Source organism: Eptesicus fuscus, chromosome 9 (genome assembly GCF_027574615.1).
Source record: "Eptesicus fuscus isolate TK198812 chromosome 9, DD_ASM_mEF_20220401, whole genome shotgun sequence".
Classification (NCBI taxonomy): Eukaryota; Metazoa; Chordata; class Mammalia; order Chiroptera; family Vespertilionidae; genus Eptesicus; species Eptesicus fuscus.
The window spans coordinates 99,832,667-100,072,263 of record NC_072481.1 but is presented as its reverse complement, the minus strand read 5'-3'; the positions used below and the strand labels follow the sequence as shown (position 1 = coordinate 100,072,263).

The window sequence follows — 239,597 nt, the reverse complement described above, 5'->3', positions numbered from 1 at the left end:
CAATTTGATTTGGTAGATTCACTGCCTCTAGCAACTTTTAAATCTCTCGTGCATGTTTGATGTCCTTATTCCCCAAAGTTGAGAGCCCTCTTTCTTTTTATACAGGGCCATGGGCATGGACTACCATGAAGTCGGTGTGTATGTTAGCATTCTTCCCCTGGGATAAATCTAACTCTGGTGAGGCTATCAGCTCAGCCTTTTGTGCTGAGGTTCCTACAGCAAGGACGTGGGCTCCTATTACCTTGTATATGGTGACTACCACATACACGGTTTGTCCTTGCCATCCTCCATGAGTCTGCTCCCATCTGTAAATAATTTCCATCAGATTCTCTCAGCAGCTGATCAAAGATCTTGGGTGGGAGGAGTTCACCTGTGGGTCCTATCAGCTAAGTCAGGAGCACCTAGGGCTGGAGAGCACATTCCTGCGGGATTCCTAAACATAACTGCTGTTTCTCAGGAAAAAGTTATTTGTGCATGCAGTTTACAAAGTAAATCTTGACCCAATGATGGAATGGGCAGTCTGGCATGTAGAGAAAATTATGCATAAATTATGCATATCTCCAAGCTGGCATTCTAGATGTTGAAGGAATGCCTGTTTTTGTAATTGTCCGAGAACTCCAGTTACCATTGCCACAGCTGAACTTTTTTGTTAGTTTATTTTTTTAATTTAAATTATTTATTGGTGAAAGTATTACATATGTCTCCTTTTTTCCCCCATTGACCTCTCCCCGGCTGCTCCCACCCCCTAGCGCATGACCTCACCCCCTATTGCCTATGTCCTGTGGTTATGCTTATGTGCATTCTCAGTTACTTTTGTATTTAGCACTGAATACGTAGCTTCCATATCTACAAGGAAGGCAATTAGCTTGTTCCCCACTATCAGTTGTACCCCAGGCTCCTGTGGGGAAATAGTAATAGGTCGGGAGGTGTCTAGGGGAGCCTTTGGACCTCCAGATTCATCATTCTTCCTAACCCTTCTAGGGGAGGGTTTCCATTGTTTTTATTTTTGAGTTCTGGGTAGTCCTTCTCTTATGGCCCTCCTCTCTGCAATAGGCACATTCATTGGTGCCTAGTGGGTCTTTCCCTTTTCCTTTCAAATCCCCCCTCTTCTGGTGTCCTGCACTGTCTCTAGGAAAATGGCAGCCTGCTTTAATTTCCTTGTTTCCTGGGCATGGTGAACTTTAAAGCCTATGTCCACCAGCTGGGAGGGATTCATTCCCAACACCCTGGCTAAATGGTGGAGCCTGTTTCTGATATCTTTGGGTCCAAATCAGTGTGCTTTCACTAGGCCTGATGGAATGTGTATATGCATAGCCCATGGACACTCAATAGTGTAGGGAAAACCTGGGCTGGGGTGGGGACTGGGTAGAGGGGGACAAAGGTGGAGGGGGGAATATGGGTGGTATCTGTAATACTGTCAACAATAAATTATTTTTTAAATAGTGTAAAAAATTAGGCCTGATAAATCCTTTCTAAAAACTCAGAAGGGCCCTGGCCAACTTGGCTCAGTTGTTAGAGTGTCAGCCTGTACAGGCTTAGCTTCAAGTCCCAGTCAAGGGCATGTACCTGGGTTGCAGGTCTGATCCCTGCCCCAGTGGAGTGCTATGGCAGGCAACCAATCAATGTGTCTCTGTCACATCAATGTTGTTTTTTTAATGTTTTTTCTATGTTTTACTTAACTTATTTCTGCTCTAATCTATTTATTTTCTTACTTTTACTACCTTAATTTTAGTTTCTTTTTCTTTTGCTAGTCTCTTGAGCTGTAAATTTAGGTGTGTTTTTTTCATCTTCATTGTTGAAAGTATTACATATGTCCCCCTTTTTCCTCCATTGACTCTTTCTAGCCCAACCCCACCCCCCACCCCAGGCCTTCACATCCTATTGTCTATGTCCATGGGTTATGCATATATGCATACAAATTTTTTGGTTGATCTCCTCCCAACCACCCTTCTTCTCCTTCCCTATGAGGATCATCAGTCTAGTCCATGCTTCTAGGTCTATGGATCTATTTTGTTCATCAGTTTATTTTGTTCATTAGATTCCACTTATGAGTGAGATCATAGGATACTTGTCTTTCTCTGACAGGCTTATTTTTCACTTAGCATGGGTTCAAGTCCCAGTCAAGGTCCTTCCATGGTATTGCAAATGGTATGAGTTCTCTGTTTTTGGCTGCGTAATTTTCCATTGTGTAAATGTACCATGGTGTTTTGTTTTCTTTTTATTCACTTATCTGCTAATGGGCACTTGGGCTGTTTCCAGATCTTAGCTATGGTAAATTGTGCTGCTATGAACATAGGGGTGCATACATTCTTTCTGATTGGTGTTTTTGGTTTCTTAGGATATATTTCTAGAAGTGGGATCACTGGGTCAAATGGCAGTTTCATTTTTAATTTTTTTTTTCGCCCCCACAGAAGGGATGGATGTGGGAAACTCTTGTCTGTTACAGACAAGAAAACTCAGGCCCAAAGGAGCAAGGAACCTAAATCTCTAGGGAGGCTTCAGAACTGACTTAGTCCTGATGTAGTCCGTGACAGGTGACCACAGCCCCTTGGAGATAGCTGGGTCTGACTCGTGCCGTTGCCTTGCTGTTGAAGAAACAGGCCTGAAGAGGAGCTAGAAGTAATTTAGTAACTTAGTGACACAGTAGTACCAAGTACCCATCTCTTTACCCTACCTTATACTGCAAGCAGCAGGCTAGAGGCTACATTTAGCTCCCAGAGCTACATTCACCTATGACCTGGACTGGTTCAAGGTGAGGCCCACATCCACCAGAGAGGCCCACCAGCGGGTCATGACGGGGGCAGCCTGCACCTCCCCTGACAGGGATCCACCACCCCAGCTGTCACCTGCAAAGCCGGGTGAGAACTGAAGCTGTCAGTGCCTTCCCTGCTAATGCCCACGCCTGCTCCTGCCTGAGCCACGAGTTTGAACAAAGGGAAGAGGCAGCAGCTCCCCTCACACTTACACATGCTGTACTAGTTACCTGAGCACCCAGGGGCCAGGCCTCCACCTCACCCCACTCAGGTTCCCGGAACTTGATGGAAAGAGGAATGAGATGTCTTCTTAGTCCTTACAGCTGCAGAGGAACCAAGTGAGACTAGCCCAGCATGAGAATGTGACAGTGACACTCCTCATTTTTAATTTTTTGAGGTAACTCCATACTGTTCTCCACAGTGGCTGCACCAGTCTGCATTCTCACCAGCAGTGCACGAGGGTTTCCTTTTCTCCACATCTTCTCCAACAGTTGTCATTTGTTGATGATAGCCATTCTGAAAGGTGTGAGATGATAACTCATTGTCATTTTGCTTTGCATCTCTCTGATGATCAGTGACTTTGAGCATTTTTTAAACATGTCTCTTGGACATCTGTATGACCATTTTGGAGAAGCATCTATTTAGGTCCTTTGCCCATTTTTAGTTGGATTGTTTGTCTTCCTTTTGTTAAAGTGTAGGAGTTCCTTATATATTTTGGATATTAACCCTTTATCAGATGTATCATTGCCAAATATGTTCTCCCATAAGGTGACGCCCTTCTCATTTTATTGATGGTTTCTTTTGCTGTGCAGAAGCTTTTAATTTTGATGTATTTCTGTTTGTTTATTTTCTCCTTAGTTTCCGTTGCCCTAAGAGATATATCCGTAAACATGCTGCTACAAGAGATATCTGAGATTTTGCTGCATATGGTTTCTTTTAGGATTTTTATGGTTTCCTGACTTACATTTAGGTCTTTGATCGACTTTGAGTTTATTCTTGTGTATGATGTAAATTGATGGTCTAGTTTCATTTTTTTGCCTGTATCTGTCCAATTTTCCCAACACCATTTATTGAAGAGACTGTCTTGATTCCATTGTATGCTTTTGCCTCCTATGTCAAATATTAATTGAGCATAATAGCTTGGGTCGATTTCTGGGCTCTCTGTTCTATTCCATTGATCTATATGCCTGTTCATATGCCAGTACCAGGCTGTTTTGATTACGGTGGCTTTGTAGTATAACTTGATATCTGGTATTGTGATTCTTCCAACATTGTTGTTCTTTCTCAAGATTGCTGAAGCTATTCATGGTCTTTTTTTTGGTTCCATATAAATTTTTGGCGTCTTTGTTTTGGATCTCTGAAATATGCTGTTGGTATTTTAATAGGAATTGCATTAAATTTCTAGATTTCCTTGGGTGGTATGGATATTTTAATGATGTTGATTATACCAATCCATGAACACAGTATATTCTTTCCACTTGTTTATATCTTCTTCTGTCTCTTTTTTCAACATCCTGCAGTTTTCCAAGTACAAGTCTTTTGCCTCCTTGGTTAAATTTATTCCTAAGAATCTTACTTTTGCCCTAGCCGGCTTGGCTCATTGGATAGAGCGTCAGCCTGTGGACTGAAGGGTCCCAGGTTCGATTCCAGCCAAGGGCAAATGCCTGGGTTGCGGGCTCGATCCCCGGTGGGGAACGTGCAGGAGGCAGCCAGTCAGTGATTCTTTCTCATCATTGATGTTTCTATCTCTCTCTTCTTCTCCCTTACTCTCTGAAATCAATAAAGAAATATTTTTTTTTAAGAAAAAGAATCTTACCTTTTTTGTTGCAATGCAATAGGATTGGGTTTTTAGTTTCTCTTTCTGGGAATTCATTATTGGTATTTAAAAAAGCCATTGATTTTGGGGTGATATTTGTATACTGCTACATTGCCAAATTCATTTTTTAAATCTAGTAGCTTTTGGTGGAGTCTTCGGGGTTTTTTTATACAATACCATGTCATCTGCAAATAATGAGTTTCACTTCCTCCTTTCCAACTTGGATGCCTTTTGGTTCTTGTCTAATCGCTGTGGCTAGGACTTCCAGTACTATCTATACTAATAAAAGGGTAATATGCTAATTAGACCGGGTGACCAGACATCTTCCGGACAGTTAGGGGGCAACCAGGCCAGCAGGAGGGCAGTTGAGGGGCAACCAGGCAGGGGGCAGTTGGGGGTGGCCAGGCCAGCAGGGGGGCAGTTGGGGGGTGACCAGACTGGCAGGGGTGCAGTTGGGGGGCAGCCAGGGGGGCAGTTGGGGGACAACCAGGCCAGCAGGGGGGCAGTTGCAGGGTGACCAGGCAAGCAGGGGGGCAGTTGGGGAGCAACAAGGCAGGGGGGAAGTTGGGGGGTGGCCAGGCCAGCAGCGGGGCAGTTGAAGGGTGACCAGGCTGGCAGGGGGGCAGTTGGGGGGCAATCAGGGAGGCAGGCAGGCGAGTGGTTAGGAGCCAGCAGTCCCAGATTGTGAGATAGATTATATAGGACAGGATTGCTTAAATTGGGGCGGGGGGGAGCCTTTTTCAGCAGGATGAGATGCTCTTGGCAGACAAAAATACATAATCCTATATCAGGACTGATAGCCAACCATATGCACTATACTGCCAAACCAGTCATTAAAAAATTGAACCACTTTCTTACACCTTACACCAAACAGCTGTTGCCTTTCAAACCCCTGCTCAGCCCCTACCTTAGGTTCTGCCTTTGCAGTTCACCCAGATTAGGTTTTGATTGGTCGGTTTCTATGTCAGTCAGCATCAAAAGCTCCGCCTCCTAGGCAGCCATTGGCTCCTCGCAAATCACCCAGATTTGGTTCTGATTGGTCGGTTTCGATGCCAGTCAGCGTCTCTGGGCCTATCTCTGGGCCTTATCCGCAGCTGCCGGCCCTGCCTCTCTCTCCGGGCCTCTCTCCAGGCCTGATCCACAGCTGCTGTGGCAGCGGTGAGGTCGTTAGGCCTCCATCCCGGGGCGGGCCAGAGGCTAAGACCTCACCACGCCCGCCTTGCCCCACCGACTCCCTGCCACCACGCCTGCCTGCAGGTCACCAGCCTTGCTATGATAGGAGCCTGTAGGCTGCGTGAAGGGACTTAGAGGTGCTCCATGCACTTCCTGGTGACCAGTCGTCCATCTGGTCATGACGGCCCCTGGCCTTTTATAATGTAGATATGCATTACCTATGGACACAGACAATAGGGTGATGAAGGCCTGGGGTGGGGCGGAAACCAGGTAAAGAGAGGCATTGGGGGAGGGAGAAAAGAGGGACATCAGTAATACTCTCAACAATAAAGATTTTTTTAAAAAATAATTTGGAGATAAGTTAAATTTAAAAAAGGAGAAATGGCCCAGCCAGTGTGGCTCAGTGGTTGAGTGTCAAGCTATGAACCAGGAGGTCATGGTTCAATTCCCGGTCAGGGCACATGCCCAGGTTGTGGGCTCAATCCCCAGTGTGGGGCATGTAAGAGGCAGCCAATCAATGAATCTTTCTCAAAATTGATGTGTCTATCTCTCTCTCCCTCTCCCTTCCTCTCTGAAATCAATAAAAATATATTTTAAAAAAAGAGTAAGAAATTGAACTCAGAATGACTCACCCCCTAGCTTAAAAAAACAAAACCTTTGACGTTCCCTGTGTGTCTCACCCAGATTACATCCCACTCAAGCCTCCATGTATGACCATCATCCTGAATTTAGAACTAATCATTCCTATGCATTTGTATGTATTGCTACGATTTCTTGTTTTTCAGCACTATAAAATTTGAATTATACTTGTGTTTTACTTGCTTTCTTACTCAACATTATGTTATTTGAGTCATATTGATGTATATATAGCTGTAGTTAATTTATTTTCATTGCTGTATAGTATTCCATTTTATGAATATACCAAAAGTTAACCTATCTATTAATGGCTATTTGGGTTATTTTCAGTTTTTTTATTTTTACAAATGATGTTATTAATATTATTGTTTCACAGTGCTTGTGTACAAGAGTTTACCATACAAAAGAGTGGAAATGCTAGATAATCACATATTTTTGTGTTGAATTATACTAGATAATGCCAAGTAGTTGGTTATATCAGTTTGTTTTCTGATTCATGATATTTAAGAGTTCCTGTTGCTCCACAGTCTCACCAACAATTGATATTATCAGACTTTCTAATTTTTGCCTGACTGGATGTAGAATCTTACTGTGGTTTTAATATTCAATTTTTCCTGTGGTTTTAAATTACATTTTTCCCAATTACTAAAGAAGTTGAGAAACTTTTATTAGCCATTTCTGTTTCCTATGTTGTAAAATGCCTGCTCATGTATTCTGTTACCTATTTTCATCTGATTGTTTGTCTTTCTAAATTGTTTAATGAGAAATGCTTTATATATTCTACTAGATAGTACTTATTTGTCATTTGTATGAGATGCAAATATTTACACCCATTTCTAACTTGTCTTTTCACTCTCTGATTGAGTTTTTGATGAACAGAAATTCCTAATTAGCATTATTTAGTTTTCAAACAATACTTTTAAGTTGATAAAAACTGCTGTGAAAGGCCATAAGGAATAGGTATCATCTCTTAATCAGTAACATGTAGTTATTTAAATATATCAGTTCTGAAAAAAAAATGTATTAGTTCTGTATCAGTCCAGAATTAAAGTAATTAAATCAACTCATTTAAAAGTAACTATTTAATGTGGTTGATATAAACCATGTTAATAGGGCTTGACATGGTGAATTGAATTAACTTCTTCCTCATGCCTCACTAAAATAAAAATTTAAATGGCATAAGAGCACAAGAAAAAAAGCAATCTATATATGTAAAAGGCTAATATGCTAAGTGTCTGACCATTTGACCATTCGACCAGTACCTATGATGCACAATGACCACCAGGGGGCAGATGCTCAATGCACAGGAATGGAAACATGGAACAGACTGATGAAACTCAGAGGGAGGTAGGGAGAGGGGAGGGTGGGAAGAGATTAACCAAAAATTTTATATGCATACTAGAGGCCCAGTGTCCCTCGGCCTGGCCTGTAGTGATTGGCCTGAAAACGGGAGTCTGACATCCCCTGAGGGGTCTCAGATTGAGAGAGGGTGCAGACCAGGCCAAGGGACCCCACCAGTGCATGAATCTGTGCACCGGGCTTCTAGTAAGAGATAAGATAGCTTTAGAATAAGATATTTACAATTTTTTAACGGGAGGGTGGGTCACTAACTTATGAGTATAGGAAATAAGAGATATCAAAGAGAAAATATTTTGCCATATTTAATCCATAAAGACCCAAGAAGTAGAAGCATCAGGTATTGTGTAAGTTGGGGTGGAGATGAGAGGAAGTTGAAGGAGAGCTGAATAAGAGAATTACTTAGAAATCGGTGTAGAGTAGTTATTCCCACCTAGAACAGATAGTAATTCCCAGATGGTAATTCTTCCTTCTCCCTGAAGGAGACAGATATTCATTTTTTAAAAGAAACTGAAGTAGGGTAAAACTACCAGACACATCAGAAAAGGCAGAGAAAACTCTGTAGTACAAAAAATAAGAGTATTTAGTGAATGACAGCATTATGATTTGGAGCCACCCCCATACCAACTTTTACCCATATCGCCCTGCTCCTGCTCTATTCCCCAGAACTCTTATCCTGACCAGAGGATGGTTTTTCTTCAGAAATTTAATAGTCTCAGAGAAAACAACCAATGAATATTGACATTTTGAGATTCCCTAATGAAAAGACCTGTTTATTGCCTTATCCTATAGTTAACACACTATTCAAGAAACCTGCCCACCACCACAAAATCCACAGTTCTTTTTTTTTTATCCTCATTCCTCCAGGAATGAGATGGAAAAACCCTAGATCACCTTCTTCAATTCTTATACCCAAGTTACCAAGAACATTGAGAGTGGCACATGGGAAGCTTAGCCAATGAGCAGTCAGAAAAGGTGTTTCCTCTGCAGCTCACACGCAGAGGCAGGACTGCCAGTGTGTGCAGCTGGCAGGCCCTGTTCTCTGCAGGTCTGCTTGCCGCGGTGGCAGCTGGCAGGCCCTATTGTCTGTGGACCTGCTCACAGAGCCTGTGCCATCTGTGGCTTGCCTCACCATGCACGCAGTCCCCTGCCGCCAACCTGTGCATGCAGCCTCCTCCTGAGCAGTTGTGACATTACAGCATCCTGGCTAATTTGCATATTAACTCTTTATATATGTACTAGTAGCCCATTTGCAGGAAGAATCCTGCAAGCGGCCACTGCGGCCACATGCACTGCCGCTGCCGCCGCCGATGGTGGGCACCGCGCCTGCACCCACACGCCGCTGCCGCCCGCCCCACTCTGCCCCGCTCTGCACCGCTCCGCCCCACCCCGCCGCACCCGGGCTTTCCCTCTGGCAGCCACCTTGCTTTCCGCTTCTCCTCCCTCTTCCTTCTAAGTTGTCTTCAGTCTTCACTCCTCCCTCCCTCAGCGTATGCAAATTAACTGCCATCTTTGTTGGGTAATTTGCATACCCTGATTGGCCAGTGGGCGTGGCTTTGGCTGGTGGGCATGGCTTGGGTGTAGCAAAGGTGCGGCCAATTTGCATACCACTATTTTATTAGGTAGGACTAGAGGACCGTTGCACGAAGAGATTCCTGCAATAGGCCTTCCTTCCCTTGGCTTCCAGCACAAGTTTTCCTCCGGCACTCGGGACCCAGGCCTTTGCTCCAGCCAGCGTCTGCCTTCTTTGTCTTTGCTGCAGACTCCAGCCAGAGTCTGCCATCTTCATCTTCGCTACTTCGCTGCAGACGCTGGCCAGAGTCTGCTGTCTTCATCTTTGCTGCATAATCTGGCTGGAGTCTGCCATCTTCGTCTTCACTGCAGACTCCAGAGTCTGCAGTAATGTCTTCGCTGTGGAACTCCACTCCTGTAGATCCCTTCGCCCCCCACCCTCCCTCTCATAGCAGGTGTCCTGCCCCGCCCTGCCACACCCTGCCTGGAGCAGCGGGGCGGCTGCCATCCTTGGCCTTCTAATTTGCATACTCACTCTTATTGGCTGTGGGTATGATGGAGATATGGTCAATTTACATGTTTGTCTATTATTAGGTTAGATAGATAGATTGTTTTCTTAATTTCATTTTCTTTCTTTTTTTTTTACTTTAAATTTATTGATTAAGGTGTCACATATTTGTCCTCATCCCCCCATTCCCATCCCCCACTCCTCCCCACGGATGCCCCCACCCCCCTGTTGTCCTTAATCATTGGTTAGGCTCGTATGCATGCACACAAGTCCTTTGGTTGATCTCTCTCCCCTACCCCCACCCTCCTCTACCCTCCCTCTGAGGCCCGACAGTCCGATCGATGCCTCCTTGTTTCTGGGTCTGTTCTTGTTCATCAGTCTATGTTGTTCATCATTTCCCCTATATGAGTGAGATCATGTGTTACTAGAAATATACTTATAAGAACCGAATGTGAGACGAGCAATAACAGTTATGCTGACAGGCAAATGAATCAGTCTGTAGTGAGTTTCTTTCTGGACCAACAGTTCTTTTGAGACCCAATTTCAATGTCCACCAGTTCCTTATGTGTACATGTCAGCACTGACTTTTCAGTTCTGGATGGTAGACAAATGGTGGTAATGCAGGTCCGACTCCCTCTGGTTTGGTCTCGCCCGGACCCAGGGGCGTGCGGCCTCACCCGGACATGGGGGCGTGTGGCCTCACCCAGGCCCAGGACCCAGCCTCACCCGGACCCAGGGGCGTGTGGCCTCTCCTGGACCCAGGGGCGCGGCCTCACCCAGACCCGGGACCCAGACTCATCCGGGCCCCGGGGCATGTAGCCTCACCTGGACCCGGGGACGTGCGGCCTCACCCGGACCTGGGATCCAGCCTCAACCGGACCCAGGGGCGCGGCCTCACCCAGACCCAGGGGCGCGCAGCTTCACCCAGGACCCAGCCTCAGCCGGACCCAGGGGCGCGCGGCCTCACCCGGACCCGGGGGCACGCGGCCTCACCTGGGCCCGGGACCCAGCCTCATCTGGACCCAGTGGCGCGCGGCCTCGCCCGGACCCAGGACCCAGCGGGGCTTCATCTTCTTGATCCCAATTCCTGTAGGTCAGTTCCCTCTCAGCAATTCCTCCGGCCATTTTCTCAAAGTTCCGGGGCGGCTGCTGTGGAACTCGCTGGCAGCAGGCTCGGCGAGGCTCCGGTGCGCCCGGTGCGCGGCGGGGGGCTGGTCCAAGGTCACTACGACGGCACTCGGTCTGCAGCGGCGGCCGGTCACCGGGCAAGCTTTCCTGGATCCGGGACCCAGCGGGGCTTCATCTTCTTGATCCCAATTCCTGTAGGTCAGTTCCCTCTCAGCAATTCCTCCGGCCATTTTCTCAAAGTTCTGGGGCGGCTGCTGTGGAACTCGCTGGCAGCAGGCTCGGCGAGGCTCCGGTGCACCCGGTGCGCGGCGGGGGGCTGGTCCAAGGTCACTACGACGGCACTCGGTCTGCAGCGGCGGCCGGTCACCGGGCAAGCTTTCCTGGATCCGGGACCCAGCGGGGCCTCATCTTCCCGATCCCAACTCCCATTGGTCAATTCCTTCTCAGCAATTCCTTGCTTGGGGTTCTCTGTGCCTCCTGAACTTGTGTGACTTTTTCCTTTACCAGGTTAAGGAAATTTTCTACCATTATTTCTTCAAACATGTTCTCTATTCCTTTCTCTCTTTCTGCCTTTCCTGGCACACCTGCTATTGTAATATTGTTAGGTTTCACATTGCTCCACATATCCCTTAAGCTGTCCTCCTGTTTTTTAATTATTTTTTTCTTTTTGGTTCTCTGATTGAGTGATATTTTCAACTCTGTCTTCTAACTCACTGATATGATCCTCAGCTTCCCCTAATCTGCGGTGTATTCCTTACAGTTGCTGTTCAGATTGGGCTTGTTTCTCTAACTTATCTTCTAACTCACTAATTCGGTCCTCTGCTTCTTCTAGTCTACTGTTGAAACTTTCCATGGTATTTTTTATTATAGCTGTATCACTTTTAACTTATTACTGATTTTTGCATAGATTGTTGATTTTCTTGTCCATCCGTTTTATGAACTATATGACCATTACTCTGAATTCTTTTTCTGTTGCATGCCTCTGTTTCACTTATTTCCTCTCTTGGTGATTCCTCTTTTTCTTTCCTCTGGAGATTGTCTCACATTCTAACTATCACCAGAAGGTCCAATCACCGAGTTGGGGGGCCTGGGCCATGTGCAGTGGGAGCTTCGTGCCACCTAAGTGTCACTAAAGGTCTCTGACACCAAGATGTGTGCTGTGGTGGGTCTGTGGGAGCCATGCTCACCCAGGATCAGAGTCACTGGTGCTGAGTTTGGCCTTGTGCATGCACCTAGAATCAGGGACTCTGCCTGTGCTGTTCTGAAAAAAAAAAAAAAAAAAAACCGCTGTTGTGTGCTGAAAGTCAGAGTTCCCTAGCATGCACCAGGCATCAGTGTTCCCCTGTGCCCACACTGAGAATTGAGTATTGGAGTCTCTGTCACTTGGTATGGCCTTGTGCCAAAAATCAGGGTCCCTGTGTGCGCATGTGCCAAGAATTGGAGTCACTGGCTCTTAGTGTGCATGTACTTGGAATCAGGGATCCCGTGTGTGGGTGATGCAAAACAGAGTCAAGTCACTGGTGGTCATCGTTGCCTCTCGCATGGAGAGTGAGGGTCCCTGGTCTGCTTGGGGGACCAGGTTATACAGCCGCCCTGTGTCGGCAGGAGGTCCACTCCTGAGCTGCAGGAGACAGACTTCTATGTGCTCTCACCCAGAGTCAAAATCAGGTGGCACAGCTACCCTATGTGGGCCTGGGGTCTGGTCACGTGAGTGCACACTGCAAGGAACAGATTCCTTATGTCTGCGGGGTCTGGTCCGCGCACCCAGGGTCAAATTCAGCGCAGCCTCCCTGTGTGGGTGTGGGGTCTGGTTGCGTGGATGTGCGCTGCAGGAAACAAACTCCCTGTGTCTGTGCACCCAGTCTCAAATTCAGGTAGCACCTCCACCACTGTGTGTGGGCAGGAGGCCTGCTTGTGCAGAGAAGATCTAGCAGTTCCTACACTGCTGCTGTGGAACTGCAGGGAGGGCAATGGGCTCTGTGACTCACAGAAATCCACGGCCTAGGGATAGAGCTCAGAAGGCAGACACTCCAAGTTTCCTGGGTTGAGTCATTCCCTCAGGCAGTAGAGGACATATTTTCCACACAGACATTTGCCTTGCCTGAAGGGAAGACAGTTGACACACCCTATTGGAAAAACCTTGCCCTGAGGCCACTTAACAGATTAAAAATAAAAATTAGCCACCAGGCAGAAGCAACTGCCCCAACCTGTTGAAAAAAAAACAAAAACAACTCTCATCACACCTGAGGACAAGTTGGAATCCTTTCAGTCTGCAGGCAGAGGTGGTGTCTGGAGTCTTTGCCTGATCTAATTAGTCAGAAACAGCCTTAAACACTATCCTGCACTAGAGATTGAGAGGCCTATCAGGTCTACCTAATACATAGTCACAAACCCAAACAGATAGCCAAAACGAGGAGACAAAGACACAACCCCCAAATGAAAGAACTAGAGAATTCTCCAGAAGAAGAGATAAATGAAGCAAAGATAAGAAATTTACCTGAAACAGAGTTCAGAGTAATGATGGTAAAGATACTCAACAGCATGAAAAAGATATAGTGACTATGGAAAAAGAACATTCTGAAATAAAGAATAACATAACACAAATAAAGAACACACTGGAAGGAATACACCGCAGATTAGGGGAAGCTGAGGATCATATCAGTGAGTTAGAAGACAGAGTTGAAAATATCACTCAATCACAGAACCAAAAAGAAAAAATAATTAAAAAACAGGAGGACAGCTTAAGGGATCTGTGGAGCAATGTGGAACCTAACAATATTACAATAGGAATTGCCAGGAAAGGCAGAAAGAAAGGAATAGAGAACATGTTTGAAGAAATAATGGTAGAAAATTTCCTTAACCTGGTAAAGGAAAAAGTCACACAAGTTCAGGAGGCACAGAGAACCCCAAGCAAGAAGAACCCAAACAGTCCCACACACAGACACATCATAATTAAATTGCCAAAAAAAAGACAGAGAATCTTAAAGGCAGCAGGAGAAAAGCAAACTGTTACCTACAAAGGAGTTCCCATAAGGCTGACACATGATTTCTCATCAGAAACTCTACAGGCCATAAGGGGATGGCATGAAGTATGCAAGGTAATGGAAAGCAAGGATTTGAGACCAAGATTACTACATCCAGCAAGGCTATCATTCTAAATAGATGATCAAATAAAGAGCTTCCCAGACCAAAAAAAAAAAAAAAAAAAAAAAAAAAAGCGAAAGGAGTACATCACCACAAGCCAGCATTACAAGAAATGCTAAAAGGACTGTTGTAATGAGAAGAAGAAACAGAGAGGGAAATCTAGTAATACAGACTTAAAATAGCAATAAATAAGTACCTCTCAATAATAACCCTAAATGTAAATGGATTAAATGCTCCAATCAAAGGGTGTAGGGTATCTGAATGGATACAAAACATTACCCAACTATATGCTGTCTACAAGAGACCCACCTCAAAATAAAAGACACACAGGATGAAAGTGAAGGGATGGAAAAAACATTTCCATGCAAATGAAAAAGAAAAAGAAGCTAGAGTAGCAATAGTCATATCCGACAAAATAGACTTTAAAAGCATCATGCTAAGTGAAATAAGCCAGTCAGAGAAAGATAAATATCATATGATCTCACTCATTTGTGGAATATAATGAATAACATAAACTGATGAACAAAAATAGAGCCAGAGGGAAAAATATATTCTAGAATATAATAGAAGTAATCCTGTTATTTGCAGATTTTTAATATTTCCTACAAATTTTGTGATATCATACTATGATAGTACAGTTTTGGTAATATTATTACACTTAAAATCCTTTTATTCTTGAAATATTAATGTTTATTGCATGTAATATTATAAGTAAGATCATATTTCTTGAATAATTGGTTTTATTGCCTGTAACATTATCGTATTTAAAATTGTCTTTTCTTGAGATAGTAATGTTTATTGCACATAACATTATTATATTTAAGATATTTTTCTTGAAATATTAAGGTTTATTGCATGTAACATTATTATATTTAAAATCGTTTTTCTTGAAATAAAAAGAAATTGAAAGAAAAGAAAAAAAATAGCAAACTAAAAATCTCTCAGCAAAGTGGGAATAGAGGGAGCATCTCTCTTTTTTTTAAATATATTTTTATTGATTTCAGAGAGGAAAGGAGAAGGAGAGAGAGATAGAAACATCAATGATGAGATAGAATCATTGAATGGCTGCCTCCTGCTCACCCCATACTGGAGATTGAGCTCACAATCCAGGTATGTGCCCTGATCAGGAATCAAACCGCTATCTCCTGGTTCATAGGTTGATGCTCAACCACTAAGCCACACCAGCCGGGCAAGTGGAAGCATATCTCAACATGATAGGAGAAACCAATATGGCGGCATAGGTAAACACCTAAACTGCTGCCTGGCACAACAATTTCAAAACTACAACTAAAAGAATGGACATCACCCAGAACCACAGGAAAGCTGGCTGAGTGGAAATTCTACAACTAGAAGGAAAGAGAAAAGCACACGGAGAATCAGAGCTGCAAAGGACTGAGGTACGGAGACACGCGCACAGGGAGGAAGGGCGGCTGAGTGTCTGGCTGGCGTTCTCTGGCGGGAGAGGGAAGGAAGCCCCCGACTGCACTGAACCCCAGTTCCGACTGCACTGAACCCCAGTTCTGATTCCACTGAACCCCAGTTCCGGGCGAAATGCCGTGAACCCAGGCTCATACAGGGGGCGTCTGGACTGTCAGGTAGAGAGAAAGGCACACGGAGACTCGGAGAGGAAGCCGCGGCAGGTAGGGGTCTCGAGGCTCGCGCGCAATAGTGCGCGCAAGACTGACTGCTGAGGTTGCTGCTAGCTCTCCCTAGTGGAAGGGAGTCAGAAGCTCCTGACTGCATTGAACCCCAGTTCTGACTGCACTGAACCCCAGCTCTGACTGCACTGAACCCCAGTTCCGGGCAAGCCTGGGGGAATCTGGACTGTCAGGTGGAAACTCAGGGGAGCGCAGAAGGCAGAAGACTGGAGGCGCGCGCGCAAGGGCAGAGCTAACGGGAAGCCAAGACTGTCTGCTCAGCCCTGAGACTTCGCCCCATCCAAGCTGAGCACAGAGGCCTTTGCAATTTTGCAAGTCTGGTCCTATAAGACTGTCTCCAGCACAGGTCTTCTGGCGTAGACACAGCTGATACACATAGCCAATTGGTCTGGAGGTCAATTCCTCCCAATGATACCAACAACAATCAAGACTTAACTACAACAAGGCTGTACACACAGACCACAAAGGGGTGCACCAAGAGTGTCCACCTCAGGTTACTGAGAGGCTAACCCACTGGGCCATATAGGAAACCTAGCACACAAAGCTACCCTACCAACTCAGGGAAGCAGTGAAAATTCAGAGACAAAGTAATAAATCACAAACGAAAGAAATGGAGGAAAACAAACGACTGGTTATAGAGTTCAAAACCACAGTTATAAGGTTTTTCAAGAATTTCCTAGAAAAGGCCGATAAATTTTCATATCCTCAAGGATATGAAAAAGGACCAACTAGCAATTAAACATACACTGACTGAAATAAAGAATATTATACAGAGACCCAACAGCAGACTAGAGGAACTCAAGAAGCAAGTCAAAGATTTGAAATACAAAGAAGCAAAAAACACTCAACCAGAAAAGAAAAAAGAATCCAAAACGTTGAAGATAGTGTAAGAAGCCTCTGGGACAACTTCAAGTGTACCAATATCCGAATTATGGGGGTGCCAGAAGAAGAGAGAGAGCAAGATACTGAAAACCTACTTGAAGAAATAATGACTGAAAACTTCCCCCACCTGATGAAAGAAATAGACTTACAAGTCCAGGAAGTGCACAGAGAACCCCAAACAAAAGGAATCCAAAGAGGACCACACCAAGACACATCATAATTAAAATGCCAAGAGCAAAAGACAAAGAGAATATTAACCTTTTGCACTCGGATGTCGAGTGTGACTCGACATGGTTAGCATCGGTAGCAGCTCTTTTTATACTCTTTGAATGTATCAATAATTCGAAATATAAAAAAATCCAAATAGCCGAAACCGGTTTGGCTCAGTGGATAGAACGTCGGCCTGTGGACTCAAGGGTCCCAGGTTCGATTCCGGTCAAGGGCATGTACCTTGGTTGCAGGCACATCCCCAGTAGGGGGTGTGCAAGAGGCAGCTGATCGATGTTTCTCTCTCATCAATGTTTCTAACTCTCTATCCCTCTCCCTTCCTCTCTGTAAAAAATCAATAAATTATATTTTTAAAAATCCAAATAAATAAGTTTGTATGAAAAGCAACTCCAGTTTTTTATTCTACTGCTGCACTTTGTAAAATCTGGGGTATTTAAAAAATTAAATCCCGAGTAGAATAAAGGAATCGAGAAAAAAGCAAGCGAGTGCAAAGAGTTAAAAGCAGCAAGAGAAAAACAGTTAATTACCTACAATGGAGCACCCATACGATTGTTGGCTGATTTCTCAACAGAAACTATGCAGGCCAGACAGGAGTGGCAAGAAATATTCAAAGTGATGAATAGCAAAAACCTACAAGCAAGATTACTCTACCCAGCGAAGTTATCATTCAGAATAAAAGGTCAGATAAAGAGTTTCACAGATAAGAAAAAGCTAAGGAGTTCATCACCACCAAACCAGTATTATATGAAATGCTGAAAGGTATTCTTTAAGAAGAGGAAGAAGAAAAAAGTAAAGATAAAAATTATGAACAACAAATACATATCTATCAACAAGTGAACCCAAAAATCAAGTGAATTAAAAATCTGAGGAACAGAATAAACTGGTGAATATAATAGAATCAGGGGCATAGAAAGGGAGTGGACTGATAATTCTCAGGGGGAAAGGGGTATGGGGGATGCAGGAAGAGACTGCACAAAAATTGTACACCTATGGATGAGGACAGTGAGGGGGAGGTAAGGGCAGAGGGTGGGGTGGGAACCGGGTGGAGGGGAGCTATGGGGGGGGGGGAGGAAGGAGAAACATTTGTAATGATCTGAACAATAAAGATTTATTAAATTAAAAAGAAAACATGATAAAGACCATATATGACAAACCTACAGCCAACATCATACTCAATGGGCCAAAACTAAAACAATTTCCCCTAAGAACAGGAACAAGACAGGGATGTCCGCTTTCACCACTATTATTCAACATCGTACTGGAAGGTCTAGCCACAGTGATCAGACAAGAAGAAATAAAAGGCATCCAAATTGGAAAGGAGGAAGTAAAACTCTCATTACTTGCAAATGACATAATATTGTACATAGAAAACCCTAAGAACTCCACCAAAAAACTACTAGAGTTAATAAATGAATTTAGCAATGTAACAAAATACAAAATCAACATCCAAAAATCGATGGCTTTTTTATACACAAATAATTAATTCTCAGCAAGAGAAACTAAACAAGCAATCCCATTTACCATAGCAACAACAAAAAAAATTAAGATACTTAAGAATAAACTTAACCAATGAGGCAAAAGACCTGTACTCTGAAAATGATAGGATGTTGAAAAAAGATATAGAAGAAGAAATAAACAATATACTATATTAATGGATTGGTAGACTAAATGAATATACTGTATTAATGGATTGGTAGACTCAGCATCATTAAAATGACCATACTACCCAAGGCAATCTACAGCATATTTCACAGATCTAGAACAAATACTCCCAAATATTTATGTGGAATCAAAACACACACACACACATACACACACACACACAAAAAACAAAAAAAAAACAAAACAAAACACCTGCCCTTGCCGGTTTGGCTCACTGGATAGAGTGTCGGCCTGGGGACTGAAGGGTCCCAGGTTCGATTCTGGTCAAGGGCATCTACCTTGGTTGCGGGCACATCCCCAGTGGGGTGTGTGCAGGAGGCAGCTGATCGATGCTTCTCTCTCATCAATGTTTCTAATTCTCTATCCCTCTCCCTTCCTCTCTGTAAAAAAATCAATAAAATATGTATTTTTTTAAAACACACAAAAAAAACCTGAATAGCAACAGCAATTTTGAGAAAGAAAAACAAAGATGGAGGAATCACAATACCAAATTTTAAGTTATACTGCAAAGCCACTGTAATCAAAATAGCCTGGTACTAGCACACGGACAGGCATATAGATCAATGGAAAAGAACAGAGAACCCAGAAATCGATCCCAAGCCATTACACTTAATTAATATGTGACAAAGGAGGCAAGAGCATACAGTGGAGTCAAGACAGTCTCTTCAATAAATGGTGTTGGGAAAATTGGACAGACACATGCAAAAAGAATGAAACTAGACCACCAACTTACACCATACAAAAGAATAAACTCAAAATGGATAAAAGACTTAAATGTAAGTGGTGAAACCATAAAAATCCTAGAAGAAATCTTATGCAGCAAAATCTCAGACATCTCCCATAGCAATATGTTTATGGATACATCTCCTAAGGCAAAGGAAACTAAGGAGAAAATAAACAAATGGGACTACATCAAAATTAAAAGCTTCTCCTCAGCAAAAGAAACCATCAACAAAACGAAAAGGAAGCTCACTGTATGGGAGAACATATTTGGCAATGATACATCTGATAAAGGTTAATATCCAAAATATATAAGGAACGTATACAATTTAACAAAAAGAAGACAAACAATCCAATTAAAAAATGGGCAAAGGGCCCTAGCCGGTTTGGCTCAGTGGATAGAGCATTGGCCTGCAGACTGAAGGGTCCCAGGTTCGATTCCGGCCAAGGGCACATGCCTGGGTTGCGGGCTCGATCCCCAGTAGGGGGCGTGCAGGAGGCAGCAGATCAATGATTCTCTCTCATCATTGATGTTCCTATCTCTCTCTTCCTCTCCCTTCCTCTCTAAAATCAATAAAAATATATTTTAAAAAATGGGCAAAGGACCTAAATAAACACTTCTCCAAAGTGGACATACAGATGGCCAAGAAACATATGAAAAAATGCTGAAAGTCACTGATCATCAGAGAGATGCAAATCAAACCAACAATGAGATGCCCAGCCGGTGTGGCTCAGGGGTTGAGTATTGACCTATGAACCAGGAGGTCATGGTTGGCTTCCTGGTCAGGGTACATGCCAAGGGGCTCGGTCCCCAGTAGGGGTGTGTGCAGGAGGCAGTAGATTGATGATGTTTCTCTTATTGGTGTTTCTATCTTTCTATCTCTCTCTAAAAATAAAAACAAAACAAAACAAAAAACGACAATGAGGTATCATCTCACACCTGTCAGAATGGCTATCATCAACAAATCAACAAATGACAAGTGCTGGCGAGGATGTGGAGAAAAGGGAACCTTAGTACACTGCTGGTAGGAATGCATACTATTGCAACCATTTTGGAAAACAGTATGGAGTTTCCTCAAAAAAATTAAAAATAGAATTGCCATTTGACCCAGTAATCCCACTTCTAGGAACATATCCTAAAACATCTGAAACACCAATGGAAAAGAATATATTCACTGCTATGTTCATTGCAGCACAATTTACAATAGCTAAGATCTGGAAACAGCCCAAGTGCCCATCAGTAGATGAGTGGATAAAAAAATCTGTGGTACATTTATACCATGGGATACTATGCAGCAGTAAAAAAGAAGGATCTCTTACCCTTTGTCAGCATGGAGGGACCTGGAGAGTATCATGCTAAGTGAAATAAGTCAGTCAGAGAAAGACAAGTATCACATAATCTCACTCATATGTGGAATCTAATTAACCAAGTAAACTGATGAACGGAATGGATCCAGAGACATGGAAGCATGGAACAGAGTGTGGAATTTCAGAGGGAAGGCAGGGGAGGGTGGGTGGGTGGGGAGCAATCATCCAAGAACCTTGTATGCATATATGCATAGCCCATGGCCACTGACAATGGAGCAGTGAGGGCCTGTGGCTGGGGAGTGGGGACGGGCTAGAGGGAGTCAATGGTGGGGGGGGGAGGAGGAGGGACATATGTAATTCTTTTAACAATTAAGGATTATTTTTAAAAGAAAGAAAGAATTCTTACCATTTGCAACAGCAAGGATGGACTTACAGAGCATTATGCTAAGCTAAATAAGCCATTCAGAGAAAGATAAGTATCACATGATCTTACTCATATGTGGAATCTAATAAAAAACATAAACTGATTAACAAAAATAGACCCAGAAACATTAAACCAACTGTCAAACCTCAGAAGGAAGACAGGAGGTGGGGGGGTGGGGGGGAAGAAAAACAATAACGCTGCTAGAAGTGGTTTTGCCATGTACACAAGTTTGGTATTGTGGGGTTTCAGGGCAGGATAAACCATGTTAGTCAGGTTAATGGAGAGCATAGGTTTGCTGCCTGACTCACCTGCAAACTGGATAAGAAGAGAGCTCAACAAAGGAACAATGATCCCCAAGGAGAGCTGCCCTTACCTCTGCCCTGCAGCCCTTACTCTGAAGCTAGTTGATTTAGTTCCTCCCTATATGATGCTGGCACTTTACTAGCTTAGAGCAAGTGAGTCTGTGAGCAAGCAAGTCCATGTGTGGGCCCCTCAAGAGAAATGCCTGGGACTCCAGCAATCTTCCATCTCACTCAGATGTAATCCTCACTGTTTTTCACAGTCAGATGTTATGAGGAATCCTCTTCCTGGCACTGGTGTCCTGTGCTAGGGAGCCTGGAATGGAGCTGGAACCCCTTGCTCCTCAGAGGGGACCTTAACAGCCAACATATACCTTCCAATTTTTTATTTATTGATTGAGTTTAAAAAGAGAGAGGAAGTGAGAGAGATTTGTTGTTTCACTTATTTATGCATTTATTGATTGATTATTGTTTTATTTAAAAACTAGTTTAAAAATATGTTTTTACTGACTTTTTTAGAGAGAGAGGAAGGGAGAGGGAGAGAGATGAAAACATCTATTGGCTGCCTCTTGCACACCCCCTACAGGGGATTGAGCCCTGACATGGGAATCGCACAGGAGACCTCTTGGTTCATTGGTCGACATTCAACCACTGAGCCACACTGGCTGGGCTATTGGTTAATTCTTGTATGTGCCCTGACCAAGGATCAAACCTGCAACCTTCACATATCGAGACAATGCTCTAACCAACTGAACTACCTGGCCAGGACCTCCCCTCCAATTCTTATTGCCACACCCTGGGTGTGGGATCAGCCCTGTTCTACTTTTCTGCCCTTCTTACCAATCTCATATGTCTTCTTTATATCCTTAGTTATTGGCCTTCTGTGCAACTAGTTTTCAGGTATTCTCAATGATGGTTTTATATAATTTAGTTGCAATTTTGATGTGGTTATCTTAATCTGAAGTCACAAATTACAAAATTAACATACAAAACTGAGAACACTTCTATACATTAACAAATTTTCTGAAAACAATAAAGAAATTGATCTTATTTACAATAGTATTAAAATAATAAAATACTTAGGAATAAATTTAAGGATGCAAAAGATCTGTACTCTGAAAACTACCAGACATTGATGAAAGAAATAAAAAAAGACACATAGAAATGGAAAAGGTATACCATGTTCATGGATTAGGATAATTAATATTGTTAAAAGGTCAATACTACCAAAAGATAGCTATAGATTCAATGCAATCCTTACCAATTCCAATGTCATTTTTTCATATGAAACCACAAAAGACCCTAAAACAATCCTGAGAAAGGATAACAAAGTAGGAGGCATCACACTTCACAATTTCAATCTATAGTATAATGCTATAGGAATCAAAACAGAATAGAACTGCTATAAAACAAACACACCAATGAAACAGAATTGAGATGTCAGAATAAACATAGTATATACGGTACACTAATATTTGACAAGAGAACCAAGAATACTCAATGTGAAATAAATAACAGTCTCTTCAGAAAATGATGCTGGAATTATTGGAAATTCACATGTAAAAGAATGAAACTGGACCTATATCTTACATGCCTCACAACAATTATCAAAATATGGACTAAAGACTTAAATGTAAGACCTAAAACCATAAAACTCCTAGAAGAAAATAAAGAAATAAAGCTCCTTGACATGGATCTTGGTAGCTATTTTTAAATATGACACCTAAAGCACAAACAACAAAATCAAACATAAACAAGTGGGATGACATCAGACTAAAAAGCTTTTCATGGCAAAAAACAAAAACCATCAACAAAGTGAGAAGACAATGCATGAAATGGGGAAAACAACATTTGCAAACCATACAGGGGTTGGGAAAGTAGGTTTATGTTATGAGTATGCAAACCACAGAACTTATTTTTATACTAGAGGCCCGGTGCATGAAATTCATGCATTGGGGGAGGGGGTGTCCTCAGCCCAGCCTGCACCCTCTCCAATACGGGACCCCTTGGGCAGTCAGACATCCTTCTCACAATCCAGGACTACTGGCTCCTAACCGCTCACCTGCCTGCCTTCCTGATTTCCCCTAACCACTTCTGCCTGCCAGCCTGATCACCCCCTAACCACTCCCCTACTGGCCTGATTAACACCTAACTTCTCCCCTGCAGGCCTGATTGCCCGCAACTGCCCTCCCCTGCTGGCATGATCTTGCCCCCAACTGCCCTCCTCTGCAGGCCTGGTTGCCCCCAACTGCCCTCTCCTGCTGGCCTGATCTCACCTCCAACTGCTCTCCCCTGCCAGCCTGATCGCCCCCCACTTCCCTCCTCTGCCGGCCAATTTGGTTCTGATTGGTCGGTATCTATGCCAGTCAGCATCAAAAGCTCCACCTCCTAGGCAGCCATTGGCTCCTCACAGTTGACTCAGATTTGGTTCTGATTGGTCAGTTTCTATGCCAGTCAGCGTCTCTGGGCCCATCAGCGGGGCCAGATCAGAAAGGCAGGGCTGATCAGCAGCCTGGGTGGAGGCCTGGAGAGAAATGGAGGCGCAGCTGCTGACCAGGCCCGGAGCTAAAGAGATGGCAAGTGCTGATCAACAGCTGCCACAGATGCTATGGATCAGACCCTGCTTCTCTCTTCAAGCCTCTCTCTGGACCTGATTCACATCCCCCTCAGCAGTCAGTGCTGGGTCACCATGCCTGCAGCCATAGCAGTCACCACTGGGTCGCCACAGCAACCCAGTGCTGACTGCAGGACTGACTTCTGGTTGGTCGAGCCTCCTAGTTGTTGCAGATGTGACAGATCCAGGGTTTTTATATATTAGGATTATCCTATCTAATAAAAGAGTAATATGCAAATTGACCATCACTCCAACACACAAGATGGCTGCCCCCATGTGGACATAAGATGGCCACCACAAGATGGTCGGCAGGGGAGGGCAGTTGTGGGCCATCAGGCCAGCAGGGCATTTGGGAGAAACCAGGCCTGCAAGGGAGGACAGTTGGGGGCGATCAGACCTGCAGGGGAGGGCAGTTGGGAGTAACCAGGCCTGCAGGGGAGGGCAGTTGCAGGGAACCAGGCCAGCAGGGGAGGGCAGTTGGGGGGAACCAGGCCTGCAGGGGAGGGCAGTTGGGGGTGACCAGGCCTGCAGGGGAGGGCAGTTGGGGGCAATCGGGCCAGCAGGGAAGGGCAGTTAGGGGCAATCAGGATGGCAGGGAAGGGCAGTTAGGGGCGACCAGGCTGGCAAGGGAGGGAAGTTAGGGGTGATCAGGTCAGCAGGGTAGGGCAGTTGGGGGTGACCAGGCTTGCAAGGGAGGGCAGTTAGGGGTGACCAGGTTGGCAAGGGAGGGCAGTTATGGGTGACAGGGCCAGCAGGGGAGGGCAGTTGTGGGTGACCAGGCCTGCAAGGGAGGACAGTTAGGGGCGACCAGGTCGGCAGGGGAGGGCAGTTAGGGGCAATCAGGCCAGCAGTGGAGCAGTTAAGCGTCAATCAGGCTGGCAAGCAGAAGCAGTTAGGGCAATCAGGCAGGCAGGCAGGCGAGGGGTTAGGAGCCAGCAGTCTTGGATTGTGAGAGGGATGTCCGACTGCCCGTTTAGGCCTGATCCCACTGGGCAGTCGGATATCCCTCTAGGGGTCCCAGTTTGGAGAAGGTGCAGGCTGGGCTGAGGGACAACGCCCCCCCCCCCCTGTGCATGAATTTCATGCACCAGGCCTCTAGTTTATTTATAATTGTATTATTTATTAACCTACTTTTGTCTACCCCTGTATATCTGATAGAGGATTGATATCCAAAATATATTAAGAACTCATACATCTAAATAACAAATAATAATAACACAATTTAAAAATGGGCAAAGGACCTCAAGAGACATTTCTTCAAAGAAGATATATGAAATGCCAACAGGTACATCAAAAGATGCTCAACATCACCAGTCATTAGGAAGATTCAAATTAAATGAGATATGAGATATCACCTCATGCCAGTTAGGATGGCCATCATCAAAAGACAAGAGATAACAAATGCTAGTGGGACGTGGAGAAAAGGGAACCCTCATGCATTGCTGGTGGGATTGTAAATTGGTGGAGCCACTATGGAAAACAGTATGGATATGCTAAAATTAAAAATAGATACAGCAATTTCACTTTTGGGAATATATCCTAAGGAAATGAAAGCATTATTTTGAAAAGCTATCTGCACCCCATGTTCATATTAGCATTAATTACAGTAGCCTAGACATGGAAACAATGTAATTATCCACCAATGGATGAATTGATAAAAAAATTATGAATATGAATATTATTCAGGCATAGAAAATGAGGAAATACTACATTTGTGCCAACACGGAGAGACCTTGAAGGCATTATGCTAAGCAAAATAAATCAGAGAAAGACGAATACTGTATTATTTTGATTATATGTAAAAATCTAAAGTTAAAAATAATATTCATAGAAAAAGATCAGACTTATGGTCACCGAGGTGGAAGGCGGTCAAAAGGTACAAACTTCCAGTTATGACATAAATGAGTACTACAGATGACAACATGGTAACTATAGCTAACACTGCTTGCTGTGAACTTATAAGTATAAATCCTATGGGACGTCTGTAATACTTTCAACAATAAAGATAAAATTTTTAAAAAGAGTATAAATCCTAAGAATTCTCTTCATGAGGAGGAAATATTTTTTCTTTTTCCTTTTATTTTTATTGTATCTATATGAGAAGTCGATGTTAGCTGAACCTATTATGATAATCATTGTACAATATATATAAATTAAACCATCATGCTGTATGCCTTAAACTTTTACAGTGATGTATGACAATTATTTCTCAAAACTGGAAAAAAATGAAAATAATATAAAAAACTATATGATATCAATTTTGAAACTTTGGAGATAAAATAAACTGAATTTTTAAAAATTTAAATTTTTCTTTGTAGAAACTGTGTGTCAACAGTGATCTTGTAGAATTTAAAAGTTTGAATAATCCTAAAAACAGGCATAAAGATTAACTGAACAGAGAGCCCAGAAATCAACCCATGCTTCTGTGATCAATTAATATTTGACAAAGAAGGCAAGAGCATACAATGGTGTAAAGATAGTCTATTCAATAAATGGTGCTGGGAAAATTGGACAGATACATGCAAAAAAGTGAAGCTAGACCACCAAGTTATGCCATATACAAGAATAAGCTCAAAATTGATAAAAAAACATAAATGTAAGCTGTGAAACCATAAAAATCCTAGAAGAAGACATAGGCAGTAAAATCTCAGACATCTCTCATAGCAATATTTTTGCCGATACATCTTCTAGGGCAAGGGAAACAAAGAAAAAATAAACAAATGGGACTAAATCAAACTAAAAAGCTTCTGCACAGTGAAAGAAACCATCAATAAAATGAAAAGGGGCCGAAACCGTTTTTGGCTCAGTGGATAGAGCGTCGGCCTGCAGACTGAAGGGTCCCGGGTTCAATTCCGGTCAAGGGCACATACCTTGGTTGTGGGCACATCCCAGTAGAGGGTGTGCAGGATGCAGCTGGTCGATGTTTCTCTCTCATCGATGTTTCTAACTCTCTATCTCTCTCCCTCCCTCTCTGTAAAAAATCAATAAAATATATTTTAAAAAAAATGAAAAGGGAACCCACTGTATGGGAGAAAATATTCATCAATGATACAACTGATAAAGGGCAAAAATTTCCAAACTATATAAATAACTTATACAACTCAACACCAGGAAGACAGACAAGCCAGTTTAAAGGGGGGAAAGGACCTTGAATAGACACTTCTCCAGAGGGGACATAATAGTACAGATAGACAATAGGCAAATGAAAAAAATCCTCAATGTCACTAATCACCAGAGAAATGCCTGCCAGAATGGCTACCATCAATAAATCAACAAATGACAAGTGCTGGCAAGGATGTGGAAAAAATGGAACCCTAGTACACTGCTGATGGGAATGCAGACTGATGCAGCCACTGTGGAAAACAGTATGCAGTTTTTTTTGTTTTTTTTTTGTTTTTGTTTTTATTAAAAATGGAACTGGCCCTAACCGGTTTGGCTCAGTGGATAGAGCGTCAGTCTGCAGACTCTAAGGTCTCAGGTTCGATTCTGGTCAAGGGCATGTACCTTGGTTGCGGGCACATACCCAGTAGGGAGTGTGCAGGAGGCAGCTGATCGATGTTTCTCTCTCATCGATATTTCTAGCTCTCTATCCCTCTCTCTTCCTCTCTGTAAAAAAATCAATAAAATGTATTTTAAAAAATGGAACTGCCTTTTGCCCCAGTGATCCCACTTCTGGGAATATGTCCTAAGGATCCCGGAACACAAAGAACATATTCACCCTTATGTTCATAGCAGTGTTGTTTATAATAGCCAAGATCAGAAAGCAAACAAAGTGCCCATCAGTAGATAAGTGGATAAAAAATAGCTGTGGTACATTTACACAATAGAATACTACATGGCTGTAAAAAGGAAGGCATTCTTATGGTTTGTGACAGTGTGGATGCAGCCGGAGATTATTATACTAAAGGAAATAAGCCAGTCAAAGAAAGACAAATATCATATGATCTCACTTATATTGGAATCTAATGAATAAAATAAACTGATGAACAAAATAGAACCAGAGACATAGATACATGGTACAGACTGACAGATGTCAGAGGTGAGGTGGGTGAGGCCTACAGGATGAAAGAAGGTGAGGAGGATCGCCAAAAAACATATATGCATAGCCCATGGACACAGATAATAATGTGGTGAGGGCCAGAGGGAGGGAAGGATGGGGTCTAGGTGGAAAGGGGTAATGGGGGGAACAGGGGACATCTGTAATAATGTCAACAATAAAAATAAAATATTGAATAATCCTATAGCTAGGAAAATAAAAATAAAAACTGAAATGATGGTTAAAATCTTCCCAACTAAAAAATACAAAGCCCAAATGGATTTAGAGTCATGTCCCATCAAACTTTCAATAACTATCATCCCAATATTATATCTACTTATTCAGACAATAAGAAAAGAAAATATTCTTCAACTTATTCTATAAGGCCAGCATAAACTCTAATACCACAATTAAATAAGATATTATGAGAAAGAAACATTGCAAACCATTTCATAATGAATACAGTTGCAAAAATTTAAAACAAATTTGATTAACAAATCAAATCCAACAGTGTATAAAAGAACATAATACATCATGAGTCAACTGGGTTTATCCTATGTATGCAAGTGTAGTTTAATACTAGAGAAACCATAAACATAATGTATTACATTAACAAATAAAAAGAGAAAAGGCATTTGATAAAATTTAACATACATTAATATAAACCTTTAGTAAATTAAAAATGGGAGAAAAAAATTTACACTAGGAAAGAGTATCTGTGAAAAATGAAGAGCAAACATCATCCTAACTGGGCACTGTTATAATTATTCATTTTTATTTTTATTTATTTTTATTTTTTTAAATACATTTTATTGATTTTTTACAGAGAGGAAGGGAGAGGGAGAGAGAGCCAGAAACATCAATCAGCTGCCTCCTGCACACCCCCCACTGGGGATATACCTGAAACCAAGGTACATGCCCCCGACTGGAACCGAACCTGGGACCCTTCAGTCCTTCAGTCCGTAGGCCGACGCTCTATCCACTGAGCCAAACCAGTCAGGGCATATAATTATTCATTTTTAAAATAAGGAATGATATCAGGATGCTTACTATAATTACTTCTGTTTAATGTGGCATTGAACATCCTAGACAGTGCAATGAAACAATAGAAAGAAATTAAAGGTATATGAGACAAAATAAATAAAAGTTATTACTCTCAGCTGATATGATGGTTACACTGAAAACAAAAAAAATGTACAGGTAAATTTTTAGAAAAAATAGAAGGAGTTGACAAGTTGGTTGGTTATAAGATTAATATATTTTAAAAGTCAGTTGTGTGTTTTTTATATTAGCGAACAACTGGAAAACTTAAAGAGAAGACACCACATAAACCAGAGAATTTTAAGAAATTAGAAATAAAGATATGCAACACACCTAGAAAGAAAGTCACATAACTTAGTTTAAAATATTTTTAAAGACTTAAATAGAGAAATATGCCATATTGATGAACAAAAAAAAATCTCAATATCAAATTAATCTATAGATTCCCAAGTTAATCTATAGATTCACAGCAATTTCAACCAAAATGTAATAGAATTTATTATGGGACTTGATAAATAATTTCAAAATGTAGATGGAAGAGGAAATGGCAATAGTCAAGGCACTTCTAAAGAAGAATATCAAGGACAAGGAACTTGCTTTATCAAATATCAACAGTTATACCAAACCATAATGGATATGGTATGGGTAAAGGATAGACAAATTGCCTAACGGACCAAAACAATAAGCCCAGAATTAGACCCACATGTATATTCCACAATATATAAAAAATCAACTCTAAAAATGTGGTATGTAGTATACAATAGAATATTATTCAGCCTTAAAAAGGATGTAAATTCTGACATATGCAAAAACATGGATGAATCTTAGGGGTGCTCTACTAAGTGAAATAAAGCAGTCACAAAATAACAAATACTGTGTGATTCTACTCTATGTGGTACTTAGAGTCTCCAAATACATAGAGACAGAAAACAGAATGGTGAATGCCAGGGGCTGGGGGAGGATAAAATGGGTAGTTGTTGTTTGATGGGTATAGAGATTCAGTTTAGGAAGATGAACAGAGTTCTGGAGATGGATGGGGATGATTGCACAAAAATGTACTTAATACTAATGAGTTGTACATTTAAAAATAGTTAAGATGGTAAAGTTTATATGTTTATTTTACCACAACTAAAATTTAAAAAACAGCCCTAGATAGAATAAGAATTAAATGTTAACAACAAAACTTTAAAGCTCTTAAAATAGAAGGATACCATTTAAAACTTGGGGTGGAGAAAGCTGTCTTGGAAAAGATGCCTAAGACAATAACGGTTAATGAAAACACTGATAAATTTGTACTAATATTGTTTCTTGTTTGTGAAAGATACTTTAAAGAAAGTGAAAAGACAAGTTATAAACTAGGAGAATATCTATAATAATAAAAGTGTAATAGACTAATAAGACCAAACAACCAAATGACCTTCCGGACATGATTCTGGACATCTTTCCAGATGAAGCCGCAGTGGCGGGGCTGAGGCAGAGGTGGTTAGGGGTGATCAGGCAGGCAGGCGAGTGGTTGGGGGCGATCAGGCAGGCAGGCAAGTGAGCAGTTAGGGATGATCAAGCAGGAAGGCAGAGTGATTAGGGGCAATCAGGTGAGTGGTTAGGGGTGATCAGTCAGGCAGGCAAGCGGTTGGGGGCGATCAGGCAGGCAGGCAGGCAGGCAGGCAGAGGAGTTAGGGGTGATGAGGCAGGCAGGCAAGTGGTTAGGGGTGATGAGGTAGGCAGGCAGAGCGGTGAGGGGAGATCAGGCAGGCAGGCAGAGTGGATAGGGGTGATCAGGCAGGCAGGCAGGTGAGCAGTTAGGAGCCAGTGGTCCCGGATTACGAGAGGGATGTCTGACTGCCGGTTTAGGTGAGATTGGGCTTAAACTGGCAGTCGGACATCCCCCGAGAGGTCCCAGATTGCGAGAGGACGCAGGCTGGGCTGAGGGATCCCCCACCCCCCGTGCACGAATTTTGTGCACCGGGCCTCTAGTATTCACAATAAACAACTGATAAAAGCATAATATTATAATTAAAAAGATCTTCAACTCAATAAGAAAAGTACAGACAAAACAATAAAATAGGCAAATGATGTGCAAACGCATCAAAGAAGATGAAACACATATGGCCCACAAATGCATGAGGAAACAAATTTCCTTTTCGTTATTGATTAAGGAATTGAAATACCATTTTATTGGCAAAGGAGAAAAGTGACCCTACCACCAAGTGCTGGAAAGGATGTGTACTTTCAACTTTTGGTCGAGAATATGTTTGTATATTTTCAGAAAACAACTCCAAGACCATGTGGATTCCTGCAACAGAGAGGAATTGACAGGTCTGCTCCAGCCATGAAGACAGAAGAGAAGCAGTCCAGAGATGGAAGTCGCTGATGTCGCCTTGCCATACTAGCAGTTAGCAGCTGTGCGTCGCTGCAGGTTGCCCAGGACCAAACCAGAGAGGGTCGGACCTGCATTACCACCATTTGTCCACCATCCAGAACTGAAATATCATTGCTGACATGTACACATAAACAACTGTTGGACATAGAAATTGGGACTCAAAAGAACTGTTGGCCCAGAAAGAAAATCACTACAGACTGATTCATTTTCCTCTCAGCATAACCATTATTGCTTGTCTCATTTTCGGTTCTTATAAGTGTATTTCTAGTAGCACATGATCTCACTCATCTAGGGGAAATGATGAACAACATAGACTGATGAACAAGAACAGATCCAGAGATAAGGAGGCATGGATCAGACTGTCGGACCTCAGAGGGAGGGGAGGGGAGGGGAGGGATAAAGGGGAGAGGTCAACCAAAGGACTTGCATGCATGCATATAAGCCTAGCCAGTGGTCATGGACAACAGGGGGGTGGGGGCATACGTGGGGAGGGGTTTGGGATGGGAATGGAGGGATGAGGATAAATATGTGATGCCTTAATCAATAAAGAAATTTAAATAAGAGACTTTGCTAGAGAATGAATTAATAAATCTACACTAATAAAAGAGAAAGATGCAAATTGACCATACCTTCGCAACACCCACCAGCCAATCAGGAGTGAGTATGCAAATTAACCCAGCAAAGATGGAAGGTTAATTTGCATACATTGGCACCAAGTGGCTGGAGCCAGGCTTTCCACATCGCCCCAGCCACTCTGGGCCTCTGGGCAGCGTGAGAAGGCAGAAAGGCGGCTCTGGGTGGAGCAAAGGCAGAAAGGCGGCTCCGGCAGGAGCAAAGGCGGTGCCGGCAGCCAGGGGGAGGAAGTCCCATTCTTGCACGAATCTTCGTGCATCAGGCCTCTAGTCCTATATAATAAAAGGCTAATATGCAAATAGACCGAACGGTGGAATAACTGGAACAACCGAACAACTGGTCGCTATGATGTGCGCTGACTACCAGGAGGCGTATGCAGAACATGGTGGGCGTTGGCCACAGCGGGATGGTGGAGCAGGTGAGTGTGGGTGCCAGACCAAGGTGGGGCACCGGTCGCTGTCATCGGGGTGAGCCTCTGGTGGTTAATGAAAATTCTTTGCTCCTGTGTGCTGCGATCTCGTCTGGCACTTGCACCTGCTGCCGGCACTGGCCCCGCTCGCATCTGCAGCTGGCGCTGGAGCCACCACTCGCACCCGCTGACAGCGCCGGCCCCGCTCACACCCACTGCTGGTGCCAGCCCCAATTGCTCCGTGCTCTCAGCGGGTGTGAGCGGGGCCGGCACCGTCAGCGAATGGGAGCAGCAGCAGGAGGAGTGGGGCTGCCGGCAGACAAGGGACTGGGGGCCATGGCAGGAGGGGCTGGGAGGGGGCACAGAGTTGGGCTGAGACCTGCTCCTGTGCCTATCGCAGCCTCACAGCCCAGAGTTTCTTTCAAGGTGCACGAATTCATGTACTGGGCCCCTAGTTGTGATATATTCACACAGTAGTCAAACAAATTATAGCAACATGGAGTAATATCAATGAATTTTAGCAATGTACTAGTAATAATAACTGATAAATACATTCTAATAGATTTTATATAATATATTTTTATAAAGTTATACCAAATGAACAGAAAATTTAGTTGCTTGCTTGCAGATATGTGTGTTCAAGAATTCATATAAATGCAATAAAACTATATAAGAAGAAAAGCAAGAAAATGATAAACAAGGAATTCAGAATTATAGATATCTTGGATGGAGAGAGGCAGGAAGACAGTGGGTAATCATATCCTATCTAATAAAGAGGGAATATGCTAATTGACCATCACACCATCACAAATATGGCAGCACCCACAGCCAATAAGGAAGGAATATGCTAATTGACTGCCACGCCCTCAAAGATGATGGCGTCCACAGCCACAAAATGGGGGTGCCCAGGGCCACCTGAGGCTCAGGTAACCAGGGCCGGCCGAGGCTTGCGCTCCGGCAGTGGCAGCAGCAGAGGTGTGATGGGGGCGTCGCCTTCCCCTGATCACCGGGTCACCTTCCACCCCTGAGGGCTCCCGGACTGTGAGAGGAGGCAGGCCAGGCTGAGGGATCCCCCTCCAGTGCATGAATTTTCATGCACCGGGCCTCTAGTATTTATATAAATTGTTATGAATGACATAGCTTTTATTTTAAGTGGTGTTTTCATAGGTTCTTACTACATTATCAAAATAATCAACTACCTAATAAGACAAATAAAAGCAAGCCATTAATGGACCAATGATGAAAGTACGTCAGGAACTAAGAATTATGATTAACCAATTCCATGTAACTGAAGTTAAAAAATGGTAACATACAAAAAGTGCAAAGATCACTCAGAGGAAGTCATTATTAACATTTTGATAAATTCTTTCCAGTGTGTTTCTATATATACAATACATATACAAATACCATTCATTACTAATATAACCAGTCCTTTTCACCTTAGTGTTACAGTGGGATGTAAGTCACCAGGGAATATAGTTCAGCCACACTGGATTCTTATGAGATTTTCTCACCTCATGGTGTGTATATCATTGTAGGAGAGGATAATGGGATGGTTCATGTACAGCTCAAGAGTACAGCTAACCCTCCTTCGCATTGTAATATTGTGTGCAATATCCTCCTGGTCCAGGCCTCTTTTTTTCTTTCTCTCTTTTTTAATCCTCACCTGAGGATATTTTTTTTCTTTTTTTAAGAGAGAGCGTGGAAGGGAGGGAGGGAGGAAGAAAGAGAGAAACATTGATGTTCAAGAGACATATTGATTGGCTGCCTCCCCCATGTGCCCTAATTGGGTGGGGATGGAACCTATAACCCAAGTAAGTGCCCTTGACTGGGAATCAAACCCCGGACCCTTTGGTGGGGCTGATACTCTAACCATTGAGCACACTTGCCAGGGCCAGGACTCTCTTTTGAACATGAAAAGCGGGGAGTTGGCACAAGCCTCAAAAACTTATCTGTTGATGCCATGGACACATGACTGGAAATATGAGATAGTGGCCCACCAGCATTTTAAAGCCCCTCAAAATTCTGAGAATTCCCTGTTTTTGGCCCCAAGAATGCTGCTCAGAGCTATATCTATGACCAGCATTATAGATAAAGTGAATCAAAATCACAAGAATCCCATGGAGAAAACAGGAAAGGTAGAGAATGAAGATCAGAATGAACATGGAATAGCAAATAAAAGCATATACTGCTACATAAAAGGCATTGTCAGTGGCAAAGAAACGCAGGAAAGCTCTCAGGCCAAGGCAGTGAGTGCTGCTCGGGATATGCATATGCTATTTACCTATGAAGCTAATTGCCCAGCTCATAGCAATTCCTTGTGAATATTCTACTATTTAAAGGCATTCCAAACCCTTTTTTAAAAAAGTTTGGATTACATTTAAAATAACGTAGACATTCTGAAGAGCAATCTGCAGAATTTAGAGAAATTAATATCTGTATAACTATGGCCCAATAATCCCACTTCTGGGCATATATTTCAGAGAAAGGTGCACACGTGATGAGAACGTTCATCTAAGCATTAGTTGTGGTAAGAGCCAGGGTTGGATGCATCCTAGGTGTACACCTCTAAGGAAATGTGGAGGGGAGGTGTACTCCACAAAATCCTACAGTATTAAAATAGTAAGTAAAGCAAACATATAGAGATGGTTGCTTAAATATAGTGTTGCAAGAAAGCAAGAGACAGAATGAGATCTATAGCATAAAACCACTTATATAAGCGTGTAAATGAACTGAAAGAGAGTTCATCCCTACTGGACATATCTAGACTAGTAGGAGACAAAAGTTTTCATCCTAGCCCACACTGAGTTTCACACAGATAATTAGAGTCTCTTTATTTGCAAAGCGCTAAGTGAGGAGAACAGGGAGCTGCATCCCCTAAAACCCGAACTTACAGATGGCTTACAATTGAATGGTTTTAAGAAGTGAGGGGAAACAGCTGTGAGGAAGCACGCTGATGGGTCAAGTTTTAATTGGAGGACCTTGAAATTTGGCCATTTATAGTAAGAGGTTTCAGCACTGGATCTTCCTAGACAATGGACTCTTTGTTTCTGAAAGGAGAGGGGGAAACTTTGGTTCTCAGTTCAGCTGGAGAACAGGGGACTCATATGCGCAGTGCTGTCTCTGTGAAATAACTCTGAAATCACCCAACTGATTTAAGGGAGCAGGACCAGTTTTAAGCCGGTCAATGTGATTTGTGTGCTGTTTCAATCACAAAATATGTACATTTACAAGACAACAGCAAATATTTCACAACAATATAAATAAAAACAAGGACATACCAAAACTATGAGAATCGGTTCTCTCTGGGTGTGTAACTTAAATTGTTAATGAATTTATAATACTCCATTAAGGAAATATAGATTGTGTGCATGTCCCCCCTCATTCCTAATACCTAGTACCTCTACAGATTCAATGTACGTTGTCACTTCCTTTTTAAAAAAATATTTTTTATTGAGTTCAGAGAGGAAGGAGAGGGAGAGATAGAAACATCAATGATGAGAGAGAATCATTGATCAGCTGCCTCCTGCATGCCCCCTATGGGGGATCAAGCCCACCACCCAGGCATGTGACTAGGAATCGAACTGTGACCTCCTGGTTCATAGGTCAACACTCAACCAGTGAGCCACACTGGCCGGGCTAGAATTGCTCTTTTGTGTTGTTGTTAACCCTCACCCAAGGACATTTGTCCATTGATCTTTAGAGAGAGTGGAAGACAGGGAGAGACAGAGAGAGAAACACTGATGAGAGAGAGACACACAGATTGGTTGCCTCTCACATGTGCCCCAACCAGAGCTGGGGATTGAGCCTGCAACTGAGGTACGTGCCCTTGACAAGAATCAAACCCAGGACCGTTCAGTCCGTGGGCTGATGTTCTATCCACTGAGATAAACCGGCTAGGGAGCTGCTTCTGGTATAGCTTGCCTTTCCAGATAGTGTGTGTGTGTGTGTGTGTGTGTGTGTGTGTGTGTATTTTGGCTCCCTTTTCTCTTCCCACAAATGGTAGCACACTAAATAAACTTTTATTCCTTGTCTTATTTCGTTACTTAAAATATATCATGGAGATAATTCTTTATTGCTTCATGTGATGTACCTAATTGTTATTTTTTAATTGTAGTAAAATACATCCTATCTAACAAATATGGAATATGCAAATTGACCATCACTCCACAAGAAAAGATGGCGGTGCCCACAGCCAATAAGGAGGGAATATGCAAATTGATGTGATAAAGATGGTGGCCGCCAGGCCGGGATGCTTGCATCATCACCATGGCAATGACGCAGGCATTCACTCCCCCACCCCACCCCCACCCCCAGCCGCTCCAGGCCTCTGGGCAGCGCATGTGTGCAGAAGCTGAGCAGCCGGGGCAGGGCGGGATGCCTGCTATGAGGGGGGTTTGGGGGGGCGGAGGGAGTTACAAGAGGGCGGCAGGGCCAAAGCATAGGCAAAAGGCGGCTCTGGCTGGAGTGAAGGTGGAAGGTGGCGGCCAGAGTGAAGGCCCGGGTCCCGGGTGCCGGAGGGAAGCCAGTGCTGGCAGCCAGGGGAAGGAAGGCCTATTCTTGCACGAATCTTCATGCCTCGGGCCTCTAGTATAAAATAAAATTTATCATCTTAACCATTTTTAAGTGTGCAGTTCAGTGGTGTTAAGTTTATTCACATTGTTGTATAACCAAACTCCAGAACATTTCATCTTACAAAACTGAAATTCTATACCCATTAATCAATAAATTTCTGTTTCTTTCTCTTCCCAACTCCTGGCAACCATCATTCTACTTCCTGTCTCTATGAATTTGACTTCCTTACATGAGTGAAATCATATAGTACTTGTATTTCTGTGACTGGCTTATTTCACATAGCATAACGTCCTCAAGGCTCATTCAGATGATATTATGTGTCAGAATTTCTCCTTTTTTATAGCTGAATAATAATAGTTCATTGTGAGTTTATACAGGTTTTCCCCAATATCCGAAAGTAGAGTGTTTCTATTAAACCCTTTGTGATCCAAAATGGCATAAAGTGAAAAATCAATTACCATTAACTTACATGGAAAAAATTTGGGGGCGTACCGAGGCCCCCCAAATAACCTGCCAAATCATACCAAATACACTTAATTACACTAAGTTTTGCACTAAGCATAACACCCTGATGAGCTCCCTTTGGCTTTTCTGATATTTTACAACCCATCTTGCTAATGGATCAACAAAATAAATGGAGATAAAACACAGATGCTCACCGACACAGTTCAAAACTCTGGGGCTGGATGCCAAGATTTGGAATGTAGTTCCATGGGAAAGGCCTTGGCAGGGCCATCCTCGCTGCTTGGGGTGCTGCTGCCTCTATTAAACTTGTTACCAAACAAATGCTGAACACTATTTTCACTTTCCACTTTATTTCATAAAAGCAAAATTCGTTTTAAGATTTCTTTCAGTTAGAGAAAACAGGCACTAATGTAGGTCTTCATGAAAGCAAAGTGGCCTAAGATGAACTTTTAATAAGCGAGGGATCCCTGTACCACATTTTGTTTATCCATTCATCCTTTAATGGATATTTGGATTGTTTCCATTTTTGGCTATTGTGAATAATGATAGTATGAACATGTGTGTGCAAATATTTCTTCAAGTTCCTGCTTTCAATTCTTTTGGAATCTCAGAAATGAGACTGCTAGATATATATATACACACACATACACACACTAGTGGCCCAGTGCACAGAATTTGTGCACATTAAAAGGGGAGGAAATATTTTAATATTGCTATTTGCCCTTTCTCTATAATAGAAATGTCAGAGATGAAAGAAAATTAGTAAAATGTATATGAAAATCTTCTTCCTGTCAGAGTCTGGGGCATGCTGTGGGACCCAAAGTCAAGTCCCCGCCCACCAGGGGCTCCTCAAAATCATGCAAGACCCAGACCCAGCCAGCTCCACCCCCGTTGGACAAGATCCAGACCCGGCCGGCCCCACCCTTGTCAAGCCCCGCCAGGCGGAGGGTGCAGCCTTAGGTCCCCCAGTGCACCCTCAGATCCCCCGGCCCAGCACCAGGGCAGGCAGTGCAGCCTGAGGTCTCCTGTCAAGCCCCACCAGGTGGGGGGTGCAACCTCAGGACCCCGGTCCTGCACCAGGAGGGGGAAGCAGCTTCAGGTCCCCTGATGCCAGGGTGGGGGGCATGGCCTGAGGTTCCCCTGGTCCAAAGCGGGGGGAGCAGCCTGAGGTCCGCCAGCTCATCAAACACCCCCGGGCAGGGGCACGGCCTCAGGTCCCCTAGCCTGGTGCTGGGGCATGGGGCATGGCCTGAGGTCCCCCGGCCTGGTGCCAGGGCAGGGGGCATGGCCTGAGGTCCCCTGTCAAGCCCCACTGGGTGGGGGGCACAGCCTCAGGTCCCCTGCCTGGCCCAGCACCACGCAGCCTCAGGTCCCTGCTGATTGCTTGTTAAGGCTCGCTGTGGGTGCAGCCATCTTGTGTTATGGTGTGATGGTCAATTTGCATATTCCCTCTTTATTAGATAGGATAAATATACTTTTAACCCTGGGCACTGCCATCTTTTGTGATGGTGTGATGGTCAATTTGCATATTCCCGCTTTATTAGATAGGATAAATATACTTTTTTTTTTTCTGAGAGGAATGGAGAGTTAGAAACAATGATGAGAGAGAATCATTAATTGGCTGCCTCCTGCTTACCCCCCACTGGGGATCAAGCCTGAAACCTGGGCATATGCCCAACTGAGGAATCGAACTGTGATCTCCTGGTTCATAGGTCAAAGCTCAATCCCTGCGTCATGCCAGCTGGGCTGTGGTTGCACCATTTTACATTTGCATCAACAGTGCATAAGGGTTCCAATTTCTCCACGTCTCTGCCAGCACTTGTTGATAGTAGCCATTCTAATGGGCATGAAGTAGTATTTTAGTGAGATTTTGATTTGCAGTATCCTAATATGCTTCAGGATGAAATTCCTTTTTATTTTATTTTTTTAAAATCGTTTTCTTTTAATATTTATTGTTGAAAGTATTACATAGGTCCTCCTTTTTCCCCCCATTAACCTCTTCCAGCCCACTCCCATCCCCCCTCCCTCCAGGCCCTCACCACTCCATTACTGAGTTATGTGAGCATCTTTTCATATGGCCCGTTGATTTTATTTATTTATTGTTTTGAAAAATTTTTAGTTTTTATTTCATAATCATAAACTGAACTCTGCAATCCAGTTAGACTTGGAAGGGGTAAGGAAAATATGGAACCCAATGAAGTGCAGCGAGAGCACAGAGGTTACAGAACATTCCAAGCAGATGGGGGTAAAGGGGTGCTCTTCTGAAGGACGGAAGGAATGGTCTGGTAGTTAAGCTAGAACACAAGTCAAATTGATTGGAGTTGTCCACAGTCCGCAATGATGATCTTCTTGTTGGTCTTGCCATTCTTGGACCACATCACTCTATGGCTGCCACAATATCCATGCCTTCTTTCAGCTGACCAAAGACCAGACCCTTGCTATCCAATTACTCAGTGTTGGCAGTCCAGAGAAAAACTGAGAAACATTTGTTGTTGGCCCAGCATTTGCCATGGACAAGATGCCAGGACCCATATGCCAGGATGAAATTCCTTTTTATTTAAAAAAAAAATTTCTTTTAATCTTTATTGTTGAAAGTATTACATAGGTCCCCTTTTCCCCACATTAACCTCTTCCAGCCTGCTCCCGTCCTTCCCCCCTCCCCTGCCCCCCAGGCCCTCACCACTCCATTGTCTGTGCCCATGGGTTATGCAAATATGCATACAAGTTCATTGGTTGATCTCTTCCCACCCACCCGCCCTGCCTTCCCTCTGAGGTTCAACAGTCTGTTCTATGATTCTGGGTCTATTTTTCATCATCAACTTATTTGGTTCATTAGATTCCACATATGAGTGTGATCATGTGATATTTATCTTTCTCTGGCTGGCTTATTTCACTCAGCATAATACGCTCCAGGTCCATCCATGCTGTTGCAAATGGTAAGAGTTCATTCCTTTTTATTGCTGGATAGTATTCCATTGTATAAAACTCCCATAGTTTCTTATCCACTCATCTGCTGATGGGCATTTAGGCTGTTTCCAAGTCTTAGGTATTGTAAATTGCACTGCTATGAACATAGGGATGCATATATTCTTTCTGATGGGTGTTTCAGGTTTCTTAGGATATATTCCTAGAAGTGGGATGACTGGGTCAAATGGGAGTTCCATTTTTAATTTCTTGAGGAAACTCCAGTGGCTGCACCAGTCTGCATTCCCACCAGCAGTGTACTAGGGTTCCCTTTTCTGCACAACCTTGCCAACACTTGTTGTTGGTTGATGATAGCCATTCTGACAGGTGTGAGGTGATATCTTATGTCGTTTTGATTTACATCTCTCAGATGATTAGTGAGGATGAAATTCTTATCATCAAATTTCTCTCCATAGAAGGACTTGCTGACTGTACCATTATGGCATGTGAGGTCACTGACCTGGCACATAAATCCCGAATAATTCTGTGAAATCAGGAATCTTTGTAACCAGATCCTTCCCCCCAGTGCTCAGAGCACAAGAGTGTTCTGATGTCTTTGGAACTTTGTCTGCAAACAGCATGAAGGAGATGCAGCCCAAGGGCTCACCTTCAATGGTGATGTCAAAGAACACAGTAGGAGAGAGGAACCAAGATGGCGGCATAGTTAAACAACTAATCTGCTGCCTCACACAACAATTTCAAAAATACAACTAAAAGACAAAAACGTCTACCACCCAGAACCACGGGAAAGCTGGCTGAGTGGAAGATTTACAACTAAGAAGAGAAAGAAGCACAATCGCTGAAAAGCTGAGGTACAGAGGCACGTGAATCGGGCCGGCGGCGGGCGGCTGGGTGCGCGGCTTTTCTTCAACCCGCAGGGAGACAAGCTCCCGATCACTCTGAAATCCAGTTTCTGGGGACACTCGGGGGACCCAGGCACCTACGGGGAGAAGCTGGACTCTCGGCCATCAGGTCGGAAAGTGAGAGTGACTTTTTTGCAGTGGTGCGCCCAGCAATCATTGTTTACTGCACTGGAGCGCGGGGCGCAGGGACTTGGAAACGTGGAAAGGCAGAGACAGCTGACGGCAGCCATCGCCGTTGGCCACGCCCCAGCCTAGTGACGCCCTGAGACCCCGCCCAGCCCTGAGGCCCCGCCCCGCACATTCTACAAACCCGCCCCAGCTCCACACAGCGGCTTTTGCATATAAATGGCCTGTTCTGGAGCAGCTTAACCAACTGCAGCTCCAGTCAGACTGCTCCAAAACCGCCCAAGCAAAGGAGGAGAAAACTAGCCCTTGCTGTAGCTCCTGCTGGGGGACACACAGTACACAAGGGTACACCAAGAGTGTCCACCTCAAGTAACTGGGAGGCTGACCCGTTGAACCAATAGGACACCTAGTACACAAAACTACCCTACCAACTTAGGGAAGCAGAGAATATGAGAAGGCAAGGAAACAGATCACAAACCAAAGAAATGGTGGAGAACAAGCGACTGGACATAGAGTTCAAAACCACGGTTATAAGGTTTTTCAAGAATTTCATGGAAAAGGCCGATAAATTCAATGAGGACCAACTAGAAATTAAACATACACTGACTGAGATAAAAAATATTATACAGAGACCCAAAAGCAGACTAGAGGATCGCAAGAATCAACTCAAAGATTTGGAATACAAAGAGGCCAAGGACACTCTTCCAGAGAAGCATGAAGAGAAGAGAATTCAGAAAGTTGAAGATAGTGTAAGAAGCCTCTGGGACAACTTCAAGCGAACCAACATCAGAATTATCGGGAGTACCAGAAGAAGAGAGAGAGCAAGATGCTGAAACCCTATTTGAAGAAATAATGAACGAAAACTTCCCCCACCTGATGAAAGAAATAGACTTACAAGTCCAGGAAGCACACAGAACCCCAAACAAGAGGAATCCAAAGAGGACCACACCAAGACACATCATAATTAAAATGCCAAGAGCAAAAGACAAAGAGAGAATCTTACAAGCAGCAAGAGAAAAACAGTTAGTTACCTACAAGGGAGCTCCCATACGATTATCAGCTAATTTCTCAACAGAAACCATGCAGGCCAGACGGGAGTGGCAAGAAATATTCAAAGTGATGAATAGCAGGAACCTACAACCAAGACTACTCTACCCAGCAAAGCTATCATTCAGAATTGAAGGGCAGATAAAGAGCTTCACAGACAAGAAAAAGCTAAAGGAGTTCATCACCACCAAACCAGCATTATATGAAATGCTGAAAGGTATTCTTTAAAAAGAGGAAAAAGAAGAAGAAAGATAAAAATTATGAACAACAAATACATACCTATCAACAAGTGAATCTAAAAGTCAAGTGAATTAAAAATCTGAGGAACAGAATAAACTGGTGAACTTAATAGAATCAGGCATAGAATGGGAGTGGATTGATAATTCTCATGGGGAAAGGGGTGTCTGTGTGGTGAGTATGGGAAGAGACTGGACAAAAATCATACACCTATGGATAAGGACAGCGGGGGGGGGGGGGAGGTAAGGGAAGAGGGGGGGGGTAGGAACTGGGTGGTGGGGAGATATGTGGGGAAAAAGGAGAAACAATTGTAATCTGAACAATAAAGATTCATTAAAAAAAAAAAAAGAACACAGTAGGATTCATCATGGCTGGTCATGGGTGGCTCTGGGGCATTCACGTCTGCAAAGCAGCCTATTTTTATTTTTTAATAGCTACATAGCATTATATGTTGGAACCATAATTTATTCATGTCCTGGTTAAATAAACTTTCTCAGTTGCTCTTCAAAACAAAATTACAGAGATTCTCCTTGTATATTCTTGTTTCCATTTTTAAAACATTTTCATTTTGAAATTTCAAATATACACTAAAGTAGACAAACGAATATAAAGAACTCCATATACCTATAAGCCAGCTTCACCAGTTATGAACTTATGGCCAATTTTGTTTCACTGATACTCCTAACCACATCCCCCACTCCCACCCCCACATTTTAAAGAAAATTCCAGTCATTATGTCATTCACTTTATAAATTGTTCCCTAGATATCTTTAAAACCTGTGCATACTGTTTGTGTACACATAAGAATACATCTGTAAGATAAATTCCAGAATGTGGATTTCCTGATCAAAGTGGAGTTGAATTTCACATTATGATGTTGCCCACTTGTCCTCTACAAAAATTGTGTGGATTTATTCTTCTATCAACAGTAAATCAAAGCACCTGTTTCCCTGTATCCTCATCAAAACAGTATATTGTCCAATTGTTAATCTTTGCCCATATATTAAAACATGGTATTTAAAATTTTTTATTTTTATGTTTTTGTTAATCCTCACTCAAGGATATTTTTCCATTGATTTTTAGAGAGAATGGAAGAGAGAGGGAAAGACATAGAGAAATATCTATGTGAGAGAAACACATCGATTTGTTGTGTCTGGCACAAGGCGGGGCTGGGAGGAGCCTGAAACTGAAGTACCTGCCCTTGGCTGGAATCACACCCCGGACCCTTTGGTCTGCAGGCCAAGGCTCTGTCCACTGGGCCAAACCGGCAAGGGTTTAAATTTTTATTTAATATTGGATACTTTCTTGTGCCTTTAAAAATCATTCGTATTTCTGTGGAAACCTGTGTATATACCTTTTCTATTTTTTTGAATTGGTGAACTTTTTCTTACTGATTCTTTCGTCATAAAGAAATTAGCCTTTTTTTGGTCATCACATTTGTCAATATCAAATTTTATGACTTCTGGGATTTATATCTTGTTTGGACAGTTTCTCTTCCCTCCAACCTTAATTATTTTCTCCCAAGTTTTCTTCTAGTATTTTTACATGTTCTATTTTTTACATGTAAATTTTTGCTCTACTTAGAATTTATCTTGATTTAAGGATGTCAAAGGCATCCAGTGTTTCTCATCACATATCTAGACTAGTAGGAGACAAAAGTTTTCATTCTGTAATTAGAAATTAAGTATAGATTCAAAATCACAATCAGATATCCTAGCCCAGCCTGAGTGGCTCAGTTGGTTGAGCAAGGTCTTGTGCACCGAAAGTTGCCGTTGGATTCCCGGTCTGGGAACAAACCTTGGCTGCCAGTTCCCAGGCCCGGCACTTAGGAAGGCAACCAATTGATGTTTCTATCTCACATCGTGTTTTTCTCTCCCTTCCCCTTCCTCTCTCTAAGCATGTCCTCGGATGAGGATTAAAGAAAAAAAAAATCAGATATCCTGGAAGGGATGATTTTTTATGCCCAGGGTAAATTAGATGCTCTGCAGATTTCAAGTTTTGGTAGAGTGAATGGGCAGAAGGGCCTGAGGACAAGGGGGAAGGAAACAGGCAGCGGTAAGACTGGAGTGTCTCAAGAAAGGTTAGATGTCCTAATTCTCAAATTCGTAAGCGCAGTGAAAACCCCAGTGAGCACCCCAGAACGCGCCAGGTTTCGTGCACAGACGGGGTTCAGTGCTGGCCACCTTCCGGTGGAGTCTGCTCAGGGCCCCTCACCGGGACGGGGGGACTCCGCAGACCCCAACACCGTGGCCCAGTTGCTCCCTCCCTGAGCCACGCGGTCCGTGAGCAAAGCTGAGTCAGAGCGTCTCGGGAATAAGAACCGCCGGCGCCTTCCGCTCCCGGCGAGCGAAGCTGTCACCCAAGACGGGAGGCAGAGCCCAGTCCTGCGACCTCTCCGCCTCAAGCCCGGGCCTTCCGGGTGGGTGAGCGGTCCTCAGCCCGGCGCGCGTGTGGGGCGGGGCTCTGCTGGCGGGGCGGGGCTCTGCTGGCGGGGCGGGGCGGGGCTCTGCTGGGCCCTGCTGGGGGGCGGGGCCCTGCTGGCGGGGCGGGGCTCTGCTGGCGGGGCGGGGCCCTGCTGGCGGGCGGGGCTCTGCTGGCGGGGGGGGGGGGGCTCTGCTGGGGGGGGGGGCCCTGCTGGCGGGGGGGGGCGGGGCTCTGCTGGGGGGCGGGGCTCTGCTGGGCCCTGCTGGGGGGCGGGGCCCTGCTGGGGGGCGGGGCCCTGCTGGCGGGGCGGGGCTCTGCTGGCGGGGCGGGGCTCTGCGTCTCCGCCCGCCACGCCCCCACTTCCCCGTCCCCTGCGCCGCGCGCCCCCGCGTGGCCAGCCCCGCCCTTAGCGGGCCCGGGATGGAGGCGGAGGCGGAGGCGGAGGCGGAGGACGAGGCGGTGGCCTCCCCGCCCCTGGTCCGCCTCTCCTTCCTGTCGGTGGCCCGCCCGTCGGCCCACTCCCGGCTGCGGCGGAGAGAGGAAGGCGCGGTTGGGGCGCGGAGGCCGAGGTGCGGAGGAGCGGCGGCCCGCGCGGAGAGATGCTGGGCGTGGCGGCAGGAATGACCAACAGGTAAAGTTCGGGCCCCTTCCCGGCCGCGCTCTGAGCCCCGCCACGTAGGCTGCGAGCGGCCGCCGGCCCTGCTCCCGCGCCCCTTCCGGCCGGCGAGCCCCTCGCGGACCGCCCTGGGCCCGGCGGCCCTCCGACCCGCTTCCGCCTGCCCGGCCCTGCCGCGGGGACGGGCTGGGGCTCCTCAGAGGGCCGTGTCCGGTGTGTCAGCGCTCCGAGGGCCAGTCTTGCCCAGTCTGGGCAGAGTACTCCGGCTAATGTTCGTAGTGAATAATGTATGTGCTAGCAATAGGAATGTGATACAGGCCAGCGGCCTTAGCACCCATTTTAGAAATAGAAAGTACCTTATGGTAGTTATGCCATAGGTATTTACTATATTAGAAATGAAAACTGACATTTAAAAATATTTTGCATAGTAGGAAACAACTGGATTTTCCTCTCTCTTTTGCCTTCAGTTTATTGCCATATATTTTGATTGAATTACATGAAGAAAATCTGGTCTCACACAGATAAGTGGTTGGAAAGGGGAGGAGTGTTTTAATAGGTTTTTAAGTAATTGTGGGTATTCTTTGTTTCTACACCCAAAAGAGGTTACTGCTAGTTTCTTAAAGATTGGTTTGGATGTGAAATCTGAAGCCTTACAAATGAACTTTTCACATGTGGCACATTAACATTCATTGTTCTATCCTGCAGCTTAAATGGGCTTGTTCCCACTGTAACATCTTATGTTTATCATTTGGAAAATACTGATTCTCCCAGTTAAGGCAGATCTTCCAAACTGCTGACACGTTTCATTATACAATATCACTAAGTCATTTTTAACGTCACCGCTGATTTCCCCTCAGTATTGAGAAGCAGTCAGGCTCAAGGTGGTGGATACAACTTTTCCAACATTCTAATTTTCAGTTGAAATCTCGGTTTTTATTATTGGTAGACAACTATTACCAATTGTTTTCCTCCAAGTGACAGGTTCATTTTGTTCAGTTTCAAGAAACGTCTACAAACCATGGTTTGTCTTGTTATTGTTTCCAGTTATTGTTATCATGAAATGTATCATGAAAAAAGCATTTAATGTATGTTCTTTTAACATATGTGCTTTTCCTCGAGACAGCTGGCTTACCTTGGTATGCAGCAGAAGTGCTTCATGCATACCTCTTTTTAAAAAACTTTTTTTTTTAAATATATTTTATTGATTTTTTTTTTACAGAGAGGAAGGGAGAGAGATAGAGAGCTAGAAACATCGATGAGAGAGAAACATCGATCAGCTGCCTCCTGCACACCTCCTAATGGGGATGTGCCCGCAACCAAGGTACATGCCCTTGACCGGAATCGAACCCGGGACCTTTCAGTCCGCAGGCCGACGCTCTATCCACTGAGCCAAACCGGTTTCGGCTAAAAAACTTTTTAAAAAATTGATTTCAGAGAGAAGAAGAGAGAGGGAGAAAAAAAAATCCATGTGAGAAAGAAACATCGATCAGTTGCCCCCAACTGGAGATCAAACTGCAACCTGAGCATGTGCCCTGACTGGGAATTGAACCCACCACCTTTTGGTGCTCCAACCAACTGAGCCACAATGGCCAGCATATGCATACCTTTCTTTTCTTCAGAAGTGACAGAAATGAAGGTCAAGAGTCAAGATTTAATAACATTCATAATTTGTACTGCTTCATCAAGGATATTTTTTGTTTATTAAAGTGTATTAAATATTAAGTTGATACAATATTTTAAATATTTGTAAAAAATAAAGACTAATTATACAGTGGATATACAGTATTAGTAAAGAGTATAACATTTGGGCTGTTTACAATTTGGGGCTATCTATACTATTATCTATACTATTAATAGAGGAATATGCAAATTGTCTGGGACATCATCACGCAATGACCAATCAGGACGGGGCGCGGCTGTGGTGGAGAGCTCTCAGCACACCTGCACTGGGGTCTGAAGGGCATGGAGAGGAAGGGAGAGCAGATAGGCAGTTAGGGGGATCAGGTCAGGAGGGGAGAGCAGATAGGCAGTTAGGAGGATCACGACAGGAGGGGAGGGCAGTTAGGGGGATCAGGCTGGCAGCGGGGAGCAGTTAGGCAGTTAGGGCAATCAGGCCAGGAGGGGAGAGCAGTTAAGGGGATCAGGTCAGTAGGGGAGAGCAGTTAGGGTCATCAGGCTGGCAGGGGAACAGTTAGGGGCATCAGGCAGGCAAGCAGGCAGGTGAGTGGTTAGGAGCCAGTGGTTCCGGATTGCGAGAGGGATCCCGGATTGGAGAGGGTGCAGGCTGGGCTGAGGGGACCCCCCCCCTCCCCCTGTGCACACATTTTGTTCAAGTCTATACTAATTACAGTAATATGCTAATTAGACCAGGAGGTCTTCTGGGAGACCTGGACATCCTTCTGGAGAAAGCCATTGGCATGGGGCTGAGGCAGAGGTGGTTAGGGGTGATCAGGCCAGGAGGAGAGGGCAGTTGAGGGTGATCAGGCCAGCAGGGAGGTAGTTGGGGGCAAGCAGGCCGGCAGGGGGCGCCAGTTGGGGGCAAGCAGGCCGGCAGGGGGCGCCAGTTGGGGGCGAGCAGGCCGGCAGGGCGGGGCAGTTGGGGGCAAGAAGGCTGGCAGTGGGGGGCAGTTGAGGGTGATCAGGTTGGCAGGGGGGCAGTTGGGGGTGATCAGGATGGCAGGGGGGGAAGTTGGGGGCAAGCAGGCCAGCAGGAGGAGCAGTTGGGGGTGATCAGGCAGGCAGGCAGGCAGGTGAGCAGTTAAGAGCCAGTGGACCCGGATTCCGAGAGGGATCCTGGATTGGAGAGGGTGCAGGCCGGGCTGAGGGACCCCCTCATGCATGCATTTTGCACACCGGGCCTCTAGTCTATACTAATTAAAGGGTAATATGCTAATTAGACTGGGTGACCTTCTGGACGTCCTTCAGGACAAAGCCATTGGGACGGGGCCAAAGCAGAGGTGGTTAGGGGTGATCAGGCCAGGAGGAGAGGGCAGTTGGGGGTGATCAGGTCGGCAGGGGGGTAGTTAGGGGCAAGCAGGCGGGCAGGGGGGGCAGTTGGGGGCGAGCAGGCCAGCAGGGTGGGCAGTTGGGGGTGAGTAGGCCGGCGGGGGGGGGGGCTGTTGGGTGCGATCAGGTTGGCAGGGGGGGGTAGTTGGGGGTGAGCATGCCAGCAGGAGGGCAGTTGGAGGCGATCAGGCAGGCAGGCAGGTGAGCAGTTAGGAGCCAGTGGTCCCGGATTCTGAGAGGGATGTCAGACGTTCCCTGAGGGGTCCCACATTGGAGAGGGTGCAGGCTGGCCTGAGGGACACCCCCTCCCCATGCACGAATTTTGTGCACCCGGCCACTAGTCTCTCTATCCTATATAATAAACTGGTAATATGCAAATTGACCGTCACTCCAACACACAAGATGGATGCCCCCATGGGGTCAAAGATGGCCGCCCCCTTGTGGACACATGATGGCCACCACAAGATGGCCGGCAGGGGAGGGCAGTTGTGGTCAATCAGGCCAGCAGGGGAGGGCAATTAGGGGCAATAAGGCCTGCAGGGGAGGGCAGTTGGGGGGGGGCAGGCCTGCAGGGGAGGGCAGTTGGGGGGGACCAGGCCTGCTGGGGAGGGCAGTTTGGGGGACCAGGCATGCAGGGGAGGGCAGATGGGGGTGACCAGGCAAGCAGGGAGGGCAGTTAGTCATCGATCAGGCTGGCAGGGGAGTGGTTAGAGGGTGATCAGGCTGTCAGGCACAAGCGATTAGGGGCAATCAGGCAGGCAGGCAGGTAAGCGGTTGGGAGCCAGCAGTCCTGGATTGTGAGAGAGATGTCCGACTGCCCGTTTAGGCCCGATCCCACCAGGATCGGGCCTAAATGGGCAGTCAGGCATCCCTCGAGGGGTCCCAGATTGGAGAGGGTGCAGGCTGGGCTAAGGGACACCCCCCCCCCCCCCCAGTGCATGAATTTCATGCACTGGGCCTCTAGTGTGTGTGTGTGTGTGTGTATACACACTAATATGTAATGTGTCCCCTCGGGAGTTCAACCTGGAGACCGGGAGTTCGATTGCTCACTATGACATGTGCTGACCACAAGGGGGAAGGCCCCAGCCAGCAGCTGGAAGGCCCAGATCAGCCCTGATTGCCGGCCAGGCCTAGGGACCCTACCCATGCATGCATTTCATGCACCGGGCCTCCTGTTAATAATAAAGCTATTGTGAATTTTGTGGACAGGTTTTTATGTAAACACTAGGGACTCGTTGCAGGAATATTTCCTGCAAGACTTCTGGCAGGCTTCCCTCCCGCCCCAGCACCTCTCCTGCTGCGGCGGGCGGGGCAGGGCGGGCCGAAAGGGCGGGGCGCCTCCCGCCCGTCCCGCCCACCCAACCCAGCCCACCTTTCCCTGCACTCCCAACCCTCTGCACCCGCTGACACAGCTGCCTCTGTGGCTGTGCGCTGCCGCTGCCTCTGATCACCTCGACCTGCCGTGCCCACTGCCGCTGCCTCCTCAGCCCCGCGCTCTGCTGCTGCGCGCCCCCCCCGCCCACCTGCCCCACCACGCTCCACCCGCCTCGCCATGCTCCGCCCCGCCCACAGCCATCACAGCCTCCAAGGCCACCGCGGCCTCACACATCACCCACCATGCCCCGCCTGACGTCGCCACTGCTGTGGCCACGTCGCCGCCACTCACACTGTCCGCCACCGCCTCAGATGCCACCATGGCCGCGTGCTCCACAGCTGCGCTACCGCCCACCCGCGCAGCCGCCATGCTTTCTGCTTTCTTCACTCCTCCCTCCCTCAGCATATGCAAATTAACCACCATCTTGTTTGCTCTGATTGGCTGTGGGCATAGCGAAGGTACGGTCAATTTGCATATTACTGTTTTATTAGATTAGACTAGTGGCCCTGCGCACAAATCCATGTGCGAGTAGCTTGCTGCTGCTTGCCTCAGCTGGCTGCCCCGCCCACCGCACGTAGCTTCCTGCCCCGTCCTCCTGTAGCTCTCCGCTGCTTGTAGCTTGCTGCCCTGCCCTCCTGCTGATCGGTCGTTACGTGTCATGGCGTAATGACCATCTGCATATTACCTCTTTATTATATAGGACTAGAGGCCCGGTGCACGAAATTCATGCACTGGAGAGGGTGTCCCTCAGCCCAGCTTGCACCCTCTCTAATATGGGATCCCTCTCACAATCCGGGACCGACCGCTGGCTCCTAACCGCTCACTTACCTGCCTGATTGCCCCCTAACTGCTCCCTTGCTGGCCTGATTGCCCCCTAACTGCTCCTCTGCGGGCCTGATTGCCCCCAAATACCCTCCCCTGCTGGCCTGATCACTCCCAAGGCTTTTATTAGTATAGCTATGACCCTGCACAGAAAATTTTACTAACTCTGCTTTACAATAAGGGCTTGACGATTGAATCATTAGGACCAGACACCAAGATTTCCTTTCTTTGAATAGTGGAGGGAATACTTATCTTGCCTTTAAGTTGCCTGGAAATTAAAATGAGATAATGACTTAGAAAAGTATAAAAGCACCATATAAAGACAACTGCCTTTTTAATGAAGTGGTAAAATGAAAAACACTTTTTATTCTCCCCTTCCTTCCTTTACAGCTTTTATTTAAACTTTGAAATTTATAAAAATTTCACTCCAATTTTCATTTCTTTACATTCAACATTATTTTGTATTGGTTTCAGGTTTTATATTAGTTACAGAATAGTGGTTAGACAATCATATACTTTACAAAGTGTTCCCCGATATTTCTAGTACCCACCTGGCATCATACCATTATTACAACACTACTGACTATATTCCCTATTTAAGTGAGAATGGGTTTACAGGTTCCTTTCAGTCTTTCTTTTGTGTTGCTCGTCCTTCCTTTTCTTTCTCACTTCTTCCCTCATTTTCTTTATATAGTATCTCAATTGGCCATCAAAGCTCAGTGAAGGCACTGGGACACGCTTCATCCATTTTACAGACCAGGAAACTGAGGCCAATTCCAGTTGGCTGTGGAACTTGACTCAGCACACAGGAAGCCCTCAGAGCCATGCTCTTTGTGCTTCCTAAGGGGCAGCGGCCCAGCAAACAGAACAAACCTTCCAGTCAGGCTTCCCAGCCTCTTTCTCAAGCACCTCTTCATTGCGGATGCTCCACATTCTTTCCTCTCCCCCCATTCTTTACTGCCCCCCCTTCTCTGAAGCAGGTGGAAGGCTTCCCACTCACTGCCTAGGCATGCTCTGCCATGGGGCAGGGTGTCGCGAGCTTGCTTTTGGGTGAAGGCAGGAGCAGTAGTCACTGCCTCTGAAGTGTGAAGGCCGCCTGAGTGAGGCCCGTTAGCACTGGGAGCTTCTCTGAATCACATCAGTCAGTCCAGTATCTGCAGTGCAGCACCCCTCCACTGAGGTGGCTCCACCCCTCAACCCCCGCCTCAGGGGTGAGGGTCCTTGCCCCTCTGCCAGGAGTCCTTCCATGCCCCTTGATCCCTGGCTGGGCCCACCCACATCTTAGGGGCACTGCAGAACCTCTGTCTCTCTGCAGATGAGGCAGATCCCTGCCCTAGGTCTCCGCAAAGCTATGAATCTGTGGCCAGAGGCCTGGTCTGGGTCTCAGCAACCACATGCCTGCAATGTTCCCAGGGACCCCCGGGAGCAGCTGGGCGGCCTGGTCACACCCCCCGTTTTGCCGATCTCCCCAGGGACCCCCCGGGAGCAGCTGGATGGGCCCAGCCATGCCCCCCTAGGTTGCCGATCTCCTCAGGGCCCCCGGGGAGCGGCTGGGTGGGCCCGGCCATGCCCCCCATTTTGCTGATCTCCCCAGGGACCCCCAGGAGCGGCTGGGCAGCCCAGCCTTGCCTCCCCGGGGAGGCGATCTTTCCAGCAACCCCCGGAACTAAGAGGACTGGGCGCCGCCATCTTGATCTTCTCAAAGGCCAGATAGGCCACCCGGAGTCCTGCCCCCCAGCCTCCCGCCGGCCCAATCAAGGGTGTAGTGGAAGTGCGGTCAATTTGAATGTTTCTCTATTATAATTATATAGGATAAGTTTTCTTTTCTATGGGGTAAATGTCCAGGAGTACAATTGCCAGGTTGTTTGACAGACTTTTCCAGAGTGGCTCTACCATTTTCATCAAGAACACTTAAACGAGAAATTGGCATTCTTTTCCTGTAGGTACATGAAGAATTTGGTTATGCTACAACTGCTTTGATTAGTGCTGAGAGACCAGCAGTTGTACCTGTTATTGCTTTTGCACTATCAGTGAAAGTGTCAACACAGTGCACAAGGCTATATCAGTATATCAGCTTCTCAGGAACTCCTGAGCATTATTATGGAAAATAGCTTTGATCTTCTAGACCTCTTGGAAAGGCCTTAGAGACCACTCTGCCCTTCCCTCCTCAGGTTTCCAGACCATACTTTGAGAACCACTGTTAATGACATTCTAAATGATGAGGGAAGTGTACATATTTGAGATATTTAAAAAGGAACGTATACAGAGATTTCTCTTTAAAATATGTACTGGATGCTTGTTGTAGTATGTGCTTTCTAGTTTTGGGGAGTTTTAATGGGACTTAATAACTAAGCCATGAAGAACGACTGGAAAGAGCAACTTGCTGCCATTAAGGATTTTCCCTGACACTGTGGCCACTGTTGCTATGAAAAGGGTAAATGTCGTGGAAGTGAGTGTGCTCCTAAAACTTCAGTGCTGGTTTATACTAAAATGCACATATACTAAAATTGGAACGATCAAGAAAAGATTGGCATAGCCCCAGTGCAAATTTGTGAAGTGTTCCATATTTTTTAAAAACGCACAAAAACAAAATAACAAAACTTCAGTGCTCTATGCCTGTTTGTATTGTTAGGAAATTGAGCTCTAAATTTTTTTTTTTAAATTGATTTGAAAGAGAGAGAAACATTGATTTGTTGTGCCACTTATTTGTGCATTCATTGGTTGATTCTTTTATGTGCCCTTACTGGGAATCGAACCCGCAACCTTGGCATATTGGAATAATGCTCTAGCCAATTGAGTTACCCTACCAGGGCTGAGCTCTTAATTTTTTAGTTAACGAATGGAGATTTGTTGGTAGAAAAGATATCTTTCAGTTCTGGTTGTTCTGTGTCCTATAGTCCTAGAGCTGTGGTCGGCAAACTGCGGCTTGTGAGCCACATGCGGCTCTTTGGCCCCTTGAGTGTGGCTCTTAGGCAAGCTTAGGAGTACCCTAATTGAGTTAATAACAATGTACCTACCTATATAGTTTAACTTTAAAAAATTTGGCTCTCAAAATAAATTTCAATCGTTGTACTGTTGATATTTGGCTCTGTTGACTAATGAGTTTGCCGACCACTGTCCTAGAGAAAACTATCAGGACTGTGAAGTCTTGATTTATTTACTTATTTATTTTAAGTCTCATCCCTTTCCTTTGTGGTAGCTCCTTAGACCATCTTCTGAATAGCTTTTTCTCTTGCTAAATGTGAGCACAGGAAGTGAGCTTTCATTTCTGCCCCTCCACTGGGCCAAGGAAACTTCAACAGCTATGGATTAGTGATGGGAGAGCAGAGCTTTATTCTGACAGTCTTTATTTTCACCTAGAGGCCTGGTGTATGAAAATTCATGCACTGGCGGAGAGGACCCCTCAGCCCGGCCTGCCCCCTCTCACAGTCCGGGAGCCCTCAGGGGCGGGAGGCAACCCGGTGGTCAGGGGAAGACGATGCCCCATCACACCTCTGCTGCTGCCACTGCCAGCAGTGCAAGCCTCGGCCGGCCCTCGTTACCTGAGCCTCGGGCAGCCCTGGGCAGCTGGGCAGCTGCCATCCGAGGCTTGCCTGCGCTTCAGGCCGGCCCTGGGTGGCTGGGGGACTGAGGGAACTGGGGGACTCCGGAGGCAGGTGCATGGAGCGGCCAGGCCTGTCTGCCGCCCCAGCGGGGCTGAGAGGACTGGATGCCACCATCTTGTGGCTGTGGGTGCCGCCATCTTTGAGGGGGTGGCAGTTAAGTAGCATAGTCCCTCCTTATTGGCTGTGGGCGCCACCATCTTTGTGGGTGGGACAGTCAATTAGCATATTCCCTCCTTATTGGATGTGGGTGCTGCCATCTTTGCGACGGTGTGAGGGTCAATTAGCATATTCTCTCTTAATTAGGTAGGATAATGTTGTGTTTGTTCTTCAGATAATCATTTAAGTAAACCTTAGTAGAGGTCATGTTTATAGCTAGGGTTGCACTAAAATAGAAGGAAGATTAAACCAAACTATTTGTTGATTTTACATTTCTTGTAATTATGTTTTAAGCTGTGGCTTCCTGCCCACAGAAATATCAACATTACATATTGGACTGTTGACGTGTTGTCTTCTAAAACTTTAATTTTAATGTACTTGAGAGGTAAGAGCTGCAATGCCTGTTGCCACATACTGTGCATTCCCCAACAGCAGTGGTTCTATCTCTTCTCGTGCCAGCCTTTCATCTCTTTTTTTTTTTTAAGAATTTTAGTGAGTTTATTAGAGCCAAACTGTCAACATATGCCGGGAAGCAGAACCTCAATGAATTGAGATAATGCTCCAAAGAATGGTGGGTTACATCTGTATTTATACATTGCAATCAAAGGAGGGACATAGGTGGGTTACATGAAATTCATTGGTGATGGATTAAGGAGGTGGGATAAAGTCAAACGGTGGGAAACCCCTGGGATTGGATAAAAAGTAAAATGATGGACACATACTTAGGTGGGTACAGGAACAATTAACATAATAATGAAGGAATTTGAGGCATCTGTCCTGGCGCCCACCACATTTGGTTGTGCCCCAGGGGCTCCAGAAAAAAGGAAGTTACAAGTTACCCAGACACCTCACAGATATGTTATCTTAGAGGCAAAAAGGCAAATGGGCTCAGGAAAGATCTAAGTTGATCTTTGTCAGGGAAAATATCAGCCTAGGAATGATTGCCCACTATAACCTGTTTGTAGTTAAATATTTAATTTTCAGACCATCTTTTGTGGTTATTTTAGGTCTCTGAGTTTTCAAGACTGCCACACTGGCCTCCCCTGAGCTTGTCAGGTTAGCATGTGGCTCCTTTTGTCCACACATCCCCCTTTTGGTCATAAATCAATCCAAAGGATGCATTGATGACCAACCTTTTGGTTGGATAATGGAGTCCCACGGTGCTAGGAAGGCTCATTCCTAGGATGTCTCAGTGTCAGCATGTCTTGCTGAACAGGTGGACCACTGGGGATGGGGCAAGACCATAACCTTAGATGGCATTTAAGGTCGAATTATATATATATTTTTAAAAGGCAGGTAAATGGGAGGCAGTCAGATCCTATATGTCCTTGTTAAAAGTATTCTGGATCATTTCTAATTTTTGAGCCACCATGATCCGAGTCTTTTTGCTGTTTGTCTTATGTTTTGCTTTTCTGCATCTAATATAACATTTACATATTATGAACAAAAGTAACAATACTAAACCAATAACACTGATTAGGAACAGAAAATGTCTAATACTAGACAAGGAAAAGTCTAAGGGGAACAAGCATCACAGCCAACCGAAACACCCTTTACGTGTATTATCATAATTTTTTATTAAGCTAATTATGCTTTCCTCCTTCATCCACTGTCATTTGTACCTTATGATATGTTTGGCCAGATGAATTAAGACTCTACTATTTCATTATCTAGAAGCTCTAATTTTCTTCTGGCCAGTTAGTTCCCATAAAAATGGCTTCATGGGGAGGAGTTCAATTTCCCAATACATTGGTTTTTCAGTATCAATATTATCACAGATTTTATGAACATCAGGCAAAGTCATTCTGCCTATAATTTCAGTATTACACCATATTCTAGTATTATTTAATGTAAACTTGGTGATATTACAGTAAAAATTGCTTTTAACCCTTCCCAGCAAAAACGCCCCTTTTCCATATACTATATTGTTATTTGTTGGGGTAGATACAATAAGCCAGGACTGGGTGAATTCAGTACTCCATATGGATTGAGGGCATAACCATTCACTTTTCCAATTTTCAGACAGTGAGATGGGTTCACCTTGTTTATTATTTTTAAATATGGCCCATCTACTTCCCATTGGAAGTATTCTAGTATTATTGAGGATGGTCCTTACGCCAGCCAGTTGAACTACTGGGAATTTTAAGCTTAGGATTTAACTGGCACCTGGGCTTTTAAAAACACAATATCGTAGATCACATTTCCCATTTAAAATTTTCCAAATTCCTGGGGAACCATATGAGTCCCATAAGTGTCTGGCCTGGGCTTCTGCAGCCATTATAGTTGGCCATTGTTTCATAGCCACTTCAGATTCCTTGCATTAGCATAGACAACAGGCCCAGTTGAGTTAGGGCACAGGCGCGTTCCCATGGTTGGGTTGGGCATGAGTTTTTATAGTCTGTCGAGCCTGTTCTATCCATTAAACTAAGGCTTTATTGTCTTTCCATGCTGCTTCCCACTCTTTTTCCTTCTTCCTGAAACAGCATTCCCTCTAGATGACCTATTTTAGATAAAAATCTTTTTCTAATGAATGACATTCTTCATTAGCTGCAAGTTCAGCTTGTCCCGGATACCAAGGCCAGCCCCTACTCCTCCAAGTATTCCTCTTTTGCTTCTTTTAGGGAGACCAATGTTGTTGGATCCACCAGGAATGTTGTTGCCATTGGGTAGCTATGGCTCGGGAGCAGTTAGGGTATACTGAGTGGAGCCAAAAATGTTGAGTTTCCCATGCCATAGTTAAATGGGTGAAGGAGACTCCCAAATGAGCTAGAGTTTGAGTATTCATAGGGCTCCTCAAACGTCCAGGACACAAGGACAGTGGGGTAATTATAAACTTATCTACCCACCAAATGATGTCAATAATTTCTGAAATGGGGACCCATTGATTTCTTTCTTATTTCACAGACATCCAGCCATAAGAGCATGGCTGGTGAATCTGAGGACATGATATGCTATGACAGATAGGACAGGCTGCTGCAAGCCTTTGGCCATCATATCCAGGTGTTTTTCTTAGCTATTCATCACCCATCTCTATAGCCATACAATATTCATCCAGATTACATCCATATACAATTCTACCAGTGGAATTATCAGGGAGATATTCTTGGAGGTATTTGCCTAAGGTGGGTCCTTTATAATAGATAGAGCCAGAAAACAACAACAACAACCACCAAAGCTTATATTGATAGGAGAAGACCAATGTGTGGCTAACAAGGCATTAATTTCACTATCATACCTGATAACCAGAACATCATTGTGTAGTAGGTAGGAAAGATTAGCAGGTATCTAGGTTAAATTTTTCATATCTAATAAAGGAAGAGGTCTGGGGAGGTAGATATTGTTCCCACTAGGGAACCATAAGGAGGATAATAATATGAAAATCATTTTATGTACATTCAATCAATATCAATCAGATGATATAAAACAAGCAATATCAGTTTGTGAGCATACAGGCCTTGTTGACGTCATCTTGGGATAGCTGTCTGCCTCCGTGGTCAGCGACTTCTCATCCTTGAAAAGTCTGTGATCTCCGCTGCAGACGGAGATGGTGTCAGAGATGGGAGTAGATGTCCATTCACAGTCAGATGCCTTTTTTAAATGAGAAATGTGAATCCATGAGCTAACTCCTTTAAGTTTAGTTGCACATGGGTTAGTTAGTAATACCTGGTAAGGTCCCCTCCAACGAGGTTGGAGAGAGTCTTTTATTTGGTGTCTTGGAAAAGACACCAAATCTCCTGGTTGTAAGCCATGATCTTTGAACCCTTTGTCTCCTGGGAGCGCACTGTGAAATGAATCTGTTACCAATTTGTTAGTTCCTACAATGCAGAATGTCTGCTCTTTACTTTTCCCTATATTCAGGAAACAAAAGATTTAAAAGTCAACAATATTTTAAATAGAATCATAAGAATAATTATCCTCAATTCATTTAGTCCCATAGTTGTTTTTGTTTATTTATTCCTTGAAGTTCTATAAATCTTCATCCAGTTCAAAATATGACCTGCTTAGAAGCCTGCAAGTTAGAATAAGTCTGAGTCCTTTTCATGGTTTTTTTCTAGTCATATAATATACCTACAATGCATCAGAATAAAGCTGTCCACAAATGATAAAAATTTAAAAGCGGCTTGGTTATAGATTTGATTAAAAAACTTCGCTTTTCTATAAAATATAACATTCCAAGACAACAACTTCTTGGTAAGTAATAATCTCTGTAAAATGACATAAAGAACAATATAAAATTTGTATACCTTTAGATGCAATTATAATTTCAACATATAAAGAATAATATGTAAGAGTTTAAAATGAGGCACATGGCTTATTGCAAGCAGTGTATTGAGCATTGAAAATAATACATAAACTCCCAATATGTGAAACGCAAATACCCAGAGTATCACAGGCAGACGCCCCCACAGGGAATCATGACTCTTGGCTTGCCAGTGTCCCTGACTGGACACATGCTATGCTCCTAAAGTTTCCTGTTTGAACTTGGCTCTGAGAATCTTTGCAAGTTTCTTTCTGAAGCAGAGTGCCTTAACAACGCACGTGACCTGTCCTTGCTCTTGATTGGAGCTCAGGCACACGGTCTTTCCCGATTGGCTAATTCAAAGGGAGGGGTTGGCCCTTGCTCTTTCAAGGGGAGCAGCAAGCCATGCGGCCACACGGCGGCTGCCAAGTCACAGTCCAAAATGGAGGCTGTCTAAACTATTCTTAGACAGAAAAGATGATTTGTTTATTCTCACAACAAATAAGGAAAGAGCAAACCGAAATCCCTAAAAGATAGACAGCCACAATTATATTTCAGACAAACAGACAGAAATCTCACTAGCTGTTTCTGGAGGCTGAACCCTGAGAGGGAGAGCAAGAAGAGCCCCCAAGATGAAGAATTCTTGGCAGCTGCTGGGACGTTCTTGCAATCTCTCTCACGCTTTCAACCCCACCACACACAACTAGGCTTCCCCAGAGAGGGACTTGCCTTTTCTTTCAACAAATTAAACAACAACAGAGACACAAAAACATCAACACTCTTATACAGGCGCGCAGAAAACACACTAAGAATTTACACCAGAGAATGTCTAGCATTAAAATTACCAAAGCAGTGTCTTTGTCCCCGGTTCGGGAACTGCCCCTCTCTAGAATTTCAGTACACTCCCAAAGGACTATTCAAAAATGGCTGTAGACATTTGTTAACTTCAGAATAGTTCTGAGACAGTCCCTGAAATTCTTTTTTATTAATTTCCATCTTATTGGAAGAAAAACATTTTTCCTTAGGAGCTTCTAGTTTCCAAATCAAGATACGCTTCCCATATACTCGTTCACTTTAATTTCAGAGCCGGCATTTTTTTAATTCCTGCATGCAAAATATTAACATAGGTACCCCAAACAAACTGCATTTTTTTTTCTTTTTTCTGGCCATTCCTCAGTTAATATTTTCTAGTTAAATTTTCTCATTTCTGTAAAGTACTTGCAAGTAAAGGCTTCTTATCAGGAGTATTAAATGAGGGCTGGGGTCTTGGGAGCTTCTAGCCTTGGAGGCACAATTTCCCATGTTAATTTTTTTTACTTTTTGGATATCTGTAGTCTGAGCAAACTTTAGATATGTTATGTAGTAGGTCAAATGTGGCCTCAGTTTCTCTCCCGGCTGTCTAAAACCACAAAGAAGTTTTGTGGCCCAGGCAGACCACGCCTTTATGGTGGCCCCCTAGAAAAGCCATTTAGTTCATTACAGTTGCGTCGGAACTTCCAGATGGGGCTCCTGCATTTCTGACACTTCCACAAAATTCTTAGTCACCTAAGAACACCTCAGAATCGGACTATTCTTTAAAAATAAAAAATGTTGCCCCTTTATCTTCGGAGCTGAATGAGTTCAGCTCATTTATACGGCGAAGGTTATTTTTGCTCAGACTCTCAGCAATTCCAATTGAAAAGCCAAAATCAAAACCAGCCACCCATTTTTTCCTCCAGTCCCGCCTTAGCCTGGGTTCTGCCAACCCTTAACCTGGGGTTCTGTCAACCCTGGTTCCACCTCGAGGATTTTAAAACAGCTCAAATAAAGTCAGACCTTCTACCAAAGCAAGGGAAGGTCCTGGATCCAAGAGACAACTCACCCACGTTCACCCAATGGGCGGAGAACTGGTGGGCTCAACGGGCCCTTTGCTGGATCCTAGCTCCAAGTCCAAGTCCAAGGGATGATCCCGGGTGAGTTTTCTTTGGAATCCTGCCACGACTACGCCAAGTAATGTTAATGAAAAAAACCATTGAAACCTGTAAAGAATTTTAGTGAGTTTATTTGAGCCAAACTGTCGACATATGCCAGGAAGCAGAACCTCAATGAATTGAGATAATGCTCCCTCATCTCTTTTATTTGATCTCATCAGACATGTCCACACTGGAGCTGACAGGAGGCAAGGAGGGAGCATTTTCCTGCATATTTTTTTCACATTGGAACATCTTTTGGAGCTTGATGAGTCCATAGTGACATTTAACATAGAGGTTGGGAAGCTGATTACATAAACCAGGATCTGAATATCTTGTTCTGTGTGAGGTAGGAAAAGGGTGCTAGGAATCGAGTTTGAATGCCACACTTGGGGTGGGAGACACAGGACTCAGTGTTAGCATGCGGAGAAGTCTGGAGCCTTATTAGGATGTCTGAGTCAGGTAAGAGAGTAAGAGATAAAGGATAAAACATTTCTACAAATGATATTTATATATATATCCATACACATTCTCTTTGTACAGAAATGGAATCAAAACCATACTGTTGTGGCCCTGGATGGTTTGGCTCAGTGGATAGAGCGTTGGCCCACAGACTGAAGGGTTGCGGGTTCGATTCCAGTCAAGGGCACATACCTGGGTTGCAGGCTCCATCCCTGGCCTCAGTCAGGGTGCGTGCGGGAGGCAACCAATCGATGTCTCTCTCCAATCGATGTGTCTCTCTCTGTCTCTCCTTCTCCCTTTCACTCTTTCTAAAAATCAGTGGAAAAATATCCTTGGGTGAAGATTAACAAAAAAACAAACAAAAAAATCATACTGTCGTGCAATTGCTGTTTTTCCAGGATTTTAAAAATTGTGGTAAGATATGCGTAACATAAAATTTACCTTTGCAGTGTACATTCAAGGTATTAAACTAAATTCACATTAAGTATATTCACATCTCCAGAACCTCTTCATCTTCCAAACTGAATCTCTATGCTCAATGAACAATAATTACCCATTTCTGGCAATTGCTTTTTTAAACTCATAAACTATCTTTTAGGTTTTTCTATGTGGAATATCTGGGTATCTACATTATGTTTTTTAACCTTAGTTTTCATGGCTATGTGGTATTTCACAGTATACGTGTGATATAATTTATATAACCAGTCCTTGATGGACATTTGGGTTCCATTTTTGTTTGTTTGTTTGTTTGTTTCAAACACTTGACCACTTGTGCCATTGTTTCTGTAGGAGGTCCCTGAGTGTATAGAGGTGTGTGCCAAGATCGTTGGGCCTGTGTGCCAACCCCAGTTCTGTCCTTTCATTGGCTCTATGGCCTTGCCCTCTCAACCTTTTTAAAGCTCAGTTTCTTTTTTATTTTTTATGCAAAAACACTTGAATTGGCATCCTTAATCCTCTTCGTCCAGCAGCAAAGACCTGTGATGCATTCATATAAATCTCAGGAAGCCCACGTGACCACACCTGCCACCTCCCACCCTGGTATCTCCAGGATCAATAAAGTAACTAGAGGCTCGGTGCATGGGATTCGTGCACTGGTGAGGGACATGGCCTGCAGGGACAGGCCCGCTACTCATCCTGGTCAGCCGAGTGGCGCTCCTACTGTGGGAGCACACTGACCACCAGGGGGCAGCTCCTGCATTGAGCGTCTGCCCCCTGGTGGTCAGTGTGCATCATAGCAACTGATTGACTGGTCATTCTGGTCATTCTGCTGTTTGGTCGCTGGGCTTTTATTATATAGGACTAGAGACCCAGTGTAAGAAATTCGTGCACGGGGTGGGGGCTCCCCTTAGCCCAGCCTGCACTCTCTTCAATCTGGGACCCCTCAGGGGATGTCTGACTGCCGGTTTAGGGGATCGGGCCTAAACCGGTAGTCGGACATCCCTCTCACAATCCTGGACCACTGGCTCCTAATCTCTCGCCTGCCTGCCTGGTCGCCCCTAACTGCCCCACCCTGCTGGCCTGATCGCCCCTCACTACCTCTGCATGCTGGCCTGATTGCCCCTAACTGCCCCCTGCTGGCCTGGTCGCCCCTTACTGCCCCCTCCCTGCCAGCCTGGTTGCTCCTAACTGTCCTCCTCCTCCCCCCCCACTGGCCTGGTCACCCATTAATGCCCCCCTGCTGACCTGGTTTCCCCCAACTGCCCCCCCCACCAGCCTGGTCGCCCCCAACTGCCCCCCCAGCCTCTTCGCCCCTCACTGCCCCCCCACCAGCCTAATCACCCCCAACTGCCCACCCCTGCCGGCCTGGTTCCCCCCAACTGCAACCCCCCGCCGGCCTGGTCACCCCTAACTGCCTCCCCACCGGCCTAGTTGCCTCTTACTGCCCCCCCTGCCGGCCTGATTGCCCCCAACTGCCCCCCCTGCCAGCCTGGTTGCCCCTCATGGCCCTCCTGCCAGCCTGGTCACCCCACGCAGCCTGCTGTTCAGTCATTTGGTCGTCCCTTACTAACCCCCCCTGCCGGCCTGGTGGTAGACAGCCATCTTGTGAGGGTGTGATGGTCAATTTGCATATCACCTCTTTTTATATAGGATACCATCTGTCTCAGAGAGTTGTGAGAGTTAAATATGAAGGCAAATTAAACATTTCTGAACGGATACAAATCAAATCTAAGGAGTTTAGGAATCGAGAATGAGAGGGAAGTTTTTTATACTGTTTTGATTTTTTTTTTTTAAACCATGTGCATGTAGTCATTTTTAAAGAATTTAACATCATGCCAGGAACCTACTAGATGCTTTGTTAATGTTAACTGTAGTTGTTGGTGTTGACTTTTCCTACCATCCTGCTGCTTTTCTTCAAATTTACAGCTTCTGATTTCACCATGTCTGTTAATGGCACCTACAGAGTGAGTTTTTATTTCATCCTCTCCTTCACTTCCTGTATCCACTTTCTTGCTGAGTTCCTACCTTAGAATTTTCTTTTGAATCCTATCTCTTTCTTACTCCGTTCTTACTGACTTCATTTTCATCTTCATCCTGATTATCTTTTAAGACAGGGAAAGATTTTAGAGAATGCAAAATAAAATCCCAGTGCATATTAAACCTTTGAAGCGGAACAATAGTTTTTGGTGTGTTCTGTTTTTCATTTAACCCTTTGCACTCGCTTGCTTTTTAAAAAGAGCTGCTACCGATGCTAACCGTGTTGAGTCACACTCGACATCCGAGTGCAAAAGGTTAAATGTTGATAAAGTACAGAGTTTTTTAAAGGGGTTACAGTATTGGTGGTAACATTTACATAGTATATGCTTTATTAACATATCTGTATTAATAAAAGGGTAATAAGCTAATTAGACTGGGTCGACCGGACATCTGACTTCCTTCTGGACAAAGCCACGGTGGCAGAGGCCGAGGCAGAGGTGGTTAGGGGCAATCAGGCCAGCAGGGGAGCAAGCAGTTAGGGGCGCAATCAGGCCGGTGCCGGGGAGCAAGCAGTTAGGGGACGATCTGGCCAGCAGGGGAGGGCAATTGGGGGTGATCGGGCTGGCAGGGGAGGGCAGTTGGGGGTGATTGGGCCGGCAGGCAGAGGTGGTTAGGGGCGATCAGGCAGGCAGGCAGAGGTGGTTAGCGGCGATTGGGCAGGCAGGCAGAGGTGGTTAGGGGCGATCAGGCAGGCAGGCGAGCGAGCCAGCTGTCCCGGATTGCGAGAGGGATGTCCCCCAAGGGGTCCCGGATTGCGAGAGGGTACAGACTGGGCTGAGGGACTCCCCTCCCCCCCATGCATGAATTTCTAGAAATAAAATTAGTGTAACATGAAGATCTAAGAAATGTGCACCTTGCTGCTCCATATAGACTCTGCCTTGCTAATATAGTAAGGAAGAAATCGGGAGAATAACAGTGGGTGGGGAATTGCTGCCTATTTCTCCACAGCTGGTTCCTCCTCCTCAATGCAGTAAATTCAACAGATTTCTTTTATATGCAGGGCACAACGCAGGTGTAGCAATGGGAATTCAAAAGGGGAATGAGACATGGTCCCTCCTCTTGAGAATCTTTCAACTTAACTGTTCTATCAATCACGTTGGCTCCGGATTCTCATAGAGCACACTTTGGTCATACTGTATGGCCTCTCTTCAAAATATTAAGATGACTTTCTTATTGACTGTCAAATAAGTCCAAATACCAGAGCCTGGAATTGAAGGCTGTTTGTGGTCTGGACCCAGCCTGTCTTTATAGCTTCTCACACACTGTTTGTTCCCTTAGTCGTTTTGCTAAACTTGAACCCATTTGCCATTTTCTGGAAACTCCTGACGCTTTCCCATGTCAGTGCTTTTGCTCATGTTGTTCTCTTGGCTAGACAACTCTCTTCTCTGCAATTGGAGCAAAATTGTTGCTTCTCCCATGAAATAACGAATTTCTGGAATATTTATTGGGCCCCTGTTGTGTGCTAGCAAATTAGGGATTCAGAGTTTGTATTTTTTCTCTCAAGCATTTTGACTTCTTTTTTGGTAGCTATAAACTACTGTTTTGTATAATAGTTATTAGTTTATATGTCTAATCTTTTCTGCCACATTGTAATCCCTGTAAGTAAAGGAATATCTTAATCACATTTGTTAAATGTCCAAAGAAAAATAAACTGGATTTAAATGTGTTTTATTTTTCCTTTTATTCCTTCATTTATTTTAGAGAATTGAAAAGTTCAGAGCTGGCTCTGCTTGGTACCTGTGACATTGTTTGAATAAATTCACAACACTTTGAGTAAGACAAGATTGCTTTTACATTTAGTTTAAGTTAACTCTACAGTGTATTATATTCTAGTGGCGGAGACCCAACATCCACGATACATTGGGAAGAAATTAAAATGAAGTTTAGTCATCCCTGTTTAGATTATTTCATTTCACTGCTAAGTCATTCTTTTGAAAACTTTCTTGGTAATATCAAACTTTTATTAATTACCTACTTTGACAAAAAGTACCTTAAAGTTGTGAAACATCTATGTAGCAAACCTTATCTTCACAGCCGCACCATGAAGTAGGTTTTTATGCCCACTATACAGATGGGGAAACTGAGCTCAGGAGGATAAGAACTCACCAAGTCACACAGTTAATGCCAGAGCTGGGGTTCACATTGAAGTGCCCTGCAGAAACCTGTGTCTTCTCAGTTCACTTCTTTGTTCAACAAAAGGTCACAGCTCTGTACTTCTTTTCCTAGGTTTCAAGGCTTTCTCTTCAAATGCCCAACCAACCTACCGTTTTTTAGCTTACCTCATCTTATTGCCAAGACACATCACAGTCCTTCTTTCTGATGAATGTGGCTTTTCCTTTTTTAGGAGGTAGAGGGTTCAGACTCACTAAGTTTAAACTCTTCTGTCTTGAAGATGGCTTCCCTGCCTGCTTCAACCTCTATTAATCTTTTCTTTCCTGACCTTATAAAGAACATACTGGATAAGAATAAATTCTTAAGTTTAGTATGTATGTACTTGTGTGTAACACACCAACTTCTGTTGTTTTCATTTTGAAGTCTTGGCTACACTTGCATATCCTAAAGTGGTATTTACAAACTTGGGGACATATGTTCTAGTTCAGTGTGTCCATTGTGTAGACTATACTGTGGGCCATGGAACATATAATTACAATATTATGAGGGATTGTACATGTCTATTTTGTATTGTAGCTATTTGTATATAAGTACCATAGGTGAAGTTAAAATAGTCTTTTAGATATTTAAATGCAGAAATGTTCATTTGTCACCAGTTATTATAGAGTTATTATTATTTATTTAAGACGTGAGGAGCAGTCAGGTGTTTATTGAGCTCTCTCAGGAAGTGGATATGTCCCAGAGGCCTGGCTGATTTGGACTATTGTGGGGAAATTCAGAATCAAGGAGAGCAGTACTCTCAGAACATGGCTGTGGACCACTCATGGCATGGCTTCACAGATTGTTCAGCCTCATTCCTTATTTCTTGGGGGAAGAATGCCGTGAAATCTCTAATTTTAAAAAAATATATATTTTAATTGAATTTATTGGGGTGATACTGGTTAATAAAGTTATATAGGTTTCAGGTGTACAATTCTATAATACATCATCTGTAAATTGTATTGTGTGTTAAGTATCCTAAGTCAAGTCTCCTTCCATCACCATTATCCCCTCTTTACCCTCATTCACTTCCCCACCCCAACCCCTCGGAAAATCATTATACTGTTGTCTGTGAGTCTTTCTTTTTTCCTTTGCTTAATCCCTTTACTCTTCTCACCAAGCCCCCAACCTCCTCCCTTCTAACAGCTGTCAGTCTGTTCTCTGTAACTCTGAGTCTGTTTCTTTTGTTTTGTTTTTTATCAACTCACTATATTTATTTATTTTAAGTTTTATTGAGGTAACATTAGTCAGCATGAACATATAGGTTTCATGTGTGGATTACTAATTTACTCTGAGTCTATTTCTATTTTGTTTGTTTACTTTGTTCATTAGATTCCACATATAAGTGAAATCAAATGGTACTTACCTTTCTCTGACTGGCTTATTTCACTTAGCATAATAATCTCCATCCATGCTGTTGCAAAAGGTAAGATTTCCTTCTTTTTTACAGCTGAGGAGTATTCCATTGTTGGTGAGGATGTGAAGAAAGGGGAACCTTCGTGCACTATTGGTGGGAATGCAGGTTGATGCAGCCCCTGTGGAAAACAGAATGGAGTTAACTAAAAAAAAAATTAAAAATTGAACTGCCTTATGATCCAGTGATCCCACTTCTAGGAATATATCCAAAGAAATCTAAAACACAAATTCAAAAGAATATATGCACCCCTTATGTTCATTACAGCATTATTTACAATAGCCAAGATCAGGAACCAGCCCAAATACCCATCAGTAGATGAGTGAATAAAAAGCTGTGGTACATTTACACAGTTGAGTATTACGTGGCTGTAAAAAAGAGGATCTCTACCCTTTGGGACAGCATGGATGGACCTGGAGATTATTACGCTAAGCGCATTAAGCCAGTCAGAGAAGGACAAATATCCCATGATCTCACTTATATGTGGAATCTAAAGAACAAAATAAACTGATGAACAAACTAGGATCAGAGGCATGGATACATGGAACAGACTGACAGATCTCAGAGGGGAGGTGTGGGGAGGATGAGAAGAGATCAACCAAAAAACATATAGGTATAACCCATGGACAGACAATTATGCGGTGAAGGGTTGGGGAGGGGGGCAGGGTGGAAGGAGGCAAAGGGAGGGAAAAATGGGGGATATCTGTAATAGAGTCAACAATTAAAAAAAAACACAAAAATTTTTTTTTCTGTATGGGGGGAAAGAAGTTGTGGTAATTTACATAATGGAATTTATGGAATTTCTACTTCTCAAATATAGAAATATCTACTCTAAAATTTCCTGTTATGGATAACTTAAGACATATACAAAAATAGAATAATGTAGGCCTATGTGTTACTATTTAGCTTTAATAATTACTGACTCAGCCAATCTTTTTTCACTTTTCTCTCCCTGTTGCATATTATAAAGATTTTAATATGTATTCTTTTTTAAAAATATATTTTATTGATTTCAGAGAGGAAGGAAGAGGGAGAGAGAGATAGAAACATCAGTGATGAGAGAGAACCACTGAACAGCTGCCACCTGCACACTCCCCACCGGGGATCGAGCCCGCAACTCAGACATGTGCCCTTGACCGGAATTGAACCTGGGACCTTTCAGTCCACAGGCCGACGCTCTATCTACCAAGCCAAACCAGCTAGGGCAATATGTATTCTTAAAAGATAAGGACTCTTCTAAAAATTTTTAAAAAGATAACTACATGATTATCACACCTAAAAAGATTACTAATAATTCCTTGATATCATTACCTCCCCAGTTGGTGTTCAGTTTTCCGTTTATCTCAGATATCCATTTTATTTTATAATTTTTCCAAATTGGGATCTAAGTAAGGTTCACACATTTTGGTAGCTTGGTGAGTCTTTTCATTTTTTCTAGCAAATAGGTGCTCCTTCCATCCTTCCTCCTCCTTCGCCCCCATTTTTTTGTTGTTGAAGAAACTGGGTTGTTTGTCTTGAAGCATTGCCTACAGCCTGGATTTGGCAGATTGCATCCTGAGTTTAGCATTTTGTTTTGCTTTCTATGTAGCCAATAAATTGGTATTTGGATCTAAAGAAGCAGTTTTCAAACTTCTTGGTCTGGTCTCAGGATCGTTTTACACTCTTAATAATTATTGGGGACCCTGAAGAACTTATTGATATTTGCTGTATTTGAAATTTAATAAACCTGCTTTTGTATGTTAACATAAATAACATTTTATAATTATTTTCCAAAAGAAAAAAAATACTGAGAGGAGTGCTTTATTTATTTTTCATATCTGTTTTATGAGTTACTGGAAGTTAGCTGGCATTTAGTCTTTGTAATATTTCATGTCATGTACTTTCTGGAAAACTCCGCTGTGTACGTGTGAGAGAATGAGAATAAACAAGATAAATATATTGTAATATCTTAATGTTATGAAAATAGGTTTGACTTCTAGATCGAGCAGCAGTTTGCTCCTTGGATCTAGAGGTCTGATAAGATTCTCATAAATACATGATAGATGGTGTTGGGTTCTTCCATCAGGAGGTACATAATGTCTGGTTTTGTCTCTTTTTGTGATTTCAGCAGCTGTTGATTATCAGTGCTCTAGATCAAAGGTTGACAAACATTTTATCTAATGGGCTAGATAGTAAATATTTACAGCTTAGGCTATATGATCTCTGTCACAATTACTCAACTGTGCTGTTGTAGCATGCATGCAGCCAAAGACAATATATAATTAAACTAGAGGCCCGGTGCATGAAATTCGTGCATGGAGGGGGGGGTGTCCCTCAGCCCAGCCTGCACCCTCTCCATTCTGTGACCCCTTGAGGGATGTCCAACCGCCTATTTAGACGGGTGGTTGGATATCCCTCTCACAATCCAGGGCTGCTGGCTCCCAACTGCTCACCTACCTGCCTGTCAGCCTGATCACCCCCTAACCACTCCCCTGCCAGCCTGATCGACGTCTAACTGCTCCCCGGCTGGCCCAATAGCCCCTAACTGCCCTCCCCTGCTGGCCTGGTCACCCCTAACTGCCCTCCCCTGACGGCCTGGTCACCCCTAACTGCCCTCCCCTGCTAGTCTGGTCACCCCTAACTGTCCTCCCCTGCAGCCCTGGTTGCCCCCAACTGGCCTCCCCTGCTGGCCCGGTCACCCCTAACTGCCCTCCCCTGTTGGCCTGGTCCCGCCCAACTGCCCTCCCCTGCAGGCCTGGTCCCGCCCAACTGCCCTCCCCTGTGGGCCTGGTCCACCCCAACTGCCTTCCCCTGCAGGCCTGGATCCCTCCCAACTGCCCTCCTCTGCTGGCCTGGTCACCCCTAACTGCCCTCCCTGCTGGCCTGATCGTCCACAACTGCCCTCCCCTGCAGACCTGATCCCCCCTACTGCCCTCCCCTGCAGGCCTGGTCCCCCCCAACTGCCCTCCCCTACAGGCCTGGGTCCCCCCCCAACTGCCCTCCTCTGCTGGCCCGGTCACCCCTAACTGCCCTCCGTGCTGGCCTGGTTCCCCCCAACTGCCCTCTCCTGCAGTCCTGGGTCCCCCCCCAACTGCCCTCCTCTGCTGGCCCGGTCACCCCTAACTGCCCTCCGTGCTGGCCTGGTTCCCCCCAACTGCCCTCCCCTGCAGGCCTGGTCCCCCCCAACTGCCCTCCTCTGCTGGCCCGGTCACCCCTAACTGCCCTCCCTGCTGGCCTGATTGCCCACCACTTCCCTCCCCTGCAGGCCTGGTCCCACCCCCCCCAACTTCCCTCCCCTGTAGGCCTGGTTCCCCCCAACTGCCCTCTCCTGCAGGCCTGGGTCCCCCGCCCCAACTGCCCTCTCCTGCAGGCCTGGGTCCCCCCCAACTGCCTTCCCTTGTTGGCCTGGTCTCCCCCAACTGCCCTCCTCTGCCTGCCTGGTCACCCCCAACTTCCCTCCTCTGCTGGCCTGGTCACCCCTAACTGCCCACAACTGCCCTCCCCTGCTGGCCATCTTGTGGCGGCCCTCTTGTGTCCACATGGGGCAGCCATCTTTGACCACATGGGGGTGGCCATCTTGTGTCTTGGAGTGACGGTCAATTTGCATATTACTCTTTTATTAGATAGGATGAGCATGACTGCATTCTAATAAGATTTTAATTATAGACTCTGAAATTTGAATTGCATATAATTTTCATATCACAAAATATTTTTTTATATCCCTCCCTCCCAACATTTAAAATGTAAGACCCTGGAGGAGAATATGGATCAGATGAGATGTACACTTTCCTACTTCTCCCACTAGTATAACTAAAACACTCGACATTATTTGTAACCCTAGATTACAAAGTAGCAGTTAGCCTGACTTCCTCCCAAGACCTGTGTGCTTCCACACTTACTGATAAGTGTAGTTGAACTTTTTAAGTTGCTGGGAAGTAGGCCAAGCCATATTCCAGGATGGTGGACGACCAGGCGGGACTTTTGTGGGAATGGCCAGTGTTTTACACTTCTTCACTGAAGGCTGGTGTCGGGGAGAGGTGGAATTTGAGGAGGTTGGGATCATAGAACGTGATGGTGAGAGAATATTCAGCTAAGGTTAGCTTGACCTGCTGGCTCCAGGTGGTTGGACATCCTCTCCCGTAGCAGTTCTCTCAGTCCTGGGTTCACAGAGACAACGCAGAAGCAGTCAGATAAAAATGACGAGTGTCGAGCCCATAATTAAAAAAAGGACCTTTGGCACTTTGAATTATGCCGTCTGTCCACCTTAGATTTATTCTTCGGATATTTTAGAAGCTTAAAGCATATGAATAGGTTAGATTTAGCCTGATTCCTCAGGCTTGAGTTGAATGCCTCTGTTATTCTAATTAGACATTTTCTTTTTCTTTTTTTTTCTCCTTTTTAGGGCTGGTTTAAGGTTAGGATTAGGGTTAGGTTTAGGGCTAGGGCTAGGATTAGGATTAGGATTAGGGTTAGGTTTAGGGCTAGTGCTAGAGTTAGAGTTATGTAATTGGACATTTTAGAATGTCCAGTTAGACATTCTAATATTCAGAGAGTGTGTGGAAAAATGTCCAAAATATCACAGGTTGATGTCATTGCCAACAAGAGAATACACTGAGATTTAATGGATTGCTGTCAGAATAATCCTTTCTTTGGAATACAATGTAGATCTTGTCATGGTGAAGCATCTTTTGGGAAATAGAGGGTAGTCTTTGTTAGAATCTTGAGATGGAGCAATTCGTCTACCAAATGAGCAGCCTGTGGTCTTAGGGGTATGTGTAACTATATTTTTTTGTAATAGCTATGAGGCCTTTATAAACCTCATAGCTATTTATAGGTTTAAATAAAATAAATAATTTTATTAAATAATTAATTTATTAAATAATTATTTATTAAATAAATAATTTTCACATCACACCCTTGAAATGCCATCTGGAGGCAGAAAACACACCATTTTATAATCTACACTAATAAAAGAGTAACATGCAAATTGACCACCACTCCGCTACACCCACAAGCCACGCCCACCAGCCAATCAGGAGCGAGTATGCAAATTAACCCAACCTAGGTAGGATCACTAGGCTAGAGACTAGTTTACTCTTTTTTAAAACTAGTCCAAGAAAGTAAGAGCTTTGTGACTAGCCCATTACATCTGGAAAGTTCCATTAGCACTTAGCTCATTTTAGATGATTGAATATATTTACATGATTGAGGATAATGATGAAAAAATGTGTTTATAATTTTAAGATATATGTGTAGGAAACAGGTTATCTGTTTTATAAGGTGGACCAGAATTACAATGATGCTACTCTAATGTTTGAAATAATTTAATAGTGTTTCTGGACTTAATGTGTTTTTTGTTGATCTGTTTGTTTTTCAAAGCTGGCTAATGCACATCAGGAAATGAGAGCATTTTTGGTCTTTTGGGCATTTGCCAGATCTATATAAAGCATGAAACATCTGCAGATGTCTTTTTAAGGCAATATCTTTATGCTTTGTAATGGAATGTTTTAATCATGAGTACATGAATGTTATACAATTGTATGAAAACTGCTTTATTTTTGCTACTCTATTTTAGAGGTGGATTTCCCAGTACTTTTCCCTTTGAGGAAGGGCATTGGTGAAGTGTAGAAAGTAATTTTTAATTTTAATACATAACTTTCTACTGAATTTGACAAAAAAAATCACACAAAAATTCCAGTGGTTCCTCAAAATGTCAGAGATCTTTTACCCCACTTGGGTCAGTTTGGGACCGTGAGACCAGACTTAAAGAATTGTCTAAACTTGAGGCTTTTTGATTTTTAAAATAAAGTAGCTACATCTCTTTCTGATAATATGTTTGGTCAGTTAGATAGCGGTCACCAACCTTTCAGACCTCACGGACCATCAGTGGTCCGCGGACCACCGGTTGGCGACTGCTGAATGCTTTCTACGCAGGAAGTGGTGGTGATAGGTTCTGGAATATGCAGCAAACATTGGTTGATTAAGAGGGAGATGGGAACTCCAAGGATACAGGGCTTGGGAACTATTTAGAAATGAAGTTTTCTTTTGCTGTGTCAGGGTTAATCATGCTTTCCAGAAGGAAGCATTGCTGCAGGTTAGCTAAACAAATGGGATAAAAGTAAAAACAAGAAGTTGGAGTTTTTAGATAAACCTTGATAAAGAGGTGAAGTTGTAAGTATATATAGCATTGTCCTAGAAAAAGCTACTTATACTTTTTAGGAAACCTATTTCCCATGTCCAATAACAATGTATAGCACATAATAGACACTCAGTAAATACTTGTCAAATGAATAAATAATGATGTAGTATGTTTTTATTTGGTAACTTTTTGTTTTGTTTAGTGTAGTGTATTTCTTTAAATATTGCCATAAAATATGTGAGTAAATGCTAATAAGGTACCTTTCAGTTGGCATTAAATTGTACATGAAGGGTTATTCCAACAGTAATACTGTGCAAGTATTTCTTTTCTTAGTTTTTAGTGCAGGAATAGTTGTTTGACATGGAAGGAAGCTTCTAGAGGGAATGTGTAAAATCTTTTAGATCAACCATTAGCAATTTTTCTTGTGAACTTCTTTTGTTTTTCATATTAATATATAGCTTTAATACTATTAATGAAAATTCCAGGTGGAACTCTTGGTACAGTTGACAGAATTATCCTTTGTTGGTTTAGTTCAAAGTGTATTGTTGATTTGCTTAGAGGCAACCAGAAAAAAATGGTCTTCTACTAGCTAGTTAATACTTTCTTCTTAGCAGATGTCTGTGTTCTAATCCAGCACAGGTGCATAGATGTAACTTAGGCAGTGTTGAAGGCTATGATTATTTATTATTTCTCTATGTTGCGAATGGGAAAAGAAAAAAAGTAAGATGAAATTAGGCTACCAATCTCCTTTCTGTATCTTCCCCTCATCCTCTTTTCTGAAGAACTGTTCTGTTACTGGAAAGGGGACCTGGCCCTGAGCGGATCGGCCTCGGGCCAGCCAGTGGTGTGTGGGTTCTTGACTTCATGCAGGAAACATTTCCCAACACGAATCCAGGTGTGTTTTAGGGGATGTTTATCAGAGCTGGGGACGTGAAACAAGGGGCTGGGGAAATCCGCCTAGGCTGGTCTGCTCTGGCTCACTAAGAAGCCAGAGGACAGGGTCAGGGGGTGCCTGGAATGACTGCCACTGCCCTTTGCTGCCCTGGTGGCAAGGCTCATGGGGTCCCTTCGTTTAGGAGATGCACGCCTGTAGGGGACAAAGGAGAGTGAAGGCACGGGCATGCTCCTGGGAGAGGAAGTGTGGGCTGGGAACTTTGTTTTGAGGGGTCTTAACGAATGGGTGTTTAGAGATAGTCTTAGGGGAGGATTTCAGTAGAATATTCATCAGCCTTATGCTGATGTATTAAAATAAGGTTTATTCTCAACTTGATCTGTCCTTGAGTGTGGTTGGCAAATGACACTAATTGGATTTCTGTTACCTGTCTCCCCTAGTAGGGTGATTGAAGCTGTTTACCCTCTGGTTGGGGAGGAGAAGTGCAAACCATTTATTCTTAAGTGTCCCTAGTATAGGGAAGATGGGATTTACTAGATGGCTATAAAGTATTGTTTAACTGTCTGTCTCACTTTCCCCATTTTACCTATCCTGGCTTACTGGCCTGTCTCATTCCCCTCTCAGACACTTCCATCCCTGAAATCTTTTTGCTGGAATAAAACAAGCAGTGATAATTTGACAGATCCTCTTTATTTGTAGTTTAAATATTTCTGGTGATGTCATCAGATGCTCAGGTAAATTTTGTATGGTTGACATTGCATCAGTAGTTCTCAGTAATTCCAAGTCAAAAGATGGAAGAAAAAGAAAACATTAGCTTGGAGGGTTGAAGACAACTAGAAGAATTCATAAACCAGTTTAGTTCACAGATTAAAAACAAAACTTTAAATTTGGGGCATTAATTTTCATTGAAACCAAATTTTTCTCCTTAAAATTGTTAATTTTATTAAAGAGACTATTTAATTCGGCCTGATAATTTGCTGAAATGCAACAAGAATCCAGGCACATCTGTCTTGATTATGATATTGCAGTCAAAGGTTTGGTTAGTAAAACCACAATTGGAATCTGGTTTTATGTGTCCTATTATAAAGAGAACAGGTTCTTATTGGATTTATGCAATATTGTCATGAAAATAATACACACTCATTGAGAGTTGCCAAATTCTGAAGGGATTAGGTAGGGAAAAAAATATAAATGCTCTAGTATTGTTTATAAGGATAAAATTTACCAAATTGTTCAAGGAAAATAGAAACAAGCTTCCTTATCTGGAAAACAGCAAGTTTTTTTTTTTTTAAATCAGCAATATTTTTAACAAAGTTGTAATAATAATTATTGTTAGTTCATTCAGTCCCATATAACCAATTTTTGTTCTGATTATTTGGCAGTATTTCCATGAATCCAGTTATTTCTTGGGGTTCCATACATTTTTTTTCTACTTCTAAGAGATGATCTGCTTAGCCCTGGCCAGTGTGCTCAGTGGTTCGAGTGCTGGACCGGGCACCGAAGGGTCATTGGTTCAATTCCCAGTCAAAGGCATGTACCTCAGTTGCAGGTTCCATCCGAGGCCCCAGTTGGGGCATGTGTGGGAAGCATCCAGTTGATGTGTCTCGCTCACACTGATGTTTCTTTCTCTCCTCCCTTCCCCTCTCCCCCTCTCCCCTTTTCTGCCTCTCCCTCTCTCTCCTTCTCTCCCTCTTCCTCCCCCTGCCACTCTCTTAAGAAATCAATGGAATAAGTGTCCTCAGGTGAGGATTAAAAACAACAAAAAGAGATGATCTGCTTAGAAATCTGTAAGTTAGAGTCCTTTTTGTGAATCTTTCCAAAGTCTTAACATATTTGCAAAGCTGAAATGACATGATTATAGACTTGATTACAGTGCAACTGATAAAAAAATTTGCTTTTAAGCTATAACATTCCAAGATACATTTTGGTAAATAATAATTATTATGAAATGACATAAAATAATACAAAGCTCACATTTTTAGATTTAATACACAATTTTAATATATAAGGAATAATATGCAAGATTTAAAACACTGCACATGACTCATTAGAAGTGTGCCCTGAGCACAGGAAACAATTCATCCAATGTATGGATCACAAACACCTGAGTGCCACTGCTGGACGTCCCCATAGGGAACCGTTACTCTTGGCTTGTCTTGTGACAGGGCACCTGCTACCTGAGAGTTTCCTATTTGAACTTGGCTTTGATTTTTGCAAGTTTCTTCCTAGAGCAGATTGGAATTTCTAGAACATCCATTTTTATAAAATATATGTATATAAATAGAATATAGTAACTTTTATTTGGCACAGCTTTTCATGTAATTTTACAAACATATTGAATAGGCCTAATTATTTCAAAACACTTAGGAGAGAGAATAATCCTTGAGGTATTCCAGGGCCCACTGGAATAACTCAAAAGTTATTTATTGGTTTAAAAAAGTCTCTTAAAATTTAAGCTTTGGGAAGGTTGTCAGACAAATTTAACCAAAAGATTATATCATAAACAACAAATACATTTTATGGTAATAACCCTAAAGGATATTAATTAAACTTAAACTAGTTTTAATATCAAATATTTTGTTCAGACTACAAGATTCTGTTTAATCTACATTTATATGTATGAAAGCCTAAGTGACCTTTTGACTGTTCGACTGGTAGCTATGACGCACACTGACCACCAGGGGGCAGACGCTCAATGCACAGAAATGAAAACATGGAACAGATTGATGAATCTCAGAGGGAAGCGGGGGGAAAGTGGGAAGAGATTAACCAAAGATCTTATATGCATACTAGAGGCCCAGTGGGGTCCCTCGGCCTGGCCTGTGGGGATTGGCCTGAAACCGGCAGTCTGACATCCCCTGAGGGGTCGCGGATTGCGAGAGGTCTCAGACCAGGCCGAGGAACCCCACCAGTGCACGAATGTGTGCATCGGGCCTCTAGTAGGTATATAATCTTTTTAGTCCAATAAAACATCACACCCTTGAAATGCCATCTGGAGGCAGAAAACACACCATTTTATAATCTACACTAATAAAAGAGTAACATGCAAATTGACCACCACTCCGCTACACCCACAAGCCACGCCCACCAGCCAATCAGGAGCGAGTATGCAAATTAACCCAACCTAGATGGCTGTGGCCACGGAGCGAGCAGGAGGCTTGGATTGCCCCCGGTGATGGAGGAAGCCAAGCTTCCCGCCCACCCTGGCTGGCCCTGGCCTCTGCTCAAGGCTACAAAGTCTCAATTATAGAAGGTAAATAAATCCCAGATACCAGGGCCTCCGCTTGGGTTGCCGGGTGGTGTGGCTGGACTGCAAACCACCACAGGCCCCTTGCCCAGGCTGCCCCACGCCCCAAGGGAACCCCCACCCTTAAGGGCAAACCAGCCGGACCCCACCCGTGCACCAGGCCTCTATCCTATCTAATAAAAGAGTAATATGCAAATTGACCATCACTCCAACACACAAGATGGCTGCCCCCATGTGGACACAAGATGGCCAGCAGGGGAGGGCAGTTGGGAGGGACCAGGCCTGCAAGGGAGAGCAGTTGGGGGCGATCAAGCCTGCAGGGGAGGGCAGTTAGGGGCAATCAGGCTGGCAGGGGAGCAATTAGGCATAATCAAGCTGGCAGGGGAGTGGTTAGGGGGTGATCAGGCTGGCAAGCAGAAGTGGTTAGGAGCAATCAGGAAGGCAGGCAGGCAGGCGAGCAGTTGGGAACCAGCAGTCCTGGATTGTGAGAAAGATGTCCAGGATCGGGCCTAAACGGGCAGTCGGACATCCCTCGAGGGGTTCCAGATTGGAGCGGGGTCCCTTGGCCTGGCCTGTGGGGATAGGGCCAAAACCAGCTGTACGACATCCCCCAAGGGGTTCTGGAGTGTGAGAAGGCACTCTGCAAAGTTGCTGTCACTCAGCAGCTCCTACATTGAGCGTCTGCCCCCTGGTGGTCAGTGAGCGTCATACATACCGGCCGATTGGCCAATTGGCCGATCACTTAGGCTTTTATATATATAGAAGATATATTCGCATAACATTCCTAGTTGGAAGGGAAACAGGTTCTGATTTGAAAACAGATGTTGATTAGCTATCTCTGCTGTTTGCACAGAAGCTTTACTCTGAAGGAGAAGGCAATTTGTTAGGAGTGGTTAAGAACAGATAAAGTAGACCCAGTGGCCTTAAATGCTTTCCTTTTTATGATAATTTCAGCTTCTCTCAAACTGTCAGTGAGAAGGAGAAACACCCTTGGAGGATGTTAGGGTTGCCAAAGGAGGAATGCACAGGCCAAAAGGGGAAAAGAATTATGAATTTATTAGGTCATCTGGAAACCAGATGGGCTGAGCCCCAGAATGGCACAAGCACCCAGGGACAGGGAGTCAGAGATTTTAAAGGACTCTCGGCCTGCTGTTACTGGGCGGAGAGCTCTCTGGGAAGGTCCTGAGGGGAAAGATTGTGGTCTTAGCAAGTGCTAAGCAAAAGGGAATGCCTCTTGTGACATGGTGTAAAGGTCAGTTCCGGGGGGCGGGGGGGGGGGGGTGTCCATTCAATTATTCCATCAGACCTAACAGAGAACCCTAAGCTTGTTTCTGTTTTGTTTTTCCTTTCTAAGTCCCATTTTGGTCTTCATTAATGCTTTCTAAGGTGACCTGGCTCTGTACAATAGAAGCAGACCCCTCTATAGATCCTAGCAGACCTCATTTAGCAATTCTGTTGCCTTGGTCCCAGAAACCAGTAGTATATTAATTGGAATAGGTCAGAATAGCCGGTACTATATTCTTTAACAGTAAATAAAATTCCTTTGCAAACCTATCTGTGTCCAGGAGGAAGGAATGTATACAATCCCTGTTCTCTTGCCTCAAACCAGCCTTTTCTGGTTTATGTAATTGACTGTTGCTCCTCCCAGGAACTTGTAATTTGCAGTCAAGATAAGCTTCCCACTCACTCAGTTTTCACTCTAAAGCCTCTTTTTAAAATTTTGTATGCAAAAGAATTAATTTAGGCATCACAGGAGCTACATTTTCACCATTTTAAGTTGATACCACTTCTAGGTAAATCTAGTTAACTTTCCTGTAAGCCAGGAGTGTTAATAGGGTTTGGGAGATTCTGGCCTTGGAGGCATAATTTCCCATGTTGATTTTAGTTTTATTTTGAGGTTTGCAGAGTCCAAATAAACCTCCGGCTGTGCTGTGTACTGGGCTAAACCGCACTGCCTGTGTGCTGAGCTCCACGTCATACTAAAACCTTTCCACATCTCTTGGCTTCCCCTCCCCCTTCCAAAGACTCTCGCAGTCACCTAAGAATGTTAGAAATGTGGGCCAGAGGGAGTAAGCACCCCCTCATCCTCGGAGCCTAATGAACCTAGACTCACGTTCATGTGGTAAAAGATTTTGTTCAGACCCCCAGAAAGCACCTTCAATTGAAAAGCCCAAGTCAAGAATCAGCCATCCATTTCCCTCCTCTGTCCTGCTTTAGTCTGGTTTTTGTTTTGTTTTGTTTTTTGTGTTTGGTTTTTTTTTTTACAATCTTAACCTTTAGCTCTACTACCTCAAGGATTTTTTTAAAAACAGATCAAAGAAAGCCAGTCTGAATTCAACTTCAGGCATAAGGGAAGGAAAAAAAAGGAAGAAAAGAATTGTAACTGGACAAACAATGGGTCCGTGCTGCCTGTCACTACTTGAGCCAATTAAGCAGAGACGGGGTTGAAACGTATATGAGCGTTTATTCCAATACTGCCGGCAATGTGGGAGAACAGCAGGGCTTCCACAAAAATCTGCTCTGCATATCACCACCATAAGCCAGCTGCTTATATTGGGTAAAAAGGACAAAGATTACATGAGGAAATATCCAAAGGGCATGCCAAATGGGCAGGTCACAGATAACGAGAGGGCTAGGGATCTTCAAAGAGCTAGTGATATGCAAAGGCTGGGGTCTTCAAAGGGCTGGGGATTCTGGTTTCTGCAACAGGTTGTTAATCTTTTCATGAAAATAGGCAGCTCCCTGATGGGGAGGATGGGCTGCATTTCCAGGTGAGCTCCCAGCCAGGTTAGAATGTGCCTTCTTTAATCAGAATAAAACAATCACGGTTAACAGAGCATGATTAATATTTCTTACAATTCTAGCTGGTTCCCAGCATTCTATTTCTGCCCCTATCAGAATGTCCTTTCAGCCAGAAGGCAAGGACCTCTCTCTTTGTGGGAACTGGTAACCTGACAGGGGAGAACCATGGAGAAGGGCCATCTGTGATTTTAACTACTACTGGATGCATGGATATCGTCTTGCAGTTGGCAGGGTGCCTTGTACAAACTTCCCTGGTCCATGACTGACTTATCCTGGTCACTGGGGTCTTTAAAAGCAGTGCCGTAATGGCTCTGAAGTGCTCCTCTCATACCCGCAGAGTACTGCAATCCCCAGAGAGAGAGAGAAAACCCGTTGGCCAAAGGAGAAGATGCAAGGAGGAAAGAAAACACAGTCAGTCGGGTCCTTCAAGCCAAGGCAGCTAGGATGACTGGCTTACCAGTAACGAAGCAATCTGAGTCACAGTACCATAATGTCGGCAACAGCGAAACGGCACCAGTTGTTAGGGAGCTTGGAGAGGGAATGGCAAGGGTAATGAGCCTGAGGGGTGGGGGTGGGGGTGGGGGGATGGGGACAAAGAGGGGGAAAGGGAAGGGCACAGGCATGCTTCAGGGTCACCATTTGGGGGTCGCATCTGGGTCAGAGAATGTTACCAGAAAGGGGGCCTGGCTCTTAGTGGGTCTGCCTTGGGTCAGCGGGTAGTGTGTGGATTCTTTGTGCAGGAAAAATTTCACAACACAAGTCCAGGTGAATTTTAGAGGACGTTCATTAAAGCTGAGGGAATGAGTTTAGGCTGGTCTGCTTTGGCTCACTAAGAAGTCAGAGAAAAGGGGCCTTGGGGACAGGGTCAGGGGGTTGGCCAGGATGAACTGCCACTGCCCATTGCTGCCCTGGTTGTAAGCCTCATGGGGTCCCTTAGAGTGTTTTGTTTTTTTTAAATCACCACTCCTGGTCATTTTATTTATTTATTTTTAAAAAATATTTTTATAGCTTTCAGAGAGTAAGGGAGAGGGATAGAGAGATTGAAATATCAGTGATGAGAGAGAATCATAGATCGGCTGCCTCCTGCTTGCCCCCTACTGGGGATGGAGCCCACAACCTGGGCATGTGCCCTTAGTGGAATTGAACCTGAGCCCCACAGGACACCTACCACACAAGGGCACTCTTCCAGACTAGGAGATATAGCCATCTGCCTAATGCATAGAAACAAACACAGGGAGGCAGCTAAAATGAGGAGATAAAGAAACATGTCCAAATGAAAGAATAAGACAAAACTCCAGGAAAAAAACCTAAACAAAATGGAGGCAAGCAATCTACCAGATGTAAAGTTCAAAACACTGGTTGTAAGGATGTTTAATGAATTTAGGGGAAGAATACATGATCTCAGTTAGGACTTCGAAAAAGAGATAGGAAACAGAAAAGGAGATAGAAAACATAAGAAATAACCAGTCAGAAATGGAGAACACAATAACTGGAATGAAGAATACATTAGATGGACTCAGCAATAGATTAGATGAAGCAGGGGATTGAATCAGCTATTTGGAATCAAGGTAGTGGAAAACACCCATTGGAACAGCAAAAGGAAAAAAAAAGAATTTTTAAAAAATGAGGCTAGATTAAGGACCTCAGGGACAACAGTAGTAAGCATAGCAACATCGTCATCCTAGAGGTGCCAGAAGAGGAGAAAAGAGCAAGGAATCGAAAACCTATTTGAGGAAATAATGACTGAAAACTTCCCTAACTTGGTAAAGGAAATAGACATTCAAATCCAGGAAGTGTAGAGTCCCAAACCGAATGAATGCAAAGATGCCCACACTAAGACACATCATAATTAAAATGCCAAAGATTGGAGACAGAGAGAATCTTAAAAGCAACAAGAGAAAAGCAGTTAGTTACATACAACAGAACTCCCATAAAACTGTCAGCCAATTTTTCAAGAGAATCTTTGTAGACCAAAAGGGATTGGCACAAAATATTTTAAGTGGTGAAAAGCAAGGCTTTCATTTAGAATTGAAGGAGGAATAAAGGGCTTCCCAGACAAAAAGCTGAAGGAATTCATCACCATCAAACCAGCATTACAGGAAACGTTAAAGGATCTTTAAGAAGAAAGAAGAGAAAAAATATGAATAAAAATATTGCAAAGAAAAAAATTCTCACAGACAAAGGGTCACAAGATAAAAACAGTGGATAAACCAACACTTTAGCAAGTACAAAGGTTAAAAGGCAAACTGGGATGATCATGTAATTACAACAGCAAATTAAAGGATACACACAAACACAACACAAAAAAGAAGTAAAAGGTAATGTCAAAAACATAAATGAGGAAAGGGTGAGTAAAAATGGTAGTGATTTTAGAATGTGTTTGAACTTGAGCAACCTTCAACTTAAAATAGACTGCTATAAAAATAGCTTGTTATATATAAAGCACATGGTAGCCACAAACCAAAACGTTATAAGAGACAACAATATAGAGAAAGGAATCCAACCACAGCACTACAGAAAGTCCTCAACATATAAGGGAAGATAGCAAGAGAATAAGAAAGGAACAGAGAACTACAAAAAAGATTAGAAAACAATAAAATGTCAGTAACTACATACCTATCAATCACTGTAAATGTAAACATAGATTAAATGCTCCAATCAAAAGAGGAAGGGACAAAGATAGTGTGGTACATAAATTCAATGGAATGTTCCGTAAAAGAATGAGCTTACCATTTGTGACAACATAGATGGACCTAGCGGGAAATATGCTAAATCAAATAAGTCAGTCAGATAAAGACAATACCATATGATTTCACTTATATGTGGAATCTAAAAAAACAAAATAACACAGAAACAGATTCATAGATATAAAAAACAAATTGATGGTTGCCAGATGGGAGGGGGAGTTACAAGACTGGGTGAAAAAGATGAAGAATTAAGAAGTACAAATTGGCAATTGCAAAATAGTCATGGGGATATAAAGTATAGCATAGGGAATATAGTCTATAATATTTTAGCAACTATGTATGGTTTCAGGTGTGAGCAAGACCTATTGGGAGACCATTTCATAAGTTATATAAATGTCTAATTGTTAGGCCATACACCTGAAACTAATATTGAATGTCAATTGTAATTGAAAAGAATGTTTTTTTAAGAGAGGGAAATTGTGGGGCATTCCTTTTTGTAAGTATCATTTCTTTCATGTCTAAAGTGCCACCTTTGTAAGCCATAAAATACTAAATAAATCATTGAATGTTTTCAAAAGGACCTAGAGTATATATGCTGGATCAAATCTTTCCCCAGGTATTAGTCATTTAAATGAAATATTGAAAAATGGCAGTTTTGGCTAAAAGGCCTCCATGGTAGTTTTTAAAGCTGAATTACATATTATGCTGTACAAGGAAGTGAGTAATTCAGAGTTCTCTTTAGTTACTCTAAAGGGATATTAGTCACAGTCTCATCAGATTTTCTTGGGATGAGTCTTTTCCAGTTTATCATGGCTTGTGTCATTTGGCTCGAGATTCCCATATCTGGAGTGGATAGTCTGCCTGGCCTAATTTGGCCATGTGCCCAGCCTTGGCTGGTGGAAGTCAGGGCTTCCTTATTCAGTCTCACCAAAGGAGCACACATGTGTTAGTACTAGAAGAGAGGGAATGAGTGCCAAACAATAGATGCCAGTATAAGGGCTTTACCTAACTTGTGGTTCATTCCTTTTAAAAACAAAGGTAATTGAAGTCCCATTAATTGTAGCACCTAGTGCCCAATCAGGTATGCAAAGACATCTAAGATGGATTCCTTTCAAACAATTTCCAGTATGTAGTTTTTTACTGGTGTTAAAAAGAGAGAAAGAGACATAGACAAAAAGTTCTGCAATCTGATAGTGAATAGAGATGCAGTAGGACTTCAGAAAATGTAGTGATCAGTATGAGGTAGAGAACACTTTATTAGTCTGAAAAACATGGAAGGGGTATTTTAGTTCACATAATAAATAGTATTTCTATTATTTTTTGTTAATCCTCACTTGAGGATATTTTTTCCATTGCTTTTTAGAGAAGAGTGGAATGTGAGAGAGACACATCAATTGGTTGCCTCCTAAAATGCACCCTCGCTGCGGCCAGAGATTGAACCTGCAACCCAGGTACATGCCCTTGACTGGGAATCAAACCTCGACCCTTCACTGCTCAGGCCAACACTTAACCACTGAGCCACACTGGCCAGGGTATATATAGTATACTAGAAATCACTGCTTGTGCTGATCAGCTGCTAAAGGGAAAACCATAAAAAGAGTTATAAATCATGTGAGCCTCATCCTTCCACCAGAGAATAAGCTACTACTTTTTTACTGTAGTAGCTTCTCTCAAACTATCAGTGAGAAGGAGAAACACCCTTGGAGGATGTTAGCGTTGCCAAAGGAGGAATGCACAAGGCCAAAAGGGGAAAAGAATTATGAATTTATCGGGCCTAAACAGGCAGTCGGACATCCCTCGAGGGGTTCCAGATTGGAGCTGCCAGCCCTTTGAAGACCCCAGCCTTTGCATATCACTAGCTCTTTGAAGATCCCTAGCCCTCTCGTTATCTGTGACCTGCCCATTTGGCATGCCCTTTGGATATTTCCCCATGTAATCTTTGTCCTTTTTACCCAATATAAACGCCAAACTTAACTATAAACGCCAAAAAAGTTTCCTCAGTACTTAATCTCAAAAACACTTGTTCAATATACATGCCCTTAAAAGTTAATGTCTGCTTTTGAGACATAGAGATAGATTACGAAAAATGAAAATCGTTCATCTGAGACCTCTGTGTCATGGCCATATCTAACGACAAAATAAGCCAAGTTTAATCAGATGGATCCTGAAGAAGGTACCAAAGCACTAGAAATCACTGCTTGTGCTGATCAGCTGCTAAAGGGAAAACCATAAAAAGAGTTATAATTCATGTGAGCCTCATCCTTCCACCAGAGAATAAGCTACTACTTTTTTACTGTGAAGCTCCATGCTGTCCTAGACACAATTTGTAAGGTCCAAGTTTTCCTGTTACTGCTCAGATTCAGCCTGTCTCAGTGCAAGTAAATTCCTTCTGAGGGTTCACTGTTCTTTAAAAGAGTGTTTTTAAGTTTTGGTTCTCTTAAAAAAACATTGCTTCATGATTGAAGCAAATGGCCATATTAACTATTTTATAAATTTAGAGAGCCAGTTGAGGACAGCAGCTGCTATTTGGCAGGATTAAATGAGGATCATGATAATAGAGGCTTTGATAACAATGGAATCTGTGCTAAACTTTCCCTGAGGCGAGCCTCAGGATCACAGAAGCCCAAAATGGCAGAGTTGGAAGAGACTTTAGAGGACTAGCCAGTCTCCTCTTTCATTAGAAACAATGACAGTTTGCATCAATTTTGTGGTATTTTCTCTGCACAGAAAGAAGAACCACTCACTTTGTAGACTTATTGATCAGTCTGATACACTGCTAAGGAACAGGAAATAACAAATTGCAGGCAGGTGCAGACCCAATGCAGCCTTTCCTGCATCTCTGGAGGGCTGGTTCAGGCCACGCACCACAAGTGCTGCTGTGGACTCAGGTGGGTGTGTAAATGGAGGAGTTATGGGCTAAATTATTTTCAATATAAATATACAGAATTACAGAAGTCTCTAGAATGTGGGGAAGGCTGAGTCTGCTCACCCTCCATATGAAGAGCTTTGAATGGTAGAGACGGACATTTGTATAGTTTCATGATTTACCAAGGACTTTTCTCCGATGCCATTTTATTTAATCCCCACAACTCAGATGAACAGACTGAGACAGAAAACACTTGTCTAGTCACATTGCTGATTAGTAAAGTGGCAGAACTGAAATTAGGACCTGAATACCGGAATTTCAAATCCCATACATTTCCTGTGGTATTAAATTGCCTCTGGGTAATCCATTCAGTAGGGCAGAATAAAAGTTTTGACCTGTTTATTCTGAAACCATGGACACAGGAGAGGCGAGGTCAGGTCAGGAGGAATATCAGCTCCTGTCAGGGTCAGAGGGTTATGGAGATCCTATACAGGTGGGGTGACAAATGCAAGTTACTCATACGTAATGCTTGCCATTGGAGCTAGAGTACATTTTTTATTCATCACCATTGGTCATTTGGCAAGTGTTATGTGTAAAAGGCTTCTTAGTTTCTGGATGCCTCAGGGTAATTTGTCACCCACGATACTCAGTGTCCACTGCCATTACAGCCCAGAGCAGTGTGCTGGACTGCAAAACCCAGAGCCCCGTTGGCAGCCAGCTCGACCAGTTATGTATATGACAACTTGAGGAGGCTGTCAGATACTCTGGTAATCAGAGGAGGTGAATAATTAGTTAAGGGCACACAGACTATTGTTGAGTAGCTCTTGCCTGCAGGGAGGGACCAGCAGCCTCAGCACTGAACAGATTGTTGTAAATGCAGAATCTTGGGCCCCAAAAAATAATGAAATAGAGGAAGTGGAAATTTAAAAACTTGACTTTTCTTTCTAATTTATGTCTTATTTCTAATTATTTTTGCTTTTTTCTTATTGTGGAAAATGTAAGTAATGTAAAATTTACCATTTAACCATTTGTAAGTGTATAGTTTACTAGTACATTAAATTTACATTAACAATATATGTAACCATCACCACTCTTTCCAGGACTTTTTAATCAAAGAAACTTTGTCCCCATTAAACAATAACTCTCCAGTCTCACCTCTCCCAGCCCCCAGGAACCTCTATTCCACTTTCTCTCTATGAATTTAACTGCTCTAGCGATCTCATACAAATGGAATCATACAATATTTGTACTTTTGTGACTGGCTTATTTCCCTTAGCATAATGTTCTCAAGATTCATCATAATGTAGCATATGTCAGAATTGTGTTCCTTTTATAGCTGAACTAGAGGCCCGGTGCACGAAACCGGCAGTCCAACGCTGCCTGCTGCTCCTGCTCATCCTGGCCCCACTGCGCCTGCCGCTGCCGCTTGGGAGGCTCACTGCCGCTCCGCTGCCACCTCTGGGCTGCAGCAGCCAGCTGTGAGCCCTGCGTCTGGCGCTCATAGGTCAGCTGAGCAGCGCACCTCCTGGTGGTCAGTGCACATCATAGTGACTGGTCGAACGGTTGCTTAGGGTTTTATATACTAGTATATAGACAAGAGGTCCATTGCACGAAATTTGTACAAGGGGCTTGGCCCTCGCAGCCCCTCGCAGCCTCAGCTGCCCCTCGCAGCCCCAGCTTCATCCGGAAGGTCATCTGGACTGTCGTCTGGATGGTCGTTCGGCTGTTCGGTCTAATTAGCATATTAGCTCTTTATTATATAGGATAATATTCCATTGTATGTATGGACGGACCACATTTTGTTTATGTACTTACCTGTTGAAGTACACTTAATGTACTAGTAAACTATACAATTACAAATGGTTAAATGGTAAATTTTACATTACTTACATTTTCTACCTTTTGACTCTTGTGAGTAATGCTGCTGTGAACATTGAGGTAAAAACATCTGTTTTGTGTCCCCACTTTTTTTTTTTTTTTTTTTTTTACTTTTTTATTTTTTATTTTGCTTTACCCTTATTTTCATGGATTGTCCTGGCTGGTGTAACAGGCACATGGTGTAGTCCTCTTTGGTGGGTAAGGAAGCTTCTGTCCTTTCAGAGTGACCAGGTACAAGGCCTCAGATGACTTAGATTCGAGGGGCTGCTGGCGCTCTCATTTCCAAAGGCATTTGGAGGGAAACTGCTCCCAGCACGGACGCCAACTAAACGCCAACAGCAAAGCGGGCTGCTGGAGCTTGCTCCCAGGCTCCCTAGGTGGCCGCAGGGTCGAAATGACTTTTGGTTCTGCTCAGGCTTCCGAAGCGCTTTTCAAGCCCCTCCATTGGAGATTCCAATTCCCCCGCAGGCCGCGGGCCTGACTCCGCTCCCAGGTGAGGCTGAAGACGCTGGTCCGCCGACCGCACTTGGGAGTAGCGCGGGCGTGGGGCCGGGGAAACGGCCCAAACCTACAGGTGGACTTTAGTGATAATGTAGCCGTCCCTCTTCCCCTCGGGCTCCTCTTTGAGCGGAGTCTGCAGCGGGGCCGCGACCAAGGCGCCTTCGCGACGGCTCACTTCCCGCAGCCGCGCCTGCAGCGCCTCCCTCTCGGCCTGCAGCTCCCGCCGCGCCTGGGCCGCCGCGCGCTCCTCCTCCTGCAGGGCCCGGCGCCTCCGCTCCAGGACGCGCTCGCCTTGCTCCACGGCCGCCTCGCGCCGCGCCAGCTCGCGCTCTCGCAGGCTTCCCCGCACGGCCAGCGCGCCCATCTGCTCCAGCAGGCGCGCCCAGTCGCCCTCCGCAGCCGCGGCGGGGCCGGGGCCGGGGCCGGGGCCGGGGGGCGGGGAGTGGCGAGCGGCGCTCTCCTCCAGCTCCCGCCGGTGCGCGCTCTTCAGGTGCCTCCACAGCGCCGGGGTGCCCGCGCGGAAGCCCGGGCTTCGGCTCACCTGCTCCCCGCACAGCCGGCAGGTGGCCCAGTAGCCCGACGGCTGTCCCGGGCGCGCCGGGGCCAGGTGGAAGTACCCCCAGGCCTCGGAATATGGCGCCCCCAGGCGGCCGGGAGGCGCCGGCGCCAGGCCGGGGAGAGCGTCACCGTGCGCCACCGCCGCATCCTCCTGCCCACAGGTCTCTTCCATGGTCACCGCCAGCTCTTCGCTCTTCATCCTCTCTAAAGCGCCTGAGCCAGGACAAGCAGGACCACAAATATTGGCCAGCTCAGTGCTGCCCCTCTACAGGTGACAGAGGGACATCTTCTACCTTGGTAGGCCTTTGCTCTTGGAGGTCTTAACCAGTGGAAGGCAGCATGGTACAGAGCTGCCCCACCTTCTCAGTCCTCCGCTGTGTCCCCACTTTTAATTCTTTTGAGTATATACCTAGGAGTAGAATTGCTGGATCATATGGCAATTCTGTGTTTAATTTTTGAGGAACTGCCAACGTTATGAAAACTTGACTCTTCAAAAAAATGTGTGGTTGCCCTTTGCTTCTGGACTTCTTTGGGGCCAGCAGCCACCTGACCTGGGGTGCAGGGACACAGGCTTAGCTGACTACCATGGGCTCTGTGTCAAACCAAGCTGCCGGGGATTGTGGCCCAGGGGGCAGAGGAGCTGCAGCTGCTGCTTGGTGCCGGCATCTGTAAGGGTTCAACGTGTGCGTGAGTCCTGCTTCCCGTCCATGGCCGCCCTCAGCGGGTTCACGCTCCACCCACTGGCGGATGTCTTTTTGCACCAGAGTAAGCTGCACCAGGGGAACTTCTGGAGCCTGCAGGGTGCTGAGGCAGTGGAGTTCACCTTTAAGAAGTCTGCCAAGGGCCTAGGATCTTATCTGAGTTACTGGCCCTGGTGTGGTATTCTTATTGGGAGTGAGAGAGGCAGCCAAAAGGGAAGAACATGCAGAAGTGCCAACTGAAGGGAGATGGTGCTGCAGCTGTGGAGGTCTAGACCATCGTGCCAAGGAGTGCAAGCAGCCACTTCAGCCCAAGAAGTGCCATTTCTGTCAGAGCTTCAGCCATATGGTGGCCTTGTGTCCACTGAAGGCCCCGCAGGCCCCTAGCTCACAGGGAAAGCCACCCTCTCTCAGGAGGAAGAAGAGATCCATAGCCCTGCCCTGTTCCCAGATGCCCAGAAGGGAGCCACAGGAGGTGGGTGGGGGGTTATGCTTTTGTGATCTGGAAGTTTCAAGGAGCAGGGATCAATTGGCATAATGGGGAGAGTCGGGGACACGAGATGGGTAGGGGCACCTGGCACTGCCATGTATCTCAGGTCAAGTTCCATAGCATCACTCCCTCTTCTCTTGGCAGAGACCACATTCTATGCACATGCATGTGAGGCTTTGGGGGAAATCCCTCCCTACATGCTTTATCTGAGTCTCTTCCCCCGGGATCTCTAGCTTTTGAAAGTGGCCTGGATAGGGAAGCTGTTTTTCTTTTTTATTTACTTATTTTTAATCCTCACCCGAGGATATTTTTTCCATTGCTTTTTAGAGGGAGTAGAAGGGAGGGAGGGAGGGAGGGAGAGTGGATGGGGGGAGAGGGAGGGGGAGAGAACCATTAATGAGAGAGACACATCAATTGGTTGCCTCCCACACATGCCTCCACTGGGGCCAGGGATTGAATCTGCAACCCAGGTAGGCTGCTTTGACCAGGAATTGAACCCGCCCTCCTCCTTGCAGGGGCTAACGTGTCCAACCACTGAACACACTGGCCAGGACAAGAAGCCTTTTTTTTTTTTTTTTTTCAAAGAAGGATGTGTAATAATATTTCCCTGCCAGAGTGAAAAGATTAGCATGAGACCAGATTGATGAACCCAACCCACAAATAACTGCATTCTGTGGGAGGGAATCTATCAGGGGTACAATAGGCTTTTTATACATCTTGTCTCCTCATAAACTACTCTTGGGATAGGATGCTGAGAATTGTTCCAAGCAGTGGGTTGTGACCATAGGCAAAAGGGGTCACTGGGGGAACAGCTGCAGTTCTGCTCCTAAGCTCACTCCCACCCCATTTCTGGGCCAATACAATTTTATATATTTGGTCCCTGGGTAACTGTACCTTGGGTCCTACTTTCTCCAGGATGCTAACTGCACTATCTGTGTGTGAATGGCATATCTTGGCATTTTAATTTTTTGTGTGTAACGTAAATGTTCTGGTTTTGTATTTTCGTGTATTTTAATGTAAGTCTCTCACTCCTGCATTGTGTTCCCAGGTACATGAGCAATCTCAGGGATGAGTGGCAGCAGCTTCAGGTCTGCACAACAGGAATGCTTTTTGTTGTTTTATCATCAGGGAGAACAGAGGTTTGGAGTGTATAGCCTATTGAATACCTCATTTTGCCACTTAGAGCTGGCTCTTCTTTCATAGTATCCTCTTGCAACCCTTCCATCTTCAGTGTTACGTGGAAGACTCGATTTAACTGGGTGGCCCCATTAGTTGATCTCTTTCTACTGAAAGATTGGAGATGGGTCTAAACAGGACTAGGTGGTTGGTGCAGAGGTTAGGAGAAGCTGGGCTAGGTGAAAGGCGCAGAGGGGAAGCCAAGATTAGGTGAGGGTTGTCTATATATGTATAACCAGGGATTCCTGTTCTTGACTAGTAATCCCTTTGCATACCAGATTCATCTCTCACTGGGTTGGGATAGGCATACTATGCACAACAAGGTGTATGTGTGTGTGTGTGTGTGTGTGAGTGAAAAATGATGAGTTGGGAAATGTGGATTTTAAGAATGATACCTCTGTACCCAAGTTGGACAGTTATTAGGAAAGAGTGAAAGCTCAGAGACTAGTTAGAAGACTGTTGCATTAATCCAATGAGAGGTGATAGTACAAGAAGTAGGTGCTGGCCACAGGAATAGGAAGGAGTGAAGAGGCTCAGATATTTAAAGGTATGAGGATGTTTGAGGAGCTGCAGGTGATTCCCATGTTTCTGGCTTTGGCCACTAGTGGATGGTGGTACTTTGTGTGGAGATGAGCACGTGTCAGGAAGGAAATAGGTTGTTATATAGTTCTGAAGTGTTGAGTTGGCATACCTAAGCAGACCATGTTTAACTTAATACTTAGGTATGAGCAACTATTCCCGTTAATTACTTCTGATTCCAACTCTGCTATTAGGGCCCTCATACTCCGACATAGATTGTTCCTCTCCTGTCATGTCCTTGGGCTACTAGAGTCTTTCTATAATATTTCCATGGGAATTTTGGCATGGCAAAATTTTGCTCCCATACTTTGGAAAGGTTTTGGTCAGAGTGGATATTAAGAATTATACCCATTTGCCTGTCAGCATAACCATTATTGCTTGTCTCATTTTCGGTTCTTATATGTGTATTTCTAATAGCACATGATCTTACTCATCTAGGGGAAATAATGAACAACATAGACTGATGAACAAGAACAGACCCAGAAACAAGGAGGCATGAATCAGACTGTTGGGCCTCAGAGGGAGGGTGGGGGTAAAGGGGAGAGATCAACCAAAGGACTTGTGTGCAAGCATATGAGCCTAAGCAGCGGTTAAGGACAACGGGGGGGGGGGGGGGCATGTGTGGGGAGGAGTGTGGGCTGGGAATGTGGGGGGATGAGGACAAATATGTGATACCTTAATCAATAAAGAAATAAAAAAATAAATAAAATAAAACATGAAAAAATATTTAAAAAATAAAAAAAGCTTTGATATAGGAAAAAAATTTTTTTAAATAAATAGCTTCTTCTATGTGACAATAAAGTGAAATAAAAACAGAGTTTGCAAAAAAAAAAAAAAAAAAAAGAGTTATACCTTGCTCAAACTCTTTAAGACTCCCAGAGCTAGGAGCATTTAGGACCAAATGCTGCTCTTTCTTAGATATTATATTATGGTTAGAGCAGGCTATTTTATAATATTACTAGAGGCCTGGTGCACGAAAATTCATGCACTGTGGGGGGGGGGGTCCCTCACCCCGGCCTGCCCCCTCTCACAGTCCAGGAGCCCTCAGGGATGTCCTACTGATGGCTTAGGCCCGCTCCCCATGGCCTCCCTCTGTGGGAGGCAACCGGCTGATCATGGGAAGGCACGACCCCCATCATCCCCTTGCTGCTGCTGCCTCTGGCCTCCCTCTGTGGGAGACGACTGGCCGATGGAAGGAGACGCCCCATCACACCGCTGCTGCTGCTGCCGCCGCTGTCGACCACTGCAGCTACCTGAGCCTCGCCCGGCCCTCGCAGGAGCAGCCGCCATCCGCGGCTTGCCTGAGCCTCCACCTGGCCCTCGCTTTGTCCGGAAGTATGTCCGGAAGACGTCCAGTCTAATTAGCATATTACCCTTTTATTAGTATAGATTTTCTTGGCATAACTTCATCTGAGTTTGAAAGTACTTGCAAATTGGGGACTTCCTTGATTAAAAAGTTGTAATTGTAGTTGGAATTTTTTGTTACAGTGTTCTCATTTTAATAGTATATTATATTGTGTATTATTTAATGGGTCAGGTCAAACCTTGACAGGTGTCCTTCAGACACTAAATCGGTACTTTTGCCATTAGGTAGCTCAATGGCCTTAGAAGTCCTGTTGGGCAGCAGTTCTGAGTGAGTTAGAACTGTTCTCTGGGGAGCAACTGTGGGGCATTTGTTTTGATACTTCAGTGGTGGGGCTAAGGGTACTTAGGCACTGAGTTGGGTAGGCCCAAAGATGCTGAATGTCATGGAGTTTGTATCCAAAGGACTTAAAAAGAACAGCTTTGTATAGTTATCTGAGCATATTCAGTTTTATTTATTTATTTTAATCCTCACCTGAGGATATGTTTATTGGTTTAAGGGAAAGAGAAACATCGATGTGAGAAACATTGATGGGTTGTCTCTGCACTTGTCCCAACCAGCGGTTGAACCCACAGCCTAGGTATGTGCCCTCACCGGGAGTCGAAGCCACAACCTTTTGGTGTACAGGACAATGCTCCAAACAACTTAGCCACTTGGCTAGGGTTCTAATTCTACTTTAGATATAATCATGGAGTACTTTTACACAGTTTCAATAAACACCATGTTTTTTTGGAATGCCATGAAATTTGTAAAGTGAGTGAAAAATGAAGTTTGCTTGGGATTTTACTTTAAGCTTTACTATCATAGGTGGTATTACTTTCTAATCTTATTTACTAGAGGCCCGGTGCACGAAATTCGTGCACGGAGGGGGGTTGTCCCTCAGCCCAGCCTGTACCCTCTCCAATATGGGACCCCTCGAGGGATGTCCGACTGCCCGTTTAGGCCCGATCCCGGTGGGCAGTCGGATCCCTAAACGGGCAGTCGGACATCCCTCTCACAATCCAGGACTGCTGGCTCCCAACTGCTTGCCTGCCTGCCTTCCTGATTGCCCCTAACCGCTTCTGCCTGCCAGCCTGATCACCCCCTAGCCACTCTGCTGCCAGCCTGTTTGCCCCCAACTTCCCTCCTCTGCCGGCCTGGTCACCCCTAATTGCCCTCTCCTGCAGGGTTGATCACCTCCAACTGCCCTCCCTTGCAGGCTTGGTCCCTCTCAACTGCCCTCCCTTGCAGGCCGGGTGCCTCCCAACTGCCCTCTCCTGCTGGCCATCTTGTGGTGGCCATCTTGTGTCCACATGGGGGCAGGATCTTTGACCACATGGGGGCAGCTATATTGTGTGTTGCAGTGATGATCAATCTGCATATTACTCTTTTATTAGATAGGATAGAGGCCTGGTACAGGGGTGGGGACCTAGCTGGTTTGCCCTGAAGGGCGTCCCGGATCAGGTGGGGGTTCCCTTGGGGTGTGGGGCGGCCTGAGTGAGGGGCCTGTGGTGGTTTGCAGGTGGGCCACGCCCCCTGGCAACCCAAGCGGAGGCCCTGGTATCTGGAATTTATTTTCCTTCTACAATTGAAACTTTGTAGCCTGGAGCGGAGCCAAGCCTGGGGCTCCCTCCCTGGCCAGGGTGTGCGGAAAGCTTTGCTTCCCCTGTTGCCGGCGGCAACCCTGGCCTGCTCTCTCAAGCTCCATTCTGCCACCATTTGTTTGAATTTGTTTACCTTCTATAATTGAAACTTTGTAGCTTGAGTGGAGGCTTAGGCCTGGCAAGGGCAGGCGGAAAGCTTGGCTTCCTCTGTTACCTAGGAAACCTTGCTCTCTTTGGCTGTAGCCATCTTGGTTTGGGTTAATTTGCATACTTGCTCTGATTGGATGGTGGGTGTGGCTTGTGGGTGTGTTGGAAGTATGGTCAATTTGCATATTTGTCTATTATTAGATAGAATAAGCTTAAAGCCTTTAAGACATGAATTAGGATATATTGTAAAAGTTTTTGGTTTTGTTTCTTTGAAAATTTTATTTTTATTAATTTATTTTTTATTATCATTGACATAGAGTATTATATTAGTTTCAGGTGTACAAAATAATGATTCAACATTTACATACCTTGCAAAGTGGTCACCACAATAATGAATGCTTTCTTTTTTATGAATTTATTGGGGTGATTAGTTAATAAAATTATATGTTTCAGTTGTACAATTCTATTATACATCATCTGTATATTACATTGTGTGCTCACAACCTCAAGACAAGTCCCCTTCCATCACCATTTATCCCCACTATACCTTTGTTTTTAAATGGGAGGTGGTTGCTAAACTAATGTTTTCCCCGGTGAATTAGAGTAGAGACCTCAGGGAAGGCATATGTAGGGATGAATATGATGCAATTGTTGGGTTATAGATGTGTTTTATAATAAAGACCTAAAAAGAGTCTAAAGATGGAAAAATGCAGAAGCACTTGACATACTGGGTTAATCAAGTTGGATGAAATTACCCCTGAGTTTTTAAAAGAACAGAGAGGAAAAGATAAGAAAGGGTATTGAACAAGTTACAGAGTAGATCTATGTCCATTAAGAGAGTATTCTATGGAAAACATTTATCCTGCTTTCCTTTATATCTGTGTGAGGCTAATAAAGGAAAAAAGAAACATGGCAGTGGATGGAAGAAAAAGGGAGGTTCTGTTACCAGGGTACCCACTCTGTAGCTGGAGATAATACGGAACTGTAGCTACCTCTGCTGGAAACAAGCAAACCCACTCTTGCACAGTATATGAATGAAAATGACCCTGCCCATAATCTTAGTGAGCCGGCCAATATTTAATAAGTACTTACTGTATGCTGGCTCACACCTTGCCAGGTTCTTGGGTAACAGTAAAAACTTAGACACATTTCCTACTCCCATCATGCTTAGCTCTGAGAAGCTTTGTGCTTTTAAGAAAATACTTTGATTTAGCTAGCATACTTTTGCATTCTGAGTTCTCTTCTTAGACTTCTCCTTGGGTGACTTTTAAAAAGTCAATAACCTTTCTCTGAGTATCATTTTTCTTACCTGGAAGGTAAGAATGACAGTGCTTCTCCAGTAGGTTCACTTTAGTGACACGTTATTAAATGTCTAATGTGTATGCTAGGCACAGGCACAAGGGGCATAAGATGAATAGGAACCTAGTTCCTACCCTCAAAGAGGTTAGAAAAAGAAGCTCTTGCAAAATAAATGAGGCCTTACAGGACCCCTGGGAGGAGTGCTGGATCCAAGCAGGAGACTAGAATTGGAGAAGGTTTAGATGCTTCACTCAGTTGTACAAAGCTGTTAGAATTAGCAAGGGAAAGATGGGAGAAGACCTAAGCTGAGGGGTCAGTATAAGAAGCAACATTGAGATGAGGGACTGTGTGGTGTGTATGTCATTACTGGGTTGCATAGAGTGAATGGCAGGGAGTATCTAGAGATGAGAATTTTGGGGAAATAGGTGGGCCAGGTGATGCAGGGTTTGTATGCTTCCTGAAGGGGCTTACCTTTGTGTTGAATGCAGTGGAGAGCCGTTAGAGAGTTAAGTAAAAGTCCCTTAGAGAGAGAACTTGCCACCTGGTCTCGGGTTTGATTGAAGTGAACCAGCCTGGTGGCAGGGACCAGTTAAGAGGCTGCAGCAGCAGATCAAGTGAGGGAACCTGAGGGCTGGAACTGTGGCAGATCTGAAAATGAGAGTAAGGTGGGGCTGGGTCCTAGGAGTGAAAGTTACTAGTAGCAGAAGTAGATATTTTGAAGATAAGAAGGCAAGGATGACTGGGAGACCTCTAGCTTGCTGGTTGGGTAATGTCCATACGTGAGAGAGGACATATTAAGAGGAAGAACCAGTTGTAGGGAAGGCATAAAAAGCTTATTTAATCAATAGAGGCCTGGTGCACGAATGTCGGGGGTGGGGAGGAGTCCCTCAGTCTGGCCTGCACCCTCTGCAATCTGGGATCCCTCACGCAATCTGGGACCGCTGGCTCCGGACCGCTGGCTCCTAACCGCTCACCTGCCTGCCGGCCTGATCCCCTTAACTGCTCTCCCCTGCCAGCCTGATCCCCCTAACTGCTCTCCCCTGCCAGCCTGATCCCCCTAACTGCTCTCCCATGCCAGCCTGATTGCTCCCAACCGCCTCTGCCTCGGCCCTGCCACCATGGCCCTGCCACCATGGCTTTGTCTGGAAGACGTCCGGTCTAATCAGCATATTACCCTTTTATTAGTATCGATCTTAGATTTGAGTTGCCTGTTAAGACAACGCCTCTGTGGAAACAACCAGCTGACAGTTTGATGTATGACTCAAGTTCAAGAGAAAGGTCTGGCTGGTGTTGCTAACATAGAGGAAATAGTGGAGCCCTAGGAGGTGATGAAGTCATCAGGGAGAATGTGCAAGATGAGGCAAAGGGAGCCAGGTCAGAATTAGGAGAGTGGCTGTACCTGAGAGGCAGGCAGAGGAAGATGATCCTGCAGAGGAGACAATGATGGGGTAATTAGAGAGATACAAGTATGATGGTCAGGAAACCAAGATAATTGAATTGAAAATTTCTAAGAGAGTGTTCTTTATAAATGCCAAATATAAGATAATGATCAAAAATGTCTTTTGGGTTTGTTTTTTTAAGAGATGATTGTGACTTTGATAAGAGATGATTCCAGATTGCAGTGGTTTGAAGAGTAAATGGGAGGTGGGGCTGCACTCACAAAAATTCATCTGAAAAGAGGAAGAGGGGAGCAAGATAGCTATAGGAACTCAAGATAGACTTCTGGTCACCTACCGAAGCATGTGTGCCCGCTCTGTCTGTCATAGCACCCTGCTTATTTCCTTCACAGTGCAGGGTGATAAATGAAGGATTGGGACAACAACAAATGTCAAAATGTCTAATGTTTCCCTCTTCGGTTTTAATTGCAATAACATAAGTTATTTCTTAGAGAGAATTTTAGCTTAGAAGACTTCCGTTCTATTTTTCTTCTCCCAGGAGAGACTATGGTTGCTCTCCAGGGTTTATATCTGTGGTGTGGGACTGTCCCTGGTGGGAATGGGCTGAACAGCTTGCCTCTCACCACAAAACAAACAGCCTTTGCACTTTCCACTTCCTTCTATATATATATTTTTTTTAATCCTCACCCAAGGATATTTTTCCATTGCTTTTAGAGAGCCCTGAATTTTAGAATTCACTCTGCCTTTACCTTGCCTTAGATGAGTTTTTCAGCTCTCCAGACACTTCCCTGTAAAATAGTTGGTCTCCCAAGTGCCTCTCAGTTCTACTCTTCTGCTGTCACAATCTCTAAATGCTGCTGGTACCCAGCCAGTCTCTGGTATTGGTATAACAAGCAAAGTTGATGAGTTCTTTTCTTGTTAATAAAGATTAACCTCAGGTCTATAGACTAGAAATGCTGTTATCCTAAAAATGACTGCCCTACAATAAAGACATTGCTTAAGGACCTTTTCTACATTCTCTCTCTCTCTCTCTCTCTCTCTCTCTCTCTCTCTCTCTCTCTCTCTCTGTAGTATTCTTAATGAGTCAGAGCAAGGTAGAGGAAGGACACATTAATTTCTCCTGAGTTCCTCCATCTCACCCATAGATCCCTTTATTATTCTTTCAAGGAAACTTTATACGGACGAGTTCTGGGAGGTGGATTTAGCCCACAGCATGGACCTTGCTCCTTCTCTCCACTGGGTTTGTCAAGGGTATCTGGGATGGAAGGAACTGTTTTCACTGCTCAGCCAGGGAGAACTTGGCTGCCTGTCTCTAAACTGGGCTGTGCTACCAGGAAGATAAAAGGAAGACTGACTGACTGCTTGACACTGAAGTAGTTAAGCACTTAAAAGAAGCTCTGTTAATTCAAACATGTAGGTTTTGTCAAGATCTAAATGGGTGCAGGCTGTTTATGAAAGCTCACCTCTTTATATGCAGATTGGTTATTCATTGTTCTTTATTATTTATTTATTTTAAACCATTAAATTTTTTTTCAATTACAGTTGACATACATTATTATATTAGTTTCAGGTATACACCCCAGTGATTAGACATTACATAACTTACTAAGTGATCATCCTGATAAGTCTCCCACCCATCTGACACCATACATAGTTATTAGAATATAATTGACTATATTCCCTATGCTGTACTTTGCATCCACATGATTATTCTGTAACAACCAATTTGTACTTCTTTTTTTTTTTTTTAAATATATTTTTTTTATTGATTTTTTACAGAGAGGAAGAGAGAGGGATAGAGAGTTAGAAACATCGATGAGAGAGAAACATCGATCAGCTGCCTCTTGCACACCCCCTTCTGGGGATGTGCCTGCAACCAAGGTACATGCCCTTGACCGGAATCGAACCTGGGACCTTTCAGTCCGCAGGCTGACGCTCTATCCACCGAGCCAAACCGGTTTTGGCCAATTTGTACTTCTTAATCCTTCACCTCTTTCACCCATCCCCCTAACCCCCTCCCATCTGGCAACCATCAAAATATTCTCTATGTCTATGAGTCTGTTTCTGTTCTGCTTGTTCGTTTGTTTTGGTTCTTAGATTCATTTGTTGATATATATGTATTTATTGCCATTTTATTGTTCATTTTTTAAATTTTTATGTTTTTGTTAATCCTCACCCAAGGATATTTTTCCCATTGATTTTTGGAGGGGGGGGGAGGGAGGGGGGAAAGAGAGAGAGAAAGAGACAGAGAGAGAGAGAGAGAGAGAGAGAGAGAGAGAGAAAGAGGTAGTTTATCTTTTTTTTCCTTCTTCCTAACATTTCATATGATACTGGTTTGGTGGTGATAAAGTCCTTTAGCTTTTTTTTGTCTGGGAAGCTGTTTTATGTCCTTTGATTCTAAATGATAGTTTTGCTGGGTAGAGTAATCTTGGTTGTAGGTCCTTGCTTTTCATCACTTTGAATATTTGTTGCCTCTCCCTTCTGACCTGAGAAGCTTCTGTTGAGAAATCAACTGACAGTTTTTTGGGAGCTCCCTTGCAGGTAACTAATTGCTTTTCTCTTGCTGCTTTTAAGATTCTCTCTTTGTCTTTAACCTTTGACATTTGAATTATGATATGTCTTGGTGTGGTCCTCTTTGGGTTCATCTTGTTTGGGACTCTGTACTTCCTCGACTTGTATGTCTATTTCTTTCACCAGGTAGGGGAAGTTTTCTGTCATTATTTTTTCAAATAGGTTTTCAATTTCTTGCTTCCTCTCTTCTTCTAGCATGCCCATGATGCGAATGTTGGTACGCTTGAAGTTGTCACAGAGGCTCCTTACACTATTTCTTTCTTTTTTTTTTTTTGCTTTTTGCTTTTTCCTTTTCTGGTTGGGTGTTTTTGCTTCTTTATACATTGCTGATTCTCAGCATCCTCTACTCTACTGTTGGTTCCCTGTAAATTACTTTTCTTTTCATTAGTGTATACTTCATTTCTGACTGGTTCTTTGCTATCGTTTCTGTGTCCTGTTTCATGCTATTGAGGTTCTCACTAAGTTCCTTGAAGTTCTGACTAAATTTCTTGAGCATCCTTATAACCATTGTTTTGAATTCTATATCTGGTAGTTTGCTTGCTTCCATTTCATTTAGTTTTTTTGTTTGTTTGTTTGTTTGTTTTGTTTTTTTCGAGAGGAGGGGAGAGGGAGAGAGAGATAGAAACATCAATGATGAGAGAAAATCATTGATCGGCTGCCTCCTGCACACCCCACACTGGGGATCAAGCCCACACCCCAGGCATGTACCCTGACCAGGAATCAAATTGCTACCTCCTGGTTCATAGGTTGATGCTCAGCCACTGAGCCACACCAGCCGGGTTCATTTAGTTCTTTTTCTGGAGATTTCTCCTGTTCCTTCATTTGAGACCTATTTCTTTGTCTCCACATTTTGCCTGCTTCCCTTTTGTTTCTATGTATTAGGTAGAGCTGATGTGTCTTCTGAATTTGGTAGAGTGACCTTGTGTAGTAGGTGTTCTATAGGGTCCAGTGACACAGCTTCCCTGATCACCCAACCTGGGCACTCCAGGTGCACCCCCATGTGGGCTACGTAAACCCTTCTGTTGTAGTTGAGTCTTTATTGCTGTTGGCACATCAATGGAAGGGATTTACCTCTAGGCCAATCAGCTGCATGGTCTGTCTGTGACTACCAACCATTGTGGAGGATAGATACAAGGCATGCTAAGGCCAGGGCATGCTGCTTATTTGAGAGATTTTAGGGAAAATATCTGTTGTTCATTTTTCTGCATATTACAAATGCTTTCTGTAAGTTTGTGGATGAATTTCTTAACTTAATCCTACGTAATAAAAGGGTAATATGCAAATTGACTGTACCTTCGCTACACCCATAAGCCACGCCCACCAGCCAATCAGGAGCAAATATGCACATTAACCCAGCAAAGATGGCGGGGGTAGGGGGCAGCAGCGCCCGCTGCCAGTGGGATCCAAGCCATGATGGCGGACTGGGGCAGGCGGCGTGGGTTAGCGCCCGCAGCCGCCTGACCAGGTCCCCGATAGGGACTTGGAGTCTAGCATAACAAAAAGAATATTCAGCAAAAGCGGGAGACAAGGTTTCATAAGTTCTCCCCCAGGTCACCACTGTCCTCTTATACATTTTAATTATCCCAGACTTTGCCTGATGGGATTTGATTTGTATTATGCCTGATAGAGATTATATGGCATGAATTGTAGGCTCATTCTTTTTGTGGTTGCCTGACTGAGAAAGGCCTTGGAATGAGAGAAGGCACTTTTATTTTCCTTTTTCATTCTATAGAGACTGAGGAATTACAGTTATATGAAGAAGTTAGTGAGAGAATGAAAGTCTCATGCTGTATTTTTCTGTAAGTTTTATCATGTAGACTATCAAAAACTTGGTGGGATCCTTTTCAAGAGGTGTTACAAAAATTATATTGGAATTAACATTCAAGAGTAAAAGGAGAGAAGTGAGTGGTAGGTAAATGAAAGAACTTTGTCCTAGAAACCATATAGAAGCCACATAAACCTTCAGATTCTTACTCATTGTGCTTTGGAAGTATTAAAGGATAATTTTTTAAAAAGGTAAAATCATGGCTCATAATCTGTATGGATAAAAGGCTAAGTGACCGACATTTGTCCATCCGTCCTACCAACCAGTACATATGACGCACACTGGAAATTTAAAAATAACTTTGACTCGCGTAGGTGCCATACATATAAAGCTCTCGCTGGCGCTAATTTGAATGTTGCATTTGGTGGGAAAGTTCTTTTCAGAGGGGATTTTTGTGCTGCCATGCTATACAATTGGCCATAGTACAATCGAGTTTAAAGTACTGTAGTCTTTGGGGATGTTTCAGACAGTTGTCTCTTAAAACAAGTATGAGATCAGAGGATTCTGCTTATAGTGAATGGTTAGTAAAACTTGGAGATGGCAAACTTGATAGCAGTTTTCATTTAGGAATGGATATTATTGAAATTCCCCATGAAATGATTTTTATGGATCTATTATTAAAGCCAGCTTTGGAAATAGTATATTTAAATGGATCTATTATTAAAGCCACCTTTGGAAATAGTATATCTATAGATAATATTAAAAATATATCTAAATGTGCAATTCCTTGTCCAAAAAATGAGCACGTTCAAAAATTAAATGAAGAAATTTTGGATGTACTTGATGGAGATTTTCACACCTATTTGAGTGATGATTCCATTAACTCAACAGATGATGCCGAAAAGGAAAATTTCTTAATAGTATTACTCCTTCTGGAATGCCGTGTCATAAATTAAAATTGAAAGTGGGTGCAATCATCATGCTATTGAGAAATCTTAATAGTAAATGGGGTCTTTGTAATGGTACCAGATTTATTATAAAAAGATTGCGACCTAACATTATCAAAGCGAAATATTAACAGGATCTGCAGAGGGAGAGATTGTTCTGATTCCAAGAATTGATTTGTCCCCATCTGACACTGGCCACCCATTTAAATTAATTCAAAGATAGTTTCCCGTTATGCCAGCATTTGTGATGACTATTAATAAATCACAAGGACAAACTCTAGACAGAGTAGGAATATTCCTACCTGAACCCGTTTTTGGACATGGTCTGTTATATGTTGCTTTCTCTCTCTCTCTCTCTTTTTTTTTTAAAGTATTTTTTAAAAAAATACTTTATTGATTTTTTTACAGAGAAGAAGGGAGAGGGATAGAGAGTTAGAAACATCAATGAGAGAGAAACATCGATCAGCTGCCTCCTGCACACCTCCTACAGGGGATGTGCCCGCAACCAAGGTACATGCCCTTGACCGAAATCGAACCTGGGACCTTTCAGTCCACATGGCAGACGCTCTATCCACTGAGCCAAACCAGTTACGGCTGTTGCTTTCTCTTGAGTTCAAAGAGCATGTGACGTTAAAGTTAAAGTTGTAAATACTTTATCTCAAGGGAAATTAGTCAAGCACTCTGAAAGTGTTTTTACTCTTAATGTGGTATACAGGGAGATATTAGAATAAGTTTAATCACTTTATCAGTTATTATTTGCATCAATGTTGTTTTTATGTTACGAGTTTGTTGTTGTTATATCATTTTGTTATTGTTTAGTTATTAATAAAATTATGTATTTTTTCATATACATTGTACTCATTTCCTTTTATCTCTCACACTTTTATTATAGAGAAAGGGCAAATAGCAATATTAAAATATTTCATCTAATTAATTCCCTTTCATGTGCATGAATTTTGTGCACGGGGCCACTAGTAAGGTATATAAAAGAACTCAACAGGATGTGAGTTATGACATTTAAGGGTGTTGTCTTATTGCTTCAGAACTGTGGGGTTATCATGTAACACATCATGTCACATGATTTGACTGAATTCATGGGGAAAGCCCTCAGCTTGGTTTCCTTTGCTTAAATATAGTTCAAGGGCACAGATGCAAAATTAAGATGAGGAAGTGTTATACAGTATAGGAAGCAGAAGCTTTTAAAGATAATTCACCATGATGTGAAACTCGTTTCCCAGGCTCCAGTAAATGAGTGAATACAGGAGCTGAAAGGAGATTTTTTCTTGAGTTAAGAGGAAGGGAGCTAGGAGGCACATCAGGTAAGTGCTTGGAGTATCGACTTGCTTTTACAGAGATGGGGCTGTGTGCACATAGTTGTTAAGTCTGAGGAGCGGAAGTCTGAGAGAAGAAATGCATGTAATGCGCTGGTCGAGCCAAATGCAGGGTATTGTTGTATTTCCAGATTTGTTTTCCTTATGAACTATCTTTCTTAGTTATTGAAAAGCAAATATAAAATATACTTACTTACCTAAACTTGCATATATAATAACACAAAGGGTTTAGATAAGTTGCAATAGCTTCTGGCCATACTCATTAAAATTTTTCTCCTCCCTGCTATAGAGGGTAATGGTTGTGTGCCTTACTTCCTGTGGTGTATATTTAATTATTGAAAATGTGTAAAACCAATTCCATCTTATATTGGTTTTAAAGCAAAAATTCTTTACTCTTGCAAGAAAACATTAGCAACCTTAATAATGTTTAGTGCCATAAAGTTTAAGGTCCTGCAGGACTTATAGTAAAAAAGACCTTAGTAATTCTTTTTGGCATCTTATTATATTAAATATTTTTAACCCAAATTCTGCCTTTGGTCTTAAAACAAAGAAACAGTCAATCATGTGCTGTTCAATACTTTGGTTAGTGAACTTTTGTCTTGCCATGGCTGGAAAAGAGCAACCAGTTGAGGAGTTACTATTTTTTATTAACCTTTATAATTCTTTTTAAAAAACTGCCTTAGTGCACCACAACTACATTTGTAAAACATCTATTAAAAAGTGATTTTTCAGCCCTGGCCAGTGTGGCTCAGAGGTTAAAGTATCGTCCCATGCACTGAAGGGTCATGGGTTCGATTTCTGGTCAGTGCACATACCTAGGTTGCAGGTTCGATCCCTGGTCTGGTCGGGGCATGTATAGGAGGCAACCAATTGATATCTCTTGCTCTCTCTCTCTCCCTCTCTCTCTCTCTCTCTCTCTCTCTCTCTCTCTCTTTCTCTCTTTCCTTTCCTCCCTCCCTCTCCCTTCTTCTCTCTAAAATCAATAAAAACATCAGGTGAGGATTTTTTTAAAAAGGTGGTTATTTATCCCAAAAGGATCTTGTGTCCACACAGGATTTTCCTTACATTATGAATTTCCTTAGACATTTAATGTATTTGTGAAAAAATAATGTATTTATTTTACAGTTAATGTCCTAAAACATGATAACCTTGAGAGGAATATACGTGTGATATAGAATAGAGTGATATATAAAGAAGGCTCTTATTTTATACATATATTACATATTTTTATATGTTTTATACATATAAACAATTGTGAAATATGGCATAGTTATAGTGATTAGGAAAACACTATCTGGAACAAGAAAGAAAAAGTTAAAAAGAGGATGATCACTTTAATTTGATCTTTCAAATTAATAAAAAGCTGAGTGCTGTCAAGTTTGGGGGGAATAACCAAAGGAAGCAGTGCCTATAATTCTCAAGGATGGCACCATTTAGTTGATGTTTTTGAGTTGGATTTTTAAGAATGAGTGCATTTCAATGTGAAAATGATGGGAAAGTGTCCTAGGCAGTGTTGGCAACAGCTTGAGCCTTTAAAGGGGTTGGTCAGTTTTACTTCATTGTCTTTTCATGTCACCTAGAATGAAACCCACAGACCCTATTCTGGTCTACAGGGCATACCTGATCTGCACCTTGCCCTCAACCTCTGTCTTTCAGATGCCAGGTATCTCCTGCCCTTTCACTAGGTTGTTAAGTTCCCTGAAGCAGTGGCTTTGTCTTAATTGTCCCCAGAGCCTAGAGTACCAAGTGCTCAATAAATGAATGTTGAATGAATGAAATAAATTCAAAAGGCTAAGGTGCTATAGGATGTAATATGTTTTTGAGAGGTGAAAGTAACAGGAAATATACATGGAGTACTGGTCTTGAATGCAGTAAAATTTAGGGCCATTTTGCAGTGAGGTGCTAATAACCTAGCCCTGTAGAGCATGGACTGGGAAGAGAGTGGAGATTGCAGTACCATATAAAAGCTTTGTCAACAATTCCTTCATTCAGTTGACATTTAATTTGTTTGTTCTATGCTAAGCACTGTGCTCGGTTCTGAGGATACAAAGATGACTGAGAAGTGTGGTTCTAGTTGGTGGGACCAGATATGAGAATATACTGAAATTGAGGTTTCAAGAAAGTAAGGTGTGTGGGGCTTAAACCTTGGCCTTGTCAGAGAGGTGGGATTGAGTCTTAAGTCTCATAGACAATTTCTTGATGTCAACAGCTCTGAGAGTTCCCCAGAAAAAAAAGCCTTTAAAGGAACTTTAATTATATGTCAACTATACATCAGTAAATGTTTTTAAATTGCTTTTAGGAGTGTGTTGTTTTTTAATGCAGAGGCCTTATAGTGATTTTGAATTAGGTCTTGCCCAAAAGTTCTTACCAATATATTGATTAATCCATTCATTCTCAGAAGAAAATGTATTTCGGATGTATATCTATATATATAAAAGCCTAAGTGACCGGCCAACCAGCCAACCTGCTGGTAGCTGTGCCACGCAATGACCACCAGGGGGTAGATGCTCCGACCAGTAGGTATGACGTGTACTGACCATGAGGGGGCAGATGCTCACTGCAGGAGCTGCCGAGTGACAGCAACTTTGCAGAGTGCCCTCTTGCACTCCAGAACCCCGCAGGGGATGTCGGACTGCCGGTTTCAGCCCAATCCCAACAGGCCAGGCTGAGGGACCCCACCTGCCGGAGGAACCCCGCTCACTGTGCAGATGCCCTTTGAGCCATGGCGCCGCCCCAGGTGCGGCTGGCTGGGGAGGGACCACTTGCCCAGTACCGCCCCCCTGGCTACTTTCTAATTAATTTCCTTTCAATGTACAGGAATCTGTGCACTGGGCCTCTAGTATATATATAATTGCCTGTATACTAGCTCAGATTTCAGCTCCAAGTTAGTGTGTCACTTCTGGGACATTGTTGACCAGTTCGAAGAATGAAGAGGTTAAGTCCATCCTACAAAATAAGTGATTGATTAAATTAAATGAGGTGATGTGTAGGAAAATACTTTATGTAATAAACATTGCTACAAATATATGATGGTATTGTTGGGGGTGGGAGGTGGGGAGGATGGATACTAGAACACACCAGATGAGAGTTTGGGATAGGATATATAGAGAACATAAAAAATTGAAAAACACATTTTACCAAATATTCTGGGTACTGGGCAGGGATGGGGTATGTGGAGAAGAGGCAAATTTCCCTTAGTAAACTATCCATAGGGCTTAAAAACTATGCTTAAAGGAAGTTTGCTACTACACAGATGTTTATTTGTAGCCTAGGAAAGTGTTTGAACACATAGTTCTTTGGAGCTATCAGGCCTGGGTTCAAATCTTCTGCCACTTGCAAGATTCTGAACAAATTATTTAACGGTTGAGTTACAGATTTCTTATCTCTAAATGGAAATAATACCAATCTGTAAGTAGTAAGGATTAACTGAGATAATGTTTGTAAAAGGGTCCTAGCTTGATATTTGGTAGGATTTAGGTGGTCAACAAATCTTCCTTTTCCTCCCTGTTTTGTTATTGTGGTAAAATACATATACCATAAAATTTGCCATTTTAAGACCATAAAATTGGCCATTTAAACCATTTTAAGTATAAAATTCAGAGGCATTAGTTACAGTCACAGCGTTGTGCAAACATCATCACTGTATACAGGGTGTCCCAAAAAAATGTATACACACAACTTTGAATAATTATAAAGGCAGTGTTTATTAAAATACATTTCATTGAGTTATTAGCTGCTGAAGTGTGTATATATTTTGGGGGGCACCCTGTATTTCCAAAACATTTTGTTGTCCCAGACAGATACTTCATACCCATTAAGCATTAACTCCCCATTCCTTCCAAACCCCTCGTAACTTCTAATCTACTTTCTTTTCTTTTTAAAAAATTATTTATTTATTTATTTGTTCTCACCTGAGGATATTTTTTCATTGCTTTTTAAATTTTTTTAAAAAATCTTTATTGTTGAGAGTATTCAGATGTCCTTCTCCCCCCCCCACCCCTCCCCCCCCACATTTTTCTCCTCCACCCAGTTCCTGCCCCGCCCCAGGCTTTTACCACCCCATTGTCTGTGTCCATAGGTAATGCACATATGCATATAAGATCTTTGGTTAATCTCTTCCCACCCTTTATTCCCCCTTCCCTTTGAGATTTGTCAGTCTGTTCCATGTTTCCATTCCTCAGATTCTATTTTATTCACCAGTTTTCTGTCATTTTTTTCAAATAGGTTTTCAATTTCTTGCTCCCTCCTTCCAGCACACTCATGATGCGAATGTTAGTGCACTTGAAGTTGTCCCAGAGGCATCTTACACTATCTTCATATTTTTTTATTCTTTTTCTTTTTGCTGTTCTGATTGGGTATTTTTTTTGCTTCCTCTTATTCCAAATTCTTGATTTGATTCTCGGTGTCCTCTACTCTACTTTGATCCTTTGTAAATTATTAATTTCTGACTGGTCTTTTTTTATGTTGTTGATGTTCTCACTAAGTTCCTTGAAGTTATCACTTAGAACTTGAAGTTCTAAGTTCCTTGAGCATCCTTATAACCATTGTTTTAAATTCTATATCTAGTAGTTTGCTTGCTTCCATTTCATTTTGTTCTTTTTTCTGGATATTTCTTCTGTTCTTTCATTTATGACATGTTTCTTTATCTCCTCATTTTGGCTGGTTCCCTGTGTTTGTTTCTATGTATTAAGTAGAGCTGCTATGTCTCTTGGAATTGGTAGAGTGGCTTGTGTAGTAAGTGTCCTGTAGGCCCATAGCTCAGCCTTCTCAGTCACCTGAGCTGGGTACTCTATGTGTGCTGGTTTGAGAGCTGTGTGCACTGTCCTATTGTAGTTGAGCCTTGATTAATGTTGGTGTCACTGGGAGGAATTGATCCCCATGCCAATTGGCTGTGAGGACCAGCTGCGACTACGGCAGAAGAGCTGTTGTGCAGGAGACACCCCTGTGGAGCAGGACTGCTTCAGTGGGGCTCTGGTGCTCACTGAGCCTGCCTGTTGAGTGTGTCACTCACGAAGGTGGTAAGGTTGTAATCTGGCGTGGTTGAAACTGACCACCAGGTGAACTGGCTTTGGGGTCTCCTGGGAGGTGCAAAGTCAGCCACTGCCTATTTCCTGCCAGGGCCACTCAGCCTGAACTACAAAACAATCTGAGGGTGGCTGCTACTTGAGTTGAGCCTGGAGCTGCCCAGGAGAGGCCAAGCAGTGAACCAGGGCAGGGTGCCACCAGTGCCAGGCCTGGGGCTACTTATTGAGAGGTACTGGACATGCTGGTGCCAGTTGCTGCTTGTTTGAGAGATTTTAGGGAAGTCTAAAGCATGAGACAAGAGAGGCCATTTGTGTGGGAAAGCCACTGGAAATGGCTTGGATGAGCCTGCATGTAGGGAGGGGTGGGGTCTCAGGGAATCACCAGTGCAGAGCAAAAGGTTGAACCAGGTTGATGGAGACTCAGATATGGTGTCTGCCTGCAGGCTCTGTCGGGGGAAGACCCGGAAAAAGCACAATGGTCTCTGCCTGCACTTCTGTCTGGGAGAAAGCTGCCCCTCCAGTTCTCCCTGATTCCATACAAGTCAGTTCCTCCACTAATGCCCCAAGTTCCTTTCTAGCTGCTGCCCAGTGCTGGAGCTCTGAGGGAGTAAGTCCAGGTAAGTCTGTATGTGAGCCCTTCAAGAGGAACTGCCTGGGTTGGGCCGGTGTGGCTCAGTGGTTGAGTGTCAACCCATGAACCAAAAGGTCACCAGTTCAGTTCCTGATCAGGGCACATGCCCAGGTTGTGGGCTCGATTCCCAGTAGGGGCTTGTGGGAGGCAACCAATCGATGTTTCTTTCTCATTGCTGTTTCTATCTCGCCCTTCTTTCCTAAAATCAATAAAAACTTTTTTTTTTTTTAAGTGAGTAACTGCCTGAGACTCCAGCAGCCTCATGTCACTCAGCCACATCCTTGCTGGTTTTTACAGCCAGAAGTTTTGGGGACTTCTCTTCCCAGCACTGGAACCTTGGGCTGGGGGCCTGGTGTGGGGCAGAGACCGCTCCCTACTCAGGAAAACCTCCACAGCCAGGATATCCCTCCCAATTTTAAAGCACCGCACATGGTGTGGGACCAGTGGGTTCTGCAATTCTGCCTGCATCTCTGCATCTCCTAACAGTTTCGATGTGCTTCTTCGTTAATTCCCTAATTGTAGGACTTCTGCTCAGCTAGAATGATGGTTGTTCTGTATTTTAGTTGTAAATTTTGATGTGGTTGTGGGAAGCGGCGAGTACCACATTTACCTATGCCTCCATCTTGACCAGATTTTCATCATTGACTTTTATTTTACTAAGACCATAATAAAGGTCTTCATTCATGATGTATCTATCTAGGGGAAATAAAGGATTTATCCATGTGTCTTAGGAGGATGAAGTGTACATACATGAAATAGCTAAAATTATAGCAAAGTTTCATTTACATTTGAGCAGTAGCAGTGATCTATGGATAACAATCCTGTGGAGAAAATGAACAGCAGTCAGAATTTTGAAGCTAATTTTAATGAATTGCTACCTGGATGAACAGAGAGGAGATGGGAAGAATATCGTAGACAAACAGGAATATATAATGCAGCTATGGGGAAGGGAATAGATTTTGCCTAGAAAGATCTGCACACAACCCCTGCATATAATGGTGAATTCTGTGGAAGTAATTAGAGTGGTGAGAAGGAAAAAAGAGAATTGGAATCCAGACTGTCCATGACTAACCCCAAGATGACTAAATCAGCTACGTGAATCCTGTGTTGACAGGATTTCTAAGACCTTAAAAGAAAGGGAAGTAAGTCTGCCCAGCCAGCGTGGCTCCATGGTTGAGTGTGGACCTATGAACCAGGAGGTCATGGTTTGAAATTCGGTCAGGGTACTTGCCCAAGTTGTGGGCTCAGTCCTTTGTGGAGCGTGCAGGAGGCAGCTGATCAAAGATTCCCTCTTATCATTGATATTTCTCTCTCTCTCTCCCTTTCTGAAATCAATTAAAAAAAAAATCCTATACAATAAAAGGTCAGACCATAAGCGGAATGACCAGAACGACCGCTCGATCAGTCTCTATGAGGTGGGGGCTAGCAAGGGGAACCAGGTGGTTGGCAGTGGCAGTGGGGCGGGACCTGGGGCTAGGGAGGGGAACCCACTGGCTGGCAGCTGCGGCGGCGGTGGCTGTGGGGCGGGACAAGGGCCTGCGGAGGGGAACCAGGTTGCTGGTGGCCGCAGTGGGGCTGGACGAGGTCCTGTGAGGGAAACGGGCTGGCTGGCGGCTAGGGACTGGTGAGCGGGTGGAAAGTGGCCCCGATTGCAGGCTAGGCCTAGGGACCCTCACCACGCACGATTTCATGCTCTGGGCCTCTAATTTTTTTTACAAAGGAAGTAACATTACTGAGAATGCACTTCTTGTTGCTAAATGCTGAAATGCTTTCCTTTTGTGTTAAGGCCTTGACCACAGTGAGATATTTTTATAATGCCCACATTACATATGAAGAAACTAACCTGCAGGTGAAGAAATTTGCCTTTGCTAATAAGAGATGGAGCCAGGTTGTAATCCTGTGTGTATTTATACTTAAAGCCACATTTCACGTGGCTACCAAATTGGACTACATAGATCTAAGAAAAAGGTAGTGAGATTCATCCTAAAAAAGGCTCTGCTTTGAAGCAGTTGGAGGAATTGTGGGGCAAGAGAACAGCTTAACCTAAGATGGAAAACTCTGTGGAAAAAAGTTATCATACATAAAAGGCAGGGCTGCTCTTTAAAAGAAAATGAAGATATTGCTCTATCCTGTAAGGACATTACTGACCGAGGACCATTATGGAGAGCAGGAGAGTCATGCTGACCTTTATCACAGCACAGCAGTGACCACAGGAGAACTGTGTGTTGTTGACAGCTAATGCTAAACCATATTTGGTCAGGGGATGACACATCTTGGCAAATCTACTAACCATTAAGAATGGAAACCTCAGCCTTTAATATATACATGATTACCATTGCCAAAGAGTCTTTTCTTCCAAATGCCAGATCCCTTTACAGAAGGGAAGCTGTAATGTTAGCTTGAGGAAATAACCATGAACAAACTACCTTATATGGGAATTTCCACAGACCTCAAATCTACCCGGAACATGATAAATGATAGTTTCAGACTTGTATTCCAGCAATACAGAAATTATTTAATAGTGTTTTTGGAATTTCCTTTTCATCCTTTTTCTACCTGTGATTCTGCCTACTTTGTTGTCTTTGTCCCATTTAACCTTTCTCTTTCAATCTTGTATTATTATACTAAGGGGGTCCCTTAGCCCAGCCTGCCTCCTCTCACAGTCCGAGAGCCCTCCAGGGAGAGCGGGCCTAAGCCACAGTCTAGCCTCCCTCTGCGGGAGGCCACCGGGCTGATCAGGGGAAGGCGCCACCTCCATCACCCCACTGGTGCTGCCACTTCCACTACCAGCTGCTGCAGCTGCCAGCCCAAGGAACTCACAGCCGCCAAGGTGTTTTCATCAACATGGACTCCAGTCCCTTCACCACAAAAAAATGACAACTTTCTTTAGGCATTTTCAAGATGTCTCTTTCATAGAATATGACATTTCTTTCTTTTTTATCCTCACCTGAGGATATTTTCCCATTGATTTTTATTTATGTTTTTAAAATAAATCTTTATTGTTCAGATTATTACAATTATTCCTCTTTTTCCCCTCCTAGCTCCCCTCCACCTGGTTCCCACCCCACCTTCTGCCCTTACCCCCGCCCCACTGTCCTCATCCATAGGTGTACGATTTTTGTGCAGTTTCTTCCCGCACCCCTACATCCCTTTTCCCCAAGAATTGTCAGTCCACTCCCTTTCTATGCCCCTGAGTCTATTATATTCACCAGTGTATTCTGTTCATCAGGTTTTTGATTCACTTGATTTTTAGATTCACTTGTTGATAGATATGTATTTGTTGTTCATAATTTTTATCTTTACCTTTTTCTTCTTCCTCTTCTTAAAGAATACCTTTCAGCATTTCATATAATAATGGTTTGGCGGTGATGAACTCCTTTAGCTTTTTCTTATCTGTGAAGCTCTTTATCTGACCTTCAATTCTGAATGATAGCTTTGCTGGGTAGAGTAGTCTTGGTTGTAGGTTCTTGCTATTCATCACTTTGAATATTTCTTGCCACTCCCGTCCAGCCTGCATAGTTTCTGTTGAGAAATCAGCTGACAATCATATGGGTGCTCCCTTGTAGGTAACTAACTGTTTTTCTCTTGCTGCTTTTAATATTCTCTCTTTGTCTTTTGCTCTTGGCATTTTAATTATGATGTGTCTTGGTGTGGTTCTCTTTGGATTCCTTTTGTTTGGGGTTCTCTGCACTTCCTGGACTTGTAAGTCTATTTCTTTCACCAGGTGGGTGAAGTTTTCTGTCATTATTTCTTCAAATAGGTTTTCAGTATCTTGCTCTCCCTCTTCTTCTGCCACCCCCATAATTCGGATGTTGGTACGCTTGAAGTTGTCCCAGAGGTTCCTTACACTATCTTCATATTTTTGGATTCTTTTTTCTTTTTGCTTTCCCCGTTGGTGTTTTATGCTTCTTCGTATTTCAAATCTTTGACTTGGTTCTTGAGATCCTCTAGTCTGCTGTTGGATCTCTGTATATTATTTTTTATTTCAGTCAGTGTATGCTTAATTTCTAGTTGGTCCTTTTTCATATCCTCGAGGGTCCCGCTAAATTTATCGGCCTTTTCTAGAAAATTCTTGAAAAACGTATAACCGTGGTTTTGCACTCTATATCCAGTCATTTGCTTTCCTTCATTTCTTTCATTTGTGACCTGTTTCTTTGTCTCCACATTTTGGCTACTTCGCTGAGTTGATAGAGTGGCTTTGTGTGCTAGGTGTCCTATAGGGCCCAGTGGCTCAGCCTCCCCAGTTGCCTGAGGTGGACACTCTTGGTGCACCCCTTTGTGGGCTGTGTGCACAGTCTTGTTGTAGTTAAGCCTTGATTGTTGTTGGTATCACTGGAAGGAATTAACCTCCAGGCCAATTGGCTGTGAGGATCAGCTGTGTCTACGCTGGGAGAACTTCTGTGCTGGAGACACCCTTATGAGACAAGACTTGCTTCAGTGGGGCTTTGGTGCTCATTGAGTCTGCCCCCTGAGTGTGTCCCTTATGGATCTGAGGAGTTGTAATCTGAATGGTCCCGCTCTGACCCCTGGGTACACTGGCTTTTGGATCTCCAAGGAGGTGCTAATTTAGCCTCTGCCTGAGGCCACCCAGCAGGAGCTAGGAGAGATCTGCAGATTCCTCTTCTTTGTTTGGGTTTTGGAGGTGCCCAGATGAGGCCCAGCTGTGAAGCAATGCAAGCTGCTGCGGGGCCTTGAGCCTTCTTTTGGATGTTCTGGGTCTCTCTGACTCAGCTGTAGTTTGTTAGGTAAGTTTAGAATTCAAAGGACCAGGCCACTCATATGCAAAAGCCTCTATACTCAGCTTGGATGGGGTGGAGTCTCAGGGAGGAGCAAACAGCGATGGCTTCCTGTCAGCCTTGCCTAAGAGGCCCCTGGGTCTCAGTGTCCCGCAGTAATTGCTGCACGCACCTCTGAGAGAACGCCGCCCTCGAGTTTCGCCCGCTGCCAGATAGTCCAGTTTCTCCCCGTATGAGTCTGGGTCCCCAGAGTCTCACCCGGAACTGGAGTTCAGAGTAGTCGGGAGCTTTTGTCTCCCTCCCGATTGAGAAAGTCAGCCGCATACTCAGTTGTCAGCCCTCTCCACGTGCGCGCTTCTGTACCTCTGCCTTCCGCAGCTCCTGTAATCTCAGTGTGCTTTTCTCTTTCTTCTAGTTGTAGAATTTCCACTCAGCCAGCCTTCCTGTGGTTCTGGATGATGTCCGTTTTGTCTTTTAGTTGTAGTTTTGAAATTGTTGTGCGAGGCAGCAGTTTAGGTGTTTACCTATGCCGCCATCTTAGTTTCTTTCTTCCCCATTGATTTTTAGAGAGAGGGAAAGACAAAGAGAAACATCAATGTGAGAGGGACACATGGATGGTTGCCTCCTGCATGAGCCCTGACTTGGGCCCACAGCGCAGCAGCCCCTGTGGCGGCTGCTGGTCCGGCACTGCCTCCCTCTCTGGGCCTCATAGCAGCCGCAGCGGCTGCTGGTCCGGTCCTCCCCCGGCACAGGCACGCGGAGGCCCTGCCATGGCCCCGCCCCCGACACTGCGCATGCTGTGACGGCGTCCTGGACAGTTTGCGTATTCCTCTTTTATTAGTATAGATCCTGTGTTTTGTGTTTTGTTTTTTGTAGTTCGCTATGTACTAGGAATTACCGGGATCCTGCTCTTGGCTCTTTTAACTGTGGGACTTTGTTTCTCCATCTGAAAAGTGATAAAGATTAGATTAGAATCTTTTATGATCATTCAGGGTCCTCATTTTGCAACTTGGAGCCTCATTTTTAAAAAAAAAATCATGGTGAAATACATTTTTAAGTGGCATTAAGTATAATTCATAGTATTGTGCTACCATCTACAGAACTCTTCTCATTTTGCAAAACTGAAAAAATGTGCCCATTAAGCTATAATTTCCCATCTCTCCCTCTTCCCAGCTCCTGGCTGCCACCATTCTCCTTGCTGTCTCTATGGATTTGACTCCTCTAGATAATTCATATAAGTGGAATCATATAGTATTTGTCTTCTTGTGACTAGCTTATTTCACCAAGTATAATGTCCTTAAGATTCATCTATATTATATCATGTGTCAGAATTTCCTTCCGTCGTAGGGTTGAATAATATTCTATTATATGTATAGACCACATTTTGTTTATATTGAGGAACACTTGGGATGTTTCCACCTTTTGAGTAATACTGCTAGGAATAGGGATGTAGAAAATTTCTTGCAGTTTTCAATTCTTTCAGATGTATATCTGGATATAGAATTGCTGGGTCACATGGTAATTTTTTTTTATTTTTTTAAGTACTGCCATACTGTTTTCCTAAGCAACTGCACCATTTTATATTCCCACTAACAGTGAACAAGTGTTTCAGTTTCTCCACCACTCCAGCATTTGTTATTTTCTTTTCTTATATTCTTTATTTTAATAGTGACCACGCTAATGGATATAAAGTGGTATCTCATGTGTTTGTTTGTTGTTGTTGTTTTTAATATCATCGGAAGATGTTTTTTTCCATTAATTTTTAGTGAGAGTGAAAGAGAGGGAGGGAGAGAAAGAGAAATATTGATGTGAGAGAGCCACAGCAATTGGTTGCCTCCTGCACGCTCTGTAGCTGGGCCAGGGTATCAACCTGCAACCCAGGTATGTGACCTTGACTGGGAATCAACTCAAGACCCTTTGTTGCACGGGCTGACGCTCTAACCACTAAACACCAGCCAGAATTCATGTGGTTTTGATTTGCATTTTTCTAAAGATTTGGTGATGTTGAGCATCATCTTTTCATATACTTACTACCTTTTTTTTATATCTTCTTTGGAGAAAAGTCTATTCAAGTCCTTGGCCCATATTTTAATCTTGTTGGTTTTTTTGTTGTTGAATTGTACAAGTTCTTGATAGATTATAGTTATTAACTCCTTATTATATATATGATTTGCAAATATTTTCTCCCATTCTATGAGTTGTCTTTTAACGCTGTGGAATGTGTCTTTTGATGCACAATTTTTAATGTTGATGTAGTCTCATATGTCTATTTTTACTTTTGTTGCCTGTGCTTTTGGTGTCCATTTCAAGAAATCATTGCTCAGTCCAATGACATGCAGCTTTTCCCCTTTGTTTCCTATTAAGAGTTTTATTTGACCCATTTGGAGTTAATACCATATGAAGTAGGAGTGCAGATCTGTTCTTTTGCATGTGGATATACATTTTCCCACCACCATTTGTTGAAAAGACTGTCCTTTCCCTATGGAACAGTCTTCACACTTTGGTCGAAATCATTTGTCTGTATTTGTGTGGGCTTATTTCTAGGCTCTCAGTTGTGTTCCATTGGTCTGTGTCTGTCTTTATGCCAGTACTACACTCTTTTGACTATTGGAACTTTGCAGTAAGTTTTGAAATCAGGAAATGTGAGATCTCCAATTTTGTCCTTTTCAAGATTGTTTTGGCTTTTGGGGGGTCCCTTGAAAATCTGTATAAACTTTAGGATGGATTTTTCTATTTCTGCAAAAAAAAAAAAAAATCATTGAAATTTTGATAGAGATTAAAGCCTTATTTTTTAATTCTGTAAAACAAGAGTGTCATTTTTGCCCAGTGCTTCAATTCAAGGCGGAAGTTTCTACCCATAGCAACATGTCAGATAAGGTCTGGCGGCTTGGGGACAACATTAGGCACCCACGGATGGTGGGAGGCCCATCCATGCTGGACTAGTTCCCTCAGAGCAGAGATGAGGGACAAGGAATGCTCTCCTGGCATTGAGGAATTGGGTCAGGGTCTTGGCTCTCTGCTGCAGACACACTGAGAGCTGATACTCTTTTAACTTCCCTGTGACCTAGTAGTGATATATTAAGGCCACACCATTCAGGGACTAACATTGGTATAGTACTTTATTATCTTTACCAGTTCACTTCTAATTAATACCCCATTTAATTTTTACAAAAAGATTGTGAGATAAACAATCATTTAGAAGAGAGGAAACAAGGATTGTGGGAGGCTTGCTGGTAGTCACATCATGTAATAGTTAGAACGCCAGGGAAGCCAGAAGGAGGCCTCAAGAGCCTGGTGCAGCCTTCTGTCTGAGGGCACTCAGTTGCCAGAACCAGCAGGATAGGGAGGTGGGCCCTGCATACAATTGGGGAGTCTTTATCAAAGCAATCTAGGATGACCCACTGTCCCTGGCCTGCCCTTGTGAGCCTTCTCTCTGTTTCTTTTCAGCTGTTTAGCACGTGAGATTGAAGTATAGACAGATTTTTAGTTACTGTGGTTATTTTTATCAAAATTTTGTATATTTGTTTTCTTTTAATGTAAAAAGCAAGTGAAGTGAATATTATATAGTTCTCCCTTAAACAGTAATTCATTGCTTTTCCATGTCTTTGGTCAATGATTGGTTTTTAAAACATACAGTTAATTTATTTGTACTTTCATTTTTATAATTTAGAGTTTTAAAATTCATAAATGAGTTGTTGAGATACTCTATGTTAGAAACAAAGGGTAGAAAAATAATTCATTATTTAATGATTGTCTTCAATATATACTTCCAAATATAACTTTAAAAATAATTGTTTATTTCAGCAATTCTACTCTGTAAAGATGAGCATTTTCAATACAAGTTACTTTCTTTTTTATAAAATACTTTTTAACAATGTACAGCCTTTAAGGGATAATGATTATATGTCATTAAGCATCATCTCTACCTAGATGATTTGTTTAAATTAAAGTTAACAGACCTCAATGGCGAGAGCACAGTCTTCTTACTTGAGTTATTTCTGCTTTGTGTTTTTGGGAAAAACTAATCTTACTGAATCTCAATCATAAATCCAGAAAATGTTCCTTAACATGTTAAGCGCCCAGACTGTTTTGTCTTCCGGACAGAAAGTATAGTGTTAGTCACCGGTGACTGACTGGGTGCTTAACGTGTTAAATTTAACCTTTTTAAAATCCAACTCACAGGATTATGTCCTAAAATGCAAGTTTACAGTTGAATCTTTGTAGAGAGGCCAAGGGTATGTTTGTTGACTTCTTGCCTCCTCTATCAGACCCTGGCTTTGTCATTCTCCTCTTGTGCAGCCTTAAGATATGACAGCGATAAGTTGAGTGAACCAGTCGGAAAGATGTATACAGTCTTCTCAGTTGCACAGTTGAGAAGATGAGAATTTTATTTTGTGAGATTAGTTAGCTAAATTCAAGGGGAAAATAAGGTGGAATGTGATCATGTATATTATGACAACATTGTAAAAATAGTGATGGAGAAAGTAATAAACCCATTTTAAGAAGACTAGCTTAATATAAAAACCACTTATATAATAAACTAGAGGCCCAGTGCATGAAATTCATGCACTCAGGGGGTCTCTCAGCCTGGCCTGCTCCCTCTCGCAGTCCGGGAGCCCTTGGAGGATGTCTGACTGATGCCTAAGCCAGCAGTTGGACATCCTTAGAGTGCCACGGAGCAGGAGAGGCTCCCGCTACCGCCACTGTGCTCGCCAGCCATGAGCCTGGCTTCTGGTTGAGCGGCACTCCCCCTGTGGGAGTGCACTGATTACCAGGGGGCAGCTCCTGCATTGAGCATCTGCCCCCTGGTGGTCATTGCGCATCATAGCAACTGGTCGTTCCACCGTCAGGCCGAAACCGGCTCTCCGACATCCCCCGAGGGCTCCCGGATTGCGAGAGGGCGCAGACTAGGCCGAGGGACCCCACTGGGGCACCATCAGGGCCAGGGAGGGACACGGGAGGTTGGCCTGCCGGGAAGGGACTGCAGGAGGGCTCCAGGGCATGTCTGGCCTGTCTCGCTCAGTCCTGATTGGCTGGACCCCAGCAGCAAGCTAACCTACCGGTTGGAGCATCTGCCCCCTGGTGGTCAGTGCATGTCACAGCGAGCAGTTGAGTGGCCTTAGCATATCATTAGCATATTTCACTTTGATTGGTTGAATGGACGACCAGACACTTAGCATACTGGGCTTTTATTATATAGGATGGGTGGGTTTCAGTTAGGTCTTAGATCCTATATTCCTGGTAAGAGTGTACATAAAAGAACATGTTGAGAAAGGAGCTTGGCGCACATTCATTTGTCTTCTTTTTTTGGTCACAGACCACTTGGAGACTCTAAGCTTATAGACTTTCACAGAAAAATGCACAGAAGCACGTACATAGAAAAGTTTTCCTATAACTTAAGGAAGTTCATGACCTAGCCCCACTGCAGCACGCAATTGTGACAATGGCTGCATTTCTGCTGTTTTAAAGAAGGCTTTTATTGAATAGAATGATTAAAATATTGTGAATTTTTGGTAATCAAATAAGCAATAAATTTATTAGCACAGACCAGATCGGGTACTTTCTGGCAGGCTGCTAGTATGTGTGCTTTTGTGTGTGTGTGTGTGTAACAGAGAAACACACAGATTCTATCTCTTCACCCCTGATAATAACTACCAGTTATGAATACCTACTCTATGGTAGGCTGTACACTGGGTAGTTTATGAACTTCCCCTCTAACCCCTACCTCAGCCCTGCAAGATAATTATGCTACAAATTAGGATCTCATATGTAAGTAGCAGGTTCAAAGCCCTCCAACTAGTAAATTGTCCATTATATCAGTTCACAATAAACTAAAACAAATACCTACTTTACCCAAATTTATTAGTTTACAAATAGAGGTGTGTTTTTTTTTTCACCAAGTGAGTTTTAGTTGTTATTTGAGAAGCACAGGTAGTTCTTTCTAATAAAAAGTATCTCCCACTGTGGTTGAAATTTTCATATTTCCAGTGAAAATGTTGAAGGTAACAGTTATAGTTTCAGGCATTAACATTTTTGTTTAAATTAATTTAGCTGATTTTTTTTTACCATGAATTTAATAGAATTGAAGGAAATTGATGATTTCTTATAAGCTAGGAAGAAATAAAAGTAGATTAGCACTATATCTAGAAGGAAAGATTGAAGATGGGGCACCTAGATGGTTAGCATTGTGACTGTTCAGTTGAGGAAGATCAAGTACCTAGTTTGGAATTGTGTTTAGGATAAAGTCCTGATTGCCGGATACTAACAGTTTGGGGAGAAGGGAAAGGTATATCTGTTCCCTGAGCACTGTGGTCCTTGTCCTCCCCAGATGTTTTGCAGCTGTAATCTTCCTCCCTGTGGCCGCCTTGTGTAGGGAGTGAGGCACTGGCCAAGTGGATGTATGCAAGTCAGACTGTCTGTTTACTTACTCTGTCCTTTATGCCAGTGCAGACATCGTGGAAGCAGACACTGTTTTTCCTATAATTACAAACTTAGCCCGAGACCTTTCAAAAAGCAATGGTTGTATAGATCTTTCAGGTGTTTACTTCAGGAAATGCACTGTCCGATATTTTGTTTAAGGGCTTAGCATATAAAGAAAAATCTGTTTTCTTCAGGTTTTATAGTAACGGTAAGTTTGTCAGACGTGGTCTAGTCTACAGGCCAGATCTAGGCCACAGTTGGTTTTTGTACAGCCTGTGAGGTAAGAATATTTTTGATATTTTTGAATGGTTGAAAAAATAATAAAAGGGAGATGTGAAAATTATATGAAATTCAAAGTCAGTATGCACAAATAAAGTTTTCTTGGGATATAGTCACACTCTTTCATTTACTGTACGGTCTGTGGCCAGCCTTAAGAGGTCACTGCTCCCTGCCATACAGGAGTTGTAACAGTTTTTGAAGACATTGTTTTACATTGTCAAATTTTAGACTATTGCTGCATTCAGATCATTTTGCCGCTCAAATTAAATCCAGTTTTATAGAAAAAACTCAGTTATTAACATTTTAATTACAGCAAAACTAGTCTTCACTTGGTCACTAGTCTCAAGAGGAAATTTCTTATAGCTGGCATTAAGTAGCTTCCTTCCTTTGTGTCCTGGAAGAAAACCAGAATCGTCAGACCCATGCCACTGCCCTCTGGTTGTCAGAGCTAGACGAAAGAGCAGGGAGCAGGTAGGAGGAGTCTGTTGGACTCTGGGGCAGACCTCAATTGTGTAGAGCACTTGGCAGTGTGTGAAACTTAAATTTCTACCGAGAACACTTTACCTGCCAGGAGATTTGATTTACTTTTTTAGGGGATAATTTATATAATTCTTCATTTTATTGCATTTTAATTTTATTGTTGACATTATTACAGTTGTCCCCCATTTTCCTCCCTTTTTGCCCACCTCCTCCCAGCTCTTACTCCCTTTCCTTATAATTTTTCTTATTGGAATCCCATTGTTTGGTGATGTCCCATTTTACCAGTCTAGACTATATACTTAATCTTGCTTCTACTTGAGTAGCCTACGGTATCTGTTTCCCATGCAGCTGAGGCACAGGCATGGGTGTAGGCCCCGGCTGTCAGGCTGTCAGGCTATCATGTGGACCTGTGCTGGACTTGGACTTGAGAGCCAGAGATGCAGAGAAACAGGGATTACTTGCATCGCTTCTAGAAAGCATGTCTATAGCAGCACTGGGGGCAGTAGTGGATCCAGCATGAACATCGATGGTGTCAAAAGTCCATGTGGTGCTGTCTGCGCCCAGAAAGAGTCCTCATTACTGACTCCCACCAGTGGGCTGGGTGGTTCTTGTTGTTACAAACTTACTTCTTTGTTGATCAAAAAATATTTATGATTCTGTGAGCAACCTAACATCCTTTATTAAGTATCTTTTCTGCCTAAAATTAACCTAAAGTGGTTTCTATTGCTTGCATTCTAGAAACTTGCACGTGTTGAGCAAAGAGAAGCACCCATTCAACATATCTTTTTTTTTTTTTTTTTGGTAAATTTCTCTTTCATTTTGAAACTTTTCTTTATTCATTTGAACAGTATGTCAGTACACTTTTCTCTTTATTCATTCCACAGATACCTACTGTGTACTTGCTTCATGACAGGCACATGGTAAAGCATAAGCAAAAACATAAGCAGAAGAATCTATCAATGGTTGGGTTCTAGAGATGCCCTCACGTAGAGAATGTCATAAAGTATAGTTTAAATGTTTGTAACTAGCTTCTTTATACCTATGTTTCATTGGACATACTTGGGGACTACAGTGAGGAACCCAAGAAAATTTTAGGAAGAACGGAAGTCAAACTTTAAGTTCAATACAGGAGTAGAGATCTATAGTCACCTGAAGGAGATGGAAAAACTTTGAATATATTTGTGTGTGTGTGTGTGTGTGTGTGTGTGTGTGTGTGTGTGTGTGTGTGTTTGGAAGAAGCAAATCTAAGGAAAGTCATAAAGTCATAGAGGGGAGAGGAAGCTTGGCAGCCAAGGCACCATCTAGAGGGCAGCACATCTGACTGTCTTAGTCTGATGCCACTGAATATTCAAATGTTGTAAATAAATCCCTTTTTTATGATTTATGCACACCAAAGAACATTCTAATTATATCTGACTTTTCATTTGCTCTACACCTAGGGAGAAAACATGCTTCGTATGAAAGGTAAATATTTTAGTTTGCATGGCAGTTAACAAGTTGGATTTTTGGTTGTACATATCTGCTCTATAGCTTGGTTAATGAGAACTCCTGAGATGGATCCATTTAAAAATATTTATTTATTTATTTACAGAGAAGGAGAGAGAGAAACATTGATGAGAATCATCAATTGGCTGTTTCCTGTGTGCCCCCTCCTGGGGATTGAGCCCACAGCCCAGGCATGTGCCCCACATGGGAATTGAACTTGCAACTTTTTGGTGCATGGGACGACGCTCAGCTGAGCCACACAAGCCAGGCTGCATCCACTTCTGATATACTGACAGAATATCAGTATATATTGGATTGCTGAGTTTCAGAAACTGGAAGTCAAAAAAGTTTTTAAAGATTCTGCAGGCAGCCAAATGTAAAAAGCCAAATGCCTTCTCTGATATCCAGCACACTCTATATCACTATGAACCAAGCACTTTTGGGGGCAAATGTCAATGTATGTACATGTTTACAGATATATGTGTGTATACATTGGTAAGAAAAAGTATCACTTTTTTTGTGATATATTTTTTCAAAATCTATTAAGTACTCTCATGTTTCCGTGAAGTTTCTGAACTTCAAATCATTTAACAAAGATTTTTTGTATACCTACTATTCACAGGCTCAAAGTAGCTCTCATTTTCAGTGAGGGAGAGAGACCAACCTGTGACCGTTACAGTATGTCAGGTGTGACAGGGTAGATGTATATGAAGTTCATTAAGGAGCCCAAAGGAGGGGACAGCTCCCACTATTGCCTTGGGGAGCTCTGCAAGGCTCCACAAAATGGGAATGATGTGGGAGTCGACTTGGCTCAGAGCCAGTATGAGGAGGGAGCTGGAAGTTCATCACCGGTAAAGGAACAGCAAAGCCATGGAGACACAGGAGTGTGCTAAGTTTGGAAAGCAGTGGTTAGGGAAGGGGATTCACTCCTGGAAGGGGAAAAAATGACTAGAAATGAGGCCAGACAGGTAAGTAGGTTGTGAAGGGTATGTCTCATATGAACTTTATCCCATATGAAATAGACATTTGATTCTCTTAAACTGAGACATGATCAGATTTTGCATTAAAAAACACATACACATGCCAGGCTGGTGTGGCTCAGTGGTTGAGCGTCAATCTACGAATCAGGAGATCATGGTTCCATTCCTGGTCAGAGCACATGCCCAGGTTGCAGGCTCGATCCCCAGCAGGGGGCGTGCAGGGGGCAGCCGATCAATGATTCTCTCTCATCATTGATGTTTCCATTTCTCTCTCCCTCTTCCTTTCTCTCTGAAATAAATAAAAATGTATTTTAAAAAAACACACACAAAACTTTGACAGCAGTAAAGAATAGGAGAAATATTGGGAGCAGTGGCAGTGGGAGCAGGGCTGCCAGCAGACAGAGGTCCGGGGCCATGGCAGGAGGGGCCGGGCCGGGGCGTGGAGGATGGGCCAAGACCCGCCCCTGTGCCTACCGAAGCCTCAAGGTCCACAGTTCCTTTGAAGGTGCACAAATTCGTACACTGGGCCCCTAGTCATAAAATAATAATATTACTTCATTGGATCATTGCAACAGATAAATTTGCTAAATGCATATAAAGTGTTCAGAACAGCTGCCAGCACAGAGGGAGCACTCAGTAAATCTAGCTCTTGACAAAGGTATTATTTCCTAAATCAGTGAGCCTCAGGGAAAGGAACTGGTCCCTGGGGGGAAATAATGCACAGATGTTTTCTTCCCTTTGTTTTAGGAATATAGTTCCTTTGTTTTGGTTCTATGATAGTGGTCTCATTATGTTCTTAGATAGACTTCACTTCTATTTTGAGAATTTTTATTCATCAAAACATATTTATCTAGTATGTTTAGATCAAACATTGACTTTCAGGACTTAGTTTTATCCCTTGAAAGGAATTTCTTAAGATCAAGATTACAGGATAAAGCGGCATACCTTTTTTTTCTTTATTAGTCTTGCAAAGTGATTGGTTTGGTTTGTGTTTTAGAATCACCTTCTTTACCAGCCTTGCTTTGCAGAAGTACTATAAGCAAGTGGTTCTTTGTATGGTTTAAACTCTAAAATTTGTGGTATGAAGTATTCTCAAAGTACTTGAAATTGGGTTGGTCACATGTCAGTGCCTCTTAATACACCCACACACTCTTAACCTTTTGCACTCGGATGTCGAGTGTGACTCGACATGGTTAGCGTCGGTAGCAGCTCTTTTTATACTCTTTGAATGTATCAATAATTTGAAATATAAAAAAATCCAAATAAATAAGTTTGTATGAAAAGAAACTCCAGTTTTTTATTCTACTGCCGTGCTTTGTAAAATCTGGGGTATTTAAAAAATTAAATGCCGAGTAGAATAAAGGAATCGAGAAAAAAGCAAGCGAGTGCAAAGGGTTAAGTCTCTATGGAGTCTCAGTTGCTTCCAGTGCCTCCCTGTTGCTATTTAACACTGTGCTTGGTTTCAGCACAGTTACTATGATAAGAAAACCTGTTTTCATTAGAATATTTGCCCCTCTTTATTTTTTTCAGACTCCTGGAAACTTTGAGTAATCACATGTACTCTGAAAGATAATAAGGTAGCATTGGTAATTTAGACGGACCTAAAGACCTCTAAAGTATTCTGGTACTCAGTTAAATTGAAGATCATCAATTTGACTTCTTTCTTTCACTAGCTGTTGCTTCCAGACCTGTGGGGGAAATGTAGCTGAAGAGGAAGATCTGTCCTAGTGGGAACGATATAAAAATACACCATCGGGCTCTTCCAAACCTCAGATTGTTCATTCTCAATACCCACCTAGAGCATAACTAGACTACTTCTGGTTCGTTGTCAGCAAGGGAAGGTATGGGTTGATCTCTCTAGACTGTGTTACAGTCTGGGGGTTGTCCTCGTCCCCTGTGCCTGTCGTGGGCCTGTTTCCCAGAAGCTTCTGGGGTTCGGTTTGTTAGCGTTCAGAGGCAACTCTAGGTCAGGGTGGATCTTTTTTTTTTTTTTTTTTTAATATATATATTTTATTGATTTTTTACAGAGAGGAAGGGAGAGGGATAGAGAGTTAGAAACATCGATGAGAGAGATACATCGATCAGCTGCCTCCTGCACAGCCCCCACTGGGGTTGTGCCCGCAACCAAGGTACATGCCCTTGAGCGGAATCGAACCCGGGACCTTTCAGTCCGCAGGCCGATGCTCTATCCACTGAGCCAAACCGGTTTCGGCCAGGGTGGATCTTTTGATGATTTGTGGGGCAGAGTGCTTTGGGGCCCAGAGACAGTGTGGTTAGTGGCTAAAACAGGAACATTTGAGTCAAAAGACCTGAGTTTGGATCTATACTTTATCTTATTGCTTATGTTCTTTGGGCAAGACATTTAACTTCTTTAAGACTCAGTCACTTTATCTTCAAAATGGGAATGATAATGATACATGCCTTGTAGAATTAAGATGAAAATTAAATGAGATCATATACATATACATAACATGGTAATAATTATATTAGATAGTCAAGAACCTTTAACTTCATAATAGTGTGACATGAATATTTCTGTGTGACAGCCTTTTCTTTTATAAATATTTTTCTAAACTATTTTTAGATTAAAAATAAGTTTAAAATGTCTGCCTCTCTGTCAACAAGGTGAAAGCAGCATGAAGTACAGGTCAGGCTGTGCTTCACGAGGTTGGTTTTGTTGCTATGTCAGTAAAAGAATGTGGGGGAAATGTTAATATTGTCAGTGCTTACTGCCTCCTCGACTTTCCCTCTGTCTAGTCTATCATCCTGGTTTCTCTGTTTTACTTCCTAGATAGCTCTCACACCAACTGTCCTCCTGTTTTCATTGTCACCACTGTAGCTCAAGCTGTCATCTCTTCCCTGGACTTCTGCATAGGTTCTTAACCGGTCTGCTTCCATCCTCATCCCCCCTTACCTCTGTTGACTATAAATAAAAAGTCATCCAGGTATTCCTTCAGCAAAAAAAGGAGTTATTTGTGAGAAAAGAGAGGATTACAATCTAGTTCTTGCAGCCATGGTGAGCCAGTGCTAGTCTGGGACAGGATGGAGTGGGAGGGGAGGAGGGGGAGGAAAAGAAGTTCTTTCATAGCAGGAAGAGGAAATTGGGGTGGTGCTTTTACAGCCATAGAATTCTTCCTATAGGGCTTTCATGAGTGACTGACATAGAGCATGAGAGATCCTCCTAATTCCTGTCTTGATTGAAGTCTCTCATTAATTTTGACATTTCCTCTCTTGGATTGAGATCTTTCTCTGAAAGTATCACCTGATCAGTAGTCAGGTCTTCTGATTTCAGCAGCCTTTTGTCCCTCAGTGCCAGGGAGGACCTCTTAGGTACCATGTCCCACATCGGAGGGAATGTGCATGGTCTGCAAACCACTGTGTCCAAGTTTCACAAGCAACAGGAACAGAACTTAACAGCAAGAAAATACAGAGCGAAATTAAAACAACATAACAAACTTATGATGATTCTAAAAAAGGAGCTCAGACTTGAAAGCAGGGAACCAAGGGCCATACTGTCTTGGACATCAAAGTTCTTGATGACAGATCCAGCAACTGAGAGGTTTCCCCTTTTGACAATAGATTGGGAAATGAGGAAAATGGTATTTTACTTCCAAGAAAGAGAAAATGAAAGCTTATAGAAAGGTTGTATAAGATTGGTCTGGTCATTTTGGGAAAGGTCTTCAGTTTGTCATCTTCAGTTTGTTTGTTTTTCAGTTTTAAAGCAGTCACTGTTTATTAACGGGCCAGATTACAAACATAACCATGGTAGATATCTTTGCTCATCCAAATAAGCTTGTAGATCTGGTCTTCCTTTTTACAGCATTTCCACCTTCTACAAAATGGGCGGTATTTTCCTTCATTCCACCTTGTGGAAAGGTAATTTGAAGGACCACAGGAAATTGTTTCCTTCTTTGAAGCGTTTTCCAACAGTATAGATCTCGGATCATATCCTCCATGTAGATGATGCCATAGTTACCAAGAGTTTGAGCAATCAATGTGTTATCTGCCAGGGCGATTAGCTTTTTGTTGATTTTGCCATAACCACACTTGTAGATCAATCCATTTTACTGACATCAGGTTGGGTACCCACATGCAATATGTGATTCTACAATCGTCAGCTTGTTAATCAAAGCCTTATTGAGCTTAACAAAGGTGCTGTTGAAGATCTGGAGAAGGCGTAAAAGCTGCAGCCCCTTTTGGACCTTTGGGCTCACACCACTGATACCTCTTATTCTGATGACAAATGCCAGTTTGGGTTCCACAGGAACATAAAAGTTGCCGGCTTTTCTTGCCATCCTGGTCATTCGTATCTCAGTTCTGTCCATCTGCCTATATTCCTTGTGGCAGTGCTTTTTCATAGATGAGCTTTCTCCTTGCCTTTCAAAGCGTCTTTTGGGCAACTTCTTTCTCAGGTGCTCGATGTTCAGCTCTGGGGAATTCCTTTGCATTTTCTGATGGGTTTCAAGCACAGCAGGAACCTCCTTCTTCTCTTCTGCACCTTCCTCATGGTTCCAGCTGGAAAAGAGGACTGCTTCCATTTTGACAGCTTTATTTTCAGGTCACCACACTATGTGCAGCTCCAGTCAGGGTTTGATGCCTTCTTTAGGCGCAACACGTGAACCCAAAAGTCTGAAGTGTCTTTTCCAGTAAATAAAGTCTCCAGATTGTAGAGTGTGGTGTTTAGGATTTTCATCTTGGAGGACACTGAAAGGACTGCTCTACCAAAGCATGCAAATAACCATTAGCAATAGAAGCAATTAGGCCTTTACAGTACTGAAGTAGTCTCCCTTTATCAACTGGGGGTCGAAAGAAGCAGGAGCCTTATGCATGGGGTGTCCTGTAATTATCTCAAAAGGTGCGATTTATGAGCTCCAGAGAGGTTAGATCTGAGATTCAAAAGGACCAATAGCCATGCTTTTGCCAGGATATTTGGAGGATCTTTACAAATGGTGCCAATTTAATTTTAGTAAAACTTTTAGTGCGTTCAGTCAAACCTGAGGATTAAGGGTGGTTGTAAGAGCAGTGAAACTGTTGTAAAACTGGCCAAATAACACGGACTTGTTGTACCATTTGACCAGCAAAAAGGGTTCCCTAATCACTGTGGAGTTCCAGAGGAGTTCCCCAGGTAGGAATAATCTGTCACAGGATTTTAGCCACAGGGGAGGCAGTAGTTTATCCACAAGGGAAAGCTTCAGTCCAGTGAGAAAACACACAGGTCATGACTAAACATACGTATATCCATGAAGTCGGGATAGCTGTATAAAACAGATTAGCCAAACATCAAATGGTCCAGGGCAGTGCAGACAGGTCTCCCTGGGTTGTGCTTTTCCTGGTCATGTTAGTATTTCCCTACCAATACTGGTTTATAAATGCTATTATTTTGTTAGCAGACCAGGGGTTTAATGCATGTACAGCAGTAGTTAGAAGTGGAAGTTTTAGGACTGGGTTGTTATTTGTTCCTAACCAGCGCTTCCTATTTTTGTCAAACCAACAATTGTTGGATTTTTTTTCTTTTTGAAAAATTTATTCAAGGGTCTTAAATTTTTTTCCCAATTATACTAGACATGCAATATTATTAGTTTCAGGTGTATAGCATAGCTATTAGACAACTATGTAACTTACAAAGTAATCATCTCAATAAGCCTAGTATTCATCTGACACCAAATATAGTTATTACAATATTATTGACTATATTCCACATGCTGTACTTTACATTCCCATAACTACTTTTATAAATGGCAATTTGTACACCTTAATTCCTTCCCCATCATCACCCACTCCACCCCCAAAATCTGCTCCCATCTGGAAAATATCAGTATGTTCTATGAATTTGTTTCTGTCTTTTGTTTGCTTTCAGATTCCATATATATAAGTGAAATCATATGGTATTTGTCTTTCTCTGTCTAACTTATTTCACTTAGCGTAATACCCTCTAGTTCCATCCATGTTATCCCAAGTGGTAAAATTTCATTATTTTTATGGCTGAGTAATATTTCATTGTATATATGTATCACATCATCTTTATCTGTTTATTGATCGACCCTTAGGTTGCTTTGATTCTGTATCTTGCCTATTGTAAGTAATACTGCAATGAACATAGGGTTGCTATGTATTTTTTAATTAGTGTTTTGGATTTCTTCAGGTAAATGCCCAGAAGTGGAATGTCTGGGTAATAGTAGTTATTTTTAATTTTTTAGAAGCAGCCATACTGTTTTCCATAGTGGCTGCACAAATTAACCCTCTTACCAACAGTGCATGAGGGTTTTCTCCACATCCTCACCAACACTTGTTTGTTGATTTACTGATCATAGCTATTCTGACAGGTGTGAGATGATATCTCATTGTGGTTTTTTAATTTGCATTTATTTAATGATTAGTGACAGTGAACATCTTTTCATATGTCTATTGGTCATCTGTATGTCCTCTGGAGAAATGTCTATTCAGGTCCTCTGTCTATATTTTAATTGGGTTGTTTGAGGTTTTTTTGGTGTTAATTTGTATGAGTTCTTTATATTTTGGATATTATCCCCTTATTGGATGTTTAATTGGCAAACATCTTTGTTCATCAGTAGATTGTCCCTTCATTTTGGTGATGGTTTCCTTCACTGTGTAAAAACTTTTAAATGTGAAATAGTTCCCTTTGTTTCTTTGTTTCTTTTGTTTCCCTTGCCTGAGGAGACATCCAAAGAAAGTTTACTGCCTGTGTTTTCTTCTAGTAGTTTTATGCTTTGGAGTCTTACATTTAGAACTTTTTAATCATCACTCGAGGATATGTTTTTATTGATTTTAGAGAAAAAGGAAGGGAGGACTAAGGGAGAGAGACACATCGATGGTTGCTGCCCGTACATATCCCAATCAAGATCAAACCCACAACCTTTTGGTGCATGGGATGATACTCCCATCAACTGAGTCACCTGGCCAGGGTTTACATTTAAATCTTAAATCCAGTTTGAGTTTCTTCTTATATATGACATAAGCAAGTGATCTAATTTCGATTTTTACATGTGTCTGTCCAGTTTTCCAAACACCATATATTGAAGAGAAATTGTCTTTACTCCATTGTATATTCTTGCCACCTTTGTCATAAATTAATTGACCATATAGGTGTGGGTTTATTCTGGGCTCTCTGTTCTGTTTCATTGATCTTTGTATCTGTTTTATATCTCATTAAATTATTACCATCCCCAACATGTATATTTCTGAATCTAGAGTAACATTTACTCAGTCAGCATGGTACTTTGTCTAATACCAGATGTCATTTAAAATTAATTTATTTTACGTAATGACAACCTTAGAGAATAAGTGCACAGATTCATTTTACTGAACATGAAGCTTCATACAGAAGAACTGTCCAAGCGAACTACGAAAAGTCTTTGAACGTTCCACCTACAGGGACAAGGGGTTAACCAGCCAAGTGGGCCCTCAGCCAGCCCCTCCTCCCAGGGCCCTGGGGTGGGAGCAGCCTCTCACCCCCTGGAGTTCCTGCCAAGGGGACTCGGGTGGTACCTGCCATGTACTTCAGGTGCTGAGGCCTGGCCTGGCCCTGAGGCAGTTAGTGAGAGGCAGCAGGTGAGGGTCCCAGGGTGGTGGCACCTCCGGCTCTGCTCACTGCCCATATATTTATGTTTCTTTCCAGATGTGGTCTGCTCTGTGAGTGCTGGCAGCCTTGGCCCAGTGGTGTAGGGGGTGTCAGGATGAGGAGGGACAGAACCCTAGGCCGGGCATCACTGGTAAAAACCAGTGACGGTCAGACAGGAACCTGCCCCGAAGGTGGCTGCCACGGCCCACTGTAACTGAGGCCCACTGTAACTGACCGCTGTTCCTAAAGGGGCACCTTGGGGGCCAGTCCAGCAGGATGTAGCACAAGCAGGTGAAGCTGAGCCTGGGCCGTAGTATGAGATGTGGGGGAAGTGATGTTAAAAATGTCAGGGAGGGGTGGGGGCAGAGAGGGCACTCGGGGCAGGCATGCGAACAGCCAGTGCCTGCCCTGTGGAGTGCCCTCCACTCCTCTCTCCTCTCTGCCCAGATCCTTCCCCAGATCTCTAGGGGATGCATCAATATATGATTCTATATACTAAGATTTTGTGAGATATCTTTCTTCCTCATTAGATTGCAAATCCCTTAGAACAGTGGTTCCCAACATGGGGAACCCGCCCCACAGGGGGGCAATTTGATTTTTAAGGGAGGCAATTCGAGAATGAGTTTTTAACAGTGAATTTTTTGCATTTCTTATGGTTCTAGGGTAAGGTGACCAGACGTCCCGCTTTTGGCGGGACAGTCCCGATTTTTAACAATTTGTCCCGCGTCCCGCGGCGTTTTAAAAAAGTCCCGATTTTTGGAAAGAATGCACGACAAGCTGGAGAACGGCGGGAGAACGGGAAGGGAATATACGGTTTTCGGCGGCCATGTGGCTATTTATCCAGGATATGAGTTTTATATTATTTTTGTTAATTTTATAATGTTAAACTTTAATAATAACAAATAATTATTGAGAACTGCTTATCAAAGTTCGCATTGTTGACCAGTTGTTAGAATTCGACCACCATTGTTTGGACTGAATGAACAATGGCATTTTTTGGGACTGGCAACGACGAAAACATTTTGTAACTGTCTCTCAGACGATACACGTCGTACTGCGTGCTAGTAAGCTAGTTAAACAAGTGATGTCATTACAAATCAGCTGTTCACATAATCTAGGTAAGTAATTTATTTATTTATTTCAAAAATACATAAATTTTCTTGAATTTAGCAGACAGTACTCGTATTATTTATATTTTATAGTGGCGGCAAAATGTCTAGCGCCGGCCTTGAAAGTGACACGACTTACGTTACAGCAAATTCAGAGGAAAAATAATACAAGTTAGTGTTGTTATTATTTAGAAAGAAATATAGGATTAAAATAATTTTTAAAATATAGTTACTTTATAACAATCAAATTAATTTAATTTATAAACAATAAAATATGTTCATGTAATTATGTACCTACTTACTGTGTTTTTAAGCAATATATATATATAATAATTTATAATATAATTTTAAATTATTTTTTTTTTTAATTTCTTTATTGATTAAGGTGTCACATATTTGTCCTCATCCCCCCATTCCCATCCCACCCCTCTCCCCACGCATGCCCCAATCCCCTGTTGAACTTAACCGTTGGATAGGCTTATATGCATGCATACAGGTCCTTTGGTTGAACTCTCCCCCTCCCCCACCCTCCCCCTACCCTCTTCTATCCTCCCTCTGAGGCCCGATAGTCCGATCGATGCCTCCTTGCTTCTGGTTCTGTTCTTGTTCCTCAGTCTATGTTGTTCATCATTTCCTCTAGATGAACGAGATCATATGTCACTAGATATATACTAATAAGAACTGAATGTGAGACGAGCAATAATATTTATGCTGACAGGCAAATGAATCACTCTGTAGCGAGCTTCCCCCTGGACCAACAGTTCTTTTGAGACCCAATTTCGATGTCCAGTAGTTCCTTATGTGTACATGTCAGCACTGACCCCTCAGCTCTAGATGGTGGACAAATGGTGGTAACGGAGGTCCGACTCCCTCTGGTTTGGTCTCGGCCGAACCCAGGGGCACGGCGTCACCCGGACTAAGGGGCACGTGGCCTCACCCATACCCAAGGGGCGCGTGTTCTCACCCGGGCCTGGGACCCAGCCTCACCCGGATGGATCCAGGGGCGCACGGCCTCACCCGGACCCAGGATCTGGCTTCACCCGTACCCAGGGACGCTTGGCCTCTCCCAGACCCAGGGCCACTTGGGCTCACCCGGGCCTAGGTGCACGAGGCCTCACCCAGATCCAGGGACACATGGTCTCACCCGGACCCAGGGACGCTTAGCCTCTCCCAGACCCAGGGGCACGTGGCCTCACCCGGGCCTAGGTGCACGAGGCCTCATCCGGATCCAGGGACACATGGTCTCACCCGGACCCAGGGACGCTTGGCCTCTCCCAGACCCAGGGCCACTTGGGCTCACCCGGGCCTAGGTGCACGAGGCCTCATCCGGATCCAGGGACGCATGGTCTCACCCGGACCCAGGGACGCTTGGCCTCTCCCAGACCCAGGGCCACTTGGGCTCACCCGGGCCTAGGTGCACGAGGCCTCACCCGGATCCTGGGACACATGGTCTCACCCGGACCCAGGGATGCTTGGCCTCTCCCAGACCCAGGGCCACTTGGGCTCACCCGGGCCTAGGTGCACGAGGCCTCACCCGGATCCAGGGACGCATGGTCTCACCCGGACCCAGGGGTGCTTGGCCTCTCCCCGACCCAGGGCCACTTGGGCTCACCCGGGCCTAGGTGCACGAGGCCTCACCCGGATCCAGGGACACACGGTCTCACCCAGACCCAGGAACGTTTGGCCACTCCCAGACCCAGGGCCACTTGGGCTCACCCGGGCCTAGGTGCACGAGGCCTCACCCAGATCCAGGGACACATGGTCTCACCCGGACCCAGGGACGCTTAGCCTCTCCCAGACCTAGGGGCACGTGGCCTCACCCGGGCCTAGGTGCACGAGGCCTCATCCGGATCCAGAGGGACACATGGTCTCACCCGGACCCAGGGACGCTTGGCCTCTCCCAGACCCAGGGCCACTTGGGCTCACCCGGGCCTAGGTGCACGAGGCCTCATCCGGATCCAGGGACGCATGGTCTCACCCGGACCCAGGGATGCTTGGCCTCTCCCAGACCCAGGGCCACTTGGGCTCACCCGGGCCTAGGTGCACGAGGCCTCACCCGGATCCAGGGACACCTGGTCTCACCCGGACCCAGGGACGCTTGGCCTCTCCCAGACCCAGGGCCACTTGGGCTCACCCGGGCCTAGGTGCACGAGGCCTCACCCGGATCCAGGGACGCATGGTCTCACCCGGACCCAGGGACGCTTGGCCTCTCCCCGACCCAGGGCCACTTGGGCTCACCCGGGCCTAGGTGCACGAGGCCTCACCCGGATCCAGGGACACACGGTCTCACCCAGACCCAGGAACGTTTGGCCACTCCCAGACCCAGGGCCACTTGGGCTCACCCAGGCCTAGGTGCACGAGGCCTCACCCAGATGTAGGGACACATGGTCTCACCCGGACCCAGGGTCGCGTGGCCTCTCCCAGACCCAGGGCCACTTGGGCTCACCCGGGCCTAGGTGCACGAGGCCTCATCCGGATCCAGGGACGCATGGTCTCACCCGGACCCAGGGGCGCTTGGCCTCCCCCAGACCCAGGGCCACTTGGGCTCACCCGGGCCTAGGTGCACGAGGCCTCACCCAGATCCAGGGACACATGGTCTCACCCGGACCCAGGGACGCTTAGCCTCTCCCAGACCCAGGGCCACTTGGGCTCACCCGGGCCTAGGTGCACGCGGCCTCACCCGGATCCAGGGACACATGGTCTCGCCTGGACCCAGGGGTGTGTGGGCTCTCCCAGACCCAGGGGCGCTTGGCCTCGCCCGGGCACGGGATCCAGCGTCATCCGGATCCAGGGGCACTTGGCCTCACCCGGACCCGGAGTCCGGCCTCACCTGGACCCAGGGGCATGTGGCCTCACCTAGACCCAGGGACGTGAGGCCTCACTTATACCCAGAGGCATGTGACCACACCCGAGCCCAGAGGTGCGCAACCCCGCCCGCACCCGGGTCTCAGCGGGGCCCCGTCTTCCCGATCCCAATTCCTGCCGGTCAATCCCCCCTCAGCAATTCCCCTGGCCATCCTTCCAGAGCTCCAGTATGGCTGCTGCAGAACTCGTCGGGCGGCGGCTCGGCGAAGCTCCGGTGCACCCGGTGCATGGCGGTGGGCCAGTCTGGCGTTGCTGCGTCGGCCCTTGGGTCTGCATCGGTGGCTGGTCGCCGAGCATGCGCACCTGGCCGCTTCCGGGGCGTTGAGATTCTTGACGGACTCAGAGGTCAGCAAGCGCGGAGTCTCCCACCCCATGTCTCATAGGGGTTCGTCTGTCCATGCTTGGCTGCCAGTGGAGCCGTCCCCTCAGCCGGAGACCGCCGGGGGAACTGCGCCGAGCACGTTCCAGGCCGCTGTTGTATCGCCTGAGCCATAGTTCTTTTGTGTCGCCTGAGCTGTAGTTCTTAAAGTGTGGTCTTTGGGTCACCGGCATCAGCATCATCCCACATCCCCCTCTTTTATTCTAGTTGTAGAGCATCTACTCAGCCAGCCCTATGGTGGTCTTGGATGGTGTCTGCTCTGCTCTCTTGTCGTAGTCTCAAAGTTGTTGTGGTAGGCAACAATCAGGCTTCCGCCCTATGCCTCCATCTTGGTCCTCCTTTGTATAGTTAAGTCTTGATTGTTGTTGGTGTCACTGGGGGGGCTCTCTTTGTCTATAAAGGAAGAGTTGCTGTGCAGGAGACACGTTTATGGGCCGGGTCTTGGTGCAGCAAAGCTTTGGCGCTCACTGAATATTCCCGTTGAATGTGTCCCTTATGCACGTGGTTGAAATCTGGTGTCATCTCCCACAGACCACTAGATGCCCTCCTTTCTGGGTCTCCAATGGGGTGTAGATCAGCTACTGCCTTAGGCACTCAGCAAGGATTACAGCAAAAACTGTAGTTTCTTCCTCCTGTCTGAGTGGCCCTGGAGCAGTCCTACTAGAACAGCAGATCATCTGGTCCGCTGCCAGAGGGCAGTCCACCCACATGCATAAGCCGTTGCTTGGGGCGCAGGTGTGCCTGCAAGACTTGCGGGGCAGGTCTTCAAGACGTGCTGGGCGGGACCCAGGGCGGGGCGGGGTCTCAGGGCGCCAACAGGCCATGGTGCGGCGAGCCTCGATGGCTGTGAGTCTGGTCCTTCTGCCTTCCATGTATCTAAGTCCCCTCGTTCCGCACTCCAGCGCAGCAAACACTGATTGCTGGGCGCACCTCTGCAAGAGTCCCGCCTCTCCCCGCAGGCATCTGGGTTTCCCGGGGTTCGCCAGAAGATGGGTTTCAGGGTGATGGAGAGCTAATCTCCCTTAGGTTTGGAACAAAAGCCCCTTTCCCCCGCCACCAGCCAGACCCACGCACCTCCACACCTCATCCCCTCCGATTTCGCTGGGTGCGAGGCAACAGAACAGCCTTTAACCTCCGCCGCCATCTTTTTCAAACTTCTCAATTTGTACTTCTTAATCCCTTCATTTCAGTCAACTTTACTGAAGTCTAGCGCCGCCGGGAGGTGCACGGAAAGGGCGCCCGGGCCTCCGTCCGGTGCGCGGTGCGCGCGTCCCGCGAAACCAGGCGCGCGAGGGCCGCGCGGCTGGGACGGGCGCTGGGCGGCCGCCGAGCTCCAGGCACCGCCATCGCCGCGTTCCGGACGTCGCCGCCGCGGCGTCCCCCCAATTTATACTTCTTAATCCCTTGAATTCAGTCAACTCTACTGAAGTCTAGCGCCGCCGGGAGGTGCACGGAGAGGGCGCCCGGGCCTCCGTCCGGTGTGCGGGGTGCGCGGCCCGCGGCACCAGGCGCGCGGGGGCTGCGCGGCGGGGACGGGTGCTGGGAGGCCGCCGGGCTCCGGGCGCCGCCGCTGTGGCGGCGTCCCCAGCGTCCCGGGCCGGGCAGCCTGCGGGGGCGGCGGAGTTGCGAAAGTGAGTGAGTTTCCCAGGGTTTCGCCCGGAATGGGGTTCAGTGCAATCGGAGCCGGTGCTCAGCGCACTCCGGAGCCTTTATCTCCTTCCTGCCAGTGAACTCCGGCCAGGTCATCAGCCGCCCCCTCCTCTCCGGTTCCATCCTCCCCGCAGGCGCGTGTGCTCGTGTCTCCGCCCGTTTCTCCATACCTCAGGCTTTTACGGCTTCCCCGACTGTCCCCGTGGCCTTCTCCTTCCCCCCAGCTGTGGGCATTTCAGTCCGCCAGCTCTCCTGTGGTTCTGGACGATGTCCGTTCTGACCTCTAGTTGTATTTTTGAAATTGTTGTGCCCGGCTGCAGGTTAGGTGTTTAACCTATGCCGCCATCTTGGTTTCTCCTATTTTTTTTAGATTTTTAACATAATGAGTAAGAAAAGAGGATGCAAATTCAACGATGATCTAAGAAATGAATTTCCTTTTATTAAAAAAACCAAAAGCGATTACAATATAGACCAAATTTTTAATCAAGAACCCCACCCCCCACCCCCCACCCCCCCGGGCGGAAACCGGTTTGGCTCAGTGGATAGAGCGTCGGCCTGCAGACTCAAGGGTCCCAGGTTCGATTCTGGTCAAGGGCACGTATGTACCTTGGTTGTGGGCACATCCCCAGTAGGGGGTGTGCAAGAGGCAGCTGATCGATGTTTCTCTCTCATTGATGTTTCTAACTCTCTATCCCTCTCTCTAAAAAATCAATAAAATATATATTTTTTAAAAAAGACACCCCCCCCTCCCCCCGGTCAATGGTATCCCGCTTTACCAATGTTAAAACCTGGTCACCTTATTCTAGGGGCCTCATATATAGTATATAAATATATATTGTGACATATTTATGCATTTTAGTTCTATTATATGTTTTAAAACTTGCTACTTTTTCATATCACTTCATATTCTTCTTTTTTTTTTTTTAACAATTTCTTAGTGATTTCTTCCTCAGTACTTCAACTGTCCTTTGTTCTTTTATTTTTCTCTTTCATGGATGCCATGTTCTTTGGAAGCTTGTTTAGACCAAGTTAATGGCCTTTTAGGCTTCCTCCACGGGAATAGGAGTTCACTTTTGAATAAGAATTATATGTCACAGGAGTACATCAGTATTTTAGAGATGCTTAGGTGGGGCATGGCCAAAAAGGTTGGGAACCATGGCCTTAAAAAATAAACTAATGTATCTTCATTTAATTTTTGTTCTCTTTATTATTTTATATACTAACTTTTATTTCATTACTATGGAACTATATAGGTATCTACATTATTATTTTCAATTGCCATCAATCGCTCTAGAACAGTAAAACTGCACAGAAAATGTTAGTGTCCTTATTAAAATAATGTCTTCAGAGCTGTAATATGTTGTTGCCTTTAGGATTAGACTTTACACAGAACCTAGGGAATATTTAGATAACTTGTGGAACTAGTTTTGAGTGACAGTTCTACCAATAGTAATGAAACCTGTATTGGGGTAGGCAGGTATTGTGGTATACCTCTTGAATTCGAGGGCAGGGAGAGCTGTTTGCTCTTCCAAGTGCTCAGCAGATTAGAATTGCAGGCTTGTGACTACCTGTATTGGAATGCGAAAATAACTGTTTCTTTTCTCCTTTTATACCAGTACTTCACCTATTGGATTTTTTAAAATAAGGGTTTAGTTTAGAAATATGCTCAACAGATATAGATATGCTATAAGGTGGACAGGTAGAATGAGTAGAAACAACATTTATAGCAATGTTATATAAAAACTCCTATCAAAACATGTTTAAAGTCAATATGTGAAAATCTGGATTTTCAGAAAAGCTCTCTTTTATGAAAATACTAGAGGCCCAGTGCACGAAATTAGTGCACTGGGGGGGTGTCCCTCAGCCTAGCCTGCACCCTCTCCAATCTGGGATCCATCTCACAATCCAGGACTGCTAGCTCCTAACCGCTCGCCTGCCTGCCTGCCTGATTGCTCCTAACTGCTTCTGCCTGCCAGCCTGATCACCCCCTAACTGCTCCCCTGCCAGCCTGATTGATGCCTAACTGCTCCCCTGCCAGCCTGATTAACTCCTAACTGCTCCCCTGCTGGCCCGATTGCCCCCAACTGCCCTCCCATGCCTGCCTGATCTCACCCCCAACTGTCCTCCCCTGCCAGCCTGATCTCGCCCCCAACTGCCCTTCCCTGCTGGCCTGATCTCGCCCCAAACTGCCCTTCCCTGCCGGCCTGATCACCCCTAACTGCCTCTGCCTGCCTGATCACCCCTAACTGCCCTCCTCTGCCAGCCAATTTGGTTCTGATTGGTCGGTTTCTATGCCAGTCAGTGTCAAAAGCTCCGCCTCCTGGGCAGCCATTGGCTCCTCAAGTTGACCCAGATTTGGTTCTGATTGGTCAGTTTCTGTGCCAGTCAGCGTCAAAAGCTCCGCCTCCTAGGCAGCCATTGGCTCCTCACACTTTACCCAGATTTGGTTCTGATTGGTCGGTTTCTGTGCCAGTCAGCGTCTCTGGGCCTGTCAACAGGGCCTGATCAGAAAGGCGGGGCTGATCAGCAGCCCCAGTGAAGCCTGGAGAGAAATGGAAGCGCGGCTGCTGGAGAGAGAGGCAAGTGCTGATCAACAGCTGCCACAGAGGCTACAGATCAGACCCTACTTCTCTCTTCAGGCCTCTCTCCGGGCCTGATTCTCAGCCCCCTTAGCAATCAGTTCTGGGTCACCGCGCCTGATGCCGTAGCAGTCACTGCTGGGTCACCACGGCAACCCCACGGCAGAACTGACTTCGGTTGGTCGAGCCTCCAGTCATGACGGACCCAAGGTTTTTATATATTAGGATTACTAGAATTTTTTTTAACACAAGTTTCTTTAGATAATTAAAAATAATTCTATTATGAAATTTTAAAAATATTTCAGAAAAACTTGTCATATTGTGGCAGTGGCTTTTGAGAATATTTTTTAATTGTCTAACAAAAGACTGTAGATGACCTCATGTTGCTGGTTGTGACAAACTTGTGAGTTTCTGATGCAGAATGATATGCCAAGTTCTCACAAGTTTTGTTTTTTGTTTTTAATGTTTTTTATTGATCTGAGAGAGGAAGGCAGGACATCATTGTGAGAGAGAGAAACATCAATCATTTTCTTCCCATACGCACTTTGACTGGGAATTGAACCTGCAACTGGTATGTGCCCCAACCTGAAATTGAACCCTCAACCTTTGGTGCAGGGGATGACACTCCAAGTAGCTGAGCCACATCTGCCAGGCCCTCACAAGCTTTTTTTTTTTTTTTTTTTTTTTAAATACATTTTTATTGACTTCAGAGAGGAAGGGGGAGAGAGAGAGATAGAAACATAGAAACATCAATGCTGAGAGAGAATCCGCTGCCTCCTGCACACCCCCTACTGGGGATTGAGCCTACAACCCCAGCACATGCCCTTGACTGGAATTGAACCTGGGACCCTTCATTCCATAGGCCAACACTCTATCCACTGAGCCAAACCACCTAGGGCCCTCACAAGCTTTTGATGACAGTTCAACCTGTCCTCTTGAGAGCTACAAAAAGGCCGATTAGGGAAAATGGTTCGCAGGAGATTGTAGACTATTGCAGTATCATCTACTTATGAACGGAACCATATTTTAGTGATTTCTTTTTTCTGACTCTGAGCTGTTTTTCTAGATGATTCTACCTTCTCATACTCTGTGCTCTGGTTAATTTGAACTTGAACCTACTCACAATAGCATGTCATAGTCTAAACTCCTCAGAAGCAGGTCTGTTTTCAACACTGGGGCCTTTCTTCATATTGACTGCCCATGACACTGGTGAGAGGCCACATTTAAGAAGTAGCATAACTGGAAAGTAACTGTTAAGAAGATTAATATATTGGAAATATTGAGGAAAGATACTAGTATTCTTGCTTTATTACAGAAAGTTAGCTTTCCCCTGTAAATGATTACTCATGAGATAAAATTTAAACTGAAAAAGGATTTATTTCTATTAAGTTCAAAGTCATTTGCAAAACATAAAAATCTTCTCTTAACATATGTCACACAAGAAAATTAATGGCCTGGAAATGTACAGCTGCCTGATCATTTTACAGGCCTTTATTACCTAGTATAAAAGGTACTACTAATGAGGCCCAGTTAACTATAACTCTGCCATGGAAGCCAGTTTTCAGCTGTCTTAATTCTGTGATGGTTCAGTAACACTAATGATCGATTTTAGAGGTTCAATGTTTAACTAGGTTTCTTTATCCTCTGATGCTTGGGAGACGGGCAGGGCGAGGAGGGCTACTTAGACCAAGTATACTGAAAACTGGACTATGTCAGATATAGGTAAAAATCAAAGCTAATTTTTTAATTCTTATTCCAAATGGAGAGTTTAAACTTGTGTAAGATGCTCTTCAACTCTACAAATATGAAAAGCTTCTGAATTTTTTACAATCTCACCAAGAAAGTAAATTTTTCCAAAATTAGAATTGATATGTCTTTTAAAAACCTCATTTAGATAATGTTAAGTGTTAAATTATTTTTTACAAGTTTCAAAACTCTAGAACTTTAATCGCAAACATAGCATTGTAAATGATTAGGCTCTCAAATCAGTTGTTTAACAACTAAACCAAAGAGCTTATTTAACAAATGCAAGTGTCTACCGTATGGACACATTTGTAGACACAGTAGTAAATTACGTCTATTGCTGCCTTCAGAGCTCGTATTCCAAGAGGAGAGTGGATGAAGAAAGAACTCATCACGAGACTTTGGTTCCAGTGACAGAAGTAAGCACAGGGAGTTCTGGGGACACACAGAAAGGGAATTGTGGGTGTCCAGGGTCTAGAAAGGTTTCTCATATGGGATGACCTTTGCACTGAGTCCTAGTGGGATGACGAGGAGCTAGTCCTGCCACAGAGCCTTCTTCAAGTCTTAGGAAGCTGCATATGAAAAGGCCAAGAGGTGAGGGGAAGCCAAGTGTGTCCTGGAACCACCTGGAGTTCAGAGCAGTGCAGGTGGGTGAGCAGGCTCAGCTGGAGCCAGATGGTAGAGGAGCCATTGAAGGGTTTTTCAGTGGGATCAATAAGTGATCAAATTACATTTTGGGGAAAAAAAAAAAGACACCTTGAAATTTGGAGGATAGATTAGAAGGGTAAGATCAGTGACAAAAAGAGCAGTTAGGAGGCTGAAAGAGATTAAGGGGAGACAAAAGAAATTTCTGAAATAGTGTCTAGCCCAGTGCAGGGTACCAAGTAAATGTGTTAAAAGAACAATGAGATCAAAAGGCCTACTCTGATGTTGAAAGTTTTCAGAGAAGGAGGAGATGAATGCAGATTGGAAGATCTCAGATAAAGTCCATTTATTGGCTTCTGAAGGATCTTGTAGTTCCCTGAAATGGTTATAAAATTTTATGCTCACATGCATTTTCTAAAACAGCATCATTAACTTTCATCAGATTCATAAAAGGTACGTGGCCTCCATAAGATGGAAAACTACTGGGTTAGGAGTTAGCCTGGCAGAACAGATTTCCTGTGTGGTGCTCTATAGAGGTTTGTATTTAGTCATTTCAACGAAGGGCTTATGTTTATGGAGGCGATTATCAGCTATGCTGGTGACATCAGGCTGGGACAGGTATCTAACTATACTGGGAGCCTGGGGACAGATTCAAAGAGAACCCAACAGGTTGGACAGAAGTGAATAAAAAGTTGTAATTAGGTTCATAGATCAGCTGCACTATAGAAGTGGAATGGAAGATGCTCGTCTTAACAATTTTTGTGAACTGTTGTTCTTAACAGCCATTGTATGTGGAGGAGAGGGGAGAGCCCCAGGAGTTTTATGAGGTAGTAAGTGCTTCACTGGAATTGTCTAAAAAGAGGCAGAATCCCAGGTCAGGGAGATTGTATAGGAGTGAGGCTATGTGGAGAATAAGAGTAGAGCATTCTAGCCGAAACCGGTTTGGCTCAGTGGATAGAGCGTCGGCCTGCGGACTGAAAGGTCCCAGGTTCGGTTCCGGTCAAGGGCATGTACCTTGGTTGCGGGCACATCCCCAGTAGGGGGTGTGCAGGAGGCAGCTGATTGATGTTTCTCTCTCATCAATGTTTCTAACTCTCTATCCCTCTCCCTTCCTCTCTGTAAAAAATCAATAAAAAAAAAGAGTAGAGCATTCTGCATTGAATAGGAGACTAGACTGGAGATTGTTTAGAGTGCTAAAATGAAAAATTTCCCTATATGGAGAGTTACAGAAAATGTACTTACATAAACCTCCCTCTGTACTGTCAACAGCATCCTAAGACAGTTGTTTGAAATTTAAAACTAATTTTAAATAGGCCTGATCTGAGAATCAGGCACAATTGATAACTCTGTTTCTGTAGAAAAACATGAAAAGAAAAGAAATGAGGACACAAAACTGCCTTTGCATGTGATGGCCCTGCTGTGTTTCAGGGGCCTGTTTTCCCTCCCTTATTGCTGATGTACAGGAACACTGTATTATGAGGGAATAGTTGCTAATCTGGCTGCAGCATAAACCAGTAATGGTAGATTGATGGCATAAGTGAATTTTCCTTTCAGAGATTGTGTCGGTGCCCGTCTGTACCTGTGTATCCTTTAACTAGTTCTACTTATAGCACAGTAAAATTTCAAGGCATATTTGAAGGGCTGCTACGGAAAAAGAGAAAGCCTTTTTTTTCTCTGTCTCGTGTTTTCAATGAAAAGACAATGTTTAAAAGAGCTTTTCCCAGAGCCCCAGAATTTAAATTTACTCAATTGTGACAATTTTGTTAGAATGAAAGCATTGATTTACTGAAATTCCTATTTGTCATTACAACCATTTTAAAAATTAGAGAGCAAGAATTGTTTCAGTTGGCTTTATTATACCAGTACTAGAGGCCCAGTGCACGAATTATGTGCACAGGAGGGTTCCCTCAGCCCAGCCTGCACCCTCTCCAATCAGGGACCCCTTGAGGGATGTCTGACTGCCGGTTTAGGCCCGATCCCGATGGGACCACTGGCTCCTAACCGCTCACCTGCAATCTGGGACCACTGGCTCCTAACCGCTCACCTGCCTGCCTGCCTGCCTGCCTGCCTGATCTCCCTTAACCCTTCTGCCTGCCTGCCTGATCACTCCTAACCACCTCTGCCTGCCTGATCACCCCTAACTGCTCCCCTGCCGGCCTGATTGCCCCCAACTGCTCTCCCTTGCCGGCCTGATTGCCCCTAACTGCTCTCCCCTGCGGGCCTGATCGCCCCTAACTGCCTCTGCCTCGGCCCCCACCACCATGGCTTTGTTCGGAAGGAAGTCGGACGTCCAGAAGATGGCTGGTCGACCCAGTCTAATTAGCATATTACCCTTTTATTAGTATAGATAGATTATATAGGATAGGATTGCTTAAATGGGGAAAGGGGTGAGCCGTGAGCCTTTTTCAGCAGGAGGAGATGCTCTTCGCAGACAAAAATACATAATCCCTATATCTGGACTGATAGCCAGTCATATGCACTATACTGCCAAACCGGTTATTAAAAAATTGAACTGCTTTCTTACACCTTACACCAAACAGCTGTTGTTCTTAAAACCCCTCCTCAGCCCCCACCTTAGGTTCTGCCTTCACAGTTCACCCAGATTAGGTTCTGATTGGTCGGTTTCTATGCCAGTCAGCATCAAAAGCTCTGCCTCCTAGGCAGCCATTGGCTCTTCTGGGAAATCCAGAATGGCCCACTGACAGCTGCCTTTCTCTCCAGGCCTCTCTCTGGTCTGCCGCAGAGGCTGCAGATCAGGCCCCACCTCTCTCTCTTTCTCTCTTTCTCTCTCTCTCTCTCTCTCTCTCTCTCTCTCTCTCTCTCTCTCTCTCTCTCTCTCTCAGCCTCACCAGCAGCCGAAGAGGCTGCTGGTCAGGCCCAGCCTCTCTCTCCAGGTCTCTCTCTGGTCCTGATCCACAGCTGCTGAGGCAGCAGCGAGGTCGTTAAGCCTCCGGCCCAGCCCTGGGCCAAAGGCTAATGATCTTGCCATGCCTGCCTTGCACCACCCACTGCCCCCTGCCGCCCTGCCTGCTCACCTGCCACCAGCCTTGCTGTGATAGGAGCCTGTGGGCCACAGGGGAGGGGCCAAGAGGTGCTCCATGCACTTCCTGGTGACCATCGTCCATCTGGTTAAGTCATGACGGCCCTAGGCTATTATTAGTATAGATAGCTTGGGAACTTTTTTTCTGTTCACATTCTCTTTTTTTAATATATTTTACTTTTTTTGTTTGCATTCTTTTTTTTCAATATATTTTTATTGATCTCAGAGAGGAAGGGAGAGGGAGAGAGAGATAGAAACATCAATGATGAGATAGAGTCATTAACTGGCTGCCTGCTGCATGCCCCACACTGGGGACTGAGCCTGCAACTCAGGCATGTGCCCTGACCAGGAATTAAACCATGAGCTCCTGGTTCATAGATCGACGCTCAACCACTGAGCCACGCTGGCCGGGCTGTTCACATTCTTTTAACCTTAGACTCATCAAAAACAGAATTCATCCTACACAATTAAGTGTTTCCTGTCTTGTTTAACCTTTAGTAGTTACCAAGCTCTTTTTCCTTGTCAGCATGATGCATCACTTTTTAAAACACTCTTTCAAAAATCAAGCTCTCAAAAAATAATTGATAAGTAGATAAATAAAAGTCAAATCCTCTTGTTTACATTTTTCTATACAAACAAGTCTATTTATTTGTTTGTTTGTTTGTTTATTTATTTTGCTTGAGAAAATTTATTTGAACAAGCAAAGAGAAAGTACACTCAAAGAGAAATTTCAAGCCGGTGGCTCAAATAGCTACTCCAAACAAGTCCTTTTTAATATTGAGGTTTCTGTGTTTGCAGTGAATACAATTAACTTGTATTTTATTCATCAGGCATCTATTCTGTTTTGATGCTTAAAGTAAAAAAAATTTAAAGATTGATGATTGTTTCTCTCCATTTGTTTTTCACCTGTCTTGACAAAAATGTGAGAATTAGACACTTTAAGAATTCTAATTTTGTTTCAATTGCTGTAAACTTTTCTATATTTTATACCTCTGTAGGATCCTAGGGCTCTATACAAAAGACATGTAAATCTTCTAAGTTATTTCTATGATATTTGAATAGGCAATGCATTTAACATTTAGAGGGTATGTAACAAAGGCTTTCTGCTCCTGTTCCTCCACGGCTCCCAATGTCATCTGTCAGCCTTCTGTGTCCCTTCCAGGGAACGAAAGAGATACATCTGACACTTTTTAAAAAACATCCTTTATCACTAATTAAATCTAGTATAGTAACAAAATAGTAATTTTCCCCTGCATCTTTAAAAGCATGCATTATATTTTGATGGCAGCTATAGAAAGTTGTCGGTTTTCCATTAGGACCATAGAACCAGGGTGACAAATGGTATCCCTAAATGGAGCTAGCTAGCATCTGCATGTCCTGAGTGAAGGAGTAAGATCTACACTCCCCTTTCCTTATGGGGTGCCTTAACATTTGTATTTATAATACAGATACTTTTGAGTGGGGAATAGATTAACTTTTTAATTCTTGTTGTAATAGAAAGTTTCAGACCCACTTCTCTGTACTCTTTTTAGGAGGATTTTAGAATGGAAAGAAGCTGATACAAATTACTCAGAGAGAACTTACTGGAAACAAAGTCCAACAACTGGCTAAGAACTTGCCAAGGACCTAAACTGTGTTTGTGATATGCTGATATGTATTGAGTGGGATTCAGTCAGATTGGAGGCGGGATCCTTGCCTACTCTTGTACTACCATCATTTGGAGCTGAATGATAAAGGGGATGGGAGGCCTGGGTGAAAGAGGTGAAGGGATTAGCAGTACAAATTGGTAGTTACGGCAGTCCCAGAGTACAGCATAGGGAATGTAGTCAATAATAACATCATAACTATGTATGGTGGTCCTTGAAATATCGGAGGGACCACTTTATAAAGTACATGATTTTCTAACCACTTTGCTGTATATCTGAAACTAATAAAGAACAATATTGAATGTGAACTGTAATTGAAAAATAAATAAAAAATTTAAAAGAAAAAAAAGAGAACTTGCCCCATATTATCTGTCCTCCACTATCCACAAAATCCCCTTGCAAACACTCATCCATACCCTGGCCCATCAACCCAAAACCTCCTTTCTGACTTTGTCACTGTGTAGGATCAAATATACAGACAGATAGATACAGCGCTGCATGGACACCATAATGGTGACTAAACTGAGGTGCACATTTTATGATGGGAGTATTCAGAATGGGTAGTTATAGATTTAGAAAATCATTGAATGGAGGTTGATAAGGAAGCACTTTTCTTTCATTTATGAATTTTTGAGTAATAGTGGGGAAAAGATACTTCCTTTCTAAAGAGGCTTTAGAGTCTAGTGTGAGAGGGAGGAATTGGACTGTTTTTCTTACAATTCTGTCCTTCCCCCCTTTTAAGGAAAATGTCCCAAAGAGCTCATGATGACCAGGCACTTCTTTATACTTGACAGCTGCTTGTGAAATGTTAATGGTTTCCTGACAAATAAAATAAGGCAGGGCCCTTCTTTAGTTATTACCTTACTGGAGCTTTTAAGCTCAATTTTAGTGCAGAATGATGCTAGAAAGATTTATAAAGGAATTGGTGTAATTATTCAAAACAGTTAAATTTTGCTTATTAATGAGTAACCCAGGCCACACACCCTCCCCCCACCCCCCACCCCCGCCCTGTCTCCTCCCCACACACACACATATACACACCCTCCAAGGTGCAAGGCCCAGAGTGAAGGCAAGCCAGGCCTTGCGAGGAGGGCGTGTACCAGCAGAAAAACAGGAAGCTGTGCTTCAGCGCCTGGCCTGCCTGGAGGTTTCTAACTCTGGGTCAGGTGTGCTTAGGTTCTGCAGCAGGGACACTGTCTGAGCCCTGGCAGCCACACTGCTCAGCATAAATCCTTTAAAGTGTCAATAATTTATGTGTAGAGAGAAATATGACTGAATTACAGCTTAAAGAGCTTTCACAGTCAGGTCTCTACAGGAGAAGACGAGATCGTCCTGATAGTTTGAGACTAACTGGGTTACCGGAGGAAGGGCTAAGGTGAGTGCAAAGTCATGGTTGGCTAAAGGTCAAGGCACCATATGACTGCAATGAGAATCGTGCCGAAGTGAATGCAGCACGGGGGGTACACGCTGAGAGGATTCCACTAGGAACCTCTTAGTCTATAATTAAAGACTGAACTTTATATAATCCCAAATTGTGCTTGATTGGAACTGTGCAAAACTAGAATTCCTTTTCCCATTTCTTCACAAATCCTGTAAGTTGTTTTAGCTCTTCCCCAAACCTGTAGTATTTTTATGTCTTTAAAAACTATGTAATTACCACAGTAATAATTAAAACTGGAAACAATTATTTTACCCCATTGGTTTTAAGGATAGATTGCTTTGGTTTATTAGAACATGTTTCTGTGAGGAATTTTTCTTTAATTTTTGGTGGTGAGTGTAGTTTGTAGTGTTTTGGGCATCAGGGGGTGTTCATATGGGATTCTTTGTTATTGAAATGGATTTAAGAAAGGAATACAGAGAAACTATTGCATGTAACCTGGGAAGGAAGGACATCAAAAATCTGGGGGCCATTTTAACTAAAAAGGTTAGGGTTTTTTGTTTTCAAAGTTAATTTGCCCAAAACAACACAATTTTGGTTTTTGTTACAATTGTTGAATTTCTTTTTAGATTTTTGGTTCTGAAAAACCCCTGCAATTTAAGCTATATGTTAAAATACTGTTAACTAGAAGGGTTTAGATTTTGTTTCTGAAATGAAGAGTTCCTGTTTTAGTGCTGGCAAAAGGCTGCCGTAAAGAGAGACTTCCTTTTTTTTTTTTTATCACATATACTGTCTAATACTTAATTTATTCGTGGACTCTCAAGCGTTTGAATGTTCCATTTAAATAGTGGGGGGGTATTTATGTGTATACTATTGCTCTTTTTCATATAAATTCATTTTTAGAGTTTTTAAATTCTCTATTTAAATTTGACAGGGAAAAATTGACAAGGAAGCTTTTTTTAAACATATCAAATTTATATTTTTCCCATCTCCCATCCTCCTCCCCTTTGGCAACCATCAGCTTGTTCTCTATATCTATGGATCTGTTTGTGTTTTATTTATTCTTTTGTTGTTGTTGTTGTTTTTAAGATTCCACATATAAGTGAAGTCATAACAGTATTTGCCTTTCTCTGCCTGACTTATTTCAACTTAGCCAGCTGTACTACAGGAACTATACTTTGGGAGGGAAACGTTTATTTGAAAATTATCAACTCTTACTACCTTTGAAAAGAATAGTAACATTAAAGAACTGTTATTGGGAGCATTTGAGATCTTGCTTCCCGACATTGTCCTCAGTTTGGCTCAAACAAACGCTTATAAAAAGTCTCAAAAAACATAAAAAAGAACTGTTATTGACCTAACATTATTAGCATTTTCCCCTGCTATATCAGGGGTCTCTTAATTACATTTAATGTATAAACTAAGAATTGATTAGACTAAAGAGAACTTGAAAGCTTCAGAGTTTGAAAAGTTACAAATTTTTAAGCATGAGTTTTAGTGAAAATATTGAGCTTTTCTTGCTAACCAGATAGGCTGTTGGAAATGACCTCTAAAATTGATGTTTAGTTGTAGACTCCAATCTACTCTTGATCCAATAGTGAAAAGTTACCAAAATCAATTTTAATTTTAGATTTGGGGTCCTAAGGAATTTTTTTTTTAAATTAAGATATGTAAAACACCATTTGAGACCAACCACTTTTACTTACTGTCAGACAGTAGTGAAAGTACACATGTATGCCAGAGGAGGCAATTTTCATATAGTTATAATGACCTTTGAAGCAACAAAATTTTTTATTTTGTCTAGAGTTTAAATTAAAGGAGGAAGAGTGATTCTTAAGAAGTATTGCTTGTTTCATTAGGTTAAGAGGAAAATTTTTCCATCCATTCTAGCAATGTAGTTTCTTGGCGATAATAGTAGACTTACTACATTTCTTCCATTTCTCTGTCCCTTAATGCAGAGAGAATGACCATTTTCCTTATTTTATGAGTTCAGGGTTGAGCTAGGAAAAGTAGACAATTTTCTGTTTTCCATGGACTTTTTATCCATGTAGAGCAGCAAGGGTTTTTCTTTCCTAGTTATATTTTTATTATTCAATCGGATTTCTTAGCTAATAGGAATTGGGGAGAGGAGATTTTTAAATTAGGCACACCTATTCCAGTGCAACCCAGTTAGACCAGTTAGGTCACTTTGTTGAACCTCAGTTTGTTCCTCTTTAAATACCTACCATTATCAAACATCGTTTATCTCATAAAATCCTCACCCCGCAACTTAGTAATTATATAAATAGTGCTTTAGGGTTAATGCCTTTCATGTATTATTCAACTAATTTTTATTGAGTGCCTATTATGTGCACTCAATAAAAAGATGCAGTCATGGACCAGTCATAGTTCCTCCCCTCAAGGTACACCTCGGTTTTGGCACATTGAATGTGACCAACAGATGCTCTTCCTAGGAGCAGTTATTTGATGTTGAATGTGTGTACTATCAGTTATCTTTCATGCTGTCTTGAGTATTACACAAGACCCATTCCTTCTCTAATTCCTGCTTACTCACATGTTCTTTTTCTTGGCGTGCTTATGGACTCTAGCAGAAAAACTGCCAGAAAAGATTACTCTTTTAAGTTTAAGTAAAAGACTGCTTTGAAACATAATAAAAGTATTTAAAGAGCACTGTAATAAACATGAAACTAGTTCTGGCTTTAAACATGAAATAGTTTAAAACAGAAGCATGTGAAAAGCAACATGAAAATCACTGACTATATATGTTTTTACTTTAAAATATTAAATGTAATCTGAAACTTACTATACTTGCATGCTTTTGTACAATGGAATACTACCCACTGTATTTGAGGGTTATATTATAGCAATTTGTCTTGTTTAAATATAATTGTCACTCCTAGTAGAAAATGTCCTGTGGGCTTTTATTGTAAGTTCTAGAACATGTCCTTAATTTTGGATAGAATCTGACATGTCTAAGAAGCAGTTGGAAATATTTTTCTTTATAAAGTTAAATGTTAAGAATTTGAATAAAGCATGTGTATTTGTTTATATACATAAATATGGATAATCTTTGTGTCCCTCTCCTCACAACCTGGATGGAATTGACATGACTTTCCAGTTTAAGCAGTGGATTCATTAGAGTGAAGTAGTTCACACTCTTGTTCCTTTGGGCTCTACATTGAGCCTCAACTTTACCAGGGTATTGACCCTTTTTTCCCTGAAATTTTTGTTGACCAAAAATAACATGCAAGATAACGTCTATTCTAGCTGTTAAATTATGTTGACCCCAAACACAATGTGGGGTTTTTTTGTTTTTGTTTTTTAGGAACCATAATGAAAAACACACCTGAACAATCCACAACCCCACCCTTCTTTAAAATTCTTAAAGTCACCTTTGCTGTGCCTTGAATATAAAGGTTCTATAACTAACTGATTTGGGACACCTCAAAATGCAAGTCTTTGCTGGTTGGATTTGAAACATAGTTTAATAAAGCAGGGGTTAGAGAACTGTGACCCTTAGGCCCTATCCGGCCCACTGCCTATTTTTGTATGGTCCACAAGTTTAGGATAGATTTTACAATTTTCAAACGTTTTTGGGGAAAAGAAGAATATTTCACAACATTTGAAAATTACATGAAATTCAGATTTCTATGTTCATAACTAAGGTATTATTGGAACACGGCCATGCTTATTTTGTACATATTGTCTATGGTGGTTTCTTGCTGCAGCGGCACAGCTGAGCTGTGACACAGATCCCCGTGCCTGCAAAGACAAAAGTATTTACTCTCTGGCCCTTGGCAGTCATCCCTGGCCCAGTGCGCTTGCCCCATTGTTCCCACTGCTCCACCTCCCGTTAGTTATGACTGATGAAATTAGGACTGTGTCAGTCTTTGGAAATTAATGTGAATCAAGAAAATGTACTTAGGCCCTAGATGGTTTGGCTCAGTGGATAGAGTGTCGGCCTGTGGACTGAAGGGTCCCAGGTTTGATTCCAGTCAAGGACACATGCCTGAGTTGCGGGCCCCACCCCAGTAGGGGGCATGCAGGAGGCAGCCGGTCAATGATTCTCTCTCATCATTGATGCTTCTATCTCTTTCTCCCTCTCTCTTCCTCTCTGAAATCAATAAAAATATATTTTTAAAAAAAGAAAATGTACTTAGAAATTTGTATCCCTATGTAAAGTTGACTGGATGAACATCCTTATGCTTTCCTTTTCTGTCCTTTCCCAATGGAACTGGGTAACCAGGAATGGGAGGAAGTTCAAAGAAAAGAGACCTTTACTTTCTGGTTATTAAATAAGCCTTCTGTTGGGTACAATATCATGTATCATGTTATCATGTATCATGGAGGAGTACACTTGAGACCTATATAATCTTATTAACCAGTGTCATGCCAATAAATTTAATTAATTAAAAATAAAAATAAATCAATAAATAAACCTCAACTCATAACTTTTTATTTTATTTATTTATATTGTTGGCACTATTACAGATGTCCCCCATTTCCACCCCACTTTGTCCCCCTTCACTTAGCCCCCGCCCACCACCACTACCCTGCCCTCCACCACATGAGTTCATATCTTTTAACTTTTTAAGTAGTGGGAATGTCCATGACTTGGTTTGAGATTAGAAAACTCAGATCATGTGTTCCTGAATAACACATTACCCTTGATTGAGCCCTTGTTATGGGCCAGGCACTGTGTTAAGAACTTCCATGTTTTTTAACTCTCAATCCTGTAAAGGTGGAGGAAGAACCTAAAGCTGAAAAGGCTATCATCCTATCTAATAAAAGAGTAATATGCAAATTGACCATCACTCCAAGACACAAGATGGCCTCCCCCATGTGGTCAAAGATGGCTGCCCCCATGTGGACACAAGATGGCCTGCAAGGGGGGGGGGAGAGTTGTGGGAAGTTAGGGATGACCAGGCCAGCAGAGGAGGGCAGTTAGGGGTGACCAGGCCAGCAGGGGAGGGCAATTGGGGGAGACCAGGCCAGCAAGGGAGGGCAGTTGGGGGGGACCCAGGCCTGCAGAGGAGGGCAGTTGAGGGGGACCAGGCCTGCAGGGGAGGGTAGTTGAGGGGGACCAGGCCTGCAGGGGAGGGCAGTGGTGGGCGATCAGGCAAGCAGAGAGGGCAGTTAGGGGTGACCGGGCCAGCAGAGAAGGGCAGTTGGGGGGGTCCAGGCCTGCAGGAGAGGAGAGTTGGGGAGACCCATGCCTTCAGGGGAGGGCAGTTTGGGGGGGGGGGCGGAACAAGGCCTGTAGCGGAGGACAGTCGGAGGGACCCAGGCCTGCAGGGGAGGGCAGTTGTGGAGGACCAGGCCTGCAGGGGAGGGCATTTGGGAGCCAGCAGTCCTGGATTGTGAGAGGGATATCCAGCTGCCCGTTTAGGCCCGATCTTACTGGGATCAGGCCTAAACGGGCAGTTGGACATCCCTCTCACAATCAGGACAGCTGGCTCCCAACTGCTCGCCTGCCTGCCTTCCTGATTGCCCCTAACCGCTTCTGCCTACCAGCCTGATCACCCCCTAATCACTCCCCTGTCAGCCTGTTTGCCCCTAACTGCCCTCCCCTGCAGGCCTGGTCATCCCTAACTGCTCTCCCCTACAGGCCTGGTCCCCCCAACTGCTCTCCCCTGCAGGCCTGGGTCCCCCGCACCTGCCCTTCCCTGAAGACCCCATTGCCCCCAATTTCCCTCCTCTGCCGGCCTGGTCACCCCTAACTGCCCTCCCCTGCAAGCCTGGTCACCCCTAACTGCCCTCCACTGCAGGCCTGGTCACCCCCAACTGCTCTCCCCTGCTGGCCATCTTGTGGTGGCCATCTTGTGTCCACATGGGGTCAGTCATCTTTGACCACATGGGGGCAGCCATCTTGTGTGACGGTCAGTTTGCCTATTATTCTTTTATTAGATAGATAGAGGTCTGGTGCACGGGTGGGGGCCGGCTGGTTTGCCCTGAAGGGTGTCCCGGATCAGGGTGGGGGTTCCCTTGGGGCATGGAGCGGCATGGGCTAGGGGCCTTTGGTGGTTTGCAGGCTGGCCACGCCCCCCGCGACCCAAGCAGAGGCCCTGGTATCTGGGATTTATTTATCTTCTATAATTGAAACTTTGTAGCATTGAGTGGAGCCACGCCTCCTGCTTGCTCTGTGGCTGCAGCCATCTTGGTTGGGTTAATTTGCATACTCGCTCCTGATTGGCTGGTGGGTCTGGCAGAGGTACAGTCAATTTGCATATTACCTTTCATTAGATAGGATTGTGTGGTATCATTTATATGTGGAATCTACAAAAACTAAACTTATAAAAACAGAATAGCATGGTTGTGACCAGTTTGGAGGAGTGTGCAAATTGGAGAGATGTTGTTTTAAAGGTACAAATTTGGGACTAGTTTAAGAGATCTAATGCTCCGACTGGTGTTGCTTGGTGGTTAGAGCGTCGGCCTGCACACTGAAGGGTCTCTCAGGTTGAATTCCCTATCAAGGGCACATACCAGGGTGGCAGGTTCAGTTCCCCTGCCCCATTGGGATGTGTGCAGGAGGCAACCAATCTATGTGTCCCTTTTTTTTCCTCTCTCTCTCCCCCTCTTCCTTCCTCTTTGAAATAAAAAAAAAAAAATGTTAAAGATAAATAAAAGTAATCATAGTTATGTAGTTGTTTTTCTCTAATAGTTTAGGATATTGCTACCTCTGGAAGAGTAGTAATAATATATATATTATTGATTTCAGAAAGGAATGAGAGGGAGAGAGAGATAGAAGCACTGCCTCTTGCACACCCCCATCAGCGATCGAGCTTGCAACCCAGGCATGTGCCTCAACTGGGAATCAAACCATGACCTGGTTCATAGGTCAATGCTCAACCATTGAGTCATGCTAGCCGGCCCCAACTATTCCTTTTAATAAAGTAAAATATTGTCGTCACAGATACTATCAATGTACAAATTTGGGACTAGTGTCAACAGATGGTCATTGGGTCCAATTCAAGGTCAACAGGAACCCCCAATTTGCAGTAAAGAAGCAAACTATTGAGTGTACACAGCTCAGTGGTGAAGCAGCATGGCTGTGGAACAGCGTGGCTATGAGGTGGCCCTGGGGTGAGGCCTCTCTCCAGCTAGGCATTTCTGCTCTACTCTTGTGTGCTCCACCTACTCCACTCTGCCCTGCACAGGTCTGCTTCAATGAGATGTCTTTGATGTTTCAGCCCCAGCCAGAGAAACACCATCTTCAGTCTTTGGTGGAAAGGGAAAGGATGATCACCTCCGAGCTAGAGGAGAGTTGACTTATATAGACAGAAGTCCCCGCACCAGTCTCTGATGGTCCATCATCCTGCAAATTAGGATTCCAAATCCTTGTAGTTTGGTTCGAAAAGCACTATCCTGACTGGCTAGAATGACACTACTCTGGATTGGACAGTGAAGATGCTGATGGGGATAGAGCTGCACAGCTCAGATTAGAGTAGGAAAGCCTCAGTCCTATTGGTTGAAATAGGATTCCAGGAACTCCTTTATAAAGGCTGGCTCAGATGCAGGAACACCAGGCAGGCAGCAGGTTCAATGCAAGCTTCTCCCTGAAGTGCAGTTTACATGAGAGATCCCTGTGTAGAAATGGCTGCTAGGCTCTGCTTTTATATTTAAGCCCAGTTAGGCACCAAGAGTCCTTCTTGGTAGGTCACTTTATCAGGGTCCACAGGGTTAGATGGCTCTTTTGTTTACATTTAGTCCATATGGTTTTACTTTATTTAAACCATTATCAGAATTTCATCATTTCATGTGGTGAACCCTGAGAAAGAAGACATCTACTAAGAAAGGCTCCTGGTGGCTAACTGAGCTCACATTTTAAAAACCAGGGCATAGCAGCCATTTCTATACAGAGGCCTCTCACGCAATATGCATTTCAGGAAGAAGCCTGCACTGAACTATCTGCCTGCACTGTGTTCCTGCACCTGAGCCAGCCCTTATAAAGGAGTTTCTGGAATCCTATCTCAACAACTAGGACTGACGCTTTCACCATCCAATTGGAGCTGTGCAGCTATATCCTCAGCATCTTTACCGACCAATTAGAGCAACTCCATTCTGACCAATTAGGACAGTACATTTTAGACCAATCAAATTGTGAGGATTTGGAGTCCTCCTTTGCATGAGGACAGACCAATCAGGGACCAGAGGTAGGGACTGCTGTCTATAATTCAGTCCCCCTCTGGCTCTGGGAGCACATTTTCCCTTTCCATGGAAGACTGAAGATTGCATTTCCCCAACTGAGCTGAAATATCAAAGATGTCTCGCCAGAGCAGACCACTGAGGAGCAGAACAGAGCTGTCTAGCCTGAGAGGGCCCGGGCCCCAGGGTGGCCTCACAGCTGTGCTATTTTCACAGCTATGCTGCATCACAATTGAGCTGTTTTGTACTGATTAAAGTTTCCCACTTCGCTTCCCGAAATTGGGGATTCCTGTTGGTGTTGAATTGGCACCAATGACCATCAGTTGACAGTTTGCTTTTCTAGTAGATTCTATGCTCTTTGAGAACTCAATTATTTTGTTCTGTTTTCCCAGCTTAGAAATTTGACCTAGTGCCAGGTTAGTTTGACGACATTTTTGTGTTCTGTTTTACTCTTTACTGTGTTTGGTTAAAGGTTGGAATCCAAGGGTGAGGATAGGCAGAATTGTGCAAGTTTGCTGTACTACACTGAAACCCACTCCTGATATCAGTTCTATTTATGAAAGGGTTAGAGCAGGGTGTCCTTGCCCTGTAGTCAGGAAGGTTTAAGTTTCATTTTATATTATTTGAGTCATTAAATGTTAACATACATATGTGCGTGTGCCTCAGTTACAAAATATAACTGACTCCCTGAGCTCTATGATGTGAAAGCCTTTTTCTTGATTCTTTCGTGCACATTGTTCTTCAGAAGTAGTATTTTTGAAGGTTTTGATTGAATTGGGAATTGGACAGCAGCTCTAGACTCTGTGGCAGAGTAGAGGCGAAGCACTACGAGAAGGAACAAGAGGGTCCTCAGGAGTCCTGTCACAGAGACAGCTCAGGGTGGTCTGTGAGTCCCTGTCCTGTGCGCGGTGACAGATATCCTTCTTTCAGGATGTTGGTGACGGGAAGGGGAAGAATGTCTATGGGGCTAGTTTCTGTTCTCTGTTATGACGGCTGCCATCTTTCACAAAAGCATTCACTTATCACACCTACTGTCACCAGGCCCTGCACTGGTCTGCCTCGGGCCGACCTGTGTGGGTTCTTGCCTTCGTGCAGGAAAGATTTCGCAACATGATTCCAGGTGATTTTGAGAGTACAATTATTAAAGCTGAGGACAGTGAAACAAAGAAAGAGCTCAGGATAGAAGAAGCAACAGGAAAGCCTAGGCAGGGTTGCTTTGGCTTTTTAGAAATGTAGGAAAGAAGTGGGCCATGCTTGGCTGCTGTTAGCTCACTGAGAAGTCAATGTCACAGTGACAAAGGTGAACCAAGGAGCGGCTGCTGTCAGCTCACTGGGAGGTCAGAGAATAAGGGGCCTTGGATACAGGTTCAGGGGATTAGCTGCCGCTGCCCATTGCTTCCCTGGTTGCAAGTCTCATGGGGCCCTTTGTCTTGAGGCTTTTTATCCTATTCTTGGAAAAAACCCTGGGAGAGGTCTCAGGTGAGAGTCTTAACAAAATATTCATTAGCTTTCCAGGTGTGTCCTTCAATATGTTGATTTATCAAAAAGTGCATGTAGATGGGTCATGATTATCTTCTGGTTAATTTCCTTTTTAAAGAACATCATTGAAGAGGGACTGGGACAGAGGCCAGTCTGTCCCTGGATGGTCTGGAATGTGTAAACCTGTGTCCTTGGTTAGGGACGATAACTGGCCATAAATTGCTCAAATTGTTTGGCCCTGTTTAATTATTTTTGCCTCAGTTTCCCTTATTCTACTTCTCAAGGACTTTCCCCAGCTTCTTACTATCCTACCTTACCACCATTCTACTTAATTATTTTTTATGTATGGGGATGAGAATGAGTAGATAATGAGGGAAGAGAAGATATAATATGGTAATGTATTATCTCTTAAAAGATTATTTTGTAATAGAAATTTTTCATAGTATTATTGTATTATTTTTTGTTTTTGTTAATTCTCACCCAAGGATATTTTTTCCATTGATTTTTGGAGAGTGGAAGGGAGGGAGGTAGAGAGAAAGAGGCAGAGAGAGAGACAGAAAATGAGAGAAACATCAGTGTGAGTGAGACACATCAATTGGTTGCTTCCCACACCCACCTAGACCAGGCCTGGGAATCATACCTGCAACCCTTAGGTGTGCGGGCCAACACTCTAACCACTGAACACTCCAGTCAGGTCTGTATTACATTTTAGATTTTGACTTATCCTCCTCAGAAAATGCAGAGATTCAAAAATGTGAGACAAGTCCTGGACCCCCCATCTCCCCAACTGCCCTCCCCTTTCAAAGCTGGCTTTCAGCCCCCCCTTGAAGCAGTTATTTCTGTCTGTGGCACCTGTCATGACCACACCTTTGGAGAGATACCACACATGTCAGTGTTAAATGGTATACATGGTCCCTTTCACCACAAGTTTTCTGAAATTGAAGGACTATTTAGAAACAGACCGGGGTTTTTTTTATTATAGAGCAGGAGTAATATGATAGGGAGGGAAACAGGACTGGCCATGACCAAGAGAATGAGTATAGCCCTGGCAAAAGCAACACAGAACCCTCACAGCCAGGTGGGCTGGTGCGTAGTGAGTGCTCTAGAAGCTTACAGTTCTCATCCTCACCTCCTTGTCATTGTGGAGAGGAGGGAGAGCTTACTAAAGGTTCCTTTATTCTCTGTTTCTTCAGGATGGAAATGGAGCTGTGTGTCCATTTGCCTCTTTCCAGAAGTAATACTCGTGTGAAATATATTATAGGAACCCAGATTGGCCCCCAAACACCTCCCGTACCAGAGTGCTAACAGGAAGGGGGGTGCCTGGTCTATACTTTTGAGTGGGAACTGCCACATCCTCTGGCCCTCGACCAATGAGTTCATTTGTGACCTCTGACTTAGGGAAACAAATAATGAGTAGACTGACTGGGTGCCCCATGTAACTGATCATTTTATTATGCTGTACTTTTATTTTATACTAGAGGCCCGTTGCACGAAAATCGTGCACTTGGTGGGGGGGTGTCCCTCAGCCCAGCCTGCTCACTCTCCAATCTGGGACCCATCGGGGGATGTCTGACTACTGGTCCACAGGGATTGGGCCTAAACCAGCAGTCGGACATCCCTCTCACAATCTGGGACTGCTGGCTCCTAACCGCTCACCTGCCTGCCAGCCTGATTGCCCCCTAACCACTCCCCTGCTGGCCTGGTCACCCCTAACTGCCCTCCCCTGCTGGCCTGGTTGCCCCTAACTGCCCTTCCCTGCCGGCCTGGTTGTCCCTAACTGCCCTCCCTTGCCGGCCATCTTATGGCGGCCATCTTGTGATGACATGGGGGCAGCCATCTTTTGACAATGTGGGAGCAGCCATCTTGTGACCACATGGGGGTGGCCATCTTGTGACCACATGGGGGCAGCCATCTTGTGCAAGGGCGTGATGGTCAATTTGCATATTATCTCTATTATATAGGATTTTTAAGATAGGTTTTTAATGATTTCAGAGAGAGTAAGGGAGAGGGAGAGAAGGATAGAAACATCAGTGATGAGAGTGAATCATTGATTGGTTGCCTACTGGGGATTGAGCCTGCAACCCAGGCATGTGACCTGACCGGGAATTGAACCATGACCTCCTAGTTCATTGGTTGACACTCAAACATTAGCCACACTGTCCAGGCTGGACTTTTATTTTATAACCCAATCCTCCATTCCTTCCTAGTTTCAAAAGCAGACACAATTGTGTTAAGTGGCTAAGTGAAATGTGTTTCGTGTTGGATAAAGGGCCCATGACGTTCTAAGAACAGATTCCTGACTTTAGCCTCTTATATCTGTCTGGGTTTGATTAGGGGAGAGCTACATAGTAATTTGAATGAGGAAGGTTTATTATAAAGATAGGAAGAATTATTAACTCTAACAGGAGGCTGAGGTAATAAAGGATTGGCTAGTAGGACGTAGAACACTCAAGGTTATAGGAATAGCAGCTACATGGAGCTGAGATAGAGTGTCACACCCCCGCACACACACTGTGGAGGCTCACAAGGCTCACGGAACAGCAGAGAAGTTGCTATGGTGCCAGGCCAGTGAAACTTGCTAGAAATGTGAACTTGTAGGAGACCCTCCCTCCAGGGTACCAGGAAGGCAGTTCTTGTGAGGTGTCTCACCAGAGGCACTCCACTACAGAACTGCTGAGAGTGGGGGAGGGTCAGTGTGCTGTGGTCTGCCACACACTGTAAGAGTCCGAGGCTACCTGCTGCAAAACCACCAGGGAGGCTGCACGCGCCTGGCTGCTTCTGGTGCCATGCCTGTAGGAGCTGGACCACTGACAAGCTGTGTGTGCTGCAGGAGGCTAGCGCAGAAGAAAGCCCTACACTCAGGAAGTTGCCAAGTGAGCACATGAGACCAAGATGCAAAAACATTTCCTCCATCAGGTCTCTTTAGTGCCCTCTACTGAAAAAAAAGCCCCAGTGCAGCAAAGGAGAACAACCACTTGCACAGAGCAGGCAGTAGCTCTGTAACCGGCACACCAAAGATGTTCCAGTGATACTCCATCAAGAAAATGAGTGGGTCTATCTGCAGTCATAATTACCATGCTTTTATATATTACTAGAGGCCCAGTGCACGAAATTCATGCACGGGGCGGTGTCCCCTCAGCCCAGCCTGCACCCTCTCCAATCTGGGACCCCTCAGGGGATATCCGGCTGCCTCTCGCAATCTGGCCCCACTGGCTCCTAACCGCTCACCTGCCTGCCTGATCGCCCCTAACCCCTCTGCCTGATCACCCCTAACCACCTCTGTCTGCCTGATCGCCCCTAACTATTGCCTGCCTGCCTGATCACCTCTAACTACTCCCCTACCAGCCTCATTGCCCCTAACTGCTCCCCTGCTGGCCTGATCACTCCTAACTGCCTCTGCCTTGCCCTACACCCAGGACCCAGGATTCCCTCTTCCGGCCAGTCACAGGAACCCAGGACCTGAGATTCCCTCCCTCTGGCCAGTCACAGGCACCCAGGACCTGGGCAGCTTGTCCCTCTCCCGGGCCACAGCCTGACTGGTCCCCATTCCTCTCTGGTGAGCTCATTTGTGCCTGGCTGGTCCCCATTCCTCTCTTCCCAGTGTTGAGTGTCTGAGCAGTTAAGGCATGAGGGCGTGATGACCATTTGCATATTAGCTCTTTATTATATAGGACTAGAGGCCCAGTGCATGAAATTTGTGCACTGTGGGGTTTCTCCACCTGGCTGGCGATCGGGGCCGATCAGGGCCATCTCTCCCAGTCCCAATCAGGGGTAGTGGCCAGGGAGGAACCATGGGAGGGCTCCAGGGTGTGTCCGGCCCCATCTCACCCAGTCCCGATCAGCTGGACCCCAGCAGCAAGCTAACCAGTCGGTCAGAGCATCTGCCCTCTGGTGGTCAGTGCACATCATAGCAACTGGTCAGTCGACTTCTCAGTCAGACACTTAGCATATTAGGCTTTTATATATATAGACTAGTGGCCCGGTGCATGAAATTCTTGCACGGGTGGGGGGATGTCCGTCAGCCCGGCCTGCACCCTCTCCAACCTGGGATCCCTCTCGCAATCCGGGACCACTGGCTCTTAACCACCCACCTGCCTGCCTGCCTAATCGCCCCTAACCACTCTGCCTGCAGACCTGATCGCCCCCAACTGCCCCACTCGCCCCCCCCCCCCCGCTGGCCTGCTCACCCCCAACTGCCCTCCCCTCCTGGCCTAATCGCCCCTAACCGCCTCTGCCTCAGCCCCGCCACCATAGCTTTGTCCGGAAGGATATCCAAAAGGTCTCCCAGAAGGTCTCTCGGTCTAATTAGCATATTATCCTTTTATTAGTATAGATTGTAACTCATGGTGTGGAATGCTTGGCACGCACTTTCCCTCCAACCCCTGGTCTTGGAGACCTCATGTCCTTCCAAGGCTCTGCTCAGCTGCCACACGAAGTAAATTGCATCATGTGCATGGAAACCCTTTGCAGGCTCCATGGGTGTGTCTTTACTTCACTGCAGTTCCAATTACCCCAACATAAGGAGAGACACCCTCATTATCATGTAACACCATCGTGGTGAGACCTGTGCTCAGCCTACTGCAACCGTTTTAAATAGGCCATGGGTCGCCGTAGATGTTTAGGCTCAGTGGATAGAGACACAGCTTGCAGACTGAAGGGTCCTGGGTTCGATTCCGATCAAGGGAACATTCCTGGGTTGCAGGCTCAATCCCCAGTAGGGGGCATGCAGGAGGCAGCAGATCGATTCTCATCATTGATGTTTCTCCCTCTGCCTTCCTCTCTAAAATCAATAAAAATATATTAATAAAAATAAATAGGCCATGAATCAAACGTCACTGCTCTCCATCCAGTCCCCTCACACCCTCTTTTGTCTTCACCCCCCCCCCCCCCCCACACACACACACACACTCTGCTGGGGTCTATAAAATGGGGTCAGGATTTCTACTTCAACCAAAGGCAATGCTTCCGCACAACCCTCCTTCCCTGCCCATCTCTGTCCCCAGTCCTGTGGGGTCTCTCCCTCCCTCCCCTTCATCTAACCTGGTGGGCCCTGCTCTGCCCCCTCCTCCTGCAACCTCCTGTCTGCAACCTCCCCCTTTCTCCTCTGGGGGTTGAGCACCCAAAGGCTGGGCTGGGTAAGGTGGGCGAGATGGTGGGGGCGGGGTTGTGCAGGCCTTGCGGTGGTGCAGAGGTGTGCGGAGCTGTGCGAGGTGAGCCCAGGCGGGACCTCGGAGGAGAGATGAGGTGACGGGTCACGGGGAAGAGGAGGGAGGAACGTGGAGCCTGTCCCGTGGGAGAGGCACTGGGCTCCTCGGCTGCCCCCACCCAGCAGCTTTTCTAGCCCCCTGCGCAGCTGTCACCCTCCCCCTCCTGCTTCCTTTCAAGTTTTGGACTCAGTTTCTCCCACTGAGCCCTGCCCACCCCCACTGCTGCGACCCCGGGAGCCCAAGGCTGCCCCTTGGCCACGGGCAGGCGCGCCTGGCCTGTCCCCCCGGTAATGGTGCTACCCATTCTCCTGGAGTAGTTAGTGAAACTTAACAAGTAAAAAGAATGAAAACATGTTCTATGTTAAAAAGAAAACAAGTGGAAATGAAATATATGTAGGTTTAAATTTGAAAGGATTGTTTTTATTTGACTTGAGTAAAATGTTTTTTTCTGTCCTTCCATCCTGAAATTCTCGTTCTCATTTACCTTATCATTGAGGAAAGTAGACCTCATGTTAAACGTAGTCAAGAAATAAAAACTCCCACTGACTTCCTCTCCCAATTTAGCTGAAGGTCAGTGCTCAGTGAGCTGTCCTAGCTGAGTCAGAACTAAATTAAGGATGTAAGTAGAGCCAGAAAGCGTGGTGCTGGCAGCCACTGCAGTGTCTGAGGAGCTCATGGATACACTACAAGAGTTTCCCTGGGGGCATTCTCTTAAGTCAGCACTCTCTTAGCTAATAATACTGTTGTATATTTGAAATACAAGTCTTTCTTAAGTTTGTCTATTTGGTCAGGACACAATATATCTTTTTGAAAAGTCGTTTAGGGGTGAGAATATGTTTTAATAGGTCACAATACAAATGCCAGAGAGAAATTATTTGAGTAACAGAGGAGCTGCTACAGAGGCATTTTCCAGTAAAGATGTTTAAAAATTGAAGAGAAAAAATTGAACAACCCATGAAAGATAATTTTAAGAATGTTTTTTCAGTTGACCAAATACTGCTTATTTGAGTGACCATGGGATGGGGATTCAGTGAGAGAAAATTTGTGAGAGAGCTTATAGATTTCACACCGTAGTGATGATAGTTAAATTAGTTGTCTTTACTTGGAGGAGGAAGTCCTCTGAAGTCCATGAGCTCCATGAAGCTTATCTGAGCTCCTGCAGAAGGAAGCAGCTCACCATTACTTGTCCACGTTTTTGTGGATGTATCATCCAGTACCAGGAATGTTTGATTATAATAATACTAAAGGTAATTCTGAGCAGTCACCTTTTAACAATCCTGTTTTTATTTAAAATCATATATATTTTTTTAAAAGAATAGTGATCAAATGTTAAAGTGCTTATCTCTAGATGGCAGAAATATCAGTGAGTCTTTGACTTTTATAAATTTTCTGCAATAAGTTACTTTTGGGCTGAAGGAGGTGAGGAAATTAAACTTATCAAACAAAATGATATCCCTGTGAGCTCACATTTTACACACCTGGGCTTGCAAACCTGTTCAATTCTTCGTTAGTTTTCTGCTATTAATGATTTTGGCTTTCCTGCTACACACTCTGCTGCTTTCTCAGTCTAGTTTGGTACTTTCTATGGTGGGTCCCTTCTGTGATGAGAATGTCTTTCTGTTCTTGAGGCAGGCAGCTAGTTGCAGGCAGTCAGGTCTGCTGTGTTCGTGTGGACGGGAGGGGTCACAAGTCTTGAACTCTGTTAACTTTTCTCTGCACGATTCAGAATGTCCCTGAATAAAAAGTTTCATGGAGAATAGAAATAGTGTTTTAATTGTTGGTTTTAGGACTGAAAGTGTGCCTTCTAGTTTACATACCGAAGTATTTCAACCTGAAATTGAAATATTCACTCATTTTTTATGAGGGATATGAACACTTCTTAAAATATCAAAGTTTGGGGTGCTAGAAATCTGTCTCCAACACTAAAAATAGTCTAACTTTAGGTGACTTTCCTTTGAAAGGGTGTTACAATGAAGATGCAAATCGCCTTCTCTGATCACAGCCTCCTGTCACTGCTGGATTGGTCTGAGTATTTGGGGTGAGATGGAGGCCCTGGAATGGTCCGTGGATGGTGTATAGGCATCATTCACTCCCTCTTCATCTGTGTCAGGTGCTAACGTTTTTCACTTAGTCTCTTCAGTTATTTCTAACATACTCCAAAAGGGCCCAAAAGGCTCTTCCTTGCTTTGATCATGATCCCGAAAAGCAATGCCAGTGGAAGCAGGTAACAAATGTCCGTTTTCATACTTTTTTTTAAAATTATATATATATATATATTTTTTAATTGATTTTTTACAGAGAGGAAGGGAGAGGGATAGAGAGTTAGAAACATCGATGAGAGAGAAACATCGATCAGCTGCCTCCCTATTGGGTATGTGCCCGCAACCAAGGTACATGCCCTTGACCGGAATCGAACCTGGGACCCTTGAGTCCGCAGGCCAACGCTCTATCCACTGAGCCATCCGGTCAGGGCCGTTTTCATACTTTTAAACTTGAGATGTGTACGTTATTTCACTCTCACTGTCTCGCCCCTGTTGTAATGAATACTTTCTTTTTGCTTGTGCAGTCAGGAATTAGGAAATAACTTGAACGACAGAGCAAAATGTCATATTCATTGCAACTCCATATCCTTTTCTCGCCAGCCTTTGTCTGTTTCCTCGCCGTCTGTGAAAAGAAAACAGTGCATTTGCCCAGGAAGCTGGGAAACAGGAAAGAACTTTCCAGCTCCATTATCTTTACTTGCATGTTATGATTGTTTTGTTTTTAGTAATAGGGGAAAATCAGATTAAATTTTCCATGTGAGTGGGATTGAGAATCACAGTGAAAATAATTTATTTTGCCATATGGTAGTTTAACCAAGCCATCTCAACAATTTGAATACCCCAGCATTCATGGAAGCCTTTGATTGACATTAGAGATGCTTCATGCTATTAGTTAGGTTGTTGCCAAGTGTTTGGTTTAGCCATCTCTCTGGAATGGCTACAACATGTAACATGTTCCTATATTACAGTCCCGTGGTGTTTTAATGGCATTTGGTCCAAATGTTCAACTTGGGTTTTAAAAAATCACATAGATGAAATATTTGGTAGTGATGTACATAATTCAGTAGTTGCTATTTGAGAGAATTTTAATTTAGAAATACCAGTTATTAAAAAGTTGATTTTTATATTTGGCAATGCTCATGATTCTATCCAGGCTTTAAGTATTCAAGTTCCCGGAATTAACTGCAGTTTATTTTTGTCTGATAGCTCTACTAGTAAAAGGGTTATTTATCTCTGGCTTTGTGTTGTGTTGGGTGGAATTTATTTGGGCTGGAACCATGGAGTTAGTGACTGATGGAATCTGAAGCCCTGTAGCACTCTGTGGGACCCGGAGCGGTGAGCTTAACATTGGAAACGCTGTGTGTGGCTTGGCATCTAATAGGCTGTTAGGGGCACTCAGTAAGGGTCCTAGGTCCTACCTGCTATGGTCTGAATGTTTGTGATATCTCTCCCCCTAAATTCATACCCTGAAATCCTAACTCCCAAAGGTTATAGTATTAGGAGTTCAGGCTTTTAGGAGGTGGTTGGGTTATGAGGGTGGATCTCTCGTGAATGGCGTTAGTGCCCTTCTAAAAATGGTATTAGAGATCCGTAGCCTCTCCCACCACATGAGAATTCAGTGAGGTGCCAACCATGAACCAGGAAGAGGGGGAGAGCCCGTACCAGAACCCGACAGTGCAGGTGCCTTGGCTGTGGATGTCCAGCCTCTAACTACGAGGAATAAATTTCTGTTGTGTATAAGCCACCTAGTCTGGTATTTTGTTCTAGCAGCCCCGTTATCTATGACACTGCACAGGAGAGAATGACAAAATGATCACTTCAGTAAATGATAGAGTTCAGTTTAGCAAACAGTAGATGAGAAATGTTGAGCTTATGAAATATGCATTTCTCTACTCAGGGTGGATTTAAGGGTTGTTTAGTGTTCAGAGCTATCCCATGGGATCTCCCAAAGAGCCAATGTGATGAGGAGAGTTTATTAGATCCTAGAACCTCTTTGGAAAAACCATTAAGTAATCACAGACCTCAGGAAACCCTAGTTCTTCAGCAAAAACCACTTAATAGGCCAGCTATTCAGACAAAAATGTCTTTTTTGATATTTTTTAAAAACAGTCTCCCAACTACTTCAAGAGCTGTTTTGATGCCACTGGAGTGTCAGTAGTCATTTTAGTCAAGGGAATTCAGGTAACTATTTTTCTATTATTACAGCCACAGTCTAAAGGATTGTTTGCATTTCTTAGAGTGATATTAAATGCCAAAAATGGTTTAAAGGTAACAAATGACTGGATGCAAAACTTGAGCAATGGTGTTTATTTGGCCTCAAATTATTTAGCTGTGCTCTATGGTAGCTGGATAAGAGAAGTGAATGATCAACCGACTCACCTGTATAGTCCTTTTGGACGAATAGTGCTACCTAAGCTTTCAGTGGCCACATGGTTACTGACCATCACTCAGACACTAGGGCCCAAAGATGGCTTTGCTCACTTAGCACTGGATACTGAAATAGAAATCCACATCATTATATGCTTGAATAATGGGAGATAATAATAGATCCATATATTGTTTTCCCAAATACATTGTATACTCTTAGAAACAGAGGATGTGACTTGTATTCACTTGTTTATTCGTTCAGCAGGTGCTTGTTAGGTACCCTTTAGGTCTGTTGTACCATGAGCTCCATATGTTCAGGCATAATCTATACTAATAATAGACAATATGTAAATTGACCATACCCCCATGACACCCACAGCCAATCAGTAGTGAGTATGCAAATTAACCCCCCCAAAAAAGATGGCTGGCCTGTGGGCAGTGTGCAGGCGCCGAATGGCCGGGGACGGGGCGGGATGCCCACCCACCCTCCACGTAGCCAGGGGGATGCCACTGGAGTGTCTGGTCCTGTCAGTCCGGCCTGGGGGTGGCTGGAGTTAGCAGTCCTTTTGGTTTGTGCAGCCCCTGAACTGGTAGCGGAAACCAAGAGTGCAGGGAGCACCAGGAATTCTGGGAATTGTAGTTCTGGTGGCAGCCCCTGGACTGGAAGCGGAAGCCCAGAGTACGGGGAGCACCAGGAATGCTGGAAATCGTAGTTCTGGTGGCAGATGCGTGTTGCGGGATCTCCTAGTGATGGGCAACCTTTTGAGCTTGGTGTGTCAAACTTCGCCAAAAAACTGAGCATAACTCGGGTAGTGTGTCACTTTGAGGAAAAAACTTAACTCCAAGACTCTAGTTGCAAATGTTTCATCCTCAGGAGCAGCAAATGTTTCATCCTCAGCATGCGGCCGCGTGTCATCAGAAATGGCTACGCGTGTCAGTGCTAACACGCATGTCATAGGTTCACCATCACTGTCCTAGACACTAGAGCAAAGTGAGTCTGGAGCAAGTTACTGTTGCGGGTGGGAGAGGGAGGGAAAGCAAAGGTGAGAGACATAAGTAAAGTCAGAGTGTCGAGGAAAAATTAAAGGGAAGATATCCTGCAACTTCTAGGAAATCTCCACCAATGGAGCAAAGAAAAAAAGGTCTCTATTATTCTGTGAGCACCAAACCAAACTGGGCTGGGGTCTCAGACAATTCGCTCATATGATTGCAAAGCCAGACAGAAACTCCCAGATTGGAGAGGGCTCCCCTGAGGGCTCCCAGATTGGAGAGGGTGCAGGTCAGGCTGAGGGACCCACCCCCGTGCACGAATCTTCGTGCATTGGGCCCCTAGTCGTATATAATAGAAGTCTAATATGCTAAGTGTTCGGTTGTATGGTCATCTGTTCAACCAATCAAAGCATAATATGCTAATGATATGCTAAGGCCACTCAACTCCTCACTATGACATGCACTGACACCAGGGGGCAGACGCTTCAACCGGTAGGTTAGCATGCTGCTGGAGTCCAGTCAATCGGGACTGAGCCAGATGGGTTGGACACACCCTGGAGACCGCGGTCCCTCCCTGGCTCGCCAACCTCCCGCGTATTTCCCCAGTCTCAATCGTGCACCGGTGGGGTCCCTTGGCCTGGCCTGTGCCCACTTGCAATCCGGGACCCCTTTGGGGGATGTCAGAGAGCCGGTTTCGACCGATCCCACTCAAGGCAGGACCACAGGGGGAGCGCCACTCAGCCAGAAGATGGGCTCACATCCTCTGCGGCAGCGCTAAGGATGTCTGACTGAAGGACATCCCCCGAGGGCTCCCAGAATGCGAGAGGGTGCGGGCCGGGCTGAGGGACGCCCCCCCACCACCACCCCCAGCACGTGAATTTCACGCACCAGGCCTCTAGTGTAAAATAATATAAGTAAACAGTGAAATAACGTGACCATTTATTTTTGTTTGTTTGTTCATCCTCACCCGAGGATATTTTTTCCATTGATTTTTGTGCCTCCCTATGAACAAAAGACTAGCAGAGAAACTCCCTGCACGTTATAAATGCTACTTATGCTGAAACAACAAAGGAACGAATTAATACAGTGAGAGTTCTATACCAACCAGGATGGCATGAAACTCTGCAGTTGTGAGAATAAGCAAGCTCTGGTGTTTTAGAGGCTTGTGGCAACTTGAATAGGCTGCCCTTTGCTTAGCAGCTTTTCTTTTCCTTTTTTAATTTTTTTCTTTATTGATTAAGATATTACATATGTGACCTTATTGCCCCATTGCCATGCCCCCCTCCCCCCCCACTCAGGCCCTCACCCCCCTGGTGTCTGTGTCCATTGGTTAGGCTTATATGCATACATACAAGGCCATTAGTTGATCTCTCCCCCTTCCTCCCACCCTAACCTACCTTCTCTCTGAGGTTTGATGCTTCTCTGTCTCTGGATCTGTTTTTGTTCATCAGTTTATGTTGTTCATTATATTCCATAAATGAGTGAGATCATGTGATATTTATCTTTCTCTGACTGGTTATTTCGCTTAGCATAATGTTCTCCAGTTCCATCCATGTTGTTGCAAATGGTAAGAATTCCTTCTTTTTTACCTCAGCGTAGTATTCCATTGTGTAGATGTACCACAGTTTTTTAATCCACTCATCTGCTGATGGGCACTTATACTGTTTCCAAATCTTAGCTATGGTAAATTGTGCTGCTATGAACGTAGGGGTGTATATATCCTTTCTGATTGGTGTTTCTGATTTCTTGGGATGTATTCCTAGAAGTGGGATCACTGGGTCAAATGGGAGTTCCATTTTTAGTTTTTTGAGGAAACTCCATACTGTTCTCCACAGTGGCTGCACCAGTCTGCATTCCCACCAGCAGTGCACAAGGTTTCCTTTTTCTCTGCATCTTCACCAGCACTTGTCGTTTGTTGATTTGTTGATGATAGCCAGTCTGACAGGTGTGAGATGGTACCTCGTTGTCGTTTTGATTTGCATCTCTCAGATGATTAGTGACTTTCAGCATGTTTTCATATGTCTCTTGGCCTTCCTTGTGTCTTCTTTTGAAAAGTATCTAATTAGTCCTGTTGCCCATTTTTGGATTGGGTTGTTTGTCTTCCTTTTGTTAAGTTGTATGAGTTCCCTGTAAATGTTGGATATTAAACCCTTATCGGTGATAACATTGGCAAATATGTTGTCCCATGCAGTGGGCTTTCTTGTTGTTTTGTTGATGGTTTCTTTTGCTGTGCAAAAGCCTTTTATTTTGATGTAGTCCCATTTGTTTATTTTCTCTTTAGTTTCCATTGCCCTAGGAGCTGTATTGGTGAAGAAATTGCATCAGCATATGTCTGAAATTTTGCTGCCTGTCGTATTTTTATAGTTTCCTGTCTTATGTTTAAGTCCTTTATCCATTTTGAGTTAATTTTTGTGTATGGTGTAAGTTGGTGGACTAGTTTCATTTTTTTGCATGTATCTGTCCAATTTTCCCAACACCATTTATTGAAGAGACTGTCTTGACTCCATTGTATGTTCTTGCCTCCTTTGTCAAATATTAATTGAGCATAGTGGTTTGGGTCGATTTCTGAGTTCTCTGTTCTATTCCATTGATCTATATGTCTGTTCTTGTGCCAGTACCAGGCAGCTTTGAAAACAGTGGCTTTGTAATATAGCGTGATATCTGGTATTGAGATCCCTCCTACTTTGTTCTTCTTTCTCAGGATTGCTGCAGCTATTTGGGGTCCTTTTTTATTCCAGATGAATTTTTGGAGAGTTCGTTCTACATCTGTGAAATATGCCGTTGGTATTTTAAGGAGAAGTGCATTGAATCTATAGATTGCTTTGGGTAGTACGGACATTTTAAAGATGTTGATTCTACCAATCCATAAACATGGTATGTTCTTCCATCTGTTTATGTCTTCTTCTATCTCTTTTTTCAGTGTCCTGTAGTTTTCCGTGTATAGGTCTTTTACCTCCTTAGTTAAGTTTATTCCTAGGTATCTTAATTTTTTTGGTGAGCTGGTAAGTGGGATTGTTTTTTCAGTTCTCTCTTTCTATAAGTTCACTAGTGGTGTATAGAAATGCCATAGATTTCTTGGCGTTAATTTTGTATCCTGCTACATTGCCAAATTCATTTATTAAGTCTAATAATCTTTTGATGTAGTCTTTAGGGTTTTCTATTTACAGTATCATGTCATCTGCGAATAATGACACTTTTACGTCTTCTTTTCCAATTTGGATACCTTTTATTTCTTCTTCTAGTCTAATTGCTATGGCTAGCACTTCCAGAACTATGTCGAACAAGAGTAGTGAAAGTGGACATCCCTGTCTCGTTCCTATTCTTAGGTGAAATGGTTTTAGTTTTTGCCCATTGAGTGTGATGTTGGCTGTAGATTGTCATATAAGGCTTTTATTATGTTGAGGTATGATCCCTCTATTCCCACCTTGCTGAGAGTTTTTATCAAGAAAGGGTGTTGGATTTTGTCAAATGCTTTTTCTGCATCAATTGATATGACTATGTGATTTTTGTCTCTCAATTTGTTTATGTGATGTATCACATTTATTGATTTGCGGATATTGTACCATTCTTGCATCTCTGGTATAAATCCCACTTGGTTATGGTGTATGATCTTTCTGATGTAATGCTGGATTCGATTTCCTAGAATTTTGTTGAGGATTTTGGCATCTATGTTTATGAGGGATATTGGCCTGTAATGCTCTTTCATTGTGTTGTCTTTATCTGGTTTTCGTATTAGGGTAATGCTGGCTTCGTAGAATGAGCTTGGAAGTGTTCCTCTTGAATTTTTTGGAATAGTCTGAGGAAGATAGGTTTTAGTTCTTCCTTGAATGTTTGGTAAAACTCCCCCTGTGAAGCTATCTGGCCCCAGGCTTTTGTTTTCTGGAAGCTTTTTAATGACTTCTTCAATTTCTTCCATAGTTATCAGCCTATTGAGATTTTTTTATTCTTCCTGATTAAGTTTTGGAAGGTTGTATTTTTCTAGGAATATGTCCATTTCCTCCAGGTTGTCTAGTTTGTTTTAATAGAGTTGTTCATAGTATTTTTTAACAATCCTTTGTATTTCTGTGGGGTCTGTTGTTATTTCACCTCTTTTATTTCTGATTTTGTTTATTTGGGTCCTCTCTCTTTGCTTCTTGGTGAGCCTGGCTAGAGGTTCATCAATCTTGTTTATCCTTTCAGTGAACCAGTTCTTGGTTTCATTGATCTTTTGTATATATTTTTCTGTCTCTATGTCATTGATTTCTGCTCTGATCTTTATTATCTGCTTCCTTCTGCTCACTCTGGGCTTTTGTTGTTGCTCTCTTTCTAATCCTTCAAGTTGTAGAGTTAGATGATTTATATCATTTTTTCTTGTAGAGCTATAAACTTCCCTCTCAGGACTGCTTTCATTGCGTCCCATAGATTTTGGATTGTTGTGTTTTCATTGTCATTCGTTTCCAGGATGTTTTCAATTTCTTCTTTGATCTCTTTGGTAACCCAATCATTGTTTAATAGCATGCTATTCAGCTTCCTAGTGTTTGAATTTTTTTATTGTTTTGATTGTAGTTTATTTCTAATATTTATGCCATTGTGGTCTGAGAAGATGCTTGATACGATTTCAATCTTCTTGAATTTGGAGAGACTTTGCCTGTTACCCAATGTGGTCTATCTTTTAAAATGTCCCATGTGCACTTGAGAAGAACGTATATTCCGTGGGGTGAAATGTTCTGAATGTGTCAATTAAGTCCATCTGATCTAGTGAGTCATTTAAGATTGCTGTTTCTTTGCTGATTTTTTTTGTCTAGAGGATTTATCCAGTGATGTCAGTGGGGTATTAAAGTCCCCTACTATGATCGTATTGTTGTCCATCACTCCCTTGATATCTTCCAGGAGTTTTTTTTTCTTCCATCTGCGAATAATGACAGTTTTACATCTTCTTTTCCAATTTGGATACCTCTTTGTATTTGGGTGCTCCTGTATTGGGTGCATATATGTTTATCAGGGTTATATCCTCTTGTTGTATCGATCCCTTTAGTATTATCTCTTGTTATGGCCTTCACTTTGAGGTCTATTTTGTGAGATATAAGTATTACTACCTCAGCTTTTTTGTTTTTTTATTTCCATTTGCCTGAAAGATATTTTTCCATCCCTTCACTATCAGACTGTGTGAGGTAGGTCTCTTGTAGACAGAATATATATGGGTCATGTTTTTTTTTATCCATTCCGTCACCAATATCTTTTGATTGGAGCATTTAGTCTGTTTACATTTAAAGTTATTATTGATAGGTACTTGTTTGTAGCCATTTTTATTTTTGTGACTGTGTTCCTTCTTTCCTTTTTATTTCTTCTTTTTACACCAGTCCCTTTAGCATTTCTTGCATTGTTGGTTTGGTAGTGATAAACTTCCTTAGCCTTTTTTTTTGTCTGTGAAGCTCCTTATTGCCCCTTCAATTTTGAATGATAGTGTTGCTGGATAGAGTATTCTTGGATTCAGTCCCTTGCTTTGCATCACTTTGTAAATTTCCTTCCATTCTTTTCTGGCCTGATGTGTTTCTGTTGAGAAATCATTTCATAATCTAATGGGAGATCCTGTGTAGGTAACTCTCTGCGCCTCTCTTGCAGCCTTTAAGATTCTCTCTTTGTCGTTCGCGTTTGTCATTGTAATTATGTCATGTGTTCGTGTGGATCTTTTTGGATTCATCTTGTTTGGGAGTCTGTGCTTGTGTGACTTTTCTTCCTCACATCAGGGAAGTTTTCTGACATTATTTCTTCAAATAGGTTTTCTGACCCTTGTTCCTCTTCCTGTCATTCATATATTGCTTCATTCCATGTTGTCCCAAAGCTCCCTTGGCTCTCCTCCTGTCTTTTAATTCTTTTCTCCAATTGCAGTTCAGTTTGGGTGTGTTTTGCTTTCCTGTCTTCTAATTCGCTAATTCGGTCCTCCACTTTTCCTATTCTACTGTTGAAACATTCCATCGTGTTTTTTATTGCAGCTATATCACTCTTTATTTCTTCTTGATTCTTACATAAGTTGTTGATTTTTCATCCATCCGAATTATGAACTGTATGACCCTTATTCTTAACCCTACCAGACCTGAGGCCCTGAACCTAATGTCCCCTATACCTGGGCTCCTGAGCATTAAAGAGAAAAAACCAACATGATATAGAAAAATGTTAGTTACATGCAAACATGTGGTTAGAATTAGATGGAACTTGGAGACATTGTAGAAAATAGGTCTACCTTTCATCTAGTGCCAATATTCCAGCAGTATAACGGCAGATTCGGAAATTACCGAAAAATCAGTACAGCGGTCTGGTAGGGTTAATTCTTTTTCTGACATATTGCATGCCTCCATTTCACTTAGCTGTGTTTCTGGCACTTCCTCCTTTTCTTTCCTTTGGGAGTTTCTTTGTCTACCCATTTTGGCTCTCACCGAAGGATCTAGGTGTTGAGTCATGCAGGGGCTACTCCTTGGGTGGCGGCTTCTCCTCAGGTAATCGCGGCAGCGGCTCCTCCTCAGTTGGCGGCGGCTCCTCTGGTGGTCACTGTTCGCAGCAGTAGTGGCTCCTCTGGCTGGTGGGAGCAGGCTGCTCATGCAGCTGTTGCTTCTAGGATGGGTATGCACTGCTCATGAGGCTGCTGCTCCTTGGATGGGGGCAGGCTGCTCACAAGGCTGCTGTTCCTCGGACAGAGGCGGGCTGCTCATGCAGCTGCTATTTTCTTTTCTTTTTAAATATACTAGTATTTTTATTTATTTCAGAGAGGAAGGGAGAGGGAGAGAGAAAAACATCAATGATGAGAAAGAATCATTGATTGGCTGCATCCTGCATGCCCACAACTGGGGATTGAGCCGGCAACCCAGGCACATGCCCCCTGATCAGAATCGAACCAGAGACTCCTCAGTCCACAGGCCAAAGCTCCATTCACTAAACCAAACCAGCCAGGGGAGCAGCTTTTCTATGATAGTTAATAGCCTCTTAAAAAATAACTGCTGCCCTGGCCAGTGTGGCTCAGTGGTTGGAGCATTGGCCCACGCACAATCATAAGTTTGATTTGCGGTCAAGGACAGATACCTGGGTTGCAGGTTCAGTCCCTGGCCCCAGTCCATGTGTCTCTTTCACATCCATGTTTCTCTCTCTCTCTCTCTCTCTCTCTCTCTCTCTCTCTCTCTCTCTTCTCCCTCCCCCCTCCCTTCTACTCTCTCTAAAAATCAATGGAAAAAATATCCTCAGATAAGGATTAACAAAATAAATAAATATATAAAATAAAAGTAAAATGCATGCATGTACACACACATAAACTATTAAGAGACTTTTCATTTTATACCTCTCTGTAGTGTTTGCTTTTTTCTCCAAATGCACACATTATTCCTTTTTCTTGTCAATATGATTATCTGGTGAGGTAAATTTTCTGACTTGTTTTTGTATTTATCTTCACATATATATACTTAATACATATATATACAATAAAAATTGGGACTACATACCTATTAATTAATACAGCTAAAATTAAAAATAATGGTAACACCAAAGGCTGGAAAGGATGTGGAGAATTAAATCTCATACATTGCTGGTGGCAATGTTAAGATTTACAACCACTCTATAAAATAATTTGGCAGGTCTTTTTTTTTTTTTTAATAAACATAGACTTATCATATAACTCAACAATTTCACTCTAGAACTTTTATCTTAAATGAAAACGCATATTCACACAGAAACGTATACACTGCTATATTCCCAACAGCCCAAACTTAGATGTCCTTTAATGGGTAAATGGTTAAACAAGCTAAGGTATATTCATACCATGGAGTGCTACTCAGCAATGAAAAAGAGCAAGCTATTGCCCGGCCAGTGTGGCTCAATGGTTGAATGTCAACCCAGGAACCAAAAGGTTGCCTGTTTGATTCCCAGTCAGGGCACATGCCTGGGTTGCGGGCTTAATCTCCAATGGGGGACATGCAGGAGGTAGCCGATTAATGATTCCTTCTCATCATTGATGTTTCTATGTCCCTCTCCCTTCCTCTCTCTGATATCAATAAAAACATTTAACAACTTTATTTTTGGTTTTGTTAACATATTTTTTATTTATTTCGGTGAGGAAGGGAAAGGGGGAGAGAGATAGAAACAACAGTGATGAAAGAGAATCATTGATCGGCTGCCTCCTGCACACCGCACACTGGGGATCGAGCCCACAACCTGGGCATGTGCCCTGACCAGGAATTGAACCATGACCTCCTGGTTCATAGGGATGCTCAACCACTGAGCCACACTGGTCGGGCTCAATAAAAACATATTTAAAAAGAAAAAGAGCCGAAACCGGTTTGGCTCAGTGGATAGAACGTCGGTCTGCGGACTCAAGGGTCCCAGGTTCGATTCCGGTCAAGGGCATGTACCTTGGTTGCGGGCACATCCCCAGTAGGGGGTGTGCAGGAGGCGGCTGATCGATGTTTCTCTCATCGATGTTTCTAGCTCTCTATCCCTCTCTCTTCCTCTCTGTAAAAAATCAATAAAATATATTTTTTAAAAAAAGAAGAAGAAAAAGAACAAGGTTTTGATATATTTAAAAAAGTGACGTGGATATATCTTAAGGGCATTATGCTAGTGGAAAAAGCAAGCTTTCCAGCCCTGACTGGTTTGGCTCAGTGGATAGAGTGTCAGCCTGTGGACCAGAGAGTCCCGGGTTCAATTCCTGTCAAGGGCATATACCTGGGTTGCAGCTCCTCACTGGCCCTGGCTCTGGCCCTGGTGCATGCAGGAAGCAACCAATCAATGCATTTCTCTCAGGATTAAAAAAAGAAAGAAAGAAAAAGCGAGCCTTCCAATGAGGTCACAGACTGTGTGATTTCATTGATGCAGTTGTCTCAGTCAGTTTTGGCTACAAAAATACTGTAGACTACATGGCTTAAATAACAAATATTTATTTTTCAAGGTTCTAGAGCCAGGTTGAAGAACCTTTTTTCTGCCAAGGGCCATTTGGATATTTATAACACCATTCATGGGCCATACAAAATTATCAACTTAAAAATTAGCCGGCTATATTTGGTCAAACATTTAATTAATGCACCCCTCATGCCTTGACAGGGCCAGACCAAATGATTTCACAGGCCTTCTATGGCCCACAGGCCAGATGGTCCCCTAACCGCTGTTCTAGAGCCTGGGAATTCTAAGATCCAGACTCCAGCAGATTCAGCTTGGATGAGGGTCCACTTCCTGGTTTGTAGACAGCTGCTCTGGCTATATCATATCATGTATCATGTGGCCCATAGAGAGTGATCTGTGTCTCTCCCTCATCTTATGAGGGTACTGGAAGCCCAGCACACAAAATTGTACTGAGCCGCGAGCCGCCTCTCACAGGCTGTGGGGGAAGGACCGAGAGGTGGTCGATGCACCTCATGGCGACTGGTCAAACTTGCTCTGGTCGTTACGCTTACAGTCCCTGTCCTTTTATTATATAGGATTAATCCCATGGTGAGGGATTGATGTCCCACTCTCATGACTTAATCTAACCCTAATCACCTCCCAAAGGCCCCACCTCCAAGTACCATCACATTGGGGATCAGGCTTTCAACATACGGATTTTGGAGAGGCACAAACATTCAGTCCATAGCAATAATATTCTTTAAGTTGCAATTACATAGATAAAAATCAGATTAATGGTTGCCAGGAGTTAGGGATGGCAGGGTGAGGAGAGAACTCTCAGACTTAACCTGACAGAGATCTTGGTAGTGATGGACTGGTTTTATATTGTGATTGGGGTGGTGTTTACATGTGTCTACCCTATACACACATTACACCGATGTCAGATTCCTGGTTTTAATGATTTACTGTAGTTATATGAGATGGAACCACTTGGGAGAACTGGATGCTGTATCACTTCTCTGTACAATCTTTACAGTTTCCTGTGACAAAAATTATTACAAAATAAAAAGTTGACAATTTGATTGCAGTTCTTTCAGAATATTTTTAGTTCCTTGGCAGATAAGAGAATTCATTGTGTCTTATATTCATGAACCATTAGCTTTTCATAGTTCACCTGTTTTTGTCTAGTAGAAATAAGACTGGTTGTTATGAAGTAAATAAGATAATTAATTACATTTATTTTAGTAGTAGTATTTTAGTTACATGTTTAGATCTCTTGCTGACTCAAAGTGCTTAGCAGACTGGTAGCTAATTTGCTCTTGGGTTGTTTCCAAGGTTTGTTAGATCAAGTAGATGGATTATTAACCCCAGTTCATTCATCAACAATTAATTGCATGCCTGCTAAGGAGTGGGCTCTATTTATGATGTGAGTACAGTCATGAATAAGACAAAGTTCCTCCCCTCCTGAGCATTACATTGGCATGTGAAGTGAGGCTAAAGAAGGTTAAGGATTTGTCCCCAGCCCTCCCTGATACTGTGTGAGCTGAAGGAAAGGCAGTCTCCAGTGCCTGCTTCAGTGTGCTGCCCTGCTGGTTGGTGTCTCTACGTAGCATTACCTCAGTCTGAACAGAATAGTTTGGATCTGATGGTGTTTCTGGCAGGAAAATGAACATGATTTACAATCACTGGCCCTAATACAAATTAAGGACTGTAAAGAATATTGTAAGGAAAACAAGCAAATAAGAGCCTGACAGTTCTACATCATCGTCATCTTCTCTGCTGACATCATTACAAGACCTGTAATATGGTGTAATAAGACATGCATGCCAGTGGCATCCTTAGTCATGATAAAGACCAAAAAATATTGGCTCGCCTGACTTACAGGATTAGCTGGGAATCAGGTACAGAGTTCTAACTAAATTTCATCTCTTTCCTATTAACTCTTGCATACACCCATTCACTGAATAATTATTGAACTCTTAGTATGTGCCATGTGTGAGGAAAACAAGTTAAACGTCGTTCTTTATTGCACTAGTTCAGATTCCTGGGGAAGGCACAATAGGGCACATCTGCAAGCATGGCCTGGGCTCGGGATGCTCCTCAGTGTGCCAGCAGTGCCACCTCACCAGGAGCTTATCAGAAACAGAATTTCTAGGGGTAGGGGATGACATGCTCTCCAAGAGAGTCTTATGCTCACCCAGGCTGAGAAGCACAGCGTCAGTGTTGTTGAAGCCCAGCAGCAGCCAGCAGCGCACATGGCTATTTCTTTCTCCTGGAGGCCTGCCAGACAGCCCTCTCTTCCTGTAGTAGAGATTACAGTCCACTGTCAGGGCCAGCCTGACAGGTTGAACCGGGCTGAGGTAGGGAGGTGGGAATTAAGAAAAGACAGGACAGCGGGATCAGGAGGACTACGAGTCATCGAGAGACTGTAGTAGTTTTATTAACTGTGTAATGCCTTTTATACATAAACACGGAATAGGAGGTCTGTGAAGAGGAATGTATTCTTTGTTCCTCTTAATCTCTAAGGGAGAGACAGAGCAGAAGGACAAATTCTCAGTACAGCAAATCTCAGTAAATAGTTACAGACTTCTTGGTAAGCCATGAATGGTTGCTCTCATTCTACTGATAACCGCCATCCAAACAGGCCGGGGAAAATTGTGTGGGTAGGGAGCCAGCCTTACTAGCCCCTTCAGGTGCAAGGACCGTGTCAGCTTACACCCGGTCTCCAACAGTCCACCAGAAGGCTGCTCAGCAAAGACTGTGTTGCTGTTTTTTGTGATGTTTTCTAGAGCTTCCAAAATGCCTCTGTAAATCAGGACTTTCTTTACCACTGGAGCTCTTACTGTGAAGGTCAGCAAGCCTGGGGCTGACGTGTGTGAGGACAGTGGGAGTGACCCTGGCACGGAAGTGGGGGAGGCCTGGACATTGTTTCTCCGGTCTCCTGTCCCACTGCTCTCTCTGGCCTGGGCTCCAAGCTCAAGAGCACCCACAATGGCGTTCCCGAGTAGGGTGCACCACCCCTCTGTTATTCCAAAAAAGGAAGAAATCCCCCAATCAGTCCTGAGCAGTGTCCACCAGGCTAATGGCAATGAAGACGAGAGGGCTGTGTCCAAACTGCAGCGCAGACAGAGTGACGTCAAAGTCTACAAGGAGTTCTGTGACTTTTATGCGAAATTGTGAGTGTCTCCTTTCCCAGAGTTCCTTCTTCCAGATGTCTCCTGCGTGGTCTCTGAGCAGGGGCTGCCAGGGTGGGGCAGTAGGCTCCAGCAGGCAGCTCGGCTGCCTGGTCATGTACACTTGTGCTGGCTGAAGTGCAGATGTGAAGGAAAATGCTGCCGTTAAAGTCAAAGTAGTGATAGCTTTGTCTTCCGCAGGCTCCTGATAATAGTGCACTTCCACTGTGTGGTCCAGGAGGGAGGTCTAGGGTTTTCGTTGTTAGAATTATAATAGAAAATTGTTATACTCTAAAACTGCCCACAGATAAGGGACAGGTTAGGAAACTGAAAAATGAATTAAAGACTGCTGATAAAAGTACAGGTTTTTGTTATGTTTAACAGTTTAAAGTATGCTAAGTGGGTTTCTTAATATTGTCTCTAGGGGAATTGAATGAATAAAAAAGGGTGTTGTATAACTTGCAAATATATATATATTTATATTTCTCATGCAGTTAGCCCTAGAAGTTCATCTAATTCATATTATTGAAGGGGTTTTAGCACACAGCTTATTTTTTTAAATAGTGCAGAATAGTATTTAGACCAACTCATATAAAATTGTTGACCTTATACAAACTGTAATCTTGGAATTATTGCAAATTCCCAATTTGTCATTTGAGAGTTAAGGAAGATTTGACTGACCATAAGTTCATTCTGTGTGGTATTGCAACAGATGTCATTTTCACAACTCATAAAGAGTTCTTTTTAAGCATAATTGGGCAATTATAATTATACTGTAACTAAAATGCTTGTTGAACTCTCAAGATGCTTTTTGGATTTATACAATTTTTTGCATTTTAACACCAGAAAATTTGTTTCACATATACTTTGATAAGTGAGGCACTTAAATAACAGAAAACTTTATGATATTAAGCTTTCTATGTGTGCCTGATTTTTGGAAATAGATCAGCTGAAACAGTTGTGACTGGCCAGTTAGTTATGAAGATTCTATACTAAAGGCATATACATACATATATATGTAATAAACATATATCTATATCACTGGCCGGTGTGGCTAAGTGGTAATAGAGCCTCAGTTGTGCACCAACCGGTCATGAGTTCGATCCCGGCCTTGTGAGTGAGACAAGCAATTTATGTGTCTTTCTCACATCAATGTCTCTCTCTCTCTCTCTCTCTCTCTCTCTCTCTCTCCTCTCTCTCTCCCCCCCCCCACCCCCTCACGCCCCTGCTCCACCCTCCTTCCCTTCCAGGCTCTCTAAAAATCAATAGAAAAAAATAAATTTTATATATATATGGAGAGAGAGAGATTATCTTCCCAGTGTATATATTCATTGCCATCAACACTTGTGTTGAAAAATTTTAGTTAAAACTATTTTCTGAGAAATTAACTAATTTATTATAGCTAACCAAATGACAGTTGTAACTATCATTCATGACTTTTAAAAAAGTAACTTTTATTATATGTATTTAATGTAAAAGTCAACTCTTAAAAAAGTACATATGTCAATGTAGGTTCATCCATTATAACAAATGTGCCACTTGGATGTGGGATGTTGGTAATGGGGGAGCTGTGCATGTGTGGGGCAGGGACTATATGGAGAATCTCTGTTCCTTCCACTCAGTTTTTCTGTGAACCTAAAACTGCTCTAAAAAATAGTCCATTAAATAAGCAATCAAACAAAAACATAGTTCAAGAGGATCAAAGACAAAAAGAAAAGGGAAATGTAAACAGTTTAGTAGATTAGTGAGATTATTGGAATTTTTTTTCCTGAAAATTTTGTCTAATGTACTATTTCTTTTCCTTTTTGTAATGAAAAGGAATACTTAAAAAATATATATTACATTATTTCTAAAACTAGATTATTTTTCCTGTGGTAAAAAAAACACACACACGCTATATGCTTCTTTTTATAATGTTTCTACCTATTTTCTAATTCTAACTATTTGAGTATTTTAATTTGAATGCAAATAGTCTATAGCAGCAATTTTCAACCTTTTTCATCTCATGGCACACATAAACTAATTACTAAAATTCTGTGCCAACCAAATTTTGTCAGATTGGCAAAAAATACACATTTTTTGCCAATCTAACAAAAACATAGGTATAATTTTGATTCCTTCACACCAGACAGCTATTGTTGTGCTTGCTGTAGTCTTTTTTTTTCTTTTTTTTAAATTTATTTACTTGCCCTAACCTGTTTGGCTCAGTGGGATAGAGCGTCGGCCTGCAGACTGAAAGGTCCCATGTTCGATTCCAGTCAAGGGCATGTACCTTGGTCACGGGCACATCCCCAGTTGGGGGGGGGGGGGTGCGGTGTGCAGGAGGTAGCTGATTGATGTTTCTCTCATCGGTGTTTCTAACTCTCTCTCCCTCTCCCTTCCTCTCTGTAAAAAATCAATAAAATATATATTTTTTAAAAAAATATTAACTAAGGGCCCAGTGCACAAATTCGTGCACCTTGAAAGGAACTGTGGGCCACGAGGTGGTGGTGGGAACAGGGACGGGTCTTGCCCCATCCTCTGTGCCCCGGTCCCCTGTCTGCCGGCAGCCCCGCTCCCACCGCTGATCCTCCCACACACTGACAGCAGCGGCCCCACTTGCACCTGCTTTCAGCATGGAGCAATTGGGGCCAGCGCCAGCATCGGGTACAAGCGGGGCCAGCACTGTCAGCAGGTGCGAGCAGCGGCTGCTGCCCCTATTTCCTCTCAGGAGCAGGGGGAGGTGGAGAAGCCCTGAGGGGTGATCGGGGCCGGCAGCTGCCGTTCATACCCGTTGATGGCGCCGAGCAATCAGGGCCGGTGCCAGGCACCAGAAGCGGGTGTAAGCGGGGCCAGTGCCAGCATCAGATGTGAGCGCTCAGCAGGACCACAGTGCACAGGAGCAAAGAAATGTCAGTAACCACCAGAGGATCGCCCCAATGACAGCGACTGACACCCTTGGTCTGGCGCCCCCACTCACCTGCTCTACCATCCCGCCATGACCACTGCCCACCATGTTCTGCACTCTGCTGCCTGCCGCCAATGCCCGCCATGTTCCGCATGCACCCCATGGTGGTCAGCACACATTATAACCGGTTGTTCAGTTGTTCTGCCGTTCGGTCTATTTGCATATTAGAGTTTTATATATATAGATTTAATCCTCACCAGAGGATATATTTCCATTGATTTTTAGAGAGAGAGAAAGACAGACAGAAATATCAATGTGAGAGAAACACATAGATTGGTTGCCTCCTACATGCGCCTCCACCAGGGCCTGGGCAACCAGAATTGAACCCGGGACCCTTCAGTCTGCAGGCCGACGCTCTACCCACTGAGCCAAAGCTGAGCCAAACCAGCTAGGGCTTATTTGACAATCTAAGGGAAAAGAGATCAGTGCCCCTGACTAGTTAGGTACTGCACGTTTTCAAAATTCTTGTGGTACACCGGTTGAAAATTGTTATTCTGTAGTATAAACATCAGTGAGAAACATTTTCACCTTGACCCCTGAGATTTTATTTTATCAATATTTACTGTATCAGAAAATAAAACAGATATCTTAAGTATTTATTAGTTCACTTAAAACAACCATCTCAGCCCTGGCCAGTGTGGTGCAATTGGTTGAACATTGTCCTGTACACCGAAGGTTGCTGGTTTGATTCCCTGTCAGGGCACATGCCCAGGTTGTGGGCAGGATCCGTGGTAGGGGGCATGCAGGAGACAGCCAGTCGTTGATGTTCCACTCTCACATTGAAGTTTCTCTCTCTCCCTGCCTTCCTGTCTCTCTAAAAAACAATCAATAAAAATATTTTTAAATAGTAATAATCTCGTTGTGCAATAGTATTAATAAACATTAATATTAATTTTTAGTGACAAAAATAAGTGTTTCTAAAACAACAAACACTTGGTGGGAAGTATAGCACTGTGTTACATTTTTGCAAATATCATTAACCTCTGTCTTAATAAAAGAGTTTCTCATAACTGCTTCTGCATTCATCCTATTGTAATATATTGTTTTCGATTAAATCTGTAAAGAAAATGTGGCCTTCCTAGAGATGTAATTGGAAAAGAAGGACCTTTTGAATATCTAAAAGGGTCACAGTGGCTCCTAATTTTTGAGAACCACTGAATTCAAGACATTCCAGGACGTCTTATTTTTTAGCTTTTTTTGGAGTTCCATTAAAATCATTGAGGATTTGGTGAATCTTTTAAAAGGGTTTATAATTAACTAGAGGCCCGATGCATGAAATTCATGCAAGAGTAGGCCTTCCTTCCCCCAGCTGCCAGCACCGGCTTCCCTCTGGCACCCGGGACCTGAGACCTGGGCTTCCCTTCGGCTGCCAACAGGCACCTGGGACCTGGGCTTCCCTCGCAGCCTCGGCTTCATCAGGAAGGTCGTCTGGAAGGACATCCGGTCTAATTAGCATATTGCACTTTTATAATTATAGTTAATTATGCTTTATATTTGAGTGCATCTTCTGGTTTCCACCGTGGTTTTATATACTTTTTCTTATTTCATCTTCAAAACAGTACTAAGAAGTATCTGGGTAGGTGTGGGCTTACCATGCTTCATCCTGGGACACCTGTGGATTAGTCAGGAGAAAGGAGGAAGCACAGCCCTTTCTAGAGCTTTGCTAAAACTCCCACAGTTTGTCTGGCATATGGCAAAGCCAGGTGAAGAAGGAAATTTTACAGATTTTCCTTCCTAACCCCCACTAATTTTGAAACGACGGAGTAGAAAATTTGTTTTAGTGTGAGGTCAGGCAAGGTTTGCCAAGTAGTGAGGCTGCCTCCCTTTTTCCCTTCCTTTCTCCTTTTTTTATTGGGGCGGGGGGTAGTAAATTCCACATTTAAGCCTATGAAGTAAAATTGAGTGTGATTGATATGACGGTATAAACACGGTACTGAGTAAGTTATGGCAAAGCTACAAAATAGGAATACTGTTTTTTGAAGCATTTGGAGGGAAAAGGAAAAGCTGCCTTCCCTTGGGGTGGAGTTAAGGTGAAACAAGGTATGTGTGAAGACTTTTGTTAAAGAAACAGCAAAACAAGGCCTTAATCTCTCTGTGAAATGGAGACTCTCCTTCCACCTGCCTCACTGGGTGGTGGTGAAGATTCAGAACGTTGGCAGGAACTTGATCAGATGGTCAGAAGCTGCGCCAGGGGACCAGACACACAGGTGGAACTTGTGCTCTGAGTGGGCATCTGAAAATAAACTTGCCAAATTACAAAGGGTGGCTTAGCTTAGCCTGTTTAGGGGACCTTCTTCACTTGGAGGCCTTTCAGAAACAAAACATTCTTTATGTGAAATTCAGGGGGGGCCATTAGAGAATAACTAATTATCTGATTTTATGCCTTATTATATGCTCTTGCAAACTGCACAATGGTTAGGTGACACTTGGGACCACTTATTGAATGCGTCCTGTGTGTTTCCAGGTATAGTGGAATGATTGGCAAGGAAGTTACCAACGCCTTGGGCTCACCATCAGTGCTCACTTGACTGCCTGGTTTTACTTTCCCCATCTAAGAGTATGGTGGTGTCCCTATCGTGTGTTCTCACGTGTTTTAAAATTGATAATATAATCTGACTAGTGGCCCAGTGCACGAAATTCATGCATGGGGAGAGGTGTCCCTCAGCCCAGCCTGCACCCTCTCCAATCTTGGACCCCTCAGGGGATGTCCGACTGCCAGTTTAGGCTGCAGGGATCGGGCCTAAACCGGCAGTCAGACATCCCTCTTACAATCCGGGACTGCTGGCTCCTAACCACTCGCCTGCCTGCATGATTGCCCCTAACCACTTCTGCCTGCCAGCCTGATCTCCCCCTAACCACTCCCCTGCTAGCCTGACTGCCCCCAAGGCTTTTATTAGTATAGATATGACCCTTCACAGAAAATTTCACTAACCCTGCTTTACAATAAGGGCTTGATGATTGAATCATTGGGGCCAGACATCAAGATTTCCTTTCTTTGAATAGTGGAGGGAATAATTATCTTGTCTTTAAGTTGCCCTGAACATAAAATGAGATAATGACTTAGAGAAGCATAAAAGCACCATATAAAGACTACTGTCTTTTTCATGTACTGAAAAGACAATAAAATGGTAAAATGAAAAACACTATTTTTATTCTCCCCCTTCCTTCCTTTACAGCCTTTATTTAAGCTTTGAAATTTATAAATTTCACTCCAATTTTCATTTCTTTACATTCAACATTATTTTGTATTGGTTTCAGGTTTTATATTAGTTACAGAATAGTGGTTAGACAATCATATACTTTACAAAGTGTTCCCCGATATTTCTAGTACCCACCTGGCATCATACCATCATTACAACACTATTGACTATATTCCCTATTTAAGTGACAATGGGTTTACAGGTTCCTTTCAGTCTTTCTTTTGTGTTTCTCATCTTTCCTTTTCTTTCTCACTTCTTCCCTTATTTTCTTTATATAGTATCTCAATTGGCCCTCAAAGCTCAGTGAAGGCACTGGACACGCTTCATCCATTTTACAGACCAGGAAACTGAGGCCAATTCCAGTTGGCTGTGGAACTGGACTCAGCACACAGGGAGCCCTCACAGCTGTGCTCTCCGCCCTTCCAAGGGACAGCTGCAGGGCAAACAGAACAAACCTTCCAGTCAGGCTTCCGAGCCTCTTTCTCAAGCTCCTCTTCATCAGGGACACTCCACATTCTTTCCTCTCCCGCGCCTCCCGCCCCCATTCTTTACTGCCCCCCCCCCCGCTTTCTGGGGAGCAGTTGGTAGGCTTCTCACTCACCTTGCAGGCGTGGCAGGGCAGGAACTGGGGGTGGGGCGGGAGCAGGCTTGATTTTGGGCCTGGCGGCGGGAGCGGGAGCAGGAGTCGCCGCCTCTCAAGTGCGCAGGCTGCTGGGGCAAGGCCCGGTTAGCACCAGGAGCTTCGCTAAACCACCGCAGTGGGGTACCCGGCAGTGCGCGCCCCTCCACTGAGGTGGCGCCACCCCTCAACCCCTGCCTCTGGGCTGTGGGTCTGCACCCCTCTGCCCGGGCGTTCTTACACACCAGCAGTCATCACCTCTTGTTTCCCTCCGGGCCGACACGCGTCTTGGGGCCACTGCAGAACCTCGCTCTCCAGGGGTGGGCAAGGCAGATCCCCGCCCACCGGCCCCCTGCCCCGGCCCGAACCCCCTCTGGTGCACCCCGCCTCAGCGCCCCTTGGGCTGCCCGCTTCCTGGCCGGCCGCTTCAACGAAGCAGTGGCACTCACCCGGGAGTCGACCCTCAGGCAGGCCAAGAAGGACAAAGCCCAAAGGGAGTGAGTCTTGAACCCCCACATCCCATTCTCTGGATTTCCTCCCGCACCTCCTCTCTGTTTCACGTCTTGAACGGGCACCGGGTTCAGGCACCCTACGCCCCAGCCACATGGCCTCCGGGCGGCTTGGTAGAGTCGGTCTCTGTGAACCTGTGGCTCTGTGGCCAGGGGCCCAGCCTGGGTCTCAGCAGCCCCATGCCTGCTGGAGAGGGCTGTTGGAGGAGGACCAGAGCCCGTCCGTCATTCGCTCCCCAACTCCAGAGGAGGCACCACAGGCTCACATCCCCCGGCTGCCACAGCCCACCCACCCGAGCCTGCTGCATGCACAGCCTGCTGAACTGGTCGTTATGTTACAGAGTAACGGATAATTAGCATATTCCTCTATTATTATATAGGATTGTGATTTCATGAGCAGGGGACCTGGATTCTAGTCCTATATCTTCCATTAACTAATTAGTTTTGTGGGGTTGGGCTAGTCACTTCACTCTTCCAAGCCCCCATTTCATCGTCTATAAAGTGATCTTTATAATGTAAAATTCTGTGATTTTAAGGTATATTTTATAATATTAGTGTTTAATGTTTGTCTTACCAATTAGATTATAGGACTAAGAAATTTTGACTGGTTTTAAGAGTTACTTGAGCAGTTGCTTTCAACAGGATCTAATCAAAGGGATCATCTGTGTCTGTACAATGGCATGGCATTCGTTAACATGAAATTTAGATTCTGTTCTCAGAAGGGAGAGAAATGGACGTGAGATGTTGACTTGTGGGTATTAAAGCTACTTATCAAGCTGTAAACTCAAGCTCCATGGGGGCAACTCTTGACTTTTATCTCTATCCATAGTGCTTAACTGGTAGTAGGCATTCACTTGTGGTATATTTATCAAAATGTCAAAAAAACAAAACAGGTTCCAAGCAGGAGGAGCTTTCTGGACCTAAGATGCTAGGGCAAAGAGGGGGATACTTTAGGTTGAGTACTTAAGACACAAACAAAAAATTGGGCTGTATAGATAAAATAAGATTTTTGTGATTAGGTAGAATATGCTCTTTAGTTCTTTCTGTTTTTTGGTCTTACGTCTAAGCAAAGGTTAATCTGTGACTTCCTGTTCTTTGTTTTTTACAGTAACATGGCCAATGCTCTGGCCAATGCCACTTGTGAGCGCTGCAAGGGGGGGTTTGCACCCGCCGAGAAGATTGTGAACAGCAACGGCGAGCTGTATCATGAGCAGTGCTTTGTATGTGCTCAGTGCTTCCAGCAGTTCCCAGAAGGACTTTTCTATGAGGTGAGTCAACTTGGAGAGAAGCCTAAAGGTACCATTCTTTTTCCCTCCTCTCCCCTCCCCTTCTCCCTTAAACTTCAGTGTCTAAGGTTGTATTGAAATGCCAGAAACAGTGCCAGATATTTGGTATCTGTCAGGTTAGTAGGGATGGCTTAGAAATGGAGTGCTTTGACAGACCCCGCCATTTACACTCTTTATTTCGTCCTCCTATTTCAGAACCCATGGTGCCTGTGACTCAACCTATCGGACCTGAGCACTTGAGCTCAGCAGACAAAATTCTTTTTACACACTTCAGCCTCAGTTTTTCTGGCTTCTCCACTCAGGTCCTCACTCGCTTGCTCCTGCACACACCTTTCTGAGTCCTACCTCTGTGTCCTCCTCCCTGTGAGGGCACCACTGGGCACCCTCTCTGAAGGCAGGCATTTGTTACCTGCTCCCAAACTCTCAGGCAACTAGTGCGACCTTCCATGCATTTATTTTTTAAAGAGGATCTTGTTTGAAAATGAATATTTTGGGGGGATACTCTGTCCATATTTAGCTCTTCTATGTATCTTATATTCTTTTCAACGACATACTTGTTTTTCTTGATCCTCTGGATTACCATGTGCTCTATACTCCATTTGTATTTATTCTTACTATGAATGATACCCCCTCTCAAAGTAAATGTCTACTTTTGGGACTGGTCTAAGAAGACTGACCTCATGCTGTTAATGAAGATAGAGTGGTGTGTGTGTGTGTGTGTGTGTGTGTGTGTGTGTGTGAAGATAATTTACTTTTACCAACTTACTCCTTACATGTTTGTGTGTGTGTGTGTGTGTGTGTATGTGTGTGTGTGTGAAGATAATTTACTTTTACCAACTTACTCCTTACATGTTTGTGTGTGTGTGTGTGTGTGTGTGTGTGAGAGAGAGAGAGAGAGAGAGAGAAGATAATTTACTTTTACCAACTTACTCCTTACATGTTTGTGTGTGTGTGTGTGTGTGTGTGTGTGTGTGTGTGTGTATATATATATATATATGTTATTTATATGTGTATCCCTACATAATAAGAATTGTGTTATAGCCAGAGATGGCTGCTCTTTGATTTCTTCTTTGCCTAACGGATTTTAAAATTTCGCTGTTTTACAAACCATTCCTGAGGAAGGAAAGGTAGTTGTTAAGTGTCATTAGTAAGTTGGTTGTGACTCAGACAGCATTTTTCCATTGAAACAATGATTCCTGAGAGTGGGATTCCCAGACCAGCCTGTGGAAAGCTATTTACCTCTCTCTCATGGGCACATGAAATGTAGAACTACCATGTGCATAGTAACTTCACCCTGGAAGTAGCTTGAAGAGTTTTACTTGGGGAACACTGTTTCATCCACTGGGACACATTTTGAGCTCCTCCTGTGTCCCAGAAGCACGTTCACTAGAAAAAACACTATCAGTAGGAACAGTAATTCTTTGTCTCTTCTTTCAGCTCTTCTTAACCTCTCCTGGGCAGCGGGATCTCTGTTCTGTCCAGGGTGATGGCTTCCAGATGGGAATGGCAAGTGACAGTAGGGGTTGGCCTTGAACAGAAAAAGCCCAGTGACCAACAGCAGGAGGGAAGACACGGGAGAGGAGCTGGGAGGGGGAGAATGCTGTTAGAGTGGGGCTGCTTTTGGTAATGAGGAGTGTTGCAGCTAGATTCAAGAAGAGAAGGAAATTGCCCTGGCCGGGTATTCAGTTGGTTAGAGCATCGTCCCAATATGCCAAGGGTGCAGATTTAATCCCTGGTCAGGGCACATACAAGAGTCAACCAATGAATGTATAAATACGTGGAACAAGAAATCTCTTCCTCTCTCTCTCTCTTTCTCTCTCTCTCTCTCTCTCTCTCTCAATTCCTCCCTCGCTCTATAAAATCAGTAAATAAAAATTTTAAGAGAAGAAAAGGAAATCATTACAGGCTGAGGCAGGGGAAGAGAAAGGCAGTGGGGCAGGAGGGAGGCAATAACCAGTTAGTGTAAAAAGGCCTAAGGACCTGCATCTGTAGAGTCTTGACAAAACTCTCAGATCTCTGAGTGAGCACAGTGGAGGCAGGTCGGGACTAGCAAGAAAGAAAGACTCCCAAAGCACATACAAGGGGACCCTAGGAATCTGCCTCCAGAGGAAAGATTGGTCTTCGTACTTTGTAAATCCCCTCTTATCCCTACCTTTATTTTTCCATGAGGCCCAGAGAGGTTAAAAAGTCCTTGATAACAGCAGATTTGTGACATGAATGGAATTAGAATCTAGTTTGGTTTCCTAATATTTGATACTAGAGGCCTCGCGCGCGATTGAAATCACGCAAGGAGGCGCCCCGCCTCCCGCCGTGCGGTACCCTGCGGGCCGCTGCGGGAGTCAGGCCAGACCGGCGCTGCGGGCGGCCGGGACCCACGCCTGACTTCTGCTCCAGGCCCCCCCTGCCTGTGTCTGCTCCAGGCTGCCAGAGCCGCCACGCCAGCTCAGGCAGGCCCCCGTCTCTGTCTCCATCTCCGCTCTGGGCCTCACCTGCACGTGCAACCTCCTCCTGTCCGGTCGTGACCCATTATAGCATCCCTGCCTAATTTGCATATTACCTCTTTAGATAGATAGATGATAGATAGATAGATAGATAGATAGATAGATAGATAGATGGTATTCTTTCCCTTATATATTCTATTCAAATCTTAGATATTTTTGTTGAAATGGAATAATTATGGCAAAGGCCATAGAAGAGATTCCAGAGGAGCTGAACAGAAGAACTCAAAAGAAAAAGGCAGGCTGTTTTTTGAAACATTTTTCTTATTTCCATGATCTACTGATAGTACTATTCCCTCCTATCACTTCCTTTTTCCTATATTATTCATTTGCTTCCCATTTTGGAATTAATAGTATTATTAAGCATAATCACCTCCTCAGCTCCTGGGTCCCATATTCGGGTGCTGTCAGCTGCCAAGCCACTTGATCTTCGTCAGAGGGGACTTTTAAGAGCCTGGCTCCCACTTGTCCTCCTGCGCACTCATTGCTCCTCTACTTCTGGATTATAAATAGCCGCCCTGGGCTTGTCTGACAGTGTTCCCGAAGGCGTTATCAACACCCACAATTAGTCTGTTAATGGACTGTGTCCAGCTTCAGCTCCCTGGAGTCCTGAAGAAGATTGCTATTTTAGCTACATTTACAATTAAAATCCTATGTTCAGGCCAGAATGCCACCTTTCCTTTCAGTTGAATGATATTAGAGAAAAAGCTATTCAAGACTTCTAAGAAATAATCTGCATTTTCAGTTATGTCCAGCAATATATATTGTTTTCCAGAAAAGGAAGCTCAAAAACTTATCTGGCTTGCTCTCCACTCTGTGCTACAGTCTTGGTGGTAACAGTTATTGCATCATTTCTGCTCTATACCATTTCTGTGGCTTTTGTCTTAGTAAAACACTATCCTTTCTTCATTCCACAGCCCCTACCTTTTCTCTAGTAGGCTACTCATGAAGACTTACAGGTGGGGTCTCTGAACTCACTTTCTCTGGAAAATGGGGTTTACTCTTTGCTGTGGAACTTCCTGATGTTTTGGATCAGATAGCTAGGACATTCTTCCTAGACTCACACAAAGGCAAGTCTAGTGTGAGACTTGTTTCTTACCAGTCTCTGGGATGTGTGTGTGGAAATAAGCTGACCAGGCTCAGATATTTCTGGCTCATCTGCAGTTCCTTAGAGTGATTTAACAACAACCAGGATTGTTCCCTACATTGGCTCTGTACTTAAGGTGAATTTGAATCTCACTAGGTAATGTGGTTAAAAAGCAAACTTACAGTTTTCATTAAGATGGTAACCCATCACTGAAGAATGTAAGGTAGGACTTAGTTCTTGTGCCTGCAGCTTTTGTCATCAATAAGGACTACTTTCACCCAGCCAGTGTGTCCAGTGGTTGAGCGTTGACCTATGAATCAGGAGGTCACAGTTCAATTCCCAGTCAGGGTACATGCCAGAGTTGCAGGCTCGATCCCCAGTAGGGGGCATGCAGGATACCCAATCAATGATTCTCACCATTGATGTTTATTTCTCTCTTTCCCTCTCCCTTCCTCTCTGAAATCAATAAAAATATATATATTTTTAAAAAGGACTACTTTCTTCACTCAAAATGTTTTTTATTATAAGACATAATCAGTGTTTTTAACCTAATTCCATCTGTTTCATTTCCATTGTCTTCTCTGAGTCCACACAGCACTTCTTTTATACTTTTAGTATGGATATCATTTACACATTTCATATAGCTATTTATTCATATTCATATGCATATCATATTCTCATTTAACTTTCAATACCTCAGGTACAAGGACTGTTCTAATTCTGTATATCACTTGTTTTATAGTATTTGATGACTATTAGGTACTTAATAAGTAAAATAATATGTGTATAGTACTTGGATGGTATAGATTGCAAGATAGCCCAGCCGGCATGGTTCAATGGTTTAGCATCGACCTATGAAACTGGAGGTCAGGGTTCAATTCCTGGTCAGGGCACATGCCTGGTTGCAGGCTTGATCCCCAGTGTGGGGTGGCAGCCGATCAATGATTCTCTCTCATCATTGATGTTTCTATCTCTCTTTTCCTTTCCCTTCCTCTCTGAAATGAATAAAAATATGTTTTTAAAAAAAATAGATTGCAAGATAAAATGCTGAGATCCAAGATGGCTGCAGAATAGGTGGAAGCTACACTCACCTCCTCCGATGCTAAACCATATTTACTAGTATAGCTGAATCATAGATCAGTCATCCTGAATAACCAACTGAAGACTGGCTGAAAGAAGTATTATAATCAAGGCCACATCGAGACTGGTAGGAAAGATAGAAGATCCCGGTTGCATGTCCCTGAGGAGAGATACGGAGGGTCAGATACCGAGGTCCCTGAGCTGAGTCCCTATCCCACATCACCCATAGACAACATCTTCCCTAGGTTAATCACTCCTATCCTTACAGCCCCAGCCTGGGGAGAGCACCAACCCAGTCCTCTTGACTCCCTCTGTTGCCACCCTGTCGAGCTCACGTCCTGCAGAAAAGTCTGCTGGCTGCACCTAGTCTGGACCAGTGGTACTCTTTTCCCTGGGAAGCTCATGTTGAAGACTCAGACAGGCACTGAGTTGTGTGCCTCCAGAACAGGGACCATTCTTCCTTCCCTGTGCAACACTGGCACCCATCCCCCAACTGGCCCCATCCTTCCGACTCCTCATGGCCCCACCCAGCTGAGCTCCTGTCCTGCATAAAAGTCTGCTGGCTGCACCTAGTCAGGACCTGCATTGTACTCTTTCTTGGGGGCCGCTGGTTGGAGACTTGGACAGTGATGTATGGAGTAGGGGCCACTTCCCCCCACTGAGTACCTGATCTGCGCCATCCCCAAACAGGGGATCCAATAGCCTGTCCTTCCTACCCTATTGAGCCTACAATGGCCCCTTGTAGAAGAGACTGGGGCCATTCTACGGACTTTGTTTGGAAGGCTCTCGAGGAAGTCCAGGCAGCCTCAAGGGGTGCCAGAGAAGCTCTCAGATAGAGGCAAATCTTGGGCCTTTTATTGATCTTCCTCTGGTCTCAGAGCTACTGGAAGCCAATCGTTGTACATAGCTTGGCCCCTCCCATGTGCTTGCAGGCTCAGTAGAGGCAGCCACAAACTGCAGATAACTTGATAGCTTCAGAAAAGTATCCCAAGGCCAGTTATAGGCAATGACCTACACTGGGGTCCTGCTCAAGTGAACCCAGAACCAACACACCTGGTGATGGGCTTCAGATCACAGCAGAGCACCACCCAGTTAGTCGTGCAAGTAGCACTACCAAAGAGAGATCCCAGCAGGTACCAGACGAGGCTGGGGCCAACTCTGCTTTGGATGGCAGCCCACCACTATGGCTCAGGTTCAGTCCTCATACTCAGCCAGCCTGAGGGTTAACCCCAATCACAGATGGGCCAGCAGCAGTCAAGACTCAGCTACACCCCAGCCAGTGTGGTTGAACCTCCAACTATGAACCAGGAGGTCACGGTTTGATTCCCAATCAGAGCACATGCTTGGGTTGTGAGCTTGATTCCAGTAGACGTTGTGCAGAAGGCAGACAATTAATGATACTTTCTCATCATTGATGTTTCTATCTCTCTCCCTCTCCCTCCCTCTCTGAAATCAATAAAAATATATTTTTAAAAAAACATATTTTTTTAAAAAGACTCAACTACAGCAAGAGGGCTCACATAACCCACACAAGGGATATTCCTGAAGCACCTAGGTCAGGTGATCAGGAAGATTGCACCATGGAGCCCCACAAGATTCCAACTGCATAAGACCACCATACCAAGATCGAAAGTCATAGCAGATCTACCTAATACAAAAAGACAAACAAAAAAAGGCAGACAAGATGGGAGACAAAGAAACATTCCCCAAATGAAAGAACAGGAAAAGTTCCCAGAAAAAGAACTAAATGAAATGTAGCAGCTACCAGATGCAGAGTTCAAAACAATGGTTATAAGACACTTGAGGAACTTAAGAATGGATGAACTCAGTGAGAACTTAACCAGAGAAAATAAGCATTAATAAGGACATAAAAACCATAAAAAAGAATCAGAAGTGAAGAAGACTGTATCTGAAATGAAGAATTCACTAGAAGGAATCAATAGAAGATTAGATAAAGCAGAGGATTAAATTTAGAAGACAAGATAATAGAAAACTCCTAGGCAGAGCAACAAACAGAAAAAAGAAATTTAAAAAAATGAGGGAAGTCTAAAAATCTTTGTGAGAACATGAAGCATAGCAACATTTGCATTATAAAGGTACCAGAAGGAGAAGAGAGAGAGCAAGGGATTGAGAACCTCTTTAAAGAAATAATGACTGAAAACTTTCCTAACCTGGTCAAGGAATAAGACACACAAGACCAGGAAGTGCAGATAGTCCAAAATAAGATGAGTCCAAAGAGGCCTACACCAAGACAAATCATAATTAAAATGGCAAAGGTTAAAGGCAAAGAATCTTAAGAGCAGCAAGGGAAAGATACTTTGTTACCTACAAGGGAGCTCCCGTAAGACTCTCAGCTAATTTCTCAACAGAAACACTAGAAGGAATTGGCATGAAATACTCAAAGTGATGAAAATCAAGGACCTGCAAGAAGATTACTCTACCCAGAAAGGCTATCATTTACAATTGAAAGGGAAATAAAGAGCTTCCCAGATAAGAAAAAGCTAAAGGATTTCAGTTGTGAATAGACCCTGAGAAGAACTGAGCCATGATGTGTTTTTAGTATCATATGTGGACCACTGACTTTATATGTTGGTTCAGGCCAATGTGGTGGTTTTCTTTTTTTAAATCACCCAAGGACATGTTTCCATATATGAGAGAGGGGGGGAAGGGAGAGGTAGGAGAGAGAGAAACATCAACTAGTTGTCTCCCACACTCACTAACCAGGGATCAAACCTGTAATCTAGGTATGTGCCCTGACTGGGAATTGAATTCACAACCCTTTGTTGCGGGACAGTGCCCCAATCAGCTGAACCACACCAGCCAGGGCTGTGGTGGTGTTTTTATTTAAAATATACAGAAAAGTTGAAAGAATAGTACAAAGAATGTCATGTACCCTACACATCTTATAGCTTTGACATTTGGCGTTGAATATTTGTGAGGATGATTCATGATTTGACCCTTATCTGGGTTGTTTGGGGGTAGGGGACAATGGAAGAGTCATAATTAAGAGATAATTTTGGGAATATTGGCATTACCAAATGTTCTGTTGTTGAATGATGTGTTATATATCAAGTTGGGATTTTAATATAATCACTTCTGGTAATGGAGTATCGTTTCTTGAATTAAATATTATCCTCCCCCTAGTTTATTTAAATAATTCAAATAAGTTTAAATGCTATTTTGAAGAGCAGGCATTCAAAGAAAAGAGATCTGAATCCTCTTCCCTTTAAGTATGTGCTGGAGTTATTGACTCACTTCTGACAGGGATAGAGAGAGTAAAGTATTAACTCTGCAGTGGGGAAACCTGGAAGATACCATCTTAACCATGTGATTAAGGTTAACATCACCCAAGTAAGAAAAAGTCATGTTGATATCATGTACTCCCCAATGTATGCATGTTACTGCATACAAGTAGAGCATATTATTACCTCTGTGGTATTCTTCACCAAAACTATAACTTCATTCTAATCATGAGACAACTCATAATGAGGTGTATTCCACAGAACACCTGACCAGTGCCCTTCAAAATTATCATGCAAGACAGGGCAAGACTGAGGAACTATCACAATTGGAGGAATCTAAGGAACTTCATTGGTCTGACTTCCATAAGATTTTGTGAGTGACATTTATTCCTTCATTTATTGACCTGCCCATCCATTCAAAAAATATTTATAATATCAATTGGTTACAATGTTCCATGCACCATTATATTTTTTAGAATAATGAGCAAGATAGACTTGGTTTTCAAGGAACTTATTTAATGGATTAATCTAGACCAACCAAGTCTTAGATTTGATGTATGCCCGTAGTGGTATGAACTTATCTCTCAGGACTGCTTTTGCTGTGTCCCAGAGATTTCAGGTTGTTGTGTGTTCATTTTCATTTGTTTCCAGGAAGTTGTTTTTTTTTTAATTTCTTGATCTCGTTGGTAACCCATTCATTGTTTAATAATACGCTATTTAGCCTCCATGTGTTTGGATGTTTTCGCTGTTTTTACTATAGTTGATTTCTAATTTCATTCCACTGTAATCTGAGAAGATGTTTGATATAATTTCAGTCTTCTTGAACTTGTAGAGACTTGTTTTGTGTCCTAACATGTGGCCTATCTTTGTGAATGATCCATGTGCATTTGAGAAGAATGTATATTCTGCTACTTTGGGGTGAAATGTTCTATATACAGTATGTCAATTAAATCTATGTGATCTAGTGTGTCCTTTAGAGTCTCTGTTTCCTTGTTAAGTTTTTGTCTGGAAGATCTATCCAGTGAAGTCAGTGGGGTGTTAAAGTCCCCTACTATGACTGTATTGTTGTCAATCTCTCCAATAAAGTTCTCTGGAAGTTTTTTTATATATTTAGGTGCTCCTATATTGGGTACATACATGTTTACCAGGGTTATATCCTCTTGTTAGATCAATCCCTTTAGTATTATGTAGTGACCTTTGTTGTCTCTTTCAAAGGCCTTGATTTTGAAGTCTATTTTGTCAGATATGAGTATTACTACTCCAGCTTTTTTTTTTTCTTTTCCATTTGCATGGAATTTTTTTTTTCCCATCCCTTCACTCTCATCCTGTGTGTCTCTTGTTCTTAGTGGGTCTCTTGTTGACAGCATATAGTTGAATCTTGTTTTTGTATACATTCAGTCACCCTATGCCTTTTGATTGAAGCATTTATTCCATTTACATTTAGGGTTATTATTGATAGATACTTATTTATTGCTATTTTGATTCTATATGCCTTGGTTTCTCTCTCTGTTTCTTCTCCTCAGCAATCCCTTTCACATTTCTTATAATGCTGGCTTGGTGGTGATGTACTCCTTTAGCCGTTTTTTTGTCTGGGAAGCTCTTTATTGGACCATTTTATTTTGAATGATATCCTTGCTGGATATAGTAATCTTGATTTCAGATCCTTGCTTTCCATTACCTTGAGTACTTCATGCCATTTCCTTAGGTTCTCTAGAATTTCTGATGAGAAATCATGTGTCAGCCTAATTGGAGCTCCTTTGTAGGTAACAGTTTGCTTTTCTCTTGCTGCTTTTAAGATTCTCTCTTTCTCTTTAATTTTTGGCATTTTAATTAGAATGTGTCTGGGCATGGGCCTGTTTGGGTTCTTCTTGCTTGGGGTTCTCTGTGCCTCCTGAACTTGTATGACTTTTTCCTTTATCAGGTTAGGGAAGTTTTCTGCCATTATTTTTTCAAACACATTCTCTATTCCTTTCTCCCTTTCTCTTACGGTCACTTGGTCGTAACGGTCACTTAGGCTATTCTAATATTGTTATGTTTCACATTGTCCCACAGCTCCCTTAAGCTATCTTCCTGTTTTTCAATTGTTTTTTCATTTTGGTTCTCTGATTGGGTGATTTTTTTCAACCCTGTCTTCTAATTCACTGATTCTATCCTCACCTTCCCCTAATCTGCTGTGTATTTCCTCCAGTGTGTTCTTTATTTGTGTTATGTCACTCTTTATTTCCGACTGTTCTTTTTTCATGGTTACTATATCTTTTCTCATACTGTTGAACATCTTTATCATCTTTACTCTGAACTCTGTTTCAGATAAATTTCTTATCTCTACTTCAGTTATCTCTTCTTCTGGAGAATTCTCTTGTTCTTTCGTTTGGGGGTTGTTTCTTTGTCTCCTCATTTTGGCTGTCTGTTTGGAATTGTGACTGTGCATTAGGTCAAACTCAAAGGCTAACACGGGCCAAATAAACACGGTTTAAGTTTATGTGGGCTGCAAAAAAAACAAGTTTCAATTTTCATAGAAACATAGATTTATTTCAATAGAGACATGCTGAATACAAAGGGCTGAAATAAATGAGTACTGTTAACATAAAATAATAGAACATTTTAATAAAAATTAATATTTTTTCTTGAACATTAACTTACCAGACACTGAATAACTGCTCAAATTAATAAGCGTAATACAAATAAACCTATTTTTCTTGTTCCCTGAAAGCAAAATATTTCCTGTTGCACACACCAAACAAGTCAGTCCAAGACTAATGACGTGGCAATCGGCTGCTAAAATATTGGCTGCTGGTATTAGTGGAGAGAAATGGTGTGCCTGCACATAAGGCGTGTATGGGAAATGAATACAACTCAATTATAGTAATCAGTCATTAGCAAACGTTGTAGTTCGTTATTCATAACTAGAGGCCTGGTGCATGAATTCGTGCATGGGTGGGGTCCCTCGGCCTGGCTGGCAATTAAGGCCTATCAGGGGGCTGGCCGGCTGGGGGGAGGGACCCAAGGCGGTTGGCCGGCCAGTGGGGGGTGCGCGGGAGGTTGGCCAGCCAGGGGAGGGGCCGCAAGAGGTTGGCCAGCTGGAGAGGGGCTGATAGGGGGGCCAGGCCAGTGGGAGGAGCCGAGGGAGGTTGGCAGTCTGCGGGGAGGGGCCACAGGAGGTTGGCCAGTCGGCTGGGGGAGGGGCCGCGGAAGGTTGGCTGTGGGAGCACACTGACCATGAGGGGGCAGCTCCTGCACTGAGCGTCTGCCCCTGGTGGTCAGTGTGTGTCATAGCAACTGCTCGACCAGTTATTCCGGTCACTTGGTCGTAACGGTCACTTAGGCTTATATATATATATATATTATGTATAAAGGATATTGTAAAAATTAAGTTACAAAATTTTTATTATAACGTTTCTTACATATCATTGTATTGGGTGGGCCACAAAAATATTCATTGTGGGCCATGAGTTTGATATGCTCGTATTAGATAGATCCTCTGTGCTTCTCAATCTTTAGTGCAGGACAGTGTCAAGCACTGTTTTTGACTAATTAGATCAGGCAAAGACTCAAAGCCTCCAGAGACCACCTCTGTGTATAGACTGATAGGATTCAACTTGAATGGTCCCAGGCAATCATCCTCAGGTGTGTTGAGAGTTTATTCAACAGGGTGGGGCAGTTGCTTCTGCCTGGATGCTAATTGTTATTTTTAGTCTCTTAAGTGGCCTCAAGGCAAGGTATTTTCCAATAGGGTGGGTCAACTGTCTTCCCCCTAGACAAGGCAAATGTTTTTGTGGGAAAGATGTCCTCTACTGTGTGAGGGAATGACTCAGCACAGGAAACCGAGGGTATCTGCCTTCTCAGCTCTAACTTCTGAGTTTCCAATCCTGGCTTCTTCTCACACAGCTCCAGTCCACTGTGCCCTCCCTCTGCCAGAGCACAAAGTGGGTGGCTCCACAGGCCCTTTAAGAGAGTGCCTGAATTTTCAGCTGTCACTCCCTGGCAGACAGCAACCCCATTGCTTTACATAGCCAGATGTTATGTGGGTACCCTTCTCAGTTGTGGTGCTCTCTGCTGGGGGTACCGAGTTTGGTGATTAAATCCCACAATGTCCTTTACATTATAGGATGTTAATGGCATCCCTAGTCTCTACCCACTAGATCCCCAGTTGTGACAAACAAAAATATCTCCAGTCATTGCTCAATACCCACTGGGGAGCAAAATCACCCTCAGTTGAGAACCAATGCATCAAATAATAAGGACATCCCTTCCAGTAGGTAGTGAAGTTCACTATGATAATAAGTCAGTTACAAATGGGCATGTTCCTCTGGTTGTTTAGGTAATACCGTACACAAAACAAAAACCTTTTTATAGTCCTTTCTCTTAAGAATCTATCTGCAGTCACAGTTAATTCTTGTGCCATAAATTTAATTAGAAAGTACTTCTAGAAAGAACTCATTTAAGAAAGACCCTAAAGAGAGCTTACATTTTCTTGTTTAAATTGGCGCAAAGGAAGATAAATATACCCATTCTTAGATAGTTCATCATTCATTTAGCAGAAGGCAAGATTTATTTTCTATATGTATAGTAATTACAACTGTTTCCCCAAACTGAAATTTATTTTTCTCTATTCAGATATTCTACTTCTGCTTTTCTTTTCCTTTTAATATATTTTTATTTGTTTCAGAGAAGAAGGGAGAGGGAGACAGAGATAGAAACATCAATGATGAGAGAGAATCATTGATCAGCTGCCTCCTGCATGCCCCACACTGGGGATCAAGCCCGCAACCTGGGCATATGGCCTGACCAGGAATCAAACCATGACCTCCTGGTTCATAGGTCAATGCTCAACCACTGAGCCCTGCATCCAGGCTGTGGTCAATGTTCTTAATGTCTATGATGTGTTATCTATTTGAATCATACCTTAAAAGACTTTTACTCAAATTATAACCGATCCTCATTTTTTTCTACCTTCTGCTAGCAAATATAGTATTTATGCTAACTGCTAGACTTATTTTTTGTTTTTTAAGATATATATTGTTCTCTTCCTTTTTTGTTAATCCTCACCTGAGGATATTTATTTTATTTTATTTTTTTTTTTAAGGAGGGGGGATAAGAGAAAGAGACAGGGAGGGAGAAACATCGATGTGAGAGAGACACATCAATTGGTTGCTTCCAGCACCTGCCCCAACCATGACCAGGGGTCACACCTGCAACTCTTTGGTGCTTAGGCCAATGCTCTTTAACCATTTAGCAAACTGGCCAGGGCTATATTTATTTCTTTCATTAAATACAGAGTAAAACTTGATTGTTGCCTTTTTTTTTTCCCCCCTAACTGAACTTTGTTTTAATAGGTCTCCAAATTCTGTGACAGATTTTTGGTCAAGTTATTTCTATTAAAAAATACTGATTTTAAAAACTAGTAATTTAAAACTGCCACACATGGAGAAAAAACAAATGGTCCACAAAACATTCTCCATTCCTTCTGAAGGTCTTATGATATATTGTAATCATCAACTAGTCTTTTATTGTTTGTCTCAATTTGCCAATTGAGACAAACAGTTCTGAAACTGTTCTTCCAACACTAAGCTGGGGTAGCTAGTAAAAGTTGATCAGTTTTTTAGCTAAAGTAATGGAGTTATTTCTCAGGTTTTTATATTTGACTTTTTTTCTTTTCTTTTTTTTATCCTTATTGTTGAAAGTATTACAGATGTCCCCTTTGTTTTTGGTTGTTGGTTTTTTTTCCCATTGACCTCCACCTCCCTGCACCTGCCCCTCCCAAGCCTTCGCCACACTATTGTCTACATCCATGGGCTATGCATATATGCGTGTAAGTTTCCTGATTAATCCCTCTGAATTTCATCAGTCTGTTCATGGTTCTATGTCTCTGCATCTGTTTTGTTCATCAGTTTATTTGGTTCATTCGATTACACATAAGAGTGAGACCATGTGATAATTATCTATCTCTAACTTGCTTATTTTGCTTAACATAATATTCTCCATGTCCACCATCCATGGTGTTGCAAATGGTAAGAGTTCCTTTTTTTTCTTTTTTTTTACGACTGGGTAGTATTCCATTGTGTAAATGTAACACAGCTTTTTTATCCACTCATTTGCTGATGGGCACTTGGACTGTTTCTAAATCTTAACTATTGTAAATTTCACTGCTATGAACATATATTCTTTCTAACTGGTGTTCCTGTTTTTTAGGATATATTCCTAGAAGTGGGATCACTGGGTCAAATGGGAGGTCCATTTTTTACTTTTTGAGGAAACTCCATACTGTTTTCCACAGTGGCTGCACCAATCTGCATTCCCACCATCAGTATACGAGGGTTCCCTTTTTTCCACATCCTCACCAGCACTTGTCTTTTGTTGATTTGTTATGGTAGCCATTCTCGCAGGTGTGAGGTGATACGTCATTGTTGTTTTAATTTGCATCTCTCTGACAATCAGTGACTTTGAGCATTTTTTCATATCTCTTGGCCTTCTATATGTCCACTTTGGAGAAGTATCTATTTAGGTCCTTTACCCATTTTTTAATTGGATTATTGGTCTTCCTTTTGTTAGGTTGTATAAGTTGCTTATATATTTTGGAAATTAACACCTTATCGGATGTTTCATTGGCAAATATGTTCTCTCATACAGTGGGCTCTCTTTTCACTTTGTTGATGGTTTCTTTTTGCTGTGCAGAAGTTTTTATTTTGATGTAGTCCCACTTGTTTATTTTCTCTTTAGTTTCCTTTGCCCTAGGACAGTGGTCGGCAAACTCATTAGTCAACAGAGCCAAGTATCAACAGTACAACGATTGAAATTTCTTTTGAGAGCCAAATTTTTTAAACTTAAACTTCTTCTAACACCACTTCTTCAAAATAGACTCTCCCAGGCCGTGGTATTTTGTGGAAGAGCCACACTCAAGGGGTCAAAGAGCCGCATGAGGCTCATGAGCCGCAGTTTGCCGACCACTGCCCTAGGACAGTGGTCGGCAAACGTATTAGTCAACAGAGCCAAATATCAACAGTACAACGATTGAAATTTCTTTTGAGAGCCAAATTTTTTTAACTTAAACTATATAGGTAGGTACATTGTTATTAACTTAAATAGAGGCCCGGTGCACAAAATTCGTGCACCGGGGGCGGGGGGTGTCCCTCAGCCCAGCCTGCACCGTCTCCAATTTGGGACCCCTCGGGGAATGTCCGATTGCCTGTTTAGGCCCGATCCCACCGGTGGGATCGGGCCTAAACAGGCAGTCGGACAACCCTCTCACAATCCAGGACTGCTGGCTCCCAACTGCTCACCTGCCTGCCTTCCTGATTGCCCCTAACTGCTTCTGCCTGCCAGCCTGATCACCCCCTAACCACTCCCCTGCCAGCCTGATTGATGCCTAACTACTCCCCTGCTAGCCTGTTTGACCCTAACTGCCATCCACTGCAGGCCTGGTCACCCCTAACTGCCCTCCCCTGCCAGCCTGTTTGCCCCTAACTGCCCTCCCCTGCCAGCCTGGTCCCCCACAACTGCTCTCAACTGCAGGCTTGGGTCCCCCCCAACTGCCCTTCCCTGCAGGCCAGGTCACCCCCAACTTCCCCCCTCTGCCGGCCTGGTCACCCCTAACTTCCCTCCCCTGCAGGCTTGATCACCCCCAACTGCCCTCCCTTGCAGGCCTGGTCCCTCCCAACTGCCCTCCCCTGCTGGCCTGATCGCCCACAACTGCTCTCCCTTGCAGGCCTGGTCCCTCTCAACTTCCCTCCCCTGCTGGCCATCTCGTGGTGGCCATCTTGTGTCCACATGGGGACAGGATCTTTGACCACATGGGAGCAGCCATCTTGTGTGTTGGAGTGATGGTCAATCTGCCTATTACTCTTTTATTAGATAGGATAGAGGCCTGGTGCATGGGTAGGGGGCCAGCTGGTTTGCCCTGAAGGGTGTCCCGAATCAGGGTGGGGGTTCCCTTGGGGCACGGGGTGGCCTGGGCAAGGGGCCTGTGGTGGTTTGCAGGCTGGTCACGCCCCCCCCCCCCCGGCGACCCAAGTGGAGACCCTGGTATCTGGGGTTTATTTATCTTCTATAATTGAAACTTTGTAGCCTGGAGCGGAGTCAATCCTCCTGCTCACTCCATGGCTGCCGCCATTTCTGTTGGAATTTATTTGTCTTCTATAATTGAAACTTTGTAGCCTTAAGCGGAGGCCTGGGCCAGCCAGGGCTGCAGAAACTTGGCTTCCTCCATTGCCTGGGGCAACCCTAGCCTCCTGCTCTCTGCAGCTCCGTGGCTGCCGCCATTTCTGTTGGAATTTATTTATCTTCTATAATTAAAACTTTGTACTCTTGAGTGGAGGCCTCGGCCCGCCAGGTTGTGTGGAGAGCTTGGCTTCCTCCATTGCTGGGGAAACCCAAGCCTCCCTCCTGCTCGCTCCGTGGCCGTAGCCATCTTGGTTGGGATTAATTTTCATAGTCGCTCTGATTGGCTGGTGGGCGTGGCTCACGGGTGTAGCCACGCCCACCAGCCAATTTGCATATTACTCTTTTATTAGATAGGATTAGGGTACTCCTAAGCTGGCCTTTGCTAAAAACTCAAGGGGCCAAAGAGCCGCATGTGGCTCACGAGCCACAGTTTGCCTACCACTGCCCTAGGAGATGTGTCAGTAAACATATTGCTATGTCTGAGATTTTGCTGCCTATGGTTTCTTCCAGGGTTTTTATGGTTTCACAACTTAAATTTAGGTCTTTTACCCATTTTGAGTTTATTCTTGTGTATGGTATAAGTTGGTGGTCTAATTTCATTTTTTTGCATGTACCTGTCCAGTTTTCCCAACACTATTTATTGAAGAGACTGTCTTGACTCCATTGTATGCTCTTGCCTCCTTTGTCAAATATTAATTGAGCATAATGGCTTGGGTCAAGTTCTGGGTTCTCTGTTCTGTTCCATTGATCTATATGCCTGATCTTGTGCCAGTACCAGGCTGTTTGGGGCACATTGGCTTTGTAGTATAATTTGATATCTGGTATTGTGATTCCTCCTACTTTGTTCTTCTTTCTCAAGATTACTGTGGCTATTTGGAGTCTTTTTTGATTCCATATAAATTTTTGGTGTATTCTATATCTGTGAAATATGCCATTGATATTTTAATAGGGATTGCATTGAATCTATAAATTGCTTTGGGTAGTATGGACATCTTAATTATGTTGATTCTACTAACCCATGAACATGTTATTTTCTTCCACTTATTTATAACATCCTCTATCTTGCCACAACCTTTTGCAGGAAGGATTCAGGATCTGGAGAAGGGGCCGATGCACAAATGAATACACTAGACAAGAAATATGAATTTAGAAGGCATGGGGGAACCAGGTGGAAAACTTCCCTCTGGTGGGGAAGCTCCCTGAAGCCCTGGACCTGTTAGCTTTTATTCAACTTAGATACACATCTTTGCCCTCAGTTAGGCACGGCAATCCGGTAGCAGACAGACTATCTCAAAGGTCAGTAAATATTAGTAAAGATTTACTTTGAGACTATTAGGTCAGGAAATTGCTTGAGCCACCACTATCTCAACAGAACAATTGGTACATAGCTTTGGCCCTGCCAAAGCTTAAGGTCCATTAGCCTTCCGAGTTCCTTGTTGCATTTTCATGATAGTGTTGACAATGGATAGCTTCCAGCACTATCTCCTTCTTCAACATCCTGTAGTTTTCCAAATACAGGTCTTTTACCCATTGGTTAAGCTTATTCCTAAGTATCTTAATTATTTTGTTGCAATGTTAACACGTTAAGCACCATGTCAGTCACCGGTGACTGACACTATACTTTCCGTCCGGAAGACAAACAGGCTGGGCGCTTAACGTGTTAAATAGTATTGTTTTTTTAGTTTCTCTTTCTGAGAGTTCATTATTGGTGTATAAAAAAGCCAAAAATTTCTGGGTGTTAATTTTGTATCCTGCTACTTTGCCAAATTTATTTATTAAATCTAGTAGTTTTTTGGTGGAGTCTTTAGGATTTTCTGTGTACAATATCACGTCATCTGTGAATAATGGCAGTTTAACTTTTTCCTTCCCAATTTTGATGACTTTTATTTTTGTTTCTTCTCTGTTTGCTGAAGCTAATACTTCCAGTACTGTATTGAATAATAGTTGTGAAAGTGGACATCCCTGTCTTGTTTCTGTTCTTAGGGGAAATGGTTTTAGTTTTTGCCCTCTGAGTATAATGTTGGCTGTAGGTTTGTCACATATGAACTTTGTTATGTTGAGGTATGATCCCCCTATTCCCACTTTGCTGAGAGTTTTAAATGGCATTGGAATTTGTCGAATGCTTTTTCTGCATCAATTTATATGATCATGATCATGTGATTTTTGTCTTCCAATTCGTTAATCACGTTTATTGATTTGCAGATACTGGACCAGCCTTGCATCCCCGGAATAAATCCCACTTGGTCATGTGTATGATCTTTTTAATGTATTGCTGGATCAAATTTGCTATTTGATTGAGGATTTTAGCATCTATGTTCATCAGGGATAGTGTCCTGAATTCTTTTTCTTTGTAGGGTCTTTATCTGGTTTTGGAATTAGGCTAATGCTGGCCTCATAAAGAGAGCTTGGGAGTCTTCCTTCCTCCTGGATTTTTTGGGACAGTCTGAGGAGTACAGGTGTTAGTTCTTTTTTGAATGTTTGGTAAAACCCCGATGAAGTCATCCAGACCAGGCCTTTTGTTTACTGAGGTTTTTCTAATTACTAATTCGATTTCATCAGTAGTTATGGTTCTATTCAAGTTTTATGATTCTTACTGCTTGAGTTTTGTAAGGTTGTATTTTTCTAGGAATATATCCATTTTGTCCAGGGACACCGTTTGTTGGAATATAGTTGTTCATAGTAATTTTTTACAATCTTTTCTATTTCTGTGGGGTCATTCACTTCTGATTTTGTTTATTTGGTCCTCTTTCTTTGTTTCTTGATGAGTCTGACTAAAGGTTTATCAATTTTCTTTATCTTTTCAAAGAACCAGCTCTTGGTTTTGATGATCTTTTGTATTGTTCTTTTAGTCTGTATGTAACTTATTTTCTGATTATTATTATTTCCTTCCTTCTGCCTTCTCTTGGCTTTTCTTGTTGTTCTCTTCCTAATTCTTTAAGTGTGCCTTCCCACTGAAGTTTGGCAGTCTGTTCAATGCTTCTCTGTCTCTGGATCTATTTTTGTTCATCAGTTTATGTTGTTCATTATATTCCACAAATGAGATGATGTGATATTTATCTTTCTCTGACTGGCTTATTTCACTTAGCATAATGCTCTCCAGATCCATCCATGCTGTTGCAAATGGTAAGAGTTCTTTTCTTTTATATAGCAGTGTAGTATTCCATTGTGTAGATGTACCAAGAAAAAAGAGAGAAAATTGAAAAAACAGCAACAAAAAATGACAAAGTGGTGTTCCTTTCAGTCAAGTTTAGAGCCCCACAGGAGCTCCCTTTGGATCCTACTCTTCTGATGACTGTGGCTGACTGTCCTGGGCTTTCCATGAGAGGTTTTTGTGCTAATCACTGTCAGAAACTGTCCTCATTTGGCTTTCAGCAACCTGCTTGAAGTTCCAAGAGATCCACAGTTTGTGTCTATCTCCACAGGACTTGGCTGCAAGCAGGAGGTTCCATCCTCTGAAGCAGGCATTGTGGAGCCCAGGGCTGGCTCAGCAAATTTCCTCTGGTTCTCCAGGCTCCACCTCTGCCCACCTTTGCTTTTATCTAGCTGCCAATCTTTAATCACTCAATAGTCTGTTTCTGAAAGGGCTTTAAGCAGGGGAGGTGCTATTTAGCTTTCAGGGAATGTGGTGGGTGTGTTTCCCTGTCCCAGAGCTACTTCTCTGCAAGTGGCCCTAAATATTAGTTTGTCCTCAGCTGGGCAGAGATCCTTGTATGGATTCCAGTGGGATTGGCTGGAAACCTGGAGTTTCTATCAGCTCCACTGTGTAAGGAAAGTACTAGACTGGTGCCCAGCATAGTGGGGCAGATGGCCCCTCCCCCAATCCAGTCACTGATGCTCCCTGAGACTGTTCAAATCTGTAGGCTTGGCTTCTGCTTTTGTTTCCTCTATAAAGGTCAAAATGCAGGTGGGGTAGGCAGGTATTCTGAGTGTAGAGCAGGCTGTATGACATAAGGCAGGGGTTTTTTTCTTTACCTGCCCTGAGGTTACGGGGAGCAACTAGCTCCTCTCAGGAAAAATGGCCATTTTGGTTTGGGCTTGAACCAAATGCAGGACTCCTGGCTGCTGTTTTTCCATGTCACCCCACAATGCTTCCCACCCCAGCTTCTCAGGCACCTGGAGTCTGTACCTTTCTACACCAAAGCCTCGAGTGAGTAGCTGCAAATCAAAACTCCTTTGCTCTGGGTTTAGAAAAAAAAGTGCAGGAAGAACCCAAGATGGCGGCATAGGTAAACATCTAAACTGCGGCTGTGCACAACAATTTCAAAACTACAACTAAAAGACAAAACCTCTATCACCCAGAGCCACGGGAGGGCTGGCTGAGTGGAAGATCTACAACTAGACTGAGAGAGGAGTGTTCAGGGCACAAACGCTGAAAAGCTGAGGTACAACGCGCACGCACGATACAGGCTGGCAGCGGATCCCAGCTGGTGGTGGGCATTGCTTTCTTCAACCCGAAGGGGAAACGCGCGGGACCCAAACTCCTATGGGGAGAAGCATCCTCGATGCTTCTCTGTCTCTGGACTGTTTGCCATCGGGTCGGAAAGTGAGGGTGGCTTGCTTGCAGAGCTGCGCGGAAGAATAATTGTCTGCGGCGCTGGGGCGCGGGACGTGGGGATGCGGCCGGAGACGCGGGAAGTCTGGCTGCCAGCCATTGCTGTTTGCCATGCCCTAGCCTAGTGACGCCCTGAGACCCTGCCCCACACAACCTACAAACCCACCCAAGCTCCAAGCAGCGGCTTTTGCATATGAATGGATCGCTGCTTAACCTAGCAACCAGTTCAGACAGCTCCAAAATCTCCAAATCCTAAACAGGGAGGAGAGGACTGGAATTCTCCTGTAGCCCCGGCAGGGTGGCCTCAGACAGTAGCTGACCTGCACCCCATTGGAGATCTGGAAGCCAGTGTACCTAGTGGTCAGTGTGAGACACAGATTTCAACTCCTCACATCCATAAGTGACATATTCAGGAGGTGGACTCAGAGATCACCAAAGCCCCACTGAAACAAGTCCTGCACCAGAAGCGTGTCTCCAGCACAGCAGTTATAAACACAGCGGGTCCACACAGCCAATTGGCCTGGAGGACAATTCTTCCCAGTGTACTAACAGCAATCAAGGCTTAACTACACCAAGACTTTGCACTCAGCTCATAAAGGGGTGCACCAAGACCGTCCACCTCAGGTGATTGGGGAGGCTGAGCTACTGGCCCTATAGGACACCTAGCACACAAAGCCGCTCCATCAACATAGGGAAGCAGCCAAAATGCGGAGGAACAGAAACATGTCACCAATGAAAGAAATGGAGGAAAGTAAACTACGGGAAGATATAGAGTTCAAAACCACATTTATAAGGTTACTCAAGAATCTTCTAAAAACTGTGGAGAAACTTGATGAGAACTTCAAGGACCTCAATGAGAATGTCAAGAAAATGGAAAAGGACCAGTCAGAAATTAAGCATACACTGTCTGAAATAAAGAATATACAGAAACCCAACTGTAGATCAACGTACCCCAAGAATCAAACCAAAGATCTGAAATATGAGGAAACAGAAAACACCCAACCAGAGAAAACAAAAAATATGAGGAAACAAAAAACACCCAACCAAAAAGAAAAAAGGATCCAAAAACATGAAGATAATGTAAGGAGCCTCTGGAACAGCTTTAAGCATACCAACATCTGAATTTTTGGGGTGCCAGAAGAAGAGAGAGAGCAAAATATTGATAACCTATTAGAAGAAATAATGACAGAAAACTTTCCCCACCTGGTGAAAGAAATAGACTTACAAGTTCAGGAAGCGCACAGAGGAATCCAAAGAGGACCACACCAAGACACATAATAATCAAAATGCCAAGGGCAAAAGACAAAGATAGAATCTTGAAAGCAGCAAGAGAAAAACAGTTAGTTACCTACAAGGGAGTACCCATACAATTGTCAGCTGATTTCTCAACAGAAATTATGCAGGCCAGAAGAGAGTGGCAAGAAATATTCAAAGTGATGAACAGCAAGAACCTACAACCAAGACTACTCTACCCAGCAAAGTTATCATTCAGAATTGAAGGTCAGATAAAGAGCTTCACAGACAAGAAAAAACTAAAGGAGTTCATCACCACCAAACCAGGATTACAAGAAATGCTGAAAGGTATTCTTTAAGAAGAGGAAGAAGAAGAAAAAGGTAAAGATAAAAATTATGAACAACAAAAAGACATCAAATACATACCTACCAAAGAGTGAATCTAAAAATCAAGTGAATAAAAAGTCTGAAGAACAGAAGGGACTGGTGAATATAATGGAATCAGGGATATAGAAAGGGAGTGGACTGACAATTCTCAGGGGGAAGGGGATCTGAAGGATGTGGGAAGAGATTGGACAAAGGTCTTACACCTATGGATAAAGCCAATGGCAGGGGGTAAGGGCATGGGGTTGGGTGGGGAACCAGGTGGAGGGGAACTATGGGGGGGGGGGCGGAGAAGAGGAACACCTGTAATAATCTGAACAATAAAGATTTGTTTTTTTTAAAAAAGTGCAGCTTTCTCTCCGAACAACTTCAGCTTACAAGGTCCAGACTCCGCCACGACCAGCAGCCCTGCCGCCTTTCACAGATGGATGTTACGTGGACTGCTGGTCTGGGCTCTGGTGCTCCGAGCTATGGAGGTCAGCCTGGTTCCAGGACTCTCTCTACTGGGGGAACAGCCCCTCCCATAGCCTAGGGCTGCCTGCTGCTCCTAGGAGATGGGTCAGCCCCTCTTACGACCTCACCCTTCCTACCAGTGTCCAGGTGTTTTCTGTCCTTCCTTGATATAAGTCTACTCCTCAGCTGGACTTCAGTGTAATTCCAGGTGAATGTTCTTCAATTTAGTTGTAATTCCAGTCTGGCCCTGGGATGAGATGCACGACAGGGCTTCCTATTAGGCCACCATTATTTCAAAATCTGCTTGATTTCTTCTTTTTTTTAAATTGATTTCAGAGATGAAGGGAGAGGGAGATAGAGGATGAGAGAGACTCATTGATTGGCTGCCTCCTGCACACCCCAACCGGGGATCGAGCCCGAAACCAGGGCGTGTGCCCTTGACCAGAATCGAACTTGGGACCCTTCAGTCCACAGGCCAATGAAATCAGCTAGGGCTGACTTCTTTGTTTTTAATTACTACTAATTTATTAAAATTACTAAACCTCAAATGTCTTTATATATACATAATATTTATTCATTAAAGGAACATCTCACTTAAATAACTTCTACTTTGGGCTACACATTACAATGCATTATATTATGACAGAGTATTGAGTAATAGCTTGTTGATTTATTTTTCTCTGTAACTTTTAAAAATAGATTCATTAAATTTATTGGAGTTTATTATTTGAATTTTAAAAATGAAATAAGACTTTTTCTGCCACAAAATAAATCTGCTTTGGCTGGTTTGCCAATTATTATAGATATGTTCACTAAATTGAATGAGCTAAATCTGCAGATAATTTTCATAATTGAGGAAACTGAGTTGACAACTGATACATTATTAAAAGTGAATTTTGATAATCAAAGAGTATGTGATTTTTAATATATAACTTATAAGGTGCTTAAAGATTCAAAGGAAGACATTATGTAATTCCTACAACTTTTTTATGTGAAAAGGATAAAAGCAACCCCCAAAATAGAAAATTAATCTAGAATTAATGGCTTTTCTAGTGGTAAGTCATATTTATCCACAGAGGCATGAAATAATTATGAGGGGAAAAGAGTAGCCCTGCTCATCTCATTAAGATATGCTTTTCAAGTAAATAAATAGTAAATAAAATTTAACATTTGTAACTTATGTTTTACTAATACTCATTATAATGACAACTTAATCCAGAAGAAAAGAATGTTACCTTTTAGAGTCTTATGGATTCAGAAAGTAAAGCATTTTAATTGTAGTGAAGTATGGAAGGGTGATCAGTTAAAGACACTAGCATAAAAAATATACTAAGATAAAACTTTGAGGGAAATAAAATAGGAACAGTTCAAGGAGAGAAATGAAGGATGTAAATAAGGATTTTTGTGCCATTTTAAGATGTTTAAATTTAAAATATGCTGGAATGTTTACCCTTCATAAATATTTAAGCCTAGAGTAAAATATTTTAGATATCAACCTTAAAACATGTGGAAAAGGACTTGTATATGCCTATTTACTGGGGAGTGGGGTGTAGTTTTCATCAGATTCTTAAACATGGAGTATGTAAACAAACAAAAAAAACAATTATATATAGTTATAGGCAGGGTCACTGTATTCTTTGGGCACTATGTTAATTCTAGCTTCAACTTGTTCATTGTATCTTCCCTGGGCCCACACATAGATGTATGGAAGATACAAAAGTATATCTGCTTTTAAAAATCTCAGTGGAATTATAAATTCTTAGGGCAGAGCTCTTAGATCAAAAGCATCTTTCCTTTTTGTCTGCAAAGAACAATCTATACTAATATGCTAATTAGACCAGATAGACGGAACATCTTCTGGTCGTCCCGTCCTCCTTCCAGACAAAGCCACGGTGGTGAGGGTCAAGGCAGAGGCGGTTAGGGGCAATCAGGCGGGCAGGGGAGAGCAGTTAGAGGTGATCAGGCCGGCAGGGGAGGGCGGTTAGGGGTGATCAGGCTGGCAGGCAGAGGTGGTTAGGGGCGATCAGGCTGGCAGGCAGAGGCGGTTAGGGGCAATCAGGCGGGCAGGGGAGAGCAGTTAGAGGTGATCAGGCCGGCAGGGGAGGGCGGTTAGGGGTGATCAGGCTGGCAGGCAGAGGTGGTTAGGGGCGATCAGGCAGGCAGGCAGGCAGGTGAGCGATTAGGAGCCAGAGGTCCTGGATTGCGAGAGGGATGTCCTGGATTGGAGAGGGTACAGGCCAGGCTGAGGGACACGCCCCCCCCCCCGCCCCCAATGCATGAATTTCATGCACCAGGCCTCTAGTTATATTCATATTTACAAATACTTTCTATTTCAGTTTGAAGGGAGGAAGTACTGCGAACATGATTTTCAGATGCTTTTTGCACCCTGCTGCCATCAGTGCGGTAAGTTTCACTGCTGAATGTAAAATAAAAAGTTAAGTTTCAAAGTTACTTAAGTTGTTTAACACTATTGAAGTGTCAATGATAAAAGTGTGTTTTGGTGCTCATTAGGAATAGCATTTAGGTACTTTATCTGTCCACTTGCCTATCAGTCCTATATAATAAAACTCTAATATGCAAATCGACCAAACGGCGGAACCACCAGTCGCTATGACGTCCACTGACCACCAGGGGGCAGGCACTCAACACAGGAGTTGCCCCCTGGTGATTAGTGTGCTCCCACAGGGGAGCGCCACTCAGCCAGAAGCCGGGCTCATGGCTGGTGAGCGCATCAGTGGTGGTGGGAGCCTCTCCTGCCTCCACTGCAGGCAGGCAGTAGGAGCAAGGGATCCTGGACTGCGAGAGCCCCAGACTGCAAGAGGGATGTCTGACTAAGCCAGCAGTCAGACATCCCCCAAGGGGTCCCGGACTGCGAGAGGGCGCAGGCCGGGCTGAGGGACTATCCCCACTACCACCATCACCCCCATGCACGAATTTCATGCACCGGACCTCTAGTTATATATAACAAACTGGAAGAGTATAAAAACCCAGAGAGAATTGATTTTTAAGGACATCTAGTATAAAGTTATTTCAGGACTGAGACTTCTGTTAAATGAACATTTATGGAATATTCATTGACCCTCTTGCTTTTGGGTTTGCCAGGAGGGAGACAGAGAAGATTGTCAGTGAGGTGCATAGATCCTTGGAGATTGCCTATGGTTGGTTATACAGGTGCTGGGCTGGCTTGCACCTTAGCCACTTCACTGGTTGCTAACAGCTCTACTACAAGGCCTCCAGAGATTGGAGAAACTGAGTTGAATGTTATAAAGGTTTCATGAAAGAAGAAATTAAGCCTAGGTTACAAGAAAATGTGCTGTGGATTTCAGTTTTCTGTATAATTGATGGCCAGAAATTACCAAAAGGCATTCAAGAGAGCCCAGTAATTGTTTGGGAAAGGAAAGGCAGATTCAGAGATGTAATAAGACAGCCTGAAAATATAGAACTACAGAATCAAAAACAAGCACTCAGATGATATAGAAAACATTTTTCTAATATAATACTTGTTATGGTATACATATACATAAAAAGTTCCTTTTTGTGGAAAAAGACTTAAATGTGGTTTTTTTCCCTTTGCTGCTTTTAGCAATAAAATGCCACATTGGATATACTTTGTGTGTCCCTTTCGCACAGGTGAATTCATCATTGGCCGCGTTATCAAAGCCATGAATAACAGCTGGCATCCTGAGTGCTTCTGCTGTGACCTCTGCCAGGAGGTCCTGGCAGATATCGGGTTTGTCAAGAATGCTGGGAGGTAGGAGTATTTTATCCTTGTCAGGTGTGGGCGGATAAAGTGACTACTACATGTCATGCATATTTTCTCATGGGATGTGAGATGGTGCTTCGGGACACCCGGTTTAAAACATCAGGACTCAAACTGGTGTCTGTTAGGAGCGGGCCCTGGAGTTTCTGGGCAGCAGTGTTTACTGCATTTGTGTTCCTGGGCCTCACAAAAGGGGGCAAGTATTTAAAATTGAGTTTCTAAAGTATCAGTCAGATTATTTGCGTTTTTCATATATAAAGTAGTAGTCTGCTCTATTAAGTCAACAGTGATTTCTAAAGAAATCATTTCTTTAATTTCTTTTGAGAGATATGGGAAGCATATTTCTTTTTCTCTCTTTTTTCCCCTCTTTTTTTTTTCCCTCTTTTTTTTTTCTTTCTTTCTTGGCACATTTCTTTTTAATTATTAGGAAGAACCTTAGATTTTAAATTTAAGTTTCTAAAAAATTTTGGCTCTGTTTAGGCATCTGTGTCGCCCTTGTCATAATCGTGAGAAAGCCAGGGGCCTTGGAAAATACATCTGCCAGAAATGCCATGCCATCATTGATGAGCAGCCTCTGATATTCAAGAACGACCCTTATCATCCAGACCACTTCAACTGTGCCAACTGCGGGTATTGCGATTTCTTTGTTACTGCACCATAGTGAAGACGAAGGATAACATTTATCTGTATTTCTGTTACTCCGGCAAACCAAATTTGTTTTTCTCCAAGTTTTAATCTGGGAGATTTTTAACCTATAGGAAAGTCAAGAGAATAATATAAAGAATACCTACATGCCCTTAATTTAGTTTCATCAGTTAACATTTTGCCACATTGATTGCGTGTGCAGCATACTTGTGTGTGCGTGTGTCTGCATGTACAGATTTTGAAGTAATTAGACCATATTAAAATATCTTCAATCATCCAAAAACTATTTTCCAATAAAGGATTAATAATAAAAAAAGCTTAGAAAGACTTATCTTTGTACATATATAACTTTTGCATTCATAATAATTAGGGTGTTATCTCAAAGTATCTTAAATTCTATCTAAAGGTGTTTTGTTTTTTTCCTTCAAAAACTCATGATATATTGTTAAGCTGTGATTCTCTGAATTTGTTGTCTAGTATAAAAATTTAAAGGAAAAAGATACTTTACTATAATGAATATGAATGTACATGCTAAATTGTAGTAGGGAAAACAAGGTAGGCTCAAGGTCAAGCAAACTGCTTTGCAGTGTAAGAATAGCCACCTCATCTTTTTTGTGATTATCAGTTTGTGCCTTTTCTGCTTTTCTTGCCTATCCTTGCTCTAGTGCAGTGGTCGGCAAACTCATTAGTCAACAGAGCCAAATGTCAACAATACAACGATTGAATTTTCTTTTGAGAGCCAAATTTTTTAAACTTAAACTCTATAGGTAGGTACATTGTTATTAACTTAATTAGGGTACTCCTAAGCTGGCTTTTGCTAAAAACTCAAGGGGCCAAAGAGCTGCATGTGGCTCGCGAGCCGCAATTTGCCGGTCACTGCTCTAGTGGAATATTTTTTCAGTTTTGGTTAGCACTTTTAAATAATTATTTAAACAGATGAAATTCAAACAAGTCCATTTGGCTAATTGGGGCTATCTCTGGCATGTTTATTGACACGGGAGCCGGAAAATAATGGCATACTTAAGCATTTGGAAACAGAACATTCTGGTCACTTCATGTTTATTTCTTATTAACCTGTAACTGTTCTTAAAAGCTTGTCACAGTTTAAGTAATTATTGTTAATGGAACTAATCTCCAAACTCCTTGGTTATTTTGGAAAGATAATGTCACTGAGTCTATCCTCAGTATTGTTATTATCCTCTAGCTTTTTAAGGAAGACAAATGGACTATAATGTGATAATAGACAAAGAAATGATAGCCAATGACTAGGTGATAATATGTATCTGACTTACTTATACATTTTACCATTAGTGTATGATACTGATGTGTTGATAGGAATCTGGAACCTATTCAAACCTATTAATTCAGGTTGCGCTGATTGCCAGGAGGGAAAAGAAGTTATAGACATTGTTATAGTGATAACTTCAAAAATCTCCTAAAAAGTGTTAGTCACATTGTTGCCCGTTTGTTTCTCTCCTGATGGTATCATTCAGTTGGCTATCTTTCTCATGGACAGGAAGGAGCTGACTGCCGATGCCCGGGAGCTGAAAGGAGAACTGTATTGCTTGCCGTGCCATGATAAAATGGGGGTTCCCATCTGTGGTGCTTGTCGGCGGCCCATTGAAGGGCGTGTGGTCAATGCCATGGGCAAACAGTGGCATGTGGAGGTGAGTTCTACATGCATGATGTGGGGGCAACCAGTACTTTTTAATTTCGTTGGTTCAGATGTGTTAGCAAGATGAGGAGATTTTAAAAATGAAATGTGAACATTTTAAAGACAACTGCCTTTGTAGAAATTAGGAATATAGAATGTACACAAGAGCTCTTGTGAGCTCCTGGTAATGAGAAGGCTGTGCTCTTCTGTTCTTAAATCTCTAGCCCGGGCTTGTGTGGCTCAAGGGGCTGGGCGCCGCCAGTACACCGGAAGGTTGCAGGTTGACTCCCGGGCAGGCACATGCCTGGTTGCAGGCTCAGTCCCCAGTGGGGGGGCAGGAAGCAGCCCATCGATGTTTTGCTCTCACATTGTTTCTCTCTCCCTTCCTCTCTCTAATAATAATAATAATAATAATAATAATAATAAATTTTTTTTAAGTTTTATTTATATTTAGATAATTGAAGGCCATTTTTATTGTTGTCATTCTATATAGCCTTCTTTTTCCCCAATTGACCCCGCCCCCTGCCACTCCCATCCCTCAGGACAAGTCCCCACTGCCCCGTTGTCTGTGTCCGTTGGTTATGCTAATATGCATGCATACAAGTCCTTTGGTTGCTCTCTAACCTCCCCCTCCCCTGCCTTCTCTCTGAGGTTGGACGGTCTGTTCAGTGTTACCTTGTCTCTGGATCTATTTTTGTTCATCAGTATATGTTCATTATATCCCACATATGAGTGAGATCATGTTATATTTGTCTTCCTCTGACTGTATTGTTTTGCTTAGCATAATGCTCCAGTTCGATCGATGCTGTTGCAAAGGATAAAAGTTCCTTCTTTTTTACTGCAGCGTAGTATTCCATTGTGTAGATGTACCACAGTTTTCTAATCCATTCATCTGCTGATGGGCACTTAGGCTGTTTCCAAATCTTCGCTATGGTAAATTGTGCTGCTATGAAAATAGGGGTGCATATATCCTTTCTGATTGGCGTTTCTAGTTTCTTGGGATATATCCCTAGAAGTGAATGAAATGGGAGTTCCATTTTTAACTTTTTGAGGAAACTCCATACTGTCTTCACAGTGGCTGCACCAGTCTGCATTCCCACCAGCAGTGCACGAGGGTTCCTTTTTCTCTGCATCCTCGCCAGCACTTGTCATTTGTTGATTTGTTGATAGCCATTCTGACAGGTGTGAAATGGTATCTCATTGTTGTTTAGATTTTCATCTCTCGGATGATTAGTGACTTTGAGCATGTTTTCATATCTTTCTTGGCCTTCTGTATGTCCTCTTTCGAAAGGTGTCTATTTAGGTCCTTTGCCCATTTTTTGAGTGGATTGTTTATCTTCCTTTTGTTACAGTATATGACTTTCATGTAAATTTTGGAGGTTAAACTTTTACCTGAGATAGCATTGGCAAGTATGTTCTCCCACGCAGTGGGTTTTCTTGTTGTTTTGTTGATGGTTTCTTTTTGCAGAAGCTTTTTATTTTGATGTAGTCCCATTTGTTTATTTTCTCCTTAGTTTCCATTGCTCTAGGAGCTGTATCGGTGAAGATACTGTTACAACATATGTCTGATATTTTGCTGCCTATGGAGTCTTACAAGATTTGTATGGTTCCCGTCTTACATTTAAGTCCTTTAACCATTTTGAGTTTATTTTTGTGTATGGTGTAAGTTGGTGGTCTGGTTTCGATTTTTTTACATGTATCTGACCAATTTTCCCAGCACCATTTATTGAAGAGACTGTCTTGACTCCATTGTATGCTCTTGATATCTGGTATTGTGACCCCTCCAACTTTATTCTTCTTTCTCAGGATTGCTGTGGCTATTCGGGGTCTTTTTTTATTCCAGATGAATTTTTAGAGAGTTTGTTCTAGGTCTGTGAAATATGCCATTGGTATTTTAATGGGGAGTGCATTGAATCTGTAGATTGCTTTGGGTAGTATGGACATTTTAATTATGTTGATTCTACCAATCCATGCACATGGTATGTTGTTCCATTTGTTTACATCTTCCTCTATCTTTTTTCAATGTCCTGTAGTTTTTCAAGTACATGTCTTTTATCTCCTTGGTTAAGTTTTTTCCTAGGTATCTTAATTTTTTGGTGCAATGGTAAATGGGATTGTTTTTTTAGTTTCTCTTTCTGTGAGTTCATTATTGGTGTATAAAAAAGCCATAGATTTCTGGGTGCTAATTTTGTATCCTGCTACATTGCCGAATTCATTTATTAAATCTAGTAGTTTTTTGATGGAGTCTTTGGGGTTTTCTATGTACAATATCATGTCATCTGCGAATAAGGACAGTTTTACTTCTTTTCCAATTTGGATGCCTCTTATTTCTTCTTGTCTGATCACTATGGCTAGCACTTCCAGTATTATGTCCAACAGGAGTGGTGAAAGTGGGCATCCCTGTCTTGCTCCTGTTTTTAGGGGAAATGGTTTTAGTTTTTGCCCATTGAGTATGATGTTGGCTGTAGGTTTGTCATATAGGGCTTTTATTATGTTGAAGTATGATCCCTCTATTCCCACTTTGCTTAGAGTTTTTATCAAGAAAGCGTGTTGGATTTTGTCACATTCTTTTTCTGCATCGATTGATATGACTATGTGATTTTTATCTCTCAATTTGTTTATCATAATAAATCTTGTTGAGGCAGGAAGTGTCATGGTCCGTCTCCAGCAGCAGCCCTTGCTTACAGATGCCTCTCAGACGTTCACCTGTTTTCTCATTGTGTGGCTGGGTCTTAGAGTAACTTGTCGGACACCTGAAATAAAAATGAAAGGGCCCTGGCCGGCTTGGTGCAGTGGATAGAGCATCGGCCTACAGACTGAAGGGTCCCGGGTTCGATTCCTGGTCAGGGCACATGCCTGGGTTGCGGGCTCGATCCCCAGTGGGGGGCATGCAGGAGGCAGCCAATCAGTGATTCCCTCTCATCATTGATGTTTCTATCTCTCCTTCTCGCTTCCTCTCTGAAATCAATAAAGAAATATATATTTAAAAAAAAAAATGAAAGGGCTACCGGAGAGCCCATGGCCATATGAAACGGCTGCCTCAAGCCTGCATGTATCATCTTTGAGGATAGTGTAACTTTGGAGTTTTATTTCATTTAATAAGTAAAATATAGCAATTAAAAAATGACCTGTAGCAATTTTTTTTTCAGCATTTTGTTTGTGCCAAGTGTGAAAAACCATTTCTTGGACATCGCCATTATGAAAGGAAGGGCCTTGCATATTGTGAAACCCACTATAACCAGGTATTATTTGTACTCATTGGATACTAGATATACTTTTATAAATTTAAGTTTGTCAATATTTTAGTTACAAAGAAATCACTTAGAAAAAAATGTTTGCACTTCAATACTGTACCCAGTCTTGGGATGTCATGTTCATTTAGCTTCCTTAAATATGGAACATCTCCAGAGATTTTTTTTGTTTTGATAGTGATGAAAAGTACATTATTTTCATCGTAAGTAAAAATTAGTCCATGAACTGCTACTCATCTTCTCTAGTAATCGTAAAATCTGGACATAGGTAGCCAGCTATTTGTTTTTAAGTAATAGAAAGAACCAAATTTTGTTAAATGTTTGGTGTTTTAAAACTTAGTTCTAACACATTTTGAATTTTTGCCTCTTTTTCATTTTTCAGCTATTTGGTGATGTTTGTTTCCACTGCAACCGTGTTATAGAAGGTGATGGTAAGTAACTATAGTAATTTTATATGGCACCATTTTGACACAAAAACACTTGAAAATTGTGAAAATTGAAAGAAGTTGATTGCTATAATTTGGAATGTGATTATTGTCAGTTACTTTTTCTCTTTCTTTGGCATATTTCCCAAGTAATTTATAGCAGTGAGATGATCATGGCCTAAGAGTTGGATTTGTTACTCATTTATGATAATACTTTAGGCTAATGCTGCAGCGTGGTTACACTAGGAAGTGCAGAAAGCATTTATGGCCAACCCTGGAACCGATGTCTCTTTCCTTTCCCTAGAACTATATAACTTGGAAGCTGTAGAGCAGTGTTTATTAAGAACAGTTTAATCTGCATGGTAGTTAGGAAGACTCACTTTAACCTTGCAGATGCTAAAACCTGGCAGTTACCTATAGACATTTCTAGGACTTGTACTGGGGTAATTAGGCACAGCTGATGGGCTAGAACTGAAAGCAGCTGTGTTTGGTAATAGTTGCTAGCACAGTTCTGCCAGACACTTGTTGTCAATGTTTTAAACATTCCTGTTTTCAGCATGCTTCATGGTTCTCGGCCGAGAACCTACCTTGGGATACTTGCTGAAATAATGCACATATGTGGTTTGCAAAAGGATTAGTTCAAGAAAGTAATCTTAGTGCCATTGAAAATAAAAGTTCTTCCTACATGGGATGGTTACCAGATGAAAGAAGCTGTCAAAGGAAGCTCTTAGCTTTAAAAGAAACACTGCTGTAGGTGAATACATTACTGTCTGGGCTTTTTCTTTAATTACTTCTCTAGTCCATATTTCTTTGTTAGATCGGTGGCAATAGGGATAGAAAAGTAGTGGAAAGTGTACTGGTAGGCAAGCATTATGTGCAAAAAGCTCATCTGAGTGATGTAATAATGCATGTTATATACACACTGCATTGTCCACAGGAGTGAGAGGACTTAAGCTTTGGTGTGAAGATGTGGTACATACCATTTACTGTATATGCCTCATAGGATACTCAAGAGAAAGAAAAAGATATTTAACTATAAAGGTTGATGTGCAGTTTCCTAAATTCATGCCTTCAGTGAATGGTCTCCTAATAAGTGAAACTCAGTCAAGCATTTTCAAGAGACACATAGTAGTAAAAATTAACTCATAAAGTTTCATTACAGAAAGAAAAAGTAGATTTCTATGTATATTCTTTAAAGATACAAGCAGAAAAGGGCAATAATAGCCCTGGCTGGCATGGTTTAGTGGTTAGACCATCGGCCTGTACACCAGATGGTTCTATTCCCGGTTTAGGGTGCATACCTGGGTTGTAGGTTTGATCCCCATCTCCATTCAGGGCATGTGTTGGAGACAACCAGTCAGTTTCTCTCTTACACATCAATGTTTCTGTCCTTTTTCTCTCTCAACCTTTCCCCTCCCTTCCACTCTCTCTTTTTTTTAAAAAAATCAATGGAAAAAAATATCGTCACTTCTCTGGTGAGGATTAAAAAACACACACACAAAAAAAAGAGCCTGGCTGGCGTAGCTTAGTAGTTGAGCATCAACCTATGAACCAGGAGGCCACAGTTCAATTCCCAGTCAGGGCACATGCCCAGGTTATGAGCTTGATCCCCGGTAGGGGGCGTGCAGGAGGCACCGATCATTGATTCTCTCTCATCATTGATGTTTCTCTCTCCCTCTCCCTTCCTCTCCAGAGGGAAAAAAAGAAAAAAAAATACACACACACACACACACACACACACACACACACATACATACACACACACACTAGAGGCCCAGTGCAAGAAATTCGTTCACTGGGCGGGGGGGGGGGGGTTGTCCCTCAGTCCAGCCTGCACCCTCTCCAATCTGAAACCCCTCAAGGGATGTCCGACTGCCCATTTAGGCCTGCACTGGATCAGGCCTAAATGGGCAGTCGGACATCCCTCTCACAATCCAGGACTGCTGGCTCCCAACCACTCGCCTGCCTGCCTGACTGATCACCCCCTAACCACTCCCCTGCCAGCCTGATTGACGCCCAACTGCTCCCCTGCCGGCCCAATTGCCCCTAACTGCCCTCCTCTGCTGGCCTGGTCGCCCCTAACTGCTCTCCCCTGCTGGCCTGGTCGCCCCTAACTGCTCTCCCCTGCAGGCCTGATCCCCCCCAACTGCCCTCCCCTGCTGGCCTGGTCACCCCTAACCTCCCTCCCTTGCCAGCCTGCTCACCCTTAACAGCCCTCCCCTGCTGACCCAATTGCCCCTAACTGCCCTCCCCTGCTGGCCTGGTTGCCCCTAACTGTCCTCCCCTGCTGACCCAATTGCCCCTAACTGCCCTCCCCTGCTAGCCATCTTGTGGTGGCCATCTTGTGTCGACATGGGCGTGCCCATCTTGTGTGTTGGGCTGATGGTCAATTTGCATATTACCTCTTTATTATATAGGGTTTTTTGTTTTTGTTTTTTAAGAAAAGAAAGAAAAAGGAAAGGGCAATAATGATCTTTCCTAAGATGAAGTCTACAGTCATGGAAGACAAATATTCAGTTTGTATGTTTTTAATGTGAAAAAATAAATTAATAAAATTGATTGATTACCCCTGACAGTAGATAGAGCGTCAGCCTGCGAACTGAAGGGTCCCGGGTTCAATTCCAGTCAAGGGCATGTACCTTGATTGCAGGCACATCTCCAGTAGGGGGTGTGTAGGAGGCAGCTGATCGATGTTTCTAACTCTCTATCCCTCTCCCTTTCTCTCTGTAAAAAAATCAATAAAATATATATATATTTTAAAGTTGATAGATTCAATAAACATTAATTAATGACACTAAAGTTTTTAGCTATGTGGTTCTTTTGCAAGCAAACCTCTTGAGAACCTCTGCCAGGTGTCTTGGAAATAACCTTAATTCTGTTTTAGATTTGAAAATGTAAGCTCCCCCACTTCCCATACCAGTATGTCACCAGATGTCTTTTCTCTTTCTCTAGTGGTCTCCGCTCTTAACAAGGCCTGGTGTGTGAACTGTTTTGCCTGTTCTACCTGCAACACTAAATTAACACTCAAGTAAGTATACATTTTGATCCAGTGTGAATCCTAACACTGAAAACTTTGGGGTAACATTTTTTAAAACAATAGAATTTTTTAAAAAACAGAATTATTTGATTCCTTTTTTCTTCTTTCTACTCAGGCCTTCTGAAAGTAAAAGTTCTTCCTTTAATTGTTCCCTGTTCTTTCTTCTATTCCTTCTTTGTCCTGCTCAAAGGGATAAGTTTGTTGAAATTGATCTAAAACCAGTCTGCAAACACTGTTATGAGAAAATGCCAGAAGAATTTAAGAGGCGACTTGCCAAACGGGAGAGAGAAGCAAAGGAAAAGGACAAGCAGAGAAAGAAAAAGCCTGTCTGTCTGTAAACTTCCTGTCCCTTCTGTCGTTTCCACAACTTCCTTCTTTTCTTGTCCTTTGGAATATGTTTTTATCTTTACATTTTAAATTTCGTTTTGGTGTGTATTGTAAATGCTAGAGAGTAAAATACAAGTATCTGTCCTGTGTAGAGTTGGTCCTTTTATATAATTCTTAAAATTATAGAGCTTAAATGAATAAGGCTCACACTTAATACCAGCTTGTACATCCCTTATTTCCCTTAATCTGTAAATTCCCTCATCTCCTTTTTTAAATTACAATATGGGATGGATTTCTCTCTCTTTTTGTTTAATTGATTCAGAGGGAAGAATTTCCATCTCTTGATACTGGAAAAGTTGTAAAGTACTTTTGTCTGATAATTGTAGCTTTTAAAATCCTCGTTTGGGGTTTCTTTGCCTAAATTTACTTAATTGATAGAGTCCGAGTCTCATGTTCTAAGTTCTGTAATAAATTAAGTTCTTTCAGTGTGTTTCAGATCTAAGCAAACGCCACATAATGTACATAATAAGATATGTACTATCTTTGGTGTATGTACAGGGTGGGGCAAAAGTAGGTTTACAGTTGTTCGTATGGAAAATAATACAATAATAAATAATAATATAAGAATAAACTCTTTTTGCTGCTCACAGCTGTAAACCTCATTTTGTCCCACCTGGTATGTGTGCTTTCATATGGTGCCCATATGCTACTGTTAATGAATTCTTTTTCTTGATGTTTCTAAATTCTGTTTCTGATTTTTATGAGAAATATTTCAATTTGAAATTCTGTTGAATTGTTATCATAATTATTCCATGTTTCCTTTATGGGTACCATTGTGTTTTAAGTTCTTCATTTTTTCAAGTTTTCATGTTTCTTTGTATAAAGAGGAGTTAAAATTCAAATATGAGATTAAAACAATGGCGTGGCCTGGCCAGTGTGGCTCAATGGGTTGGGTGTCATCCCATGCACCGAAAGGTCGCCAGTTTGATTCCTGGTCAGGGCACATGGCCAGGTTGTGGGCTCCATCCAGAGTGGGGAGCGTGCAGGAGGCAGCTGATTGATGTTGCACTCTCACACGATGTTTCTCTCCCTTTCTCTCTTTCTGAAAATCCATAAACTATTATTTTTTAAAAATAGAAGATTTGCTTAGCAGTATCTCCGAAAGCAGTGATAATTTCCTTCAATTTAACCCTTTGCACTCGCTTGCTTTTTTCTCGATTCCTTTATTCTACTCGGGGTTTAATTTTTAAATACCCCAGATTTTACAAAGCGCGGCAGTAGAATAAAAAACTGGAGTTTCTTTTCATACAAACTTATTTATTTGGATTTTTTTATATTTCAAATTATTGATACATTCAAAGAGTAATTTGCACTCGACATCCGAGTGCAAAAGGTTAAAAAAAGAATGGCCTAGCTGGTGTGGCTCAGTGGTTGAGCGTCTACCTATGCACCAGGAGGTCACGGTTCAATTCCAGGTCAGGGCACATGCCCAGGTTGCAGGTTCACCCCAGTGGGGGCATGCAGGAGGTAGCCGATCAATGCCTCTCCCTCATCATTGATGTCTCCTTTCCTCTCTGAAATCAATAAAAATAAATAAAAATAAAAAGAATCGCCCTGACTGGTTTGGCTCAGTCGATAGAGCGTCAGCCTTCGGACTGAAAGGTCCCAGGTTAGATTCCAGTCAAGGGCATGTACCTTGGTTGCAGGCACATCCCCAGTAGGAGATGTGCAGGAGGCAGCTGATCAATGTTTCTCTCTCATCGATGTTTCTAACTCTCTATCCCTCTCCCTTCCTCTCTGTAAAAATGCAATAAAATATATTTTTTTTTAAAAAAGTACTCCAACTATTTAAAAAAAAAAAAAAAGAATGGCAGTTTTAATAGCTTCTGTTCTAAAAAGTCTTTGGGAGAAATTTTTTTAGCTCAATAGTTTAAATCAAACTGACAATTGAAATATAACATTCGAATTAGGATCTCTGAAAAACAGCTAGAAAATAATTCCCATATGGAGCTTTAAAATAAAAGGTTTTAGCTGATTTTATCATTTGTCATAGATGATAGTGTACTGCCAGGCTTGTTCCAGAAATGCTTCTTAAATATAATTTTACAGAAAATGAACAAGTTATAAAGTTGTGTATTTACTCGATTCACAATGACGAACCCTGATTTCAACAGTAATAAGCTATTATAATTACAAGTTAGCACACTATGGCAGATAGGAGGCCATCTGAAAACTGTCCTCTCCAGAACTGTTTTACAATTAAATTAACAATGTGTACTGCTCTAGCTTTTTTTTTTTAATATATATATATTTATTGATTTCAGAGAGAGAGGAAGGGAAACATCAAATGATGAGAGAGAATCATTGATTGGCTGCCTCCTGCACACCCCAAACTGGGAATCGAGCCAGCAACCCAGGCATGTGCCCTGACCAGGAATCAAACCATGATCTCCTGGTTCATAAGTCAACGCTCAACCACTAAGCCATGCCAGTCAGGTTACTGATCGAGCTTTTAAAGAGAAGACCTGAGTTCTCCATCCAGGGAGTCTGGTTCACTTGTGCTCGTGAAGAGGGATTGAAACCTTACTGTATCTGCCCTATCAGCCTTTCTGTTAACCAACCAACCAAAATAGCCCATTCTGATGTAAGATTTATTTCAGATGATTTTTTTTGGGGGGGTGAGGGGGGCAAACCTTTTTTTATCAGGAAAGACAAAACCTTATTGCTACCTAATTTTAAAAGTGTTCTCATGGTATTTAAAATATGACTGACTTTACTTCCCTAGTTCTATTTACACTACATTTTCTGATCACTTAGCACTGACTGCACTGTAGTACACATTCTATATTACATAGCTTAATGCATAGGATCAATTTATAGGAAAGTTTTTTCGAATATTATAAATTTTTACATCTACCACATTGATAGGAATTGAGATTAGAATTATAGTTGTTTTGCTAACATGTCATCATATAGTATCTTTATTTACTTCGATAAAATTATTTCACATTATTTATGTGTTTATGTTCAATATATTTTCACTAATTTTTTTATCATTATCTTTAGGAATAAATTTGTGGAGTTCGATATGAAGCCAGTCTGTAAAAAGTGCTATGAGAAATTCCCGTTGGAGCTGAAGAAAAGACTTAAGAAACTAGCTGAGACCTTAGGAAGGAAGTAACTTCCTTGGTTTTATTTTTTTTTCTCTTTTCTGCAAAGATAAGAGAGTAACAACGTTATTGACGTGACCCATCCTTATTTAAATTTGTCCCTCAAAGCAGTTGAGTGAAGAGGACCTAGATGAACATTTTCTTCATCTTCTTTGTCTCATTAAAAAAGAAAAAAGTTTGTGATCATATTTAAAACACAGATGAAATAAAGATTTGCCTTTGTCAATAACCCTTTTCAATTTGTTAAAAAGTAGACTATATTTAATAGCAAAAACCATATGGTTAAATGTTAAATTTTAATTTAGGTCCCAAAAATTAAATACAACTTTTAAAAATGAAAGTAAGGAGTCACCTTTTACATGACTCAGATTAAAGAATATAAACATTATTTTACTTTGTACTAAAAAGAAAGTTAATTTCAACTGCTTTTAGGGAGGATATAGGAAGAAAAATAATCAAGAAAAATCTTATGGAATTTTAGTATGCTTATAAACTGGTACCTATAAAATGAATATACACATTACTAACACAAAACAAGTGTATTCAGAACTACTTGGACTTTTTGTTGTAAAATGCAATAATTATGCTTAGTTTTTTAAAATTATGCTTAGCTTTATGTTTTATTCTCCTTGTGAACTTCTTTCTTCATACAATTAACCATAGTTATAGCTGGCTAAATAGTTCGCCTTTTTAAATTTTGTGCAAAAAAAATATATTCTCTATATTTGAAAATACAATATACTTTGCCGTATTGGAAAATGAAAGTTTTTGTCTGTTGTAATTACAGCAGTTTTGCTTCTAAGCTTAATATCAAAGATGTAGTCCTAGAATAGGACATGAAATTAAATTTTATGTAGCTTGAAATGTATCACTTAAAAAAAAGTGAATGTATTTGGTCATATTGCCTTTATAACGACGTTTTGGTCATATTGCCTTTATAACCAAGTTAATATCTATGCTTTGTACATAAACTTGCCCTGCCTTAGAAAAATATATACTAATCAGGAATTCTAGCTGTTCCGCATAGTACTAACTAAAAACAAGTGTATTGGTTGAGATTTATAAACTCAGAATCATTTACCACATCTATGATTATATTTTTAAAATTTGTTTTCTCCCTTTTTGGGAAACACATTAAAATTAATATCTACCATCTTATTAGAAGAGAATCATGTTGATATGTGTTTCAAGTTTTTCTTTTCAAATCTCACAATTGATTAGATTTGCTTTGCTTTAAGTAAGACATATAAATGGCACTTAAATTAGAAGAGGGATGTTTAAGTGTCAATTTTAGGTCAAAAGTAGTGAGTTATTCTATTTCATAAAAGGTTTCATTCTGAAGTTTCTGGACCATTCTTTCTTGATAAACTTGTATGCAAAGCATTTAGTTGTGAACATTATTTACATGTTTCTGCTATGTTATCATTTAAAAGAAAGGTGGCAAGACGGACTTCTAAGGGGAAAGTTACTGTTTTTTACAAAAATGCTGAAATACTGTTTTGCCATTAAAAATATCACCTCACAATGCTATCACTCTGCCATTAAAATATTTGTATTGAAAAGTTTGTGTATGCATGTTACAGGGCAAATTCTATTTCAGGTTTCAGATAACTTATAACCAATAACTTACTTTTAGTGTTCTTCTAGAGTTCAAAGAATTACAAATGATTGAAAATAATTAAATATATAGATTAAGACTGCACGTGTTCAGAAGTTTAAAAGTCTGCATTTGACAGTAAGAATCAAAATCCCTTCAGTGTGCCTTTGTCAGCTGATTTATGACCAGCAATGAAAACCTTGAAGGTATTTATAATATATATATATATACACACACTATAGATAGAGGTCAAAGAGTACGTACAGGGTTTGCAGTGTAGGGTCTTGATGTTAAATTCTAAAATATGCCTACGCCAGAAATACGGAGCAGAAAAGCAAACAACTAGATTCTTTTTCTTTCCACCTACATTCTGCGTCCCCGTGAAGGCGTGTGCACGGAGCTGGCTGCTTTGTTTACACGCCTCTGTGGCCGCCCGTCCTGCGGCCGGAGGTCCCAGTGCTGTTTGGCTCCTTCTGTTAAAGCATGAGTTAATGTTTCCTGTAAGTTCTACTTATTAGGGTATTTCCTCTAGATACAATACTTTCTTCCCTTATAGGGCTATCATTGGAGCCCTTACAGGTGGGAAAGGAGGAAAAAGTTGAAAAGTTATATTGGAATAGAAGACAAACTTGGTGTAGTTCATAATATTTTTGTGAAGCTTTTCCTAGCTGTGAAAAAACTCAGGCTAATAAGCATTTCTTTGTTTAAAGTCCAGCAAGGCAGTTTTAACTTCCAGTTAAAATTCATTGTTGCTACCAAATTTCTAAGTGCTCTTTTTTTTTTTTTTCCAAGCCTGATATAATTGGGGGAAATGTCTGGATACAAATTAAACATTCTTTGGATTGTGTTCAAAGCCTTATTAACATTGCACCTGAAATCATAGGTCATTTTGCCTTACTTATTTCCAAAACAGCCATTTCTAAGTTTAGGAAATTTCAAGGTAGGCTTACAGAATTCTTACTGTATTTCATTTTAGATTGTAAGCTCAATGGCAGGGACACTATATTGCTTATTGTGTTTTTATATAGCAACCTTTGCAATATACTCTTGGTACCTAATAAATGTTCCTAATTATTAACAATAACCTGTTGTGTATTAATTTGAATGGCTTTGAGACAGAACTATGAGAATATAAGGCTAATGTTTAAGAAAGTTCTTTTTGGAAGCATCCTAGGTGGATGAATGGATAAAGAAAGTGTGTGTGTATGTGTGTGTGTGATATAAACTAGTATATACATACACACTGGACTATTGCTCAGCCACAAAAGAAAGAAATCTTGCTATTTACAACAACATGGGTGGAGTTTGAAGATTTTATGCTGCTAAGTGATATAAGTCAGACAGAGAAAGACAATTACTATATGATTCCACTTACATGTGAAATCTTAAAATCAAAAACAAGCTTATAGAGAAGAAATGGTGACTGCCAGAGATGGCGGTAGGGTGTGGACAACATGAGTGAAGAGGGTCAAAAGGCACTGACATCCAGTTATAAAATAATTAAATCAGAGGGATGTGATGCACAGCACAGTGACTATAGTAATACTGTATTGTATATTTAAAAGTTGCTAAAAGAGTAAATCTTAAAAGTTCTCATCACAAGAAAAGTTTTATAACTATGTGGTGATGGAGTTTAACTAGACTTATTGTAGTGACCATTTCACATTATATACAAATATTGAATCATGTACATTTGAAATTAATGTTATATATCAATTATACCTCAATTTTTAAAAGAGTTCCACATTTTCGCCCCTGGGTCCGGGTGAGGCTGGATCCCGGGTCCGGGTGAGGACGCGCGCCCCTGAGTCCGGCCGAGACCAAACCAGAGGGAGTCGGACCTCCGTTACCACCATTTGTCCACCATCCAGAACTGAAAAGTCAGTGCTGACATGTACACGTAAGGAGCTTGTGGACATTGAAATTGGGTCTCAAAAGAACTGTTGGTCCAGAAAGAAACTCACTACAGACTGATTCATTTGCCTCTCAGCATAACTATTATTGCTCGTCTCACATTCGGTTCTTATAAGTATATCTCTAGTGACATATGATCTCGCTCATCTAGGGGAAATGATGAACAACATAGACTGATGAACAAGAACAGACCCAGAAACAAGGAGGCATGGATCAGACTGTCGGGCCTCAGAGGGAGGGTAGGGGAGGGTGGGGGTAGGGGGGAGAGATCAACCAAAGGACTTGTGTGCATGCATATGAGCCTAACCAGTGGTTAAGGACAACAGGGGGGTGGAGGCATCTGTGGGGAGGGGTGTGGGATGGGAATGGGGGGATGAGGACAAATATGTGACACCTTAATCAATAAAGAAATTAAAAAAAAAAGAGTTCCACATTTTTTAAAAGGCACTTTTACTTATATATGTAATTTCTTTTAGCAATACAATTTAACAGTACTCTGTCTAAATCCATGTGAAAATATCTAATTAAACATTCTCTATATAAAATTCACAAAGCAGTTTCCACAAACATGGTCTTTTTTTAAAAAAAATATGGAACAACTCTGGGCGGGGAGGGCATGTGTGGGTGTGGGGTGGGGGGGGTAATGGTAAGATATGTACACATATAATACCTCAATAAAAAAATATTTAAAAAAAATATATGGAACACTTCATGAATTTGCGTGTCATCCTTGCACAAGGGCCACGCTACACTCTGTACCGTTCCAGTTTTAGTGTGTGTGCTGCACAGACTGTCTTTTTTAACCCTTACCGCGATAAGTTACCAGAATTCCTCCCCCTCTCATATCAGAGGATGTGTATAGTTGATAAGTAGGTCCTGTTTCTCTTGGCGTGTGTGTTTATGTGTTTGCATGTGTAAGAAAATTCAAGTGTTCTTGAATATATAGTAGAAACATTCATAAGTATGAATAAAAGAAAATGATCATATGTATAAGCCAAATCTTAGAAGCATATAGAATGTGGTGGAGTTTCCCCACTATTCACCATAAATTCTGATAGTTTTCAGGTTTTTTTAACTTAAGTTTATTTAACAATGAGACACTTGGCTTTAAGGGAAAACTAGGATTTTTTATTTTATTTTATTTTTTAGTAACTTGTTCCTACTTAAAGATAGATTGCCCTACAAAAGAGTTATAAAATTGTCCTTGGTTTTACAATGATATGTAAAAATCATTAAAATTCTCCAATTGAATAAGGTATGCAAGGATGTTTATGTTCTTTTTGTTGTTGTTGTTAAACAGTGAGAACAAAGTAACTTACTCTTATATAGAGATGAGGGCTGAAGAAGCATGCCACTAATGGGAAAAGGGGGTATTTTCACAGAACCACTATTTTCCCCCATCCTATCTCCATTTTATGCTCATCAAAACTTACCATTGGGCCAGGCCAGCATGGCTCAGTGGTTGAGAATCGACCTATGAACCAGGAGGTCATAGTTCAATTCCCAATCAGGGCTTATGTCTGTGTTGTGGGCTCCACCCCCAGTGTGGGGTTTGCAGGAGGCAGCCAATCAATGATTCTCATCATTGATGTTTCTATCACTCTCCTTTCCACTCTGAAATCAATTTAAAAATGTTATTTAAAAAACATACCATCGGGCCCTGACCAGTGTGGCTCTCGGTTGGTTGGAGTGCTGTCCTATGCACCAAAAAGTCACAGGTTCGATTCCCGGTCAGGGCAGGTGCCCAGCCCAGGTTGTGGGTTCAATCTCCAGTCGGAGCAGTACAGGAGGCAGCAGGACTACGTTTCTCTTTCACATCCATGTTTCTCTCTCCCCCTATATGTATAGCTATATATATAAAAGGCTTATATGCTAAGTGTCCAACCGTTCGACTGGTAGCTATGATGCCCACTGACCATCAGGGGGCAGACGCTCAACACACAGGCATGGAAATATGGAACAGACTGATGAATCTATAGGGAAGGGGGGGAGGGGGAGGGAGGGAAGAGATTAACCAAAGCTCTTATATGCATACTGGAGGCCTGGTGCACAGATTTGTGCACCGGTGGGGTCCCTCAGCCTGGCCTGCGGGGATTGGGCCTCAACCAGCAGTCCGACTTCCCCGAGGGGTCCCAGATTGTGAGAGGGTGCAAGAGGTGGTCAGGAGGTGGGGGAACTAAATGGCAGTTTTCTACTTGAGAATATGTCTTGGTCTGAAGAAACCAAGTTCTGGAGTAAAGCACTGTTTAGTAGGCCCCTCCCATCTGCTGTGGGGACACATCTGTTGTATCTTCATCTTCCATGTCCAACTGTGCAGTGTGTCTGCTTCATTGACAGGCTGCCCGTCAAATGGGAATCTGATCTGCCTCATTGACAAACCCTGTCCACCACACTAGTTTCCTAAGAGATATGCCTCTTAATTTTATACTGCACCGCAGACCACCCTGCCCCGTCACCTTCAAATGACTGTGATCCTTGTCCAGTCTGGACTCCTTCCTAGGGCTTCTCTTTGGCTGTGGTGAGCACCAGTCTCCTCGCTGCCACTTCACAGAGAGGGACTAGGTTCCCACCAAACCAGCACAAGCAGCATTAGGAGTGGCTGGTGACACATTTCAGTCCATCATCCAGAAAGCCTGGCACTGTGGTGTGCTGGGAAAATGTGCTCACTGCCAGGCTCCATCCTCCTTAAGTAGAGCCCCAGGCAGGGGGGGGGGGGGGGGGTGGCACAAGGGAGGGGAGACTCCGATTTGAGTCTCGCACTCCTTTTCCTCCCCTGGGCAGGTGCAGAGCTTTGATTTCCTCCTGCCCAAGTAGGAGGGATGAGTAATTACGAAATCTGTAAAGTATTGTGATGGAGTGAGCATAGGGGTTTTCAAAATCACAACAGCAGCACCTCCAGCAGAGGGGGCGGGAAGGCTTCCTAGGAGAGTTGGATCTCCAAAGGAGAACAGAAGTCAGCCAGGCATGGGAGGAGGCCAGGAGATGGCCTGCCCACACCCTCTTCCATTTCCTATTTTCTCTGTTTCCCATAGTGGCATCACCATCTATTGAGGCTTCCAACCTAATACCTAGTTGACTCCTACTCTTCCCTCCCCACGACTTCCACCCGTCCCCACATCTGAGTATTCCAAATGTTATCACTTCACCTGTAGACAGGTCCCAGAAACCTTTCTTCTGACTTGCAGCCCTGCCTTCCTCCATGCTATTTATCTCAACTCTGCTCTGTCTTCAAGCAACCATCCATCAACTCTCCCTTCTTTGTTAATCTTGGCTGGGCTTACTGAAACAATAGAATAAAATCCCAACTCTTCCCCATGGTATCAAGGACTTTCATGGACAGGTCCCAACCTGTTAAGTCTTTGTCTCCCAATGGCCAATGTGCATGCTACACAGAACTGTCTCAGATCTCGACCGGCCCTCCTGTAATAAATGTGCTCTCCTCACTTTTGAGACTCAGCTCAAATCTCATCCCATTTTTAAGCCTTTCCTGACTTCTTCTAGTAAAATGAGTCATTCTTCTTCGCTCCCTTCGCTCTCTGCTGGCACCTCTATTTCAGTTCCTAAGTGCACTGTCTGTCTTGGCTTCTGTTCCCACCAAAGACCGGCTCCTGGAGGGAAGAACTGGATTTTTGTTGTTGTGGTTGTTTTTTAATACTTTTTTTTTTTTCAGAGAGGAAGAGAGATGGAGAGAGAGAGAGATAGAAACATCGATGAGAGAGAGTCATTGATCAGCTGCCTCCTGCACACCCCACACTGAGGATTGAGCCCACAACCTGGGTATGTGCCCTGACCGGGAATTGAACCAGCGACCTCCTGGTTCACAGGTCGACGCTCAATCACTGAGCCACGCCAGCTGGGCAAGAACTGGATTGTTTTCATCTTTGTATCCTCCATGCCTCTCACAATGCCCATCGCCCAGTGGGAGCCCAGTGGTTGATTACTGAGTGACAGACTGAATGTCTGGGCAATGTACATTATACTTTTACCCGCTTTAAGTATTCTTCAAAGCTGTTAGAATTTTTAAAGTTAAGAACCAGCACAAAGACCAGGATTTTCTGCCTAAAAACAAATGTTATCCCTTCCAAGTACTTGTAATGAATATTAAAAGCAGGACCCAACATTTTATACAGGGTCATCATAAATATTTGCCAAAAAAGCTTTTTTTTAAAAAAAAAACAACACATTTCTATTTCTTTCAGAGAGGAAGGGAGAGGGAGAGAGAGATAGAAACATCAATGATGAGAGAGAAACACTGATCGGCTGCCTCCTGCACACCCCACTGGGGATCGAGCCCACAACCCAGGCATGTGCCCTTGACTGGAATCAAACGCGGGACTCTTCAGTCCGCAGGCTGACACTCTGTCCACTGAACCAAACTGGCTAGGGCAACAAAAAAGCTTTTTAAAAATATGGCAGAAATACATGAAAATGTTTCTTAGATTTTTTTGTTTGGGGTTTTTTGAGGGATAGGGAGAAAGAAGACTCTATTTAGGTAGTATTTTTCAGTTTGCCAACATAAATGTTACATTACTGAAATGGGAAATGCTAGTTTTACTTTTTGAATGTGTTCTATGAGTTAAACATGTATCCTACAACATTTTTACATCTTTTGTTGTTTTGGCAAATTTTCTTATTTTCCTCCACCTATGACTCAATGTCAGCTCAAAGCAGCTTCTGTCTAAATAATCACAAATTCTAACTTAGAGTTGAAAGAAAAGCATTGTTCCAGGTGTGCTCCAAAACCGCTGCCATCACCTGAACTTTCAAACATTACTTGGTGGGTCATAAGTTCAGCGCCTCAGACATGCACCCCTCCTTCCTCACTTTCTGTAATTCCCAGGGAACACTGGTCAGCACAGTGAGCGAGCTAATGTGTGCTGACCTGCCTCACCTGAGACTCAACTTCTCCATTGGGCAATCCCAGTATTTTAGAATGAGAAAAGGTAGTTTCTCCTCATTTCAAAAACTTCGGGATTTCCTGCTTTACTTTCTCATCTTGCTATCATATTAGAATTTTTGATGCCACAAGATCAAGTAGGAGACTCGCCCCTTAATGACTGTAACTAATCTGCACTGCAAAAGCAAGTGGGGTTTTCAATCTAACATTGTGCCTGGCAGGTGCTCGCAAGTCCCAGAAGTGTAAGTCATATTTACAGTCCACAACAGGGATCTATCTCAATCACAAACATGTGGAGGCATGCATAATGAAAGAAACAGCTTATTAAAAAGATATGCTTTTGCTATGTAACATTAGCATCATACCTGACCCCATAAGACAAACTATATTGGAGCAAAGGTATCAACATTATGAAAATTATTCACACTACATTCCAATTAATAACCCCCAAATAATAAAACCACATATTTAATCAGGAATAGTACTGTTCTTGAACAGTATTCTCTTTTTTGAAATTTTACATGGATATTTCCCTTTAGAACTGTATACACAATTCTAACAAGCTTAATGAGTTTCCTTTCTATACTAATAAATGGGTAATATGCTAATCAGACTGGACATCTTCGGGACATCCTTCCTGACAAAGCCGGGGCTTGGCTGGTCAAGCCTCTCGCCCAGGCCACCCCACTCCCAGCGGGGACCCCCACCCCGATCGGGGCATGGCCGGCCTGCAAACTGCCAGCGATCCCTCCCCCAGGCCACCCCATCCCAGCGGGGACCCCCACCCTGATCGAGGGCAGGGCTGGCCTGCAAACCCCATGGCCCCTGCCCCGGCAGCCCCATCCCCCAGCGGGCTCCCCCCACCCTGATCTGGGACCCCCTGCAGGGCAGGCCAGCCAGCCCCCACCCGTGCACCAGGTCTCTTTTCTATATAATAAAAGGGTAGTATGCAAATTGACCCTAACAGCAGAACGACCAGAACGACCGCTGGACCAGTCACTATGAGGTGCACTGACCACCTCTTGGTTTCTTTCCCCGGCCGGCAGGCTCCGATCACCTGATGGCCACCCACTCCAGGGCTGGCAAGTGGGCGGGAACAGTCGACCTCTCGGTCCCTTCCCTCAGCTGTCAAGCACCAATCACCCAATGGCCAATGGCAGCGGGGGGCGGGGCGGAGCGGCTGCAGGCAGCTGGGGAAGATGGCCCCGATCGAAAGCCAGGCCTAGGGACTGAACCCGCACACGAATTTCGTGCATCAGGCCTCTAGTACCAAATGAAAGGATGCAAATTAGAGTAGAGAGAATGTAAGAAATTAAAGAAACATTTATTGAATGTCAACTTTTGTCAACCCCTGTGCTAGAAGATAAAAAGCAATAAACTTTCAGTCTTTGTAAAGCTGACAGTTTATCAGGGGCCATAAGAAATGCATCAGATATAGTGTGATAAGAACCATTAGGAATATGGTGGGGAGGGAAGGGGAGGAGGAAAAAGGCAGGACATCTGTAATATTCTTGACAATAAAGATTAAAAAATTAAAGAGAAATTAGAATAGAAAGATTGCTCAGAGGAGAGAATGGTTAATTCTAGGGACTCTAGAAGACTTCTCAAAGGTGGTGATGGATAAACTGGGGTTTGAAAGACACTGAAAGAGCTTTCCAGAAGGAGAAAGGAGCTTTCTATATAAACAAACAGCCTGCAAAAAAAGACCTGGTGAGAATTTCCATTTAGTTGGGCCCCAGGAACCAAAACTCTGAAAGAGGGAACTTTCTCCAGTTGAGGGAGTTATAAACCTGAGGGACAAAACCGGTGGTGGTGCTTTGTTCCAATTCTGTTCTTTCGATGCTCAGCCCCAAATGTAGGAGTGCACAGCAGAGCTGGGTAAGTCTCAGTTTTCTGATTGGAAGACTAAAACGAGAAGCGCCAGGAAACAAAAGTAACAGGGAAATTGCTAAGAGAGTTGTTCAGGAAAGTGACCCCATTAAGTTGTCTATGAAGTCCAGGGTTCATTCCTGAGCTGCTCCTGCCTGGATCTGGTACTATTTTTTTCTTTCTGTTGTTGCCATTATTACCTATGTTCCCAATTTCTCCCCCTTTGCCCAACTCCACTCCTCCCCCAGCCCCCTCCCCGCTCTGGCCTTGACCATACTGTCATATGTGTCTATGGGTTATGCATATCAATATTTATTATTTTTAAACTAGTGGCCCGGTGCACACATTTGTGCACATTGAAAGGGAATTAATTAGAAGAAATATTTTAATATCACTATTTGCCAAATTCTGAGTGCGGGTATCCGGCTCCCTCCTCCATCCTGTCAGAGTATGTGACAGCGCCCATGGGGATACGCATCAAAGCCGGCACCCCATGGGGCTGTGGGACTCCCCTGAGTCCCAGAGTCCCGCAGCCCCATGGGGCCAGCACCCCAGGGGACACAGGGCTGGTGAGGGGGATGAGAGTGGTGGTCTGGCTCTAATAAAACCGTCCTGGGCCTCCCTGGGTTACCTCTGGGTTCCCCTGTAAAAAGGGCCAGAGGCGTCGGGGCTGAGTGCGGAGCCGGCAGCAGTAACGGTGGAAGAAGCTATCATGGCTGGCTCTTTGC

The 239,597-nt window shown here is 43.4% G+C and overlaps 2 protein-coding genes, 1 non-coding gene and 4 pseudogenes across 7 annotated transcripts; 3 read left to right on the top strand and 4 right to left on the bottom strand.

Annotated features, from left to right (window-relative positions):
- The first annotated feature begins 45,432 nt into the window (after positions 1-45,432).
- LIMS1 (LIM zinc finger domain containing 1) lies at positions 45,433-231,273 on the top strand. Of its 5 annotated transcripts, none has more exons than XM_008154110.3 (10): positions 45,433-45,652; positions 189,460-189,619; positions 214,660-214,726; positions 215,954-216,074; positions 216,564-216,713; positions 218,245-218,395; positions 221,532-221,624; positions 222,016-222,064; positions 225,011-225,086; positions 228,489-231,273. In XM_008154110.3, exons 1-10 carry the CDS (start codon positions 45,621-45,623, stop codon positions 228,601-228,603), a joined length of 1,014 nt encoding a protein of 337 aa, XP_008152332.1. In that variant the 5' UTR covers positions 45,433-45,620; the 3' UTR covers positions 228,604-231,273. The 5 variants fall into 5 exon arrangements, with proteins under 5 accessions (XP_008152332.1, XP_054577573.1, XP_008152331.1 ...); XM_054721598.1 differs by lacking the exon at positions 45,433-45,652 and adding an exon at positions 104,094-104,175; XM_008154109.3 differs by lacking the exon at positions 45,433-45,652 and adding an exon at positions 148,726-148,832.
- LOC114229955 (U6 spliceosomal RNA) lies at positions 53,313-53,411 on the top strand (annotated as a pseudogene).
- LOC129150393 (zinc finger BED domain-containing protein 3-like) lies at positions 88,067-89,040 on the bottom strand. Its single transcript, XM_054721601.1, has one exon. The coding sequence runs from the start codon at positions 89,038-89,040 to the stop codon at positions 88,351-88,353; it is 690 nt and encodes a 229-aa protein (XP_054577576.1). The 3' UTR covers positions 88,067-88,350.
- On the bottom strand, positions 89,078-89,215 carry LOC129150421 (small nucleolar RNA SNORA47). The gene has a single exon (XR_008557164.1). It is a non-coding gene; the product is annotated as a small nucleolar RNA SNORA47 (small nucleolar RNA).
- Positions 89,181-91,085, top strand: LOC103297423 (protein lin-28 homolog A-like; annotated as a pseudogene).
- On the bottom strand, positions 128,002-128,760 carry LOC103297422 (60S ribosomal protein L7-like; annotated as a pseudogene).
- Positions 231,274-232,796: 1,523 nt separating the features above from the next.
- On the bottom strand, positions 232,797-232,890 carry LOC114227290 (U6 spliceosomal RNA; annotated as a pseudogene).
- Positions 232,891-239,597: the final 6,707 nt, after the last annotated feature.

Coding starts and splice junctions, on each gene's coding strand:
- LOC129150393 (XM_054721601.1), bottom strand. CDS start 89,040: ATGAAGAGCGAAGAGCTGGCGGTGACCATGGAAGAGACCTGTGGGCAG.
- LIMS1 (XM_054721600.1), top strand. CDS start 148,726: ATGACTGAATTACAGCTTAAAGAGCTTTCACAGTCAGGTCTCTACAGG. Junction 216,075..216,563: donor TTTGTCAAGAATGCTGGGAG/GTAGGAGTATTT, acceptor GGCTCTGTTTAG/GCATCTGTGTCGCCCTTGTC. Junction 222,065..225,010: donor CCGTGTTATAGAAGGTGATG/GTAAGTAACTAT, acceptor CTCTTTCTCTAG/TGGTCTCCGCTCTTAACAAG.